This window comes from Balaenoptera borealis (assembly GCF_965194805.1).
Source record: "Balaenoptera borealis genome assembly, chromosome: 13".
NCBI classification, from domain to species: Eukaryota; Metazoa; Chordata; class Mammalia; order Artiodactyla; family Balaenopteridae; genus Balaenoptera; species Balaenoptera borealis.
The window spans coordinates 12505325-12765148 of NC_138870.1; the positions used below are offsets into that span (position 1 = coordinate 12505325).

General features: G+C 39.1%; 8 protein-coding genes and 1 pseudogene across 21 annotated transcripts; 2 read left to right on the plus strand and 7 right to left on the minus strand.

Moving 5' to 3' along the window:
• Window positions 1–10114: 10114 nt before the first annotated feature.
• Window positions 10115–127874, minus strand: GUCY2C (guanylate cyclase 2C). 9 transcript variants are annotated; one of them, XM_082352586.1, is made up of 31 exons: window positions 127812–127874; window positions 96234–96340; window positions 95626–95805; window positions 87352–87456; window positions 86634–86798; window positions 82566–82678; window positions 81155–81219; window positions 78141–78356; window positions 75670–75791; window positions 74128–74224; window positions 72000–72117; window positions 69826–69961; window positions 61689–61774; window positions 58886–58997; window positions 52494–52575; window positions 49510–49615; window positions 46209–46271; window positions 45522–45593; window positions 44958–45062; window positions 40997–41083; window positions 39728–39860; window positions 37574–37711; window positions 36680–36768; window positions 33852–33943; window positions 31334–31492; window positions 27122–27314; window positions 23809–23983; window positions 20272–20370; window positions 18465–18559; window positions 16477–16553; window positions 10115–15363 (listed from the first exon to the last, which is right to left on the minus strand). In XM_082352586.1, exons 5-31 carry the CDS (start codon window positions 86728–86730, stop codon window positions 15189–15191), a joined length of 3102 nt encoding a protein of 1033 aa, XP_082208712.1. In that variant the 5' UTR covers window positions 86731–86798; window positions 87352–87456; window positions 95626–95805; window positions 96234–96340; window positions 127812–127874; the 3' UTR covers window positions 10115–15188. The 9 variants fall into 9 exon arrangements, 8 of the variants coding, with proteins under 8 accessions (XP_082208712.1, XP_082208711.1, XP_082208710.1 ...); XM_082352585.1 differs by having other exon boundaries at window positions 127782–127840; XM_082352584.1 differs by lacking the exon at window positions 127812–127874 and adding an exon at window positions 127411–127624.
• Window positions 110960–130809, minus strand: H4C16 (H4 histone 16). Its single transcript, XM_082352615.1, is given in 3 exon segments — window positions 110960–115681; window positions 127648–128628; window positions 128630–130809. Coding segments are annotated over 2 exon segments (312 nt in total). The 5' UTR covers window positions 128696–130809; the 3' UTR covers window positions 110960–115681; window positions 127648–128382.
• Window positions 130810–130940: 131 nt separating this feature from the next.
• H2AJ (H2A.J histone) lies at window positions 130941–131608 on the plus strand. The gene is given in 2 exon segments (XM_082352613.1): window positions 130941–131426; window positions 131429–131608. Coding segments are annotated over 2 exon segments (441 nt in total). The 5' UTR covers window positions 130941–131059; the 3' UTR covers window positions 131503–131608.
• Window positions 131609–151010: 19402 nt separating this feature from the next.
• Window positions 151011–165928, minus strand: WBP11 (WW domain binding protein 11). Of its 2 annotated transcripts, XM_082352593.1 has the most exons (12): window positions 165773–165928; window positions 163908–164034; window positions 163355–163386; window positions 162392–162485; window positions 159349–159545; window positions 158300–158433; window positions 157885–158084; window positions 157101–157292; window positions 155012–155116; window positions 154310–154597; window positions 153205–153387; window positions 151011–152031 (listed from the first exon to the last, which is right to left on the minus strand). In XM_082352593.1, exons 2-12 carry the CDS (start codon window positions 163969–163971, stop codon window positions 151598–151600), a joined length of 1923 nt encoding a protein of 640 aa, XP_082208719.1. In that variant the 5' UTR covers window positions 163972–164034; window positions 165773–165928; the 3' UTR covers window positions 151011–151597. The 2 variants fall into 2 exon arrangements, with proteins under 2 accessions (XP_082208719.1, XP_082208720.1); XM_082352594.1 differs by lacking the exons at window positions 159349–159545; window positions 163908–164034; window positions 165773–165928.
• A 1786-nt stretch (window positions 165929–167714) lies between these two features.
• On the plus strand, window positions 167715–180806 carry LOC309610140 (uncharacterized protein C12orf60). Its single transcript, XM_082352603.1, is given in 5 exon segments — window positions 167715–167843; window positions 169566–170790; window positions 173857–173902; window positions 179847–180053; window positions 180057–180806. Coding segments are annotated over 2 exon segments (729 nt in total). The 5' UTR covers window positions 167715–167843; window positions 169566–170790; window positions 173857–173902; window positions 179847–179870; the 3' UTR covers window positions 180603–180806.
• SMCO3 (single-pass membrane protein with coiled-coil domains 3) lies at window positions 167837–179839 on the minus strand. Its single transcript, XM_082352604.1, has 2 exons — window positions 175853–179839; window positions 167837–169009 (listed from the first exon to the last, which is right to left on the minus strand). Exon 2 carries the CDS (start codon window positions 168991–168993, stop codon window positions 168316–168318), a length of 678 nt encoding a protein of 225 aa, XP_082208730.1. The 5' UTR covers window positions 168994–169009; window positions 175853–179839; the 3' UTR covers window positions 167837–168315.
• A 1429-nt stretch (window positions 180807–182235) lies between the features above and the next one.
• Window positions 182236–195932, minus strand: ART4 (ADP-ribosyltransferase 4 (inactive) (Dombrock blood group)). 4 transcript variants are annotated; one of them, XM_082352599.1, is made up of 4 exons: window positions 194428–195932; window positions 191266–191974; window positions 190662–190713; window positions 183829–184059 (listed from the first exon to the last, which is right to left on the minus strand). In XM_082352599.1, the coding sequence occupies exons 1-4, from the start codon at window positions 194527–194529 to the stop codon at window positions 183975–183977; spliced, it is 948 nt and encodes a 315-aa protein (XP_082208725.1). In that variant the 5' UTR covers window positions 194530–195932; the 3' UTR covers window positions 183829–183974. The 4 variants fall into 4 exon arrangements, with proteins under 4 accessions (XP_082208723.1, XP_082208725.1, XP_082208722.1 ...); XM_082352596.1 differs by having other exon boundaries at window positions 194359–195932; XM_082352598.1 differs by lacking the exon at window positions 183829–184059 and adding an exon at window positions 184771–190494 and having other exon boundaries at window positions 194359–195932.
• Window positions 195933–226819: 30887 nt separating this feature from the next.
• Window positions 226820–230054, minus strand: MGP (matrix Gla protein). Its single transcript, XM_082352614.1, has 4 exons — window positions 229907–230054; window positions 228423–228455; window positions 227607–227682; window positions 226820–227196 (listed from the first exon to the last, which is right to left on the minus strand). The coding sequence occupies exons 1-4, from the start codon at window positions 229965–229967 to the stop codon at window positions 227055–227057; spliced, it is 312 nt and encodes a 103-aa protein (XP_082208740.1). The 5' UTR covers window positions 229968–230054; the 3' UTR covers window positions 226820–227054.
• Window positions 230055–234617: 4563 nt separating this feature from the next.
• Window positions 234618–243758, minus strand: LOC309610277 (mitochondrial intermembrane space import and assembly protein 40 pseudogene; annotated as a pseudogene). The gene is made up of 2 exons (XR_014249711.1): window positions 239767–243758; window positions 234618–239691 (listed from the first exon to the last, which is right to left on the minus strand). The product of XR_014249711.1 is annotated as a mitochondrial intermembrane space import and assembly protein 40 pseudogene (transcript).
• Window positions 243759–259824: the final 16066 nt, after the last annotated feature.

Sequence of the window (259824 nt, forward strand, 5' to 3'; positions counted from 1 at the left end):
CTTAAAAGATAAAGAAAAATCTTTTACAATCTGTTATTATCAAAAGCAGACCAAAAGTCCAAGAAAACTTTGTAAAAAAGAGAGAGAAAACCAAATTATAATTTTGAACCAGCTTAATTTTGATATGAAAGCTCATTTACTTAATTAAATTTATTTTAATTCATAGACTGTCCTGACTACACCTAAAATTCTTTTTTGAATATTCCTTTTCCACAAACTTCCAAATTTTCTTTTTGCATACATACATTTTGGATTCATTTTTGTCCTATTTTTTCCCTTATTCCCAGCCAGGACAAAATTACTTTCTTTTCCTTTAACAAAATGCATTTCCATTCCTTATACCTATTTTATTAAAAACACATATCTTTTCTTGTATATGGAAATGTTTTCCTTATTATTTTTAGTAGCTTCAATCACATATATTAGAATTATTTTTAATCCTTAGAAGCCCTTAATTTTTAGTGAAAGCTAAGAAGTAAGCAATTGTAAATTGTTCTTTATATTAGCATTCTGTGGCCTGGCAAATTTATACTTTTTGTAATTTCTGGAGATATGCTTTTTTATAGTAAATTTCTCAGCTTGGCACAAAACATGTTTACTAATAGATCCAAATATGTCTAATTCCTCTATAAAAAAGGAAACAAAAAGTGAATAAACTTATGTCAGTAATTTATATTTCAGTCTTTTATTTAGAAATGATCTAAATATTCAATGAATTTCCCTCATTTAATTTAACTTAGCAAAGTTCTAAGGTTTTAGGTTATCAGAAAGATTTGGAAAAATGGCTTAGAAGGTTTACCTAGAAACTCTTATCTATTTAATTTACTTGTTCTCAACATTTAGGTTAAGCTACCCAGAAGAACTTCATGGGACATTAGACAGAGTCATCCATCATCCAAAGTTATTTTTCTGGCAGACAAATTTTGTAACAGAGATAATAGGACCTTATTTGATTAGTAAACCCAGGTAGAATAAAAGTTTTACATTTAACATTGATAACCCTAAAGACATGCTTGCTTTAATTAAACCAGCAAACTTAAACTAGCGTTAATACTGAATATTTTCCCAGATCATGTGAACCTGAAAAACATTTGGGTTAGTCTCTATTATATTTATAAGAATTTTTATGAATACTAAATTTATATAAGCACTTAAGCCAATTAAATAGAGCTCTTTTACAAACTATTAATTTTAGTAATACCATCCAGAGGTAGTAAATGCCACACATCTACAACACATAAACACAGCCAAACACAAAGAGACCTAATAGTTTTCATTTTACTAGTTATTGAAGAAGTTGGATCTAAGTTGTTGGTTTTTTTTTTTTTTCCTTGATCCTAAGTTTCAAATGATCTTCCCCTATTTCATTTTTCTTATGATAAGAATTACATCCCGAAGTTTGTGCTTCAACATTTACATCTCAGAGACAGAGGGAAACAATGTAAGTTACAAGCCTTTTAAGATAAACAGGGGAGGTTTGGGGATTGATAAAAAGGAACAAACAGTGAACTTTTGAATTGCCTCTAGAGCTGTCTTCCTAGTTTTGTAAAGATGTGACAGTTGCTCTCAATTCCATAAGAAATTGGGTTGAGGCTTAAATGATATTATGGATTGATCTACTCATCCAACTGCATTATCTTTAATTTCTTTAGGGGAGAAGGCTTTAAAAAAATTCCTATCAGGATCTGAATATCAGCTTCCAATCTCTGAGCAACTTTTGACCACAGAGCTACTTAAAAATTCTTTTAACTGTCTTGTCAGTTTTCAGCCAGGACAAACAGTACATATTTCTAGCAAAATTAAACAACTTCATGGACCCAAAGGCATCCTCAAAGAGGGTGAAAAAGATACTGCCTTCTCAAGATCTGGAGTCACTCCCAAAGACAGCCAAAAGAAAGAACCAACAGCCTGCATGTCCCAGGGAGGCAGAAAGTCAGGCCAAGCTCTCACTTTGAAAGGTAACTGTTTAATAGTCTTTCCAGCATAGAAAGGCAATTCAGACAGAGGATTGCTAGAATAAGTACTCGAGTAAAGAAGGATAGAGCGGAGCAATAGGAATTACATCAGTCCTATAGTCTTTTGTTTTAGGTACCTTTTATGTCCTTACTTTTTTCATTTTAGCCTTTTGCAATGAATCTTTTAATGGGCTATTTTGGAATTTTGAAACATTTTGGAGGCTTCTTCATACCAATTAAAATATGTATCCCTTGTGTTTAAATGCACTTCTTAAATGATATTATCCAACTGGAACATTCCTCATAGTGGCCACTGTGATTTCCCTGAGGGCTGGCAGCAGTTTGGTAGGACCCTTACCAAATGGTGTTCTGCCCAGCCATATCTAGCCACAGATGGGGTGCAACCCACATTTCTGTCTGGCCATATTTTGGGGCCCCCAACCTGATGGTTATCAAGGCAAGTTCTCAGGACACAACATTCTGGATTGTCTTTAGCAAGATTTTGACCATTTTTGGTAGATATTTATAGCTTCTTGGACCATAGTTCTTAAGCAGGTATGTAGGAAGGTAGCATGCTTAACTCTTTGGGTTTTAAGGATTCCCTTTTTTTTTTTTTTTAAGAGAAAGTTTTGGGTCTTTCAGAGCCAAAATAATACATAAAAGGGATGTGCTGCTGGGTTGGGGATTGTGTGGCGTTTTGCAGGGTACCGCACAGCACAGAAATTTTCTTGAGGTTGGCAGGTGACCTAGTGTTGACCTAACCCATTCTGTGACCCACTTGTCCTAACACCAGAGTCTTTGGGTTAGGTGGTGAATATTCTAACAGCTTCTATTAAATGCTCTTCCCATGCTCACCAATTTTGTGATTTTTTGTTTGTTTGTTTGTTTCTGAGATTCCCATTAGCTATAGCCTTTACTTGAAATTTTATTCACTCAAGGCCTCACACTGAACCCAGTCCCATTTAAATCAGATCTAGTCTGAATCCAGATTAGTCCGGTTTTTAAGTCAGACCCAGCCCAACTCTGGCCAATAATTACCTTCAGTTCCCGATGTGGAACTGGGGATCTGGGGACAAAACCAAGGGCTGGGGTTTCCAACCAAATAAGTAACTATGGAAAAAGCCAATTAGATTAGGAGCTCCGCGCGAAGAGGGCAGAGCTGAGAACCAAGAAGGGACTTACCCATGGGCCTTGGAAACGGTGAGAAAGACAGTGAACTCGAACAGGTCACAGGGTACCACTCCTGTGTTTCTCCTTGTCTTTGAAGCTGTCGAAAGTCTCCCTCAGTCCCGCTGCTGCCATCAAACTATTAAATAACAAAAATACAATTAAGTAAATTTAAGGATCAAAGTGGCTTTATTAAATAATTAATGATTCAGGCAGTATCCCATCTAGCAAATAGAAGGGCATTCTGCTAAGCTGTACAAAAGGAAAGATTCTTAAAGGCAGAAAGGGGGAAAATTATTAGCGAAGAATGCATTACTTCAGGCAAGGTCACCTCCTAAAGGGAATGGAAGAGGATTACCTCACTTAGGGCTGACTAGATAATTCCAGGTCGACTAGTTGAAGTTTCCTGAGGGGTTGGGAATATAAGGTTAGGTATTAAGTCTTACTTTGGTGACATGGGCTCAGCACAAATGACTCCATTTGGGGCCTGTTGTTTCTTTTTAACAATAATAAACTGGTAAACATAAAGTGTTTTCTCAAGTTCTGTGAGTAGTCCTAGCAAATTATGGACCCTGAGGAGGGGGTCATGGGAACCTCTGGATTATAGCTTCAGGGTGGCCCTCTGGGACTTGTGACAGGCACCTGCCGTGGAGACAGTCTTGTGAGACCGAGCCCTTAACCTGTGGAGTCGGTGCTGAGTTGGTAGCTACTGTCAGAATAGAATTGAATTGTTGGTCACCCAGTTGGTGTCAGAGAACTGGCTGTTGGTGTTGAGAAGAAAACACTCACATATTAACTTTTGGGTTTTTTTTTCTTAATGACTCTTTTTTAACAGAAGAACTGCATCAGTTTTTCCAAGGTATAGATAAATTCTAGGTCAGTTTTGCTGGCCTCTCCTAATTACAGGAGCAGGCATTCCTTCTTCACGTTAGCTGAGCTGTGGGTCTGGACTCCTCTCTCAGGAGTTTGTCCCTAGAGGGATATACTACTGTGTGCACATCCTTGGAAAGCCTGGGAGGCAGCTGTGACAGTCTAGGTTATTGATTCTGTGTTTTGGTTTTTGAATACTGAGGAGGATGGGTCCTAGTGAAAACCTTACGTGTGAATTTTTTCAGGCCCGGCCATAGGCAGTTCCATAGGCCCTTGCCCGCCCTACACCAGGCCTGGTGCACAGGTCATGCACTGCTATCTCTGGAGGGAGGTGAAGTCAAGGACTCAGGCCCTCACGCCAGTCGTACTGTTTGTACATTTGCATTCCTGGCCCCGTGCCTTCATTCCTAGGTCTCTTTATCTGAAGCCTTGGCTAGAGAATCCCTCCAGGTGTTTCTGTGGCGACCTCCTTATCAGGAGGAGGAAGAGGAAAACTTGAAGACACTTTACCCCATTTTGATCCAGGACCCAGTACTTTTCCACTCCTAGCCCTGCTCCCTTGCCCTCTCTTGACCCCAGAGTCAGGAAGACAGCCAGAGCCTTTGGTTGGAGGCTCCCTCAACAGTGAGGTGATGCCATCCGTGCTGGTCCCCCTGACCCTTAACAGGTGTGCTGTTCCGTGGGGGGAAATGCAACAGGGGGAGGTGGTGTTTCCTCTGGTTTCAGACTCTTGCTTATACCATCTCAGTAAATGATTAGAGGCCTCGCTCTCTTTGTTGGCTTGCTGCTTTAATCAGCTACACAGATGATGAGCAGCTCAGATCTTTCTCCCAGCCTAGCGAGCTCCTGACAAATCTCAGGCCCAATTGACCTTCAGCCAAAGGATAGTTAAGAAATCAAATCAATTTAAATCACAGTTGCATTTCAATAAGCACATGTGAAGTGCCTACTGTACTCCAGGCACTGTGCTAGGCTCTGTGGCTATAGAGGAATGAACCATAGCCCCTGCCTTTGAGGAGTTCATGGTCTGAAGGGGCCTAGAAGGTCAGCAGTTCACTTCACAGTGTGGTAAGTGCTGTGACAGAGGTAAGCACAGGGCGCTTTGGGGGGCACAGAGGATGGGCACTGAGCATGGAGGGGATGGGGGCGGTCATACAAGTCCTGCAAGAGGAGATGATACCTGAGAGGAATCTCAAAGCACAAGTGAAGAATGTGGGAGAGATTTCTAGGCAGTGGAATCAGCATAAGCAAAGTCATGATCAATATCAGCAGTGAAATCATCAACCTGTATTATTGATTACCTCCTATATGTAATGCTATGGAATAGGTTTTTTTCTTTGAGTTTTTTTTTGCTTTGTTTTAGTTTTGGTTTTTTGTTTTTTTTTTTTTTTTAAGGACTACATGGCTTCCTTCTCACTGGTTGAGACAGGTTGGTGGTGGCATACGGCATGTCCATATGAAAATGGAGCAGATCATCTTGGAAAACTTGGAGCAATGAGAGAGGTGGCCGTGTTTGGGGAGACGGTATTTTCAGCATGCATATGGCAGAAGCATCTGGTCCTTTGGGGCAAATGTAGTGGGTTTCTGGATTACAGTTCTTAACAGTGCTGGGGAGCAGGGTCCTGTGGTGTTTCGCTGAAACAGTTCTCTGTTGTGACGATCCAGGTTTCATTTTTGCAGGCTCCTGGTTTTGTGGCCTCTAAGTCCGCTTCTCCTGCTCTTCCAGAGACTGGGGGAGCTACTGATGAACTCCTTACTTTTAAACTAGCTGGAGTAGACGCTTTTCCCTATAGCTGAGAAACAGGGCCTTCTCACTGGGGAAGAAGTTTACAAGCAACAAGGCAGAATCAAGGCAGGACACTGTTCCTCTGGAGAAAAAGGCCTCATGGAGGGGGCTGGGTGGTGGGATGTAGGACTTCTTGCTCCCACGGTAATGCTGAGTCCGGTGCCCAACTTGCTGGTCAGGATTCACAAAAGTTCTCTTCCAAGTGGAGCCTGTAAGTGTCCAAGAGCAGCCTTTGTTCGGATGTCTTCTTATCAGTCAACACAGGGAGCCAAGGGTGAGGAGACAGAACGGGCCAGGCACTATCTGCTCTATGCCCAGTTCCTTAGAAACCTCTTGGCACTACACTGTATCCACACACCGTCCACCCTTCTTGCTTTATTTAAACAAATGCATCAATACACAGAATCATTAAAGTTTAAAGTACTATACAGATCACCTCCTCCAATTCTCTTTGAGTCAGATTGAAATTGAGGTCCAGAGAGGTTCAGAATAATAACTAATATGAATATAGTTCTCCTCTCTTTACAAAGCTTTTACCTATAAAAACTCCTTTGGTCTTTGCAGCAGCCCTGAGGGTTAAGCAACTGGCCCAGAAGCTCTTGGTTTAGCTTGCGGCAAAGCTGAGACTGAAATCTACATTTCTGAATGTATGGTCCTCTCTACTAGGGGCTCTGCAGACCGGTCCTGGTTTGCAGTGGCAGATGGACATTGCCATAACATCTAAGCGTGTGCTTCTGTGTTTTATAAAAGTATCATTCTCTGGTCAATTTGAAATGAAAAAAGATCCTTGATCACAGAATCACAGAGTGAGAAATACTGCTCTATAGAATGTTTGTTTCTAAGCTGAATGAGTGACTGAGTAATCTAGGATCTCTTTAGAAGCTGCAGAAGGTTCTTGTGCAATTCCCACTCTTACCAAACATGTGCCCTAATCACAAACCACAAGATCTGATTATTTATTTCAAAAGAAACATGGAACTGGAAGTGATAACTCATGTCTTTTGTAACAAATGTGTTCTGAGTCATGAGTCTGCCCAAATATTAGGACATAAACCAGGAGTGTGTCACTGGTTTCTCTGCTGTGAGCTCTATTTACACTGCGGTCAGGTTAATACATTAAACAATTTGATGGAATAATCTACACAATATTAAACTGCAATTATTTAAAGGTGCTAGATAAGATGTGTTTTAACTGGGATTGCATTGTATGATATATGTGTATATGTAAGCACATACACAAAGTTTTATATTCTATAAAAATACAGAAAAGAAGATAATGGCATTTTTAGCAAACATGAAAACAATGTGCTATTGCTGCAAATACAAAGTCTCCATGAGAATTCTAGGCTGGAAAGTCTTCTATTTCTATAATGGTTAACTTATCACCACTTAATAAAACAAGGTCATTTTCAGAACATATTATCCAACATCTGGTCTACCATTTGCTGGCTGAATAAAAATTCATGTGACTCAAGCACAAAAGGAGCAATTTCCCACATCATTTCGGTTGTTGTTTTTTTCTCATTTACAAAAACAAAGGCTATGTGATCATTTAAAAGATGCTCTCAGAAAGACACGTGTACTTCATTTGTGCAATAGGTAGGTTTCTGAAAAAAAATTGCATGAATTATTTTTTCCTTGTTTTATTAAACCTCATTTTCTATGCATGGGGAACATCTAAATTTTAAACAAATTTTATTCTGAGTCTTTCAAACACATAGTAGTCCCAATTTTTATGGAATACTATCTGTTATTTATTTTTGTATTTTTTTAAATTTATTTTTATAGTCGATGTATAACATTATATAAGTTACAGGTATACAATATAGTGATTCACCATTTTTAAAGGTTCTACTCCATTTATAGCTATTATAAAATATTTGCTATATTCCCTGTGTTGTACAATATATCCTTGTAGCTTATTTTATACCTAATAATTTGTACCTCTTAATTCCCTACCCCTATATTGCCCCTCCCCCTGTTATTTATTTTTTAAAATAATCTAAGCAATTAATGCACATAGTTTAAAGAATACGAATATAATCAGTGTTTATAATGAGAAGCAAATCACCTGACCTACACTTCTCTTCCTCTAGTACAATGTCTCTGACGTTGTCCCTTTTTACTATTTCTGTTTTTAGGTCTTCTGAAGGTGCCAGCATCAATCAAGCCAATATGCCTATACTATTGTTTTTCGTTTTATCAATCTGACATTATCTGACCTCCTGCTAGGATAAACGAAGAGTTGGCTCACCTACAATACTCTCTACCTTGTTCTCCACCTCCTTCCATTATCAATGGTATCAGCGCCTCTAGTGCTATAAACTTCCCTCTTAGAACTGCTTTCGCTGCACCCCATAGGTTTTGGGTCATTGTGTTTTTGTTGTCATTTGTTTCTAGGTATTTTTTGATTTCCTCTTTGATTTCTTCAGTGATCTCTTGGTTCTTTTGTAGCGTATTGTTTAGCCTCCATGTGTTTGTATTTTATACAGTTTTTTTTCTTGTAATTGATTTCTAATCTAATAGCATTGTGGTCGGAAAAGATGCTTGGTGCGATTTCAATCTTCTTAAATTTACCGAGGCTTGATTTGTGACCCAAGATGTGATCTATCCTGGAGAATGTTCTGTGTGTACTTCAGAAGAAAGTGTATTCTGATGCTTTTGGATGGAATATCCTATAAATATCAATTAAGTCTATCTGGTCTAATGTGTCATTTAAGGCTTGTGTTTCCTTATTAATTTTCTGTCTGGATGATCTATCCATTGGTGTAAGTGGAGTGTGAAAGTCTCCCACTATTACTGTGTTACTGTCGATTTCCCTTTTTATGGCTGTTAGCATCTGCCTTATGTATTGAGGTGCTCCTATGTTGGGTGCATAAATATTTACAATTGTTATATCTTCTTCTTGGATTGATCCCTTGATAATTATGTAGTGTCCTTCCTTGTCTCTTGTGACAGTCTTTATTTTAAAGTCTATTTTTTCTGATATGAGTATTGCTACTCCAGCTTTCTTTTGATTTCCATTTGCATGGAATATCTTTTTCCATCCCCATCAGTACCTCTACTGATCATCTCTGTAACTTCAAACATTTTTCATTTCCTAGTCCTTCAACCTAGGATAGAATCTCCTAAGCTAATTCTTATAGGGTCTCACTATTTCCTCCAACTTTATTCCTAGAACTGGTCAAGTGTTTTGTAGAATGTCCCTCAATTTGATTTTGTCTGATGTTTTCACACGATGAGATTGAGGTTATGCATATTAAGGAAAAATATCACATAGGTGAAGAGACCCTCTCAAGACACTGTATGAGGGGGTACAGGATGTTAATATGTCTTGTTACTGGTGAAGTTAGGTTTAATTATCTGGTTAAGGTGGTGTCGGAGGCTTTTCCACCTTAAATGACTACTTTCCCTTTGTAATAATAAACATTTGAGGGGAGATACTTTGAAACTATACAAACATCCTGTTTGTCCTTAAACTGTCACCCACTAATTTTAGCATTAATTGATGGATATTGTCTGTAAAAATTATTACTCTGGTGTTCTCATAGCCATTTTCTTTTTCCTGCATTTTTCTACACTTCTTAATTGGATTATCCTATAAGGAAGTGTTATCTCATCTCCATCATTTATTTGTATATTTAATCACATTTATTTTGGTATGGAATCATGGATATCTACTTTATCCTTTAAGTTTCATTATTTATTTTATTGCTAAATTTCTTCCAGCTTTAACCATTTGGGAGTTCTTTCAGGTTGGCTTCTGTGTCATTTTGACATGCCCCAAACTTTTTTTTGTTTGTTTTTGAGCACTTCATTACCTTCTGTCAACACAAGGTGCTCCAGGTTTATTTTGTATTTTTCCTGCCCTAGTCTTTTTTTTTTTAAGGGTATTTTTTTTTTCTTGGCTGTGCCACATGGCTTGTGGCATCTCAGTTTGCCAACTAGGGATTGAATCTAGGCCACGGCTGTGAAAGCCTGGAATCCTAGCCCCTAAGCCACTATAGCCTCTACTATATATTTGCCTTTACCAGTGGAATTTTTCCTTTCCTATGATTTCTTATTTTTTGTTGTAGCCTTTTCTTTTTTCACTTAAAGAAGACCCTTTAACACTTCTTTTAAGGTTGGGTTAGTACTGATGAACTCTTTTAGTTTTTGCTTTTCTGAGAAGCTCTTTATCTCTCCAATTCTGAATGATAACCTTGAAGGTATAGTATCTTAAGTTGTAGGTTTTCCCCTTTTAAAACTTTAAGTATGTCATGCCACTCCCTTCTGGCCTGCAAAGTTTCTGCAGAAAAATCAACGGTTAGCCTTATGGGGGTTACCTTATATGTGACTCTTTGTTTTTCTCTTGCTGCCTTTGAAATTCTCTTTAGCTTTTGTCATTTTAATTATGAGATGTCTTATACGGGTCTCTTTGTTTTTTTGTTTTTGTTTTTAATAGTTCATATAATTGTGAGTTTTTTGTAACTGGTGAATATGCTTCTAACACTTTTAAATATTTTTAAAAATTAATTAATTTATTTATTTTTGGCTGTGTTGGGTCTTTGTTTCTGTGCAAGGGCTTTCTCTAGTTGCGGCGAGCAGGGGCCACTCTTCATTGCGGTGCGCGGGCCTCTCACGATCGCGGCCTCTCTTGTTGCGGAGCACAGGCTCCAGACACTCAGGCTCAGTAGTTGTGGCTCACAGGCCTAGTTGCTCCGCGGCATGTGGGATCTTCCCAGACCAGGGCTCGAACCCGTGTCCCCTGCATTGGCAGGCAGATTCTCAACCACTGCGCCACCAGGGAAGCCCTACGGGTCTCTTTGGATTCATCTTGCTTGATGACTCTCTGTGCTTCCTGTACCTGGAAATCTATTTCCTTCCTCAGGTTCAGAGAGTTTTCAGCCACAATTTCATTAAATACACCTTCTACCCCTTGCTCTCTCTCCTCTCCTTCTGGGACCACTATAATGCTAATGTTAGTATGATTGATGTTGTCCCAGAAGTCCCTTAAGCTATCCTTATGTATCCTCATTTTTTAAATTTGTTTTTCTTATTGTATTCTGATTGGGTGATTTCCATTATTCTATCTTCCAGGTCACTTATGTGTTCTTCTGTATCAACTAATCTGCCGTTAATTCCTTCTAGTATATTTTTCATTTTAGTTATTGTATTCTTCAGTGATGACTGGTTCTTTTTTATATTTTCTAGTTCCTTGTCAAAATTTCCACTGTGTTCATCTATTCTTTTCCTGAGTTCAGTTAGCATTCTTATTACTAATGCTTTGAACTCTTTATCTGGTAAATTATTTATCTCTGCTTCATTTGGGTTTTTTTCTTTCTTGTTCTTTCATTTTAAACAAATTCCTTTGTCTTCTCAATTTAACTTTCTCTGTCCCCATGAAATTAGTGACACAGTTACTTATTGTGGTCTTAAAGTGGTGTCCTTGAATGGGGCATCCTGTACAGTCTCTGGTACCCAGTGGCTTTGGTGGGAGAGTTGGATCTGAAATGAGCATGTCTTCCCACAGGTGTGCTGGCAGCCCCACCTTGGTAGGAGGTAGGGCTGGAGCTGGAGCAGCTAGAGCCAGAGCCAGGTGCAAGCTGGAGCTTCTCCTATGCTCAATGGCTGTTATCACCCTGTCGGGAGCAGAGTTGGGACCCAAGGGGCTGAAGCAGGAGCCCTGAGGGAGTTGGGTTTCTCCCAGATTGGTGGTAGTCTGTACCTTGGTTTGCATCATAGCCAGGGCCTGAGGGTTTGGGGCTGCACTTTTGTGCTGGCTTCACTTTTTCCCTGGTATGCGTGACTTGGTTAGAGGCTGGGTCAGGGCCAGTGGGGGCTGTTGCCACACTACTCAGCTGGTTTCGCTCCCGCTGGTTTCGGTGGTCTCCACCCTGGAGCTAGTTCCCCTCCTCCCAAGTGTGGGCAGGAATGTGCGTGCTGGCAATGGCTGCCTCAGCCTTGGTAAGAGGCAGAGCCAGGCCAGGGTTTGAGCTGGCTCCATTCCCCCTAAGTCTGTGTACTCTCGTTGGCAATGGTAGCCTCCCCCCTAGTGTTGATTAACGCTAAGATTTTCTCTTGCCCCTTTGTCTGCTCCTTCTGAGCTTGGAGCTCCCCCAGAACCCTTCCTACCTTTTCCATCAGTCCTCTTCTACAATTGCTTTGGGCTACTATTCTCTCTTTTAGTCTGATCCCATCTGTTTTCTGTCTTTCAGAATTGCCTCATAATTTCTGGTTCACCGAGGATATTCTTTCCTGTTTCCCAATTCTTTATAGAAGTAATTTTCTGTCATTCTGGGGGTTTGAGGTGGGAGTGGGTGATTAAAACTAATGCCAAGTGTGGCATTATAATCTAGTCTCATTACTGATCACTGGAGCTGGAATCTCAGTGTATTATTCTCCACATCTAAATTCTCCTTTGGGAGACTGGCTACATAAATTATCTTGGGCAAATATTACACCTGACTCTAATTATCTTCTGGGTCTAACTACCAAATTCCAGGAAATATGGAAAATATAAGAACAAATTAAACATAACCATGAATATTCAGTCAATCAGCTAAATTCATTGAGGAACTATGTAGGAAAAATGACTCAATTTCTTCCACAAATAAATGTCATAGAAAAAAAGTGTGTATGGGTGAAACGGTATAGGTTAAAAGAGACTAGAGTGATGTTTCAGGCATGTGTAAACATATGGACCTTTATGGATCCCAACGTGAAAAAACTAATGTAAAATATTTTTTTGAAACAGCTAGGGAGATTTTTAATAAAATGAACCTGTTGTTAGTTGATATTAAGGACTTGTCATTAATTTCATTTGCTATGATAATGGTATTTTAGTTATGATTTTTAAAAAATCCTTATCTGCTAGAGCAGGGGTAAGCAAACAATAGCTGCAAATAAAAATAAACTTTTATTGGAACACATCCTGCCCGTGGCCTTGCATATTGTCTATGGCGGCTTTCGTGCTACAACAGCAGAGGTGAGTAGTTGCAACAGAGAGAGGGTTGCCTGCCAAGTGTGAACTATTTACTGTCTGGCCCTTTACATAAACTGTTTGTCAACTGGTTAAGTGGGGGAGAGGGATAAGTTAGGAGTTTGGGATTAACAGATACACACTACTATATATAAAAATAGATAAACAACAAGGACCTATAGCACAGGGAACTATATTTAATATCTTGTAATAACCTATAATGGAAAAGATCTGGAAAAGAATATATGTATATGTGTGTATATATATATATATATATATATATATATATATGTATATATAAAACTGAATCACTTTGCTGTATACCTGAAACACATCATTTTCTATCAACTATACTTCAATAAAAAAAAATTAAAAAAAAGATGTATTGAGGTATTTATAGGTGAAAGGATATTTGGAAGTTCTTTTAAAACAATCTGGTAAAACAAACAAAGTTGGTAGAAGATAGATGAAACAAGATTGGGAAAATATTGGTAATTCTTGAAACTGATGATGACTCGATGGGGATTCATAAGCTATTCTCTCTACTTTTGTGTACATTTGAAAAATTCTGTAATCAATTCTTGAAAAAAATCATCTTAAGTATGCTTATTGCACATGAAAGTCCTGTGTTTGAAATGCTTTAGTTCTGACTAATTAAGCAAGTAGAGAGAGGGGGGAAAAATTGAAGGTAGAGGTTATATGTTGAAAATCTACTATATGAACCACTGTGCTAGGTTCTTGACAAATTTCATTAAAAAAAAATCATTCTAACAACTCCTTGAGGTGGATATTATGATTAACGATTTATTAATGAAACAGAGGCTTGGAGACATTAATTTACAGCTAGAAAAGAGCAGAGAAGGAATTTGACCGGTACCATTCTTAGTCACTGCCATCACTGGTGTTACACATCCACACTGTTAAGCGGACAAGCCGAGGCCACACATCTGTTTAAAGGTCAAGAAGTATTTAACCACGTAGAGTCTATAATAGAATACAAACACTGGAGCCTTCAACTGAGAAGTTTTTCATCAATGCCCTGTGAGCATTAAAAACAATTTTCTGGTCGACCTTAGAGCTGCTAAGTTTGCCTGGTGTCAAGGATGCTGCTTGGTCCCCACGCCCACTTACCTCTTTCCATTTCTCTCTCTCCTATAAGATTCAAGGTTTGGCAGAGACCGTATGTCTCTACCGCCTACATTAAGCCCGGTCCCTGGAATAAAAGGAGAAGGTCAAATACGTTTCCTGAATGAATGAATGACCAAGAACTTCCATGCCACGACCTCATCCCTGTGTATAAAGTCTCCTTGTACTGGACACAGAGACACAGATGATAGATTGTAAACCTCCAGATTCCAAGGAAAGACTCTTGCTGTATATTACGTGTTCAACCTATACATCAGGAGATAATTTATTACTTTTTGATTGTCTGCTTTTCCAGGTGATGGAGAAGACATAACCGGTTTCTTAATCTCTGGAGTGGCTTTTGTGGCAGAGGCCTGGGGAGGCATGATGTGGTTAGAGCAGTTGTTTTAGTGGTTTAGTGCCAGGGTGTTACATGCTTGTTCTTGCCCTTGCTGATACTAGTCTACTCAACCTGACCTTTGTCCTTTCCCCAGAGATTTCAAGCAGAGAGTCATGCTGGAGTGCCATTAGAAGGGGCAAGAGATTGCTGCTGGATGTGAAAGGGGGATATTTGCAGAGTTGGAAGTAATGTGTCTTTACAGGTAAACAGGATTTGAATTTAGCCCAGATCTTAAACAGCTCCTATGGTAGAGGGCTAGACACAAAACTCCCACATGCACACAGGTAATGATAAACGTCAAGGTTCGTATCCCTGAGCAATGATGCTAGCTTTGCCCTCCTTCAGTGCAGGGGAATTAAGTCAGTTTTTCAGTGAGGGCAAGGCAATGGATGGCGCATTCCAGGAAAATGGGTGGAATAGATGGAAACACATCCACAGACCCAGGAAACATTTAACTTTTATTCCTACCTCATATACTGCACATTTTCTGCAAAAATTATGAGTTAAATATAATTTAATGGAGACAAAGTACTTAAAATATAATCGCGACAATTAAAAAAAGAATCCTATCACGAATACAGAAGGAAACAAAACAAAACAAAACAAAAATAGGCGAAATAAGAACAAAATCTCCTCAACTTTGAAATGGTACATTCATTCCTCTTCTTTCCCAGGTCGAAGCTCCCTGGGGTAACTGTTGAGATTGGGCCCCAGAGTAAAAGGTAATTATTGCACTGAGGGCACACATCTGATTCACAGAAGCAAGTCTATGTTCCAGACAGGGCAGCGAGGCTGAGGAGGTTGCATCTAAGTCTTCTTCCGTTCCACTGAGGTCTCAGGGAAATGCAAGCTTCAGGACACTTGAGGTTGTTGCCCAAGTGCAGCTGGGCTTGGTTTGCCCGAGCCCTTAGACTTCACTGAGGTTTAAAAATGGGTGCTCTCCTTGTCTGTCGTGTTCAGCTGCAAGTATTCCAGGGTGCCCTTCTTGTAGCTGGCTATCCGGGTTGGTTTTCTGTTCCTTATCCCTGAGGCCTGTCTTTTCTGTAAAGAGCTGGCGATCATGTCTACAAACTCGGCTTGCAATCGCTGTTGGTTTTCCCTGGAGAGAGAGTGCGGAGGGAAAACGGATCTTCTCAGCAATTCATACAGACTACCCCTCAGCTCCACAACTGCCAGTTCCATTCACTGAATACTTGTTGAACACCTATTCTGGGCTGAACACAGGAAGTCCAGAGAACACAAAATGATCCTTGCCTTCCCTTGATGAGCTTAAAGATCTGTCATCCCTGCTCTGTGTAGTTGTAGGAAAAGCAGAATATATTTCGAGCAGGAAATTATCGATATATTTCAATTTCAAAGTGAAACAACATGCTGCGGAATTCGGAGGCATGGTTAGGTTTACACATACCTCTGCAGGGAGGGGAAAGGAAGCCAGGAGGGTGCTAAGCCCCTGCCACCACGAAACTCTGAAAACGCGTGGTCCCACACCTTCCTAGGAGTGTGGCTTGTCTGGGGAGCGCCCACAACGGGCGGAGGGTTTCAAGAGTTCAGAATGGACCTGGGGGGCTCTTAATAAGGGGCCAGGTCCCCCGTGACCCAGGGACGATCTGGGTTGTCTTGGCATCTCTACGGTCTTCCCCATGTGTCTGGGTCCTGCACCTAGGAGTCTGCAAAACGGGGTTTCTCTACCACAGCAAAAGCCATTCCAGTGGCCACAGTGACTGATCGCAGTGGCCAAGGTGCAAGTGGAAGACCATCTGAGTCATCTTTAGGGGAACTGAAACCGGTTACTTGGACCTGAAACCTCTCTTCCTCATCTCACGGGGAACACACGCTCCATGTGAAGACCCAGACCCGCAGTCCTGGAGCTGGGGGCGCTCCCGTTTCATCGGGTGACTCGGCGGAGCACCGCAGGCACGGGAGGCAGTGCAGTACAGTGGGCTCCGCTGCTCCACTTTTGTTACGACCAGAGGGGCAGGGAGGGAGCCCTGAACGGTCCTCTGGTCTCCTGAGCAGGCCTGAAACCCTCCAGCGCTCAGAGAGGGGAGGTTTCCAAGCTTTTTCACGTGTGTAGTCTCTCGCCTTGTATTCACTGCATCACTGCCACTGGCAAAGCACTCGACTACAGTTAAACCGGCTGCACGTAGCACAACTTACAAAGCCAAGACCTCCCCTCCCCCACCCCTCCCCATCACAGCCGCAGGCAGCTTACGCGGTCGGAGGGGTTGGCAGGTTGTACTCCTGGTCCTTCCCCCCGGTCAGCCAGTAGGTGGTCTCAGTTCCTCTTCCCTAGAGAGAAAAGAAAGGTGTGTACCATGGAGACCAAGACAGTCGGCTCTAGCCCATCGTTCTGACCCACCGTTCTGACAAGTATCTGCTTCCAAAAGACATTTCACCTCTGAGTTTCTCATCAGTGCCTATATTTCAGGACAGCACCTGTTCCTGATATGATCTGCATTATCTGTAGACCGATCTTTATTTCTAAGTGCCTGTTAAAAAATATGACTCTCATCCACCAGACGTGTTTTTCTCAAAGTAGAATTTTCTTTTTTCCCAAAAGATATTTCAAAATATCATCACAGCAACAGCACAAGAGCTCTAAATGAAGAAGGAAGAACATGCATCCGCAATCCTGCTACGCCAACGAATCCAACTGATTTCTGTTGCCTACGTTTTATTCCAGCCCTTTTTGCCCCAAAACTTTGCCACGAAACTTGTGCCACAGTTTCCCCACCTTAAGTGTGTAAATTATAAACGCATGTGCATCATAATAAACATTCACTAAGTACCACTGGCTGGGTCCATCTGGAGGCTATAAAATAAAGGGAAACACAGGCAATTCTGTTTTTGCTAGAGCTTGTATTTGAAAAGGAGACTGGATGTTTATATTTTAAAAAATCACTCATTCATGGGGCTTCCCTGGTGGCGCAGTGGTTGAGAGTCTGCCTGCCAATGCAGGGGACACATGTTCGAGCCCTGGTCTGGGAAGATCCCACATGCCGCGGAGCAACTAGGCCCGTGAGCCACAACTACTGAGCCTGCACGTCTGGAGCCTGTGCTCCGCAACAAGAGAGGCAGCGATAGTGAGAGGCCCGCGCACCGCGATGAAGAGTGGCCCCCGCTTGCCGCAACTAGAGAAAGCCCTCGCACAGAAACGAAGACCCAACACAGCCAAAAATAAATAAATAAATAATTAATTAATTAAAAAAAAAAATCACTCATTCAAAACAATCGTGTTTTGGGGCTGTGTTTGGACTGTAATAATCCTTAGACCACTTCTGTTTCGGGGGGAACACCCTGCAGAAAATGTATTTACGGAGAATTAAAAAAGCGAGTGTGATGTTCGGACACAACTACCTAAAAGGAGGCTTTCCCAGCTGCCGTCACAGAGTAGAGGCCAGCGGCCCTATGACTAGTAGAGGCAGATGGTCTTGGCCGATCATTGGCTTCAGACCAACTGTGAGTGCGGTTGCCTTCAACTAGCAGCCAGGGGGCCACCTGGAGACGCGCGGTGGCTCTCGAGGGCTGCTGTTCTAAATGTGTGCGCGGCAGCACGGCGCATCTGAAACGGGGATTCTTACGTCTCCCTGTGCGTCACAGTCACGTAGAGTACGTGTTTCAAGTACAGATTTCTGATCTACACCCAAGGAGAGTCTGACTCAGCAGGCCTGTGGGGGGAGTCAGGCATCTGCATTGTAACAAGTGCCCGGATGATGCTGAGTCAGAATGTGAAGCCACACCTTGAGGTTCACTGGTCCAGGACCTCAGAAAAGTACAGCAAGAAAGGTGGCCTTAGAGAGTAGCAGCATCTTGCAGTAAAAGCGAGGACATACGTGGGGAGAGTAGGGGCTTTGACCAAAGTAGTCCTGCAATAGACTTTAGCTCTTGGGAGTGGAGGGGGAACTGGGGACAAACTTGGATACAGGTGAAAGAAATGGTGGCAGCATTTTATAACGTAGTGGCCATAGTTCAAAACATCAGAAGGGGTCTTTGGAGTAAAGGAAAGTTCTGAGTTTATAGTCTTCGGTGGTAGATTCTCCTACAGGGGAGAGTGGGTGATCATTGCGGGGAGAACAGGAAAGCATGCTTCATCCCCATGCTCATCAATATACTGAACACTGGATGTCCAGCCTCAAAGGAGGCAGCCCCCAGGTGCTGGTGAGAGCTTTTTTCTGGGTGCTGTCTCTGTGGATGCCTCACCTTTAAGTACGTTTCTCCTCTCACTTCATACCGGAACTGGCACTCCGTTCTCTTCAGGATGGATATTGTGGAGCCGCTCACGTGAATTCTCAAGGCTGGAAATGCAAAATAGATAAATGAAAATCTCATCCGTTTTGAAAGCTATTATATGGCTCCATTTGTTTCCCCTTGAGCCAGAATATTTACTACAGGTGCTCTTGGCAGCTTAGATATTGTAGTAAGAAAAATACACTTAAAAATATCATCAGTGAGATAAGAACTACTATCACACATGGGAAGAGAGAGGGTCCTGAGTGAGGGGGCTCCTTAGGTTGTGCCCCATAAATTCTCATCCCAGCTCAGAGTGGGGGCCCCTGGGCCTGGCTTTGGATTTAGCCTGTGGTGCTGAGCTTAAAAGGTGGAATTTGCTCTGGTGTCTCCATATATACATTCCAATAAGTAGCTAAAGTGTTGGTGGCAAGGTGAAGATTCTGGAGAGTTACAGAGTCTTGATTTTCTCGTATTTTACTCTTCCGGGCCCCAACCTTATTTCCTTTACACCGTGATTTTCTAGTTCAAACCAGTATCAGGTTGTCAGCAGACTGCCAAAATACCATACTACCACCAGTGTTTTGTAAGCCCGCACACACATTACCAATGCTTTCTTTCTCTCTTGTATATATTTCTAATATTATCATAGTCATAGGTATTTATTGAGCATTTACTAGATGTAACACACACTGCCTCCACCTTGCCAGAAAAACGCAATATAAGTTTTGCATATAACAAATACTTATCATTTTCTTTACTAAAACCAATTCCAAGGAAAACCAAATAAAAGAGGAATAGGAAAGTGAACCAGGGTATATACTCTGTATCTAACCCACTGAATTTCTATTCAGTTTAACAGAAATCCCGCGCGAGGCAATGAAGACTCGACGCAGCCAAAAATAAATTAAAAAAAAAAAAAAAAAGTAAACCTTAAAAAAAAAAATTTAGCCCTGGAATGCATACCATGTCTTTCGTTTTTCCTTATTAAAGGCTCAATCCAGCACTTTGTATAGGCTATGTACATCAGGCAAAGTTCAGTGTTCATAGGAACTTGACATTAGCTGCCTCAATTTATAGCTGTGGTAGTTTGTCCACAGGGGTGTCAAATTTGAAGTCTGTAGGAAACAGATCTGGGGCCCGAGGACAGATTAGTCTGTAGACTGTCTGACTGTAACATCAGCAACACCAGTAATATCTCCAATTTCTTTTTGGGTCCTTTTCTCAGCTGATGCCTGTGAGGCCATGTAAATGGCGGCTGCTGCCACAGATACCGGGCTCCTTCCAGGAACCAAGTCCAACGCCACAGCTTTACGGGCTACATGTGTAGATGCCATCTGTACTTTAAATGTCCTAGGAACTCCTTCCTGTCTACAGGCAATATAGAGACAAGCAGAAGCTATGGCATCATTAGCCCTTCCCTTCAGGCTCTTCTGTTCATACCGTTGCCAGAATAGATTTCTGTTAAACGGCATTTCTGTTTAACTTACATGGATCTATGCTAAATTTCATGGCTATTCCAGGTAGAGCATGCCTGAATGCATTGCAAATGAACCCAAATTAATGATAACAGTCTAAAACTGAGTCAAAAAGGAAGAATAAAATAGTTATCAGTAAACGGCAATTTGTAGCAAGGACCGGATTGACCCAGGCTCACGGCCAGTCAGTGTGAAGAGTCATTCTTCATCTCCCTGGCACTTATTCTGCATTTTATCCTACAATTCCCCTCTGCTGGAAGACAGAATCTCTGTCCTCTAAGAAAAGCAGTCTCCCTTCTTACGGAGGCCAGTGGATTCCATCCGCGAGGCTGTGTTGACTGTATCTCCGAACAGGCAATAACGGGGCATCTTGATGCCCACAACTCCGGCAGCACAGGGACCTGAGAGAGACAGAAAGCAAGAGGTGGAGGCAACAGAAGTCACAGAGTGGGGGGGTGTGGGGCAGGCCTCTTCTCGGGGTCACGATGCGCGATACCTCATGTCATGGAGAAGCGGTTCAAGGTGGGAAATGCGACCTGTGACTTTTGCTTTAAATCAATGTACTCACTGGGGGAAGCACCATTATCCAAATCACGCTTTCAGAAAGTAATTTGCTCTAGCACAGAGAAGGGCATTGGCAAGAAACAAGGCATCCAGAGATCCAGGCTGCAGAGGTGTAAAGTGCTCCTTGAGATTATATATATATATATATATATATATATATATATATAAGATTTATTTATTATTTATTTTTATTTATTTATTTTATTTATTTTCGGCCACACTGGGTCTTAGTTGTGGCACACGGGATCTTTTGTTGCTCCAGAGCGCCTGGGCTCTGTAGTTTGCGGCACGCGGGCTCTCTAGTTGAGGCGCGTGAGCTCAGCAGGCTTAGCTGCCCCGCGGCATGTGGGATCTTAGTTCCCTGACCAGGGATCGAACCCGTGTCCCCTGCATTGTTAAGGCAGATTCTTTACCACTGGATCACCAGGGAAGTCCCCCTCTTTAATGTATTAAATAGAAGGCTCTCAGGAAGGATGAAGACTGTTTGGCATTGGTGGCCTGATGATGGAAGACCCAGAAGACAAGGACTTGGCATCTTCTTCCCTGAGCATTTCATGCACCATGTGAATACAGAATGGGGAGCCTGTCACACAAGGATACTCCAAAAAGAAGAACAAAAGCCAAGGCAAGGCGATGCACAGCGGCATATCAGGTAGGAAAGAAGGGTTTGCTCATGCAAGCATTTGTGTGGAATGACGGAATGCAAGGAGTTAAAATTTTAGAAGTTAAAGATTAACTCAGAAAAAAAAAAAAAAAAAGATTAACTCAGAAACTGCAAAATCGGGTTTTGGATAGAGGTAACTATTGATTTTATGGTTGGCTGATTGGGTTTTGACCTCTATGAGTTTCTTGATAGATTCGTCCTACAAATACTCTGTGTTTATGAACACTGAAAAAATTGAACATTGAGTTGTTCATTGTTTATGAACACTGAAAAAATAAAAACACTGAAAAAAAAAAAAACAACTTTTTTTTTGCATTGAACCTAACCGCCCCTGTTAGGGTCAATGCAAAAAACAAAACAAACCACAAAGAAATAAAAAACAAACAAAAACAGCAGCAGCTACTTGATTAGAAGCTCTCCGAGCTTCCCATAATCTAAAATATGACACAAATGAACTTATCTACGAAACAGATACAGACTGACAGACATAGAGAACAATCTGTGCTTGCCAAGGGGGAGGGGGGATGAGGGGAGGGACAGACTGGGAGTTTGGGATTAGCATATGCAAACTAGTGTATGTATGTATAAATGAATCACTTTGCTGTACACCAGAAACTAACACATTGTAAATAACTATACTTCAATAAAATAAATTAAAAAAAAAAGATCTCTGGGCTTCCCAAGGCTGTGTCTTGACTAGTCACTTCAAAATTGGAATGATAAAACTGGGAAGGGCCTGGAGGTGGAAAATCCCTGCAGATATTATGTTTTGTCTTCAACTATCAATATTTAACTGCAACCTTTTAATTTCTTAGGGATAAACCCATCCTGGTATATGTGTCTACTATTTACTCTCATTCCAGCCCAATGTGACAGTGCCTGGGCCCTGGCAGTCACTCAGGCATTGAGTAGGTCACAGAGGAAAAGAGAGGGGACCAGGACCCAGAGCTCCATTCTCCCTCCCTGGTTCCATCAGTTCTGCTGCTGTCCCTTCCTCCAGGCCCGACAATTTGTGATGGGTCAGGGAGATGCCGAACAGTTCACTTATGTGTATGTGGAAACATCTACGACAATTTGGTTGTGACATGACTGGGGAAGGCCACAGCTATGTTCCTGGCTGTCAAAGATATGGCAGCAGTTTTTAACTTCTATTTACTGTCACTCTGAGACTCTTACTGATTCATTACTCAACCAAATATTTACTGTCTGACTCTGTGCTAGGCACGGTGGATACAGGATGACTTTTGCAAATGCCGTTGTCTGGCCCTCACCACAAAGCCTGGAGTGACCTCTTGGGTTTTCTCTACCTTGGGTCTTCTGTGAGGCTTGGAGGCAGAAAAAGGGGCAATGACAAGAAATTATAGGGAGATGTGATTTACTTTAACACAAGGAAAGACTGTCTAACAATTATAACTATTTGATAAAGGAGTGAGCTGACTTTGGAAATACTGAGTTTTCAGGGAGTCCTGGGATTATTCACTCTAAACGTGGTTATATTATTACTTATCTTGGAAACTGTAAGTTATGCCTTGTAAAGGATTAATCTAGATGACTTCTGAGTTCCTCTACCACTATATTTTTCTGTAATACCGTAAGTCCCTACATACGAACGAGTTCTGTTCCGAGAGTGTGTTAAGTCAATTTGTTCGTAAGTCCAACAAAGTTAGCCTAGGTACCCAGCTAACACAATTGGCTATACAGTACTGTACTGTAATAGGTTTATAATACTTTTCACACAAATAATACATAAAAAACAAACACAAAAAATAAAGAAAACATTTTTAATCTTACAGTACAGTACCTTGAAAAGTACAGTAGAACCAGCTACATCACCACTGCTTTTACGCTCGCTTCTGGACATCCTGGGCTCGAAATAAAGATACTGTACTCTAAACAGTACTATACAGCAAAGTACACAAAAGCACAACCACTTGTAGAGGATGCACGCATGTGACAACATACGCCAGATATGTGAACTAACTTACATGACTGGACACGCGAACGCATGTTTGCATCTTTAAAAGTTCGCAACTTGAAGGTTCGTATGTAGGGGACTTACTGTATTCATAACTCATCTTCTCAAATCTCTACATTCAAGGTTGGATAAGTTTCATGGTCTTTGAAGTGATCCATGTACTTTCTGCACCACTGAGGGGTTGGGGGAACATAAACGCCCTTTTATTGTAGGGATCTGACCAGATGTGTTTTCCCCTTGTAGATAACATAATCCATTTAAGATACTGTAATATTTTAGTGGAAAAAAAATACACAGAAGTTGGGGTGGGGGAGAGGGAGGGAATGGGGAAGAGATAAATGACATAGTAAATAGGGTGGCTTAAATAGGAAGTCTGGAGTTTGGTATTTTAGTTTGTGGTTGGTGTTTATCATTCCATGAGTGCTGTCATGGCTGTTGTTTCCTAGAACTCTCTAGAGACTAATTATAGGTCTAATTATGTCAGGATGTGTAATGGGACTTCGTTTTTGGCAGGAGGATTCAAGAGTAAACCTCATGGGAAAATTGATCACGTCTGAAGATCCTTTAACCTTTCTGATTTAGTTGGTGCACAGAGGTACATACGGTTCCCCATTGCTACAATGCTCAACTGCATACCAGAGTGAATTCCAATGCGAATCCATATTGGGAGGCCGGGAAGATGCTCTAGCTCAAAGGTCCCCATGAAGCTGAGGATGTCCAAAGCCATCTTGGCAATGTCAATTGCATGCCGGTTGCCATTTCTCTTAGGCAAACCACTAGCCACCATGTACGCATCACCAATGGTTTCCACCTGTGGAAGTAGTTTCTCATCAGTGAATCTGCCCCTTCTAATGGCACAAGAAATTAAACAGAAGCAGTTAGTCACATAACAAATACAAAAATTCTCGAGAACTCAGTATGAGCATGGCCCTGTATGCTTTTTCTGGGACTAGTTCAAGACCAGTTCTATGCTAATTTCTTCAGGGTTTTTATAGCCTAGTGAAATAGTTGATAAAACAACTATAAAGGATTTTAACCATATGAAAGTATTTTATAATAATATGAATCATCCAGATGTGATGACAATTCTATCAATGTTGAAATAATCTGAATGGTTTTATATAATTTTAGGAACACCTCTAAATACCAGAAAAGTCATCTTTGGCTCTTATCATTTTTTATAAACTATTTGACAAAAAATAATTATAAAACTCAAAATGGATTAAAGACCTAAATGTAAGGTCAGACACTATAAAACTCCTAGGGGAAAACATAGGCAGAACACTCTATGACATAAATCACAGCAAGATCCTTTCTGACCCACCTCCTAGAGAAATGGAAATAAAAACAAAAATAAACAAATGGGACCTAATGAAACTTAAAAGCTTTTTTTGCACAGCAAAGGAAACCATAAACAAGACAAAAAGACAACCCTCAGAATGGGAGAAAATATTTGCTAACGAAGCAATTGACAAAGGATTAATCTCCAAAATATACAAGCAGCTCATACAGCTCAATATCAAAAAAACAAACAGCCCAATCCAAAAATGGGCAGAAGACCTAAATAGACATTTCTCCAGAGAAGATATACAGATTGCCAACAAACACATGAAAGGATGCTCAACATCACTAATCATTAGAGAAACGCAAATCAAAACTACAATGCGGTATCACCTCACACAGGTCAGAATGGCCATCATCAAAAAATCTACAAACAATAAATGCTGGAGAGGGTGTGGAGAAAAGGGAACCCTCCTGCACTGCTGGTGAGAATGTAAATTGATACAGCCACTATGGAGAACAGTATGGAGTTTCCTTAAAAAACTAAAAATAGAACTACCATACGACCCAGCAATCCCACTACTGGGCATATACCCTGAGAAAACCATAATTCAAAGAGTCATGTACCACAATGTTCACTGCAGCTCTATTTACAATAGCCAGGACATGGAAGCAACCTAAGTGCCCATTGACAGATGAATGGATAAAGAAGATGTGGCACATATATATGATGGAATATTACTCAGCCATAAAAAGAAACGAAATTGAGTTATTTGTAGTGAGGTGGATGGACCTAGAGTCTGTCATATAGAGTGAAGTAAGTTAAAAAGAGAAAAACAAATACCGTATGCTAACACATATATATGGAATCTAAAAAAAAAAAAAAAAAAAAAAAAAAAGGTTCTGATGAACCTAGGGGCAGGACAGGAATAAAGACACAGACGTAGAGAATGGACTTGAGGACACCAGGAGGGGGAAGGGTAAGCTGGGACGAAGTGAGAGAGTGGCATTGACATATATACACTACCAAATGTAAAATAGATAGCTAGTGGAAAGCAGCCACATAGCACAGGGAGATCAGCTCGGTGCTTTGTGACCACCTAGAGGGGTGGGATAGGGAGGGTGGGAGGGAGACACAAGAGGGAGGGGATATGGGGATATATGTATATGTATAGCTGATTCACTTTGTTATACAGCAGAAACTAACACAACATTGTAAAGCAACTATACTCCAACAAAGATGTTAAAAAATAATAATAATAATAATTATAGGTTCCTCTAAGACATAATACACTTTCTTGTACTATGATGATTCCAATCACTTTTCTTGTAATAGGTAGTAGACCTATTTATTCTTTGATAAATGTTCTCCCTTTTAATATTATTTTCATAATCATATACATAGTTCACATGTGTTGGTTAGTTAACTTCATTTTGCTGAGTATCTCTAAAATGCATAATCATTTTCTATTCAACGGGAACCCTTGTTAGTATGGCTTTCTGATCTACATAGGGTGAGGACTGGGCTAAGATAAATCCTAAAAGGAAGTCCTCCCTGTGGGTAAAACCATCATAACAGACTGTTACATGAATGACCCCTAAACTTAAGGATACAGAGTTTTAGTCATATTGTTTATCTCAATAATCTTCAAAATAATCCATTGAGTTAGGTATTATTACCATGCCATTTTACAGATAGGTAGATTGAGACTTGCTGAAGTTAAATACTATATTTTATGAGGTCATGCAATGAGGTGGGGCAACCTGGGATTTGAATAAAGAGTTCTAATTCTGAAGTTACTTGTTCCACATGCTCTGCTGCTGTTCCAACATGAAAATGTGGGAATGAAATTCTCCTTTACTCTTCTGATTCAGACATTATCAGCCCGGAACTGGCCAGCACCCTGGTCGGGCAACAGATCCAGCTCTGTTCTTTACTCTTCTTCGAATGATGCTTGCTACTTCAGCAACAACAACAAAAGATTCCAATTCTCCTGAGAATAACTCTGGTGCCTTCTCTCCTTCATTCATAATCAGCCTAAACACTGCCCATTTTGTGAAGATGACTGAAGAGTAAACGATTTTCCCTAAATTTAACACCCCAAATTCGTTCTTGCAGGACTGTATGTTGTGTCTTTCATATTGGTCCTTAAAGTCACAAGGTCATTTCGACTTACGACCCTTCTTATTCTTCCACTTCCCTTCACTTTTAGCTCAGATTCAACCACTAATTCATTAAATCTTAAATTACAAAGGACAAGACCTGAGTATAGTTGGCCTCTGTATCCACAGGTTCCGCACTGTGGATTCAACGAACCATGAATCAAAAATATTTAAACAAAATTCCAGAAAGTTTCAAAAAGTAAAACTTGAATTTGCCACACTCCAGCAACTATTTATATAGCATCTACATTGTATTAGGTATTATAAGTAATCTAGGGATGATTTAAAGTACATGGGGATGTACGTAGGTCATATGCAAATATGCCATTTTACACAAGGGACTTGAGCATCTGGGGATTTGGGGATCCGCAGGGGTCCTGGAACCAATCCTGGGGCAGAGGGGGTAGTGGGTAGCGACGGAGGACTGTAATAACAGAAACAACCGATTCTGGCTCTGCTGACCTGGGGCTGAACCATCATTCAGCCTATTAGGTGAAGTGGTTACCTTGTACACGTCGTGGTGATCGAGAATGCGGTCAAAATTCTTATAGATGTCGTTGAGCATGTCCACCACTTCCATGGGGGTGCTATACTTGCAGATGGTGGTGAACCCCACAATGTCACTGAAGTAGATTGTAACTTCCTCGTATAGTTCAGGCTCCACGATGCCTTTCTCCTTCAGAGACTTGACCACCAGTCTAGATGAGGAAGCGAAAAACAAGGCCTTCAACTTCAGCAAACTTCTTCTTCTCCTACAGAAATCTTTGCGACAGTACTAATTGTCCACCAGGAATTCTAAAATTGGGGATTTCCAGTGAATTGTGTGGCTAGGAAGCAAAGATAGTTTGCATATACCAAATGTATGAATATACTACACATACACGTAGCACACGTATTTGACCTCAGATGAATAGGAGGTTCAGTATTAATTTAATACTTGATTATAACACTAATACACACGTACACATAACTCTAATACCTACACAATCCTAATACTTGCTCACTTTTTACCTCTCTATTGACAGTCAGCTTCTTCTAGATAGAGTTCTACATCCAGAAGCCGAGGAGAGTGTGTCATTGATGTAAGAGCTTGACTCACGATAGCTATCAGATCTGACTTTCTCATCAGTAAATACTTTTACTTCCCTGGCATATTTAACATGGCCTTGTTTAATATCACTATGGAGGAATAATGTATTTAAAATGAATTTTGATACATTCTGAACCCGGATTTATTTGAAACATTTTGGACCAGAATTGGGTCCTTTAAAAAGCAACATCAATTACCATGTAAACAAGTTAAAATTCTGCTAAAACTGCACAAGTCAAATAGAAGCAGCTTAGAATATCTCTGCTGAACAGATATAAAGAGCAGTATATTAGACTCAGAATTAAGAGAAGAACCACAAGAAGAGATGCCACACTTCCTTTATGTGCCAAGTTGCCTTTTCACTGAGTAAATGGGGTGGAGGGGTGCTGACATGAGTCTGTGTGTTCCCTGTCTGCCTTTGGGATCACTTGGTAAAGGACCAGAGTATGGACCGCCTGCAAGCTGGGAGGTACGACAGAGGTCATAAAAGCCCTTACTTTTCCAGATGAGAACACTGAGGCTTAAAAAGAAAGTGTGGGGAGTTCCCTGGTGGTCCAGTGGTTAGGACTCCACGCTTTCACTGTCCAGGGCCTGGGTTCAATCCCTGGTTGGGGAACTGAGATCCCACAAGTTGCGTGGTGCAGCCAAAAAAACCCAACCAAATAAAAAAGTATGACTTTCACAAGGTCCCAGAACCACTGAGGGCAGAGCCAGTGCTGGAACTCAGTAACTCCCACCCTTCAGCTTTTTAATTGTATCACATTCCTCCACAACCCAGGCCTCGGATCCTCGGGGTGATGGGGAAGATTTGGAGGTGTGCTGGCTGTAGTAAAGGAAGAAGGTCTGGCACTTTCCTGCAAAACAGACAGCCAGTCAACCACAAGCATTCCCAAAACTCATTTAGAGAACCTTCAGAGCATCACGGGAGGTCCTTTCAATTGGTACGATGATGAAATTTGGGAACTTGAAAACCACCCCTTCCGTGCGGCTGGTTAGATTCGCAGGGGCACGTCTGGGGTGGTGGTTCTTTACGTGCCCAGTAGAAGGGTGCAGATTATTTGGAGGCTACATAGACTAATGATAAGACTGGATATTTCGCCATCTTTGCCCTTCATTTTACTGCTTATAGCTGAAAAGTCATATGAGCTTAGAAAATAGTATGTTACCTGAGAGAGAAACTAATGTTGGTGGATAAATGAAGGAAGGGCTATGACTTAACCTGGTGAACTTTGATAACAGGTTTTTGCTGACACAGTATACAGAGTAGGTGTCTTGGAAGTGCTTCCCATAGGTAGGTATTTTTTTCCATTGGTAGAAAAACTTCTATTCTAACCTGTTTCAAAACCCCAAGGAGTACTGTGAAATAAGTGTCTAAGTAGTATCTGGCTCCTACCTGCAGTTTATTTACAATTTTGCTGTAAATATTTATTTTGGATTCTTCTAGGTATCATGCATGTATATTTTAGTTTTCTTTTGCAGATATAAAGAACTTGTATATAAATGATCAAAATGACTTGCCCTGTAGTCACTGTGTATTGCAGCCCTTGCTCTACAATCTTTGGTGATCCAATAGGAACATCTCCCATCTAGTGGTCAACGTGGCACACTGAACCAAGGGTAGGAAAAAATCCATGGTGCTGAGCCAGCTATTTCAAATCGTGTGAGTGTCACTATGGGTTAAAACCATCAGTGATAAAAAAGCTGAGAAGGCAGCTAAATCATCAGGATGTTGTTTTTGTCACAACTCAGCATGAAAGGCCAGGCAAGGACTGATGCATTATATAAAGAACATTCACAGAGCGCTAACAGAAACTGCTATCTCTAAAGTGAATAATAAGGGCTCCAGCTTATGCCCAGGGTACCAATGCCAGGCTGAGGGCACGTGGGTTCTGCATTAGGCTTTCTTCAGGGCCAGATGGCTGAACAGGGCATGTGTGTAACTCCTACCTCCTCATTCAGGCTTATAGAAGAGAAACTATTTCTTTATTTAGAAAACAACTCATATGAGCTCAAAATCACTCCTTTATTAATGTAGAGCTGATATGCTCAATGAGCATGGGTTCAAAATAAAATAATAATTAATGCAAGTAATATATAAAAGTTGTAACTACTATGCATAGTAATAACAACCATGGACGTTCCAGACACTGTGCTAAGTACCTTATATTGTGCACATTATTTTAGAGGATTCTTTGAGCCAGCCTATGATGGGAAACTGAGGCTTGCAGTGTTTAGGTAACTTGTCCAAGGCTGCAGATCACAAGTAGGTGGTGGAACCATGATTTGAAGTCAGGCCTAGCTGACCTCAGTTTCCATGATCTCACCCAACGCGAGACTGCCTCGCTTATCCTTAATCTAAGAGGACAGTTTATCATTCATTAATGAGCAGAGAACATTACCTCTCACTTGTGACAGTTGTGGGTCCCTTGGTCCAACCTATTTCCCAGCTGTTCACATCTTAATTTCTTGCTTATCTTAACATTTCTTAGGTATTACCTGAGGACCAACACTTATAAAACGTTAAACTGGGATTTCAACCTTAATTTCTTTCTCTTCTGTCATGGTTGTAATATTGTTTCACAAAATAGAGATCAGCCCGTAGATGCCTGTGTGATGAGACACCCGGGGAGAGTGGGACCATACCTTCTCCACTAAAGATGCTCCCACTTCTTGTAATTTGGCCTCTACTTTGAGGCAGACAGAAGAAAGCAAAGAAACTAACACTTAGTGCCTGAAAATGCCTTAAAGCTCACAGATTCTGTAGGAAAACTTTAATTTCCATTTTTGGACTGGGGACAGACAGTGACTGGCCTAAGGTCCCAGACTTAGCAGAAGTGGCCAAGAGGTGTTGGAACCCAGGTCACTTTAACTCTACCGTCCATGCTCCTTCCATGGCACCACACAGCCACTGGAAAACAACCTCTTTCTTCTAGCTATTTAGACAGTGCAAACCAGGACAAGGCTTAGCAAGGTACATGAATTTTTTAAAAAATATATTTTCTCATATTTTATTGTGCAATATAAACGTGACTAAAATGCACTAAGTAACAACATGTTATATTTAAATCAGCACTAAATTAAAATGTTTGGTAGGAAATAGCGTAGTTTATTTTAATACACTCCAACTCAGTATGAAGGTGAGCAGTTTATTTCTGAATGTTTAGAGATTTTTAACTATAGCTTATTATTGAAACAAACAAATTTTTTGGTCTCTTTCTTCACCTTTGATTTTTAAAAATTCTTCTTCTTTAGTTCACAGTGTCATAGAAATGTAAAATAAGACTGATAGAAACCACTCTAAAACATATGACTTTATATACATAAAAAATTCAATAATGTTGTCACAACCCCTAATACAGTATGATTCTTATTTATTTACTAGCATCCAGAATAAATACATGTTCTGTACATATTAAATTGTTGAAGTATATCTAGAGCAGTGCTTGTAAAAGCGGGGATACATGCATTTTTAAACCCGACAATCTGTTGAAGAATATGCAAAAGGGACCAATCCTATATAAATACAGAGAAAACCAATGCTAGACAAATATGCTTTGGCTTTCAGCCTTAAGGGCTGAGCGTGTCTGTGGAGTCTGGGAAATCACGTCCGCGGGAGGACTTCCTTACCTTGGGAGCAACATAAAATTAAGTCTGTCAGCCCTGTCCCTCTCTGCCTTGTACAGCTGTGTCCTTTCTTCCACCAGATGTTCCAGGTTTCGGGAATACAGCTGTAGACGTCGGATCAAGGTATCCATATAAGTTTCATTTTTTTGGTCATGGAAAAGGCTGTAGGTAGTGATAGATGAAGAGGTCTCCATATTATTAAGAAAACATGAACATCCATTAAAACAATAGGCAAATATCATAAACAGGTAATTAAACAAAGAAAGAATAAAAATGACCAACAAATGTAGCAAAAATTTTTAACCTGAGGAAGGATCAAAGAAATAGAAATAACATTTAAAAAAAGAAAAACAAATGTTAGCACAATGGTAATCAATGTAGGTAAGATGGAAGAAAAATATACATTACAGCCTTTCTGGAGGGAAATCTGGTAAAATGTGTCATAAGCTTTAAGAATGCTTATGCCGATTGGCCCATCAACCCTACTTCTAAGAATTATCTGAAGGAAACAATCATGCACGTGCTGAAAGTTAACTACAAAGAAAGCCACAGTATTCTTCACAAGCAAACATTTAAAAATAACCTACATGTGTAACAAAAAGTGATTAAAATATGCAACGATGGAATATGAATGTATCATTAAACACAAATTAGAATTGTGATACACACAAAGATGCTACCTCTATATTATTAAGTGAAAAAAGCCAGTTTATAAAACAGCAAAAATTATCATCCCATTTTTAGTTTTTGAAAACTGGTGGTCATCTATTGAAAACCAGGTGATGTTTTTACTTTCTTGTTTGCTTATTTAAATTTTCTAAAATTTTAATAAGGAGCAACTTGCAATAAAGGGAAATATAAGAAAAGGACCAAGAAAAGTAAAGCTGAGCCTTACATAGTATCTCCTCAGACAGAGTCACGGTCCTAGAGCAAGAGCCCTAACTCTGGAGTATTTTGTTAGATCAAGACAACTTAGATGAGATGGCAGCTTTTCGTGACCCTGTGACACGCCTAGGTGCAGAGCCCAGTCGGGAAACACACTGAGTCCCGCACAGCTGTTGTGAGGATTGGCGACAACGTTCATGACACAACCGAAGGGATGAATAGATCATACCGTTTCATTATCACAACACCAATTACAAGTTGCCGTTTCTGTACTCAAAAAGATGGACTACATCGTAATCCCCTTGGTGTGGGGCGGGATGTCTGTTAAAAATTCAGTACTTTTCTGAGTCCTATCACAGACCTATATGACTGGAAACTGCTAGGTTTGGGATTAAGAGAAATATTTAACAAGGTCCCTAGGAGATTCTTATCGGAAACCATTATGGAGTCTAGTTGGGTAGAAAGAGTGAGGGAGCAGGTGTAAGGGATGGATTATCTTATTTCATGATGAATTGATTCAATTAAAACAGTTTTCCTCAACCTTGGCTGTGTATTTTAATCACTTGAGGAGCTTATTTAAACTCCTGATGCCAGCCTGCACCCAGATCAATTACACCAGACTCTCTAGGGTAGGACTCTGGCATCAGTAGTTTAAAAATCTCCCCAGGTGATTTCAGTGTGCTGCCAAGTTGAGAACCACCATATTAAAGGCTAAATATCAGGGGCCTAGTTTTATCTTCACGAGCTTACATTTCATCTGTCACACATACAATCTCATCTGCTCTTAGTAACACGTCTGGGAAGAAATGAAAATAATAAATCATTTATTATTTCCTGCTCCTTTTCCACATATGACGGTTTAGATCAAACAGTCAATGGCCACACTTTCATTGTCTTCACTCTACCCCATCTCGGTCCTGGGCTTTATTTAGCTTTATCTGTGTCTTTGACTTGACGAGAACTACAGAAAGAGCTGGAAGGAACTGCAGAAATCATCTTGTTCATTCTAATTTTACTAGCAACAAAACTGATACCCAGTTCGGGTGTTTTGCCCAATGTCCCACAACTAGCTATTATTAGATCCTAGCCTAGAAACTGGATCTCCTCTTACCTCAGAGCTATTTTTCTCACCCTGCATTGTATCTAACTGAAAACATGGGAAATCTAAAATTCAGTCTTACTGGATAACTGTATGTTACTTTTTATGATCCTGAATTTAGAATCCGATTCATGGCTCAAGTGCTTAAGGCCAAAGTTGCTGATCTTAAGATTTTAAAACTGTAAGAAACTTTTTGATCTTCAGAATTATCCAGGGTTTTGTGAAGATTTGTACTAGACTTCTAAATCCTGATTACCTGCAGAAGGGTCAGGGAACTATATTTTTAACAGATCAGTCAGAATTTATTTTCTAATCAGGCAAGTTTTGCCCTTGAGGATAGTACTTAACGTTTCAAGTGATTATTCCCCCAAGAAAATGGTCTGTTCGTCTCCATACCATTTTAATTTTTTTGAGACAGGTATTGTAGTCTGTGATTTTTCATTAGAAAAGACATTCTCATACTTAGCTGCCACTGAATGTCAGCTCTTATTAAAAAAACCTGAAATTAGAGGAGAAAAGTAAAAATTTCAGCCATACCCAAATATCTTGGCCAGTGTATTCTCAATTTTCTTGAAGTCTGGCCTCTTTTCTGGATCTTCCTCCCAGCAGGTTTTGACAAGTAGATAGACCTGGAAGAAAGAAGAGGTGGAAGTGAAGTAAGTCGGAAGGAGAAAGACAAATACCATATGATATCACTTATAGGTAGAATCTAAAATACGGCACAGATGAACCTATCTGCAAAACAGAAACAGACTGACAGACATAGAGATCAGACTTGGGGTTGCCAAGGGGCGGGCAGGGAGGGAGAGGGATGGACTGGGAGTGTGGGGTTAGCAGATGCAAACAATTACATTTAGAATGGATAAACTACAAGGTCCTACCGTACAGCGCAGGGAACTTTATTCAGTATCCTGTGATAAACCATAATGGAAAAGAATATTAAAAAAAGAATATATATGTGTATAAGTGAGTCACTTTGCTGTACAGCAGAGATCGGTACAACATTGTTAATCAACTATACTTCAATAAAAACAAACAAACAAACAAACAAATAAATAAATAGAAGAAGAGGTGCATTAGCTTAGAGGGTGGTATCCTATCCTATTCTGTTCTGGGTTGGGAGTAACTGAAGTAGAGACTATTTTTAAAACATCTCAACTCTGACAACGAGGATGAAACGGCCCAGCTCCCTGTGGTGTATCTCAATCACTGCCGCCTGCACTACCTTGCCTCACCCTTCCCTTTGATCCTAAACTAAGGAAACCGGCGATGCTGATTTGGACCAGGTGGGGTTGATGGGAGAGACAAAGTGCTTTACGGACGGACGTTTGCAGGCTTTGTGCGGCGGGATGGCAATAAACAGCTGGGCTCTGTGAGTACGAGGCAAGTGACTCTAAATGAGTGAGGCTCTATGACGTTAGTTTTCAACCATGCCTGACCGTGGAATCGTCTGGGGAGCGTTCACAAAGCTTCTTATGATTTCGGGAGATTCTGAATTAACTGGTTTGTGAAGGCGCCTTGTTAGGGTTCTCAGATATAGCAAATAGAAATACAGGACACCCAGTTAAACTTGAATTTCAGATAAACAACGAATAGTTTCTTTAGCCTAAGTATGTCCCAGATGTTGCACGGCCAAAGGACACTCATCTGTACATTTTTAAGTTCCCCAGGCGATGCAACGCGCAGCTGCGGTGAAGACAAGCGAGGAAGGGGAGGTGCGGAGGGAGAAGGAGACGCGAGGAAGCCTGCGGAACCGTCTCTCGTTCGATACCACTTGTTTGCAGCTTTTGTGGGATCAAAAAGCATGGTGAAAACCATTTGTTTTAAATAATAAAGTTTGTTCTTCACTCTGACCCCAAACAGGATCACAAATGGTACTAGATACAGTCCCTGCCTGCGTTCTTTTGCCTTAACGAGAGTCCCTGGGGAGGGACAGGACCGCGGTATGGAACCGTGGTTGCCAGTATTCACCACTAGGTGATGTCCTGCCTGGGAAAACGATCTGCTGGCTGATGCCTCAGCAAAGAAGGGACAGAAGCACTGACAAATGGGCTGATACGGCACCGCCCGTGAAACAGCAGATGTTCTTCAGGCATTGCCAAGTCTTGGAGTTTCGGGCCTGTATTCTGTTGGAACCAGCTACTAGATAATGCAATCGAATTCCTCATACCCAATTCCAGAACCATCCAGCCACACGAGTGAACTGATGAGGAGGATGCTTTGGTGAAAGAGGTTGTAAACAACATGTGGATATACTCAGGCTGGAAAAGAGGGCTTGAGAAGAGAGATGCTGATGTGTGGGGAGGGATCCCAGGATCCAGAAAAGCAGGAGGAAAGGAAGGCATGAGGAGAAGCAAGGATAGAAGCAGATGTAGCTCAGAACCCTGGGGAACAACCTGCCTTTAATGCGGAAAAAGAGAGAGAGAAGTAAAAATGGCCCATTCATGCCCAGCAGAGTCTGGCCATAACCGCAGCTGGCAGGTTGCCTGCAAATTAAAGCAAAATATTTTTATCTTTATCCTGCAAGGAACTAAAGTTTAAAAAAAAATTTTAAAGACCATAAATATTTTTTAAACATTTACTTACCATCTTCTGGATTATAAAAGCGCAGATAAAATTCTAAAGAAAAAAATTAGAATTTTTTTTCCCACAGGCCTTGAAGGCCTTTGTGAGGGATTACAAAAAAATTAAGCAGATACAGAGAAAATCTCCATTTTCTTCAGAGGAAGGATAGAAAGAGTGAAAGTACATTTCCCTACTGTTTCTAGATGTTGGCATATTTTTTTTTTAATCAGGAGGTAGTATTTATAAGCTTAATATGGTTATCACATGGAATCTTGCTCTTTTAGCTCCTAAAAATCGAGAATGTAATGTGTACTTGAATTCCTTCCTGAGTTGGGAGTATGGTAGGCCGATAGCGGCTCCCAAGGGTGTGTCCCAACCCCTGGAACCAGTTACCTTATTTGGAAAAAGGGTCTTTGCAGATGTGATTAAGTTAAGGGTCTTGTGATGGGGAGATAATCTGGATTATCTTGATGGGCCTGATTGTAATCACATGTATCCTTATATAGGCGGGAAGTAGAGGGAGGTTAGACAGACAGAAGAGGAGAATGTGGCCTGGAAGCAGAGATTAGAGCATTGTGGCCACAAGCCAAGGAATGTCAGTAGCCACCAGAAGCTCCTGGAAGGAGCAAGGAATGGATTCTCCCCTAGAACCTCTGGAAGAAGCATGACCTTCTGACAACTCATTTCACACTTCTGGCCTCCAGAACTGTAAGTGTATACATTTCTGTTGTGTTAATCCACCAAGTTTGTGGTCCTCCTGCCGCGGCCCAGAAAAACTCCATGCAGGGAGATATACTCACTTCCAGCTCTTTTTCCTCTGCTGTTTCCAGGAACAGATCAGGGCGGAAGGGTTTCGCTCCGTCGGAATTCTCCACTCTGAAAATCTTCTCTGGTGGGGTAGGAAGAATTCAAATTACAAGAAAGAATGCAGCGTGAAGGAATTTTAGCAGCAGCCGCCAGACTCTGAATTGGTTCACCGACCCTGGGTGGGTACCTAGTGGGAGCGTGGCAGAGCCTAGGCCAGCACTTGACAGACAGATGTGAATGAATGGATGATCCACCAGGCGAAGGGGTCTCATGCCCCCTTATACCCAGGAGGTTACCTTAAGTTAAGGCTACTAACCGTTTAAAACTTAACTCAGAGACCACTGTCTTAGGGAGGCTTCCTCTGACCAAGACGTTAGCCTGTCCTTCCTATATCCCTTAGCCACCTCCATCCCCCAGACAGGTAAGAGCTGGCACATAATAGGTGCTCAGTAAAGCGAGGATTGGATGAACAGAAGGAGACATTTCCCCCCTGAGAGGACATGTGACAAAACTATAGATCTGCTCTTAGTAAGAACTAAAATATGTGTTATCCCGCTAGAGTGATCTAGTTCAGGTGTGAAACAGATACACGTCTCTTATTGGAATCAGAAGGAAAGCAAGAAATTGTAAGGCGAGATTCTCTAACTCACAAAAATGCTGACGGTAGTGGCAGCTGGCAGTGGTGTATTGTCCTATGCTTTTCAGAGCCCTCTAACGTTCATACTGTCACTGAATCCCTCCAACTACCCCGTGGAGTGTGGAGGGTGGATGTGACATTGCTTTTGCAGATGAGGGACTGAGATGTGGTCACAGAAACCTCGGGGTCTCAGTCAGCCTAGAATTCCTGCTGGGTCCCAGAGAAGGCCCCCGAAGGGTCAGACTCTCACCCTTCTGGTCCCGACAGCTGAACGTGTAGAAGGTTTCTCTCCGCAGGATGATCTCCTGGGCGATGATCCCATAGCTGTACACGTCTCCTTTCTGCGAGATGTTGGCTTGGCGAAGGTGCTCCGGGGCAGTCCACAGGTCTGTGCATTCAGCATTGAGATCGCGAGGTTGAGGGGGGTGAGCGGCCCAGAGGTCCCCAACTTGCTTTTATTTTTAAGTCCCTCTACCACGCTGATGCTGGTAATGGGGCAGAACACACACTTGCCTCCCAAGCTGACTAGGTAATGCCAGGATTTGGGTGAGGAAATATGGCAATGCCTTCCCTAAAACTGCTTGGATCATAGGCCTGAAAACCCTCAAGGTCTACCTAGACTAGCACCTGGGGTACAGGAAGCGCTCAGTAAATATTTGTGGGGTGAATGCAGTAGAATGTAAGAGGCTGACGATTTAATAGCTTACGGAACGTATGGCATAAACCTATGAAAGCCTCTATAAATATTTTAAAACTATATATTTATATATTTTATGTAATATAGAACATTATAAATACATATATTTATAATTTATAATGTTTCCTAAAAGAAAATAAAGACAGAACATTTGAACAAAGAGACCACCACTGATATTTTCTGGGTGTGACATACTGGCAGCCATGAAGTCAGCTATTATCCACGGATGTGTTTTCTTTGGAGGTCGCGGTATTATTTAGAAATAGAATGCATACACTTTACTCACATTTTACTAGTGTGCTTGCTATTCCTAGTGCTTTCCATCAAGTCTATTTCACACGAGCGAAGCACTCCTGTGTCCTGTGTTTGGCTCCTATAGACACTTGGGTTTTGGACCCCTATCACATATCTTATGTATAATAATGAGGGCATACAATGAATTATCCTCCAACATCCCTTGGAAGTTTTCCAGGATCACCTAGCTCCTTGCAGACTTTCTGAGATTTCTACCTTCAGCATTTTCAATTAAATAAACCTACAGATTCGCGTGTTTTCAGTACGGTGAGATGCTTATGATGATGATGTTCACTGCCTTTTTGAATTTATATCTTGTGAATTCATGTGGCTTGTGATTCATGAACAACCGATCCTAATGGTTAAACTTGTGGGAAGGGAAATAAATCTACTTATGCTAAAATTTCCGATAACCGACCCCACAGATAGGTAGGTATAACTGGGTGATGTTCAGAAGGATAGGATTTGGCCTGCAGTTCATCTGATGCTGTGTCATGGTGAGTCATTTCATGAAGGTGAGTCATTTCCTGAAGGAGGTTTGCTCACTCCATGATGAGCACTGCTTGGCACACAGTAGGTCCTCAACAAGCACTTACTAGATTGAGTCCAATGTCCTAGCATCCTTGACATGACTGAAGAAGTGGGGGGCAGAACTGTAATTTTTCATCTATTAAGGGAAAACTAGAGGATTGCAAAGTAGGATTAGAGGCAGAATTTAGTTTTTGGATCCAGGTAGTATTTTGAGGCGTATATGAGCCCTAGCCTTCTGAGGCTGTTTAACCCTGAATTCTAGTAAAGAACAGGTGAATGTTCAACATGAAAAGCCCTTTATACTTTACAAATCACTTTTTTTGTGTGTTACTTTTTTGATCCTCATCACAATCCTGAAAGGGGTAAGTATGAATGTATTTTACTGATAAGACTTTTTTCTTATCCTCATCATTTCTTATCAATATCACAGATAAAAGAATGAAGTCTAGAATTGGGAAGTGGGTCTTCAGCCTTGTACTCTATCTTCTTGGGCAAATCTCTTAACCTCTCTGAGCTTCAATTCTGTCTTCTACAAATGAAGGGGGTTGGATCAGATGATTTCTAAGATCTCTTACTGCTCTAACTTCTGTATTTTTTCACGCAGTCCTGCTTCCACAAGCCAATAACTTCTTCATGATTTCTCCCTGATATCAAGGGACACACAAATGAAGGAAATCCAGAGGAGATTTGTTCAACTCGACAAGCATGCACTGAACACTGAGAAGGGGGTAGTGCTGGAGAATGACCCAGCTGATGTCTCTTACAACTCCAAGTGTTTATTTTCTGACCAGTATCACCATTTCCTGAGCACCTTACATGGACTTGTGAGAAAAAAAAATTTTTTTTAGTGGGAAACTAGCAAAAATTTCATTCATGACAGACCTTTTCTTGGAGGTAAAATGGAATTGCAGCCAAAATCAGTGATCTTCACCACCATTCTACTATCCACCACGCAATTGGTGGATTTCAGACGACCGTGGACCTCTGTCTTGCTGGAGTGCAGATATGACATCCCCTGTAGTTTTTCAGATAACAGGAAAACAAAGAGATATGACACTTTTCAGCAGCTCCATTATTTTAAGGAAAGAAATGACGTTTTGAAATTATTTTGGCATGCAAATAGAATCACCATCAAACTTTAAATTTAATTCCATTAAGTTTAACTTTCAAAATGTTGTTAAAGCCCCAATATTTGCCTAAGCACTGCATCTAGTTTTGAAGTCTATTTAGGTGACACAGTAAAAGGCAATTGTCTAAAGACTCTGTTTAGTAGTTGTATATAATATGAAGCAAAGATTGATCCTATTTTTTTAAAGCGTTCCTGCTTACCACTTATTCTGTCTGTGACCTTGGGTATGTCTCTAGTCCTCTGCTACCTCAATTAAAAAATATGAATAAGGCCTTGCCTTCCTGAAGGGAGGGGTGAGGCTAGATTGTTTCCTAAAGTCTAAACGGTTTCATTCTATTTTGAAATAGAATGTTTCATCCTGTTTTGAAAGAGGAAGCCCTTTTTGGGCTGATGTGCCTCCCCCTGCTGGCCAAAGGTGGTATTGCAGAAACTGGTGTTCGGCCTTGATCCCAGGGATGGAATGTACCAAATAAGGTATTGTGTCACATTTTTTCCAACTGATTCTGATCCTATGTGACTTTCAAGTGATTTAAGACTGTATCACATAGCTTACTCTCGGGACTCACTTTTCTTCATTCTTGAATGGGGCCCTAGTTACTGGTATCCACTTCCTTTTCATAGCACATCTGGGAAATATACATGTCCAGATTTATTATTGCCTCATGCAAGACGAATGCCTGCCCTTAATATTCTCTCTTATGAAGATGAGGATTCAGTCATCTTCTCTGAGACCTTATGTGATTTTTTTACTTCCAGCAAATCCGTGAAAATGTGTGCCCCAAGCCCAGTGTAGAAAGAATTTAATAATAAAAATAATAATGGCCAACGTATATTGAATATCTACTTGTCAGGTCTTATTCGGAGCACATGCATTGCTTCATAAAATCCTCACAACAACCCTATGACATAGGTACTATTTTTATTATCATTTTACAGATGAAGAGACCAATGCAATAGCTTGCTAGATCTGTTTTCCCAGATTTAACTTTCATAAATGTCTTTTGTGTCTGTGGGTCTCTTACCTTAGCAATGTCATACAAGACAGAGATCTTAAACTCCCAATCCATGAATGTACCATCAGGATAGGAAATTGTGTCATTTAAAACTTCCTGAGCAGGAGAAAAAGAAGAAGATGAATTGGCTGAAGGAGGCTTTTGTGGAAAGACTCTTAGAGACAAATAATGACTTTCTGATCATGAGGCCTTGGGCTCAGGAACAAGTTGGAACTCCATTGTCCTAGTTTTCCTGAACACGTGTTTCTTTTCTCTCTGATTTAAGAAACATTAGGTGGTTCTTATCCCAAGGAGATGAGCAGGAGATGACCATAGATCCAATATTCCGGTTCTTCCACCAGGAGTAAAGGCATGAGTAGGCACCTGCCAGGAGAGTGGGCTGGTGGGCTAAGCCACAGGCTCTGTCTCGTCAAAATTACCCTAGTGTTTTTCAACAAGGAATTGCTATTAGGAAATTCTTTCATTAGGCTATGTTTTCACTTACATGATCAATTGTATCCATTGGCTTAATACCTCTAAGTGTTTCTTCCGTTTACTAAGTCCTCTGTCATTAAGACAGAGCACTTGGACTTTCGCGGTAACTGTAGGACCTAGAATTTTGAACTCACAGTATTAATGTGATGATGGGTTCTATCAAGATACAGGGTTTTAACTAAGCTGAAAACTATTCTTCACAGTAAAACTCTAAACAGCACCCTGAGAACCTAACAATAGTTTCTTGTTTGGGGAAAAAGCCCAGTTTTAATTCAGGTACTGTACCAATAGTTTCCAACAGAGGGTCCAAAGCCATCAGTCATTTCAGATAAGGGGCTGTGGGTAGCAGGCCAAGTTAAGGGAGAGGAGTTCTGAGCAGACAGACCCTAAGTAACTCTTTCCTTGAGCACTGACATTTTTTACGTTTTTATTTGTTTACTATCTCTTCTCCTTATGAAAATGTCAACTCTGTGATAATTTTCATTTACTGGTGTATCTGCAACATCTTAGTAAGTGTCTGGCACAGAATAGATGTTCGATAAATGTTTATTGCATTAATGAATCAACTGTTCCTAAACAAGGTTAGCCAAGGTTAGCCTTTTATATGCTGTATATTTTTTTAAACTAATTCATTAATTTATTTTTGGGCTGCGTTGGGTCTTCCTTGCCACGCGCGGGCTCTCTCTAGTTGCGGCTAACGGGGGCCACTCTTCATCGTGGTGCGCGGGCTTCTCATTGCGGTGGCTTCTCTTGTTGTGGTGCGCGGGCTCTGGGCGCGCGGGCTTCGGTAGCTGTGGCGGGCGGGCTCAGTAGTTGTGGCTCACGGGCTTAGTTGCTCCGCGGCGTGTGGGATCTTCCCGGACCAGGGCTCGAACCCGTGTCCCCTGCATTGGCAGGCGGATTCTTAACCACTGTGCCACCAGGGAAGTCCCGGTTGCTGTATATTTATAAGATTGGAAGCATATTGTTTTTACTCTGTCTAGGGAGAGACTTTCTCATTTGTTTCCCCCCAAACGTAGTTTCTGATGGGATTTGCCATGGGTTGAGGGCTAAAAGGATTACATCAGGGAGGGGAATGCAGTTTGCAAAGGCACAGCCTTTGCTTTGAGGTTCATGATACAAAGGAGTGGATAAGTTTCCTGTAGAAGCTTCTGTGTGGTCTGCTCCCAGTCAGCAATGCCAGACGGGGGTGGCGGGGGCCCAGGACCACTCAGGTAATTGAAGTTTCCCACCATAGGGCAGAGAGCCAAACACACTACGCATATGATATCTAAATGTTGGCTGGGCATTTTAGGGATTAAAAGACCATGTGAAACCCTTTGACCAGGCTCTGTTAATTGGTAATTTCTGTTGCATTGAGATCAAATGAATCAGATATGGTCTAGCCTTTGTATGGAAAACACTGAATTTTGAAAGACCTGAAATTGTTATTATTAGGAATGTGTTTATTTTATTATATCAGCAGCAATTTAAACGATCACTATCAGCATCAATTAAAATGATCATATGGTCTTTCTCCAAAGACCTTTTGATATGATGCATTAGAGTAATATTTTTTCCATTCGTAGAATTAACCGTATCTAGTTGTATTACACTTTTCATATACAACTGGCTTAGTTACCAGTATTTTATTTATAATTTTTCCATTTACATTCATAAATGCAATTAGTCTTTAATCACATTTAAGTATCAACTTTATGCTAGCCTTGCTGAATGTTAAATGAACTTAGAAGACGTTCATGTTTTCGTTTAACTTTAGAACAGTATTTACATAGATGATGAAAATTATTCACTGAAGTTTAGAAAAATTAAGCTGAATCTGGTTTTCTTTGTAATGGGAGTGTTAATTTCTATTGTTACTGACCTCCTTAAGTTTGTACTTCTTGAGTCAAGTTTTCATGATTATATTGTTTCTGAAGTTTTTCCTTTTTTTCTTAGATTTTTTTTAACTTAATAGTCATGACATTCTTTCATAATTGAAAGCATCTTTTTCGTAGCTTTATTTTTTTAAATTTTCACTTTTGTGTATTTTTATGTTTGTTTTAGAGATTTAATTAGAAGTATGAGAAGCTTGTATGTTTTGTAGTTTTTTTAAAAAATAAACAACTCATGAATGCACTTTAAAAATTTACCAGTTTTATAGTAATTGAATTGTGAAGGTTTCCTTTCCTTAGGCCATAGTTATTCTTCTAAATTTTGCATTGAATACTTAGATTTTTTTTTTAAGAGAGAATAGCATTTAGGGATATAATTTTTTTCTTTGAAGATAGATTTGAGTTTATACCACACATACATTTTTAAAGCTACATTCTTTTTTTTTTTTTTTCTTTTTTGGCCACGCTGCGTGCGGCATGCCTGCCATGGATCCAACTCGTGCCACCTGCAGTGGACTTGCGGACTCCTAACCACTGGATTGTCAGGGAACTCCCTCTTGTGTTTGTCTTTTTTTTTTTTTTAATTGAAGCTTATTGAACAAAAATATTTAAGTTATTAGTTCAGCATTTTTTATTATCTTAAAATTTTATTGAATTATGAATGTTTGGACCTCTTTGAAGCTGCTGCTGCCCCCAGTATTAGTACTCTGGCTTTGTTGGGGAAAACATTGAGGTTTTTAAGAGATAAGAGGTCGGAAAGGAGCCCATAGGTAGGGCGACCACAATTCCTGGTTTGCTTGGGGCCAGTTGCAGTTTATGTCTGCTGTTACAACATAATTATTTTGGTACCCCCTTTCATTCTCAAAGGATCCTGAGAATGAAATTATATGGTCACCCTACCCAAAGGTATTTAAAAGGCTGAAAGCTCTTGTCACATATGCCTAGAAAGTGCTCAAGGTGCGGAGCAAATATTTCGATGCTCTTTGAAGCAACTGTCCTGGTTTCCTTCCTGCTCCTCCCCTTTTCCTCAACACCTGACTTTGTCTTTTGTATGAATGCTTCTGTGTATGCCTGCCCTTCTGAACTAGCCAATGATTTGATATTCTTAGCTCGATACTTGGTTCTTCCCAAGAACTTGCCTCAGTCCTGTCTTTCTTTTTCTGCTTTGGACTTGTTCAACAAGAATTCCTGACCCCATCTGGCAACTCCTGGGTCATCCTCAATCCTTCCCAAGGGAGACAATGGTAGGATTTAGACAGCAGAACTAGGACTTAGGAACAAGCCTCCTTGCTATCGTAATGACCATCCAGTTTTCTTTTAATACAAAAGCAAGTATGCAAGTAAAATAAAATGAATCAAGAGGCAATCACATTCCACATCTGTTCTTTGTTTTTTCAAGTCTACACTCCTGAATATTTTTTAGCTAGTTTTCTTATAAAGATATAATATGGATGATTGACAAAATCTGAGTGATCTAGTTTGACAAGCATATGGGCCCATACACTTTTCCTGATAACGCTCTGATATTATTTCACTGAGTGAGCCTTTAAAATTGCTACTAAATATTTGTTTTTGCATATGGTTGGCTAGTTAGGGAATTGGAAACGATCCTGGTTCCTTACCCGGAGGGATCCTCTCTCGCAGTACTCAATCACCCCAAAGATCATGGAATCAAGCTTCACCGTGCCGTAGAACTTGGTTAGGTTGTAATAGTCAATCTGAAGCAACTGAGATATAACATGTTTATTTACAAAGCAAGTCAGCCAGAAAGGAGCGCCTGAGTAAAAACTAATATGTTAATAAAACATGCCGTGTCTCAGATCTCTGGGAAGATGTATTGTTCTTGATACAATGAAGTGTCAGTTCATTTCCTACTGCACTTGGCATTACATCTTACCCCATAGCCTTTCTTTTGTCAGCAAGGGGACTTGAATACAAACCTTTGACTACTCTCAAATCACATCAGGACCACTTTCTAGGACATGCCAGCATGTTTTACACCATCAAACATCACTCTTCAACATATTTTGGTAGAATTTTCAGCGAGTATGGTCACCCATTTCTTGGTCTGAGGGCTTCTCTGTCAGCATCCCCAGTAACATCTTGCTCCAGCAGGGACCTCAATGCTTGGGGAAAATGGAGTGAAGCTATTTCTCACTTAAAGGTTTTAAGTAAGGGACGCATACCTTGTTCAAGTCTATCTTCTGCTTCTCGGTGAAATTGCCATCGTTGTGCTTGAGATCCTTTAGAATCACTCGCTGCAAAGATCCATTGAATTAAGGAGATAATGTAGCATGACCACTCATATGCATGTTATAATAATTTGCTCACGTGTCTATCTTTCCACAATACCGTAAGCTCTAGAGAGCGGTAACACTTTAATTGCTGTTTATATCCTTGGTGCCTAGTGCCTGGGATATGGTAGGCTCAGATGGGAATGTTTCTTAAAAATGCCTAAATGAAAAGGCAGGAAGGAAGGGAGGGAGGGAGGGAGGGAGGGAGGGAAGGAGGGAGGGAAAGAAGATACAAAACCCCCCTATGGGATTGTCGTATTCGCACTGCAATGAGCCGAAATATATACAGGGTTGCCTGGACTGCTCTGAATCTCTTTAATTTTTCCTTTTCCTTCCTTCACTCTCCCCCTCTTAAAAATTCTATTTTTCCTTCAATATACTCATGACTTGTGAGTGTTGTAACCCTTGAAGCAGAGCCCTGCCCATCCCTGTGAAAGGCTCCAAGAACAGCCCCTGGGGATCAGCCCGGGCACCCCGGCCATCGCACTGCTGACATCAGAGCTGGGGTGACGATGAGTCAGAAGGCCCAGCACATACCCCTGACTGAGAGTTCAGAAGAGCAGAGGAGACTAGAGTCACCTTTTTGTCGTATTTGCACTGTCGTAGTCTCTGGATTGTATCTCGTCTCTTGTCATCATCGATCTGGCACAAGAAAAGGCCAGTTATTCCAGAAGCTCCATACCTTGTCTCCCCCGCCCCCCCACCTGCCAGTCAAGGCTGAGAGGCCCTGCGGGCGGCCTGTGTCTGTTGTAGTTTGCTCACAGCACTCTGGGCAGGCTCAGAAAAACTGTCAGAATTGACTCGTGTTCCCCATCATTCTCACCTTCCCCCTCCAACGGTATCTTTCTTCCAAGTATCCGCCAGCTTAACCCTGGGTTTTCCTCCCTTCCTCCTGTGGCTTATTTCAGCCAGCGATTTCCTTTGCTTCCTTCTCTCTCAGCTCCCCCATCTACTGGGAACCATCGCCTGTAGCTCCAGACAGGTGCTCTTAGGGGAGCACGCTGTGTGTCTGAGTTGCGAACTCGTGCCTAAATGCCCAAGTAGCAACGCAAGTGGCGACACTGTGCTGGGGCTTCAGGAGCAGCCGCATCAGCTCTGGGTTCAGCCTGGAGTTGCCAGATCATCTGATTTGTCAAAAGAAGCTCGTAATATGGATTTTCTATGCCATTCCCAGATGTTTGTACTTGGTAATTAATTTTTTAAAAAGTTAAATATGGAACGAAACACAACACACACACGCACGCACCTGCAGGCTAGTATGGCTCTTGGTCTGCCAGTCTAAAGGCAGAAAAAAGATTGGGAACTATTGCATCTTTCCACTTGATTCTCATAAAAACCTGTGTATTGTATTTGTTAAAACTTACCTCATAGGGACATTTTGAAAATGTGAGTGAAGTAAGTTATATCCAATTCCAAGCATGATACCCAGCACAATGCAGATTAATAAATGTCACTTGTCTCCCCTTCTCCTGTGTCTCATTTTATACATGAGGTACAAAAGGGTTACAGGATACCACACGTGGCCTAAGAACATACGGAACCCAAGCATGACTTCTTGTCTAGTATTCTTTTCACCCTCTCAGGCCTCGATACGTCATTTAAACCATTTGAACCTCAGTCCCTTCCTTATCTGGGCAATCCTAACTCACAGGGATACCTGAGAATCAACTGAGACAAACTTTGTGACATTTTCTTGCAAGCAAAGGTGTTCTATCCTCAGATGAGTCCTCTGCATCTTTACCACTTTTTTCTGTCTGTTGCTCTCCCCTGGGGCTTTGCTGACTTCTCTTCCTCTGGCTGCCTTGGTTTTCTGACCCTCTCTCTTCTAGCCCGGGAAGCTTTCTTCATCGTCTCGCCCCTTAGTCTTGCTTCCTTATCCAGAGCTCGAACCACCGCCTGTCTGGTTGTATGGTATTTTCCCCTCTTGCTGACTTTGCCTGACCTCCGTGGGCCTTCTCCCGGCCCTGCCGGACTCAGAGCAATGGAAGACCTCTCCTTACAGCCAATTCCCAGTCGCCTGGTCCCCAGCCGGGCTGTAACTCAGAGTAACAAGGATTCCCCAGGCTCTGAATCACTTCTAACCTTCCTCCTTCTCGGTTACCGTCCCCAAGACCTATTCCTTAGCCTTTTCCTTAACTGATGAATTAACTCATAAAAATTCTGTCATGCCTGACAAGGGGTAGATGGGGTATACTCCTAGGAATATTTATATTTTAAGAAAACGCGCAGAGACACAATGTTTTAGGCTTAACCCAAAAGAACGAAGTGCAATATTGGGGTTTTGAGGCGGTGGGGTGGCTTGTGAGGAGTGGAGCCGTGGCTGGACGTGGGCAGAGGTGAACCACGTGGGAGCCCATCCTCGTGTCACACCAGAGGCAGGGGAGCACTCACTCCTTCTACAGGTCTCCTCTCCCCTTCCCAGGGTACTGCCGGTAAGTCATTCAGGTCAATAAATTCTCTCTTTGAACATCCAATAATCTGACGATTGTTTACATTTTACTGTGAATGACCACAAGATCGATTTCATCCTGACACTTGCCTGAGACAGATTGGTCATTTTTAATTTTTAAAATATTTATTTATTTGGTTAGTTAGTTGGTTAACTTTTTGGCCACACTGCACAGCATGCGGGATCTTAGTTCCCTGACCAAGGTTCGAACCCGTGCCCCTTGCAGTGGAAGCTGGGAGTCCTAACCACTGGACCGCCGGGCAAGTCCCTGGTCTTTGCCAACAGCACCTTTATTTCTGTGGTTCAGAATGTAACAGGAGCATCATTTTTGAGCGTGGAGCATTTCTGGAGGATGGGAAGACCCAGTCCTTGCACAGCCGTGAGGGGACCGGAGGCACCAGAGTGCAGTGTGCAGGACTTGGGGTGGAATGCCAGGAGCTGGTGGAGAGGCTCCAAGCACAAACCTGACCCATGAAGCAACTGCTGATTCTAGGCAGGTAGGCACCCCAGGTCACACGATCCTGTTGGCTTGGCCCTGCTCTGAGGGACCCTGCTCACTCCTTCACGTGGAGGTTCTGGGACTCCATCTCCTCTTAGTATGCTTTGGTATAAAACCTCTGATAAGGCTATGGTGTATGGTGAATGTTAGGATCGTGGTCTTCACAGTTACACAGACTGGGTTCAAATTGTGGCCACGCTCCTGAAATTCTAGCCCTGTTGCCTCAAAGTGCTCGGGAACAATGAAACAGGTCAATGCTTCTGGCACATAAGAAGTGCTCAGGAAATGTTAGCTGTTACCATTTGTAGCAATCTGACTTACTAGCTGTGCGTGACCCTGCCCTGCTTCTCAACCCTTTGCCCTTCAATTTCCTCATCAGCAAAATTAGGATGATAAAATTCATCTCATGAGGCCCTTGTGGGGAGTAGATAAGACCACTTAGGTCCCACATCACCCTCAGTGGATGGGAGGAGTTATCATGGGCTGCTGCTGAGATTTCCTGGCTGAGGGAGAATGTGGGCAAATATCAGCAGAGACCTCTTTTGTCAGCAATGAGCAAGTAAGTCACACGTCCTTAGTATAAGCAGAGTAGCTCCCCAAGGTTTAGAGGAACTCAAATGCTCTACCCATTTCCGTATCCCTTCCATAACAAATTCTCACTCTGTGCATTTCTCTTCTGGGTCAAATGCAAAGAATGAGTAACACACCATATCTCAGCCTCCACCGAAGTGTTCATTGGTTCAAATAGCTGACATTTAGTGCAGTGAAGAGCCAAGGGAAAGATAGGAAGCTGAGAGTTAGAAAACATCTAAGTCTTGGATTCTGAAACAAATGATCCTGGCCTGGAACATTTCATACCATGTACCAAAGTCTTGTCAAATCCCTGGCAAGTTGCACCAGCCCTTGCATTCACCAGGTAAGGGACACCTTACCTTTAGGCTAACATGGTTGGTCTCATTGGACTCCAGGGGTAAGATATTTTCAGGAGGAATGTGGGACCACTTTTTCTGACGAAGTGCATATTCTCTCTTATATTTTCTGTGAAAGGAATAGAACCAGCCAATAGGTTTGTATTAGTATTCATGCCATTCGGTTTCTGAACACTAGGAGAAATCTAGAGCTATGATGCCCTCAGGTGGATACGCGGTGAGTACAGCTGGCCCAATGGTGTGACTCCATGTTCTCCAAACTGGTGAGTGCTGGCCTTTTGTGGACCTGTAAGGATTTCTGATGGTCTTCTGTACTCTTTCTTTTTTTTCTTTTTCATTTCACTTTCTCAGATCCTTCACTAAGGCAACCCTTTATTATAATAAAAAATCTGAACTGATGTCACAGAAAGAGTGAGGTGAGAACAGAGGATACATCAGATTCCTAAATAAGCCAGTTCCTCTTCGGCATTTGTGCCTTTTAAAAAATGCATTAAGAAAATAGAAAAGCACAGAGAAAAATGTAACAACATGTAACCCAACATTCAAAATGTCAAGAATTTGTGATTGTTTCCCCCAGATAGTATAGACAAAGCAGCATTCTTGGGTTATAGGAATGCACACTCACAACTTTACAGACATCGCCAAATTGTTTCCCAAAGCGGTTGCACCAATTTGCCCTCCCACTGTGAAAATTCCCGTTTCCTCCGTATTCTTAACATTTGGTATTGTTTAACTTTTTTTAACCCTTAGGATGTACGTGAAATAGTGCTTGTTGCTTTGCATTTCATTTTCTTGATTATTAGAGAGATTAAATATCTTTTCAAATATTTTCTAGCTATTTTATAGAGTTGCTTATTCACAATTTTGCCCATTTTTTTCTATTGCATTGTCTTTGCCTTATTTATTTACATGAGTTCCTTATAAATTCTGCAAAACAAATCTTTTGTCCTTTGATGCGTTGCAAATGCCTTCTTCTGGTTTATTGCTTTATTGAGCTTTGTTGTATAAAAAGTTTTGATTTTATTATGGCCATGGTTATATTATTTTCTTCTTTGACTTTTCTTTTTTATCTTGACTGAGAAGTATTTTCCTACTTGAGACATAAAGTGATTTTCTATTAATTTCTTCTGAGTTTGCTTTCTCACATTTAGGTCTGTAATCCATTTACAATCCATATGGAATGAACTTTATCTTTGTGTATTATTTCAGGTAGGGCTTTAATTTCATTTTTTTCATGTTGAGAGCCTACTGTTCCAACATCATTTCCCAGCTGACTCACAACGTTCCCATCATATGCCAAGCTCTCACGCTTGCTCGTGCCAGATTCTAGAATCTGTATTCTTTTCCATTGGCCTATTTTTCCCTGAGTTTGTCTTTGCTTGTGCTCATTTGACAAACTCCTACTCACCTTCTCAAGGTCATTGATGATGACTTTCTGAATGTCCCCTAAGCAGAAATGATTATTCTCTTCCTATGCTTCCATCTAACTCTGACTATTCCTCTATTAGATACATATAAAATAGTATATTATTGGCCAAAGATTTTGGTCCTAAGACCTGGTGGCAAGTGGCGTGACTATTAGGGCCTTGAAGGCTCCCGGACTCTCATCTCTGCACTGCAGAAGACTCTTGGGACTCCACAGAGCCATATGCCATTCATATTGAATTAGAGGATGCTATAAATCATTCACGACTTTTCTTGCATAGCTGTTGGAATGGAAAACTATAGAATAACATCTGTCTTCCATATCTCCTCATGGACACAGTATTGCTCTGGCCATTAGGAAGCCCTATCTCTGCCTTCCCTGCTTAGAGAAAATGGAAAATGCCTGTTTCCACCTGTTACTGTTTCTTACTTTGTGATTCATCCTATCTTAAGCTGACGCCCATTTGGACTTGGTGTCTGAGGGACAATAGCCACATCTGTGGCCCTGCTATTGGCTGCCTTTACTCTCCTCAAATTTTGGTTTCCTCTTACCTTCAACTAAATGGTCACCATACACTGTAAATCATCTCTTATATTTCTTGGTAATACAGAGTCACAGGAGTCAAGTTCTGCCTTCAGACTGAAGAGAACAATCTACCCGCTTTCCTGGAGAAACCTTTAACTGACATGCAACAGACTGGACTCTCATGATGAGAAGGTACAGCGACACACAGACCAAAGCGTGTGATACATAGAGGAAAACTGTTGTCTGGTTTAGTTAGGAAATGGGAGTGATCCTGATACTCTAATGGGATAGAAAGTTTTGTGTGTTTAACACACACAGATTAGGAGGTAGTGTGAGACTCACTCATTCATTTATATATTCAACAAATATTTCTGAGTATACAGACTATGTCTCTGGCACTGCACTAGGCTCTTCATATGTCCAAGCTGAGTAGAACAATCATGGAACTGATGGACAGAAGGCCTGAGTTCTACCTTTGGCCCAACACACTACCTGGTGATGTGATTCCAGACAAACCGTTTGGCTTTCTGGGTCTCTCTTTCCTCAGGCTAAAGCAGGAGGTTTGGAATGGATGATTTCTAAAGCCTCTTCCAGCCTGAAAGTATGTAATATAGAGACTCTGACATTTCCCACAATATACTAATAAAACAGCAGAAATAGCTATTTCTACCTGTAGAATGCCTGGTATATGGTCACTATACGGACCTTATTTCAACCCCTCACAACAGTTCAGATGAGGATACTGAAGCTGAGTAACATGTTTAAGTTGCTGGTAATATGGTGAACACCACACAACTGGTAAAGCCTAGAACTGGGATGTGAGTTCAAACGTCTCTGACTGCAAGCTCTAATCCATCCACTGAGTAATATTCTGCCCTTGACAGAGTCTTTGATGCTGAATGCCTTCGTGATCTTAGCTCTGTCCAGAGACCTTCTTGTGAATGTATACTATCATCGACAGACATCAGACGTCTCCCTCTTGCCCTCTTCCCTCTCTGAAGGAGGAGCACAGCAGGTTAGAGGGGCTGGTAGGTACCTGAGCACCAGGAGGGCGATAAACAGGAGCAGGACCACAGTCCCCGTGAGGGTGAAGACAGCGATCATCAGGATTGGAGGGTCTGCGGCAGAAAAGACAGCGAAAATCGCACTAGTGAGGCTCTTTGAAAAGAGAATACACACACTACACAAGATTCTAGTTGGGTAATATAATCTGAGGAAGGGGAAAAGGAGAGACCTTTTAAGATGTCTGTCTTTTAGAGAGAGACAAATATCATATGATATCACTTACATGTGGAATCTAAAAAAATGGTACAAAGGAACTCATTTACAAAACAGAATCACAGACTTAGAGAACAAACTTACGGTTAGCAAAGGAGAAAGGTGGGAGGAAGGGATAAATTAGAAGTTTAAGATTAACATATACACACTACTATATATAAAATAGATAATCAACAAGGGCCTACTGTAGAGCACAGGGAACTCTACTCAATATTCTCTTAATAACCTCTATGGGAAAAGAATCTGAAAAAAGAATGGATATATGTATATGCATAACTGAATCACTTTGCTGTACACCTGAAACTAATACAACATTGTAAATCAACTATATTCCAATATAAAATAAAAATTAAATTAAAAAAAGATATCTGTCTTTTATTAATCTCTTCATTGGTAATACAGATCCTGCATCCTTGGTCTATGAGGAAAACTGTCTGGAATGTGCCCCAAAGTGGCTTAATTTCATCTACCCCTATAGTTTAGACATCTCGTTTCTTATGGGAATCATCAAATGTTACAAGAACATAAAATAGTTTCTGGCACACAAATAATTTTGGTGGGAAGACTATCTGATGTCTTTGAAACCAATATACCTAAGGAGGATTCACAGAGGAAGAAACAGACAACTGGTTTTCAATACGGAGAAACAAATCGGAGGAAAAGTAGGACGGTGTGGAATGAACAGTAAATGACAGTGTCGCCCACTGGTCCTTTCCAAGCTCAACCAGGTCACTGAGGGAAGTCAATGAAGAACGTAAGGAATTTGATTTATTAGCACGTAGGTGAAGCTGTGTAGAAGGAGGAATTTGAGAGACTCGCTGAAGGGTCAGTGGACTTCAGGAAAATGTGGATCCAACCCAACGAAGCACTGAAGCAGACTCTGAGTGTGCAGAGGACTAAGCCCAGATTAAGGACAACAACAATAATAAAACTGCACAAGAGGGCTTCCCTGGCGGCGGAGTGGTTAAGAATCCACCTGCCAACGCAGGGGACATGGGTTCGAGCCCTGGTCCGGGAAGATCCCACATGCCGCGGAGCAACTAAGCCCGTGCGCCACAACTACTGAGCCTGCGCTCTAGAGCCCGAGCTCTGCAACAAGAGAAGCCACTGCAATGAGAAGCCCTCGCACTGCAGAGAAGAGTAGCCCTGGCTTGCTCGCCACAACTAGAGAGAGCCGTGCACAGCAATGAAGACCCAATGCAGCCAAAAATAAATTAAAATAAAAAAAACAAAACTGTACAAGAAGGTCGTTGTTCAAACATGCCTCAACAGATCCCTATCAGAATAGGAAGTTAGAGGGTTCAAGAAGAACAAATGGAATGGATTCCAAGCAACAGAGAGTGTGTAAGAAGCTGGAAGGTAATAGCAATATGGTGAAGGAGACAGGTTTTTTTTTTCTTTATAGCATAAATAAGAGAGACCCAATCAGAAACTCTAGGGAAGAATGTTCAAGGAAGGCGCAATCTAAAAATAAAACAAAGTAAAATAGTTTGAGAATTTGGAATTTAAAAAATCCATTTGTGTGTGTGTGTGTGTGTGTCACAAAGGAGAGACATTGGAATTATACAGAAACAAATGTTATTCTGACATGCTATCTAGTTTTATAAAAATAATAATGAAAATATTTAGTAATTTTCAACTGATAGGTAAATGATAGAGGGCTTCATATGGCTACCAAAAAAATATTATCAGCCCCGACAAATTACAGCAAAATACAGGAGAATTTGGGAGGTAGGATGGAGGTAGAAGAAAGGAAAGAGACACTAACGTCTTCATCTTACAAAGCTGGGAAGCAAGAACTTTTATATATACTTGATAGAACTCGAAGCTTATGCAAAGTTAATTAAAATTACAAGGCACCAATAAATGTATTGACAAAAAGATATAACTATATTGAGAAGAGCTTAGAGAAAAGTAGGGCTAGTGAAAATGAACTATATCTTCATTTATCAATACAAGAAATAAATAGATAACATCTAAAGCTTATAATGCAAGAAATATATGCATATTATTTAAAAATATGAAAAAAAAACTAAGCAGAAGGGACTGCAAGACCAGGGATACACAGAGGTGGGACCAGGTACACTCACTTTCCATTAGGAATATTTCTACTCTTGGCTTTTAAAATCATGTGCATGAAGTTTTATACAATAAAAATATAATTAATGAAGGTGTCCCTGGAATGATGAGTGGCCGGCTCTTATTCAAGTAGCATCTCAACACCTCACACTGTATTCTCTCTCATGGCACCATAACAAGGACCCTTGAGGGCATGGCTGGGGTTCTGTCTGCTCGTCCTGATACCTTTAGCACGCAGCACCAGACCTGGTACCTGGTCACGTATCAGTAAAAAATTACTGAATAAATAAATAACTGAATAAAAACTTGGCCCTGCTCATCTCACTCTCTGAGAAGAGGCAAAGAAAAATGCCCAAATGTTAATATATGTAAATAAATTCACATAAAAAAAATCTCTTGTGCTATTAGACTTAGCTTACATGTCACATGTATTTCTGAACCATTTTTGTTTTATCACATTATGTCCTTCTAATGAACTAACCATTTTTTTTTTCTGAGGTAGAGGGTTTAGTAAGGTTCATACTGCAGCACCTTTCTATAAGGGATGAATTGGAAGGAGTTATGCTTTGCTAACTTATAACTTTGCCTCTGCTTGTTATTTTGTTTTCTGCTAAGGGGAGAATTTAACCGTGAAAATGTGAGCTCTGGATTTCTATTCTCATTAGGGCAGAAATAAATTATTCCCTTGGAGTTGGAGCTGCATTGTGGGCATATTTGACTTTGGTGAACTCCGTTTATTACTACAATCACCACTTCCATCCCCATCACCACCACTCTCATACCCCCAACCCCCCCCAAAACAACAGTGAGTACGAGGAATACAATTTCAACAGTGCAGACGATTCTACTCACCAGTCATTTACTAAAATTACCCAGCCTCCAGACTACAGCATGAGTTGGAGGAAATATCTGCTGAGTCCTTAGCCCCTCTCAATTCTTCCCTAGTGTAAACATCACATTACATGAAATATAATTATGATATTTAAATATACTACATAGAATTTAAATATAGTAAATTTTAATCCAATATACTTGTAAATCACCGCTATCACATTAGTTCTAAGGTTAAGCTTCTGCTGCCCTCTGGTGGCTACTGTGGTTATCACAGCCTATTTAACTAGATAGATGGTGAATGCAGATTGAGTTTTATAACCCCAAGGTCATAGAACATGATCGTTGGAAAGAACTTTGAGATCAGTTAACAAATCTCCTGACTTAACAGAGGAAGATACTCATACTTAGAGAAGTAAATGGACTGAAATTAACACTGTCTAGATTGGTACTGAATAGAAGCATATTCATAGTTATCTCATACTGTCTTTCATTCCTTACTTCTTTCCTTCCTCCCTTCATTTCCTCCCTTCTTTCCTTCCTTCATTTCTTCCTTCTTTCCTTCCTTTCAAGGCACTGTGTTTGAGTAAAGAATGGACCCTACACTTACACGGTGTATGGTGTAAACAAATAAATGAGATATAAGTAATATGCTAGAAGTCTGGTGTAATAAGGGCAAGATCAATAACCTCCTGAGATGCTAAGAGAAAGCTTAGGAAAGGTGAAATCCAAGTTACACAATGAGGATGAGTGGTTACTAGTTCTATGGGGGGGTGGTGATAGATTTTAGTCAGAGGGAGTAGCATCAATAAAGACACAGGGGCATGAAGCTGCAAGACCCTTTCTTTAAGGAAGTAGGAGGAAGTTGAGAGAGTGGGGAAGAAATTTCAGGTAAGATGAGATAGAAGGCTGGAGACGTAGGAAGATCAGGGACATTTTGTGCTATAATAAGTCATTTGGACGCTGAAGGCAAAGTGGAGCTGCCATTCGAAGGGTTAGCAGCAGTTGGGTAATGCGACTGGATTCGCGCTGTCCCTCTGGTGGCAGTGGTGGCTGGGTCTGAGGTGGGCAGGAGGTGGGGCTGAGCAGGAAGACAGATGGATGTCACTGGCACCCAGGAGACAGCTGAGGAAGGCCTGGGTGAGGAACAGGAACCAAATCTGCCTTGTCCACTGCTGTGTCCCAGGTGCTTAGAACATTGTCTGGCATTAAGTAAATATTTGTCAGATGAATGAAAAGACAGTGATGGTAGAATCTCCAGATGAAACGTTCTGTTACTTAGTTGGCAGTTGTGTACACAGATGAAAGACCAGGCATGACTATCTTATTTGTATACTATTTGAAAGACTGAGTTACTTAATTTGTAAAGTTTGAAACTAAATGTAACAGTTAAAGAATGAAAAGCTCTGGCTAACTGAATATTCTAGTTAACTGAGGATGAAGTAAAGTTGCCCAGGATGAGGCAACGTCCCTGTCGTATGTAATGTAAATATTTAATGTGATCTCGTTTAGGTAAATAATGAGAACTCTCTCAAAAATCATGTTTTGAGAAGTTCATTATTTTAAACAGTACAGACCTTCTGTTTAATAACCAAAATATCTAAAAACTTTTAAAGAAATATATTAAAAATACAAACCCAACTCTGTCACTGAGGGCTATAATTAAGGAAAAAGAAAAATAATTTTAACTCAAAAAATTACAAAAGAAAGAAGCATAGAGTTACAGAAGCCTGTGAGAAAAGAGATATATTTCAGAAGTCAAGTTTGGCTTGAATCTAGGACGCTTGAAGATGGTTCTAGAGATAATTAAAAAGAAAAAAAAAGAAAGCTTGCTAAAGAAAACAAATCAACTTTAAAAAGCAATGATGAGGGTAAATCATTTGGAAGAATGGGATCCCTACTTCCTACCTCTCTCTTTGCTTCAGTCAACTACCTCGTGTCTATTGACTAAAAACACAGGATTCATTTTTAACCACATTTGACTCATGGAACACAAGAACTAGAAACATAGTTACAGCTATAATGTAAACAAGCCCATTTCATCAGAACTGTTCTCTTCAGTCAGATCAACCTTTCAGCCAGAGTTTCTGGCTGTAGAGCAGGGCTAGAAGTATTTCTAGTTTATAATTTTTAATATTGTTAAAAAATGGTAAATTAATAGAGTCATTATGGAAAATTCAGAAAACTAAGAAATATATAAAAAAGCAAAAAGAAAATCTGGGATACTATTACCCGGAGGCTACGACTATTGACATTTTAGCATATTTTTCTGCAGTCTTATTTCTATACATTGTTTTGCAAAGTTAGACTTTCATTAAATAAAAAAGCTGTATTACTTTACTCATAACTTTTCCAATGTCATTTAAAATTCTTTGTAAATAATTATTTTTAATTGGTTGCATGTTGCCCCATTTATGAATATATTGTAGTTTTCTAAGTCATTTTATTAATAATGTTTCCACCTTTTTTTTTTCTTTTGCATCTTTGGGCATAAATATTTGTTCAAATTTAAACTTTTTTCCTAAAAATTGATTAGTAATATGGAATTACTTACTATTCATTATGGAAAGCCTTGGCCAAGCCAGCCATGGGCAGAGTGCCCTGAGACCTTGCTGCCCATGAGACACTCAGCTGGCCCTGTCCAGTGACAGTCAGTGTTATACAGCTGCATGGCAAGTTGCATGGGTGAAGCCCTAGCCGTGTTAGGGCTTTCATGACATGATAGGACCTCATCTCAGGTAGGAGGGTAACCATCATTATGACCCAAGTATGTGTGTCCTCTGAGGAAACGGGGGAGACTTTAGAGGCCATGCTCACTTATCACCCTCAGCCTAATGACATCGAGTATTCCTTGCTGAAATATATATTCCATGAGTTTCCTTCAGTAAAATGTAAATGGAGTGAGGCTATGTGTCTCTGTGTTCATTTTGCCAATTGCCAAACCTAGTTTTCTATAGGAAAATTTACATCAAGGGGTAGGTAGGACACCCTATTGAAGACACCTTATATTAAAGACAGTTATAGCTAAATTAGAATGGGATATCTTCAGTGTTTTATCAGAACTGTAATATTATTCATTGGACAGAGACGTGAAGTCCATGTTTACAAACCTGGCAAATCTAATACAGACAATAAGCAAAACAAAACAGAAAACACAGGCTAATTTCATAAACCACAGAATTTACTCTCCTTACCAAAAAAACAATTTCAGGAAAAGAAACTTCACGAAGGATATCTTACCCCCTTCTGTAATATCATTAGGAAGTTTGTGGTTCTTCCAGATGAATGTGGGGCTCTTATCCACCGGGTTAGTCTGGTTTTTCCGGGTGTCATAGGTCAAAAGAACCTTGTACTGTGTCGGGGCATGAAAAGAAGAAGGATGAACAGAAAAAGACATTTTAGAATGACTTCTGATGAGACTGACCGTGCCGCCCAGTGACATCTGAATTTCATAGCAACGTTTCTCAGTGAAACAAGGTAAATGTTACCAGCCGGGAGCTAGTTAGCGTCCACGTGGTTCTCACCATGAACGTGGATTTAAGCTCCATGTGGGCCGATTAGTTTTTTGTTTCTTTATGACCATATGCTACACCTGCCCAGCAGAGATTCTTTGGGTCTTTCTAGTTCAAGTCTTTCATTTTACTAATGTTAAAATAGAGGCACAAAAAATTAAATGGTGAGCTCCAAGTCACATGACAAGGGAGGCAGCAGTGTTTTCCACAATATTAAGTTGTTATTAAAAACGATGTCTTGAGAAAATGCACCATAGCTAACATCCATTATCCATATTTATACACGTCAAGGGGCTCCTAGAGAATTCTACATTTCTTAAGTTCTGTCAGTTACATAATTTTTGAATCTCTTCTAGCCCTATGCTCTAATGTGCTTTCTTAGACACGACACTCATTAGGTTTCCAAGATAAAAGGTTTCTTTTTCAAGTAATCTGTCAATGGAAATATTAATATATCCTTAAATTACTGCTGCATATATTGAGTCAGTTTTGTAAGAGACATCTGGAAAATGTTCATCCTTCTAAATTCACCACTGCTCCCTCAAAACATTCTGGACAAAATTTTACATTTTCAAAACTATACTCTTAACTTGAAAACAGAATATAAACTTGCATATATTGAGGATAGAAAATATCCTATATATTAGGGGCTGGTAGATTATATCTCTACTGAGACCTACTCTGGTTATGGAATAACTTATCTATAGCCCTATGTTTTGACAATTAATCCCTGTTTTCCCCATAGATACATATCATACAGCACAACTGATGGCATTAGATTATTGAAAAGTTCAACTAGGCTTGCCTGTGGAGACAGTAAGTGCACAGAACCACATTTTTCATTTTGAAGAGCAATCATAAGGCTGACATAGAATCTCACCGCAGGTGGAGCACCCTCTCCAAGGGAGGCAAAGGCATCATCCCAGGTGCAAATAACTTAGAGGGGCACGTAGTTATCTCAGTAGTTACTACTAGAAACTGAAGTATTGAGCAGATTTCATTTTAAGGTATTCCCATGGTATGATGCCAAATACAGCATTATAGTAAAGGTTCAGTATAACTAAAACAATGTAACTAAAAACGATGCATTACTTTTCTGAAATACTGCTACCCCCGCCCCGAACTTCTAGTTTAACTTTCTCAATCTGAGCATCTTTTCTCTAGCTTTCCACATTTCTCATTATAGATGTCTTTTACAAAGCTGGGTCAATACATACACTCAATATATGAGTTAGGGACGTCACAATGCTCATTTGGAAAATTACATGAAAAAATGAAAAACTTTTTCTAGTAGATTCCTGGTTATGTCAGGACCTAACTTCTTCTTTTTTTTTTTTTTTTTAAAGATTTATTTATTGATTGATTGATTGTTATGTTGGGTCTTCATTTCTGTGCTAGGGCTTTCTCTAGTTGCGGCAAGCGGGGGCCACTCTTCATCGCGGTGCGCAGGCCTCTCACTCTCGTGGCCTCTCTTGTTGCAGAGCACAGGCTCCAGACGCACAGGCTCAGTAGTTGTGGCTCACGGGCCTAGTTGCTCCGTGGCATGTGGGATCTTCCCAGACCAGGGCTCGAACCCATGTCCCCTGCATTAGCAGGCAGATTCGCAACCGCTGAGCCACCAGGGAAGCCCCAGGACCTAACTTCTTAAAGAAGAAAAGGTTTCTACCTACCATTTGGTTGGTTAGAACAGTGGATTCTAGTTCATGATGGGCACAATTCTGGGTGACATAAAGGCAGGTATTTTTGTTTTTAAATTAAACGCTTAGCAGCCATCAACTATGTGCCAGATAAGAAGCTAAGCACAGGAGACATGGAGAAATGAGATCCATTCCCTTTCTTCAAAGAACCTACTATGTAGGTGTGTGAATATATCTATCTATCTATCTATAGATAAATAGATAGATATGTACTATGTATATATAGTGTGTGAATATAAAGCACATATGTAGGTATGTAAATATATATCTATCTATATACAGATAGACAGATATGTACTATGTATATATAGTGTGTGAACATAAAGCATAACATTAGAAGGCTGTTTGTATGTGCCAGAGGGATTACACAATTAATGATTTTCATGAGACTTCAGAAGGAGAGAGAATAGGTAATGCTTCATTCAGATTTTTAGTTGTGGAAATGAATAAACGATCCTTAGGAAAAAACCGTCACCTTCTCATTGGTATCTCATCAACAGTCTGGTCTTTATACCAGTGTTTTCTGGGTGGGTATTTTTTATACAGTAAATAAGAGTGGATACTCTGAATAAGAAGTTCTATGGGAGAAAATGTTTAAGGAATATGGCCCCAAGGGGGGCATAATCGTAAATCTGAAATAAACTAACCTCTAGATTTTAAACATAACTTCTCTAATTCCTTTGCTAGTATTGGGTTGGCCAAAAAATTCGTTCGATTTTTCTGTAGGCTCTTAAGTTACAGAAAACCTTTTGGCCAACCCAATACTTGCCTTCCAGGATAACCCTCCTCACCTAGTCACTTATCCCTAAGTTCGTGATAAGAAGTCAGACATACTTTGTTGGTGTCCACAGAGGTGTACAGAAGGAACATAGTATTGTCAATATCTCCACAGTCATCCAAAGTCACAGGACCCACACGCCCTAGGGCAAAATCAGAAAGAGTTAGAGGCCATTGTTGACTTCTTGACTGAAAGACCAGTTACATCCTGACAGAGGGTATAAAATAGATTCAAATTGCTCTATTTTACTGAAAAATTATTGACCTTAATGATGTAATCTGAGGGCATCTGGATTGGTTCTTGGCCCTGAGATCTCTGAAGGATATTTTTATAAGAGATGGTATTTAGTTAGAAGGAAAATTCTTTTTCATTGCATTTAGAATGATGACACTAAATGTAATCAGTCAGTAGATTTCTCCTGATTATTAGTGACAAGTTTTTGTTGAGAGTATTTACTAAACTAGTGGCACAGTGTTTGTCACTCCATAATCTAACTTAGATTGTAAAAAGGTCAAAATCCCTTCACTACCATGTATTAGCTAAACACATTGAAAAAGTTAAGTTCTTTAAGTCTCAGTTTTCTCAACTATGAAATTATAGCCATATAGGATGAGCCTATGAAACGGCTGTTTAGGTAAAAGAAAAAAATTGATCAAATATCAGTAATTTCACATGGTTCAATATAATAGTTAATATTTATTTTGTGTTTACTAGACCAGGCTCTGTGTTAAGTGCTTCATATGCATTTATCATATTATTCTTCCCCAAATACCATGACATAGAAGCTGTTATTATCTCCATTTTATTGATGAGAAATCTGAGGTCAGAAATATTACTAACTTGTTCCAGGTTATAGGTACAGGTAGCAGGTGACTAACTGCTGCTTATGATCACAGAGGTGCAGGCAAAAAGGTGGCAGCCACTGCCATTGCACCTCCCCCATTGTTGAAGCCCTTCCCCCTCTGCTGATTATGACTTTCAAGGGATGTAAAGGGTTGGTGCTCCCCTCAATCCCCCTTCGTTTTTCTCTTTTTCCCCTTTGAGAGCCAGACGTTGAAGACTAGAATATTCAAGCAACTGCATATATGGGGGAAATTAGAAAGCTACTACACATGCCCAGGGGAAGGCAGAGGCTCAGAAAAGACCTAAGAAGACCTTAAGTTTACACCTCAGGCTGATCCTCAGCAGATAGCCTACAACAATAAAAACAGAAACAAAAAGCAAAACCAAAAAAGAGCAAACCCTGGGGAATGAGAAAATTCCCCATTCCCCATGTGATTTCCAGGATTACCGATTATTAGATTCAAATGTCCAGTTTTCAACAAAAAAATCACAAAGCATACAAAGAAACAGGAAAGTATGGTTCATTCAAAATAAGAGAAAAAAAAAAAACCCAATGGAAATTATCCCTGAAAAAGACCTGATGGTGGATTTACTAGACAAAGGCTTTAAAACAACTGTCTTAAAGATGCTCAAAGAACTAAAGGAAGGCATGGATAAAGTCAAGAAAATGATGTACAAACAAAATGTAAATAGTAATAAAAAGGTAGAAAACCTAAAAAAGAAACCAGAAAGAAATTCTGGAACTGAAAAGTACAGTAACTGAAATAAAAAATTCACTAGAGGGATCAAAGGCAGATTTGAGCAGGCAGAAGAAAGAATTAGTGAACTTGAATATAGGACAATGGAAATTATCAAATCTGAGGAACAGAAATAAAAAGGATTGAAGAGAAGTGAACAGAGCGTAAGGGACCTGTGGGACACCACCAACCAGACCAATACATGCATTGTGGAAGCCCCATAAGGAGAAGACAGAAAAATGGGTAAAGAGACTATTTAAAAAAATAATGGTTGAAAACTTCCCAAATTTGATGAAACACGTGAATATAAACATCCAAGAAGCTCAATAAATGCCAAGTAGGATGAATTCAAAGAAATCCATGCCAAGGCACATTATAATCAAATTGTCAAAAGCCAAAGATATAGAATTTTGAAAGCAGCAAGAGAGAAGTGATTCATCACATATAAGAGATGTTTAATAAGATTTATAAGCAGATTTCTCATTATAAACTTTGAAGGCCAGAAGGCAGTGGGCTGATATATTCAAAATGCTAAAAGAAAAAGCTGTCAATCAAGAATCCTTTATTCAACAAAGCTGTCCTTCAAAGTGAAAGGAAAGTAAGACATTCTAAGATAAAAGTTGAGAGGGTTTGTTACCTACCACTAGACCTGTCCTGCAAGAAATGTTCAAGGGAGTCTGGCAGGTTAAAATGAAAGAACAACAGACAGTAACTTGAAGCCATATGAGGAAATAAAGATCTCAGTAAAGGTAAATACACAAGCAATGACAAAATCTAGTATTATTGTAAGAACTATGTGTTACTCCACTTTTTGTTTTCTACATGACTTAAGAGATGAACAGGGCTTCCCTGGTGGCGTAGTGGTTAAGAATCCGCCTGCCACTGCAGGGGACATGGGTTCGAGCCCTGGTCCAGGAAGATACCACATGCCGCGGAAAAACAAAGCCCGTGTACTACAACTACCGAACCTGCACTCTAGAGCCCGTGAGCCATGACTACTGAGCCCACATGCCTAGAGTCTGTGCTCCGCAACAAGAGAAGCCACCACAATGAGAAGCCCATGCACTGCAACCAAGAGTAGCCCCTGCTCGCCACAACTAGAGAAAGCCCACGCGCAGCAACAAAGACCCAGCACAGCCAAAAAAAAAAAGAGAGAGAGAGAGAGAGAGAGGATACATTAAAAAAAATTAGTCTAACAGTTAGTATTATTGTAACTTTTGTTTGTAACTCCACCTTTTGATTTTGAAGCAATTTAGGAGACTAATGCTTAAAAAAACATTAGTTTCCTACTTGGACACAAAGTATAAAGATGTAATTTTGCAACACCAATGTCTGAAAGGGATGGGAATGGAGCTATTAAAGGAGGAGAGTTTTTGTATTCATTGAAGTTAAACTGGTATAAAGTCAAACTAGAGGGTTATAATTTTAGCATGTAATCCCCATGGTAACCACAAAGAAAATAGCTAAAGAATATACACAAAAAATGAAAAAGGAATTTAAACATTTCACTATAAAAAATAAACAATACAAAAGAAGACAGTAATGCAGGAAATGGGGATAAAAAAGCTACACAGCATATAAAGAACAAATAACAAAGCGACAGAATAAATCTCTCCTTATCAGTAATTACTTTAAATGTAAATGGATTAAATAGTCCAATCAAAGATAGAAATTCAAAAATTGGATTAAAAAGGTGATCCAACAGTATGATGTCTATAAGAGATTCACTTTTGATCCAAAGACAGAAATGGGTTGAAAGTGAAAGGAAGGAAAAGGATATTTCATGCAAATAGTAACCAAAAGAGAGCAGAGGTGCCTACACTAATATCAAATAAACAGACTTTAAATCAAAAAAGTTTACAAGAGACAAAGAAAGAAATTCATTATATATTAATAAAACATTCAATAAAGCAAAAATATATAACAAGTATAAACATTTATGTAACCAACAACAGACCAACAAAAAATATGAAGCAAAAATTGGCACAAGAGAAACAGTTCTACAATAATCATTGGAGATTTTAATACTTCACTTTCACTAATGGATAGAATAACAAGACAGAAGATAAGTAAGGAAATAGAGGAGTTGAACAAAATGATAAACCAACTAGATATAATAGACAAATACAGAACATTCTACCCAACAACAGAATGCACATTTTTCTCAAGTGCCTGTAGGACATTTTCCAGAATAGACCATATGTTAAGCAACATATTAAGTCTCAGTTAAAATTTAAAAGATAGGTATCATACAAAGTATCTTCTCTGACCACAATGAGATGAAGTTAGAAATCAATAACAGAAGGAAAACTGAAAAATTCGCCAATTTGTGAAAATTAAACAGCACACACTTAAATAACCAATGGCTCAAAGAAGAAATTACAAGGGAAAAGTTTTAAGACCTAGAGATAGAGGAATATAAAAATACAACACACCAAAACTATGGGACACACACAATCAAAGCAGTGCTAAGGGGAAATTTATAGCCATAAATGCTTACATTAAAAAACAACAAAGGTCTCAAATCAACACCCTAACTTTACAACTTAAGGAACCAGTTAAAGAAGAACAAATTAAACCCAAAGCTAGCAGAGGAAGGAAGCTGTAAAGATTAGAGCAGAGATAAATGAAATACAGAATAGAAAATCAATCGAGGAAATCAATGAAACCAAAAGCTGGTTCTTCAAAAAGTTCAACAAAATTGACAAACCTTTAGCCAGATAGAGTAAGGAAAAAAGGAGAAGACTTGAATTACTAAAATCATAAATGAAAGTGGAGACATTACAACCAATTCTAAGGAAATAAAAAGGAATATAAGGCAGTACCATGAGCAACTGTATGCCAAAAAATTGGATAACCGAGATGAAATGAACAAATTTCTAGAAACACAAAACCTACCAAAACAAAACCATGAAGAAACAGAAAATCTGAATAGACCGATAACTAGTAAGGAGACTGAATCAGTAGTCAAAAATCTCCAGACCCTCTACCCCCTAAGAAAGGGCCCTGAACCTAATGACTTTACCAGTGAATTCTACCAAACATTAAAAAAATAATTAACACCAATCCTTCTCAAACTTTTCCAAAAACCTGGAGAGAAACACTGCCTAACTTATTCTATGAGGCTAGAATTACTCTGATACCAAAGCCAGACAATGACACAAAAAGAAAAGAAAACTACACACCAATATCCCTTATGAACATTGATCTAAAAATCCTCAACAAAATATTTGTAAACAGAATTCAGTAGCATATTCAAAGGAGAATACAACATGACCAAATAAGATTAATTCCTGAAATGCAAGGATGGGTCAACATATAAAAATTAATCAATATAATACACTACAAGAGAATGAAGAAAAAAACCACATGATCATATGAATTGATGCAGAAAAAGCATTTTACAAAATTCAATACTTTCATGATAAAACACGCAACAAACTAGGAACAGAAGGAAACTACCTCAACATAATAAAAGCCATATATGAAAAACCCACAGCAAACATCATACTCAATGGTGAAAGACTAAAAACTTTTCCTCTAAGATCAGGAACAAGGTAAGGATGCCCAATTTCACCACTTCTATTCAACATAGTACTAGAAGACCTAGCCAGAGCATTTAAGCAAGACAAAAAAGGCATCCAAATTGGAAAGGAAGAAGTAAAATTAACTCTGTTCACAGAAAATATGATTCTGTATGTAGAAAACTCACAAGATTCCAAACACAAATAACCTGTTCAAACTAATAAAAGAGTTCAGCAAAGTAGCAAGATACAAAGTCAACACAAAAAAAATCAGTTTCATTTCTATACGCTAACAATGAACCATCAGAAAATGAAATTAAGAATACAGTTTCATTTAAAATAGCATCAAAAAGAATAAAATACCTAGGAATTAACTTAACCAAGGAAGTGAAAGACCTGTACAATAAAAGCAACAAAACATTTCTGAAAGAAACTTGAGAAAACATCAATAAATGAAAACACATCCCATATTCAAGGATTGAAAGACTTAATATTGTTAAGAAATCAATATTACCCAAAGCAACTGACACATTTAATGCAACCCCTATCAAAATCCCAATGATATTTTTTGCAGAAATAGGAAAACTCATCATAAAATTCATATGGAATCTCAACGGACCCTGAATAGCCAAAACAAATCCTGAAAAAGAAGAACACAGCTGGAGGACTCACACTTCTTGATTTCAAAACTTACTACAAAGCTACAGTAATCAAAAGATACTGGCATAAAGTCATACAAATAGACCAATGGAATAGAATAGAGTGTCCAGAAATAAAACACTGCATATATGGTAAAATGATTTTCGAAAAGGGTGCCAAGACAATTCAATGGGGGAAAACATAGTCTTTTCAACAAATGGTGCTGGGAAATTTGATATCCATATGCAAAAGAATGAAGTTAAGACCCTTTGATAATGCCATATACAAAAGTCAACTCAAAATGCAGCCACAACTTAAATATAAGATGTAAAACTGTAAAACCCTTAGAAGAAAACACAGGGCAAAAGCGTCACAACACTGAATTTGGCAATGATTTCTTGGATGTGATACTAAAAGGCATAGGCCACAAATGAAAAAGTAGACAAATTGGACTTCATGAAAAGTTTAAAAATTTTGCGCATAAAACGGCAGCACAGTGAAAAGACATCTCACACAATGGGATATAACATTTGCAAATCATATATCTAATAAGGGATTAATATCCAGAATACATAGAGAACTCCTAAAACTCAACAATAACAACAGAAAACAACACAATTCAAAAATGGACAAAGAAAAGAAAAAAAAAAAATGGACAAAGGACCTGAATAGACATTTTCCAAAGAAGATATACGAATGACCAATAAGCACCTGAAAAGGTGCTCGACATTACTATTCATTAAAGAAATGCAAGTCAAAATGACAATGAGATACCACTTCATACCCATTAGGATGGCTAATATATATATTTCTCTCTCCTCATCAACATATATATATATATATATATATATATGAAAATAAAAGTGTTGATGAGGATGTGGAATATTGGAACCCTTGTGCACTACTATTGGTAGGAATGTAAGATGGTATAGCCATTGTGTAAAACAATATGATGGTTTCTCAAAAAATTAAAAATGAGATTTCCATATGATCCAGCAATTCCATTTCTGGGTATGTACTCAAATAAATTGAAGGCAGAGTCTTGAAGACACCTTTATACACTGATGTTCATGGAAGCATTCTTCACCTTAGCGAAAACATGGAAGCAACTCAAGTGTCTATCGACAGATGAACGCATAAGCAAAACGTTGTATATAATATGATGGAATATTATTCAGCCTTAAAAAGGAAGGAAACATATCCTACAATATGGATGAAACTTGAGGACACCATGCTAAGTGAAATAAGGCAAGCACAAAAAGAAAAATATTGTATGATTCCACTTATATGAGGTACATATAAATCATAATCATAAGATTACGTGGTCAAAATTGTAGTAAAAATCATAAAGACAAAAAGTAGAATGGCGGTTTCCAGGGGCTAGAGGGAGGGGAGAATGGGGAGTTCTTGTTTAGTAAGAATAGAATCTCAGTTTTGCAAAATCAAAGAGTTCTGGAGATGGAGGATGGTGATGGCTGCACAACGATATGCATGTACTTAATGACACAGAACTGTACACTTCAAAGTGGTTAAGATGGTAAATTTTATGTTATGTGTATTTTACCACAATAAAAAAAAATTGAGAAAAAATGCACATAAAGTCACTGGCAGAACTTGGGATACAGGGAGTGATTAATGACTCTCCCTCCCTCCCTGTATTTTCAGGGGAGCAGAAGTGATCTCTTCCTGTCATTGTCATACCCCACAGATGCTGGTACAGCCCTCAGTTTTTACTGCTGGGTGTCTGCTGCCCTCTGAAGCCAAGAAAAGAAGGCTCACTCTGCAACAGGATAAAGGTTTTCCAGAGTAAAGGTTTCAGGCAAGTTAGAGAAGTGAACCATCATTTGTCTTTTACGTAATACACATTAAATCTAAAAGGAAATTTCTTCCTAGTATCTGGACGAGATCTGGGAAATGAAAGACAGAAGTTTCCATAGGGGTTTGGGTAGCAAAGGAATGTTGATCCATGTGGCTCAGAGGCACTGTATTGGGAGCTTTTGGATGGCACTGCTATGAGAGGTTTTTTAGTTAGAGAAGTAACACAGGGTCCTTGATCCCTGAAGGACAGAAAGGGAGATATGGAAGGACGAAAATCAAACGGCAGCTATTTCTCTTCTTGCTGGTCTCTAAGCAGAGTCAGGACATCACTGCCCAAAATGCCCTGTGATGAGCTTGGTCATAAGTACAGGGCCTGAGCTACCTGCTCTTCCTTTGATATCCAAAGATTCTGAAGTTCTGAACCATAAACTGGGGTCTAGTTATAGATTATAGCATCCCCAAGGTTTATGCAATTATGTTTGCCTCCAATTAAGTTAAAGGTATTTAGCTGTTGATTCATTTATTGCCACACCCTCTCTTTGCTTCCCAAAGTCTGCCCACAGGGCCCATATTTCATCAGATTCCTCTAGAAACTGTTAGGTAAGTGTTGTTTGCTCCTAGGAAACCGGTACCTTCAAAAGTGACGTTCCTGAAAGCATGAGCAAATTTAGGGGTGGTAACTTCTTCTCCATTTGCAAGAAATATCTTCAACATGTGTCCAAAGAGCAAGACTCCATCAAAGTAGGCAGCAGCGAAATCATTTTTCGCCTGAATGAGAAAGGAAAATCTCAAAATGAGTTCCCAAAAAAAAAAAAAAAAAAAAGATTCTGGTCTTGAACCTGGAGAAAAACATTCTTGGGGTCAGCAGGGTAACTGGAAAGGTAAAGGAACATTAGGGGAATTGTAGGGGTGGTATTAAAGGAAGTTTTGGAAAAACTTTTCTTGGACCAGGGCTCTTTATCATCCCCACGTGACAATTCTGTCTTCTCTTGGGATCAATAAACTGCAAACCCTGCCTTTAGGGAAGTATCTAAAAGCGGCTGTGCTTCCTCCTTCCCACGATGAGAAAATATTTCACTTCGACCAGGAAGGACAACATACAGCATTTTCGATTCCTGTAAGGTTTTATATAGAAATAATGCTTTCATTTAAGAGGAAAAGAGAACAGCAACAAAAACAACCCCACTGCCTTTGAGTATCCTGATGGGGTGGGAAGAGTTTTCATTGGATGATACCATTGAATTTGCTTTGGAGATAGTCCTGATTGGGTGTTAGTTCAAGCCACAAAGGTCTGCCCTGGGGAACATAAGAAGGGGGTCAGAATTCCTCTGCCTTTGCAACAGTTGTGTGGTTGTCTTCACAGAGATGGGCTATGGATTAAAAGTTCTGTGCCCCCCTGAGACCACGTGAGTTCTGTCGGCTCAGACACTTTGGAACTCCCACCTGTGAAGAATCAGACTTTTGCCAGAGCCTAGAAGCTGTGCAAATGATATGTGAATACTACACCCAGAAGTATATTTGCTAGAAAATATAAAAAGGAAAAACTAAAACACTGCTCATTGGTTTCAGTGTCTTTTGCTGAAATCATCCTTTCATGACATGAAAAGAATGAGTTAAGACCCAGCCCCCAAAGGGGTTGCAGCCCCTAATTTTGGCAGGGTTGCAAAACACAGGGCTTAGAACTGCTAGTCTAGGCAAAGCTGTGATTCTCTCAAAGGTCCCCAACTTTCCTCACTGCTCTTTGGGCCTTGTCATCCCCAAGTTGTTCAGGGTCCTCAGGACAGACTGCGCCCCCACTTCCCTCTCTAACCTGCTCTCAGCTGTGTCTGAGGGCAGAAAACATCCGATGAATTCAGTCACGTTATGGTGCAGTGACTGATAAAACCCGAAGTGGTATTAGAGGCAGGGGTCTTGCATTTAATGATTTTTTTAAAATATATTTTTAAAATTTCTTTATTTTATTTTTTTCCGCTGTGTCTGGTCTTCTTTGCAGCGCGTGGGCTTCTCTCTAGTTGTGGCGTTCGGGTTTTCTCTCTCTAGTTGTGGCGTGTGGGCTCCAGAGTGCATGGGCTCTGCGGTTTTTGCGGCACGCGGGCACATGGACTCTCTAGTTGAGAGTTGAGGCATGTGAGCTCAGTAGTTGCGGCGCGCGGGCTTAGTTGCCCCGCGGCATGTGGGATCTTAGTTCCCTGACCAGGGATCAAACCCGCGTCCCCAGCGTTGGAAGGCGGATTCTTTACCACTAGACCACCAGGGAAGTGCTGAGACATTAATGATTTAATGTCCAATTGGAGGTTCTTTTTCTGGGACAAATGCTAAACCAGATGGGATGCTGGGATAAGAGGAATAAACCAGGCCTTGCCTGGACAAAGTTGAACAATGGCCAACCTAATTAAAAAAAAAGGGACAATGTCTTAACCTAGGAATATGTATCTCTAGAGGTAGAACTGTGATATCAGGGCCAGCAGAAAGTTGCTTTAGGATGTAGGGAACTTCATTTATCTTTCATTGCTTAATTTCCACCTCCCCTACGTTAGCAGGGCTTCTTCTGATCTTCCCACACTGTCATTTCTGTTCTGATGTCACAGCAGTGTGCACTGTGGTGTTGATCTAGAGCCTAGCACAGTGACCTATAGTAACAGTTTTAGCAGCAGGAATCCTGCTATTGGCCTTAGTTAACATCTGTTGAGTGAATTGGAACAAGTGAAAAAAATGAATTGCTCATTTTAGAATTTGGGTCCCAAATGGAAGAATGATATTTTACCCTTGCCAACAAAATAATAATATATACGTATATGAAGCTTACCAGTGATAAATTCTTGGAGAAAGAGCTATTTGAGACAGAATTTTCAGGAGGCAGTGTCAGAACAAGAACATTTTTCATATAGTCAGGGGCTGTGACATTGTCCATGAAGTAGTGGTCACTGGAATAAAAAGTACAAGTTCCTCATGAAAATTAGATTCCTCCAAAAATAGAAATGGAGCTTCTACAATTCATAGAGCAGCCTTGAAATAGTTTAAAACATCTTTTTCCTGCAAAACGTTCTACTTTTCCCAGATAAGTTTCTTCTACACCTGCTACCTTGAATAGAAGAAATTAGGCAGCTGTGGTTAACATACACAAATGGAAAGGAAGATCAGAATACAGATACTTATTTGAGGAAGATTTTTTGGGGGCTCTGGGCACATAAGCTTGTTTTCAAGGCTTAATGACCCTTGGTTTATACCTGGAAACTTTCTTTTCCTTAAGTGCTTATAACACTTTAGAGATTTATGGATAGGATAGAGAGAAAGTTTATGAATTAAATTTACTTTCCAGATGGTGAAACATAAGCATGAAAAGACTAAGCATTTTCTCTAACATTGTAAGCTTCTTAACATTAGATTATCGGTCCTTGTATCCTTGACTCCTAGACAGTATTTGGCACATTGTGGACCCTCAATACCGTCTGGGATGGCACTGCCAATCATATGGGTCCCAAGCTTCCTAATCATTTTAATGTTTTAATATGCAAATAATCTAACAAGCTTGAACCGCTGTAACTAGGATGACCATCATTTAATAGGCAAACAGTAGGTGAACACATCTATGTACAGAGGACTGTGTTGAATAGTTTGCTCATATTGTCACATCTAATCCTAAAAGCACCCTTATAAAGTAGACATTTTTATTCTCACTTTACAAATGAGAATCTCAAGATATACTAAGGAATACCCAAGAGTCAAATGAACCAGAAGCGTCAGAGTTAGAATTTGAACCCAAGTTATGTCTAGTTTCAAATGAATCTATCTCATGATCATTCCGAAACAGACCCAGAGGTCCTTAGGGAATAGTGACAAAAGAATGCCAATACTTTGGCAATTGATTGAGGATTTGCTAAAAATAAAATTACACCAACCTGGTTACATTGAGGCCTCCTTCCAGAGGGCAAAGCAGCTATTGAAAGCAGCTATCAATGTGGTTGTAGGAATAAAATGTTGATCATTTTGCCCTCTTTTTTGTATTCTGCAGCTAAAAGGCTCAGTTGACTAAATTATCTTTGTGAACAAGATAGGCCTGCAGTTCCTATGCCTCATTTTTCTCAGTACCGGGACAAGTGCATTTAGTGTGGGTGAAATGACTAGGCAAATATGATATAGTGCAGGAATAGTTTCTGGTCTGAATACGGACAGGGAATGATTAATGATCCAATCAGATAAGTGAAGTCATATGATCTAGCTGATGGGGCAAGGGACACAGGTGTACCAGCAACACCTTTTTTAAGCCTAATCTGACTCAGATATTACCTTTGCACAGTTTGTTTGTGGGGTTTCCAACCATGTTAGAAAATGACTAGTAAAAAGAGGGGATGTGATAAGAGGTAGTTTCTGTTCTCCAGAATTTTCTCCCCTTAGCTCCAGATAAGTGCAGAGGAAAAGATAACCACCCAGTGACTATACCACAGAGGGCAAAGAATAACTGTGTAAATCAAATTCACTTAACGGGAACTTTTCTCTTACCGAAGGAGGCTGAAGGAAAAATAATCTAGGACCAAAGGCCATTAGCAATTGAAGGCATAGATAGGGCCCACGTTCTCAGAAGTATGATTGGGATATTAGTTGATTTATTACTGCCTGGAAAAAAAACACCTTAAAATCAGGCTGAAGACCAGGATCTTTGTTGAATGAGCATGTGGGTTTCATGGGGATTTCATAAAACTTTTGTATTTAGACATGATAGTTATGTCAAAGGTATACATCTCTGCTAAGGCTATAATTAATTAAATAAGAATGACGGTGTGATAAAGAAGAAATGAAACACTGGTTAAAGTATTATCTTCATAGAGAATCCCATTTTAGGCTGTGCAAAACGTGAGAAAAGAGAATATCTTCCAGAAATCCTTAGAGTATTTCCTTTCTGAAAGGAGGAGAGTTCTTCCAAATATTATACCTACTTGAAAAAATCCACTAGAATAATGACAGTGTCTTCAGCCACTGCTCGGTCACCCTTGAGGACGTTGATGGTGTTTGGTGTACCACACATAACAATCACTGCAGGAGAGAGAGCAAGACAGGGAGAAAAATATACAATAGTCTACTCCCAAGCAGGAAGGGAACCAGGGGCCTGAATTTGAACCCAGTAAGTCCATGCTACATTCGTGTTTTAAGATTAACACCAGTTCCTTCAATTTACTCCCCCCTCCTTTTATTTTTCATTTACAGTCATAGAATCAGAGGAGAGCTGCATGGGATCTTAAAAAGAATCATCTAGTCCTTCCCCTTAATTTTATTGATTTAAGGAGACTGTAGCTAAAATGCCAATGAGATTAAAAACTGGTGGATGAATAATTCTGATAGTCAAGTATTTGAGTCTGGCTTAGTGCTTATTCCATTACACGAGGCTGGAGTAGTTATATAGACGCTATTTTCAGTGGTAAGTGAAGGGCACTGCCACTTGTAAAGTAGTTGGAAAAGATATAAATTAATGTGAGAATTTATGAAGTCTTCCTAAGCACCTTTCCTTGGGTTTTGGTTGCAGCTTCTTAGCTCAGAGCTCAGTGATTTCAGTGGTCGAGTTCCAGTCTGATTCTCTAAGCTCTCCTATCCACTGCAGCCAGATTTCCCAAATGCACGGCTTGATGAGAAGGATGAATAAGCTGGGAGACACTTCATTAGATCTGTTCACACACTGTGTTGTCCAGTTGAAGTGTAAACACTTTAGGGACATGAATCGTCTTATATTTCTTGTTCCCCATATCTTGGTTAATGTTTTGCAAATGTAGGCTCTTAATATGGCAAATGCTTAATTGTAACAGCAAATGATATTTCAAGCGATACCAGGAAATCCTGACAAGCAAGAACATTTCCTCGTAGAAAATTCCACAGTTGATTCCTTTGCTCCTGATATATTCTTATTTGCAAAAAGAATTCTGTGGAAAGTGAAATAAATCACCAAATAACTTAGTATCCCATTGGCCTTTCACACTTGGCCTATAACTGAGAGATCATTAGGCAGGTAAAATACCGACAGAGTAAAGCAAAGTGAGACAATCCTTGCCTACCTGGTAATTTTGCTTAAGGCTACATATCAATAAATAAGTCCTCTTGGTCACCAGGGGACCAGGGTTCAGAATATTTGAGAATTCGTCACAAATCCAACAATATATTAGATTGTGGTGAACATAAAAAGCAGTTTACTGATGGTGGATCGTGATATCATTTTTGGCTTATAAAAGCTGGATTTTAGCATCATCATTACTTTCATAATGTTAATATATTTGCTCAACATTACTTTGCTAATTTCTCTCAGAGGATAAGGTTTTAATCATCAAAAGGAACAGTATAACGTAGTTGCATGCAGCTACAGATCTCTGCAAATATACAAAATATATAGTAACGACGATAGCTCTGTGGTGGTAGATTTGTCAAAATGACTCATAGGGAGGTGGCAGTTGTGGGGACGTAGCTAGCCAAAAATTATCTTCATGTCTTCTTACCATTGCTTTTCCTGTTCTGGTTCATTACGATACGCTGAAACTCGTTATCTCCTCTCAGCGTCTCCTTGAAGGAAAGTTTCTGAGAAAAATAGGAAACTCCAGCCTCCAGAGCATTGAGGTACCTAGAACAGAAAAAAAGAGAAACTCTAAGAAATCAGCCTAGTTTCTTCATGGCTTTCCATGTTGTTTGCTCACTGTTTACAGATCTGTCCAGGGACTTGTTCACCTAAAATTCATTTCTACCACTAACACAATAGACAATACACAGTGTGATACCAATGGTTAGGACTACAAACATCTAATTTAGGGAAAGTTTTAGGGAATCTTCGTGTATATATACAGATAGTAGACATTTGGCAAATCCCTTATAAGGGCTTCTTGTTATTTGCTGAAGGAAGACTATTCTGCTTGTCCCATTATCACAGATAAATGGAAACTTTTGAATCTATAGTACAAAAATTCAGAGTTGATACGAATAATTTCTCCTACTGTGTGAAACGGACTTTTGTGTGCTCTAAGTTCGCCCCAAAATTTCTAGGATGCTGCCTTAGGGTTGATTCTTGTTGTTCCCTGGATGTGCGTTCTCAGTGGTACCCTATTTTAGTCCTCTGAATGCTTTGGTGGAGAGCTACTGCAGACTCCTTCAAGAGATTCTTTCTGCCACCTTTGCTGGAGTTGTGTGAGCCTTGTGATTTTATTTTAGCAATGGTATCCAATATCCTGTTCTCCCCACCACCCTTTTTCCTCTGAAAAGCTGTGAGAGAAATGATTTCTAACTCGTGTAGGACAGGCAGAATGTGTATTCTCTGCTATCATATGTTGCACGGTAATATGACAGCATTTACTTCTGGTTTCCCTTCTCCTTATCTGTAAAATGGAGATCATAGTACTCGTTCTCTTTTCTTTAGAGGGTTTATTTTCATCAAAATATATTTATTGGGACTTCCCTGGCGGTCCAGTGGTAAAGAATCCGCCTTACAATGCAGGGCACGTGGGTTCGATCTCTGGTCAGGGAACTAAGATCCCACATGCTGGGGCAACTAAGCCCGCGTGCCACAACTATTGCGCTCACACGCCTCAACTAGAGCCCGTGTGCCGCAACTAAGATCCGACGCAGCCAAAAAATAAAAAAATAAATAAATAATAAATCTAAAATATATATATAAATATTTATTGCTAGGTCACGTATGCCATTTGGGAAGAATTAGAAAAAAATTTAGTCAATGTATTTACGATTACATAGACACTTTATGTCAATCACATTGAGACAACAAAATAAATCAGATCACTGTTAACTAAAAAACTCTGAGAAAATGCAACTTTTTGAAAATATGTTTAAAAAACATTTATTCAGAGTTCTCAAGACATATAACACACTCCATATGATTCCTTTTTATTAATATGAAACATTAGCTGCACACCCTATAGAATAAACGTTCATTATTCAATTGAATCTGTAGATCTCATATCCTAAGACTGTCAGCCTCAACATCAGACTCTCCTTCTTACACCACTACATTCTAGTAGTTAATAACAATTTGGGTAGAGGTCAGGAAGAAAATTGTGGCCACCTTGAATAACTCCATGCACTCCTTTTAGGAAATAAATATTAGGTAACTTTTAAAACATGTTCTTGAAAAGACATTTTTCATTTGCTGTACGGCAAAACTAACACAACATTGTAAATCAACTATACTCCAATAAAAATTCTTTTAAAAAGAGAGACGTAGATGTAGAGAACAGACATGTGGACGCAGTGGGGGAAGAGGAGGGTGGGACGAATTGGGAGATTAGGTTTGACATAAATACATTACCATGTGTAAAAGAGATAGCTAGTGGGAACCTGCTGGATAGCTCAGGGAGCTCAGCTCGGTGCTCTGTGATGACCTAGGTGGGAGGGAGCGGGGGAGGGAGGTCCAAAAGGGAGGGGATATAGACATGCATATAGCTGATTCACTTAATTGTACAGCAGAAACTAACACAACATTGTAAAGCAATTTTACTCCAATAAAAAAAAAAAAAAGGCTTCAAACCAAAAAAAAAAAAGAAAGTGCTTAGTGCAATGTTTGGCAAAAAGTAAGGACTCAAAGAAAGTTGCTGTTAAAAAAAAAAAAAAGACATTTTTACCGGCTGCTACTGATTTAGATCATGGAATCAGTGAAGTGTTGTACACTTCCAAGTGAAATTTCAATTTGACCTAAAGTTAATGGGTATCTACTTCAGAGAGCTATGCTTAATATATCTAGTTCAAATATGAGTAACAAACAGCCTTATCTAAATATATCTACAGCTTAAGGATGAAATCAATTAAATGTAAGCTATGTACCATTTGTGTGTAAGAAAGTGGGCTGGTTTCCACTCCCAATGCTACTATTCATGGAAGGCATGTCTGATAATAACTAGTGGCCTGCTGAGGGTTTATGGCTTCTCTCCCTGCTAAGTGCCAGAAGGATATTAATGGTCCTGCTTACCAGAAACAGTCCTCAGACTCGGTACTATTCTTGAAAACGTAGGCAGTGTTCCAGGAAAAAGTTTTGAATGGAAAATAATCGACCTTCCAAAAGTCAACCAAGAAGTACATCAACTTCCTAGCTGGAGTCATCAGCCTGGTTAAAGTTTCTTTGTAGTCACACGACAATCCAAAACTTCCAGCTGAAATCATGGGATACTTCAAATCTGTGTCAAGGCTATGCCAAGAGGTGAGAAAGAAACCAATATCAGGATTAACCTAAGTAGTACAAATAAGATCCCTCTTTAAGCTGTTTCAGCGTGTGGGTATAAATAACAAAAATGAAACAGGGTCACTCAAGCAGGTGTTCGACGTATATAGGTCTGTCCCTCACAGGTGAATCTAAAACAATATTTACTGAACGTATGCTACGTTCTAAGCATACTCTGGGTGTTTTCTTGTATATGTGGCTTGGTTACTTCGATTTATTCTAAAATGAGTTGTCATTTGGGTTGTCCTAACATCTAGGCTAGGACATATGGACTTCGGGGAGTAGGGCAGAGAAAAAATAGAAAATGGGCCACCATAGCTACTACAAATGTTGTAAAGCCCAGAAGATGCCCTCTGCAGCTTCCCTCTGTGCATTGCCTTATTTCCAGCTCTTCTACGGACGGCCTTTGAGACAGACATCACCTGAGGACCTTACTGTTTTCCTTCCGCTGCCTGGCACACGGGTCTGCTTGTGGTCCCTTAAACATAGCAAGCTTTATTTTCTACCAGGGTCTTTACAGATGCCAGAAATGCTGTTCCCCTCTGTCTTTGCCTGGTTGATACTTACTCATCCATCAGGTCCTTAATTAAACATCTCTTTATCCATCAGGAGAGCTTTCCTTGATAACTAAGACCAGGAATCATGGGTGAGAACCTGTTTAATATCTGTCTCCTCCACCAGACTGCAAGCGCCACAAAGGTGGAATCACGCCCAGCTTGTTCACCGCAGCATTTCCGGTCTGCCTGCTTTATGTGTAGATGCTTAAGATGTATTTGATAAAGGGAGGAAAATGACCTCCCCTTCCATCTTCGGTGCTCCACTGAAAGGTTTCACTTGGGTGTCCTGCTTGCATTTCAAACTCCTCATGGTCACGGTGAAATTTGTCTCTTATTTTTGTTTCTCAAAACTGTTCCTTATCCTGATTTTCCCATTTCTTTTAGCGTTTTGATATCTCAAAGCCTTTTCAACTACTTTTCGTCCCACACTCCAATATCCAATCAGTTATCAAATGCTATTGATTCTACTTTTAAATATCTTTAAGGCGATGCTCCTATTCCAAGTCGACTGCTTTCTCGCTAGTTCAGGATCTCCTCCTCCCCTGTTGACTTTCCTGTCCTCAGTCTCTCCTGCTGGGCTCCAGCCTTTCCTATACACTGTTGCCAATTATTCTTCCCAAAGTTGAGCTGCTTCCGATGGCACTTCCCTGCTGTTTTAGTGGTTTCTGATGCAAATCTAATTAAAAACGCTTCCCTCACTTAGAACTCATGACCACCCAAATATGGCCCTATCTAATTTTTCGAGTTTTATCTCTACTATTCTCCTATACATCTCTTGCACCCCAGTTAATACAGACTTTCACAAATTTTCTACACTTCCCTGATGCTTTGCTTTTACATATACTTCTCCCTCTGCTGGCTGGGATGCTTATCACCTCATCTCTACCCGCTACAATTTAACCCATTCTTCAACACTCAACTCATATACCATCTCCTTCATGAAGTCTTTCTCCTCTTGAAGCTTAATTCTCCCAACCAGAGGGACCATTTCCACTGTGCATCCATAGCACCTTGCTTGTACTTCTCTAAGGGAACCTGTCCCACTCTGCCTTGTATTGGTCACCAGTGTCCTTGTCCTCTATTTTACTTAATTGTCTCCACTCTGACACAACAAAAATGCGTCTTTGCACACGGAAGTTCCTCATAAGTGGTGAATCAATGTTCTACTTCTCCTTTCCTTCTGGGCACACTCTCCAGCGAGATCAGTAAATGGTCAGGTAAGATGACAGTTGGGAATGGGCACAAGGAAGAGTAAGATTCTGTATTCGTCTGCACTTCGGTACAGAAGACGAGGTCAAACGTGCTTCTGTGGGGTGTCTATGGTCTGTGTGGGTGTGAACGTCTGAGTCTGTTTATACAGCTGAGTGGGAGGTGTGAGAAGCAGACTTTGCAACAGAAAGTTCAGAAGTCTAATGTCTACCCTTCAAAACCTATTGCAAGGGTTCCTTCAGCATAGTTTTCTCTGTGCAGACAAACGGTCATCCTTGATTCACGGGGAGATGGAACAGGTGAAAGAAAGGCATGTGAGAGGGATTTGGATTGGGGGAGGGGTGATCTGGCAAAACAAAGTGTTTTGCAGTGAGGAGAATTACACTGAGTGAAATGATCGAAAGGGATGAGGGTGATTTTCCCAAAGCCAGGAAGTATTTCCGCTCTAAATACAGTGGAAGCTTTTTCTTTTTTTCTAAGCTGATAAGGGCACTGTGCAAAGTACTTTAGTATGTTATATATATAATCCTCAAATAGTGCTCTGAAATAAGAACCCTGCTACCTTCCCTATTCTTACGGCCCTAAGGATGGAACGGAGCCCTGTTAATGCCCTAGGGTGCTGCACTTTCCTTTGTGTTTGGGTACATTCTGCCCATACTTCTGGGAAGATTTCCTTTATTCAACTCTCAAAATATCTAAGTTCACCATCTTCCATTTCCTGCCTGGAGTCTAACTTTTCACCTCTACCTTTTTGCTTTTCAAGCTCAGATGTTAGTAACTGAACCGGAATATCTACTGTCATCCACCCCACACTGAGCAAAGGCAGAGTCACCCGGATGAGGGAATGACAGTTATAGAAAGACTGTAAAATACGAGGGCCCTGGCACCCTCAGTTGTATTGCCTTGACTAGACCACTGTTTGATAAATCATTTAAATCTTGATATGATGTCCTGACTTCAATTCACAGGGGCATGAAAACAACAAAGCAAACTACTTACTACATCTGGAAGGTGGAATAGGTACACGTGGGCCCCATGAGGACACATCCCATCTGTTTTTTCCTCTGTAGGAGAAAAAAATAACAACCAATTCCTAAAACTATGAATCAATGCACAGGAAAGAACCAGCAAGGGGAAGGCTCCCAGAAGGCTAGAAAGCGGGCCTCTCGAGATGTTAGAATGTAGAGCAGAAAGGAGCCGCGTGCGTGCCTTGGGCTGGGCGAGGGCCAGCCGAGGAATGAAGGGGTCCGAGAGGGGAGAGGCTACGGATGGAGGGGAGGGCATCCCACTGAAGGGGAGCTGACTGAACGTGAACCTGGACTCTATCAAGGGGAGGACGTCCACTGGTGGGAGAGGGACTGGCAGACTGTCACGTCAGCAGTGATCTGTAGGCCAAGGGGTGAAGAGGCTAGATTGGGAGGTGCTGTGGAGGGACAGGGCAAGTTTCGGGTTTAGGGATAGCTACAAAGCGGGGCTGGAGGGAACAAAACGCAGTGCGGTCGGGTGGGAGACTGTAGATCTTAATTCCACTCTTTCTCAAGGGGAAACTGATTAGGAGCATTCCATCGTTGGTGCTGGAGGACGAGGTAGGACCTCCCACCTCTGGAGACGGAGAGGGAGGAGGCACACCTGTTTATTAAACTCCCCTTGCTTGCCCCTCGCCCTCCCGTGATCAAGAATGACCACCTCCTGACAGGAGTGCGGCCAATCTGGTCGATGTGGTGTTATTGATCAGAGCTTTAGAGCCATGGATCTGTGCCGGTGCTCAGCTGCCTGGACGGCCTTCCCTTAGGTCTCTGTAGCAAAGGGACACCTCACACCCTGCCTGCCTCTAGAGAGCTTGGACTACTCTTCAGTTCCAGAAAGCTCTGGTTGGGGATGGAGTTGGGAGGAGGAACTAGGCAGGAATCTCTCTCTTCCCATTTCTACGGATTGACATTACAGCTACTACTTTAAAGTTGGGTTTCAGATTCAGCCCTTAAGCAATAAACCTGCGACCGTGTATATGGTGATGACTTGTAACAGGTGTCCGGTGTAAGGCTTTAGAGTATATTTTTTAATGGGGCACCTCAGGTTTTTCTTGAGGGACACGAAGGCAAACCAGTTAATACCAACATTTAAATTTTTTAAAAGTTCTAAAAACAGCTGAAAACAAAATAATTCCCCTCCATACCACTGAACGTGTACAGACAGAACATAGCTAAGGTTCTCCCCGCTTTCCTGCATTCCTGGAGGGTGCCTGTCACTTGGGAAATAGACGGGGATACAGTCGGAGCACCCGGTCCCCAAATCACTCAGCTGCATAGCTGGAGACGAGGTGAGAGATCCTGGCGGGCCAGCGCCCAAGCTCACGCTGTGGCCCTCCTGCAGCAGGAGGGTGTGAACTGACTCTGCAAAGGCAGGTACTCACTGAAATCGTCCTGAGTAGGTCGAGGCCTTCACAGGTGCTACTCCGGCAGTCACTGGACTTATAAATCATACCTTCCGACTGGATAAAGGTGGCATTCACGGTCACATTTAGGCCTATTATCCAGAAATGAGGGGAAAGAGAAGACTAGTGTTATTTCTCAGGAAGTTTACACCAGCCATGAGATTTTATTTTTCTACCTTTATAGAAAAAGGAGATCTAGAGAGGTAAGTTAACTTGCTTAGGGTTACCAGCTGGCAGGTAGTGGAGCTGGGTTTTGAACATAGGGCAGTCTGATTCTAGAACCAATACGCTATAGAGCAGTGGTTCCCAAAGTGTGTGCCATAGACCCTTGAGGCACCTTGAGACTCTTTCAGGAGGTCCATGAGGTCAAAACTATTCTATTATTTTAAGACATTCACTAGCATATAGTGAAGTTTTCCAGAGGCTACATAATATGTAGTATGGCAACATTTTAATTGCAGAAGCAGGTATGAGAATCCAACCATTTTCTATTAAGCCTAATATTAAAGATTTGCTAAAATGTGAATTTCTGCCACTTTTCCCATCTACTTCTAGTTTTTGGCTTGAGAAGTATGTTTTCTCTAATATGAAATTTTATTTATGTTAACAAATTCTTACAATTGTTATTTTAACTGCATCAATAAGAAAATATTTTGAACATTTTTCAGTTTTAATTTCCCATATAATAAACATTGATAAATGTAACATAAACAAAATTCTTTAGAACCCATGATTATTTTTAAGAGTGTAAAAAGGCCTTGAGATGGGAAGTTTGAGAACCACTTCTGTAGAACGTACTGCAGTAAGCTGCTGCCTCTCATCATTATGGTGATGTGAAGTGTTTTTGCTTACTTTTATCTCCCCAAATCCCAAGTGATTTCTCAAGAAAATATTGAACACTTTCTAGACAATGGGATGGGATGACTTCAAGTCAGGCTTCACTTTTGAGATAATGGGATGACTTCAAATCAGATTTGGGGAGATACAAGCAGTTCCCACCAAGTGCTGCTTTCATGCCTGTCTTGCTTTCACTCCCCACAGAACACCATGAGATCTCAGTCCTGGGAAGGTGAGTGGAACATTTTGGAATATAGGGTGATCTCAGAATGCTCTCTCTCAAATCTAGGGCTTTGTGGATGGGACTGGACCAAAGTGAATCTGGATATAGATGCTGGAGTCTAGGAAATGGACCCCCTTAGCACATGAGAGCATGTGGAGGGTAGGGACCAGGTACATTTAGCCATGGCACATACATCCTTGGGAAGCTGATTTCCTAAGGTTGAAGGAATCTTCTTTTCATGTTTTCCACCAAGTCCTATGTATTCTTCAAAACCCACAAAGCTTTCCTAAGTACTAGGGAAAAATATTGCTCTCTTCCATTTGGACATCACCCACATTTGAACTCTTTCTTTTCTTCAAATTAGCCCTTAAGTATATTGTCTTAAGCTTTTTCCCAAATAACAATGCTTAGTATGTTTAGACCATAAATCTATCATTCCCTCACAAGCTGCACTTCTTGAGTTTACTATGCCTGAACATCTGTCTGACAAAACGCATCATCAAATGTAGAAATCTGGGCATCAATGTTTATTCTTTCACACACCTCTCCTTCCAATTCTCCTCTTATTGAGTCCATTTAAAAACCTCACCATTATTGACTCCATTTTACAAATGAGATGAGCGAACTTAGAATCAGTAACTCACTCAACGTCACTTAGTACACGATGGAGCAGAAATGCTGATTCAGGTGATATGAGTTCAGAGATCAGCATCTTACCAATGCACCACACTGTTTATTTTATATGCCTGGTAACGTGTTCCGACACCACAGCAACAAACACAATATCAACGTCCTTCACAAGCACAACAGTAAGAGCAGCAACAATAAAACAACTGCCATTTATTGAGTTCTTACTATGTATTAGTCAGTGAATTAGGTACTTTATGTGAATCTCCTCATTTAATTCACACCACACACACAGAAGGAAACTACTATTTATTGTGATTTTACAGGTGAGGGAACTGAGGCTCAGAAAATGTAAGTAACTTGCGTGAGGTCACTGGTGATAAATGGTTGGATAAGAGGCTGGAATATGAACCACGGTCTGTCCAATTCCAAATCTCTGCTTCTAACCACAGTGTTCCACTACCTTATTTTCATGAGCAATGGGTGGGTAAAGATCTTACAGTGGCGACATGATACACTCTGTGGAATCTGACAGATAGGGGTTTGACTCTCATTTCAAACAGACAACTTGTATGACTGCAGCAAAGTTATTAAACCTCTGCTGTGAAACAGTGTCAGCAGTGTTGGTCGTACAGAGCTGTGGCGAGTAAAGAGATTATATATCTTACTTAGCACTTGACAGGTACTCAAAAAACAAGAACACCAAGTTCAGGGAGACCAAGGGAAATAGCTCACATGAGATTGGCAGGGACTCCAATTCAGGTCCTCAGACTTCGAATCAAATGTTCTTTCCACTATACCACACTGCCCAAGTAAATAACGGGATTTTATTAAATGACCTCCTAGTTCCATTATAGCACTAGATCAGATCCATCCATTTATATCTGAATCCAGTCTCAGAAAGGACTGAAGAAATGTATATTGCACAGAAGACAGTTATTACACATATATGATATATGATCTATGATACCTATTGCTATTATTACCACAAATTTTAAATAGAGAAAATTAAGACATCCTCTCCTTAGAGCCATAAACCACCATTAAGATGTATGAAATACTCATTGACTCAGTAATTATACTTATGGCAATCTCATCTCAAAGCATGGGAAAAAACTGTGTACATAAAAATGTTTATTGTAGTAGTTTTTAAATACTCGTGAGAAATTAAAAACAATGGAATGTCCTACCATAGGGAATTATTAGATGATTTGGGAGGATATCTACTCTAAGGGGTATTGGTCATTCGTTCACATGATGCTATGAAGATTATGCAGCTCTAGGAAAGTCACTTGTAGAATAATGTGAAATGAAATAGGAAGGACGGAAAATTGTTTCTGTGCCACAGTGACCCCAACTATCTTCTTAAAAACAGGAAACTCAGAGGCATATGAAAAGATAATGGAAATATCCAGGTGGCTGGAAATTATCAGGGGTGACTTTTTTCCCCTTTATTCTACATGTTTTATCTACTGCTATAGCTTATTTTAATAATTAAGAGATACATGCAAACTAGCATATATAGGATGGATAAACAATAAGGTCCTATTGTAGAGCACAGGGAACTATATTCAACATCCTGTGATAAACCATAATGGAAAAGAATATATATATATATATATATATATATATATATATATATATATATATATATATACACACACACATATATATATACACACACACAACTGAATGACTTTGCTGTACACCAGAAATTAACACAACATTGTAAATCAACTACACTTGAATAAAACATTTTAAAAAGTAAAATAAAATAAAATAATTTTCTTATTTCCCCCCCAAAAAGAGATACAATAAAAGAACTTCAACACTGAATTTGATTGCAAATTTATCATATTGACTGTATCTTATAATAACAGCCACCAGAGATGTAAAGAGTGAATAGACGGATTAAAAATCCCAGTGAAAGATTTAGCACCTGGATCTTTACTTAATTTTACTTAATTCATCTTCTTGACTGGTAACCCTGTGAAATCTCAGATACAGACCAAATCTTGCCTCTGAGAAGCTACAGAAGGAAACATAATGCCTTCCTGACGCTGAGTAGTTTTATCTACTTAAATCCAGTTAAGTTAAATCCAGTTTTAGCTGGGACATTTCACTGCTGTGAACACTTGGGTCAGGGCCATCCCAAAAGCAGAGTAGATCATGAGTGAACTCATTGAGGTAGGGCTCAAATCCTTCTCTCTGAGGATCTATTGCCTTGAAATAGAAAAGGCCTGTGGGCCAGGCCCTTAGAGAAGGTTGGGTGATCAGGCAAAGAACACAGGTCTTGGCTTAGCAACCCTTTGACCCCAGAGGTGGTAACAGGGAGGAGAATTCTGTTACCATCTTCTTACCAGCTTCAAGCAGACGCTGTCTCACTATTTCCATTGCCACATTCACCACGTTTCTCAAGTTAACCCAGGACTCTGGGAAGGCCGAGTTGTTCATCATCAGGACACTGATCTCGTAGCTGCCATTGTGGCAGTTTTGACTCACATGGGAGGTCCAGAACAAAAGCCCTGGTCGGAGGAGCAGTGACCACAAGGTCAAGGCCAACAGTGGCGTCTTCATGACCTCCCTCACCTCAGCACCATACTCCTTGCTTTACTCCGGGCTTTCAGGGAAGCAGGAACTCCAGCTGAACAGCCTGTCACTGGGTCCCTTGGTCTACTCTTCCCCACACTCCTTTCTGGTCACCCCACTGGTCACGTGGACCATAGAATACAGCCTCCCTGTCGGCAATTAGCAGCTACATTACAGTAGGAGATAAACCAAAGTTCACTTTGTGTGTTTGCTCACAGAAAGGTCAGAGTTATAAACAGGGAGATTACCTGTGCCTCACCCAATAAAAAAAACATCACTGGTGACACAACACTGAGAAGAGGGAAAAGAGGAAGAGGGCAGTATTGTATATACCAAAAATGCTTTGTAAAATGGAAAATAAAGGTCAAAGTGTTTAAGGCAAGCACAAATATGATAGATTATTAGCTTTTAGGTTATAGTTAAACATTGAAACTGAATCCTTCACATTGAAACTGAATCCTTAACTAGGAAGATCTGTGTTTCACTCACCCAGTCAGCAATTATTATTGAGACTTGACGGGGCATTGGAAGGGCACTGGGCATACAGCCATGAATGACATGGATACATTAACGTCTTCATGGAACACATGTCTTCTGGTGGGAAAGACAAACATTAAATAAATAATTATGAATAACTAAACTCAACAATGAAAAACAGTACAGAGTGCTGTGGGAGCACATGGCAGATTAACCTAACCTATTCTGGAAAGTCAAGGACACGTCCCTGAGAAAGTATCCTTTGAGCTGAGCCCTGGAGGATGAACAGGAGTTAGCTGAATGGAAAGTGAGGGAGAGCATGTGAGGCTGGGACAGAGCTTGTGCAAAGGCCCAGAAGTGGGAGGGGGCATGGATATTTGAGGAACTGAAAGAGATACAGTATGGCTGAAGTGAAGAAAGCTAGTCCAGTGCAGTAAAGGATGCCAGAGGAGTAGGCAACTGTAGGCCAGGGGGTTTCCTGTGAGCCATGAGGAATTTGGAACTTTACACTAAGAGTCAAGAAAGGGACATGATCAGATAAATTTTGTAAAGAGCACTTAGGCTGCCACGGAAGAAATGACCTAGAGAGAGGCAGGAGTGGGGTCATGGAGCAAATTAAGAGGCTGCTTCTGTGGTTTAAGTGAGAAGTGAAGGGGGCCAGATGAGGGCAGTGGCCATGGAAGTGGATTCAAGAGACATCTAAAAGGTAAAATGATAAGAAGATATTTCATTGGACTTGGGGAATTAGAGAGAGGGAGGAGTCGAGAGTGACCCCTTATACACTCAGCTGGGTGAATGGGAAAGCTGTTGACTAAGCTCTAGGATTTTGAAAGCAGCAAGAGAAAAGTGACTCATCACATGAAATGGAACTCCTATAAGACTATCAGTGGATTTCTCAGCCCAAATCTTGTAGGCCATGAAACAGTGCAATGATATATTCAAAGTACCTGAGAGAAAAAACCCTGCCAACCAAGAATATTATACCTGGCAAAATTATCCTCTAAAAATGGAGGAGAGATAGAGTCTTTCCCAGATAAGCAAAAACTAAGATAGCTCATCACCACTAGACCTGCCTTACAGAAATGCTTAAGGAGTTCTTCAAATTGAAATGAAAACATACTAAACAGCAATGCAAAAGCATATGAAAGCATAAATCTCATGGCAAAGGTAAATATATTAAAAAATGCAGAGTAAAGTAATACTGTAATGGTGGTACCTAAGTTATGTTTAAGCTTAATATAAAAGTTAAATGATAAAAATTTGTTACTGGGCACACAATGTAGAAAGTGTGGGGACAGGAGAGTAAACGTACAAAGTTCTTGTACGCAATTGAAGTTAAGGTGTTATCAACCTAAAATAGATGGCTACAACTACAAGATATTTTATGCATGCCTTGAGCTAACCACAAAGCAAAAGCTATAGTAGATACAAAAAAGATAAAGAGAAAAAACTTGAAAGCAAATCATTACAAGAAAACCATCAAATAGCAAAAGAAGACAGCATGAGAAAGTAGCCCTACAAATTTTCCCCAGAAGTAACTTTATTTACAGTTTAAAACTGACCAAATACAATATGTGAAATGATAAATTCAATCAATCATGGTGGTCAGCCGCCAAAAATTTTTTTAAAAATTTTACTGGAGTATAGTTGATTTACGGTGTTGTGCTACAAATTTTTTTTTTTTTTTAATTTTATAGCTACTTTTTAAATTTTTATTTATTTATTTATTTTTGGCTGTGCTGGGTCTTCGGTTCGTGCGAGGGCTTTCTCTAGTTGCGGCAAGTGGGGGCCACTCTTCATCGCGGTGCGGGGACCGCTCTTCATCGCGGTGCGTGGGCCTTTCACTATCGCGGCCCCTCCCGTTGCGGGGCACAGGCTCCAGATGCGCAGGCTCAGTAGTTGTGGCTCACGGGCCCAGCTGCTCCGTGGCATGTGGGATCTTCCCAGACCAGGGCTCGAACCCGTGTGCCCTGCATTAGCAGGCAGATTCTCAACCACTGCGCCACCAGGGAAGCCCTACAAATTTTTTTTAATAAAAGCTGGGCTGTTGCCACTCTTCAGGTTAACTTGAGTGGCCCTCTAGTGACCTACCATGTCCCAGCTGATCACACCTCTACAATGGGAGTTGTATCCCCCAGTGCAGGGCCTACAAGGAGAATGGACTTCCTCAGATCATGACGTGAAAGAGATCTTGTGAGTGATCGCAGAAAGGCTGCCTCTAGACCTCCTGGGACAGGACAGGAATTGCCTGGTGTAACACTCCCTTGACTTAGCCTTGCCGGTTCTACTGTTCATCCCAGGTAAAAGGAGAAATGCATTCTGGGTACTCAATGAACCAAACATTAATAGAAGGGATTAGTAAAATTGAATGGGACAGTATTTGTGATTCTCCTCATTTTATAGTAGACCAAAAACTGAAAAATAGGCTGGTTCTAGAAATCCACTCAGTGATTGAAAACAACCAGAAATTATGCTTCTTTTACCAGAAGCAGAGGAGAGAAAAAGAGTGATAACCAGAAGTGGGGATAGGGTTATGAGAGGATTTTTAAGGGTGAAAGTTAGTTATTTAAATGTTGATAAGGAGCTGGTGGAGAGGGAGAGGTGGCAAAAGTCAGAGAGGAGGCGTAAATGATGATGGCTCCAAGAAGATGAGAGGCAATGGGATTCCAAACATGGCAGAAAGAACAACTCTTCCTTATAAAAGGAAGAACGTGTTGTAGGATGATTGTGTATGTTCCTGAACAGAACTTGGATCCACCCACCTACATACGCAGCAAAGCCAATCTACTGGGTTGTGGTGAAGGAAAGCACAGTGTTTATTACAGGGCACCCAACAAGGAGAATGAGCAGCTAATACTCAAAGACCCAAACTCCCCGATGGTTTTCAGAGAAATGTATTTAAAGACAGTGTTAGGGGTGAGGGTCACAGGGTGTGTGATCAGCTCATGGATACTTTTTGGATTGGTAGACGGTAAGGTGACAGGGTGGTGTTTCAGTAATCTTGATCATCAATTTTCCAGCTCCAACCAGTCTATGGTCTATGTGTTCAGGGTCAGCAGTTTCCACCTGGTCGGGGGTCTGGTTTCCGTAAGAAATAACTTAAGAATGTGTGTCAGACACTGTTATCTGTTTTTCTCAAGGAGAACTAGGACTTTATGACCTAATCCTTCAATTTTACTTATTGCTTAAGTTGTTATCACCTTCCTTGCTTGACTGCTTTTTCTTAGTTCCCGCTTTTGCCCCTCCTTAAATGATTAATTGCTTGAGTCTGTTTTCTGAAACAGGCCAGGGAAAATAAGGTTGATTTTTTCTAAAGGTGGGAGTGGGGGAACATGGAAGGGTCTGCAATCACGAAGGCCCTGCAGGGCTCTGCTTGGTTTCATATATACACGTATATTTCTAGACTTCTGTGCTGGAAGATGAGATTGTTTATGTATGAGTGTTTAAATTTATTTTCTGAAGGAGGTGAGTCATTGGCTGAGAATGAAAGGAGAGCTGGGCTAGTCAGAGGCTTGAGAAGGGAGGGACTTGAAAAGTTACTGTGATGAGTGAGAGAAGGACTGATAAGAGATGCGTCCTAAGGTTGTTTGTCAGTGGTGAGATTAGGAGATGAGTGACTGAAAACTGGCCCTACTCAGCCTAGCTTTATGATTTTCTCTAGCAATGTTTAGCTGCCCAAGAGCAAGTACAGGAAAGTGAATGGTTGGGCTTATTCAGGTATGGTTTTTCAAGGTAGGTGCAATGAAAGAACAAATGGATAAAAAAAAAAAATTAAACAAAGTCAAAAGAGTGGAGAGATGGACTATAAAATCTAAATTGAATAAGAATGAAGTGCATGCAGGAGGGGAGTGAAGGAAAGGCATAAAGAAGAAGCTTGAGGGAATTCCCTGGTCGTCCAGTAGTTAGGACTCCATGCTTTCACTGCCCAGGCTGTGAGTTTAATCCCTGGTGGGAGAACTAAGACCCTGCATGTTGTGCGGCACAGCCAAAAAAAAAAAAGAAAAGAAGAGGCTTGAAGGGATGACGGTACAGTAGGCAGGCAGAAGTACAGGTGGAAAGGGGACAGCTGAAACAAACAGCTGGAAGGGTGTGTTTGCATTAGAGGGTGGATTTTCTGAATTACTGATTTGAGCAGTTCAAGGTGGCTGAGGGGGGGAAGGAAAATGTTTTTGAACAGAGGAGTTTCAGGAACTCAGAGTCCAGTTTGTTGGACAGGTCACCTCCTGGGTATGAAAATCAACCAGACTGATAGCAGGCCCTTGTTGGGGAGGAATAAACCAGGGAGAACATCCAGGACTTCAGTAACTGACAGTGGTTGATAAAATGGGATAGAGAGTATCCTGGCTAGATGGTACATGCCTCAAGGGAACAGAGGTGTTTTTTTTAAAATTTTTAAATTATGAAGTAGATCATGAATGTAAAGGCATATCTACAATGAATATATACAAATTAAAAGAATAATAAAATGAACACTCAGGTACATACATTACAGCCTAAGATATAAAATGTTACTAGAGCCTTTGTACCTCTGTGTGCCCCATCCCTAACACATCACCCCTCCTTCTCCCAACCTAGCCATGAGGTGTACGGAACAGTCCATGAAGAGATACAGGATACTGGGGCATGTGTTGAGCATGGCGTAGCAATATGGGGATGAAAAAAGGCTAGAGAAGATATGACACCAAGTACCCATGTTTGGGGGGATGAGTGATGTGGAATAAGGTGGGTTCAAATCTAGTGTCTCCCGGAGGGAGGACAGTAGATGCTCAGACTTCATAGGATTCAGCTTTGATTCAGAAGGAAGGCACTGGGGTTATTTTATGGGGGGGTACGTGGTGATGAGTGACTGAGAGTGGTCAGGAGTGGGTGCCCCTGGATACTTTTAGTGGACGTTAGGAAGAATGGAACAGCAGGCGGCAGAGAGGCACACGGCCATCACAACGGTGATTAACCTTTGCTACAGGTAACGATTTTATATGTTGCACATTTGGTGGCCACTGTGGACTCAAACTTGGTGCTCTGTTAATATGTTGCTATTCCCACTTCCTGTGGTAGGAGAAAGAGTAGACTGTTTTTGTTTTTGTTTTTTGATTTGGTCGGCAAATTGCAAATATGAAAAAAAGCCACGTCAAGGGATGGACAAAGTTGTAACTGTCAGGCGCTTTTAATTCAGATGTGAAGACAGAAGGCAGATGCAGTTCTGGGAACCCTTTGGTTACAGCATGGAACCACGAAGATTTTCAAAAGGGAAGGAACAAGATGACAGTCCTTCCTGGATCCTTTAAGGCAAACATTATGTATCTTCTTTATGTTGTAAAACTACCAGCACATAGATCATGATTAAAGAGAGGCAGGTTCTGCTGGGAAAGTTTCAAGGGTCAAAAACAAATAATGGAACACTGAGTTGGCAGATTTATGAGATATACTCTTCAGTAGAACACAAAAGCCCTAAAGATATGAGAAAAAAAGGGAAATTACGCCACATGGGAAGGCGTGGCTGGGCAGGTCACCTGCATGTGCCACTCTTTCGTTTCTGGCAAGACTTCGGGTCTCTTTTGTATGCTTCTCATTAAGATCCCCTGCTCACCTTCAGGCCTATCAGAATACTTGGCATCTCTACAGTCTGTAGCAGTCCTAGGGTTCCTCTCTCCCTATCTCAGTGCAGATGCAAAAGTGAGTTTTTCAAAAGGGATTTTACGAACTAATGTAACTGATAGAACTAAAACATGAAAGTAGTTTTTTAAATAAGCACAAAAGTAGAGATTCTGATCTGGATTTATTGAGGAAAAATGGCTACAGTAAAGTACTTCTCTTTTTCCAGTGTTAGTGAGAAATACTTGACATACATCACTGTATAAGTTTAAGGCATACAGCATGATGGTTTGCTTTACATATATTGTGACATGATTACCACAATAGGTTCAACTAATATCCATCTTGCCATATAAATACAATAAAAAGAAAAAAAAGGAGGAAAGAATAAAGGAAAAAAAATTCTCCTTCTGATAAGAACTCGTAGAATTTATTCTCTTAACAACTTTCCTATATATCATATAGCAGTGTTAGCGGTAGCCATCATGTTGTACATTAGAGTATTTCTGAACGGATGATTTAATAGACTCACCAGATTAGCTGAAATACACCCTGAATGCCTGCAGCCAGTGGACGTGTATACTTCTGCTCCTTCTGGGTAAGTCATTTGCTTACCAAGGGTCCCTTGTGTTTGCGCCCAAATTTGCCAAACATACTTATTAAATTATGTCCTTAATTAAATGTTACGTAATCTGATAAAATACATACAAAAACTGTTGGAAATTTTAAACAAAGCAAATTACTAAGAAAACTGCTGTGGGGAGACTACTATAATACACCAGGGAATAACAAAGAAACCTAAAAAAATTCTCTCCTTAGAGAACTTGTCAATTACCTTAAAACATCAAACACCAAAAGTAGTACAAGTTGCACTCGGGGTGTGGTTTACTTAAGAAAGCTGATACAGGGGGGAGGGACAAATTGGGAATTTGGGATTAACAGATACACACTACTATATATAAAATAGATAAACAACAAGGACCTACTGTATAGCACAGGGAACTATATTCAATATCTTGTAATAACCTATGGAAAAGAATGTGAAAAAGACACAACTGAATCACTTTGTGTCACAACTGAATCAATTTGCTGTATACCTGAAACACTGTAAATCAACTATACTTCAATAAAAAAAGAAAGAAAGCTGATACAGAGCTCCAACCTGGCTACTCATGCTCAAAGAATATTACTTGGCCTGACATCAACCAATGGGTGAATAAACAAACATGAATATGTTTTGAGATAAAATAAAACTTTTAAGGTATAAATATATAATTTTTAATGATTCCTAGTTTAACTGTTTTTTTCCTGTGAAGGAAATACTTACTGGTCCTATTCACAAAGGATAACATAACGCCAGATGGGTTCAGGTAACTAAAAGGCTATACGGTTTTGCTGAGCACTCAAATGGATTTGGTTACGCAAACCTTCTGAGTCAGGCATAGAGAAATATAAATTGCTTTACATAATAAAATGAGGAAAATGTGAAGCTCCCAGGGCCAATCCAGGAACAAGGGAATGAGGAGGAGAGATGGAAAGAGATAAAGGGAAAGAGATGGGAGCTACATAGAAATAAATGGCCTGTGGGAAAGGCCTAGTGGGATGCAGGCTGAAGACATTTAAGAACAAGGATGTATAAAATAAATAAGAGGTTGCTCGTCTTTTCCTTGAGGAAAAGATGCCTTACTTCATCCATACAACAGATATTTATTGAGAACCCTCTAACCGTTCTCAGCATTGGGGTTACACAAATGAACACATTTCTGCCTTCATGATAATTGTATTCTAGTGGGAATTTAAAACTGATAAAACTGGGTAACAGTTCCCAAACCTTCAGTCAAGTCTGTGCCAGATACAACTTGCCTAACTTTGGGGAATTATGGAAAGGTGCTCATATCTGTGTCTAGATTCATGGGGTAAGAACAGGAGTAGGATGGCTAGGTGATTCTCAGAAGCAGGAGTCTAAAGTCAGAGATGATCATGGTAGTTTAAGACTTCAGGGTTTGACGAAATATTGGGAAGTGTTTTTGAACTTTCTACAAGGATGCGATGAGAGTCAAAGTCATGTTATCTAGATCACAAGGTCGGGTGACCTGACTGATACCCAAGTCACTATTGTACACTAGGGCTGCATATCTAAATCTAGCACCAGTGCCTGGGCACTTCAGGCTGACAGGCTTCTTTCTTTTCCTTGTTATGCCTGTTTCCTCTTGTCTTCCCCTCCCCCATTCTCAGCTCGGTGCTCTGTGATGACCTAGAGGAGTGGGATGGGGGTGGGGTGGGAGGGAGGCTCAAGAGGGAAGGGATATATGTATACATATAGCCGATTCACTTTGTTGTACAGCAGAAACTAACACAACATTGTAAAGCAATTATACTCCAATAAAACAAACAAAAAAACAACAAAAGAAACTCTATTTAAACCCTGAGCAATGTCTTCCTCTCCCTCCTTCCCCAGCCCATTTTGTACAGTCTTTTCATATGCTCAGGAAAGGCTGGAGTAGGTGATTGTTATATACTTGCAGGGGCAGCTGGAATTCTGTTCAATTTCCTAGTGACTCTTGGATTGCCTCCTCTGTCCAGGTGGCTAGTTTTACCTACTTAGGGAAATATGTGCTGGAGACAGTAGTAATGCATCTCAGCTGCAATAAAGTTCTCCATGCTCTGGAAACAGCTTTGTTTGTTTTCTCTTACCTCCAACACACGGAAGGAAACAGGCCGTAGGCTGCCAAAGAGTGGTTGGTTGGGTTGATACGTCAATCCTGAAAAAGGAACTCTGTATTCTCCTGTAGAGAAGCTGGACATTACTCTTCCCCACCACGCCAAGGCAGCTGAAGGATTACTTCCTCCTAGTTATACGGGTTAAAATAATAGCTTGGGAAAGAAGGAAAAAAAGTGATCAGTCCCCTGAAGTGTAAACTCCTTACGAACAGAGTAATTACCAGTTTTGTTTATTGATGCTTCTTTGCAAAGTTGGAAAGGTAAGGCAAGCATTTAAAGAACAGAATTGTATATGTTGAGGTAAAGAAGAGCATCTTTGAGTTTCAGGAGGCAGTTCAATATTCTTAAGCAAAAAACCAAGACCCACAAAACTTGAAGCTGGATTTGAATCATGTTTCAGCTGTTTGTTAAGCATATGAACTCGAGCAGATTACCTACATTTGCTGATCTTTAGTTTTCTTATTTGTAAGACAAATTTAATTTCTATTCTAGCCAGTAAACCTGAGCTGTGACCCTTGTTGGAGTTTGGATGTGGGTAGGTGTGCCAGATGATTGATGGGATTTGCCCAAACAACACTCACCTGGGGTTGAAGAGTCACACCATAGGTGATTCATTCCCAGGGAAACAGCCAAACAATAGCTGCCATATTATTCAAGCCTGTCTCCAATCCAGTCCATACATGCAGACCTTAGTTCAAAAGAGAAAAAGACCTGGAATAAAAAACTGGAAGAACAACCTGATAAAGAACTCAGTAGAATATTAAGTCATAGATAATTGCCTAGGGCCACTCTAACAGGTTCTAACACATAAAGAAGAGGGATGTCGTACTTCACTTGATCAAAAATTGGCAGCCTGCTCTGACACTTTGAGAGTCCTCCATGGTGGTTGTCGGGATTGCTGGAGCTGTGGTAGCACCCAGTGGGGGACTTCAATGTGTGAGCAAATTGCACTCACCAGGTGGCAGAACCCACTGGAGACCCTCATGCTCAGTGGGCCCACAGCAGTTCCCGGGACAAACAGACTTATTGGACAATATTCAAGACATGCCTAGCAACTTCTAGATATATTCACAGGAGCACCAGCAAGTGAAAATTAAGTTACTATTGTTGCGTGAACTTCGCAGATTCTAGCACAAGGAAGTTTGGTTTAATTAAAGCAGAAAATGGTATTATAAAGTTCCTGGCACCTAGTTAGTTATTGTTATTCCTTGATGCCCTCCTCTAAACGGCAGAATCAATTGCTCCTTCCTTTGTGCTACTTTTTTGTGTAGTAGGTATATCTTCTCTAACTTTAATTGAACGTTTATTTAATTGAAATTAATTGAATTGAAAAAGTAAAGTATATGACAACTTCACTTTATTAGAAAAGAATAGTAATGGAAAGAAATTTCAGTTGTATTCAAGAAATAATTATGTGGCTAGATGTGATTAAAAAATTGTCCCTAAGACAAGTATTTGGAATCCACCACAGGAACAAAAATTTAAACTACATTTATTTAGATATACTTCTTTATATTTAACAGTGAATCAGCAGGATATATTTGAAAGAAAGAAGTTCTGAAATGTAGAGTGGTAGATATTCCTTTTCACCTTATGTATGAGATTAGGAAAAACGAATTTGTCGAATGCTTAAAACTTGGCAAAATTATTTGAAGGAGGAACAAATGCCTGATGAAATAGGATTAGATGGAAAGGGATAAGAAGATCAAGGGGAGAAAAGTCTTATTAATGCTTCAAGATTGCAGAAACTGGTCGCCCAAAGACACATCATATCAAATGTATTAGATGAGACCACATTTAATACATTTGATATGTATCATTTTTCTGTAAAAAATTTTTTCTGTAAAAAATTGAAAGGAGTTTTATAGTTTTGCTATCAGTTTTGATTTTGTAGTTATCTTTTTTGTATTTGGAGCCAACACTTCTTTCTTTTAGGTCTCAAACACCTTTATAGGCTTTTAGAACGCTCAGAGGTCTAGACAGTGATAGACTGTCCCTGATAGGTAAGGACGTAAAATAGACTGTGAGAAAGAAACCAAGCCCATTTACAGCTGACACCCACAGCATCCCTGTGAAATAAAAGGAGAGAGTATTTAACTTCAGGTGTTTATCAGACAAATGGAGGCCAAGAGTCAACAAAACAAAGTACAAAGCTGTAAATTTGTCGGGAAAGAATATACAATTATATTGAGGATGTGAATGTAGAGGCTAGTGAGAATTCTTGACATAAATTTAGAAAGTTGCAAGGGTAGTTTGAAACACACACGTGAAATCAGCAGGAATGATAACAATGATACTGGAAGTTTGGATTTTGCTACCGAACCAAACTTGGGTCTGCTTGCCTGCACATAAAGTCAACCTACTGGGTTGTGATGAAGGAAAGTGCACTGTGTATTGTAAGGCACCAGACAAGGAGTCTGGGGCAGCTAATGGTCTAAAAATGCAAACTCCCCAGTGGGTTTCAGGGAGGCATTTTTAAAGACCAGGTGAGGGAGGGGAGTCGCAGGGTTGTGATCAGCTCATGCAATTCTCTGACTGGTTGACAGCGTGAGGTGACAGGGCAGGGTCACAAGGGTTAACATTATCAGTCCTCAGGCTCCAATAAGTCTGGGTGCTCATGGTCATCAAGTAGTTAACTTCTTCCATTTGGTGGGGATTTTAGCATCTGTAAAACAACTCAGGAAATGTGCATCAGATACTGTTACCTAGGTACTTCAGAGAGGAGCTAAAGAAGAGAACCTGAGGGGAGGGGTCTGTCTCAGGAAGGCCCTTCGCATGCTCCCCTGAACCCAACACCACAAAGGGGTGGGCAGACACCTAAGCCAACCCTCCAGCCCGACCCCCTGGACACACCTCTACCCTCACCCCATATAAGGAACCAGCTCGCCCCATCCTCTCAGGGAAGCGAGCTAGCAAGGGACTGTTACTTGTTCTCGCTCCCCCCTGCTGCAGCAGGAGCCCCAATAAAGCCTTGCCTGAACTTCCTGTCTGGCCTGTGATCAATTTCTATTGATTAAGGAAGGCCAAGAACCCTGGTTGGTAACATTTGGGTCCAAGGCCGCTTGGGTGGTAAGTAGCAGAGCCAGAATTTGGATTGGTTTTGCCACATTCCACAAGCCTAGCCTTCTCCACTCTGAGCTTATTAATTGAGACTGGGGGCTGGGAGCTGGTGAGGAGGGCAGGTGGTGAAACATCTGGAGGGCAACGGATTAGACGAACTTAAATAACAAAGAAGTAGTTTATGGAAGCAGAGTGAGGAAATTTGGAGGGAAATAAAATTTGACACATAAAGGTGTAAAAGAGTATAAAGGGATAATAGACATAGGAAAGCAAAACAGGTGAAGGGAAAATGGCAAAACCTTGAAAGTGTTTAATTTATAAGGATATGATTTTGTGCCACACAAGGCATTTTGTTTAGTTAGCTTTTATGAAAAAAGTTATAAAAATGAACTGTCCCAGTACTTGCTGTTGGGGGCAGGGGAGAGAAATAATTTTCCCTCTACTCTTCTGAGTTCTTAGCTGAGACCCTTGTAATAAAGGACAGATTAACATGAGAAAAACAAACAGAAGGTTATTAATATGTATACGTGAGGGAGATAAGAGGTACAAATTTCCAGTTGCAAAATACATGATTCACGGACATGGTATGTACTGTGTGGGGAATATAGCCAATAACTATGTAATATCTTTGTATGGTGACAGATCATAGCTAGATTTATCATGGGGATCACTTTGAAATGTACAGAAATATTGAATCACTATGTTGTGTAACAGGAAATAACATAGTGTTGGAGGTCAATTATATTTCAAAAACAAACAAACTCATAGGAAAAGAGATCAGATTTGTGGTTACTGGAGGGTGGGGGGTGTGTGAGAGGGTTAGATGAGAGCAGTCAAAAGGTACAAATCTCCAGTTATAAGATAAATAAGTCCCAGGGATGTAATGTACACACCATACACATAACTAACACTGCTGTATGTTATACATGAAAGTTGTTAAGAGAACAAATCCTAAGAGTTCTCATCACAAGGAGAAATATTTTTTTCCATTTCTTTAACATTGTATCTATATGAGATGACAGATGTTGTATCTATATGAGATGACAGATGTTCACTAAACCTATTGTGATAATAATTTCATGGTCTATGTAAGTTGTCATTAAGCTGTACAACTTAAACTTATACAGTGCTGTATGTCAATTATATTTCAAAAAAACTGGAAGAAAAAATACAATAAAACCTGTTGGAAGAGTTAAAAACAAGTAAATAAATAAATAATAAAGTATATGTTCAAATCTTCCCTCTCCCAAATACAAAACAAAACATGTATAGTTTATGTATACGGGGTAGATTCCCAGGGAAAAATGAGTAACTTATAAAATGGCTTAGAATTCAGGCTTAAATACCATCTTAATAGGGAAAGGGGAAGAGGGAGGTAGACCTCTTGGAGAGAGTAAATGATATTTAGGAAAGATGAACGGACCTTTAGACGAATAGATGGGAAGTATGTTAGTTTGTGACACAGTCTGTCTGGCTGCGGTGTCCACTTTTATTCTCCTCTCCTGTGACAAGAGTCAACTTTTCCTAGTTGATGAAACTCACAGGGAGGGGATTTATGACAATTGAACTCCTTTTGAGGATCTGTCTTTAGGCAGATAAAAGGAGTTCAGACAAAGCCTCTCCTTGTATTTGCTGTTTTTCAAGTGACTACAGCTCAAAATAATCAATATACCAAAGGGGCATGTTTTTTTGGGTTGCATAGCCTGTTATCTTTCAATGTCTACACTTTCATCCTAAGAAATCTCATCCATAGCTTTATATAATCTCTAGAAGGTGACTGAACTTAAGTTTACATCTTGAACCCTGAACTCTTCCTGAACTAACTCCAGATTCAAATATCTGTCTTGATATTTCTACAGGGATGTGGAATAGAAGCCTCAAACATGGCATGTCTAGAACAGAACTCTAGATTGCATCACCCTGTATCATGTTCCTCTTCCAGTCTTCACCATCCCAGGAAATGGAATCCTCATCTACCCTATTCAATCAAAATCCTAATAGTCATCCTTGATTTCTATCTTTCCTTCATCTTCCACATCCAATAGGGTATGCAAATTCTATCAGCTCTGCTGCCACAATATTTCCCAAAAAGGTTCACTCCTTCCCTCTCCATTATTACCACCCTAGTCCAAACCATCATCTCTTGTCTGAGATACTGTCAGAGCCTCCTAACTTGTCTCCCTACTTCGGCTTCTGTCCTCTTAAAATCCATCTCCTACACAACAGCCAGCAGATTTTTTTTAAAAACTACTAAATCAGATTATGTATTACTGCTTCCTAAAACTCTCAGTGGCTTGCTGTTATATTTATTATAATAATAATGACCACGTATAGTATTTACCAAGAGCCAAACATAAACTAAGTGATTTATATAAATTAACTTAATCATCACAAAAATCTATGATATCAGTTTCATTATTATTCTTGTTTTTCAGATGGGGAAACTTAGGCAAGACTGATTAAGTAATTTGTCTGAGGTCATACACATGCTGAGTGTTGGTTCTGGGATTCAAACCTAAGCAATCTAGCTCTAGAGTCTGTGTTCTTAAGCAGTACATTGTACTGTCTCTCAACAGAACCTGAATTCATAAATTTATATCTCCAGTTCTTAAACTTTTGGATCTCAGGACCCCTTCTTAAAAATTACTGAGGACCCTAAGAGCTTTTGTTTATGGGGTTTTAACTACTGATACTTATTATATTGAAAATAAAAGAGGGCTTCCCCGGTGGTGCAGTGGTTAAGAATCCGCCTGCCAATGCAGGGGACATGGGTTCGAGCCTTGGTCTGGGAAGATCCCACATGCCGCGGAGCAACTAAGCCTGTGCACCACAACTACTGAGCCTGTGCTCTAGAGCCGCGAGCCACAACAGCTGAGCCTGCATGCCACAACTACTGAAGCCCATGCGCCTAGAGCCCATGCTCTGCAACAAGAGAAGCCACCGCAATGAGAAGTCCGTGCACTGCAACGAAGAGTAGCCCCCGCCCGCTGCAACTAGAGAAAGCCTGTGCATAGCAACGAAGACCCAAGCCAGACAAAAATAAATAAATAAAATAAATTTACTTTAAAAATTATTTATTTTAAATAATAATGTTAAACCCATGACATGTTAACATAAATACATTTTTTTGTTGGTGTAGCCACTATGGAAAACGGTATGGGAGTTCCTTAAAAAAACTAAAACTAGAGCTACCATATGATCCAGCAATCCCACTCCTGAGCACATGTCCGGAAAAGATGAAGACTCTAAGTCGAAAAGATACATGCACTCCAATGTTCATAGCAGCACTGTCTGCGATATCCAAGACAGGGAAACAACTCAAGTGCCCATCGACAGATGATTGGTTTAAGAAGATGGAATATTACTCAGCCATAAAAAAGAATGAAATATTGCCATTTGCAGCAACATGGATGGAACTAGAGGATATCATACTAAGTGAAGTTAGTCAGACAGAGAAAAACAAATATTATATGATATAACTTATATGTGGAATCTTAAAAATAACACAAATGAATCTATATACAAAACAGAAACAGACACACAGACATAGAAAACAAACTTACAGTTACCAAAGGGGAAAGGGGAAGGGATAAATTAGGAATATAGGATTACAAACTACTATATATGCAATAGATAAGCAAGAATTTACTGTATAGCATAGGGAACTATATTCAATATCTTGTAATAACCTATAATGAAAAGAATTTGAAAAACAATATATATAATTGAATTACTTTGCTGTACACCTGAAATAACACAATACTGTAAATCAATTATACTTCAATAAATATATATTTTTATGAAAAACATCTGTATTTTCTTAAAATAAAAGCTGATGTGTAGAGTGATTTTGTTTTGCATTTTTGCAGATCTCCTTGATGTCTCTTTAATAAAAGACAGCTGGATTCTTATATTTACTTCTGCATTCAATCTGTTTTAATTTGTTGTTTTGGTTGAAGTATATGAAGAAAATCTGGCCTCACATAGATATGCAGCTGAAAAAGGTGTGGGGGGGGTATTTTCATAACCTTTTCAGATATCCTTTGATTTTATACCCAAACTTGACAAGTGATAGTTTCTGAAAGGTTAGTTGAAATTTGAGATCTGGAACCATATCAAGGAAATTTCATACCCTGATATATTAAAATCTATATATCTATCATGCACTATTGATTGAATCTTTCACACATGCATGATTTTTAACATCATGAATCAGTTAATTTGGAAAATACTGTTTCATTGAGTTCTGCAGATATTTCAAATTTTAACACATTGCATGATACAATATCAAAATATCGCATTTGTCCTGTCACTATTGGTCTCATTACAAAAGTCAAGTATCAAGAAGATGTCAAGCTCATGGTAGCAGATACAAGTTTTCCAAAATTTTAATTTTTACTTGTATGCATGACTTTTTATCATCGGTAACAAATACTGTCAGTTGTGTTCCTTGAAGTGACAGTCTCACTTGGCTTACTTTTTGAGAAAATGTCTGCAAACATTCAAATCTGAATAACCATCATTTGTCTTTCAAGTAAAAATGGTTTCCGTAAAAAGGTGACTAGGTCAGCTTGTAACTCAATCATGCAAATGATATGTGATGGATGAAGAATATAATGAATACTAGTATAGTCTGGGTATCACTACCTTGATGTGCTGAGGTTATAGTAGTTTTACCCACCATTGCTTCTGAACTATTAACACTAATGTCAACAAAGAGAAAAAGGCAAATAAAATGTTAGTATTCTTTTGAAAATAGTTTGACTCTGTGACCCTTTAAAGTGTCTTGGGGACCTTTACCCAAGGAGTCCACGGACCATACTTTGAGAACCACTGTTTTACATGGTAATTGTCTTGCCAAGTTTCATGTCTCCTCACCTATCCTGCTCTGCCTTGCTAAGTTCCACTCACTTAAGGACATCTGCATCAACTGTTCCCTCTGCTGGGAACTCTCTGCCACTGGTATCTTTATTGTTATCAGATTTCAGCTCAAATGGCACCTCCTAAAGACACTTCTTGTGATTAACCAGTTTAAAAGACACCTCGCTCCCCTAGTCATTCTCTATTATGTTACTCTGCTTTATTTTCTTTATAAAAGTTATCATCATTTGATATTACCTTGTTTATTAATTAATTTGCCTCCCCCATTAGAACATAAGGTGTAGGAATTCAAGGAATTGAGATGTCTTATTCATTTCTGTATCTCCATCTCCTAGAATTGTGCAGTCAAAATTTAATAAATATTTAAAAAGACCTTGAGGGGGCTTCCCAGGTGGCACAGTGGTTGAGAATCCGCCTGCCAAGGCAGGGGACACGGCTTCGATCCCTGATCCGGGAAGATCCTACATGCCACGGAGCAACTAAGCCCGTGCACCACAACTACTGAGCCTGCGCTCCACAACAAGAGAAGCCACCGCAATGAGAAGCCCGCGCACGGCAACGAAGACCCGACGCAGCCAAAATAAATTAAAAAAATAATAATAATTAAAAAAAAAAGACATTGAGGAATTAAAAGAAAAAGTAGACATTGCAGTAATTTGAAAAGCACAAAGCATTATAAGGTGGTTTACAATAGTTTTCAATATTAATCTCCCAATGACTATTAACTCCTGACATTTTTCGTAGTTTATAATCAACTTTAATATTCTCTCCACACCAATATAGAACTTGTATTCTTTTATTTTCCCCTTCCCATTATTACACTTGGATGGAATGCAAAATATTTTAGGATATAGATGAAGTTAGAAAGGCACTTAAAATATTCTTCTTCTAAAAAAAGTAATTTCTTCCACAGCATTTTTAGAGCATAGTGTGTGTAAAGGTTAATATCTATGAACATGGTCAATTTGGGGTATTAGACATCTTTAGTATACTGAGTCTTCTTATTCAGGAACATGCTCGGTCCCTTTACTTACATCTTTATTGATGCATCTAAATGAAGTTTTACTATTTTCAACATAAGTATACTGTACACTATTAGAATTATTCATAACTACTATATATTTATATATGTTTGCTGTTATTGCAAGTAAATTGTAAGTTGTGTTTTTAAAATCTCTTATGTTTATGGATAGAAATTTAAATTTTTTTGTATTCATCTTGTATTGGCAACCTTGCTAAGTTCTTTTATTACATACTAATAGTTTGTAGATGAAAGTTTTTTATATATGAAAGCACATCATTTACTAAATGATTTTTTTCTCTTTTTATTGTATTGTCCCTAATAGATCTCGGAAGATTGTGCATCTTAGTTTGCCTAGGTGGGTTGGTAACAGTTTTTATACACTTATTTTCTCTCCTTTCTTACTTACTGTTTTCACCTAGCAGTACATATCTTGTTGTATTTCCTATTTTAAAGATAATGATTTTTAACGTTTCACCATTACGTATGAAATTCACTGTAGGAATTTAGTTTTAATTTTATTTTTGATTCTTTTATCATGTTAATGACATTTCCTTCTATTTCTAGGTTCCCAAGTTTCTAATCATAAACGATGTTTTAGTTGTATTGTCTTCTTTATCTATTGAGATGATCAAATGTTTTTTCTACTTTTATTTTTTCATGAGGAAATTATATCATTAATTTCCCCATGAAAAATATTATATTTATCATATTGAACTCTTCCTGGAATAGTTGAATCCTGAAATAAACCCAATTTGGTCATGATATATACTTATTTCTTATTTATACATTGCTAGATTTGGTTTGCTATTATTTCATTTGGATTTTTGCATCTATGTTTTGAGTGGTATTGGTCTGTAATTTATCTTCATGAGAAAGTACTGCCTTTGCCAGGTTTTGGTGTCAATCTCATAACATGAATTGAGGAGTATTGTTTCTTTTTTTTATTCTTTGGAAGAGTTTGTACTGAATATAAGGTTGAAATAATCTGTTCTTGAATATTTAGGGAGGGTGAGATTTTTAAAAACAACACAAAAAAGTGAAAATCACAACGGGAAAGCTAGTTTTTTTCTCCTACACTAGAATTAAGAACTTCTATTCATCAAGTGCACTATAAAAAAGAGTGAAAATAATTGTAGCATGAATAACTGTCGAAGGGTTAACATGTGCAGATTACCTTAAGACACCTACAAATCAGTAAGAAACAATCAAATATAAAAATGATCTACACAATTTAATTCTAATCGTTGTCCCCTCTATTCTGTTCTACCAACCTTACGTAGGTAACAATTTTTAATTTTGCTTTAATCATTCCAGCTTTTTAAAAGCATAGATGAATATATATTCTTTTTTAACCTTTTTTCTTGTCTACTGGCATCATTTAATGACAAAAATCTTAGAACCATGCTCAGACCTGTATATAGAGATCTTCATTCTTATTTTTTAAATAACTGCATAATATTTCATCATGTAGATTTTTTATTGTTTATTTAGGCAGTCTCATTTTATTGAACATGAATTTTCCCCAATCCTTGGCTACAAATATTGCTAAAATGGGTAATTTGTAATAATGTATACATTATTTTATAGCTGGATAATTGTATCTGAGAAATAGATTCCCAAAAGGGAGATATTTGGGTCAAGGAGTAAATGTAAGCTATAGTTTTTGTGTATATTGCTAGATTTACCCACTTTGGCCTTTCATGTGAGGCACTCCCACCACTAATATGTGAGACTACCTGGTTCTTCACAGCCCCTCATACAGAATGTGTTGTTAAACTTTTAGACTTTGGGTTACTTAATAGGTGAGAAATGATATTTCAGATTTCTAATTACATTGCTCTTATTAGGAGTTAAATTAAGAATTGTTTTATAAGTTTAAAGACATTTTTCAACAGCTATACAATTTTAGGGTGACAGTACTTTGAAGATATATTCTGCAGTCTTCTGGCTTCCATTGTTCCTGTTAAGAAGTCATCTGTCTAATCATGAATCCTTTGTCTTTTCTTTCTAGAGGTTTTTAAAGTCTTCTTGTCTTCTGGCTTCTACAGTTCTACCAAAAAGTTTCTAGGTTGATATTTATTTTTATTTTTCTATTTGGGATTTATTGATATTCCTGATTATGAGGATTGGTTTCTTTGATCACTTCTGGATAGTGCCAACTACTAGCTCTTCAACTACTGCCTCATTCTCATTCTTTCTCTTCTTGCCTTTTGAAAGTTCTATTAGACAGAGATGTACCTTCTCACTTTACCTTCTATGTTTCTTTATACCTCTCTCATAGTGTTTTATTTTTCCCTATCTGTTCTGCATTCTGGATCATTTCTTCAGATTTATCTCCCAGCTCTCCAACTTTTTTTTCAGCTATGCCAAAGAAGATGCTTAACCTGCCCATTAAGAATTTAAATTTAGGAGCTGTATCTTTAATTTCTAAATAAATTTTACCTGTTTTCTAATCTACTAAATACCTTTTGGAAGTTTATCTTTTTAATAATGGTTTCAAATCTCTTTTTTTTAACATAATAAATTCACTTATTGCATGCTCTGTAACTGTTAAATCCAATATCTGCAAACTCTGTGGCCTGATTCTGCCATTGTTTCTTCTGACACTTGTTTATGTAGTTGTTTGTGTGTGGTAGTGTTTTCTAGTGGCATCTCATTTTGGGGGGAAATTTATCTCTGTAACTTTTTTGAGGTTTATGTGTTAAATGTGTTAACCCAGGGACTATTTTGCACTTGCTTTTATCAGTTGTCTAAGGGGTATTACTAATCAGAATCATTTTTAAAATGTTCTTACTTTATTTTTTAAAATTAGACTTTTTATTTTGAGGTAATTGAAGACTTACATACAATTCTAAGAAATAACAGAGAGATCCCATGGATCCTTTACCCAGTTTCCCTAATGGTAACATCTTGCAAAACTATGGTACAATATCACAACCAGGATATTGACACTGACAGAGTGAAGAATCTCTCAAGTTGTTCTTTCATAGCCATACCCATTTCCCTCCTGCCATCCCCATGAGAACCTCTAGCAACCACTGACTGATATGTTCTCAATTTCTATATACTTCTTTCAAAAATGTTATATAAATGGAAATACACAGTATATAACCTTTGGGGATTGGCTTTTTTTCACTCAGTATAATTCTATGGAAATTCCTCAGGTTGTTGTGTACCTTAGTAGTTTACTCTTTTTTATTGCTGAGTAGTATTCCATGGTATAGATGTACTATAGTTTGTTTAGCTGTTCATTCATTTAAAGACATTTGGGTTGTTCCAGTTTTGGACTGTTACAAATAAAGCTTCTGTGGACAATCATGTACAGGTTTTTCTGTGGATATAAATGTTCATTTCTCTGGGATACATGCTAGTGAGTACAATTGCTGGGCAGCATGGTAGCTGCATATTTAGTTTTGTAAGAAACTGCCAAGCTGTTTTCTAGAGTGCTGTACCACTAAATTCCCACTAGCAATCTATTAGTGATCAGTTTCTCTGCATTCTCATGAGCAGAGAATGTTAGTGTGGTCACTATTTTTAATTTTAGCCATTCTAACTGGTGTATAGTGATAGCTCATTGTGGTTTTAATTTTCATCTCCCTAATAGGTATTGATGTTGAACATCTTTTCATGTGCATATTTGTCATTTGCATATCTCCTTTGGTGATATGTATGTTTATGTCTTTTGCCCATGATTGTCTATTCTTTTACAGTTGAATTTTGCGAGTTCTTTATATATTTTTACATATTACTCTTCTGTCCAATATGTGGTTTGCAAACATTTTCCCCAGTCTGTAGTTTATTTTTTCATCCTCTTTTCAAAGGGTCTTTCACAGAAAAAGAGTTTTTAGTTTTAAGTCCAGTTTATGGAACTCTTTTATGGATAATGCTTTTGTGCCAAGTCTAAGATTTCTTTGCTTAGCCTTAGATCCCAAAGGTTTTCCCCTACTTTTAAAAAATAGTTTTATAGTTTTAAATTTACATTTAAGTCTATAATCTATTTTGAGTTAATTATTTTAAGTGAGACTGAGATGGAGGGTCGTTATTCATTCATTCAATCATTCATTCATTCCTTTATTTGCCTATGGATGTCCAATTGTTTCAGTATCATTTGTTGAAAGGCTATTTTTCCTCCATTGCATTGCTTTTGCAGAAAGAGAAAAACAAATACTGTATGCTAACAAATATATATGGAATCTTAAAAAAAAAAAAAAAACGGTTCTGAAGAACCTAGGGGCAGGACAGGAATAAAGATGCAGATGTAGAGAATGGACTTGAGGACATGGGGAGGGGCAAGGGTAAGCTGAGACAAAGCGAGAGAGTGGCATGGACATATATACACTACCAAATGTAAAATAGGTAGCTAGTGGGAAGCAGCTGCATAGCACAGGGAGATCAGCTCGGTGCTCTGTGACCACCTAGAGGGGTGGGATAGGGAGGGTGGGAGGGAGACGCAAGAGGGAGGGGATATGGAGATATATGTGTACGTATAGCTGATTCACTTTGTTATACAGCAGCAACTAATACAACCATGTAAAGCAATTATACCTCAATAAAGATGTTAAAAAGAATCATATTTGTGAAGATTTAGTTTTGGATTCTCTGTTCACTTGTAGAGATGTATAGATTTATCTTTCTGCCTTTAACAAAGTCTTTATGACTGTACCTATATAATAAGTCTTGAAATCAGGTAGACTGATTCTTCCTACTTTTCTTCTTTTTCAAAATTGTTTTAGCTGTTCTAGTTCCTGTGTCTTTCCACATAAATTTTAAGATAATATTGTTTATGCCTTCAAAAAATCTTGCCACTATTTTGATACAAATTGCACTAATCCTGTATACCAACTTTGGAAGAACTGACGTTTTTACTATGTTGCATATTCCAGTCCATGAACGTGTATCTCCATTTATTTGGATTGTATTTGATTTCTTTCTCCAGAGTTTTCTAGTTTTCAGCATACAAGTAATATATGTGCTTTGTTAGATTTCAAAGTATTTCATTTTTTGAGTGATTAGAAATGGTGTTATATTTAAAATTTTGGTGTCCATGTATTCATTACTAGTACATAGAAATACAATTAATATTGATTTTGAATAGTGTAGCTTTGACCTTGCTTTGTTTTCAGTCTTGGGGAAGAGAAGGGGAGAATTCAGTATTTCATCATCAAGTGTAATGTTAACTATAGTTTTGTTGTAGATGATTTTTGTCAAATTGAGGAAGTTTCCTTTTATTCCTTATTTTCTGAGAATTTTTATCATAATGGATCTTGAATATTGTCAAATGATTTTTTTTGCATCTATTAATAATATTATGCAATTTTCTGTTGATATGATAGATTACATTAATTTTCAAATATTGAACCATCCTTGTTTCCTTGGAATATACCTAATTAATTACGTAGAATTCTTCTTCTATATTGTTGAATTATATTTGCTAATATTTTGATAAGGAACTTTGCCTCTATATTCATGAGGGATATTGATCTGCAATTTTCTTCCTTCCTTTCTTCCTTTTCTTCCTTCCTTCCTTCCTTTCTTTCTTCCCTCCTTTCCCTCCTTCTCTCCCTCCCTCCTTTCTCCATTTCTTTTTTTCTTTCTCAGGATAGTATTAGGCTTATAAAATAAGTCAAGAAGTATTTCCTTCTCTTCTATTATCTAGAAGAGATTGTTTAGAATTGGTATTAATTCTTTTAATGTTTTGTATAATTCTTGAGTGAAACCATCTGGGCCTGGATATATTTCTTTTGGGGGACTTTTTTAAATTGTAAATTCAATTTCCTTAATAGTTATAGGTCTGGGCTTCCCTGATGGCACAGTGGTTAAGAATCTGCCTGCCAATGCAGGGGACACAGGTTTCAGCCCTGGTCTGGGAAGATCCCACATGCTGCAGAGCAACTAAGCCCATGCACCACAACTACTGAGGCTGCACTCTAGAGCCCGTGAGCCACAACTACTGAGCCCACACACCACAACTACTGAAGCCTGTGCACCTAGAGCCCGTGCACTGCAATGAGAGAAGCCACCACAATGAGAAGCCCATGCACTGCAATGAAGCGTAGCCCCTGCTTGCCACAGCTAGAGAAAGCCTGCACGCAGCAACAAAGACCCAACGCAGTCAAAAATAAATAAATTAAATAAATAAATTTATAAAAATAGTTATAGGTCTATTAGCATTACCTATTTCATTTTGGATAATTTGTGGTAGTTTGTACTTTTTGAGGAATTGACCCATTTCATTTAAATTGTCAAGTTCATGTGTATAGAGTTTGTTCCCTTACCATGATTCTAGTGTGTGCAGTCTGTAGTGCTAACCCTACTTTATTCTTGATATTGGTAATTTGTATCTTTTCTCTTTTTTTTTTTAATCAGTCTTGCTAGAAGTTTATCAATTTTATTGATCTTTAAAAAAATCCACGGGGAATTCCCTGGCACACCAGTGGTTAAGACTCAGGCTTTCAATGTGTGGACCCAGGTTTGATCCCTGGTTGGGGAACTAAGATCCCACAAGCCACATGGTGTGGCCAAAGTTAAAAAATAAAAAAAATTAAAATTAAATAAAAAAATTTTTTAAACCCATGGTTACATTGACTTTCTATAGTGTCTTTCTGTTTCCAATTTCATTGATTTCTGCTCTTATCCTTAATATTTCCTTACATTTGTCTCCTTTGGATTTTCTTCGCTCTTTTTCTAGGTGAGAGCTTAGATTATTGATTTGAGGCTCTTCCCCTTTTCTAATATGTTTATTTAATTTTATAAGTTTCCCTTTTAGCAATGCTTTAGCTATATCCAATAAACTTTGATATATTTTCATTTTCTTTCAATTCAACACTCTTTTTATTTCCTTTCAGGTTTCCTTTTTGAAAGAGAACCATGAAGTATGTTGTTTAATTTTCAAACATTTGGAGATTTTCCTGTTTTCCTTCTGCTGTTGATTTTTAGTTTGATTCCATGATGGCAAGAGAACATGCTCTATATGATTTAAATTTTAAAAAATGTTTGTTTGGGCTTCCCTGGTGGCACAGTGGTTGAGAATCTGCCTGCCAATGCAAGGGACATGGGTTCGAGCCCTGGTCTGGGAAGATCCCACATGCCACGGAGCAGCTGGGCCCATGAGCCACAATTACTGAGCCTGCGCGTCTGGAGCCTGTGCTCCGCAACAACAGAGGCCGCAATAGTGAGAGGCCCGCACACCGTGATGAAGAGTGGCCCCTGCTCACCCCAACTAGAGAAAGCCCTCGCACAGAAACAAAGACCCAACACAGCCAAAAATAAATAAATAAATAAAATTTTTTTAAAAAAATGTTTGTTTTATGGCCCAGGATGTGGTCTATCTTAGTACATGTTCCTTGGGCACTTGAAAATAATGTGTATTTTGCTATTTGGGGGAGGACTGTTTTATAAATGTTGATAAGATTCTGTTGCTTGATGGTGTTGTTGACTTCCTCTATATCCTTGCTGGTTTTCTGTCTAGTTGTTCTATCAATTATTGAAAGAGGGGTGCTGAAGTTTCCAGTTATAATTGTAGATTTGTCTATTTTTCCTTTCCCTTCTATTTGTTTTTGCTACACATATTTTGCAGTTCTGCTATTTGATACATAAACATTGAGGATTGATATGTCTTCTTGGTGGATTGACCCTTTTATTATTACATTATAGCCCTCTGGCTCTGGTGGGTTTTGTTTTGTTTCTCTGAATTCCACTTTATCTGATTTTAATATAGACACATATGCTTTCTTTAGATTAATGTTTGTGTGATATAAATTTTTACATCCTTTTACTTTCAATTTGCCTATATCTTTATATTTGAAATGAGTTTCTTATAGACATATAGCTGGGTCATGTTTTCAAGTCCACTCTGCCAAGATTACTTTCAATTTGTTTCCTTGGACCATTTACATTTAATGTAATTATTGATATGTTAGGGAATAAGTCCACCATTTTTTATGTTTGTTTTCTACTTGTTCTCTGTTTTTGTGTTTCATTTTTATTGTCTTCCTGTGGGTTATTTGAACATTTTGTAGAATTCTATTTTGGTTTATTTGTAATGTTTTTGAGTGTATCTCTCTATATCATTTTTTAAATGGTTGCTCTAGGTGTTATATACACATAACTTATCACAGTCTACTGGTGTCATCGTTTGACCAGTTCAAATGAAGTACAGAATCCTGACCCTCCTTTATATCTCTTTACCCTCCCCATTCATAATATAATCTTATTAAATATTTACTCTACATATATTTAGAATCACACCAGATACATGTTAAATTTTTGTCTCAATCATCAAACATAATTTAAGAAGCCCAAGAGAAGGGAGTCTACTGTAATTATTCATATTTTTGCTTATCATATTCTTTCTTCCTTTGTGATTCCTTCTTTCTGTTTCCTTTAAGTTTAGAGAACTTCTTTGAGCCATTATTTTAGAATGGGTCTGCTGGTGACAAATTCTGTTAGTTTTCCTTAATGAGAATGTCTTGATTTACCCTTCATTCTTAAAGTGCATTTTTGCTATATACAGAATTCTCGGTTGTCAGTTCTTTTCTTTCAGCATGTTAAAATTGTTGTGGCACTTCCTTCTGGCTTTCACAATTTCTGATGAGAAATGTGCTATCATTGGAATAGTTTTCCTCTTATATATAAGGTGTCACTTCTCTCTCACTGCCTTCAAGAATTTTTGTCCTTAGTGTTTGGAACTTTGACTTTAATGTGCCTTGGTAGGATTTGGGGGGTTTTATACTCCTTGGAGTTTACTCACGTTGTTGAATCTAAGTTTATGTCTTTTGCCACATTTGGGACTTCAGACATTATTTCTTGGAATACTTTTGCAGCCCTCCTTTCTCTTCTCCTTTGACATTCTAATAACAAAAATGTTGGATCTTTTCTTATATTCCCACAAGTTCCTAAGGCTGTTTCTTGTTCTGTTTTCTTCCTATTATTCAGATTGGGTAATTTCTATTGTTCCATCTTCAATTTCACTAATTCTTTCCTCTTTCGTCTACATTTTGATTTTGTGCCTATCCACTGAGTTTTGATTTAAATTAATTTATTTTTTAGTTCTAAATTTTACATTTGATTCTTTTAACAGACTTTATTTTTTTACAGCAATTTTAGATTCACAGCAAAATTGAGCAGAAAATACAGAGAGTTCCCATATATTCATGGCCACCACACAGCATGCAGAGTCTTGTCCACTATCAACCTCACAGCATCATCACCACAGAGTGGTACATTTGTTACAATTGGTGAGCCTAATTTACACATTGTTATTACCCAAAGTCTATAGCTTACAGTTCACCCTTGATGCTGTACATTCTATGGGTTTGGATATAATGACAAGTATCAACCAACATAGTATCATACAGAATAGTTTCACTGCTCCAACAAATCATCTGTATAATTCTTTTTCACATCTTCTATTTCTTTGAAGAAATTTTATTTTTTCATTTGTTTCAAGTGTGTTCGTAACTTCTCATTAAAGTATTTTTATGATGGTTGCTTTAAAATATTTGACAGATGATTCTAACATCTCTATAATTTCAATGTTGGCATCTATTGATTATCTTTTCATTCAGTTTGAGGCCTTTCTGGTTCTTGGTATAACATGATTTTCTATTGAAATTTGGACATTTGGATATTCTACTATGAGACTCTGAATTTTATTTTAACCTTCTGTTTTATCTGTCTTCTTTGGACATCACTCTGGCAGGGAAAGGGAGAGACATAGACTCATTACTGCCAGGTAGAGATAGGAGTCTAGGTTATTCACTCATGCCCTCTTACAGCCCAGCAAGGGTGGAAATCTGAGCTCCTTTTCTGGTAGAGGTGGGGTGGGACTACAGTTTTTCTCTGGTATTTGGCTGGAGAGAGTTGTTATTGTCTAAAAGTTTTCTGTCTTGTTAGGCTTCCCTTTCCTCCAGCTAGAGAGAGCAGGCTTTTGTTGGGCTTGTTTTGTCTGCATTTGTTAGTGTTTCCAGTTTTCTAGCTTCCGCAGTTCCAAGACTGGGATCTACATGCCAAAAAGAAAACCCAGAAAACTCACCACTTTGTTGTTCATTGGATTCTGAGTTCCCGTGTCAATCTGTCTTTTTCTCTCCACCTTTTAGAGTCTTCTTTTATTTGCTTTATATATAGTGTCCAGGGTTTTGGTGTACTTAGCAGGAAGAACATGGCAAACTACATCTACCCTACTATTTTGGAAGTGGAAATCTACTATTGAATTTTGTCTTTAATTTTCTTCCTTTACACCATGACTAGATTGGCTCCCAGATCCTATAACTGAGCAATAAACAGTTAAAGACCTGAGACGGCAGGAGTTGTCCAAGTTTGTGAGGGAAAGAGAAAGGTGGTTAGCCTTAAATGGCATTATTGGCCCAGTGCAAAGCTGTTCTGTAAGTATGAGGGTCACAGAAAAGAAAGAGGATAATAAGGAAAGTGCACGATGAATATTTATCTGTATATCTTCTTTACAATGTGGGAGGAGTGTTTGAATTGTGAGTAATGCAATTAAGTCTCTTCTTTTGTCAAGAAACTGTATTAGTCTAATTTATATATGAAACAGAGAACTATTTTGTACACAAATTGAATTTTGTATTACTAGTGCAACAATAGTGCAACAATCAGAAGATAAAAGGAAAGAGAAGACAACTTCATACTTAGGTATCTAAGATTCTGTAAGCTTTTCCAGAATCAAATTAAGGTAAGTAATTAAAGCTTTGATTTCATAGCAAAGTATTTTGCAGAAAGTTATTTAAATAATTTACATCCATTATTTTTTAACTATCAAAACAACTCAGTCAAGGTAAGAATAAGCCCAGCTTAGTTTATGTCAAAATTGATGGATTAATAACTAATAAAGTTTACTAAAGTGAGATATCCATTAGAGATTAGCTCATGAAAATATTTAATACAGAATAAACTGCCACACGGGTAAAAAAAAGTATGTTATTTTTCACTGTAACATGTCACACTTCCTTTCACTTTCCTTTGGCAGCAGAAGAAAGCTGAAGAGGAGGTGGTATCGCTAAGTAATATAGAAGATATGAGAAAGATTGCTGGAAATACTCCCACCTGCTGGAAGAAGGAGGAAAATGCCAGACTTTTAAAAGCTGCCACTGAAATTTGATCTCTGCTGCTAAAGACATCTATAATGATTATAAGGCCCATCCCTCTTTTTTCCTGGCAGAACCACAATTTGTACAGCTATCTGCTAATTCTCATGCTAACATGAGCTTCTGGGAGGCTCGGCTCCTCCCCTGCTCCAGGAGGTGACTCCTAATTAACTGATTCAGTCGCAATGGTCCCATTGCCTTTGCAATGATGAGCTTAGGCATGGCCATGTGACTTTATTCTGGCAAGTGAAACATGTGGGAAGGTTTTTTAGGGATCTCTGAAGAGGTTTCTTTGCTCTTAAAAAGGAGTTATGAGTTAAGAGATGGTCTTCATCTAACTCAAGACTCCAAATGCTGTCTATATGCTGATGACACCTATATACATATATTTCTAACCTTGACTTCTCCCCTAACCTCAAGAATTTTATATATAACTGCTGACTTGACATTTCCACCTGGATGTTTAATACATATTTTAAATTTCTCATGTCTAAAACAAAACTGCACTACTGTTTTCCTCAGCTCCTCTCTCCAATCTTGCTCCTCCCCAAGTCATCCTCATCTCAGTAATTATAACTCTACTCCTCTACCACTCTACTTTCTCAGGCCCTCCTTTTTTTGTTGTTAATAATAATACCACTTTTAAAAAATTTATTAGTTAATTAACTTTTGGCTGCACTGGGTCTTCATTGCTGTGCGTGGGCTTTCTCTAGTTGCAGTGAGCAGGGACTACTCTTTTGTTGCGGTGCGTGGGCTTCTCATTGCAGTGGCTTCTCTTGTTGCGGAGCACGGGCTCTAGGTGCATGGGCTTTGGTAGTTGTGGCACGCAGGCTCAGTAGTTGTGGCTCGCAGGCTCTAGAGCACAGGCTCAGTAGTTGTGGCACACGGGCTTAGTTGCTCTGTGGCATGTGGGATCTTCCCAGACCAGGGCTCGAACCCATGTTCCCTGCATTGGCGGGTGGATTCTTAACAACTGTGCCACCAGGGAAGTCCTCTCAGACCCTCCTTGATTCTTCTTTTTCTTTTATACCCTACATCCAATTCCTCTCTAATTTCCAATATGTTGGCTCTACCTTCAAAATACATTTAGAATCAAATTACTGCCATTGGTCCAAACTATCATCATCTTTTGTATTCTTGCCCCCTACAGTTTATATTCCTCACCACCAACAAACTAGCTCTTTTAAATTATAAGTCAGATCATATTACTCCTCAGCTTAAGATCCTCCAGTGGATCCCCATCTCATTCAGAATAAAGGGCAATGCCCTTCCAGTATCTTAAGCCAACAGACCCTCTGACTGCATCTCCTCCCAGTCTTTCTTTAGCCAACTCTGCTTGACCTTCACTGGCCATCTGGGTATTCCTTGAACATACAAGGCATGCATTATGGTCTGAATATTTGTGACCTCCAAAATTCATATGTTGATGCTCTACCCCTAAATATCATGATTTTTGAAGATGAGGCCTATGGGAGTAAAGTGAGGTTAGATGAGGTCATGACGATGGGGCCCTCATGATGGGATTAGTGCCCTTATAAGAAGAGACACCGGAGAATTTGCTCTCTGTCTCTCCCCATGCATGCACAAGGTCCTTCTAGAATTCAAAACTTGGATATATACTTGGCATTTAATGTGGCATGATTTTCAAATTAATCTCCAACTAAAACCATGGCTTCATTTGTTTCTTCCTGGCAACAATCTCTTTGGTTGGTGACAGAAGCAAATTTCACTGAAAAACCCCAATTCACCACACATCGGGAATTAGTGTTTCAGTGGGTCTGAATATATGTAACTTTATCAAAGACAATGTCTTTCTGAAGAGATCTAGACAGATTGAAGGTGCTGTACTGGGTTGTATCTTTCCTATGAGATAGTATTGGAGATAATACTGAAGTATTAATATGCACTGGTAGAGGTAATTAATGACCAAGCAGAAATTAAAATTCCTTATAAACAGTTCACAGATAACAATAAAAGGGAAATTTTATATGCTTCTGGGTAATTACTACATTACTCTCACTAAAATTATAAATTGCTGTTTCTCAAAATGGATCTTAAAAAAAAGTTAACAAAGTAATATGAGTATATGGTATCAAATCAAATAGAAAAAAAAGTTATGATGTCCTTACAGATATCTCAGCCCCACTTCACATAGAAATTTTAAGTTCAGTCCCCTTTTTTGTAAGGTGAGAATATTATTGCTTCTATCATTTCCTCTATGGTTCCTTCATATCTTTCACTCCAACAGTGTAAAAGTTATATTGTCCAGATTGCTAACAGTTACATTCTACTCTGCAAAGACCAAGAGAAAAAAGCCTGCCATATGACTAGCATAAGAATCTAGGTTCTGGTATCCATTTTGCATGAAGTCAAATAAAAATTCTAACTCTATGCCTCTGGAACTAGAAAAAGAAGAACAAACTGAGCCCAAAATTAGCAGAAGGAAGGAAATAATAAAGATTAGAGCAAAAATAAATGAAACTGAGAACAGAAAAACAACAGAAAAGATGAACCAAACTGAGAGCTGGTTCTTTGAAAAGATAAAGAAAATTGACAAACCCTTAGCTAGACTAACCAAGGAAAAAAGAGAGAGAATCCAAATCAACACAATTATAAATGAAAAAGGAGACATTACAAATGATACCACAGAAATGCAAAGGATCATAAGAGACTACTGTGAATAACTATATGCCAACAAAATGGACAACGTAGAAGAAGTGAAAAAGTTCTTAGAAACATACAACCTACCAAGACAGAATCAGGAAGAAACAGAAAATCTGAATAAACCAATTTCTAGTAAGGATATTGACTCCGTAATCAAAAATCCCCCAATGAGAATGAAAGAAAAGAATTATATGATTATTTCAATTGAGGCAGAAAAAGCATTTGACAAAATACAGCAACTGTTTATGATAAAAACAATCAACAAATTAGGTGCAGAAGGAACATATCTCAACAAAATAAAGGCCATACATGAGAAGCCTAGAGCAAACATCATACTCAGTGGTGAAAGGTTAAAGTCCTAGCTAGAGCAATCAGGCAAGAAAATAAAATAAAAGTTATCAGAATTGGGAAAGAAGTAAAATTATTTCTACTTGCAGATGAAGACGCAACCAAAAAACTGTTAGAATTAATAAATGAATTCAGTAAAGCTGCAGAATATAAAATGAACATAGAAAAATCAGTAGCATTTCTATACATAAACAACAAATTTTCTGAAAAAGAAATAAAGAAATTAATCCTATTTACAATAGAATCAGAAACAATATAATACTTAGGAATAAATTTAACCAAGGAGGTGAAAGAATTCTATTCTGAAATCTGTAAGACACTGATGAAAGACATCAAAGAGGACACAAATAAATAGAAAGGTATCCCACATTCATGGACTGGAAATATTAATATTGTTAAAATGTCAATACTACCAAAAGCCATCTATAGATTTGGTGCAATCTCTATCAAGATTCCAATGCCATTTTTTACAGAAACAGAAAAAAACCTCCTAAAATTTATATGGAACCACGAAAGATCCCAAATAGCCAAAGGAATCCTGAGAAAGAAGAACAAAGCAGGAGGCTTTTCTTGATTTCAAGCTATCCTATAATACTATAGTAATTAAAACAGTATGGTACTGGCATAAAAACAGACAAATAGACCAATGGAAAAGAACTGAGTGCCAGATATAAACCCAAGCATAAATGGTTAACTAATATTTAACTAGGGATTCAAGAATACTCAGTGGAGAAATGACAATCTCTTTAATAAGTGTTGCTGGGAAAATTGGATATTCATGTAAAAAGATGAAAATTGATCCCTATCTTATACCACTCCCCCAAATTAACATGAAATGGATTAAAGACTTAAATGTAAGATCTGAATCCATGAAACTCCTAGAAGGAAACGTAGGAAAAAAGCTCCTTAACATGGGTCTTGGTCATGGTTTTTTTGTAAACCACACCTAATGGGCAAAAAATAAACAAGTGGAACTGCATCAAACTAAAAAGCTTCTGCACAGCAAAAGTAACTCTCAACAAAGTGAAGAAAACCTACAGAATGGGAAAAATATTTGTAAACCATATATCTCAGAAAGGGTTAAAATCCAAAATACATAAAAAGCTCATAAAGCTGAAAAGCAAAAAAGCAACTAATTCAAATAAAAAATGTCAAAAACCTGAATAGACATTTTCCCAAAGATACACAAATGGCCAACTGGTACATGAAAAGATGTTCAACATCACTAGTCACTAAGAAAATGCAAATTAAAACCACAATGAGATATCACCTCAAGCGTGTTAGAATGGCCATCATAAAAAAGACAAGAGATAACAAATGTTAGTGTGGACGTGAAGAAAAGGGAACCCTAGTACATTGTTGGTGTGATTGTAAATTGGAGCAGCCACTATGAAAAACAATATGGAGTGTCCTCAAAAAATTAAAAATAGAACTACCATACAATTCAGCAATTCCACTTCTTAGAATATATCCAAAGGAAATGAAAACACTAACTTGAAAAGATATCTGCACCAATGTTCATAGCAGCACTATTGCAATAACCAATATACGGAAATAACCTAAGTGTCCATTGATGGATGAAGGATAAAGAATGGAATATTATTCAGCCATAAAGAACAGTGAAATCCTACCACATGTGACAACACGGATGAACCTTGAAGGTGTTATGCTAAGTGAAATAAGTCAGACAGAAAAAACAAATACTGAATGGTCTCACTTATATGTGGAATCTAAAAAACAAAAAAAACAAACAAACACACCAAACTTATAGAAAACAGAAAAAGAGATCAGGGATCAGATCTGTGGCTATAGAAGAGGGGTGGTGGGAGGCGGAATTGGAGGAAGGTGGTCAAAAGGTACAAACTTCTAGTTATAAGATAAATAAGTACTAGGAATGTCATGTACAACATGATGACTATAGTTAACACTGCTGGATGATATACAGTTATTCCTTGAACAACATGGGTTTAAAATGCACAGGTCCACTTACACATAATTTTTTTTCAATAAATATGTATTACAGTACTATGATCTGTGGTTGGTTACATCCACTAATTTGGAACTGAATGAGGAGGGCAACTGTAAAGTTATAGGAGGATTTTCAACTGCACGGGGGTTGGTGCTCCCAACCTCTGAGTTGTTCAAGGTCAACTGCATAGGAGAGTTGTTAACAGACTAAATCCTAAGAGTTCTCATCGTGAGGAGGATTTCTTTTCTTTTTATTGTATCTATATGAGATGATGGTTCTTAACTAAACTTATTGTGGTGATCATTTCACAATATAGGCAAATCAAACCATTCGTGATGTATGTTAATTATTTCTCAATAAAACTGAGAAAAAGAAATAAATTGACATAATCCAGAACAACACCAAAAAAGCTCAAGAAAGATATGGATAAAACCATGTTTGATCATACCACAATAAAATATTTAATCATAATTTTTTCTTATTTTAAAAATAATATGTTTACCTCAGAAAATTTTAAAATATGTTTATATTATACATGTTTTGTGGCCTCTGCTTTAAGATGGGACAATTCAGAGTTATAATTCCCTCTCCAGAAACTCTTGTGGATCAGACCAAGGCTAGACTTTACCTGCCCTTGGAAACAACTTCCTTTCCCTACCTGGCTTCCACTGTGCCCTCACATTTTCTTGAAAAGCACTCCCTCAGTAAATCATCTGCACCCAAGCCCTGTCTTAGGCTCTGCTTCAGGGAAAGCAGTTCCCTAATGTGAAGAATAAGTTGAGTCAGTAGATTGAAAAGGAGTTACCACAGTAATGGAATACAAGAACAAAATAGCTTCAAACATATCCTGGTAAAGTGACTGAACTCCAAGGATAAAAATAAAATCTCACAAATAATAAATGAATAAAGGCCAGTGAACGAGCATGGGACTTCTTAGCTGCACATTGGAAGCTGATGGACCATGCAACACTATCCAGACTTCTGAGAAAAAAAAAGAGCTACAACTTAAGGGTCTATGTATCATTAAGATAACATTTACCAGTCAGGGTGAAGGAAAGATATTCCTAGAGCTGCAAAATTTCATAGACTCTATTACCCACATACCTCACCTAAGGAAAATTCTTCAAAAGGGACTACTCAATTGAAAAATAAATCAGGGGACTTCCCTGGCGGTCCAGTGGTTAGGACTCCATGCTTCCACTGCAGGAGGCATGGGTTCAATCCCTGATTGGGGAAGATCCTGCATGCTGCATGGCTCAGCCAAAAGTAAAAAAAAAAAAGAAAAAGAAATCAGAACAGAGACTTCAAAATCAGGGAAGATGAAGAAGAGAACAAATAGTAGTGAGCTATGATTCCTGCAATGTGTGTGTAACTAAGTCTGAGTAGATAACGATACAGTGATTGGGAATTTGTAATATAAATGCTAAATAATGATTCTTGGGGAAAAAAAAGGCACTCTGCAGGAGAAATCATAACAGTCTCGAATTAAAGTGCTAAATCATCTCAACAAATCTTTGGAGCTGACAGGGGATATAAAGAAGAAAATAAAACTACTAAAAAGGTGTTAACCTGAGAGTAAAGGTAGAAGGCGGGGAAGTACATATATTCTGAAATCTCCACTTTCTGAGGCAGGGGGAACAGTGAAGGGGCTGGATGTGCAAAAGCCGGTATTTTATAAAAAGGGTAAAGAAATATGGTTTAACTCTGCATGTCAAAAGAGAATGTAAAAAAAAAAAAAAAGAGAATGTAACCAGTAATAAAAAATACAGTATTACTTCTAAATTAACAAAGAAGAAAAGGGAATATACATTCTGCCAGTTTGGTATTACTTTGGGGCGATTAGTAATAGAAACCTGAAATAACAGGGTCTTACCAATGATACAAGTTTATTTTCTCCCTCATGCCCCTGAAAGTAGACCACTCAAGGCTGACAACAGTGGCTTCACGAGGTCATCACTGTCCAGGCTCCTTTAATTTTTTTGTTCCAATATCCTGAATATTCAACTTCCTTTTTCAATGCCATCTCCTAAGTGCTACCCGGCCATGATTACTCCCACACTCCAAGTAGAAAAAGAGGAGGAAAAGGGAACTACAAAGGATCTCTCATCTGAGTTACCCTCCTTTTTAGTCAGGTTTCCCAGAAACTCCACCCACAGCTTCCACCAGCCATACGGCCCTCCTCTCACCACAGGGGCCTTGGAAATACAGTTTTTCTCCTGAGTGCATTATCACTCCCCAAAAAATTTAGGTTCTGGTATTAAGAACAAACGGGAGAATGGATAATGGATCAGTCACCAGTGATGTCTGCCACAGTGTCGTGATAAAACCAGTAGAAATAGCAAAAAGGAACAGCAATAGAAAAACATAAAGATGGAATGAAAGAATCATGTTTACAGTTGTTTAAATGTGAAGGGACTGAATTCTATTAAAAGCTAACTGTCAGATTAAGTTAAAAATATAAAACCACTATAAGTTGCAGAGAAACAAAATTATAGGAAAATTATTTCCTAAAAAGGCTGAACTCAGGCAGCACCTTCCTCCAGTTTCTTTATCTTATTCTTCAGTGAATAAACAAGAGTTTAGGGCTTCCCTGGTGGCACAGTGGTTAAGAATCCGCCTGCCAATGCAGGGGACACGGGTTCGAGCCCTGGTCTGGGAAGATCCCACATGCTGCAGAGCAACTAAGCCCACGAGCCACAACTACTGAGCCCACGTGCCACAACTACAGAAGCCTGGGAGCCTAGAGCCCGTGCTCCGCAACAAGAGACGCCACCGCAATGAGAAGCCCGCGCACCACAAGGAAGAGTAGCCCCCACTTGCCGCAACTAGAGAAAGCCCGCACGCAGCAACGAAGACCCAATGCAGCCAAAAATAAATAAAATAAATAACAAAACAAAAAAACAAAAACCCAAGAGTTTAGCAGCAATGATTATGACAACGAAGATGAGTAAAAATGATGCAGAATTGCAGGTATTTAATTGAAAATATAGAAGTATATCTTTTTTATATATCTAGAATGCCTAACTCAAAGGTTTAGCAAATTGCAAGATTAATATAAAATTTCTAAGATAGCTTGCTTTTAATCAAATTTCATATATCCCATAAGAAAGTACTAGACACCAAGTACTTATTGTTATGCACGATTATAATCTTCAAGATAGTAAAGCAGTTGTTCAGATTTTGGGACATTATTATTTGAGTGAGCTCAAGGAAAAGAGTTTTGTGAAAGATAACCTTAGAACACAAACTATGTAGGTATTTATGTATGTAAGTACAAAAATATTTAGGTAGAATTTTGGATTTGATAATAAGCAAACTTATTTCTTATTAACAGAATATAATCATTATCATAATGTTTAATGCCAGTTATTAAAGAATTACATAAAGGTAAACATCAACTACAATTTTTGTTTATTAGTTTTTAATATTCCACATATGATATTTAAGGTAGCCCTTCTCTCCACCTGTCAGGCCACTTTGCTGACCAATAAAAATGGCCAAAGAATCTGAAAAGATAACCAAAACATAACCTCCAGGGCAGGTCAAGGCAAATGGTTTACTAATAAATTTAAGGGACAGATAATTGTCATGGTATAAAATCTTTTCAGAAAATGAAAATATATGGAACAACTCATTTTAGTAAGATATGTTAACATATTATCAAATAGATAATTTTCCCAAAACATTAATAAGTGCCTATGAGTATTCCAAATTCTAGGTCAGAGGTTCTAGGGGTACACATATGAATCAGATTCTTGCTTTCAAGGAGTTCACAGACTAGTCAGGGGAAACACATAAATTCAAATGCTGTAGTTAGTGAAATCCACTTACAGCAGTTTGGCAATCTACAGAATATGAATGAACCTTCTAGCACAAACGCTGCATTATTATGGCCAGAAGAAAATAAGGAAAATCAAAGAACAAAAAATAAAAAATAAAAGGACAGTGAAATAACAACTGAAGGTGAGAGGTAAGCAAGCATCCACTCTAGGGTTGCAATGGAGAATAAATCTGTAAGGAGGCGAAGTAGAATATGAGCCTCTTCAACAAGCTGGGACACCCACAGGGTGCTAAAATGGTCACAGGTTGATAGCAGCATCCAGCCCAAAGGAGAAGAAAATGTTAATTTTCTGTGGAAGGCAGCAATGCTCAGTTAGCTCCTCAGGACTCCCACAGGTGATCTTCAACCATATATTAGTTTAGAATATATATCTGCCAAATAAATAAAGACACAAGTCTTCATGTGTTGTAGACCACCATGAATTGACTGTGTTTATTAGTTCATTCTGACTGCCAAATTATATCACACCGTAATTTATTCATCCAGTCTCTTGTCCATGTGCAGCTGGTTTGTTTTTGCTACTGTGAAGAGCTCTACCAAGAACTTGAGTGAACATGCACCATGTACGTAAGTGCTATCATTTCCCTCGGGTAAATATCCAGGAGTGGAATTGCTGGTTCAGCATAAATGTGAATCTATTTTCAAGTTCACAAGACAACGACAAAGTTTTGTTTCAAAAATAGTTGAATCACTTTATACTCCTACTAGTGTTACAAGAAATTCTGTGCAACACTTACTATTGTCATTTAAAAATTTTTTACCAATCTAGTGAATGAAAAATTGCATTGCACTGTGGTCTTGATTTGCAATTCCCTGATGACTCATCAAACTGAACATCTCTTTCTATGCTTATTGGCCATGTTTTTCCACTGTCTTTCGCTCATTTTTCTGTTGGCTTGTTTGGACTTGGTTTCAATTTATATCCAACTGTTTACCTGGTCCATCACATTATTCTCAGGCAACAGGACAAATTAAATATCCAACATTAGAAGGTTTCCCAAATACATCATGCCTAGAAATTACTCTGGCATTTGTTCACGCTGTTTGTTCCCCAAGCTTGCTGTGGCCTTCTCCTTCCCCAAAGGGCCTTCAGCTCAGAACAAATGTTACCAGATCTTTGAAGACACCCCTAGGCCTGATAAAATTTGTTCTGTACACCAAGAGCATTTCATTCATGCCACTCCATTATAGCAAGCCACATGTGTACCACATAGATGTCTTCCCCCTCCCTCGCTCTTTACTTGGAAAATAGAAGCTTCTTGATGGCTTATTTATCTCTGAATCTTCAAAAGTTAACAGTTCTTGGGACAAAAGAGGCATTAAATGTTCAAATTCAGAAGAGATGACTTTGCTACAGGATCTAATTTCAACAGCATTTCATTCACATTGTAAGAAAACCCTTATAGAACAGCTTTAAGTTCTTTAACAAACGTGTAGGAAGGCATTTTATTAGTCAACTTCAGAAAATCTCAGTCAGTTCTAATTTCAGATACCTTGCATTCTCAAATCATGTGACCCAGTTTTGGTTTGGAAAATGAATACTTCAGGACTGGATACTACCATGGGACTCATACTCACAGACAAAAACAAAAAATTTCTCGTGTTCAAATAATTTGGTCATATTTTATAAAGTACATAAAACATGAACAAAAACAAAAAAGCTGTGCTACAAGGGAAAATAAAGTTCTACTAGACAGGTTCAAAAAAATTGAGGCCACCATCAAAAATATAAACAAAAAGTTAATTCCAAATAACTTAAATACTTAAAGAATAAATATTTTAAATTATCATATGAATACTTATTTTCGTGCTCCACTGCAGTCCCACCTTCATCCTCAATAATCTGATTCACACTAAATTGGGGATTTAATAGGTCCATTACCTATCTACTCAAATTCACTCATTCGCTCACTCAACAAATACAACGGCACAGAAGTGCGCCAGACCCTGCTGCTTCTTTTTAAGTAACTCAGGGGTTTTTTCACTTGAATTGAAGAAAGTTGAACTTATGGGACTGTCTCACTGCCCTAGAAATTTAATTAATACCAGCACCATGGATACACTTGAGTATGGAGTAGAAGAAAGCACTTAGAAGTGAAATGTCAGCAAATAGGGACGGGAGCCTCCCTGGCAGAGTCAGTAGCACATAAAGGTTAAGGTCAAAGGGTGCAGGATCCAACAGGGCTGGGTTCAAATCCTGGCTCAGTTCTGCCCCCCACCGCGTATCAGTTTCCTCATCTGTAAAATGGTAATTAATAATGAATAATTCGTAAATTTGCTGGGGAATCAAATGCAATCATGGAATACAACTTGTCCCGAAGTGTCTGATATTCAATAAATGATATGATGCCAGCCTCTGCTGAGGGAACACAAGAAATGCTTCCCTGGCTAGAGTACATATGAGATATATTGATATATCGCTTAAAATGAGATACACATACATCGCTGTCAAGGCTGGGAAATTACCCCAAAGCCAATCCAGGCAACCACCTCTAGGAAGCTAAGTGATTTCACGATGTCTAGACAAGCCGGAGCTGGAGGAAATCAGTTAAGGTGCATGGGATCACACCGCATTTGGGGGCCTTAAGCCCCTTCCCCATTTCCCTCATATAAACAGGTTAGTTAGGAGTGACAGAGCCAGGAGTCGAGCGAGGCCTTTGAATGACTTCAGTTCCCGCCTCGCCCCGCTGGCCGCCCCTGCCTGCGGCATGCAGGTGGGGCCCCGTCTCCAGCTCCGCCGGCGACCCAGGAAAGCGCCCGCAAACGGACCGCTCCTTGCTCTCCCGGGAGGGCTCACTGGGTAGGACTCCTCGACTACACAGCTCTCTCGCCACACCCTTTTCACGGAACCCCTTAGAACCCAACTCACCTCCTCTCTCCTCTCCTCAGCCCCGCCCGCGATTCGGAAAACGACTTTTACTAGGAAGTGAGGGTTTATCTCCCGGCTGCTACTGGGCCACACGACCCTCTCTCCCGAGCAACAGCAGCGCATGGATGCTGGGCAGGACGCTGCCCTGCGCCCCGCCCACGCTGCCGGCAAATCCTGGATTCGCACCGCTAGGGGTTCGAGCACCGCCGCCGGGTACTCCGGCGTCGGGACGCTCACCTGTTCGGCGCGTCTATCTTTGTGCAGCTGACCCACGGGTAGCGCAGGGGCCGAGGGCTCAGGCCTAGCCTTGGACTTCGCCCACACGCGACCACCCTGCCTTCAGCGCCTGAGCTAGGTTACCCCTTACTCACAAAGTCAGTGAAAACATAAAATATTCACACCCGGCAGACTCCGGCGCGCCACACTAGGCCTGCACCTCGAGCTTTCCTATTGGACGCCGCGACATCGCGGTCTCAGAGACGGGGCGGGTCGCACCAGCGAGAACCGCCCCCTCTGACGCCTCCTATCCAATCGGAGGAGGATAGCCGGCTCACTCTATTTGCATACAAGCCATTCTATATATGCTCAGGGCCCGAAGCCTCCTCTGCTAAGAAGCGTCTGCCACTTCCAAGACGTGGGTTTCGTAAGGTAGCGAGCCTTCTTTCCCCAAAAGGAATCCAAAGTCGGCAGTCCGGCTCTGAGACAGAGAGCAAGGTCACTACTGCTCTGCACCGCATTTCCCAGGCTACGTTCTAAGCGCGGACGCTGGGTTCCCCGCCCGAGCTCTGCTGCTCTCACCTCCCCAAGCCTAACCCCAATTCACCCGCTGGAGCAGCTGCAACCTAAACGCTTCATTTGAAGCACCTATCTTCACATTCACACGGCAGTTTAAGCACTACCAACTCTTTTCTTGACGTTTTGAGGGCCCTAAAAAGGGCCTTTTGGGATCTGGAGATAAGCCGCAGGCACACCTCAGCCGCCGAAGCCGTAGAGGGTGCGGCCCTGGCGTTTCAGCGCATACACCACATCCATGGCCGTAACCGTCTTGCGCTTGGCGTGCTCCGTGTAAGTCACCGCATCACGGATCACGTTCTCCAGGAACACTTTGAGCACCCCCCGGGTCTCCTCATAGATGAGGCCAGAGATGCGCTTCACACCACCACGGCGAGCCAGACGGCGAATGGCGGGCTTCGTAATACCCTGAATGTTGTCCCGTATAGACCTTCCGGTGGCGCTTAGCGCCTCCCTTACCCAGCCCTTTACCACCTTTACCTCGGCCGGACATCTTTCACCACAGCCCAACTAAAGCTCAAAAGCAAGTTGCTGGTAGTTCTGTGAGCTGTGAATCTGGGCTTATAGTTCCTTCTAGCGGACCTGTTTGAAAACTTCAAGGAAGTGGGCGGAGCTATAGGCTCCAGGAGATTTCTTTCTTTTTTTTTTTTTTAATTCCCTCCCTGTAAAATTTCTTGTTTGCTTATTTGGGAAAGTTTTTCTTATTTTTGCCATGAAATTGAGGAAAGACTCGATAAAATTTATTTTGCCTTTTCTCAACGCTTAAAAAACGGTAGGCCAGATCCAATGCGCGCTGGGTTTCCCTTCTCTCTTTCCTCCACCATGTTCGCCCCTCTCTGTCTCTCTCTCTCCCTCGCGCGCGCGGGATTTCTAATTTTATACTTTTCAAACGGAATGCTTACTCTTATAATACCATTCTCAGACTAATGTGAAAATCAATAGGAACCAGAAATGCTTTACTACATGTTAAATTTAAAAGCAGTTGCTTTACACCTGTGGATCTTTTAAAGTCACTAGTTGGGGTAGAGAAAATCTTTTAATGGTTCTTTTTTTCTCTTTCGGGGGCCCCGTGGAGAACTAAAATCCTTTCAAAAAGTCTAACCTTACCCATTCCCCCCCAATCCCCCCAGACTCTTCCCTTGAAGATTCTTCTGCACAGTTGGCAGACTTTACTGCCTCCGCCGCCTCCAGCCGAAGCGCGTTTTTTGCTTTTCAATCAAATAACTATTTCTCTGATTATTTAGTTAAAATACTGTAATATTCTTATTTCATTAAAACCCGAGGTTCTCACTTAAAAATTCAAAGTTCTTGTAAAATAATGGATGCCATGATCGTGGCTTTAAATAGTAATTTATACTGCAAATCTCCAATTAGGAGGCTCTCCATTCTTTTCTTAAGAGAATCCCTGAGCAAAAACGAAACTTTTGAGTAGTGTCGCCCCTCTAGGAGATAGAACTGTCTGTCTTCCCAAAAGGGTTTACTGCGATAAAAGGCAGCAGTATTTAGAGGATGATTCATAACTCTTTCCCAGGTACTTAACACCTTGAGGACGAATATTTTAGTAAATTGTGCTCCCTGTCCCTAGTCCTGATGAATAAGCCTTTCCAGCAGGAAAGCTTTATGGTAAATATCTATATATACCTAAATGCTTATTATTTACCTATCCTTACCCATCTTCATAGCACAAAAAAGTTACTGTTATTGTTGTTAAAGAAGAATTAAAAGAGCCCTCAGAACACTGTCTGGATGGCTGGAAAAAAAAAAAAATCCTAAATAGTCAAATTGTACCACATGATTTTAATCCTTGACTCAAAGAAGAAAAGTCTTGAAGAGTCAGGATTCTTGTAATGGTAAAATAGGTTGGCTTTTAAATATTTACTAAGAAATCAAGGTTAGAACATTTTCAAGTTAGAGATCTCTCTTGTTTACAAGAATAAAAAGTGTCCATAATAATAATAATAATAATAATCTGTCAAAAATTGGGGGCATACCCTGCGACCTCAAGTGCTAGAGGCATTTCTTGCTTCAGGCCTTGTACTTTAGACGGAGTAGCTCTCCTTCTGGATTTTTCTGTTTCTTACCATGGTTTCTTAATTTTTTTAAACTTTTTTTAAAATTAATTAACTTATTTTTGGCTGCATTGGGTCTTCGTTGCTGCGTGCAGGCTTTTATCTAGTTGTGGTGGGCAGGGGCTACTCTTTGTTGCCGTGAGCGGGCTTCTCATTTCAGTGGCTTCTTTTATTGCTGAGCATAGGCTCTAAGAGCACGGGCTTCAGTAGTTGTGGCATGCGGGCTCAGTAGTTGTGGCTTGCAGGCTCTAGAGCACAGGCTCCGTAGTTGTGGCACACGGGTTTAGTTGCTCTGTGGCATGTGGGATCTTCCCTGACCATAGATAGAACCTGTGTCTCCTGCATTGGCAGGCAGATTCTCAACCACTACACCACTAGCGCCACTAGGAAAGCCCGGTTACTTAATTCTTAAGACGTTATTTTCCTGGGAGTGAGCGAGGACGTAGAAACCGCAGGATCCAGTAAGTTCAACAGAACCCCTAAAGGCGGAGCAGTCGGGCCCAGGGTACTCATATGGGAGGTTATGTAAATGAGGGTTAGCAGTTTTTCTTTTGATTGGAGCAAGGTGGAGAAGGCGGTCCTTCTGCCAGCGCTCTAATTGGGAGAAGAGCCTGCCTGCCATTGGTCACCGGAGCCGAGGTTGTTGCCTCGCCCAATGGGAAGGCGCTGCCTAGTGTCAGCAAAGTGTTGGTGGAGGTAGTTCAGATGTGGTACGTCGCCCTCCCATTCTAGGAACTGGACTGCTGGGGTTTGTTTCAAGTAGCTGGAGGTTTAGGCGAGAGACAAACATGTCTGGTCGCGGAAAGCAGGGCGCCAAAGTGCGGGCAAAGGCCAAGTCCCGGTCCTCTCGCGCGGGCCTGCAGTTCCCCGTGGGCCGAGTGCACCGACTGCTGCGCAAAGGTAACTACGCAGAGCGAGTGGGAGCCGGGGCGCCGGTGTACCTGGCAGCGGTGTTGGAGTACCTGACGGCGGAGATCCTGGAGTTGGCTGGCAACGCCGCGCGGGACAACAAGAAGACCAGGATAATCCCTCGCCACCTGCAACTCGCCATCCGCAATGACGAGGAGCTAAACAAGCTGCTGGGGAAAGTGACCATCGCCCAGGGCGGCGTCCTACCCAACATCCAGGCCGTGCTGCTGCCCAAGAAGACGGAGAGTCAGAAGGCGAAGAGCAAGTGACCCTGACGCCGCCACAGGAGAGCTGGCTTCCCCAGCAAAGGCTCTTGCCATAGCCACCCCGCAGTGTTTTTGAATACGGTTGATGTTATGGAGGGCCGGCGCGATCTAGTGGGGAGATGGGCGGCGAGGGTCGGGGGCCAATAAAGTCGGTGAAAGTTGTCTGGTCGAGAGAACTGTGTAATCGCGGGGGCCTGACGGGTGACCCAGGGGGCAACCGGGAGGCCTTTGGAGGAGGTACTGGTGGGTCGGCTTGAGCCACTTTCTGGGCTGCTTTGGTCCGCAGGTCACCCTCAAGGCGGATAAGGGAGACCAGAAGGGACCCACTGGCCTGGAGGTGGGCAGAGTTGGGAACTCTCCCTCCTCGCCTGAAGGCGGAGGAGAGACAGAGTAGGTGAGAATGCGGCTGGGGGAATTATTTTTACGTTCCCTTCCCAGGGCCTTTGCTCCCCTGCCCTGTTTGGGCAGTTCAGGAACCTGTTCTAGGAGGGAGACGGTGGCTTCGAGCTGGTCTTGGGCAGGAAGTTGTCTCTCCGGCCATACTTTTCAAAAGGTAAAATAACTTGCCGTCTTGGAAGTGTGGCTCAGACGACACAGTGTCAACAGATTTTTCTTGGCCTGACAGCTGTTGTGTTTTCGGTATCAGATATTTTTATGTACACGCTTATGTTCACATTTCTTTAAAATGAAGGAAACATCCAGGAATATATGTAGTACGGAAGCATGAGTCACGAGGTTGGAAGTTTGTTCCACTGACACTCATGTTGCAGAACAGTGCAGCACCTTTAGTCATGAGTTACATATGTTTATGAGCTTTAAAAATGATTTTCTCAAGTTTCTAGCTTCATAATGGTCTTATCTCCACCATATTAGATTCCTGTGGAAATGTAATTGGTTTGATTTTGCTTTATAACAACAAATCACCCTCTTGTCCCTTATGTTCTACCACTGGCCTGAAGTAATGACCTCATTCCAACAATGCCTACTGGGGTTGTGTTGCTTAATGGCACAGTAATGCTTTAATAAATATGTGAGATGTGAGAAAAGGCAAGGACAAATGATATAAATGCGGGGAGAAACACGTTTCAGATCAGGAATTTGAAAGTTACGCACTAGCAATCCTATTCTGTCCTTAATTGACCCTTCTCTACAAGCTTGGTCCTGGCCCTCATAGTCCACAAAAAAAGATCCCCGTTTAGATTTCACGTCTTCGGATTCATCTTTCCTGTGAGTCAGAGTTGAAGTCTTCTTGGAAAAAAAAAAAAAAAGAGTATGTCTTCATCCTTGGTAGTTTTGTAGTTGGGCCGTTTTCTCACATGGACTATCTTTATTTCTTCCCCAGTACTTATTGAGTGTCTCTATATGCCATGCACAGTACTAGGTGATGGGTGATGGGGGTGTAGCTGTAGATGAGACCAACTAGATTTTGACTCTTAAAGCTCACTTATTTGTTCAGTGTCCTGAAGACAGGACACTGAACAAATAAGTTACTATCAGAGAAAGAATTCCCCTTCAGCTTCCACTAGTACTTGTGTCCCTCTGTTGCTTGTGGAATGAATGTTGGGATTACTTCTCCCATGTGATCAAGATTGAAGGCCACACATACCCCTGTTAGGAGGCCTAAAGTAATGACCTCATTCCAACAATGCCTATTGGGGTTGTGTTGATTAATGGCACAGTAATGCTTTAATAAATATGTGAAATGTGAGAAAATACCAAGGGTGTGTACCCAGGGCAGTTTCCAAGGTGTCCAGCTGTTTACTCCACTTACCACCTTCTATTCAGAAGTCTTCCTCATATGTAAAATAATAGTCATAATACCTATTTTAATGACTGAGATTGTTCCTTTATTGCATGCCAGATATTAGATGCTCAGTAAATTGAAAGAAGTACCATTTTCTACAGGGATATAGACTTACCTTTATAGGTTAGGGAATAGGTAACTGTAGTTAATATGATTTTGTTGTTTTTAATGCCCAATTATTAGGAATAGTTCTCATTGTTACCACTTTGTGGAGTGACGGGCGGTGGAGGAAAAAAAAGTGTATATCAGGTGCTGGTTTTGACATTTACGTCTTAATTTCCTAAAAAATTTGAGGCACGTGAAAGATTATTACCAAATGGTAAAGAAATTAGGATAAGACATTTATAAGAAAAACTTTTCTTTTCCCTCTAAAGATTCACAGGAGTCTAACCCTGTTACCTGAAGATAAAAACAGGCCAGATACAAGGTACAGTGATGACCTCATCCTCATGCTACCTTGACCACCACTGTCCCAGAGATTCTTAGGCTCCCCTCCAATACTTCCCCTGCTGCAAGCTTCAGTCAGTCCCTCACCATTTCTGTTTTTGAGGGGTTTTTAAACCTGAATAGTTTATTGGCAGTTAAAAATGCATACCCATTGCCAAATCAGTTCAGCCTGTGGATCTTTGATGCACAAACAGTTCTTGTCAATGTATGATTGTTAACTTAAAAGGCCAATATTTTTTCAAGCACGAGACCCGATGGAAGAAGATTTAGGACAAAAACTGGTGGAACCTGAATTCTAGTCCTAAGTAGATTTCTAATCCATAGTTGTGCGTGTATACACACATGTGCTTTCCTGTGGAGATAAGCCATTCAGTGTGGCAAGCTGTGACTTGGCCAGGATTTGTTCATACTTTGTTTTTTCCTGCAGAGCCAGTCTTGCCTTTGTGTCCCTGAGAACTGGTCTGTTTAGTTTTGTCTTCCTGGAATCAACAGGTTTAGTCTGGCCCCATAATTGGTGATAAGTATGTGCAAACTCTTCACAAATCTCCTTCCGATGGTTGAAAGGTCATATACTATGGTGTTTAAGAACTTTTACTCTCTGGAATGAGACCTGGGGTCAAATCCACTCACCTCCTTAGTAGTTGGGTGATTTTGGAAATGTTACTCAGTCTCTTTAAATCTCAGTTTCATCTATTAATTGGGCATAATAATAGTTACATCAGTGGATCTGGGGGAAGAGTTAATGAGATAATGTAAATGAAGGCACTGAGTTTCCCATATAGAAATGTGCTCAATGAATAGTAACCATTAGTATATGAAACTGGATTTAGAGCAAGTAGCAGTAGTCACGGGACCTATTGAAATTAGTAAACATCTGGCATTCTAGCAATTCTGTGACTTCTCATCTAGCGCACCATAAAACAAGCTTAATGGCTGCTTTACTAGCTATAAGACGTCTACAACCCAATCTATAACAGAAAAGAGAGTTGTAAATAGCGAAATGAACCTTGTGAACCTGAATTTGTATTTTTTCCTCCTTGAAGGACAACCTAGTTTGGAATTAGTAGCTTGTTAAATGCACCCACTCAGATTAAAAATGGAACCTGTTCATTCAACAATTTATTGAGCATATGTTACATGTTACACCTATGATTGATAACTGGCTGTCAAGAAAAATGATTATCATATAATTAGAAAGATGATTATAATCTAGCAGGCTACACGTTAAGAAAGGGAGATGCTCAGGGTATTATAGTAACAGAGAAGAGGCACCTGTGTTTCTCGGCCTGGGGGGGAGAGTGGCACCTGAGATGGGTCTAGTGCAAGAGTGAGCCTGACACGACAGAGTGTTCTAGGCAGAGGGACAGCACGCACAAAAGCATGGGGGTCAAAAGACAATGTACCTGCGGCCAGATGTGAGTGAATCCAGGGGAAAAGGTCTGGCCTGGAGATAAGAATCTGGGAGTCATGATTAACAATGGTCTCCATGGGTAAAATCATCCAGAGGGAATATAAATCTAGAGAATATACGGAAAGGTCTATAAGTGAATCTCTTGACAGGGCGTGTGGGATCTGTGAGGTCTAATCTCCTGTCGAGGAAGAGCAGCCTTTCAGAAGATGACAGGACACAGACTGAAGGAGAGCGTCAAGGGATGGAGATTTTTCACAATTTGGATCGCTGTGCTCCCAGACACTTCCTAATTTGTCTTTATTTCGACATGTAAGTAGAATATGTTCTTTAAAAGTTATTACGTTGTCCTACCCAGGGAACGCTGGCAAGCTGGCTTACTTTACCAGTGGCACTGGAATGGAGATGCATTTTCCCCTTTGCATTTTCACATTGCATATACAGAAATTAGAGGGATATATATATATATATATCTCGTGACAGCAAAAACATTTTTTAAAATTTTATTTTTTATTTTTTTAAATTTAAAAAATTTTTTGGCTGCACCGAGCGGCATGTGGGATCTTAGTTCTCTGACCAGGGACTGAACCTGTGCCCCCTGCATTGGAAGTGTGGAGTCCTAACTCCTGGACTGCCAGGGAAGTCCAAAAACATTTTTTTAAAAAAGCCGAGAAGAATATTGGCAAAGAACCATTTGAGAATACATCTTTTGTTATCATCGCATTTATTTGAATACAGCTTTTTACATATTTTAATTTTAATCAATGTTTTAATTTTAAGTTTCAATTTTAAAGAAGTTATAGAAATGGTGGCAACTTTTTTTTTTTGACTTATAGTTGATTTACAATGTTGTGTTAGAGCAACTTATTAATTCATAAAGCCAATGTAGGTATTTTAGAATGACTAAAGCAGGAGAAATTTGACCCTGACAAACTTAGTTAATGTTTAAGTGTTTAGTTTCCCAAGAGAGGGAAATGGAGAGTAAGAGGAACAAAACAAAACAAAATGAAAAAAGAAAGGAAGCTGGCTGGCTTCAGGCAGATACGAAATTATCACTGTAAAGCTTTATTTTGTTTTCTCTACAGGGAGAGGAAAGAAAGTTTAGGTGTTGAAAAACACATTTTAACATATATATATACACAAAAAATGGTTAACAGTGGGTTTGGATAGTAACTGGGGTCTTTGATAATTTTATCAAGCCATGCAATTAAAAAGCCAGCACTGCCTAACTCCAAATTATGGAAACAAAGGAGGGATAAGTCCTACATTAAACAAAATTATCTTTCTTTTAGGCAAACCAGACAAGCAAAGTGCTCATAAGGGTTTACTTGCTTTCTGTTTTAAAGTACTTGTCAAATGAACTATCTTGTTCATGTCAAAAGCCCAGGGGTCCCAGATGTTCATACTATTACTGAGTTGAGAGTCCTGGTCCAAGTAATGAGCACTTTAGTTGAATCCATAGTTTTGTCTTTGCGCTTCAGCCAAAGACCACCAGGAACATACCTGTAGTTTAACAAGTTGGGTTTATTGTTCTTTGTAGCAGGGAGCACACATACTGGGGAGATGTGAGGTGTCTAATATATTAGAAAGGATTTGTTATAGGGCTCGGGTTTGTGTATAGGATATAGGTCTGGGGCTTTGCCCAGGATTCCATACTGTGTAGGGAACAGAGGTAAGTCTTTGATTTGGTAGCTTAATACAGCTAATCAGGTACAAGGAAGGAAGTGAGGCTAAAGCTGTAATAGGTGAAGATGCTAATGCATATGGGCCAACACAGGGGGCTGTTTGGTCATTTTTGTGGTTTGGATAATGCTTATGTTTTTGTGTTCATATATGATACAGAGATCTCTTGGTTTTGTTTTGATTTTTCACGGTGGAATGGTCTTGTGTGTTGGTGTCATGTGAAATGGTTTATGTTCCACGTAATACCATGGTACAGCTATGTCAGGCCAACTCCTAGTAACGCCAGGGTTTCAAGCTGTCATGGGCTGTTTTCCCCTCTCTCAATAGCTAAAGAAAAAAGCGTGACCCTGAGAAGAGGACTTGCTGAGCAGCGGAGGTAGACAAAGACATCCAAGGCGAATGTTGGCAGTGTCCAAGCACCACGCAAAAGAGGGAACCACTGTCTGTGGGTATTTCAGTCCCACATTCAGGTACTTTAAACATCCAAATCCTCTGACACCATCCCCTTGCTTTCATGTTCATCAAGGAACTTTTTCTCTTGAATTTATCTTTTTGCGTGTCTTCACATAGGGTAAAAATGTCCTGGTATTTTTCACATGATAGTTCATGTATCAATATTTCTAAAAATAAATTGTTTTAAATTTAAATTATATTTATATATACTTTATATATATAATTATACATAATTTTAATATATTTAAATGTATATGTTAAGTAAATACCGTGACCTCACTTTTCTCCCCTCTTCCAATCTCCTGCTTCCCATTGTCCGGCCCAAACAGAAACCAGTTATTCTGATTTGAACTTACGCCAGGAAAAAAAGCACTCAAACCAATAAAAATCTAGGCATTTATTTATAAGCTTGCTAAGTCTTGGTTTTCTCGTGCAAAAAGGTGGGATAATAATATCTTTTCCTTATCATAAAGCATTTAGTGTCTAGTGTATGGTAAAAGCTCAATAAATTACTGCTATTGTTGTGATTATTACCTTATATTTTCTACTTCAATTTTCTCTCTCCCTTTTGTGTTCCCCTGTCTGTCAGTGTTTATGGTATATATCCCCTGCCTGCCTTCTAAACTTCACACTTCACCAGCCTACTTAAGATCGCCATAGGTTATCTCACTGGGGTCTCAACCTCAGCTGTTCCAAACTGGACCAATTCCCTTCATTCCACACCCGCCTCCCCCAGCCCACTACCTAGGTTTGAATTTCTGCTCCCCTAGTTGTGTAACTCTGGGCAACTTATCTAATCATTCTTCACCTCAACAGACACATCTGTAAAATGTGTACTAGCTACCCCACAGGGTTGTAGTAAGGATTAAATAAATTAATACATGTAAAGCACTTCTGAAAATGCCTGGCACACAGTAACGTTCCATAAACGTTAGCTGCCGGAGTCATCTTTTTCCTGCTCTTAATCACCATCACCCTCAATAAGCCAGCTTCACAGCCTTTATTCGCTGACTAACGAATTAGTTGCCGGGCAACCACAGCCCTAAGCTGGAGACCCCACGTTCTTGTTCCTCTTTCTGCCTCATCCCCTACATCAGATTGGTTATCCGGTCTTGTGCTTTCTCTCTCTGGAACAGACCTCTCGACTCCTCCCCTCGGCCCTCCCGCGGTGGTCTGGCACTCTTCATCTTTCCCCTACAGTGGGGAAAGATGCATCTTCCCACCTGGGGTCTGTCACCTCGCAGCCAATCTGTCCCCTCCATCACAGCCATAGGTCTCATTCAGAAAAGCAAATGTCATTCTAACAAGCATGTATTTACCATGCGCCGAACACTATTCTGGGAGTTTTATAATATGAACACATTTGTTATCTGTATTCGGTGACTTCTCTCTCTTTTATATATTATTTATTCAACACATCTTCTATTGAATATTTTTTCAGGTGCTAAGTCAGCCAGGATCCTGTCAGGAAACAGAAGGCATGCCCAAAGGTGATTTTAGGACAGTTTAATGAAGGGACTTCTTATAGTGATGCAGGGAAGGCACACGGAAGGGCTGGCGACCGCTGGGCTCCACCACTCTCGGCTGATGGACTGAAGGGGTGTGGTCACCAGACCTGGTAGGAGAAGGTAGTGTGGAGGGGCCCGCATGACACGGAGAGTCAGGAAAAGCTAACCCAAGGCAACCATACGGGGAGGGGCCGGGGGAGTAATTCCCATGACCTCACTTTCCTCCCTTCCTCCTCCTACACGGTGCTTATTACCCAGCCTAAATGGATGCCAAAAGGTAAGAAAACCCATTAAGGCAGTTTCTACAGTTCATCCTCCTTAGGGGCATAGAACAGGGTGGAATCGTGTAAACGGGGGATCCGGAGGGGCGGACCCTTAGTTATACAAATATAACATGAGCAGGCAGCCACTGCTATGGGGAGGAACGTCACCGGACCTTTCCTAGCACGACAAAGGTTATCCCACTGACAAACACCCTTGATACACAGTGTTCTAGCAAGAGCAAACAGGACAGATGGAATCCCTGTGTTCCTGAAGGTGAATGACCTGAAGCTTCCATAAAAGTAGACCTTAAAGGAAGTCTATAAAATTCATAGATTCCAGCCTATTCTTCTGCGGCGCTTTCATATATATGCCACTTGCCAGCCATACAAAAGTACTTCCTGTCTCTTCCAGCGGCAGCGGGGTAGGAGTGCAGGGAACTCACACCCACTTTTTGCCTCGGGAAAGAACTAGTTCATGCTTACATCTCACTGCAAAGAAGGCTGGAAAACGTAAAAGAGCACATGGAATCTTTTAGTGAGTACCACTGTCTCTGTCAGAGTTTCTGAGTATTTTTTGCTTACTTCCTAGTTCTTAGCTTTGTTCTATTTAACAAACCCCTAACATAGTCGGCCAGTCAATTGCAGTTCTCTTGAGACTTTTTTAAGAACAAAATGACACGCAGAAATTTTATCATCAGCTAATACACATGAGCTAACGGCCTAACCACCCGCCAGAAGGAGCTTGAGAAACATTCCATAGATTTCTGTTAAAGGAATTTGTGCCAGTAATTTTACAACTAGGTTGTGGAAGTGGAAGTAAAAAGACTGAATTTTCCTTATGCTCTCGTGTGCCGATTATAAATGTATTGCCTCTGGTCTCCAAATTCCAACTTTATACGGGCTCTGTGGTAGTAGTTGGAGTTCCTCTGGGCCTGCCTTCCTTACAGAAGCGTGATGCTAGGCTCTGTGGGGAGAGGGCACTGAGGGCCTTTGCAGGAGGGAAGGATGACTCTTGCCGGCTCAGGCTGCTGCCCTGTTGTGGTGGGTCAGCAGTGAGGGGGCGAGGACACCGGGTGGCTTCTACTCCAGCCACGTGCCCAGAATGCACATTCCCTGCATGACCTCAGGCCCTGACTCGCCCTGGGGACCACCTTCCCACGGCACTCCCTAGGGGGAAACCACACACGCTGGGCCTCCAGCCTTCAGTGGTGCCCTGACTCCCTCACAGGCCCACCTGTCCAGAGTTTCTCTCTCCTGGGTCCCTCCCCACGTGGCTGTGGAGTGTGACCGGCCACCTGCCTGTACGGCAGGTTTCACACTTCAGAGGCAGGGTTGAGTAGTTGTGGCAGAGACTCTGTAGTTCCCAAAGCCCCAAATATCTATGGAAAGTTTGCTGATCCCTGTTCTGGTCTATCAGTGGAAACAAACACACAAAAATAAAAAGTAATAAACACAAAGCATCTTTTAAAACAACTTCTGTTGCTCTATTTGGTTTTTCTCCATAAAAGTGGTACTTTCATCTTATTCTTTACTTCTTTATGTTAACCCTCAAGTTTTTAAAATGAACATGTATTTTTATGGATAAACTCAGTACAAATATGGATTTAGAAATACCTCCTCCTGTGCTTTGGGTTACTCTGTAATAAGAATGGTCTTAGGGCTTCCCTGGTGGCGCAGTGGTTGAGAATCTGCCTGCCAATGCAGGGGACACGGGTTCGAGCCCTGGTCTGGGAAGATCCCACATGCCGCGGAGCAACTAGGCCCGTGAGCCACAACTACTGAGCCTGCGTGTCTGGAGCCTGTGCTCCGCAACAAGAGAGGCCGCGATAGTGAGAGGCCCACGCACAGCGATGAAGAGTGGCCCCCACTTGCCGCAACTAGAGAAAGCCCTTGCACAGAAACGAAGACCCAACACAGCCATAAATAAATAAAAAAAAAAAAAAAAAAAAGAATGGTCTTAGGAGCAAACGTTGGATTTGTACTCTGCCTGTATTTTAATTCCCTCCTCACACAAGAAAGCCAACAGCCATTATTTGAAGGTATGGGTTCGTTTTACAATAAGTCCCTAAATATGGCAACCTTTATCAACTCATTGAAGAAAGCCAGGCCTTCATGAAAATAATATGGCCTTTTCATTTGTGGGTGGTACATTTCATGAAACCAGGCAAGATTTCAGAGCTATACTAATGTTCTTTTTTCCCCTCTCCCTGCCTGAACTTCGGCTGTCACCTTCCTTCTTTCTTTACCTCACTCCCCAGTTTATTGGGGTCAAGGTTGCTGGGTGCAATGATAATGAATAATGTAGTTAATTTTGTTCTTCTTTGGACTCTAATTTTTCTTGAGATTCAATGGATATAAACACTACTGCGTTCTAATTTTCCTCACAAAATATTGTTACAAAAAGTCCTGAAAACATTTTTTGCACTTCATAGCATTTTTAAAGTGTTAATTTTCCTGCATATCAGTTATTTATCTCCTGCACATGTGGTATAATTCTTACTAAATATGGATTCATTATGGTAAATGACAATAGAAAACATCTTATTTTTAGACTTCAGTCGGCTAAAAAGGGGAAATACTCTGAATAGGATAACAGATCAAGGAAAAACATGTATTTGGGGAGCCATGGTTTTTTTCTTTGAAAACTTTTTTTCTCTAAGGAAAATGTTTTCTCTATTTGGTTGCAGCATCATTAAGGTAATCAGTTGATACTTAGGATTTTTAAATGTTCAGAGAAAACATTTTCATTTTTAAAAAATAACTATAAAAAGGTAACATATAAATATTATAAAGGTCTGATGGGTATGTCTTCGCCAGCACATGGCACATGCAGACCTCAGAATTTTTTTTTCCGGACTGTTTATTAGCGCAGGTTTAAAAAAAGAAATTCTTTTAAAAAATTAGCATTGGTAAATACTGTATTCAAAGTATGAGACAGAAGTAACATAGACATTGATGTTTATCTCCTGAAATTTCCATAAGAGCCATGATAGTAGAGACCTCATCTGATTTTCTTACTACTGCTTTCCTAGCACCTAGCTCGCAGCAGGCGCTCAATCACAATCTGTGGAATAAATAGTTTGTACTCCCTCACGCCTCCCCAAACCCTCAGGTACCTCATACCATCAATTACCCTCTCATTCTCCAACCTCTCTCTCTGCTGGCTATTGACCCTCAGCAAAACAAACAGGCCAATTAAGGAAAACCCCTCCGCTCACCCAGTCCTGGCCACTTGCCCTGTCCTCCCTACTCTTCCTTCACATCCAACTACAAGGCCTTCGGAGAGACAAAAGAACTGGAGTAGGTAGTTATTTTGGTCTCACAGAAGTCCCAGCTCCCACCTTTACCAAAAGTCCTTATTTCCAGGAATGTAAAGAGCTTCCCCACAGTTCATGTATACCTTCCTGAACCCAGGACCTGGATGTGTAAAGTTATCTACAGCTTTGCTCAGGAACAGCTTTGAGCTCCAGAAGTCCTGTCATAAGGCCTGTCCTCCAAACTGATTCTGGCTGAGGAACATTCCCAGGTATTAGACCTGCTCCAGTTTGCGTTCAGGACAAAACAGAAACGTGCAGTTCTACATGGGGTGGTGACTGTGGCATCTTCTGTGATCCGAAGAATGACTTGAATGCAGTAAAAAGTAGTTTAATACTAAAAAATGTCTCCCAGCTAAATATAAATAGGGAGATATTTTAATAAAGAGCACAAACTAGAATATGCAAAATGAGAATTGCAACTAGACCTTAGATGTCACCTCGGGCTTTATGCTGATTCCATGCCATGTGGTGATCCTTAATTCACACTTTATAGTACCTTAAAGGAATTTCAAAATGATGTTAAAGAGCAATTAATGTGTAATAAAGTGATACTTGGATAAAGAAATGGTAATATTTATCCATATACCTGACTGAAGATTTATATCAGGCTTACATTTCATAGCAGTGATCTAACCAGAACAAACATTTTTATAAAACCATGATGTAAATGACAAATGCCTACCCAGAATCTCCCTAGAATCAGAACCACTGATTCTCCTTTCTTGCAGATGCAGCTAACACATGAAATGTGCCAGATTTTACCAGCTAAAAGAATTTTCAGAAGATAAAACTAGCAATATTAGGAAATGACTTGTATGATAAACTATTATATACACAGCTTCCTTAATGAGAAACAGAAATCTCACCAAGAAGAAACACAAATTTCAAGCAAGAACACTGTTGCACACCAAATACCAAGGAGTAATTGTTTATGCTTAGATTAAAATATTGATTTGATGATGTAATTGTGTTCCACCTTTGCATCTAAACAAAGATTCGATTCACCTGCTGACCCACATTGATTATACTAAAAAATAATAATAATAATTCCAAAGTGGTCTATAGACCGCTTTGGCAGGATTTGCTTTAATCTGAAAGAATAAATAACTTCCAAAAGTCACATACACAAAAGATCTCAGAATAAAAATTTAAAATCCATCAAAGAAATCAGTTGTAAAAAAATAAAAGGCTTATTGTATTACTGTACTACCTTTTTAGGATATCACCAATTTTCAATGGTATGGGATTCACACGAAAGGCATTTAAGATACAATGGAGAGGGCAGAGTCAAGATGGTGGACCAGGAGGATGCAGAATTCGTGTCTCCGCGCAACTAGGGCACCTACCAGGCACCGATGGGGAACCATGGACACCTAAGGGGACAGCAGGAACCCCCAGTGACTGGGTAGGACGTGGGGCGTGGGGAGAGTGAAGGGGGAGGAGAAGTGGAGGTGGGACGGGACTGGCCCCCTCAGGGGTGGCTGGCGGAGGGGAAGGGATCCCACGCCCAAAGGGAGATATTGGGGGACCATTGGGAGGGCAGAGGAGCAAAAGGGAGCATGGCCAGATTTCCCCTGCCCACTTGGGCCCCCAGGAACCTGCTGAGATCCTGGGCCTGATCCTCTGCCCACCGAGGCCCCCTCCAGCCACGCGGGTCCTGAGGGAGTTGGAGGGAGGGAAGGGGGAGCAAAAGTAAAGCCCAGACCTCCGGGACCAGCACCCCTGAAGGGCGGCTGGGGGAGGGGAGGAGTTCCTACACCCAGTGGGACCCACCCATGGTTAGAGGTCCAGTGGGGACAGGGGAGACCCTGGGGGAGGCGGAGGGGTAGGGGCACAGAGGAACAGAAGGGAACGTGGGCAGTGCTTTCCCTGTCCACTTAGGCACCAGGGAGGCTGTTGGGCTCCTGGGCCTAATCCTCTGCCCTCGGAGCCTCCCTCCTGGGGTGCAGAACCCAAGCCCCGCCCCTATGCCCCCACCCAGGGCCCCACCTCTACACTCGGAGACCCCCTGTGAGACCCCTGCCAGCATGCTGGGCCTAAACTCCACCCACACAACCCCACCCAGGGCCTTCCCTGCAAGCTCTGGAACTCCACACGCCAGAGGCCCCCCCCTTTGGACATGCTGCCTCTCCCCTTCCACGCAGGTCCTAAGCAGAGGCCCTGCCCCACGCTCAAATGTCACCCCACCCCGACCCGCCTAGGTCCTGCCCCACCCTAAACCTCACCCCTGCCTAAGTTCCATTCCCACCTAAGCTCTGCCCCCATAGCCAAGGCTTTTTTTTTTTCCCACTTTTAGATTGGGATTCTGTTTTAACTTGTTGATTCATTGTTGTTGGTTCTTTTATATTTTTATATAAATTGTTTCCCCCCCCTTTTCTTTTTTCTGTTGTGGTTTTATTTTACCTTATTGCAGTTGTTTCAATTATGTTTTTATATTTCCTAATATATTTTTTATCATTCTAATTTTATTTTGTTTTTTATTCTTTGATATTGTACTGCTCCTTTTTTTCTTTTTTCTTTCTGCCACGCCATGCAGCTTGTGGGATCTTGGTTCCCAGCCTGGAGGTTGGTCCTGAGCTCCTGTGGTGGGAGCTCTAAGTCCAAACCACTGGACTAACAGAGAACCTCAGACCCCAGGGAATATTAATTGGAGTGAGGCCTCCTGAAGGTCCTAATCTCAGCACCAAGACCTGGCTCTATCCAACAGCCTGCAAACTCCAGTGCTGGATGCCTCAAGCCAAACAACCAGTAAGACAGGAATACAGCCCCACCCATCAAAAAAAAAAAAAAAAAAAAAGAACAACAAGAAAATATGTTACAGACGAAGGAGCAAGGTAAAGACCTACAAGACCAAATAAATGAAGATGAAATAGGCAACCTTCCTGAAAAAGAATTCAGAGTAATGATAGTAAAGATGATCCAAAAATCTCGGAAACAGAATGGAGAAAATACAAGGAACATTTAACAAGGTTCTAGAAGAAATAAAGAGCAAACAAACAGTGATGAACAACACAATAACTGAAATTAAAAATACTCTAGAAGGAATCAATAGCAGAATAACTGAGGCAGAAGAACGGATAAGTGAGCTGGAAGATAAAATGGTGGAAATAACTGCCAGGGAGCAGAATAAAAAGAATGAAAAGAATTGAGGACAGTCTCAAAGACCTCTGGGACAACCTTAAATGCAACAACATTTGCATTATAGGGGTCCCAGAAGGAGAAGAGAGAAAGGACCAGAGAAAATATTTGAAGAGATTATAGTCGAAAACTTCCCTAACATGGGAAAGGAAATAGTCAATCAAGTCCAGGAAGTGCAGAGAGTCCCATACAGGAAAAATCCAAAGAGAAACATGCCGAGACACATATTAATCAAACTATCAAAAAATAAATACAAAGAAAGAATATTAAAAGCAGCGAGGGAAAAGCAACAACTAACATACAAGGGAATCCCTATAAGGTTAACAGCTGATCTCTCAGCAGAAACTCTGCAAGCCAGAAGGGAGTGGCATGATATACTTAAAGTGATGAAAGGGAAGAACCTACAACCAAGATTACTCTACCCGGCAAGGATCTCATTTAGATTTGATGGAGAAATCAAAAGCTTTACAGACAAGCAAAAGCTAAGAGAATTCAGCACCACCAAACCAGCTCTACAACAAATGTTAAAGGAACTTCTCTAAGTGGGAAACACAAGAGAAGAAAAGGACCTACAAAAACAAACCCAAAACAATTAAGAAAATGGTCATAGGAACATACATATCGATAATTACCTTAAATATAAATAGATTAAATGCTCTAACCAAGACACAGATTGGCTGAATGGATACAAAACCAAGACCCATATATATGCTGTCTACAAGAGACCTACTTCAGACCTAGGGACACAAACAGACTGAAAGCAAGGGGTTAGAAAAAGATATTCCACGCAAATAGAAATCAAAAGAAACCTGGAGTAGCAATTCTCATATCAGACAAAATAGACTTTAAAATAAAGACTATTACAAGAGACAAAGAAGGACACTACATAATGATCAAGGGATCAATCCAAGAAGAAGATATAACAATTGTAAATATTTAAGCACCCAACATAGCAGCACCTCAATACATAAGGCAAATGCTAAGAGCCATAAAAGGGGAAATCGACAGTAACACAATAATAGTAGGGGACTTTAACACCCCACTTTCACCAATGGACAGATCAACCAAAATGAAAATAAATAAGGAAACACAAGCTTTAAATGACACATTAAACAAGATAGACTTAATTGATATTTATAGGACATTCTATCCAAAAACAACAGAATACACTTTCTTCTCAAGTGCTAATGGAACATTCTCCAGGATAGACTGTATCTTGGGTCACAAATCAAGCCTTGGTAAATTTAAGAAAATTGAAATTGTATCAAGTATCTTTTCTGACCACAACCCTATGAGACTAGATATCAATTACAGGAAAAAAACTAAAAAATACAAACACACAGAGGCTAAACAATACACTACTAAATAACCAAGAGATCACTGAAGAAATCAAAGAGGAAATAGAAAAATACCTAGAAACAAATGACAATGAAAACACGATGATGCAAAACCTATGGGATGCAGCAAAAGTGGTTCTAAGAGGGAACTTTATAGCAATACAATCCTATCTCAAGAAACAAGAAAAATCTCAAATAAACAACCTAACCTTACACCTAAAGCAATTAGAGAAAGAAGAACAAAAAACCCCCAAAATTAGCAGAAGGAAAGAAATCATAAAGATCAGATCAGAAATAAATGAAAAAGAAATGAAGGAAACAACAGCAAAGATCAATAAAACTATAAGTCCGTTCTTTGAGAAGTAAACAAAATTGATAAACCATTAGCCAGACACATCAAGAAAAAAAGGGAGAAGACTCAAATCAATAGAATTAGAAATGAAAAAGGAGAAGTAACAACTGACACTGCAGAAATACAAAGAATCATGAGAGATTACAACAAGCAACTATATGCCAATAAAATAGACAACCTGGAAGAAATGGACAAATCCTTAGAAAAGTACAACCTTCTGAGACCAAACCAGGAAGAAATAGAAAATATAAACAGACCAATCACAAGCACTGAAATTGAAACTGTGATTACAAATCTTCCAACAAACAAAAGCCCAGGACCAGATGGCTTCACACGTAAATTCTATCAAACATTTAGAGAAGAGCTAACACCTATCCTTATCAAACTCTTCCAAAATATAGTAGAGGGAAGAACACTCCCAAACTCATTCTATGAAGCCACCATCACCCTGATACCAAAACCAGACAAAGATGTCACAAAAGAAGAAAACTACAGGCCAATATCACTGGTGAACATAGATGCAAAAATCCTCAACAAAATACTAGCAAACAGAATCCAGTAGCACATTAAACGGATCATACACCATGATCAAGTGGGGTTTATCCCAGGAATGCAAGGATTCTTCAGTATATGCAAATCAATCAATGTGATACACCATATTAACAAATTGAAAGATAAAAACCATATGATCATCTCAATAGATGCAGAAAAAGCTTTTGACAAAATTCAACACCCATTTATGATGAAAACTCTCCAGAAAGTAGGCATAGAGGAACCTACCTCAACATAATAAAGGCCATATATGACAAACCCACAGCCAACATCATTCTCAATGGTGATAAACTGAAACCATTTCCTCTAAAATCAGGAACAAGACAAGGTTGCCCACTCTCACCACTGTTATTCAACATAGTTTTGGAAGTTTTAGCCACAGCAATCAGAGAAGGAAAAGAAATAAAAGGAATCCAAATCGGAAAAGAAGTAAAACTGTCACTGTTTGCAGATGACATGATACTATACATAGAGAATCCTAAAGATGCTACCAGAAAACTACTAGAGCTAATCAATGAATTTGGTAGAGTAGCAGGATACAAAATTAATGTACAGAAATCTCTTGCATTCCTATACACTAATGATGAAAAATCTGAAAGAGAAATTAAGCAAACACTCCCATTTATCACTGCAACAAAAAGAATAAAATACCTAGGAATAAACCTAAGGAGACAAAAAACCTGTATGCAGAAAAGTATAAGACACTGATGAAAGAAATTAAAGATGATACAAACAGATGGAGAGATATACTAGGTTCTTGGATTGGAAGAATCAACATTGTGAAAATGACTATACTACCCAAGCAATCTATAGATTCAGTGAAATTCCTATCAAACTACCAATGGCATTTTTCACAGAACTAGAACAAAAAATTTCACCATTTGTATGGAAACACAAAAGACCCTGAATAGCCAAAGCAATCTTGAGAAAGAAAAACGGAGCTGGAGGAATCAGGCTCCTGGACTTCAGACTATACTACAAAGCTACAGTAATCCAAACAGTATGGTACTGGCACAAAAACAGAAATATAGATCAATGGAACAGGATAGAAAGCCCAGAGATAAACCCATGCACATATGGTCACCTTATCTTTGATCAAAGAGGCAAGAGTATACAATGGAGAAAAGAGATCCTCTTCAGTAAGTGGTGCTGGGAAAACTGGACAGCTACATGTAAAAGAATGGAATTAGAACACTTCCTAACACCGCACACAAAAATAAATTCAAAATGGATTAAAGACCTAAATGTAAGGCCAGACACTATAAAACTCTTAGTGGAAAACATAGGCAGAACACACTTTGACATAAATCGCAGCAAGATCTTTTTTGACCCACCTCCTAGAGAAATGGAAATAAAAACAAAAATAAGCATATGGGACCTAAAACTTAAAAGCTTTTACACAACAAAGGAAACCATAAACACGATGAAAAGACAACCCTCAGAATGGGAGAAAATATTTGCAGATGAAGCAACTGACAAAGGATTAATCTCCAAAATATACAAGCAGCTCATGCGGCTCAATATCAAAAAAACAAACAACCCAATCCAAAAATGGGCAGAAGACCTACATAGACATTTCTCCAAAGAAGACGTACAGATTGCCAACAAACACATGAAAGGATGCTCAACATCACTAATCATTAGAGAAATGCAAATCAAAACCACAATGAGGTACCACCTCACACTGGTCAGAATGCCCATCACCAAAAAATCTACACTTAATGCTGGAGAGGGTGTGGAGAAAAGGGAAACCTCTTGCATTGTTGGTGGGAATGTAAATTGATACAGCCACTATGGAGAACATATGGAGATTCCTTAAAAAACTAAAAATAGAACTACCATATGACCCAGCAATCCCACTACTGGGCATATTCCGTGAGAAAACCATAATTCAAAGAGTCATGTACCACAATGTTCATTGCAGCACTATTTACAATAGCCAGGACATGGAAGCAACCTGTGTCCATCAACAGATGAATGGATAAAGATGTGGCACATATATACAGTAGAATATTATTCAGCCATAAAAAGAAACGAAATTGAGTCACTTGTAGGGAGGTGGATGGACCTAGTCTGTCATACAGAGTGAAGTAAGTCAGAAAGAGAAAAACAAATACCGTATGCTAACACATATATATGGAATCTAAAAAAAAACACAAAAGGTTCTCATGAACCTAGGGGCAAAACAGGAAAAAAGATGCAGACGTAAAGAATGGAGTTGAGGACATGGGGCGTGGGAAGGGTAAGCTGGGACGAAGTGAGAGAGTAGCATTGACATATACACACTACCAAATGTAAAACAGATCGCTAGTGGGAAGCAGCTGCATAGCACAGGGAGATCAGCTCGGTGCTTTGTGACCACCTAGAGGGGTGGGATAGGGAGGGTGGGAGGGAGATGCAAGGGGGAGGGGATATGGGGATATATGTATGCGTATGGCTGATTCACTTTGTTATACAGCGGAAACTAGCACAACATTGTGAAGCAATTATACTCCAATAATGATGTCAAAAAAAAATAAACAGAAGAATTGACACTATATATTAGAAGCTAAAATCAATAAAAGCAAAAAACTGGGGTGGATACTAACTGGACAAAAAAAAAAAAAGAAAAAATGATACAATGCGAAAGTAAGACCAGGTATGTCTAGCCTAAATGCAATGCATAGATTGTCTCACTGTGTGTATACATATGGTGTGTGTCTTTGTGTATGAAATACACACTATGGTGCCTGGATAAATCACACAAGCCCTTTAGTTCCAATACCTTCCTCTGTAAAATGGGGAAAATACCTCCCCAGGATTACTGGATAGGTATTAGTTATTACAACACTTTGTAAAGAAAGTATCAATGCAAATTAAAAGTGTTAAGCATTCTCATTCATTTTCTATGCTTCTAATAATAAAGGCTCATATAAATGACAAATTCAAAAAAGAAAAAGTAGCAGCCTTTTCTGGCTATCTGATAGTTTAGAAATGATTTAAAAGAACCTTTTGCCATTCACTAGTATTAGTTCACAGAGCTCTGGAGAAGAAAGTAATCTTTGAGAAGAAGACTCATCTTTTTAACAATATATAAACCCTCTCAATTTCTCCAAAGCCAATATATAATAAACCTAAAGGAAAATAATGATCTCTTCTTCATCCTTTAAAATTTAAAACTTAACGTGTTAACCACATTTTCAATAAAATTCTCATTCCATACCAGAAATGGTAGTTCCTTAAACCCAAGTTTTAAATACTTGCTTCTTTTCTGCCCATAAAACAGATATTATGTTTATACATTATCAGTGACACAGAGGATATCTTGGTGTAGAACATTTATTTATTTATTCCATGAAACACTTAAAGTTTAGGTCAGTGGGAAATAATTTTAATCAAAGAATTGTACATTTTCTTCCCACATATCTTGCTTTGTATTAGGAAATGACATTGTGATCCATTTCACTACAATATTACAAAATATTTACAAGAAAATATTAAAAATAACTCAAACATGAAAGGCAAGATGGGGTGAAATAAACTGGTGTTTTAGAAATCTCTACTCCAGTGCCCACAGCACACAAGAAGAGAATCAAAAGAGATAAGTAACAAAGATCCCCTTGATGACAAGTTTCCGAGGAATTGGAGTAGGGGAAGAAGTGGGATGAAAATGGTGGTATGAAAGGGGATGGATGTTAGCAGCACTGCTTCAATAACCAATCTATTTTGAATGAAATACCCTCTTTTATATGCAGTAAATTCTGAACAAGGCTAAACTTTAGGATATTCCTTGAACTGAAATTAAAAATACCCTGACAGTGAAAGTGGCTCTTTCACCTAAGTTGAATAAGAGCCTCTCTCTCCATGAACCACTGACGTGAAGAGAAGCCTGTTCTAGCATCAAAAGCTGTCACAGCAGCCCTTCCATCTCTTTCATGAACGCTTCATAAACATCATCCTTAGTTTGTACTGAGACGGGAACAGATGGACCGGATTTGGGGGCTGCTTTGGCGAGAGGCACAGCAGAATCATCCTCTGACTTTCTCTGGGGAGTAGCAGTAGCCCCTTTATTCTCCCGACGTACCCTCAGTGCGGTGGGCACAAATCGAGTAATCTCCGCCTTGGGATTAGTGATCTGTGGCTTGGCACTGATGGTAGCTGTGGCTTTCTTCTCAATGGTGGCTGCGCTTGTATCATCCGCCTTGGGTCGCTGAATCAAGTTGGGTGGAGCACTTAAAACCCCTGGGTTCGGCAAAGGAGCTGGTGGGAAAAGCCCAGGTGGGGCAGGTCCAAGTGGAGGCACCAAAGGTGGGCGCATCATGCCAGGACGAGGTGGAGGGATACCTAAATGAAGGAGAAAACGGGCAGATGAATACCCCAAGAATAAAATTTAACTACTATTAAGGGTGTTAAAATCATAGGTTGACAATTTTTTTAAATGGACAATTTATAGAAAATAAATCATGTTGTTTGCTATTTGAAACTCAGGAATATATTCTGATAGTAAAGAATATCTTTTTTAAAACAGTATTCACCTTCTGTTTGTATCCCTGTACTTATGTTTTTTCTTCTCTCAATAAGGTACTCCTTTAAACTATAAAGTAAAATTAACAATATCAACTGGTTTCAAATATGATCTCAAATTGTCAAATCTGAAATTTGACAGCCCAAGATTCTATTCTACCTGTAGACCGCAGATGCTATCAGAACGAAGGTTGGGGATTTGATTCCCATCCGTTATTTACTGATTTGCACAACACTCCTCCCCCTCAAAAGGTAACTCAATGGATAGGAAATATAATTTTAACCCTGGGATGAGAAAATCTAATCACAAAATGTCACCATTACTGGAAAAGAATTCACGTCTTATTGTTGGCTCAGACATACCATAATTATTTACCAGGAAGTGCAGATTTAATTTCTCCAAATGCCTCTTTTAAGATTGTGAGTATACAAGTACCAAATTTCATCAAACCTAAGATGCTATTGCTTATACAGACTCATAATTATTCCAAATACCACTGAGAGAGAAAAAAAAAGTCCAAGTCCAAGATGAGGAGCTTAAAAGGAGACCTTCACATTAAACTGAGACAGTCAGTGTAGTACACCATACATACCTGTCACATCTAAGAAGATCACAAGGAAATTTGCATATCTAACCTTGATACTGGGTAAAGAGAACGGAAAAAAAAAATCTCCCTTGTGATTGTAAACTAAGTTGACACTCATGCAGATGTATGGCATGACTTCACAATTCTAAGTGTAGTCCTAAAAATAAAAGTCTTAAATGAAGAATTGAATCCAAAGTGTTCTCTGGCTGGAAAAAGTCCCTCATGTGATAGGTAGAATCAAAGGCAAATACCATCTGGAAGAACTCAACTTCAATCTAAGCCAAAAGCAAATAAAAAACACCATTTTAAGATACCCCTTGATTTCAGGATATTGGAACGTGAAAATGTCTTAGAGCAAATGAGATATACAGTAGACAAGTTTTTGTCATAGAAATCAATGCCTCACCTGGAGGTGCAGGGGGAGGTAGCCTGGGTGGGGGTCCCCGAGGAGGAGGGCCAGGAGGCAGACCTGGAGGTGGACCGGGGGGAGGGCCAGGGGGTCGACCTGGTGGTGGTCCTGGAGGTAAAAGTCGGGGTAAAGGCCCTCGGAGTCCTGGCATTCCGGGTGGTCTCAGGAATGGAGGAGCTCCTAAAAAGAGAAAAGTGATTAGTTAATGTCAAACAAATATATTCGAAGTAGTAACCGTGGTATAAGGTGACTGAGATTTAGTTTAACTTATCACTTTAACCTGAAATCAGGTAACTTCAACATTTATTATGGACTATTTCTCTTTATTTCCCAGCACCGACAAAATGCATTCTCAATCACAGCTCTGCTGGGCTGGAAATATATGAGGATGAGACTTCTTAAATGGTTCCAATATAAGCTGAAAATGGAATACAGAGCAGGGTGCTTTAAGGATCCCCTGAAACTCATTAAGATATACAGACAAAGACCACTGAGAATGTCATAAGAAAGGTAATTTTGCTTTGCACCAATCAGAAGAGGATGAACTCAACTGAAGATTTAATTGGCTGACTACAGGATGAAGGACTAAAATCATAATTAGCCAACAAGTTTTACATGTTGTTTCAAATTGTAAATAAACTTTTTTATACTTTTAAGCCAACGACGTGATTAACACTGATGACTCTGTCTCTAATGATTACACTGACATCCAAAAACTCCCAACCAAAGAAGGATACGCAACAGTATTTACTGTGCTCTGGTCTTGCTTGCTACCAACTCACAACTGGGTCAACTTGTCATATTAAAAAGTAATACTAAAGAAACCCCCAGTTACATACTCCAGGTTTCTGCCAACTAAAATCAGAACTAACCCTGAAAAAGGAAGAGCTTTGGAGAAAAAGATGGCTGTCAGAAGTACTATGACTTGCAAACAATGTTGTAGGAATGAGCAAGTTGTGCTTATCCTTTGAGAATCTTGATTTCTTAGGAAATTACACTAGGAGGAAACAAGAAATCATCCACACTAATGATGCATATTTTTTGAAATAACTTCATTTTAACCACATTTAGACTTATTTATTTCCAACGTGTAAGTGCTTACCTGGAGGTGGTCCAGGAGGAAGGCCTGTAGGTGGTCCAGGTGGCCGTAAAGGTGGAGCAGGTGGTGGTCCAAGAGGAGGTGGTCCTGGCATGGGAGGTGCTTGTATCTGAGAGGGAGGAACAGACTGCGGAGGCCCCTGCTGCTGGGAAGAAGCAGATGTGCCATCAGAAAGAGATTCCTCCTTATGCTGTTTCTGTGACTGCTTTTCTGCTTCAGAATCATCAGAATCTTCATCATCGTCTTCTGAAAATTCCTCTACTTCTCGTCCCTCCTCAGGGATTTCCTGACCTGAAAGAAATTTGAAACCAGGCACATGGAGTTGATTCATTTCTTACAGCCTGTAAAACAGCGATGCCTGAAACACATGCTCAATAAATGCTTTCTTAAAATTAACAATCAAGTCTTCTTCAGTAAAATACTTAGATAACACAAGAATAAAATCGTATTCTACTTATCCATGCTAGTGTAGCAGAGTGGAATGAGCCCAAGTTTTAGAACAAGACAGACCTGGACTTAAATGCCAGTCCAACTACTTACTAGTCATGTAACTTTGGGCAGCTGATCTTAATGTCTCCAAACCTTGACTTTTGAAAAACAAGGATTTATTACTTGATTGCTGACATATTAAATAGGAAAATATATGTAAAGCAACTGGCAGGAGGAAATACCAAAAGGTGATTCACTGTTCTTTCCCTGCCTTACCTGCCATTCGAAGCATCATGGCTTGAAGAGGAGTCAGCTCCTTCATGTTCTTCTTCTTCTTCTTCCTTGATTTCCCAGGCATATCTGCAAATCGTACACTCAGACCTAAAGGGTCAGAGAAGGGAGAGTGGAGTGGATTGGGATCAACAAAATTCAGTATATGCTTACTATAAGACAAACGCTATAAAGTACTAGATATAATTGCTTCCCACTACTTGGCAGAGAGACATAGCCATATTAAAGATAGTAAATCAAATGCCAACTGGTGGTAAATATATGCTACAGTGATTTCAAAGTTACAAATTTAAAAAATTTAAAGCATACTATTAACATCTTTATGCCAATAAAATCAACACCCAGATTAAAATAATAGATATTTTTCTAGAAAAATATAAATTACTTACAATTGGTCAAAGAAGTGATAAGACCAGAACATAAAAACTTAAAATGGTAGTCAAAGATCAAGCCCCTCAAAGGCACCTGGCCCAAATAATCTTACAAGAAAATTCAGCCAAACGTTAAGTTACAGAAATTTACTGTAAAAGGGCACAGGAAAAGATGGAATGCTACCCACAACTTGAAGCTAGCATAACCCTAATACCAAAACTAACCTGCTGGCCAACATAAAATACAAGCAAATTGAATTCAATAGTGTTTTAAAAGAAAAATACATCATAAACATGCAGCATTGGTCCCAGAAATGCAAAATGGTTTAACATTAGAAAAGCCATGAATGTAATTCATTACAATAAACAACTGAAAGAAAAATAATAACATCCCAACAGATACTTAAGAAGTATTTATAATAAAAACTCTTAGCAAACTTAGACTAGAAGGAAACTTCTTAACCTGACAAGGGCTCTCCACTAGACACCTAAACATGTTAAATGGTGCAGTATTAGGAGCATTCTTATTCTTAGATGGTAAACATTTACAGCAGGATAGAAGTTCCACGTGGGCAGGGCTTCAGTATTATTTACTCTGCATACTTACTGTCTAGAAAAATGCCTTGCATATAGTAGAAACTCAATTATTAGCTGAATGTCAAATTATAGTTAGGATAACCATTTCCAGCACATGTGCACTGATGAATATATATAAGAAAAACTAGTAAAAAAAAAAAACAAAAAAAACTAACTAGTTGGCTGAAAAAAAGGAAAATGAGGCAAATGATCGCAGTCTAGAGAAAAAAAGAACTGCTGTGGCTCTAGCAACTTTCTATTGATATTTTAAAGTACTAGGTCCTACCTAAAGTGTCCTCTATCATTTTTCATTACCAGCTCTCTCTATCCACCCCTTTACTCTAGCTTTCTGGTTTGCAATCATGATTCTTAAGAAATATCAGGAGAAAAATTTATCATCATTATCAATACTAATATCAGTAGTATTACTAATATATACTGTGTTGCAGCCTGCAAAAACAATTACCAAAGAAGCTCCAAGACTACTGAAATGTGACAAACTATACATTTTGTAAATTTTCTTGATGAATGCCATAGCTACTTTCTAAAAGTATATGTAACTCAGTCTGAATTTATCATAATCAAACAAACACATAACACACATTATTATAAGTATGACATGTTTCCATTAAATCATGACTCCACTCACAGGTGTACCTTTATGTTAACTATGGTTCTCATTCACGTAAGATACCACGAGCACAGAAAATTTAAAGGGCTTTGAATGCAGATATTTAAACAGACTCATTAAAAACAACCACGTGGTTTTCTTGATATAATTATGTGGTTATTCTCCTCTCTTTCCTATACATATCCATGACAGGACATCTTTATGCTGTTGAATAGGTAAGAATAGCTATCTTTTCCCCAAAAGTGGACTTTACCACCTAGGCTTTTTTTTTTTAATTACATATACTGTTTAGATTTTTTTTTCCCCTCATAATTATCCCTCTAGTACTTACTATGTGTCAACAACTTTGAGATTTTAGAAATATAAAGATGAATAAAGCATTGATCCCTCCTTTCAAGGACCTCACAATTACCTTCACAGATCCATTATTAAATCAGGACCTTCAGCTTGTGTGCTTCTCATTGATCAATACCATGGAATTTTCACCTGCACATACCTGACTTCTTTTCTTCATTGTTTTCTCTCTCATTATCATCACGGTGCACAAATTCATCCCCTTCACTTTCTCCATCTGATCTGTCAGTGTCGCTGTCATCAGTACTGTCGTCATGCTTATCTTGATCCATGTCTTCAGGATAGCCGTCATCTTCACTGGTGCTGGAAATATCATCATCATGACCCCGTTGAGCTGAAAAGGGAGGAGGAAACCGGGAACAAGTTATATATGTGGATCCTCCACTAAATGGTACCCCAAAATACAGAAAATCAGGCTATTTAACTCAAAATAATTTGCTTTAAAAATTTCTATGTATGATCTCACCTATTCATATAGTCTGACAATATTTTCACTTGACAATCGTTTTAAATTCTTTTTGATAATGTAAGATTTTTCTTTAAAAGGTTCAAATTTGAAAACAAATTCTACTTAGAAGGTTATATACAGACATGCACATACACAATCATTGTGAGTGTATACAATGATGCTCTAGTCTGATAATGATAAAGCTAAAAGGGAAACGGGTATCCAAGTTACCCAAGTCTTAAGGAACTGATGGTAAGAGAGTGACATCTTCAAGAAGCCTAATTTAAAACACAACAAACACTTCCATCCTTCCTGTGCACGCTGCTTTTACTTGGGTAGCTGCTATGATTTATGCATCTGTTGGTGCGTACATGCCGTCATTTATTCCCCAAGCTCTGAGGGTGCTGAACAAGATGGTTAAACAGCCAACATGGAAAATGACAGTGGAAACGTTCTAAGAGCAAAAGGAACTCCTCACCAAGTTCGGGACTATATAACATGTCTTCATCTCGCCTACGAGGGGGAAGATCCAGGGCAAAGCCCACTTTACGGCCATACATTTGCAAGACTTGAGGAGGAGGTGGACCAGGGGGAGGACCAGGAGGTTTCCTGCCAGGGGGCAGACGTGGAACACCATGTCCAAGAAGAGGAAGTATAGAAACTGCCCGAGTTGGAGGTCTGTAAAGAAAATTAACAGTAATCACATTAACAGTCATGAGGTATCTACTTCCTCTTCTAAACAATTTTCAAAGGATTTCTCATTTCATATCCAATCAAATGAGGAACTGCTTACATCCCCACTGTCCTTTATTTCCCACTGCATTAATTTTGGCACAGGACAGTCAAGAGACGCTTTTACTATACGCTATTTGACTCTGTTACCACTTCCTTACCCATAGGCTGAGGTCTTCTTAAGGATGGAGGGTGGCTGGGCGCCAGGAAGTGGAATGTCCTGGATCAAGATGTTGGAAGGAGCATGCGGCATATCTGGCAAAGGAATACTCTCCACTTCCACATGCTGAGCATTCTGAAACAGAGAGAATCTTTCAATAGATAAGAGTAATCCCCAAACTCAACACTAAAAATTCAACATCAGCTGTTTCATAACCTGGATTTGCTTTCCACCTAACATAAATATCATGGAAAACAAGAATACAAAGCTGCAAGTCAACATTTCTAAAGACTGTCAATCAACTGAAACTTCGGAATAATATATATTCAGTGGTAGAGCGTGGGCTCTAAAATTAGTCTGCCGTTGCTGAATTTCTGTCACATATGAGCTGTATGACTTAAGCAAGTTACCTTAGCTTCCTTATCTGTAAAATGGGACCCATACTACCTACTTTACCAAAATTATACCATTTTTTTTTTTTTTACATTTTTATCTTGAGGCAAAATTTACAATGAAATGTACAAATCCAATGAGTTTTGACAAATGCATATACCTCATACTCCCTCCCAATCAATCCCTAACACTGTCCCAAGGCAACCACTGATACAAAATCTTTCCTCCATAAATTAGTTTTGCCTGGTGTTCATACAAATGGAATCATAACCATGAAGAAAGGATCGCATGTTTTTGAGATTTATCCATTAAAAAAATTTGTTTAAATCTCATGTTGTTTTGAGTATCAGTTGATCATTCCTTTTTACCATTGAGTAGTATTCAATTTTATGAATATATAACAGTTTATCCATTATCTTCTTAATGGACATCTGGGCTGTTTCCACTCTTCAGCTATTACTGTATTGGCAGGTAGATCAATTTCTCTTGTATAAATACACAGATTTATATTTGCTGGCTAATGGGGTAGGTGTATGTTTAGTTGACAAGAAACTGCCAAGAGGAGGAGGTTCAACATGATCAGGTCTCCCATGAACAACTTTAAGAGCAGATCTAAACATAAAATTTTAGTTTAGCTCTGAAAAGAAACTTGATTACCTTGACAGCATCAAAATATTGGCTAAGTTGAGCCCTCTTCTGTTCATATTCTACTTCTAGCTTTCTCAATTCTTTGTAAATATCTGGATTCTCTTTCTCATAGAGTCGTAAAATACGTTCAAAGGTTTCACGTAGCTTTTTACGCTTGTCTTTCAGCACTTTCTCATTTAACTGTGGCTGTTGCACTGGGTTAAACTCTGAGAGAAAAGAGCAGATTATGAAATTAAATACAAAAAAGTCATTGTGTCTAGGTATCAATAGGCTATATCATTTAATAAAAATCTCCTTATATGTTAAAACTTTTCAAATGGATGTAGACATCAGATATATTCTTGTCAAAGGAAATGCACTATTTATTAAAATTCCACCACTTTAAGAAGGCCATTAATTTTTCTTTTCTAAGAAATGTCAGCTAAATGACTTTATCATCATTGTAATAAAAATCAGTTTTCACTTCTCTATGCTAACAACCTGATATAGTGAAGCTTCAGTCAGACACACCTGGGTTTACATACTACACTGGCTCTGTCATTTAATTCTGAGATCTCTGGCATTTTACTTGAATTCTCTGATCTTCAGGTTCTTCATCTGGAAAATGGAGACATCAACTACTTCACAATCAAGCTCTGATGATCAAATGAGACCACAAGTAAAATATCCAGTGGTGTCTGGCTTACCACTCAACTATTACTTTTATATGGGTTAGTGTTCCTTGTCTAGCTACCATATAAGCCTTTCTCTCCCATGTGTTCAACATGGGGCTTAATTTCAGGTCCCCAAAAGGGACTAAGAGAGATTAGCACAGGACTCTCAGGCCTGCCTAGTCAACCATACCTGCCTCCCTCCATCCCCACTGCCAGTAACTGACTCAGAGATTAATCGGCATACGATCCAAACTGGGACCAGATCCTCCTCTGAGATTTTAAATATGGGAGAGAGAAGCTATCACAAGCAGGACTGAAGTAAAACTAGAGCAGTCTATGGCCTCATCTCTCAACCACCACTAATTCCACACACATACTCCACCTTCTATACCAAGAAATTCACTAGCAGTATGCTGACAGAGTGGTCAGACAGATGGACAGTCTTGCTAATGATATCTGGGTTTTTGAGACAAGCTTCCCTCCAGGATTTCCCAATTATGGGAGTCAAGGTATACTTTTTTCTGCTTAGTTTGTACTGAATTTTATAAATTGTAATTAGAGCTCTGATGAATAGTGTTCCTTCCTCCTTTTTCTTAAAAGAATCACAAGCTTAATTATCGTCTTTCTTAAATCCTATTAACTATTAACCTTGATGACTTATTCAAAACCGGAAGTATGGCCTCAAACCACACTATTCCTAGTGTGATTAATGAAAGTGCTAAATGCTTGACTTTAAATCCCAGCTCTGCCACTTCCTAACAGTGTAACCTTGAGAAAGGTACATAATATCTCTGTGCCTGAGTTTCCTCATCTGTAAAATAGGGACAATACACCTACCCAAAACAGTTGTCATGAAGATTAAATGAAAACGTGGGGAAAAAGCCTGGTATGTAGCAAGGTAAGACCTCAATAAACCTCAGTTATTACTATACAATTTGGGGTCATTCAATAGGTAATATCCTGACATCCTAGGGCTAGGAATTGTCCCTACCAATATTTAGAACAGGCAACAAGTGGAATCAGTTATAGCTCAACTGGGAAAGATGTGAGATGATAGAGCCTGACCCAGAACTCTTGCCCAGGCTGGCTGCAGAGCCTCTGCCACATTATTTCAGAAAGCTTGTAATACCATAACCCCATATAACTGGATTTTTTTTGAACCCCATTTAATGCATCATTGAGAAGTTCCACTGTATCTCTTTTACTCACTATCTCTGTTTTTTAGGCAAACCACCAAACTTGTTTGGAAACCTTGTTTGTAAACAAAACTTGTAAAGATCACTTTAACATGCAATTTAAAAAAAAAAAAAAAGGCAGGGGGCAGAAGACAGAATTAGCAAAAATTTGACAACTGAAAAGCATGGAGTTAACTAGACTATTTCATTTTTGGATGTTTGAAAGCTACTAAAAAAAAAGGAAAATGAAAAACTCCATGTTCTAAAGTTAAGAGAATGGGCTGAATATGGAATCCATTTTGTGACTCGTCCTCTGTATTAATTATAACTACCTAAAGCCACTTTGCACCATTCTGACACCTACTTTTACTTAATTGTATAATGTTCTGTTAAAAATACTTTCTAGGATTTTTTTCCTCACATACCTGCAAGTATAAATTATATAAATAAGGAAGTAAAGGTTAATTAAATATGTTATAGGATCTTTGGAACTTGGTAAAACTGCATTCTATTTTGAAGAGGTTTTGGTTAAACTAAAGAAAGTTTTTTGTGAGTTAGGATTAAACTTCCAATGGCAGCATCACAGATGATTCTCAAGCAACTCATATACAAGAAAAGACAACATGCAGTTATTTCATGTGATTCCAGTTATGACAAATCACTGATATTGAAGATGCACATGATGAGACTGGATAAAATCATTCTGTAAAGTGTGAAAAAGGAAGAAATCCTAATACGATAGTTTTTAAAATTTGATTTTAAGTATTTGATTTCTTCTATATCCTTACTAAGTGGTCAATTATCTTTGCATCTTCTCATTGGAAAAGATGGGAAATTGACTTATATTCACGGTGGCCCAATATTTAGATTTACATGGTAGTTGCCAATATTAAAATACAAAACAAAAATACCCCAAGGTGATTTCAAAATCCAGACTTAGTATTCTCTTAAAAAAATGAGCAGGCCAAACTGGGCTTTTGTTAACTTATAAAAAACAATTAGCTAAAGCTAAATATTGGCTTCCCTCTTATGCTAGATGAGCTTTCCAGTTTGTAATAGCCCCTCACCCCATTGTTCTTCTAACACTAAAACTAAATCTAAGCATCACATGCCATAAGCTTTTCTATATTTCTTGTGTCTGTGCTGTTTCACTCATTACCTGCCTGCCTCTATGTATCAGACTATTATCCCTCTTGTAAAATCCAGCCTTTTATAAATTCTTACCCATTTCATCCAATTTTTCCATGTCCCGGATAATTTGTTTGGGATCCTTCATCTTTAAAACTGCAGCTCGTACCATCATGCGCTGTTTTTTGTTCTTAGAAAAATGAAAAAAGAGCAGAATTTAAAGAAGCTGAACACTCCTGAGTTTTCGTTTCAATTTGTTTCAACAATCCATTTAAACTGAAGCTGAACTTCTCCTTGGTTTCTGATCACTTGTTTCAACCACCAGAAACAGAGTTATGTAATTAATTCCTTACTCCCCAAAATGTTTCAACTTCAGACAAAAAGATAAATGTTATTTATTAGAAGTGTTTTCTTAGGCAAGTATTTCTTTTTAACCTTGTGAGACTTTTACCAGTTGCTTAAGTATTTTAAGGGTTTTTTTTCTTAAAACAAAGTTTGTAGCTAAATTCTAAAATTTTACATTAGAGAAAAATTTTGCAGAAATTTAATGTCAGCAATGAAACAAGAATAAACAGTTGAAAACTATTAAAAAACTAGGTTCTCTCAATGTGTTAAGGTATGATACTAAAAAGTAAACCCTTTCTTATTCTGGGGAAGCTTTCTGCCACAAACTCAACAACTACATAATCAAGAAAATGGATGTACAAAGCTATTTATCATCACATTTACTTCCATTCACTAACTCAGTGGCTTCTAACAAAGCAGTATGTTATAATAAGTAGCAAAAGAGAATTATCTTTTGAAGTATTTATTTCAGTCACTGGGAAGGGTAATCAAATAAACCATGTTACAGTAACCATCATGAGCTCATCCACAAAATTATTTCAGTTCAGGTTCTAAGTATAGTATTTTGGCTTAGTAAATCTTACGGTTTGTTATGAGAAGCATATAATATCTTTTCTGGCAAATAATTGGAAATGTTTTCTAAATCCACTCATCTCAAATAACAAGATGTGTCAAACTACATTTATATCTAATAGGATGCTTCTGAAATCGTACCTTCTTTAATTCTCTCTTCCGAGCTTCTTTTCCTTAAGAGAGGGAGAGAGAAAGAATATAAAACTTTAAAATCCTGAACGTCAGCATTTTCTCCAATTTAATACAGATTACTGTCGGAGGTTGCCCCGTGCACTGTAGGATATTTAACAGCATTCCTGCCTCCACCCACTAGATGCCAATAGCACCCTTCCAATTATGTCAACCAAAAATGTCTCAAGACATTTTAAAGTTCCTTAAAAAATAACTATGAATCTGAAAAGATGCCATAAAATACTAAATAAGAATTTGCAAAACAATTTGTTCAAAATTCCAAATACAAAGAGAATTGCCAATTCTACTTTGCAAATCAATGAAATTAGAAACACGGGTACTAATTTTTTTTTCATGCTTAAAAGTTTTAATCATGTGCCCACTAGAACACTAGATAACTTGATACAACTGACACCTCCTAACACTGCTGATCTTATAATTAAGAAATAATAAAATAGACTCCCTAAAGCTTACAATTTTTACCACCCCTCTTCTTCATCATTCCACATTAATGGACACTTACTGGCTTGGTCTGTGGGGTTCATAAATTTTCCACTCTTGGTGGATGATGTAGATCTCCGTCCCATGTTGACAATTTGTGTGGTTTACTTGCTTGTTTAAAAAACAAAACAAAAACAAAACCTAAAAACCTGCAAAGACAAAAAAATAGCTTATTTTTCCTAGATTTACAGAATTTCTTCCTTTTTATATTTATAAAATTTTCTTCCTACCAATCTCTGAAAAGAAACTTTGATTATTAAGACCTTGTTCTTTCCCTAATTTTGACTTTAGTGTGCAGGAAAGACAGCCTCAACTTCTCTAACCACAAAAAATTAGATTCCTATTATTATTTATAACGGTAATGGGTCTGAAGACCACTATGAATATCATTAAGTCGTCAATTAACTTTCTTCTATGGATCACAGCATTTACTCGTCAACTGAAAAAAATCAATCAAAAAATGCTTCGACAATATGACATAAACCATGTAGATGAGAAGCCATTAGTTCTTTTCCTATATCCTCCCTTTATTTACATGTAGGGTGAAAAAGGAATAAAAAGGCAACAGGGTAATGATCTGGGCTCAACGACAAATAGCTCACCCTTGCCTCTCTCCACGGTTTCTTGGCATGTATTCCCATCATCTCTAAGACAGTAAAAACTCATTAATTTAAGCCTATTTAATTCAGATGTAGTTCTAATTCAAATGCAATTCCTGACTCTCAAGCAGAAGCTTAAACCATAACTAAAAACACAAATATTCAAAATAAAGTACTGATATCATATGAGAGATCTTCTAAAAGCATCAACATTAAGATATTTTATTAATAATGCCTGCTTGACTCTGATTTGTATTTTTTAAGGTAACCGAAAGGGATAACTGTGTTTGAGGGAAACTATTTTATAAATCAACATTTTAATTAACCGAAGACACTATTATATCCCTTCTTCCTGTTATTCCAAATGAATGAGGTTTAGCTTTTTGATACTTGCTCTTTCCAGTAATAAAGGGTGATAAATTTCCTTCCTTTTGAAAGCAGACACTTTTCAAGGGTGGGAAAGGTAAGATCATGAGGTAGATTTTTTAGCAGACCACAGAATTACACCTTTCCTTCATGAAGATTTTGTCAGGGAAGTTTATTGGTTAATGCCTCTTTCAGCAACTGTTCAACTGCCTTGCTTTCTGCTAAAAGCTTCCAAGCTGTTCCAGTGGCAACTGATTTGCCCTGTCAAGGGTTTCCTTCTCAGAAAAACCGGGAGTGGGGGAGAAGGAAGCGGAATCAAGCAAAATTAGCACAAATAGAAGCTCTTACATCTTTGATAGCCTGGATCTTTTCTGCCTCCCTCTTTCAATTACCCTCAGGCCCGTGTTTTTAACCCTCCTCTCCCACACCTGAAACCTAGAATAGATACGAAGTACAGAAAATTTTTACAGAAGACACTGGAGCCTTAGTCTGCACAGACTACTTTTCTGTCTCAAAGCAGAGGCGACAGGGAAATCGGGTCACGGGGCTGTTCAGGGGAACTCTCAACAGTCAAAGAGGCTACAAAGGGACGGAGCCCAGGTCCACCATCGGAGCCAACAGCATTAGCAACTGCCAAAACCACAGCGACGGCTGACCCTGACTCGAGGTACAGGACATCAAGCCTAAGGCAACCAACCGGGCAACGTCAGAAGGTGGCGCTGACCGACCCGGGCGAAGTCAGCCGCTTGACCGCTGGACGCCGCGCCGCCCCAGGGGATCCCCTAGTCCGCGATCGCGGAGACCCCAAATGCTGAGAGCAAGAGCAGGGCGGAAGGGCCTGGTGCCCCCGAGGCAACCGCGCGGGCCCCGGGAAGAGACGGGAAAGATGAAAAAACGGAGTGGAACGGTCCCGCACACTCACACTTCTGCTGGGCTCCTGGGACTGTGAGAAGCGGGGAGGGGACGATTTTCGGCCTCTTTGACTTCGTAGGGGCCTTCACCTCTGCCTCTCAGTCAGCCCCCCAGACACCGCCATCTTGAAACCTCGCGCCCCTCCGCCATCCTTACGTCACTTCCTGTCCCTACGGGCCGAAGATCTCGGCGTTTCTTCGCCCTGGAACCATAGAGAGTAACCAAGAACTCCAGGACCAGAGTCTCTTCCGCTACAATACCGTACCGAATTGGTTGGTTATAGGCTAAAAGCCCGCCTTCACTACGCAGTACAAGAGCTTCATGTTGATTGACACTTATCTAGCCCAATAAGAATATGAAAATGAAGCGGGTCGGATATATGACTGGCTGATGGGACCACTGTCCTACCTCGCCGCAGGCATTCTGACCTAACTTCCGGGAGCTCTATTTATTGAGACGCCCGAGGCCTGCGGATATCTGATAGGGAAATGTTTAGCGCTGTGTCCGTTACCTTGAATTGTGTTTTGTAGGGTTTTTTTCCCCTTCATGACGTAAGCGCGTGCGATCTTTCGGGAGTTTCCATTTGAAAACGAATCCCCGAATGATGCACTTCGTTAGCGTGCCGTGCGCCTGGAAGTTAAGTAGTTGTTTTTACACAAAGAATATTTGTAGACCTAAGCAACTCAGTGCCCGTATTAGAGCCCCAGAGTGCTAATCTACAGGATTCGTGTTTTTGAAGAGGAAATATGGGGATATTTGTACAATCAGTTTTAAATTTACGAGTGTGGAGGTTGGTTTATATTGGCTCTTTTACTTTCTGGTCTTTTCACCCACCAAAAATCCTTTATGATGTCACCATACAAAGGAGATTATTCCCTTAGCTCTAATCTTCGTCCTTTCCTTATCTTTCATCTGCTCTTTAAGACTCCTCCCATATCTTTTCCCCTTAAAGGTGAGTTTAAACATTAAAAAAATATCAGTACTATCACTTATAGGAAAATGTTAGATATAGGCCAATTCTTACTATCAGTTATAAATATTCCAATATCTTGAGGGAGATACGTATTAATTTTTAGAAAATATTTAAATGTGGGCTTAACCTATAAGATTGATCCCTTACCTAAACTAACCTTTGTTTGAGAAAATTCTTGATTTGGTTTTAGACTGAATTCTGAGTCCACAAGAGCAGTAACAAGATATAAGTTTATGAATCAGGTAATAAATACAAAATAAAATTTAATTTTGAAGATGAACTAAATTGTGACATTTTGCAACTAATTTATAAAAGCAATGACAGAAGGTAAAGAAAAGACTACATTTGAAAAACTATAGTATTTCATGTAGCTTTTTAATTTTTAAGATATGTTGAGCTTTTAAAATTTAAAGACATTTCTTGTACTTGGATGCAAGAATCAACTGTAATGAACATTCTTGCATGAATGACTTTTAAAATAATTTTGTAAGTAGAACATAGGAGTCTCAATGGGGAGTAATTGGTTGGTGAAGGATTTAGAAAAACAAACACTTGGCATCTTCAGAAATTCAACTGAACCATTAGGCGTCCGTAGCCTTGGGATTTTCCTGAAATTAGATAATTAATGAAATGGATCACCTAAAGTTTTATATAGCAAGGGAAGCTTCCTCCTTTCTGCTAGTATTGAAAGTAAAATTTCACTTTTTTTTAAAACGCATAAAGTAATAAATTACAACTTTCCTTTAAATGACAATTCTTAAAAGAGTAAGTAGCAGTTTCTTCTCCTGCATACTAAATTCACTTATATACCTGGGATTTGCTTGTTTGCTTGTTTTTAAAATGTTCCAAAATGTTCAGACATTCACTTGAGGGATATTTAATCATCACACCACAGTTGGTCAGGGTTGATTGCAACTATAGAAACAACTTTTATCTTTTATAGTTTTAACTTTTCTCTCTTACAGGTCCATCCAGATTACAGTGTGTAATTAGTAGAAGTTTACAGAACGATTACCTCCTTTCATCGTTGATGTAAATTGTTACAAACCTTATTTCAGTCTCTTCCAACTTACAGAAAATTGGATTTAAACTGATGGTCAAAATTACGGTAGTATTTCTATTCCATTGGAAGGCTCAGTGTTTGCATGTGGGCAGAAGTTACTAAGTATGTCTCTTAGAACTAAATGATGTCTGAGCTAGTGGTAGAAGTGAAAGTCTGTGCATTCAATGCAGATTTGAAGGATTTTGACTGGGAATTAGAAAAGAAAAAGGTAACCCCTACACCTGCTGCTCTACAATAACATTCACCCTAATGTTGATCTGTAGAGCACAGTGAGAAGACATACCAGGATGTAATCTTTTACTCACAGGGTCTAGCACCAACTGATCCAGGCATTCATCGTTGATAGAAGACTCTCTAGAGTCATCTAGTTTTAGCATCTTTTGAGTCCTCTTTCTGAGTTGTTTATGGTATTTATGTCTATTTGGAAGCTTATGGAAAATGAGCCTAATCGAAGTAGCAAAACACTATTATTGAGAAAGAAGCAGAAAAATATTCCAGAGGCAGATAAAGTAACTGTTTATTTCATTTGGTGTTTCACTGTGTTGGTGACCTCAATAATGGCATGATGATATTTTTCTGAGGCTGACTTGAATTCCACCAGATGCTTCTCATAACTTTTGATGGCTTCTTGAAGCTGTGTTTTCTCCACTGCTCCCAGGATGGCACGGAAGATCATATCTATGCCAAGGCCAAGAACAGCAACTCCTATGCTACCGAGGAGAGAAGCACCAATTTGAGCTAACACAGTGACCAACTTGTTAATTATGCCAGTTGTGATGTTTGAGCCCACGAGTTTAACAGCCACTGCGCTGGCAGCAGAAGTAGCTTCTCCCAGGATGACTGAAATAACCTTTTGTACTATTGCAATTTTCTCGGTTTCTTTTTCCTTAATATCCTGAAGTTTTCTATAAAGGGTGGGCTCTAGTTTATCTTTTAGTGCTTCATCAACCTTTTGCAATTCTTTTTGGATCTTCATCATGGCTTGGATGATGATATCACAGTTTTCTTTGATGGTCGCATCTCTTTTCATTTCAATGGAGGCCAGCCTGCACCCTAAGTGCGTATTTAAAACCCCAGTCAGCTTGTTGGTGGCATGGAAGCTGTCAGATAAGCAGTCTAGGAGCTCCTGGTGAAGACGATTTACTTCTTGCCGCCTTTTTGGGTTCTCTGGGTAGAGGAAGTCACTTTGAGCCATATTTCAAATATGATCTCTGAAAAATACAATAATAAATCTTTACTAGAAATCTTGAAAAATATCTGCTGGATGTATAGATTTGACCAGGAAATCTTTTACTTTATGAATAGCAATGTAGTATGCTATCTAAGGAATTTCTCAGAAAACTCAACAAGTTCTTCAAAACAATTTTTTGAAACTTGGAGTCAGTGTATGAAAATATGGGTAACATAATACAACTTGTTGATGCATTAATTATGGCATTAGATCTTGTGGAGGGGGGGAGATCCTAGATAGGAAAGATTTGTGTTTATCTAGCATCTGATTATTAATAAATGATTATTTCCAAGTAATATTTAATAACATATTTGAAATGGTTAGCTCTTGATTACCAGTGCTCCTTAATTTCCTCAACCTCTAGTCACCACATTGAATAGACCAACCAGATTGATTTTTCTAATATTTGGAATTAAATTAGTAGAGTTAGAAGAATATTAAGATCTCTGAGTTTACAGGGCAATAATTGCTAATTTTGTTTGTATACTCTGTTATCTTAATTTACAATATTCAAAACACTCTTTATGTCTTTACAGGTCAATTATTTGCTCTCCAAACCTAAGAGGCATCCAAAGGCAACACATATAACATTAGAATGTTTACCAAAAAATCCTCGTGATAACAGTTTATTTTCAAGATTCCTTAGATTACAATCTCACTTGGAGAGACAGTGGGCATCATGGAAGGGACAGGGCAGTTCTGACTATCTCTCTGGTTCTCCATTGGGAAAGTTTATAAATTAAATTATTTAGAATTGTCTATATTACACTTGACCATTATTCAGATACGCTAGAGTTAGCCTCAGAAAGAAGATAATGTCATTTCACAAATGTATTAGGGAATAAGTAACAAGGGTACATCACAGAATGAATAGAATAAGCCTGCTTGTGTCTGTACTTTGGGCTCAGAGAAAGAAGGAATAAGAAGGAATAAGCAACACCCTTCTGAGTGAATTTGGGTGAAAGTTTGAAGCTAGTGAGAACGATGTCCCTGAGTATGCACAGCTGGAGTAGCCTGACGATGCGCCTGACACGTGGATATTTCATTTGAATTCTTGGGAGAAAAGAAGGAGAAAATGGAGTCCTTTATACCTGTGTGGGATCTGGCACATCCTCTCTTTGTGTAAACAACATCCTAATTAATCTGGGCCCTATCTTTCTAGGACCATTGTTCGTAGCCTAGATATTGGGAACTCAGAAGCATGGGGGGAAGGAATGAAGATGTTTTCTCTCAAGAAGGTAAACATGAACATAACCTATCCTCCAAGTTATAAAGATACAGTTTGGAAATGGAAAGGGGAAAATTTTTGAAAATGGATTAGGAACATAATAATTTTTGCTCTTAATTTTAGGAAAATGCACTGGTACCCCTGGTGGAATAAATTGTATCATGGTCAGAAATTCATTTTTATCTTTGATTTAGATACAGTACACACACACACACACACACACACACACACACACAAACACACACACACGACAGATACAAATGTGCACAAATTAGAATATATCTCAATTCCGTTTAAAGAAATTGTTTGTTAAAGGGCTATTAAATATTCCTCAAACTCACCATTGGGTTGCAAACTGCAATTTGATAACCACAAATTGGGACTCTGATTTTTGCTTTTTTCTCCTAGAAATTTTACGTTAAACTGTTTTCTTTTTTGGTTTCTAGTTTTCAGATCTTATCATGCAGTGAAAACTCCAGTTTCTGACTTTGAATTTAGAAGATCACCAACTACATCCCCGTTCAGATATTTAGGTGAGAGGAGTCTTTCTTACCCTGAAAAAGTGGGAAATTTCTCTAAAAGCTGTCATATGCCATTATCTGAAGGCATAGCTTTTACAAAAGATGTGTGGTTCTATTTACCTCAGGATAAACACATGGAGAGATGAAGCTTTCTCCTTGATGGGAGGTTGAATGCTTCCAAGTGGTCAGTTCCTTCCCAATTAATTCATTGTTTTAACACAACTTGACAAATTAATCATAAAATACATCTGAAAGACTAAATAGGTGAGACTACTTACTTTTTTCAGGAAAAGTAATGTTGGGACTTTTTTCCTCCTCAAACATTAAAACAATATAAAAACACAATATTAACAAGTATTGTATAGGTGCAAGAGTAGGTGGAATCATGGAACAAAATAGTCCCCAAAGAAGATCCTTCTATATATTTGACTTAACATATAATAAATGTAGAATCTCAAATCAATAGAAATTAGTATTCCATAAATGATCCTGGCATAATGGGCTAGCTTGTGGGGTATTAAACAGTAATTTAAAAATATCAGTGTAACATATGTAAAAAAGATCAAATGATAAAATAGCTAGAAGAAAACATAATTTTCAAATGTATATGGAGGGCTTTATAAGCTTAAAACCAATGGGAAAAAGTCACAAAAATTTGACTAACAAAGATGACCACGTAAGAAGGACTGAAAGCAAACTGGTTAAAATGCAGGAAATATTAAAAAGTATTGGTTTCTAACTAGTCTTGTTATCAATACAGAAAACAGTCATAATCTAATAGGTAAACATGCAGACAACTCTGAACAGACAGTAAAAGAAGAAATAGTAGTAATTAATTGATGAAAAGTTTCAGTCTTACCAGAAATCAGATACAGTACTTTTTCAACTACAAAAGTAGTATTTCCTTTCCTTTACATACTCAAGCCCTTGCACATGCTCTTTTACACCCTTCTTCCTAGGTTGCAGATATCCATAATTTTGTGCCAGTAACAAGTCTGAGTAAGAGATATCATGATGTGCTCAGAATTATTTTTCACATCTAATGAAAAAAGACTAATCTTTCTGAGTCAGGCTTACCTTCTTTATTTCTTCCTTGGGGAAGGGGACTGAGGGTTCCTTATGCAAAGAGATCTTCGGCAGCCCTGCCACCATACCTGCCCCAGTACTGAATACAGTTTAAAATTACTTCCATCCCAACAGTGAGATAAATGCTAGAGAATTAGGTGGGGGAGAGGTGGGGTTTGAAGGTGAAACCAATTAATTATGTTTGGGACAAGTGAAATTTGAAGAGCCCGATGAAGGAAGTAATTTAATAATTCAGTAGCAATTTACCTAATGGAGAGTAGTACTTTACTGTTATAAGGTAGTATGCTAGGCTCTGTAGAGTATAAAGAAATGAAAGAGACATGGTCCCTGCTTTCGTGAAATTTCTAATCTAGTTAGGAAGTTAAGACAGATTTAAAACTACAACGTCAAGTTGAAGGCACTACGTCGTACAAAATTATAGATAGAGGTGGTGCTTGCCTTGTGCAAATTCAAATTTTAAAGAACTCACACTTTGAAGTAAGACAGAGAAAGACAAATATCGTATGATATCACTTATATGTGGAATCTAAAAAAATGGTACAAATGAACTTATTTACAAAACAGAAGTAGAGCCACAGATGTAGAAAACAATCTTATGGTTACCAGGGGAAAGCGGGGGAAGGGGGGAGGGATAAACTGGGAGATTGGGATGGACATATATACACTACTATATATAAAGTAGATAACTAATAAGCATCTACTGTATGGTACAGGGAACTCTGCTCAGTACTCTGTAATAACCTGTATGGATAAAGGATCTAAAAAAGACTGGATATATGTATACATATAACCGATTCACTTTGCTGTACAGCAGAAACTAACACAACATTGTGAATCAACTAGACTCCAATAAAAATTAAGAAAATGAAAAGCAAAACAAAAGAACTCATACTTTAATAATATTTACACTGGGGCCATGTGGAGACAGTCCGTCATCTAGGGAGGGTTAACAATTTGTAACCTTTCCAACTGACACTCTTAACTATGTGCTTGATACTTAGAGGAGAGGTTATACACCACATGAAAAATCTTAGTTGGCAATGTGCAGCATTTCAACTATTGCCCATGACAATTTAGTTCTGATGCTTGAATTGCTTACTTGTCTCAACAAAACAAAACAGTCTGCAATTAGTTGGAGTCACCCTTCTTAAAGATCACAGTTGTTACTTAGGCATGCCTCAAGTGATGTCTCACCAGTGATATATAGTACTTGTACCTGAGAGGAGTTCTGGGCCATATACTGTCCTCTATCTTATTGCATTTTCAGGGCTGATCTTTTAAATATTGACTTTAATGTTCAATCTTTTAAAATCATGTTAAAGTCATTTTAAAAAATGACTTTTAAGATGGGCATCAGCAGGTAGCTAAGTGGTGTACTTAATCCAGCTCTGATCACCTGCATCTTTTGTATGGCAGATGTGAACTCTTACACTATTTGTTATAACCTGATAGTGATGGGCAGTTCCCATCCACTTCTGTAGAGTGGAGTTTGTGCTGCTATTTGAGCATTTTATTGTAGTGGTTCATGAAATAAGTTCTAAAGAGCCCTGGGGCAGCCTGATGGGGAATTGCCAGCCAGCAGGTGGAGCGCTCGGTCTCTGGCACGCCAGTTTCACCCCACCCTTTGCTGAAGCAGCTATGCTTTCTTTGCTGCTCTATTTGGGCTGTGGGTGGGAAAAGTTTGTGTGATGAGAGAGTTCTTTTGCTAAAACAAAGTTCGGAAATCACACGTATTTTGGCTTGTTATTTTATTTAAAAAAGGAAGTAAACAAATCTGGAAGCACTGATACTTGATCTGCTCATCTTAGGAACTTGGAAACAAAGACTAGCTTCAGATGGATTCTTATTGGACCTAACTCATCAATTTTGTTGAAATAAGAAGTAAACACTCATGATTAAAGAGCATATAAGAAATAGGAGAAATACACTGACGATTGTATCTAAAAGTTAAAGTTTATTTAGTGATGCTATACAGTTCTTTTCGTTTTTCAGGAAAGGAACCACCTTGCAAAATAAAAATGTATTGATGATCACATATGTAAGTAAAATTTTCTCAGGATACTTTTGTGAATAACAGTACTGCATTGACTGTCAAGTGCTATAGGAATTTAAAGAGAAAATTTAATATGGAGGTCATTAGAGGAAGATTCATGGAGAAAGTGACAGGTGATTGTGCATTGATAGACGGTAGAATTATAACATGATGAAATTAAAAGATTTGATAAAACAAAGTATTTTAAAATAAAAGTTTATAGCAATAATATATAAACACTTTAATATGTAGGAGGAAAAACACCTATAAACCTACCATCTTGTTTTTCTTTTATTATTCCTTTCCAAAGTTTATTTAAATGCATAAGTATTTTTACCAAGTTGTAATAATAAGAAATAAAATTTCATCTTATATTAATTTACTTAAACACTTTCCCCTATTTCTAGTTTTATAATTATTTTATTGGTTATATAAAATATACATATTTATATTTATATTTTATAAAGTATTTCATATATCTTTACCATAATTTAATAAATTCTTAATTGTTTCACTGTCTTAATATAAGTATTTTAATACACATAGTTCTTTTTTCCCTCTTCAATTATCTGGATTATTTCCTCAGGATAAATTTCCAGAGGAAATTCAGATTATATAAATATACAATTTATTTAATCAATAGGAATAAAAATTTATATTACTTTTGATATGTATTGCAAATGCATTCCAAAAACTTTTACACTGACATCAAAAATAAATTTTTACAGCAGGACACTGGGTGTGTTTCAAAGTCAAAGACAATTCTGTTAAATATTATTGGTTTGAGGAGCATAAGGTCAAATTTTGAAGAGTTCTTGCTTTTGTGGAAATACATCCTGAAAAATTTAATGATGAAATGATACTGAGGTTTGCTTCCAAATAATCTAGAAGGCAGATTGGAGTAGCTTCATAGAGGTAATAAGATCAAACTTGTTTTGATAATTTTTGAAGCTGGGTTATGGGGGTGTGGGAGTTTATTATATTATTGTCTTTACTTCTGTGTATGTTTGAACTTTTCCCATAATAACAATTAAAAACAGAAAGAAAGAAAGAAAAAAGAAAAACCATGACCCTGTCCAAGCTTCTGATGTTTGGTCATTAGTGCTCTCTAAGGTTTTACCTTTCTCCAATGTGTCTCTTGTCCTCACTACCCATATTGGGTCCAGCTATCCTGCAAGGTTCACTTATCTGGGAGTGTGGGTATAGGGTATGGGTAAAGTCAGAAGCTTTTCAGGAGAAAATAACAGCTACTAACTAGTTCTGAGCTTCCTTCTTTAATTTAAATCAAAACCATGGCCTTTCATTAAAAAAAAACAAGGTTGATCATGGTGTGATGACACTCTGATATAAGTCTTTAAAAGAATATTTCCTACCAGAAAGCAGAATATCGAGGTCATTCACCAGCATTTATCAAATGTTCACTTGAGAAACCTCTGCCATATGTCTTGAGTAGACAATGTTCCTTGCCCTCAAGAAGATAACAGTCTATTTGGAGACACACAGCAAAGGCCCAGTGATATTTAAATGTACTATAACTTATGAAGGAGCATAGCACTATACATTAACTAGAACTGGATCACACATTCATATTTTCACAGACACTGAATGCTTAAATTAATGTTAACGACATAAAAGAAAATGTTACATTCCATGTAAACAACACACATTCACACAGGGGTCACTTCATCCTTATTCTTTTCTAAAATTGATGTCTTTACGAGTTTATCATCCCCTCTGACTTAATTATATAAGCTGTTAATTTTCTTCTTTCTTGGTGTCTTCAGAGACATAAATGATCACCAGGAACATGTCATGGGATCCGCTTAAAGAAAGTTGTTTTGTTGCTTTATTATAGTTATGACTAGGATTCAAGTCTGACCTGTTACTGCAAACACACTTTAATATGGAGAAACAGAGTATTATATCAATACTGATAGAAATACCCATATTGCTTACCTTGCCGTGTTTCTGAGTTCAGTGGTCCCAGCAGTTGTTGGGGAGTATTGTTGCAGTGCTTTTTCATCTGGTTTCAACTGGATGTTTCTAATGGAATGTGATGACTTACAGGCTTTGCTAGTCTCTGCTGGGTCCCTCTGCCTGTCTGGTTCATCGACTGTTTCTGCATGGTTTAGTTCTCAGAATTCTTTTATTTTCTATATTAATATAAACTTGGTATATATTAAGTAATATTAATTATAAGTAATAATTATAATATTTATTATAATAATTATAAGTAATTAGTAGTGCAATGGTAAAACATTAAAATTTTTGTTCTTTAATGGACTTTTTTGTTGTTGAAAAGTGCTATCCAACTGAGCTAATTCAATTCAGTAGACAAGATGCCTCTTTGATTGAAGCTCTCAGATTTTGGGTTCCCATCATGTCAACTTTTCCAGATATTAAACTTCCTTTAGCTTCTGTTGCATTTTGTACCTGTTGCTGATTGGTCTAAGTTCTCAAGAGATATAGGTACAGATATTTTCAGCCAAATGTGTTTTTTGTGTGTGTGCTCTTCTTTCCTGGCTGGAAGTTCTGCTCTTTATCACTATCTCTCTTGTTATCTTGGTTAATTGTCTTGACAATATAAAAACCTTAAAGATCAACTTGACTCCTTTCCCTTAATGCTTAGATCAGAGTCTCCCATGCTTCTTTCTCTAGATTCTGTCCTAATCCCCACTGATTCCTCTACAGCAAAGACACATCAGAAGCAAGAAAATCACTCAGCCTCAGTATAACTTACTGGAAAGACCATGGGCTTTAGAATTGTACAGTCCCTATTTTGTGTACCCAGAGTACCACTTACGAGCCATGTAACCCTGGGAAAGTAATTTAATCTCTCTACTTTTTTTTATAGATGTCATGTGAGTACTAGTTTGTAATTTATGGATTGGCATAAAAGGACTATGAGATAATAAATGTAAAACACTTGGCACAGTGCCTGTTTTATGGCAAAAACTTACTAAATGATAGCTATTCTTATGTTAACAACAAAAATTCCTGTTGTTATTGAGTGGGTAGAGGATTCGGAACCAAGATGCCAGCTAGGAGACTTGTACTGTAAAATCTAAAGGTGCTGCCCTATAGTTCTAAAGAAGGACCAAGTGGGGTATTATTTTACTTTTGTCCCTCTGGGTCATTTTGCATTTGACATAGCCTAGGGCCCCACCATGTAGGAACATGGGAAAAACGGGAAAAATGTATTTGTGGCCAGTGTAGCCGAAGTATGTATGGATGGATAAGTAGGATTTCAATAGATGTGTAAGGAGGTGGGGTATGAAGGAGATGATGCAGGTGAAGGGAAAACTGTGAACAAAAAGCTGTGGAGCATTTTCAGGGAACAAAATTAATCCACTATGCTGGTGGTACAGAGTATATGTGGGAGCAGTGAAGGGAAGGCAAGTAGTGGAAAACTGAGAGCAGTTTGTTGATGGCCTTAGATGCCATGCTAGGAAATTTTATTTTATTCTCTAGGCAATACTGAACCATTGAAGGTTTTTGGTTATGGGATAATATTAGGAGGTTTGGATTTCAGGAAAGTCAGTTTATACAAGCTGGATTAGTGGGTATGGACAATAAAGCATGGGTTACCAACTCCAATGCCTAAAGTAACTGGACAAGATATGTAAGTAATTGAAACACTTAGTGTAAGACAATAGAGTATAGAGGGTGAATGTCTAGTCTAAAGGGGACAACCTCAGCTCTAGGAAATTTCTCCAACTCAGAAAAAGGACTTAATGCTACCAGTTAATTTCATTTTTTCAATAATCAGTAGAAATCCAGATTTCTATGTTTCAATTTTTAAATTTGTAACTGATAAACATTTTGAAAATACACTGTGGTAGGTCAAACAAAGCATATCTGCTGGTTAGATTTTGCCTGTGGATTGCCAGTTTGTGACCCCTTGACAAAAATATTGAGATCAAATGTGAGACCATTAAAGTTGTCTAGATGAGAGTTAACTGGAGTGGTAGTTATGGGAATGGAAGGGAGGGGATGGATTGAAATAAGTTCAAAGGGAGTTGACAAATTTTAGGGACTGATTTAATATGGGGAAGAGAAAAGGAAAAGGGATTTGAGCCTCAATGATGAGGAGAAAGTGTTTTCTGAGGAGATGAGAGCAGTTTTGGATAATTGTATGGCATATATTGGTGCAGTCACTATGTGGAGATGACCAGTAGGTAGGTGGAAATGTAGATCTGGAGATCGGGAGAATTGCTGAGCCTACGCCATGAGGTTTAGGAGTCATCTGCATACAGATGGCATTTGTAGTTATGAGATCTTGAAGGGAGAAAGTGTACAGTATAATGGGGGCCAAAAACACAGCCTTGCGGCACTTAGGAGCCTGGAGAGGCATTGGTGGTATAAGGAAGAGAAACCTATAAAATAAATAAATGCTTAGAGAGGATATAGAAGGACCAGAGTTATACAGCATCATGGAGCCCTCAAGAGGAAAAAATCTTGAAGTAGGAAGAGGTATTCAGCAATTTTAATAATGCAGAGAACTCAAGATGGTTAAGGCCTGGAAATAGGCCAAGAGATTTGATAGTTAGAAGTTATTGGTGCCCTACAGGAAAATAGTGAGGGATAGAATAAATTACAAAGAATCTCTCTCTTGAGAAATTTGAGAATTAAAGGAAGGAGTGAGATGGAATCATTACTTGAAGAGAAATCAGAGTCAAACTTTTTTTTTAAACTGAATAGGGCAGTTTTTTTTGTTTTTGTTTTTGTTTTTTTGCTGCACCATGTGGCTTGCAGGATCTCAATTCCCTGACCAGGGACCGAACACAGGCCACAGCAGTGAAAGCCTGGAATCCTAACCAAATGAGTAGGGAACTGAGTATGTACGTAGTTAAAGGAGAAGGAAAAATAAAGAGGGAGCGATGGAGGATGCAAGATGTATTAGTCAGCTTGGGCTGCCATAACAAAATACCATAGACTGGGGGCTTGGACAACAGAAGTTTTATTTTCTCACAGCTCTGGAGCCTGGGAAATATAAGATCAAAGTACCAGCCCATTCAGTTTTTGGTGAGGGCTCTCTTCCTGATTTGCAGGCAGTCACCTTCTTGCTGCATCCTCACAAGGTGGAGAGAGTGAGGAAGGGAGCTCTCTGGTGTCTCCTCTTACAAGGACACTAATCCTATCGTACCAGGGCCCTGCCCTTATTACTTCATTAACCTTAATTACCTCCTAAAGGACCTGTCTCCAATTACAGTCATACTGGAAATCAGGGTGTCAACACATGAATTTTGGGAGGACTTCAGTTCACAGCACAAGAGAAAAGGGGAGATGATTGATAGAGCAGAATTCTAGAGGAAATACCAAAAGAGGATTGTGAACATTGGTTAGAAACATTAACATTTTTCTCTACTGCAGAAGAAGATGAGTTGTAATGAAAGTACAGAAAGGACAGGACAGACATTGGGAGTTTGCATTAGATGGCCTTGATCTTCTTTGGAATATTGCATTCTCTACCTCCTCAGTCTGCTGTTATCCACCTTTCAGAGTTACTTGATAGTTTATATATTCTGTCCGTGATTTTTAGTTGTCATCAGTAGGAAAGATTGGATGGAGTGTGCTTGCTCTATCTTAATTGAAACCAGAGCACCTCTATGTAATTTTTAATGTTTTATCCAATCTTTTTCACTAGATTGGATGGGTATTGAGGGTAATACCTGTGAATACTGTCACTCCATATGTCAGCATATCCAATTCAGGATCTAGCATGCAATATTTGATATGTAGTTTAAATTTAACGAAACCCCCCAATTCTACTCTGTTTTAATTATTTTTATTATTTTTTATTAAAGCACAAGATCATTTCTGTTTTAAAGCTTGTATAGCTTTCCAACCTTTGATAAGAGTTTTTCTCATGTTCAGATTATACTTTCAGTCTCTTTATGGTTGACAAATATACTTTTAGTTTTCATTTGGATTACTACTTGTTTTACAGTGCTGAAACATTTCTGCTGAAGAAATGTCTTCAGGGTCAGAAAAGGATAAAGAGAGGCTCGTTCAAGCTGCCAAAACCTTCTTCTTTCACATGCAAGATCTTGCTTCCTTCACAAATGCACTCACTGAATTGTTTAACAGCAGTATGAACACTCAGATCTTCTTGACGGCTGTGAAAGAAGATGGTAATGTTAAGGATGTCTTTGAATAGATGCTCAAAACTTTTAAGGAGATGCAATCTGCAGTGGTGGCACAGCAGGACAAAATGCAAAGTGAACCTTTATGTTCCAAGATTGCAACAGCTATGTGCTCTATGCTTGAGAAGAGTAGCAGTGTAAAGGAGTTGCAACAGTCAGCCAAAGAAATGTTCAAAAATGTCCATACACCGGTCATTGCCTCTGTGTTGAATAATGGTAACATCCTTGAGAGTTTGGAATCTTCTCTTTCACTCTTGATGAAATATCCCATCATGAATCTTCAGTTAAGTGACTTCTATAGAAAAGACACCAAAGAGCAATCAGATGATACCACATCTGAGAAAAGCCCAAGTCCTGGTCCATCCAAAGCCACTACAATAGACACCTTGAAAAAGTTACAGGATGCACTAAACACTGAGAATGCCAAGGATACCATCGAGTCAGCTGCAGAGCAGATGGAGCAAATTGTCAAAACTATGGGAGCAATCTTAGAGATCCTCCAAAAAGCCACAAAAACTATGGAAACCAAGTGTTCTGTGTTTAAGAAAGCCAAGAACTAGTAGGAGTGCAACAGTAGTGCTCATTTCTGTCAGAAAACCAATTCAAATCCTGCGAGTTTTTATAGGACTTTCTAAGACCTTGGATGCCAGACATGTGGTCTGTTGGGACATGAGTTTGAAGAGTAGTCACCTGGCAAAGCATTTACCTCAAGTTTTGCTTTATTCAAAAAAAATAAATAGTCAAAGAAACCCTGCTTGAAATGGCAGTTACTGAAAAGAATATATTGTTCAAAAAAATCAAGTATGGTATTATATTTCAGGATGTTTCTAAACATTGTATTTCATCTTAAAGCATAATTGAAATAACCCTCAACTAATTCCCACTCTTAGTAATTCTATTTCTAGTTCCTACAGTGCGAATTCCAGGTAAATGTGTACACTATCACTAAATAATCTGGTTCAGGCCTAGGAAACAAGACTTTTGCATTTTTGTTGCTCATATACCAATTTCTGTACACTTCAGTGGCTTGCCTATCATAAACCATCACTAAATACTTTTGATATGATTTATCCAGAAGTAAATAAGAATAATGAATGAGGAGTAATAGCATTTTCTTGCCTATGTGAATAGAACCAGAGCAGATGAGTTATTCTTTGTCTCCTACCGAAGTCTTATGATTAGGAGATAATAGAGGTTGAAAAATGGAAATGCTCTAACATTTTACACAAAAAAAGACCTAGTGCTTGTTACTTGACTGTAATAGAAGTAGGATTTCTGAGATGTGCTTGTATTGGGGAAAAAAGTTAGACAAATCAATTTGCCTACCAAAAAGTCTTGAGCTCTCATGAATTGCAAATGAGTGTATGCTCTCAAGATTGCCATATTTCAAAAACAAACAACCCAATCAAAAAATGGGCGGAAGACCTAAATAGACATTTCTCCAAGGAAGACATACAGATGGCCAAGAGGCACATGAAAAGTTGCTCAACATCACTAATTATTAGAGAAGTGCAAATCAGAACTACAATGAGGTATCACGTCACACTGGTCAGAATGGCCATCATAAAAAACCTACAAACAATAAATGCTGGAGAGGGTGTGGAGAAAAAGGAACCCTCTTACACTGTTAATGGGAATGTAAATTGATACAGCCACTGTGCAGAACAGTATGGAGGTTCCTTAAAAAACTAAAATTAAAACTACCATCTGACCCAGCAATCCCACTACTGGGCATATACCCTGAGAAAACCATAACTCAAAAAGACACATGTACCCCAATGTTCATTGCAGCACTATTTACAATAGCCAGGATGTGGAAACAACCTAAGTGTCCATCAACAGATGACTGGATAAAGAAGATGTGGTACATATATACAATGGAATATTACTCAGCCATCAAAAGGAACGAAATTGGGTCATTTGTAGAGATGTGATGGACCTAGAGTCTGTCATACAGAGTGCAGTAAGTCAGAGAGAAACAAGTATCGTATCATTAACGCATATATGTGGAATCTAGAAAATGGTACAAATGAACCTATTTGCAGGGCAGGAATAGAGACACAGACGTAGAGAACAGATGGGTGGACACAGGAGGGAAGGGAAGGGTGGGATGAATTGGGAGATTAGGATTGACATATATACACTACCATGTGTAAAATAGATAGCTAGTGGGAAGCTGCTGTATAGCACAGGGAGCTCAGCTCGGTGCTCTGTGATGACCTAGATGGGTGGGATGGGGTGGGGAGGGAGGTCCAAGAGGGAAGGGATATATGTATACATATAGCTGATTCACTTCATTGTACAGCAGAAACTAACACAACATTGTAAAGTGATTATACTCCAGTTAAAAAAAAAAGATTGCCATATTTCACATGATACCTAATAGGAACTTTGTTACGAACAAGAAAGGCAATTAATAGCTGTAGTTTGTTTTTTTTCTTTTTAAGAAGTATGGAATTTACTACTTTAAAAGCAGTTAACTCTAGTTCTCTATTGGAATTTTCCTTTCTGAGAATACCTAAGATTTTTCCTCATTTAAACATTTTCTTGTTTAAAATTTTAAATCCTATTTTCTCTTTAAAAAAATGCTTGCTTCTTATCTAAATCTCAGAGGAGCTAAGTAGCCTGGCCTTTCAGAATTCAAAGGTATGGAACTAGCTCTCACCTTCACCCCATTTAGCCCAATTAGCAGGGTCTTTAGAGACCTAGCAATCCCCCATCACCCCACTTATCTTGTCTACTACCTGAAAGAAGAGTCGGAGAATATTCCCAGCTGTGAAATTCGATGATTTATACTTCTTTTTAACTGTTTGCACATAATGGGGACTTAATATATCTTTGATATTTCCTTGGTAATTAGATTTTTTTCCTCCTTTATCTCCACATACATACACTTGTTTTCCTAACAAATGTGCTTAAATTTGTGATGAAGGCTTAAAATCTAATTTGCCATAAAGTCCTCTGTGACTTAACATATGAGTTTAAATTTTAACTTTTGTAATACTTTAGAAGAAACCTGTGTGCAACTCCCCATTACTGGCAGTCAATGAGATTCCACTAACATCTTTCATTAACTTTCCCTTTTGTTTCTTGGGTTTCCATGTTTCCTCCCATCTGAGACTACATTGGTTTGGTCTTGAATGATGATAAAAATCTCTAAGAAAAATTTAAAAATAATAAAATTGCTTGACATCAGGGAAAAAAAATCTCTAAAGAAATTTCACACCTTAAGTATGCCTCTGGGGCTCAACACTTTCTCATTTGATGAATTTGTCCTTTGCTTTCTAACTCAAGAGTCTCTGATTTGTTCCTAATATTTAGGATCATTAAATAAAAAATAAGGGAAAATCATTGTATTCATCATAACACTCCTTCAATTGTTTAAGACAGAAAATTTAATTCAAATTATTGAAGCAAAGATATAATTTATTGATTTATGTAATGAAAAAGCCCATGGTATCCAGTTTCAGGCACAGTTGGATTTAGGGGCACATAGACTCTCACCAAGATTCACTTTCTTTTCATTTCGCAGCTCTTCTTTCATTGTGTTAGCTCCATTCTTGGGAAGATAGGGTCTCTCTTCTCAGTGGCAAGATAGCTGCTAGCGATTCTAGGCTCATATTCTGCTTTCACTAATCTCCACTCAAAAAAAAAAAAAAAAATGGCCCCCAACCCACTCCCAGCCCCAATTCCAATAAAGTACCCTGATTATGTCTCACAGGCTCAGATTGAGTCATTTTCTACCCCACATGAATCTCTGTATCCATGAAGAAGAAATATACCTACAGGTCTACCCATAGGCAGTGGACTGAGCCAGCTCTGAATCAGTTGATAGCTGGGCAGAATGATTCTTTACGGGTATTCAGGGTGCCCTGACTGGAATAAAGCAAAAGGGTACAGGGAAGGCAAAAACCACAACCTTCCTTTATGCTCTACTTTTGGAAGAGATGATGACACAGGTCAAAAATGAGAGAGAAGCAATAACTATGGGAGTCGGGATGCACTTTTTGCTGGAAGCTGTGAAAACAAAAAAAACATAAAAAGAGTTAGAGATGTTTTAGGTAGCAGAGATTTTTTTTTTAAAACCACCTCATTTCTCCTTTGGTTTACTTTTTAAACTTAGAAAATTCCTAACAAAAATATTTGAAGCTAGCAATTTTTTAAAAATTAATTTATTTTTTATACGGCAGGCTCTTATTAGTTATCTATTTTATACATATTAGTGTATACATGTCAGTCCCAGTCTCTCAGTTCATCCCACCCGCCCTGCCACTTTCCCCCCTTGGTGTCCATACGTTTGTTCTCTACATCTGTGTCTGTATTTCTGCCTTGCAAACCAGTTCATCTGTACCATTTTTCTAGATTCCACATATATGCTTTAATATATGATACTTGTTTTTCTCTTTCTGACTTACTTCACTCTGTATGACAGTCTCTAGGTCCATCCACGTGTCTACAAATGACCCAATTTCGTTCCTTTTTATGGCTGAGTAATATTCCATTGTATATATATACCACATCTTCTTTATCCATTCGTCTGTTGATGGGCATTTAGGTTGCTTTCATGACCTGGCTATTGTAAATAGTGTGAAGCTAGCCACTTTAAAAAAAATATTCTCTCTTAGAGTTCTCTGACAGCTTGCTTATTTTGCAGATGATAAAACAGGTACCAAGAGGTTAAGAGGTGTACCTCAGGTACCCAGCAAGTTGGGGGTAGAGATCTCCGGATTTCCCATCTTTATCATCATCAGCAGCAGAATTATTACCATTACCATCATCCCCATCTTAATTATCACCATCTTTATCACCATTATGAAAGTGAACGTTGATTAAAGGCTTACTCTGTGCTGGGATCATTTTAAGCACTTGCTATAAATTAACTCATTTAATCCACACAAAAACTATGAGGCATTTATCCTCATTATCCTCATTTTTTAGTTGATAAAACTGTGACACAGAGATGTGAAGAAACTTGTCAAACATCACGCATCTAGTAAGTAGTGTAGGCAGCCATCAGACTTAGGTAGTCTGGCTCAACTCTGTATTTTTAACCACTGTATGATCTCTCCATATATTGCATGTCCATTCATCAAATTTTTTTTTATTACAAGGTGAGCAAAAACAATTCACACAGTCCTGTTTGGTGTGTGTGTGTGTGTGTGTGTGTGTGTGTGTGTGTGTGTATACTGCCTACACGTACACACTCTTCATGGGAAAGGTTAGCAGCCACTAAGATGTGGCTGATGGAAGAAACACTGAAATATAAAAAATTATTGTCAGGTGTAACTACTAATTGGGAGTACAATGGGATAAGGATATAGAATGAGATGGAAGATGTAAACCTTTAAAAAATGCTCTAGGGCTTCCCTGGTGGTGCAGTGGTTAGGAGTCGGCCTGCCAATGCAGGGGACACGGGTTCAAGCCCTGGTCCAGGAGGATCCCACGTGCCGCGGAGCAGCTAAGCCCGTGGGCCACGGCTGCTTAGCCTGCGCTCTAGAGCCCACGAGTCACAACTACTGAGCCCACGTGCCTAGAGCCTGTGCTCCGCCACAAGAGAAGCCACTGCAATGAGAAGCCCGTGCACGCGGTGAGGAGTAGCCCCCGCTCGCCACAACTAGAGAGGGCCCCATGTGCAGCAACGAAGACCCAATGCAGCCAAAAATAAAATAAATAAAATAAATAAATAAAAATTTAAAAATGCTCTAAAGAGTGGAATCTCCTTTTCAACCAGCCTTTGCTGATTATTTAGCATAGAAAAGACATTTGAGGTAGAAAATCATTCAACTTTGTGATTGCCTCAATTGTTTGATGACCATATTGTTTGATAGGATGATCAGATGATGGGGAAATACTTTTCCATTACTTCCACGTAATATATAAGATCCCTTGAGTTTCCTGGAATTTCTATTTGGAAAATTACCAACAGTAATTTTCAAAACCCCACTTTTCTTAGATAAGAAAAATTAATAATGCATACTTATTTCTAAGCTTTTGTCAAAGTTTGTGTTAAAATTGTATCATCTGAATTCTCACAGGGACCTAGGAACGATCAATACCACTTTAGCAGGTCACTCCTTAGAATGATTCTTAAGCATTTTCTGTTTTGTTTTCTCTTCATTGAGGCTAGAGATCACACAGACCTCTAACCCCACCCTTTCTCACTTTTTCATGGGATAAGATTCTACTGAAGAGTTGTCAGCAACTGATTGACAAGGAAACAATGTAACAGAAAGATTATGATTTGAGGGTGTAATTGGCTTTGGTATTGAAGCTCTACCCCTAGATGCTTGACTGTGATCATTTTTGTTACTTTCATTGGGCCTCAGTTTTCTCATCTGTAAAATGAGAGCACCTCCAGGTTTTTGGAAATACTAGGATCACCACCACTACTCTTCACTTTGCTTCACTGTGATTATGCTAATGTTCAAGTAAGAGACAAATATAGAGACATTACTATGTGGTAATCATACTCACCCTTCAAAACCACCTCTTAAGCTCCCTTCATAATAACTAGGATATTAAAAATAGCTTATTTCAATTTTATTTTCTCAGGTTAAAGTAACTTTTCTTTCCTAACTCTCTTGATACTTTTTCTCTACCTCTCATACGGTCATTATCATTTCTACCTCACATTATTATTATTATTTTCACACAGGCAGACAATATATTTAGGAGAATAAATGAAAAAAATCTGTGAATTAAATGAATTACAATCTACAAAATTTCTCATTTCAGAACAACTCACATTAACTTTACTTTTGTATTTGTCTTTACTTTTCTTCTAGACTATTCAATGCTTTTTATTCCCTCTGTCCCTAGGACAGTACTTTTCAAATTGGAGGTTGTGATCCCATTAATGGTTTGTGACATCAATTCAGTAGGTCATGGCCATCAATCTTTAATAATGTAATAAAATAGGTTAAGATAAAAAACACTAGTTAAATGAATGTGAAAAGATCAACTATTATCTTGTTATATATACATTTGTGTGAACGTATTTGTATATTTATATGAATGTGAAGTGTGTTTATAATGTCAATAGTCAGAGTCACAGAAGATTGAAACCAATTGTAGGTTCTCAATAACATTTTTGAATGGCAAAATAAATCTCCTGAAAGTGACCTACAGAGAAAATTGTCCTGGACTTTTTGTCAGAAAAAATGGGAAAGGGTCTCACTTTTGTTATTTATAGCCTGCTTGAATAATCTTACAAAAACCATTTAACCTTTCTAATCCTCAGTGCTCACATCATTATAGGGGGGTCAATAGCCCAAAGTACAGGTGGTTGTAAGAATTAAACAGATAATGTGTGTGAAAGCCTTTTGTAAACTAAATTTCTATACAAATACCATTTTATTGGTGTATTATAACCTGAATTTGGTCACCTCTGCCTTAGGTATATAGTCTGGTGAGAAATGCATAATTATTATGCCTTTTATCTCATGAAGTCTGAATCTGTGAGTTAGATTGTTCAGAAATACATATTCAATCTCTTGAAAAAAGCAAAAAAAAAAAAAGGTAAAAGTGACTGCAGTATATCTAGTTAATCTTATTTGGTGGTAAATGTTATCTATAACCTCTTTCTGTCAAAATTTAGAGTGATGAGTGTTATTCTTTTAGAATGTTGTCTATGGGACTTCCCTGGTGGTCCAGTGGTTAAGACTCCGTGCTTCCACTGAAGGGGTCCCGGGTCCGATTCCTGGTGGGGGAACTAAGATCCCGCAAGCCGCATGGCATGGCCAAAAAAAATGTATTTCTTCTGTCTCTTCCTTTCTTTCTATTCTAACTGTCAATATTACTGAAGTAGACATTTGTGCTATTAAACTATTATCCCGGCTCCATGTGCAAAGTACTTTCCCAGAATTTTTCAATTGTGTTTGAGAGGGTGGGTAACAAGTGCTATCGCAACATTCCCTCCAGGCAAGTATTGCCCCCATATTATAAATGAAGAAACAGGCTCAGATTTGTCATTTGCACAAGGCCACAGAGCTACTAACATATGCCCAGCTCTCACTGGTTCCACCATCTCTGCTCTACGCATCATGCCCTGTGGTCTCCAGATTCATCCAATTACTCATTCTTTCATCCATTCGTCTGAGACAGACATGCTACTTCAAGGTAAGTGTGATGCCACAAATAGGGAAAATTACTTTGGGATAACTGAAGCCCAGAGTAAAAGAAAATAGGAAACAGTAGGTTAATAAAATAAAGACTTATAATGGTAATAGTAATAGTAGCTAAAGAGTTTTGATTACTTACTTACATGTGTCACATACAGTTCTAAGAGCTTTTGCATGCGTTCATTCGTTTTCTCTTCACCAGAATCTTACAAGGTAAGTTTTATTTTTAAAAATTGTTCCCATTTTATATATAAAGAAACTGAGGCACAGAGAGACTCAGCCATTTGCCTGTATTCTCACTGCTAGTAACTGGCAAGATTAGCATGTAAAACCACACTGACTACAAACAATTGACTACATTTTTTTCTAGAAGCATGCTTAAGAATTTTAATTATGTGAAACATTTTCGCAAATAAACCCCTCTTCTTTGTGAGTCCAATGATACAGAACAGAGCATGTATTTGAGTGTCTACAGATTTTTGGCACAGATTATTTTGCTGAAAGAAGCAACATTTAAGGACAAATAACTAACATAACATATTTTGAGTCTTCCAATGGGCCTGAAAACATGTTTCTATGGTAACAAGTATAGGTCATGGGAGGGGTGAGAGAAGAATTAGAAGCAAAAGCTATTAGTTTAGAATGTCTTAAACAATTTTTCTTTTGCCAACTCACTCCCGTCAATGTGTTATGCTACCAATTTGACCTCTTGACTCTTTGAAGGCCACAGATTCCTAGGAACTCTTTGAACTTGAGAACTTCAGTTACAGCTTAATGGAAGCAATTTTGAAATACATTGAAGGACTGGGGAAGCTCTGCTCTTTGATCTACCGTCTCTTCATTGGGAGAACTGCAGTGTCCCTGGTTGACCCATTTTAAATGCCTTCATGTTGCTTTTCACATATTGCGTCTGTCAGATTAAAAGGGAACCGGAGGAGGAAACATAAGTCACTGGCTCACAGGGACTTTTGGGGACATAGAATAGTTTGTGGCTTCTGCTGGTGAAAAGATCGAAAGGAGAAGAAACAGTTTCCTGAGAGGATTCCAGTTTCATGAGAAATTAGATCCTGTGAATTCCCCAGGCTGAGGTGAACGGTTAGTCCAGGTGATTGGTCAGAAGGCAAGTGGGCAACAGCACCCATCTAGAAAAACAGGGCTGGGGAGACCACTGACCTTACTCCCTCCCAGTGAAGGACTCTCAGATAAGAAAAACATGCCGCCTCCCTTCTCCCATTGTTCATGTTTGCATCAATCTAATACTGCTCCAGGATGTTGCAATAAGCAGAGTGTTACTTATCAGTTAATGGAAATGACTGTTTCTGGCCTTACAGATAGGCCAGAGTGAGCAGGACCTTGACCTCAGTGTGGATGCCAGTTTGAGGACATTTGCAACACTGCAGCCCTGACGTGTTGAGAAATGCTGACAGGCTGAATTATTAACAGCAGCAGTGATGATGGGGTAGAGGAAGATTTGGGAATATTTCAAAGGTAGACCCTGTAGCTGGGCTGCAGTTGACTTTGAGTGTAAACGAATGCACATGTGGATAAGGACAGTCTTCCTCTTTCGGAATCAAACAGGGTACAGCATTTGCTACCGAATTTGCACAGCATTTGCTCTGTCAAACGACTGTGGCTGGCAACATACAAGGATAAAATGGAATCAGTCACATGTTTTTCTAAAAAGAGACTCACATATTTTTATTGTGATAACCCTCATTTCTCCTGCTTTGGTTCATTTTTCACAATATCACCAAGGATCTTGCTACAATACTGATCTGATTGATACTCCATTCCTTACAGACTTCTAATGGTTTCTCACTACTTACAGCATGAAGTTTGAAAGTCCTTGGCATGGAATACAAGAGTTTTTTTTTTAAACAATCTGGCCCCATCAGAACTCTCCAGCCCCTATGAGTCTCCTACTTCCTTTCTACTCTTGGCCTCTTCCTCTGTCCTACACACCCTACATTCCAGCCATCCAGAATTTCAAAATTTCCCTGAAGATACCAGGCTGTTTGAAATCTCTGTGATTCAATATATGCTTTTTTCTGCTTGAAATGACTTTTTCTCTCTTTTTTCACTGAAAACCCCCATTCCTACTTCAAGTCCCAAGTGGTCTCCTATCGTGAAGCCTTCTCACTTTCCCCAGAGAGAACGAGCAGCTTCCTTCACCGAGCAACCATAACCATTGCTTAAACATCTGGTGTATACTTAGTGCTCTTGTGTGTAGACATTTGTTCATATTTCCACTTCTCATTAGACTAAAAATCCTCCTAGGATAGTAATTTTGCTTTATTCATTTTGTATCGCCTGGGTCCTCCTATCCCAGTTCCTGGAACAGAGAAGATGATTAATAGATAGGAGTGGATGAAAAAATCACACCTCCTGCTTTATTTTTAGCACTTCTTGTTCATGAAATGACCATGACAAAAAATGAGCTTGAGGGAGAAGGTAAAATGCTATATTTTATGCACTACCTTTTCCAGTAGAGATACTTACTCTCTCTGTCTAGAATGCCCCGTATATCCGTGCCATTGCAAAGCACATTTTCCTACAGGTAGGTGAGGAGAAAGAAGAGAGGAGAAACCAAGAAACAAGGTGAGTTTTCTCTAATCTGCCAATTCCACCATTACTGAAGGCCAATACCCATGTTTTTGGCCTTTTCCCCCCAAGCTCACTCAGAAAAACAACTTTTATAAAAGAATAGTGATGTAGAAAATAAATTTATGGTTACCAGGAGGGAAAATGGGGGGAGGGATAAATTGGGAGATTGGGATTGATGTATACACCCTACTATATATAAAATAGCTAACTAATAAGGACCTACTGTATAGCACAGGGAACTCTACTCAATACTCTATAATGACCTATATGGGAAAAGAATCTAAAAAAGAGTGGATATATGTATATGTATAACTGATTCACTTTGCTGTACACCTGAAACTAACACAACATTGTAAATCAACTATACTCCAATAAAAATTTAAAAAAGAAAAAGAAAAAATTAAAATTAATAAATAAATATTTCTTTGAAAAGATTAAAAAATAAATGGTGGCCTGCAATCCTGGTAAAAGTGGATTCAATTTGGATCAATAACAATACCTTTTAGCAGCTGACAGTTATACGTGCTCTGGGTCCCAGCTGACCGCAATTGCAACCAATTTCCTCTTGGGTGGTAGCTCGTATTTACAACTTCAAACAGCTCATAGGGAGGGACCAGGACCTCCTTCTTGAGAGAGAAGTCTTGTACAGGTGCCCCCAGGCAGGTCAATATGGTAAATAGAGTTTGGTCCCCAAACTTCTGTGCCTCTTCTCTCAGGAGAGAGGTGGAGAGGAATTGGCCAAAGCGAATGGTGGCACCCATGGGGGCTTCCAAGTAAACGCCCTTCACCTCATGGTGCACCTCATAACACGGAGAGTCATTCCTTGTGACAACCTCTTTCCTCAGCAGCTGGATTGCCGTGGTCAGGTAGTAGTGTAGATACTTGAAATGGAATGAATGTTTATATTGCTGGGGAGACCCAGCAGCACTGGCCATGGCTCTGGAGAAGTCTGAACGAACACTGTCGTTCGATGAATAAACCAAGATGGCCACAGCATGTGTAATAGTCATGTTCTCAGGGAGAGCTTTTCCTTGTCTCAACCAGGTTAAGTGTGCACGTTGCCAGACCCTGTGGTAATTCCTACCAGATTCTAGTTCTTTTGTAAAATAATCCCCTTGAATCAGGTCCTCCATGACTTGTTGGCTGCAGCCTTGGTACTGATCATCAAAGGAACTTGGTGCCAAGTCAAAGTCAATTTTAACTGCGACCTATAAGGAAAGAAAAATCTTGATTTTAATTTTTCAAATCCGATGGTGAATCTTGTTGACCTGAAGTGAATAGAGTGCCAGGTATTTCTGCAGCAAAGATAGGTCTATTCAGGATCAGCAGAGAGTTGCAATTCAGGCTCTGTGACTGCGGTGCGCCATGTACAAGTCCCTACAGGGCAAGGGAAGAAGAATGCTTTCATAGAGAAGAAAAGGAAGATGGGAGGGTATAGTAAACAAAGAGTTCATGGCTTTACATTCGCCCAGTCCTTGCCAGGAAAGAAGAGGTGTTTTTCTTCTTCCTGTTGGACTCTGCTACATGAGAGCTCCCCTTTCTGGTCTCCCGACTCTATTTAATTGAAGTTTCTGTTTTTTAAATTTTTATGGTGTGGTAGCAGATTTGCTACACTGTATAAGACCAAGCTGTCTGCTCAATATCAGTATTTGCTGAAGTAAGTTTCACTCATAACCATTACACTGATCCAGTCCTTCCTGTATCTGTGACCCATGCTAGATGTTGAATTTGGTTTGACAAATATTACTGAAAGCACAAAAAATCCTCATCTCCCCACGGAGGAAGTGACTCTTTTTGTATCAGTGAAAACAGTCTTTTTGCATATTGAGTATTTTGAAGAAAAAAATTAATAATCAAAGTTTAATTATACTATGTTTCCTCTCCTAACCCCTTCACATTCTCACACGGGTGTTATAAGGAATATCTCTTTTATGAATACCTAAAACCTATATTAAGTCTTTGGCTTTGATTTAAGAAAAGACTTACGTGATGAGTAATGTTGGGTTCTCCAAGGGGCCCCCCAGTAAATGACAACCCTCTCCTCTGCTCAGGACTTGAAATATGAAGGCTAAAATATAATTTTTACTAGTGAATGAGAACACGTTGGAGCACCCATCTTTAGGTCTGATGGCTGGTGGGCTTGTTAAGGGTAAACCCCAGAATGAGCTGACTTGCCCACTTAGCTGCAGGCAGTATTGGATTGCAGCCTGTCTAGGTGAGATTCTTGTCATGGGAGGAACACAGAACTCATGCCTTTTGCCATTGGGTTAATTCTCAGGAGGAAGAAGAGCAAACACAGCATATCCAGTTATTCTTCCTGACGTTACCAGTCAAGTAACGTCTGTCCACCTCCAGGGGAGCGATGTGAGGAAAGGGTTGGACAGAGGTCATTGGGGTTCCTGGTAAAGTCCTTCTTAGAAACCAGGAGTGGGAAAAAGACATTTTCTCATGGGTAGCCAATGGAATATTACTTATACCCAGTGCGTATTAAATTAAAGTTAGAGATTTGAAGACAAGTTCATTACGTATCATCCGTCCATAATTAGAGCCATATTTTTCAGTTATGTAAATTTCAAGGTGTTTCCTTCTTGGCAAAGAAATGATGCTTTCCTAATGAACAGTACTTACTAAGGAACATATTAAGAGATAAAATTCCATCCAGTGAATGTCAACAGTGTTGTAGTTGGAACCCCAAAGCATACCATTTGGTATTTTTACTATGTTATTTATGGTGAGAAGTCATCTAGTTGTGTGTAAACTGGAACAAAATTTTAAGACTGCTTAAATGATTTTAACTGATAATTCTTTATAGCAGATTTGCAAATAGTTCTACAGAATCTATTTAAGCCAAAACAAAATAAAAAATATCTTCTATCAAACCTTGTAAACTCCAAAACTTTAATCTATTACTAGATATCAAATGGGTATTCTGTTTTCTTTCTTTCTTTTTTTTTTTAAAGTTGAGAGTTATGTTTTATTCGGTGGGAATTTTTAGGACTTTAAGCCCGGGAGATGGCATCTCAAGTAACACCAAGAGAACTGCTCTGAGGAGGTGAGGGGGGAGCTAGGATATATAGGAGTTTTGTAACAAAGGGCAGGTACTCAGAACATGAAAAGATTACTGTTAATTAAAGAAAACCAGACATTAAAATTAAGGAATTTAGTGCTGTTCTATTTATGGGAAGATGCAAGAGTCTGGGCTCACTGAAACTGTTTTAACATTAGGTTATTTTTCATTATATAGAACTTTATAATGCCTCTTTTGAGTTGATCCATATGATACAGGATAAAGCCAAATAGACTTGGTTGATTTTGCTTTGTCCTACAGAAGCAATGTTTTACTTAAATTTTATGGAGAATCAAGAAAAAAATGCTATGCCTCTAGCTTCTGTGATGCCAAATCTGTAAACTGTAAAGAACTCCACTATTTTTAATAATCGTTTTCAACCCTCTTTGCCAGCATTACTTGTTAGTTAAAATGTCTAAGTGAAATTATATCTCAAGGGACTAAAGGTCATCTAAAGTTTGCACCAGGAGAATGCTCCATTGCAGCCCTGATCATAAAGAGATCACCTCCTCCGTGGTAACTCACCGTGGGTCTCTGCAGACTTGAGCACAGCAGCAGGAGAGGAAGTTGCCCTCTTAGGAGCCAGATTCTCACCTCGGGGGCTGCAGTATTTGGGAGAAGAATCCTTCTGCATCTGTTGGTCAAAGGGCAGCATTTGTTGGTGTTAAAAGCACTTCTTCGCCCTTGCAGCTTCATCCTGAAATCAGTTCTCAGGGTGCTCCTTTGGGGTTTTCTTGGGGTGAGTCTCAGCAAGAACCTTCCTCGCCTATGTCTATGTTGAGACTTCTGTTGACCACCACCAACCAGCAGTTTCCAAGGGAAGAAATCAACTCCAACTGACTTGCAAAGCTGAAATCTCTGTTGAATAGCCAGACTTGTGCACCAAATAAGGGATTCTGTAGTGAACTCAAATTAGTCTCCAACTTAAAAAAAATCCTGATCTAATCTCCATGCTGGGAAATTCCAAAGTCTTGTTAAGAGTCAGGATCACCAGCTTAGCCTTAACTTTCTTAAGAAGGCAGGAAGGAGCTTCCTTGGTGGCACAGTGATTAAGAATCCACCTGCCAATGCAGGGGACACGGGTTCGAGACCTGGTCAGGGAAGATCCCACATGCCGCGGAGCAACAAAGCCCCTGCACCACAACTACTGAAGCCCTACGCCTAGAGCCCGTGCACACCGCAACAATGAGTAGCCCCCGCTCTCTGCAACTGGAGAAAACTCACATGCAGCAACAAAGACCCAACGCAGCCAAAAATGAATAAATAAATAAATAAAAGAAAAAAAAGGCGGCAGGAAAAGGAATGAACCGTATGGTGTTTGGGGCCAAGTGGTCTTATCCTGAGCTGCAGCCTTTGAGTGATATGATTGGCTTGTGCAGGTCCCTGGGAAGATGCCACCTCAAGGTGGGCCTATGTTGGGCTCATCTGGTACTGCTGATAGGCCCTGCCCAGAAGGGACTGCCACGAAGCAAAACAGTAGGGTTACTGCCAAAAAGAAAGCTCTCTTTGCTGCTTTTCCACTGCACGTTTGAAATCGTCCATTCTAGAAATTATACCTGTTCAGATCACAGATCTTCTATGTTTTCTCTTCTAAAGGCATCAGATTCTCAATCCACACTGTTTCAGTCTGTAGCGAATCCAAATGACCACTGTCAGAAGACAGCCTCTGAGCAGCCGACAGCACTCAAAAGTAGGTGACATCGATCAAGAACAGGTTCCAGCGTGCTGTGTTCATTCAGCATAAATGTCCTATGAAACACTATCTCTTAGACACTTCCCTTTCTAGTCTGAACATCCTTCCTCTGTTCCCAGTGCTTGGGGTAATTGTTTTTCTTGCAAATCTTTCCCACTTACACTTTCCGATTCATTATTTAACTGTGAAGGGAAATGAAATCTTGTTCTTGGAAATTCTGGTATTTTTTTCAGCAACAGTAAATATTTTTAAACTAAATTTTCTGATAATCACAGCAGTTATGTCTCATAACAAAAGTTCAGAATATCTAGAAAAATATAAAGGAGGAAACAAAATTACCAATAACCCATCATCTGGAAAAAGGTACTATTTAGATTTAGATTTTGGTTTTACACACACACACACACACACATTCTAGGACTGAAATAATGCGTGCAATTTTGCATGCTGTTTTTTCCCTTATTTTTTTCTTCTACATCTTATGTTTCCCTTTTTAAAAAATTGAAGTATAATTGATTTCCCTTAATGTTTTTTTTTTTTTGGCTGTGTTGGGTCTTTGTTACTTTGTGAGGGCTTTCTCTAGTTGCAGCAAGTGGGGGCCACTCTTCCTCGCGGTGCGCGGGCCTCTCACTATCGCGGCCTCTCTTGTTGCGGAGCACAGGCTCCAGACGCGCAGGCTCAGTAGTTGTGGCTCACGGGCCCAGTTGCTCCGCGGCATGTGGGATCCTCCCAGACCAGGGCTCGAACCTGTGTCCCCTGCATTGGCAGGCGGATTCTCAACCACTGCGCCACCAGGGAAGCCCCTCCCTTAATGTTTTAATGTAAGCATGCCCACATGTAACTTAATACTTACTGAAAACAAGTTTTTTTATGGCTGTACAATATTCTACCATCAGTGCTACCATGCAGTGAAATATGGGGTGGATCCATGGACTATACTGTCACAAAAACAGATTGGTGAATAGGACACGGACTCTTGAGAAAGACATGTCAGTTCAGTTCCTGGCTCTCCTACTTGATGTTTGACCTCATGTAAGGTACTTAGCTTCTCTGTTCCTCAGTTTCCTCATACGGTTTTTTGTTTTGTTTTGTTTTTTTGGTCTCACCGTGCAGCATGCAGGATCTTAGTCCCCGGACCAGGGATGGAACCTGGGCCCCCTGCAGTGGAAGCCCGGAGTCTTAACCACTGAACCACCAGGGAAGTCCCTCCTCAATTTGTTAAGGGGAGATAATAATAGTACTTACCTCTCTGAATGCTTTGATACATTTATAACCCTTTAACAGCACCTGGCACTGAGAAATTTTTTAATAAATAAAAACATTATTATTTGTACCAAAACATTCTTATTTGTACCAAAGTTTGTTGAATAAATGTATTACATTTAGCCTGTTTTCAACTTTGTACTATTACAAACAATGACTTATGAACATGTTTTGGACATAAATCTTTGTGTGCTTTTCTTCTTGCAATTTTAAGACACAATTTAGAGATGTGATCACTTATCAATGAAATGTATATAGTTTTGGACTTCACTGAAAACATGAGTAGTGTATGAAAATATCCCTTTAAGATTTTAATAGTTCTTAAGATTCCTTGTTATCAACTGTTAATTTGGGATACTGAGGTTTCATGAAGAGAACTAAAATTAGAGTCCAAAAACTTGGATTATGGGTCTAGTTCTACAGGTTGGTAGCTGAGTTAAGTTAAAAAAAACACCCTGCAAGCTGTGCTGAGCTTCAGTTTCCTTAACCTTGTAGAGTTGTCAAAAATAAATAATGTGATAATAATTACCTTTTCTGGAGAGTGTACTGTGCTTCAAGACGTTTTGGTATGTTATCTCAACCCACAATACAACTATAAGGAAGAGATATTTTAACCTCCACTTTATGGGTGTATTTGCTGAAACTCTGTGAGGGCAAATAACTTGTCAGTGATCGCAGGCGCTTTCCACTTACCTCCCTGGCCCACTGTCTCCAAAAATTCTAAAGGACTGTAAGTGTCATTTTTTTTTTTTTGGCCGTGCCGCGTGGCTTGCCGGATCTTAGTTCCCCAACCAGGGACTGAACGCGGGCCCTCGGCAGTGACAGCGCCCAATCCTAACCACTGGACGGCCAGGGAACTTCCTTGTTAACTGTCATTTTATTATTATTGTCTGTGAAGGTTTTGTTGATTTTCCTAATGTGACTGCCGCTTCCAAAATAAGACCACTAGAGGGCAGCAGGAACCTTTGTAATCTTTTTGTACAGCTGGAATTTAAAGGTGGGGAGGAGGAGGGAGGAGGGAGGGAGGAAGAGCGAGACAGAGAGACAGAAACAGAGAAAAGAGACTGAGACAGAAGAAGGGAAAGAGGGAGGGAAGCAAGAGAACACCAACAGTAATATCTGGGTAGGGAAAGGCCACAGGTCTGGTGTGTGAGTGTGTGTATATTTTTGATTAAAATAAAGTTTTCTGACAATGTTTAGAGTCATTGAAAAAAATCATCTTTTGCCTTGAGGGCTATTTTATTAAAGTTCCCATGAGAAAATTTAATATTAGTTAATTTAGAGCTTGATGTTCACCCAGTTACCATTTTCTTAATGATGCCCAGTTCTTCAAAATGCAATCTGCTGTCTTGATGGGTAAAAGGGATATGGGTCTTGAAGTTGTACAGAACTGTGTTGGTATTTTGCTTCCATGATTTCCCAGCTTTTGTGAATCTGAATAAGTAATGTCAGTTCTCCGTCTCAACTTCTTTATATATAAAAGCCAAGATGACAACGCCACTCTTGCAGGGTCGTGTTGGCAATGAAATTGAGATACTATGTAAAATATCATGGAATGGAGCCATGAACTATACTGTCTCAGAAGCAGATTGACTGATGAATAGAACATGAGTTCTTGAGAAAGATACTTCCGCTCAATCCCGTGTTCTATCACTTCCTTAACATTTGACCCAGGCAAGTATTTTACCTTTCTGCTCTGCAGTTTCCTCAGTTTCCTGATGCCACTGACACTTAGCAGGTGCTCAAAGCATGTTGGCTACTCAGATATTTGAAGACCAACAACTCATAGGGTGTTTAACAAAGTGAAAGTTAATTTCTATTAAATTTTTTATAAACAGCTGTTTAAGAAAATGTTTTGCTGATTTTCTAGAATACATTCTGAACATTCTAGACTAGTTTTTTAAAGCTACTTTCGGAGCATGGGTTGAAGTAGTCACTAGAGAGCCTTTGAAGGGAGGTGGGTGGGGCATGTATCTTTTGCCACTGGCCTCAAGGTTTGGAAATGGCTCTTGGCATTCCTTGTTTGGATCTTACTGAACGCCTTTGGACCTGAGTTAATTTAATGGAGGCACTGCCAGAAGTCCTTGTTATCCAAAGGAAAGTAGTTTGATAATGGTCTCAAAATTAGGTAGTCAGGATGGTTTTAACATTTTAACTTATCTGTTCCTTTACCCTCAAACTCTTACCGAAGTGAGCAAAACTCCTTCAATCATTTCATATTTTTTATAATTTTTTAGTTAGATAAAATTTTAAACTTAGAGAAACATTGCAAGTTTCTGTACAAGGAACATATGTATATTCAAGGAACTCCCATGCCCTATTGTAACTGAGCAGGACCCTATGGGGCCTTCCTGGTACAGACCCCTGCCCCATATTTTCTGCTGTAGCTCCTCTTTAAAGAACGCAGATAAGAGTATCTCATGCATATTTCCTGAGTTTTTCAGATGCTAAAAACCACCACCAAATGGAAGAAATTAACTACTTGATGATCTTGAGAATGTAGCCCCCAGACCTACTGGCACCTAAGGATTGATAAGGTTAACTGCCCTGTTACTCACCATCAACCAATCAGAGAACAGTACATGAGCTGATCACATACTCTGGAACACCCCTCCTTCACCCGGCCTTTAAAAAGGCTTTGCTGAAACTCTTCAAGGAGTTTGGGGTTTTTTAGGACATGAGCCATTCTCCTTGCAAGGCCCTGCAATAAACCTTTCTCTGCTCCAAACTCTAATGTTTCGGTTTGTCTGGCCTCACTGTGGGTCAGGCACACGAACTGCATTCACACTATCCACATTCATCGATTGCTGACATTATATTTTGCCCCACTTGCTCTATCACTCTCTCTTTTTTTCTAAACCACTTGATAATAATTTGCAGACATCATGCCCTTTGTTAATCAATAAACTGAGGCATATTAAAAAATTTTAGGAGTTTGAGCAAAAATCAACTCACTCAAATTGGGCAGTTGCCAAACAGAAGTGGTTAGGACTGCTCCACTGAGAGGAGCTGGGGAGAGACATATAGAGAAAAGATGAAAGCAAAGCAAGGAAATTGTTTGATTGGCTGTAGCTTAGCATCTGTCATATTTGGAAAAGCCTCATTGGCTGTTTGTGATGAGTAGTCCTTGGGTTTTGATTTCTCCACCTTGAGGCCAGTACAGACTTAGGTTTTGGCTTGTTTGCATAGGCTGCCAAGGTATTAGCACCACCTCAGTCTCATGGCCTCCTTGTTTAATTAATTTAACACCTGTAGGGGCAGAAATTTTTCCCTTCCTCCCTTATAGGGTCTTCGGCTGGTCATCTGAAAATTAAACTGATGTAAGACAAAGTAACAGGAGAAAAACAAATTTAATTTTGTATGTGTGGGATTCCCATAAAAAATATGAAATCCAAAGGCAGTCAGGTAATTGAGGCTTGTATGCCATTCTGGCTAAGGAATGGGATATGGCCCTGGGGCTTCAAAGGGGATGAGGGCAAATCACAGGAAGATGAGAAGAGCAGATATTTGGTAATTAGATGTTTGCCCTGCCAAAGAGATAAAAAGTTATCTCTGGTGATAGCTCTCTTTCTGTCAGGGCCCTATTTAAATTCTTTCAGGCAGTGAAGAGAGGTAAAATGTTTCCTCCAGTCTGCCTGGTCTTGGTTGCCTTCAGTTCAAAATAACCCACATGCCAAAGTGACACATTTTGGGGAGAACTATTTTGCTCCCCTTTGCACACTTTACCCTTAAATACCTCAGAATTTATTTCCTAATGACAAGGACATTCACTTACACAACCACAGTACAGTTACCAATATCAAGAAATTTAACATTTGTACAATACTATTCTGTAATCCATAGTCCATATACAAATTTCATCAACTGTTCCTATAATGGTCTTTATAGCTGTTTTCCACGATCACAATTTGCACTTAGTTGTCAAGTCTTTTTGGTCTCTATAAACTGGAATATTTACTCAGTATTTATTTTGCTTTTTGACCTTGACATTTTTGAAATGGTTATTTTGCATTTTGTTATTTTGTAGAATGTCTCTCAATTGAGGTTTGCCTGTTATTTCCTGATGATTAGATTCAGGTTATGCGGTTTTGGCAGGGAAATCACAGAAGTGGTGTACTGTTCTCAGGAGACACTAGCATCCATAGTTTCAATGTATTTTATAACAATTGTTCAATTGCTTCATTATGAAGCAAGTTATCTAACCTTTCTCATTTACACTTTTTTTTTTTTTTAAAGCATAGGACCTTAGTGTTGGGAAAGAACTTTGTAATCGTCTTTCACCCAGTGTGAATCTCCTTCTCAACATTCTTGACAGAGTAACTTCTGCCATGTACGTTCCTGTGATACTGTGATTTATAATAAATATATATTTGGTCTGGTCCATGGTTACTGGCACACAACTCCTAAAACCTTTGGAATTTCCTAAGTGATAAGAGCTACGAAGCATCTTTTGTTTCCAGTTCCTGTAATAGCTCCAGAGCCATAAAAGTGAAATGGGTGTCTTTTTTTAATTGAGATATAGTTGATGTACCATGTTATATGTTTCGGGTGTACAACATAGAGATTCATAATTTTTAAAGGTTATATTCTACTTATAGTTATAAAATACTGTGTTGTACAACGTATTCTTTTTTTTTTTTTTTTTTTTTTTTAATTTTATTTATTTATTTTTGGCTGCATTGGGTCTTCGTTGCTGCGCGCGGGCCCTCTCCAGCTGCGGCGAGCGGGGGCTACCCCTCATTGCGGTGCGCGGGCTTCTCATTGCAGTGGCCTCTCTCATTGTGGAGCACGGGCTCTAGGCGCGCGGGCTTCAGTAGTTGCGGCACGAGGGCTCAGTAGTTGTGGCTCACGGGCGCTAGAGCACAGGCTCAGTAGTGTGGCACACGAGCTTAGTTGCTCTGCGGCATGTGGGATCTTCCCGGACCAGGGATCGAACCCGCGTCCCCTGCACTGGCAGGCGGATTCTCAACCACTGCGCCACCGGGGAAGCCCTACAACGTATTCTTGTAGTGTATTTATTTTGTACAAAATTTTGAAGACCTAGTTGGGATTGAAGGTACTGAAAGTTAGTTCTGTTTCTAGGGAGGGTCCATGATCCCAGATAACTCTTGAGAGCAGTTCCTGGATGGACAGAGTAGCAACAGAGAGGACCTGCAACCAACACCAGGACCCTGGGCCCTGGGTCCCTCCAAGGGGTCCATAGGAGGCAGCATGTGTGGCAGTAGGGAAAAGAGCAGTGCTGGGCTTTTCAGAGGTGGCGTGAGGGAGTTCATCTGTGGGAAACTGAGGATGGCAGAATCAGGAGAAGGAGCAAGGAACAAGCAGGCACTGGGACAGGAGAAGCTAAGCACTTTCATTCAAGGGAGGTTTCAGACATTTCTGTTTGGGGCTGTTAACTGAAAAAAAAAATGCACAACCTAAGAGTTGAGAATTATGTTTTACTTGGCGGACTTACAGAGGACTTAAGCCCAGGAGACAGTCTCCCCAGATTGCTCTGAGGGACCACTCCAAAGAGTGAAGGGAAGAGTCAGGATATATAGGAGCCTTTGCCAAAAAAAAAACACCAGGGAGTTGGATCATCAAAAGATTACTGCTAATGAAAGAAAACCAGATATCTCAAGTTAATGAATTTAGTGCTTTTCTATGTGTGGGAAGGTGCAAGAGTCTGGGTTTACTGAAATTGTTCCTTTGATATGCACCTTAACTATCTAGGGCCAGAATCCTGTTTTCTCCATCCTGAATCCCCTCAGGGTGCACCGTCTGGGGTGGCTGCAGAGGCTGACGGCGGCAACATGCTTCGTTTACTGATATGGCAGGACATTCTTTGTCTACAGGGGTTTACAAAGTGTGTGTGTGTGTGTGTGTGTGTGTGTGTGTGTGTGTGTGTGTGTGTACATGTATGTGTGTGATAACATGATATTTTGGGCAAGTATTTTCCATGATATAAAGTTTTCTCTTGAGCTGTGTTCCTTCATTTTCTGCACATTCCCCACTTTAGCACGCGTTTTGATTGAAGTACTGCTTGTTTCTCATGTACATCAAATTTGCTAAGTAGACTGAGGTTTCTGACCTACAATAGCAACTCTCTGCATTCCATGGATTAGTAGTTGTAAATTTAGTTCCACACTCACGTTAGCTCCCAGACTCCTTAGAAATTAAGATACTTCTCTTTTGGTATAACAGTTTTATATTCAATAATTTTTTCTTTACACCTGTTCATTAAGGTGCAATGAATCAGAGGGCTTTTACCAAGTTTACATCTGTTTCCTGTGTGGTCGGCCCTTTCCTTTTATTTCCTATATGACATGTCTCTACTACTCAAGGCAGAAGGGTGTAATTCAGGGAGGATGAACTTTTCTCCTGATGGTCACAGTGAGCAAATGCTTCCTATGGCTCAGAAGTCTGCCTCCTGAAGTTTTCTTTTAACCTATAACCCCACCAAATATAAAGGCTCTTATCCAGTCTCCTATTACTCTGGGATCACAAACCACTCCCTAGAAATATAATTAACTTCCAGTACTCAGTCCTGACTGCATCTGGAAAAATTTGAGGCTTTTGTCCTCGACTAAAAATCGATGGCCTTTCTCCTCCACCCAGGTATCCCTTCTCAGAGAAGTGAAACCTGGGTTTGCTGTCCATTGCTGGTCCTTGAGAGGCGGGAAGAGTAAGCTATTTTGTCATGGATGATGATGAGAATAAAAAATCATCCATGCTACAGCCATTTTCCTCCTAGGTTCTATGAATATTTAAAGTCAAATCTATTTCACCAATTTAAAGATGAATTTTCTTTGAAAAACTCCAATCTTCTACTTGAGAAGTTAATATCATAATCATAATATTAATCTTATTCTATAAAATTCATAACTCTGTCCTTATGCTAACAGAAATTTGCTCTTCCCCTGCTCTAAGACATGTGACAAATCTTCTTACATTAACAATGAAGGGTACAAACATACACCACATTTCTCAATCATTAGTTTTTTGTTTGACTAGAGGGGAAAATGTTTGTCTACCTTACCCCAAATGTAATAACATATCAAATAACACATATTATTATATCAGTTTCATCTAATCCCAATCCATTCACTATTGTTTTAAATAACTTCTCATCTCTGGGGGCCAAATCCCACACACACCCCCTCCACTGCCTCTGTTCTTTTCTAGTATTTGAAGATGCTGTCTGTTCTTTCAGGTTTCCCTTTCCAGACTTAACATTCTGACTCAACTGTTCCTCAGACTATCATCCTGGCCATCTTCCTCTTTCTAAATTCCAGTAAGTCAATGACTCCTGTAAATATGGCAATAGGACACCACGCATGTATCTAATCAATGGGGCTAAAGGCTTCTTTTGTTCTGAATGCTTTCTTTCACTGATGCAACCTAAGGTGAAGCAGCTTTTTTGTGTCACTATGTTATTTTTTTCACTTGCTGAATTTGTACCTATTAGAAATCATAGAGTCATTCGGACATGAACTTCTATTATTATTATTATTATTATTTTTTTAAGTATTTGTTTTTATTTATTTATTTATGGCTGTGTTGGGTCTTCGTTTCTGTGCAAGGGCTTTCTCTAGTTGTGGCAAGTGGGGGCCACTCTTCATCGCGGTGCGCGGGCCTCTCACTATCACGGCCTCTCTTGTTGCGGAGCACAGACTCCAGACACGCAGGCTCAGTAGTTGTGGCCCACGGGCCCAGCCGCTCTGCGGCATGTGGGATCTTCCCAGACCAGGGCTCGAACCCGTGTCCCCTGCATTGGCAGGCAGATTCTCAACCACTGCGCCACCAGGGAAGCCCTGAACTTCTATTATTAAGTCAGATATCACTGATCCTATGCAACTGTAAATTTGAAGTAGATTTAGCAAGCTCACTTTATTTATTTATTTATTTATTTAATGATGCTAGCTGATAAAAAACATTTATGGAGCAGACAGTCTTCCACAAGCCACTATTCATTATGAGTGCAAGCTCATTTTTAGGACCTTACATTTATGCATCCTTAGCCCCTTTATTTTAACTTGTCTATGCCTTCACAAATCCTGATTCTAATACAAAGTATTACAGCAATAACTCTTGGTTTAGTTTCATGCAAAAACTGGAATGCCATTCTTTTCATACCTTCATTAAAACATTAATTAAAATATTAAAAATAGCACAGGGTTAAGTAGAGATTCCTGGGCATAACAATAGGAATTTCCTTTTAGGTTAAAAATGATACATTTTAAGGTTCTTTTTAGTGATGCATCAACCAGTTGTTCAACCAGGTTTGAACACACCTAATTCTGCCCATGTCTTAACCAGGGATCGCAACTTGTCAGTTGAATTCAAAAGATGCTTTTGACTTAAATAATTCAGGCAGGTCATGTATTCTTCATTTAGCCATAATTCGTACCTTTCAGTCTTAGACTAGCTTAATAATATATGTTACCTATTTACATAGACTCTTCAGACATTTGTAGCCCTATCTGAATCATTCCACTTAGGGTAAAGAAACCTTAAAAGAATGTCATCACCATGCTAAAAATGAGAAAAAAACCCCAGACATCTACAAAATCATAAAATTTCTGGAATCCATGAAACAGCCAGGGTCACAGGACAGAAGAGGCACCATTCTCAAGCTCTTTTCTAAGCCTCCACTGGGTGTTCATGAAAAAGGTTGGGGGCAGGACAAGAGAACAGAGAAATTGCCCCCCTTGGTGATGAAAACAGGTACAAAACTTCTCTTAGTTGAAGCAAAGCCATCTGCCTCTAGTGGACAGGCAAGGAAACCTGTCTGTCTCAGGAGCCTGTGGTGATACAAAGAGAGGTCTACAAGCATTGGGAAGGGCTGGAAACTCTCTCCATGCAAGAACCCCCTCATAGATACCAGGCAGAGCTAGTCTGCCTTGGTTGGGGGATGAGGGGGGGATGAGTGCTGAGATAGTCCCATCCCAGAGGTCAGGTGCAAGAGTCCTCCTGAGTGTGAGGCTGTACCAGAACTGAGAACCCCTTCCCCTACCTCACCAGGAGCCGAGCAGCAAGTAACAAACCACAGCTGATCACTGCATGGGGAGGAGCAAGATTGCGGAGAGAGACAAGCCCTAGGTCCCGGGAGTGCAGGCTCACGGGGCCTGCTCAAAACTGAGAGCAGAACAGAAACGCTGAGGAAACCCCTCAGGCACCTCAGACCCCAGAGGAAGCACAGGCTAACAGCAGCTCACCCCTGGAGGATGCGAGGTCTATGGTACACTGAAGGCAACTAGAGCAAAACAAAGCTCAAATGCAGCTCAACTACTGACTACGGCGACATATTCCCAACATTAAAGCCTGACGGATGTGTGTCTATTCAGGACACAAATACAACTGACCTCTGTCTTCATTGTTTCTTCTACACCTAGCGTCTAGCATTCAACCCAAAATTATGACACACACACATAAAACCAAGAAAAACAATCCATTGTCAAGAGACAAAGCAATCCCCAGAAACAAACTTAGAGATGATCCAGATGGTGGAGCTATTAGGTGAGGACAAGAATGTAACTATGATGAAGAGGTTAAAGACACGCTAAACGTTTGTCAAATGCTTTCTTGAAATCTAAATATAATACATCTCAACCCTCTTAATTCAGCTGCCATCTTAGAAGTCTCTCTCTATATTTGGGTCCGTTTTTCTCTGAACCTCTTGAAACCTACTTCGTTAGAACCTGGTCTATGAAGTTTATTAAAGCAGATTTCTTCATGCTAATCATCTTGTTTGTTTGGCTTAATTCTCTAATTTCCCTCACCACTTGGTTTAGGTACTCATCAAATATTCTCTATTTAACTTTAAAAAATGTATTGGTTTGATTTGATTGTCATCACTTCTGCCTTTTCTTCTCTTTGTCTCCCAAATCACTTGACATACTGGATGTCTCATGGTTTCCATATTTTTTATCTTATGCCACAGGTTTGCTTAATTCTCTCTTGGGTCCTCCTGAAACTTTTCTAGCCTTTTAAGCTTTGCTATAATTGTCCTCCCATTCCTGTTATTTTTTCTTATGTATTTTGTAGCTATTACTATGGATCACATCACTATAACAATTACAGTTCATTCATTTTAATATATTTAATTTGTTCTAGAATGTGACATCATTTTATTGTCAAATTATTTTATAGGTTCCATGAAGCTGAGTAGAGAGAGGAACTTTTGTTTTAGATGAGCCTTTGAAATTTCCAAGTGAGCCCAAGTGATCCCCAAGTTTCCCATATATTTAACAGCTAAATGTGTTAGGAGTTAAGTATACCTTTACTTACATGTATATGCTTTGGAGGAAATGGACAGTGTTTTAAGGGTTTGCTGTCTTTGTCTTCTTTTCTGAATAATAGATTTCTACTCAGTATGTTGTTATTGTTGTTCTTTTTTTTATTTTTTAGTTTTTTTAGAATTTAAATTTACTTTGAAATATTTTAACGTGAACTTTTATTTATTTATTTATTTATTTATTTATTTATTTATTTATGGCTGTGTTGGGTCTGTTTCTGTGAGAGGGCTTTCTCGAGTTGTGGCAAGCGGGGGCCACTCTTCATCGCGGTGTGCGGGCCTCTCACTATCGCAGCCTCTCTTGTTGTGGAGCACGGGCTCCAGACGTGCAGGGTCAGTAGTTGTGGCTCACGGGCCTAGTCGCTCTGCGGCATGTGGGATCTTTCCAGACCAGGGCTCAAACCCGTGTCCCCTGCATTGGTAGGCAGATTCTCAACCACTGCGCCACCAGGGAAGCCCTATCGTTGTTCTTAAAGACTTTTTTTTCCTAAAAAAAAAAAAAAGTTGTGTGCTTTGTGTTTTTAATGGCTTGGATGACTCTGTGCTGACTCTTCTCTGTCTTGAACAGCGATAAAAAATTTTGTTTTCTCCTCCTCTTTAGTGCTATTTTTAGCCTGGTCCACCCACTAGTTTCTACTAATAAGTAAAGGCCTGTGGGTCTATCATCCTTAGAAAATCATATTACCACCCTAATTTAATATGCAGTTCAGATCAAACAAATACTCAAGTAGCATTTTCAGAGTGTAAGCTTCATGAGGGCAGAAACCATATCTTTTGTTCACCGATCTATCACTTTGGCTTGTAATAGTGCCTGTCACCTGAATAGGCCCTCAATGAATTACTTTTGTTGAATACATTTTTTTTTTGTATGTGTGAATGAAGCAAACTATGCTTGCCAAATACCATGCTAAGCATTTTCTAATATATTCTTACTTAATCCTCCCCATGATTTTGTGAGTAGGTATTTTAGTCCCTTTTTTACAGACGAACATGTTGAGACTCAGATAGGTAATGTAACTTGCCCAACGTTGCTTAGCTAGAGCAAAGCAAACAAGATTCAAAACAGGTCTTCTGACTCTCAGTCAATGAGTATTTACACTAAACGCACTAAATAAGAAAGCTGAACATGGCCCTCTAAAACAAAACCACCACCTACATTTACTGAATACTTTCTATAAACCAGATATTGTGCCAAGTTCTGTATATGTTTAATCTTACTTAATTCCCTCAGTTGCCCTTTTTGGTAATAGTATTATCATTATTTCAAGTTTACTAAGGATCTGAGGTTTGAAGTAATCAAAGGAACTTTTAGCCTTCTTCCTAGTTTCTGTTATGTCTTATTTCCAGATCCTTTGTTGGGGTGAGGGCAGTGGAGAGGTGTTTTGTCCTTACTCTCCTGACTTGAGTTTATGACCCTTTGCATTCTGAATCTTATTTTCCTGAAGTGGTGATACAAGCCTGTTTTTTTCCCTAACTAGCAGATTTTTCTGTTTGATTCTTGTCCATATGAAATATGGTACCTAGAGTCTCCTTTCTGACTCAGCTTACTTCTCTGAACATCACAGGGTTTGTCAAGTTCACAAACCCTGATGGGCAGAGTTTGGGATTCTCTGACCTAGTCTTGATGAATTCTGGACACAGTTTTAACACCTCTTGGCCAGTCCTGTAGTCTTGATGTTTAAGTTCATCATCTCATTCAAGTCCCATCTGATCAAAGGACACAGTGTTTAAGAGACAGGCACATGTGGGCTTCAACACTGATTCTACTTTTTCTGATCTGATGACACTGAGCAAATAACTTATCCTCTCTGAGTCTTAGCTTACACTTTTGGAAAATGGAGTTAATACTATCCACCTGAAATGGTCACTATTAGGACAGAATGAACAAAGTTTGTAAAGTGTTTGGGACAGTGTCTATTATATAGGGAGTGCTCAGTGAATGGCAATTATTACTACAGCTTGTATTACTACAATTTTTATTGTTTAGAGGGAGGTTGTCTAGATACAAATTGATATCTTTATTGTTCTTAACACTATAGACTAATCATCAGATCAAGCCAGTCAAAATCATCTATCTGCACAATAATTTTCTGACAAATGGACCTCACTTTTCATATACCCATGTTTTCAGCTGTATTTAATCAGTTGACTGCTTAGCAAAGACCTTGGGGAGATGGGTGGAGGCAAAAGAAATTTAAGTATCAGAAGAGGGGTCTTCAGTGTTCTTTTAAATGTTAAATAATATAAATCCTTTAAGTTGCAACTGCTCAACATTTTATTATTGTTCTCTTTTCTTTTCTTAAGTAACCATGAATGTTTCAGGAACTATTATTTTTTTTCTTATAGAAGAAATATGTACATTTTGCAAATAGATGCTTTGTAGTTTCAATAAATAGTATAAATATTTAGTATATTTAATTGTAAAACTGCTAATTGATAGACACTATATCACTGTTCCCATGTAGGGAGCAATAAGAATATTTCAACTGAGATATAACAGGTTTTCTGTACCTGGCATACAGCTTCATTGCCTAATTAATAGCTTTTTCCCCTTAATTTTAAAAATATGCCTTTAAATGTTGTTTCAGGAGGGAAGATCTATGGGTAGAACCCTAATTACTGTCAAGGAAAACATAATTTTCCGGCCAACTTAATATAACCACACAGTTTGACATTCATGTAAGTTGTGTACAAAAGCAGAACTGTACTGTAATATTGAGAAGGAAAGTTTTGGTCAAGCTGGTGTCTCTGGATTTTGACTGTAGTTACATAAACATTGACATTATGTGACTAATGGCTGGGAAAACAGCTACTCACACCAAAAGTTCAGGGTTGGCGTTGTTCACTTACTGGCCTAGTGAGACAGCTTACTATAATTCTCTCAGTGATTTGCATTGTGAGGTTTCAGAGCCAGCTGGGGAAGAAGATTTGGGCAACTAAGCCATGATCTTCTCTACCAGCTCACGTGTGCCTGATAGTTCCTAAATTAATAGAGCTAGGATTTCAGACTATAGGGATACGTCTCAAAAAGCAATTATCTATGTAGAGAATGATACATTGACTTTCATGTGTCAAGGTACACAAGACTGACCACAGATTATTTCCTGATGGGAGATTTTTGATTGGGATGAGGTTAAAGGGGCTGACACAGGGTCACCCTTTACCTAGAAGTAAGGGGTGTGTGTGTAAGGAAGTGCAAACAAAAGGGAATTGAGAGACACTGACGAAAACCAAACTATTTTAGGATTTTACCTTGAGTTGGTCCTTTGTGTGCTGAAGAGTCTTTCATTCTCAGATTTAGGTTAGAAATATTGAAATTATTAGAAAACACAGAGATACGTGAATTAGTACATTTTCATATTTTTGTGTATAGTATAGAGAAAACTCCCATTTTAAAGACTGGGGTTAGAAATTTTTTAAAAAAGGGAACTGATTTATGATCTGCTAAAAAGTGGTTGATGAGTATATATTTTTACAAGTTCTATATAGAGAAGCATGCAATAGTGTCTATAAAAATATCTAACCTGGGTCAAGAATTCTTTTTATGCTTGTTTTTCCCACTCATATACTAAATTTGCACTCAGCAGTTTAAAAATTTTCATTATCCAATTTGATTCTAATAATAGGACATAAAGTAGGTAGAACAGACATTATTAGCGTTTTTTTCCAGGTGTGGGTCAAATAGGCTAGGTGACCTTGTTAAGTTACACATAACTAGTATATGTGAGGACTAGGCATAAGACCCACATCTACTGTTTACTGTTTTTAAGCCCAGGTTCATTTCTACTACAAGGCATGGACCATAGCAAAATAAAATGTGCTATACATGTTTTTATTAGTTTAATTACGTTTAAGATTATGAGACACGAGATGCTTAGAGAATAATAGAAATTCTTTCCTTCCTTGTCAAACTCTTAACTGTCACCTGCATTTCACCACATTTAATTCACAAACCAGGGTGAGGTTATAACGAGACCTAAAGAATTAAATCAGTCAACTGAAAAATAAAATACAAGCTCCAAATATGCCTACCTCACAGACATGTTATCTGTGCATATTAACGAAGAGTCAAGATACAAATCAAGATACAATGCCAAATAGTTACTTAATTTTATTTCTCTGATTAGTCACCAATCTAATAGCTCAATTATAATCATTTCCTTATTTGACTAACTTCACATGCTCAATATCTGTCCTAGAGTACTTTACTTCCTTTGGCCTGTTTTTTTGTATCTTCTACTGTATAATCCTCTCCCTTTTCTGCACGAAATGAAGGCTAACAGCTGGTTTTATGGAGATAAGTATTGACTTCATATATCTTTCCTTTTTGAGAACAGGTAAAAATCATAAAATATTAAGGTTTGAAGGTTCATCTGGTCTAAGTGACAATCCACTTCAGGAGTCTCCTTATCTTTGTCCCTGTCAAGTGATGTTATTCCCATGTTTAAATATATCCCATGATGAGAAGCTTACTCCACAGCTGTTTTCAAATTTGAACTTTTCCCTTAGATTTTGCATTCTTTGAAAAAAATTTTTCTCCCTGTCTTCTTTTACCCTTTGTTCATAGTCCTACCCTTAGGATAACGTATAAGTCTTTTCTGTTCCCACATGCTGTATCTTCACCTTTGTACTAGATGTAATACATACCTTCTCTGCTCCAAACCAAACAACAGTCACTTCTTCAAACGTTGGTCATATAGCTTAAAGTCTCTTTTTTGTTTGTTTGTTTATTCTCTTCTAGACATAGTGCTCTTGATTTCCAGAGCTCATCTCTGGGCCATAAAATGAGCCAGGATAAAGACAGCCATTTGGATTTAAGGGACATATATATCTGAGTTTTCAAAAGGGGAGTGGTGGGTCCCTTGAGATCATGGTGGGAGGAAAGGTCAAACATAGGAGGGGATCTACTCTTCTAATTTAGGCATTCTTTGATTCTAGTGACTGGGATGGAAGAGGACGTGAAGAGGTATACTGAAAATAAATCCCAATTAAGCTTAGAGAGGTACAGAGAGGTACGAAAGTTCTTGGAAACCTAGAGGCTTATAAATATGCTTACTGGAAAAACTGTAGTACATGTAGGGCTAATTCTAGAGCTTGAGTATCTAAATACCTAGTTTGTCCATCAAGATCTTATTTAGCCTCTGCAAGAAATATCTGTTTGTCTTTAATATGAAGGTGATAAATCATGTCATTGCTCAAAATTCTAAGGTATGTGTATACCAGGCGTGCACAAACCTGAATTGTGACTTTGAAGCGTTCAAATGGCAGCATTTAGAGCCCCAGTTCAGCTTGTGGAAAACCATGGAAATATTTTGGTTTGGCTTGAAACCTTCTTTACATCTTCCAGGTCACTGAGTGCAAAGGAAAAAAAAACCCAACACTGAACATATTTTTGAAACACAGGTTCATTTTCTCCTCTTGCAAAGCTGAAATTGAATTATTTGATTTTGTCCAAGGGACCTAGTTTGTTCTATGACAGGAGACTGACGATCCTGGAAAATGCTTTTTAGACTGATTTCAAACATGTGACTGTGATTATCAAGGAAGTCTTATCAGAAACTGCTGCCTTTAAGGACACTATTTGGGACTAATTATTTTGTGACTCAACATAGTCCTCTCCAAATTCTATTTTTAAAATGCAGACATCTCTTTGGAAAGACAAAGGTAAACTTGTTTTGGCCAGTAGTGGGAGGGAGTAGACAGAAAAAGAAAAACTGGAAAGGAAAAGTATGGATGCTTGAGACAATATTTTCCTTCTTTGTCACAGTTCTATCTCAGACTGACCTGGTCTCAGGTCATCCAATGCAAAGCACATGTTAGTAAATACCTAATATGGACTTAAAACTCTGGGGTGGGAGGAGTGAGTAAGGCCTAGCCTGGGAAATCCTCTAAATTGCCCTTCATCCAGGAGACTTCATCTGACTCATTGTAAACTTTTAACGAAATTTCTTTGTCTTCTGTCCTCTTGGCCCAGTTAGCTGGGTTTATACTGGGTTATATATTAGCTAATCATTATGTAGCACCTGATGACTCAGTTAGGCATTTTGAATGATAAGGGAATAAAGCAGACTGGACCAAGTGAGCACATGTAATTAACTTACTGGCTCCCTAAATCTGCATTGGGGTCTCCAATATTGCAGGCTAAACTAATGGGGATACATGTGCCAGAGTGGGTGATACAATTAACTTTGAAGTGAATTTTAATGCCCAGCACTCTTTCGTTGTGTTGCCTTCCCAGACCTTCCCTCACCCTGCCCCCTTTGGCTCTTTCCTCCTGACCAATCTGTTGCTAATTCCCATTGGTGAACACATTTTATTCAAAGGCATAGATGAAGACATACTCATTAAATATTCAGGCATGTCAAATCTCGAAGAAAGAGCTAACAAAATAAATGACAAAATTATCTCTGCTATTGAATCCAACAAGATGACATTTTAAAAAGGATAAAATATACTTTGCATTTGGATTATAAAACGTGCTCTCAAGGGCAGGATGAGGGAAGATGTGACTTGCTAGCAGTTCATGTCAAAAAACACCTGAAGGTTTTAACAGGTCATGAGAAGCAACCATGAGAGAAACAAAGGCAGGATTAAACTCCCTGTAGATGTAACAAGTTTTGGGTCATGAGCAGTCACAATTAGTGGCACTCTGAGACCATCAAACAAGTATTGTGCTTCACATTGAGTCCTTTAGGACAGATACTGCTAATCTAGAATATATTCAGGAAAAGATTCATTGATGGGGGGTGACATAAACAAGATGGTGAAGTAGGAGGCCATGGACCCTCCTTCTCCCCACAAACACACCAATTCAGCAACAATTCACAGACAATTTCTCTCTGTGAGAAATTCAGAAATTCAGAATTTCTAAATTCTTCTACTTGGAAGGCTCCTACCCCCTGGGCAAACACAAAACCAGACTCACTGAAGCCAATAGAGAGGCTTGGGACACCCTCCCACTGGGGTCCCTGCCCCCAGCACAGCCATATAATCTGGAAGAGACATTTCAGCTCCAAGCTCCTCCCAGGAGAGGGAAGGCATTGTCCTGTACATTCAGCATCCCAGCTTTACTGAGGGGGACAACCTAGAAGAACGGCTTCTTCTGCCTTGCTACTCTTGGAACCCTGACAGGTCTGGAACAATCTAGCTACATAGGGGAGAATGAAGATGGCAGCTTGAGCTAGTGAATGCAATAGATCATTCTGCCTGCTCAACAGGGAGTGAATAGGATGAAAAATCCGAGCTCTCAGCTATACCGTGAGAAGGGAAAAAGTTGATGCATGTGTCCAGTATTCCAACTTTTCCAGGGCTTCCCAAAGAACTAACTTGTACCAGTCTTGTCAGTCTTGGAGGCCTGATGGGTTTGGCACAGTCTAGTTGTCTGGGAGAGAATGGAGATGGGGTTTGGGCAGGTAGATGCCATAGCTCTTCTCCCTGGCTTAGCACAGAATGAGCAGGTGAAAAAAAATCCGAGCTCTCAGCTTCCCCCAGGGGAAGACAAGAGTTGATACATGCACCCAGCACCCCAACTTCTCTGGGGCTACTCAGGGAACTGGCATATATCTGCTCTCTCACCAAAGGCACATGTTGTCTCTATATGGGTACTCCCACATGAAAAGACCCCTTCAAGTCCTCAACAGGTAACTGTTTCACCTAAATTTATAGAGGCAAAGACAGTTAAGCACAATGGAAAGGCAGAGGAATTGCTCTTAATTGAAAGATCAAGAGAAAACACCTGAAAAAATAAATAACGAAACAGAAATGAACAGTTTACCAGATAAAGAATTCAAAGCATTGGTAATAGGAGTGTTAACTAAATTAGGGAAAAGAAGTGATGAACTCAATGAACATTTTAACAAGGAACTAGAAAATATAAAAAAGACCCAATCAGAAACAAAGAATTCAATAAATGAAATAAAAAACACACTAGAAAAAATGAATAGCAGACTAAGTGGTACAGAAGAATGCATACGTGATCTGGAAGATAGAAAAATGGAAATCAGCCAATCAGAACAGCAAAAAGAAAAACAAGTTAAAAAAATGAAAACATTTTAAGAGGTCTCTGAGGTAACATTAAGCACATCAACATTCACAATATAGGGGTCTCAGAAGGAGAAGAGAGAGAGAAGGGGATCAAAAATGTATTTGAGGAAGTTATGGCTGAAAACTTCCCAAACCTGAGGAAGGAAACAGGTATCCAAATATAGGAAGAACAGAGGGGCCCAAACATGATGAACCGAAACAGACCCACAACAAGACATATCATAATTAAAATGGCAAAAGTTAAATATAAAGAGAGAATTATAAAGGCAAAAAGAGGAAAACAAAGGGTCATATACAAGGGAATCTTCATAAGGCTATCAGCTGATTTCTCTGCAGAAATTTTGCAGGCCAGAAGAGAGTGGCATGATATATTCAAAGTGCTGAAAGGGAAAAAAAACTGCAACCTAGGATAATCTACACAGTAAAGGAACCCTTGTACACTGTTGATGGGAATGTAAATTGGTGGAGCCACTATGGAAAATAGTACTGAGATTCCTTAAAAAACTAAAAATAGAAATACCATATGATCCAGCAATTCCACTCCTGGGTATATATCCAAAGAAAACAAAAATACTAATTCAAAAAGATACATGCACCCCAATGTTCATAGAAGCATTATTTACAATAGCCAAGACATGGAAGCAAACCAAGTGTCCATCAACAGATGAATGGAAAGAATATATATATATATATATATATATATATATATATATATATATATATATATTAATGGAATATTACTCAGTCAAAAAAAGAATAAAATTCTACCATTTGCAAAAATGTGGATGGATGTAGAGAAATATTATGCTAAGTGAAATAAGTCAGACAGAGAATGACAAATAGTGTATGATATCACTTATATGTGGAACCTAAAAAAATAAATGTATATAGCAAAACAGAAAGAGACTCACAGATATAGAAAACAAGCTAGTGGTTACCAATGGGAAGAGGGAAAGGGGGCCAAGAAAGGGTATGGGATTAAGAGATCCGAACTACTATGCATAAAATAGGTAAACAACAAAGATATATTGTACAGCAGTTAGAATTATAGCCATTATTTTGTAATAATTTTTAATGGAGTATAATTTATAAAAATATTGAATCACTACGCTGTGCACCTGAAACTAACATAATATTGTAAATCAACTATACTTCAAAAAATCACATAATCATCTCAATAGATGTAGAAAAAGCATTTTGCAAAATTCAGCACCTTTTCATGATAAAAACTTTGAACAAACTAGGAATAGAAGGAATATACCTCAACATAATAAAGACCATATATGACAATCCCAAAACTAATATTATATTCAATGGTGAAAACCTGAAATATTTTCCTCTGAGATCAGAAACAAGGCAAGAATGCCCACTCTCACTGCTTCTATTCAACATAATACTGGAAGTCCTAACCAGAGCAATTATGTTGAACAAAGAAATAAAAGGCATACAAATCAGGAAGGAAGAAATAAAATTCTTCTAGTTTGTAGAGAACACGGTCTTATATTAGGAAACTTTAAAGACTCCTTAAAAAAACCTGTTACTGCTAATCAACAATTTCAGGAAGTTTGCAGGATATGAAGTCAACATATAAAAATCAGTTTCTACACACTATCAACAAACTATCTGAAAAGGAAAATAGGAAAGCATTTCTACTTACAATAGCGCCAAAAAGAATAAAATATTTAGGAATAAACCTGAAGTAAAAGACTCATACACTGAAAACTATAAAACACTGATGAGAGAAATTAAGAAGACACAAATGGAAAGTCATCTCATGTTCATGATGAAAGATTCATATTACTAAAAAGTCCATAGTACCCAAAGCAATCTACAGATCAATGCAATCCTTATCAAAATCTCAATGGGAATGCACAATGGGAAAAGGATTGTCTCTTCAAAAAATGATGTTTGGGAAACTAGATATCCACACACAAAAGAATGGAATTGGACCCTTATATTACACTATACACAAAAATCAACTCAAAATGGGTTAAAGACTTAAATTTATGACTTAAAATTATAAAACTCCTGAAGAAAACATAGAGAAAAGTCTTTATGACATTGCTCTTGGTAATGATTTCATGGATATGACACTAAAACAGAGGTACCCAAAACAAATATAGGCAATTGTGACTACATCAAACTAAAAAGTTTCTGTACAATAAAGGAAAAATCAATGAGTGAAAAGGCTACCTAGGGAATGGGAGAAAGTGCTCACAAATCATATTTCTGATAAGAGGTCAGTCTCCAAAATATATAAGGAATACCTAGAACTCAGTAGCAAATGAATAAATAAATAAATACCTGATTTTAAAAAATGGGCAAAGGTCTTGAATAGATATTTCTCCAAATAAGATATATAAATGGCCAACAGATAAAGGAAAAGATACTGACACTAATCATCAGGGAAATACAGATCAAAAGCACACAGAGATATCACCTCATAACTGTCAGGATGGTAATTATCAGAAAGACAAGAAATAAGTGTTGGTGAAGTTGTGCAGAAATTGAAATTCTTGCACACTGTTGGTCGAATGAAAAATAGTGCAGCCGTTATAAAAAACAGTATGGCAGCTCCTCAAAAAATTAAATATAGAACTATCATATGATCTAGTAATCCCACCTCTAGGTCCAAAAGAATGAAATCAGGATATTAAAGAGATAATTGTACTCTCATGTTCATTGCAGTGCTACTCACAATAGCCAAGATGTGGAAACAAGCAAAATGTCCACTGACAGATGAATGGATAAAGAAAATGTGGTACACAATGGAAAAGTATTCAACCTTAAAAAAGAAGGAATTCTACAATGTGCAGCAACATGAATGAATCTTTCAACATTATGCCTGGTGAAATAAGCCAGTCACAGAAAGAAAAATACTGCATTATTCCACTTATATGCAGTATCTCAGATGGTCAAATTTGTAGAATTGAAGAGTAGATGGTGATTGTCAGGAGTTGGGTGGCGGGATGAAGAGTTACACATCAAGGGGCATAAAGTTTCAGTTAAGCAAGATAAATAAGCTCTAAAGATCTGCTGTACAACATTGTACCTTAGTCAACAATAATAATGTATTGAACACTTAAAATAGTTGAGATGGTGGATCTGATATTAAATTGCTTACCACAATAATAAGGTAATATAAAAGAAATTGTATAGCTTTGCTGTCTTAGAATTATGGCAAATGGAACGTGTAGCATTGGATCATTGGTAACATTTTGCTTGGTAAGTGAAATAGAGAGAAGAATTAAGGCCAAAATGTTTAAATCGATTCAATATAAGAAAAGTTTCTATTCTAACATTTAGTTATCCAAAAATGAACTAGTGCATCATGTGACCTAGAGAGTTTTGTAACACTAGAGTTTTAAGTGCAGACTGCATGATCATCTGTTAATGTATGGCCATATTGTATGGCATAGAGCAGGTACATGATAACTGTTTGTTAAATGTTAAATTCATACTAGCCATGCTACAGAAGGAAAGAGTGAGAGGTTGGGCTTGACTAAATTCTAAAATAGGTTGTGCAAGATGTTGATCAATGCCTTCTGAAAAGAATATTCTGTTGTCAAATTATCTTGTGAACCCCTGTGTTAAATAGACTCAGATTCCTTTATTGATGGACCACGCATCATATATGAGGGCTTCATATATTAAATCATATCTCTCTCTTTCACTCTCCAGATATATATATATATATATATATATATATATATATATATATATATATATATATATATCCCCAAAATGAGATATATAAAGTCTATAGAACTTATTTGAGCATAAAACAACTTTTGGCAGGATGCTGACGGGAACATTGTTCTTTAGAACACACGTTTGGGAAACTGGTCTAAATTTGCTTCGTTTTTCTTCCAACTCTTAATTCCATTTTAGATTTTCAAAGAGATGGGTGCTATTTGTCCATATGCTTCAACTAAACTTTGTAGTTCTAGCCACCTTTTCCTGGATACTGTGGCTATTTTACAGAAGTGTACTTATCAGTTTAGTGAAAAAATTTATCTCCTCTTTCTCAGCTCTGAAATGTCTTCTTTGGTATGCTCTCATGTTTGAGGACTAATTCACTCATATGAGTAAGTCACGGCACTTGAGATTTTCTTTGAGTGCTTTTGTAATACAAAATTATTACCCTTTAGAAGCCTTTCCAAGACTCCTTATAAGAAGGAAAATTCTCTCTTGGGATGTTTAAACACATGCATCCAAATATATGCAGATTATTTTCCTACTTTATTACAGGTTTGTTGTCAAAAGTGTGGTTATTATCACTAGGTGAAATAGGTAGAGACAAATTTTGTATATTGCTTTCTCCAAAGTAAAGGAATCAGAGTGTTTCTAGGTAAACACCATAAAAATCTCCTGTATGAACTGAGAAAAAGGCACATTTCTTTAACAGTATTTTCAAAGCTTAACCTCATGTTTTAACAACCCCAGATGACTTATGTTTCTGGCTTTCTTGTTTTTTGGTTAGCTTTCCATGTTTGAATTCACAGAAATGAGAGATGGAAAAACCCCCCACAGGTCACCCAGTTCATTTCTCTAAAGAAATTAACAGATAAATCTCATAATGCAGTCACATAAAGGAGTCTGGTGGGCAGGAGGGAGCTACATTTTAAATTCAGAAAAATTGGGGCCAATTTCAATCCTAGGATGAATTTAAAGCCCGCCAAGAGGTTTCCATATCCTCCCTCTACTTTATATGTGTGTGTGTGTGTGTGTGTGTGTGTGTGTGTGTGTTTGTGTGTACATATTCATAGACTGAGCAATTGAGCCATGACACATTCTGACTGTTTAACAGTGAGGTAGCAGGAGAAGGGAAGATAAGAAAGAAGCAGTCACAAGACTGAAAAATGTCAGTGTCAGGGGAAAGGGGCTAAGGCCTTTATGCCCTTGCCTTGAACAGTTTTGGGATGTGGGCTGTTTCTAGAAAGGGGCAAGCTGCTCTTTTCAGCTCAGGGCAATTTTAGGAGAGAGACTCAGCTACCTGCAAGCCATCAGCTGCCAGCATCTGAGGGAGTGAGTGCCTCAGCCCTGAAGAAGGGATCTCGGGAAAGTACTGCAGCGTCAGTTAAAGTCCACACTTGCACTGTTACATCCACTTGCTTCATGCAATATGTTCTAGGAACAGCTTCTCCAGGATTTTGGTTGGTCCCTTTTCCAGGAAAAATTTACAATAGATAGATTCTAGTCACACTTTCCTGGATACTACGGCTGTTTTACAGAAATGTCTTTCCCAGTTTTAGTGTAACAACTATCTCCTCTTTCCCAGCTTTGTAATTTCTCCTCTGGTATATTCACATGTTTGAAGTATAATTCGCTCCTGGAGCAAGTTAGTATACTTGTGAAGGTTACAGCCCCTGCTCCTGCAGCTGGTCACAAGGCCACTACTAATACTCGTTGTATTCCTCTTTAACTGCCCATTCTAGATCCCCTCACTCTTAGTTAGCACATCTGGTGGTCTAGGTGTGTAAGTTAGTAAGTGAAATAGACCCTCATTCCTGAGAGTGTGAGCTGATCACCATGCCCTGCTCAGACCATGGCTGATATACTTGTCCATTTACTGTTCCGAATGGGCAGAGAAATATCAAGCTATATTACAATGGCTTACCTGGATAGCAAATGTGTTTTTCCCTTCTTAGATTCAGAAGCCCTATCTTCTCCTGATGAATATGCTCAACCATCCCCTTTAGGAAAGATGACTCCTTTACTTGCTAACTGGTCTTTTATCATGAAAAACCTGAAGTGACCAGCGAGCAGCTAGAACTTAAAAATGGGACTCTTCCAATGTCCCTGGTGAAATTATTCTCTCTGTATGAACCAGGATTTCCAGGCCCACAGATATTAGAATTTTAAGGATAGAAAATATAAATTCCTCATGTGAGTTACAAAATATGATACATAGAGCCACTCCTGCTTTCATACCTTAGTTCTCAGACCCATGTATTCTTCCTATTGGAAACATACCACTATATAATGCTTGGTAGTTTAGAGTGTATAACACATCCTGCATAAAGGTGCCCCATTCTTTTAGGGAAAGCAGAGTAGATTAATATGTTCTGGTCTGAATTAACTTCAGTTGCCAGGGATTCTTACTGGGGGAGGGGTCATGGAAGCAGATTTATCTGGTGATAGAGAGGTAACAATGTCTGGGTTCCAGAGAAGGACCATCTAGGATGAAATAGAACCCTAATTCACAAATAAAAAACCAGAAGCAATCTAGGCAAAGTTTCAGGGTTCCAAATCAAAATGAGTTTAGGATAGAATTTACTTTCATTAGAGTTCTGCATTATGACAAGGAACTAGGCCAGAAGCAGTAGGATTGAGAAACTGAAGGAAAGTCTACTGATGATGGATAATCAAGGTACTCAAGAACTTGGGTGTAGAACATCAGATTACTTGCAGATTTCTATTATTAAAAAGGTAGATGTATAGATGAAAATAGTGCTTTAACATACTACAACTACTGCTATATAAGCGTATAACTGTAACTGCATTCTAACGTGGATATTTTATTATTACATAAAAGTATTGGTGTAAGAATTCCAAACCCAGTTGAGCATGAAAGCTAAGATCATGATTTTCCTTAAATCAGAATGAACTTCCCTGGCCTAATCTTCTGAAACTGCATGCTCTGTCAGCATAGGTAGAAGAGAGGAAGAATGGAGTGAGTACAAACTGGCCAGTGCTATCAGTAGCTTTTGGTTATAAGTCCTGCTGGCTGCCTTCAAGAGGTACTGTCTTGTTATTTCTTAATATCCAGAGTATAGTGCATTATAATAATAGTAATAGTACAATAGAAAATAACAGTAGAAATAGCTAACACTTATTAAGCACTTACCATATGCTAGACAGTGTTTTGTGCACTTTAAATATAATCCTTTATTTAATATTTACAACTCTAAGGTGGGAACTAGAATTATCTTTTTTACAGATAAGGAAACTGAGGCCCAGCAAGGTTAATTAACTTAACCAAGAATTTCACAGTTCAAAGTGGTAGAGCTGGGAGGCCTACTTCCAAAGTCCTTATTCTCAAATGCTATGCCAAAATCCTAAATTGCTTTTATGGGAAGGGAGCAGAGCATCCTGGTTGTGTTTAAACACTCTTTGGTTCCCAGGATGTACTACTCCATGAAAGGCCTTACCAAGATCATTAATGGGGAAAAAAAATAAGACCTGTGACCTATCACTTCATGTGTCTTAGCTCTAGACAAATCAGAATATTTCAAAAAAGAAATAGAACTGAGAAGGTAGATAAAATTCTGACTGAGGTGGAAACTACATTAAAAATAGCTTCATCAGATGGGGAAGTGGGAGATTGTTACACATATATGGATCATTTATAAATAACCCTTTAAAAAATTGGCTTAAGGAATTAGATTTTATGAGGTCAGGACAAGTGAATTTCTCAAGAGAATAGAATTACCTGCCCTTGCAATAGTCATTTAGTCTCTAAGCTCTCAAATTACTCAGTGTAAAAGAAGGGAGTTGAATTAGGTTATTGCTGAACTCCTTGCCAGCTCAAAAACTATGAATCTAGTGTTGTATAATAAATAAAACAAGAGGTCTGGAGCTGAAGGACACTGGTCTCCCAATTTACTATCTGAATATCTGTCACAGGTCTGGTTCCTGGGAAACAAACTTTAAGACTTGGAAGTCTGTATACAGATGGTTTATTGGGGAGTACTCTTGAGTATAACAGGAGAGGGGAGAGGGAAGTAGGAGCAGGCAGAGTGAGCATCTGAGCTGTTATGCAATTGCAATAAATGCTTCAGCCAAGTCTATGGGGGACTCTGAGGCTGGGATGACCGTTTGGAGTAGTTGTGCCTGATAATGGACTTTAGGCCAATAATAAGTCTCAGGGATGGGGCTTACCTTCTTTCTGGAAACAAATAAAGAAGGAGACAAAATATACAAAGCAATGGTTTTCAAGGCCTTGGACATCAAGCAATGAAAGAGAGTGATCCCTAGGAGATGGGAAACAAACAAAATGAGTCCTGTGATTGCCACAGATTATTATCTTAAGAGAATTTCCAGGCCATGGTTCAGGGAGGTGGGACCAAGATGCAATCTAGTGGACATTATGAGGTGAAATGGAGTTGTAAGTCCTGGGAGAATATGGTGGTTCTAGTTCACATGACAAAATACTGGAGAGGAGAGAGTATCTCTGGATATCTGTGGAGAGAACCTCTCATGTAGGCAGCAGAAAACTGATTGGCACATACATGTGGGGAAATGACCATCCAAGCGGAACAGAGGGAACAGTGGTTGGCACTAACTCAGGGCTGGGATTATTGCCTATTCCTACCACCCAATCATGGGATATTGGGTGCAGTATTCAGAAGGTCTTGCCTCAGTGTGGGGGAAATAATTGTCCCTAGACTAAATGCTGCATTGGTCTCATTTTAAAAACAAAACTTAAAATGATCAAGCTTTTCCCAAGTGATTTAACTGCATCCTAGAACAAAGTTCAAGAATACTTACAGAAATACAGGGATATCTAGCACACAAAAAGGTACAGTTTGCAATTTCTGGCGTCAAATAAAAGATTAACAGGAGTTCAAAGAGGTAGGAAATTATGATCCATAATAAGTAGAATAATTAATCAAAATCAACCTGGAAGTGACTCAGTTATTGAAATTAACAGATAAGGACATTAAAATAGTTATCATAACAGTATCCAAGATGTTAAAAATGTTGAGACATGGAGAATACGAAAACACCCATATCAAACTTCTGGAGATGAAAACTGTAATGACTGAGATGAAAAATACACAGAATGGGATTAACAGTAAATTAGATATTGCTGAAAATAAAGTTAGTAAACTTGTAAATACGTTAAAAGAAACTGTCAAAAATGAAACACACAGGACTTCCCTGTGGCACAGTGGTTAAGAATCCACCTACCAATGCAGGCGACATGGGTTTGATCCCTGGCCTGGGAAGATCCCACATGCCGCAGAGCAACTAAGCCCGTGTGCCACAACTACTGAGCCTGCGCCCTAGGGCCCGCAAGCCACAACTACTGAGCCTGCGTGCCACAACTACTGAAGCCCACGTGCCTAGAGCCTATGCTCTGCAACAGGATCAGCCACCACAATGAGAAGCCCGTGCACCGCAACAAAGAGTAGCCCCCACTCACCGCAACTAGAGAAAGTCCACGCGCAGCGACAAAGACCCAATGCAGCCAAAAATAAATAAATAAATATTTTTTTAAAAAAAATATGAAACACACAGAGAAAAAACAACTTATAAAAATGAAAATAACATCAGGAAGCTATGGAACAACTTCAAGTGACCTAATTTGCATGTCATTGCAGTCTTCAAAGGAGAAGAGGAGCGAGGGAGGGAAAATATTTGAAGAAATAATGACTGAAAACTTTCTAAACTTAATTCATTTCAAGAAGCTCAATAAACGCCAGGAACAAGAAAAATAAGGAAAACCACACCAAGATGCATCATAACCAATTTAGTCAAAACCAATGATAAAGAGAAAAACCTTAGAAGCAGCCAGAGATAAAAGACACAGTGCATACAGACATATAAAGATAGGAATGGCAACAGATTTTATAACAGAAACATTGTAAGCTAGAGGACAGTGGAACAATATCTTAAAGGAATTAGAAGAAAAAACTGGCAGCATAGGTTTCAATATACAGTGAAAATATCTTTCAAATATGAAGGCAACTTTTTAAAACGTAAAGAATCCAGCAGACCCGCACTATGAGAAATGTTAAAGGAAGTCCTTCAGACAGGAAGAAAATGACACCAGATGGAAATACGGATGCACAAAAGAATGAGGTCCCTGGAAACGGAAATTACATGGGTAAACGTATGAGATATTTTTGTATTACCTAAACCTTTTAGAAAATAATTGACTGTTTAAAACAAAAGTAATAAAAAAGTATTGTAGGATCTATAACATAGGTAAAAGTAAAATAATAATCACACTGTTTAGACTCTTTACATATGAGATTATTGAGATAGGTTTAAGTCTATCATCTTGCCATTTGTTTTAAATTTGTCCCTTTTGTTGTTTTGCTCCCCTTTTCCTCTATTTTTTTTTTTCTCTTCCTTTTGGATTACTTGACCTTGATGCAAAAGAGATGGGAAACAAATAAGGTAAGCAATTGTCCCAACCTCTTAGAGAGTTTTCAGGCCATGGGACAGAAAATGAAACCCAGAGAGAATGTTATGGCCTTCCTAACTGCTGCCAGTATATCTGGTGACCATGTGAATAATGCCTCAGTTTGAGTGGCATGCCACTGCATTTACTACAGTGTCTTCAGAAAGTTACACCTCTGAGTTTCAGTTTTACCATCTAATACGTATTACTCATCTTCTGCATTTTTCTAAAATCTAATGAGTTACTGCATGCAATAGAGCTTAGAAAATTGTAGAACACCCATCATTATATTAATACGATGATGGGTTAAATTATATGACACACATTACTGTGATGAATCTAACAGTTTCAGAATTGGCTGATCACTCCCAGGCATGACTAGTCCGTCTGGTTTTTTAGTTTTCATTGAATACCCTTTGTGAACAGACATAGCACCAAGGCTATAGAGAGAAAAGAAATTGCAGTTACAGTGCCTGCGCTCAAAGAATTTACCATAACGTTAGACAAACAAATACACAGAAAAAGAAATTTAATCAAAACATGAATTGAATAATATCATTGTACTTGAATCCTTACATAAATTCTTTTTTTAATTTTTTTTTTTGTTGAAGTATAGTTGATTTACAATGTTGTGCCAGTCTCTGCTGTATAGCAAAGTGACTTTAAATACATTCTTGAAGCGCTGGATACTGGTTTGAGTAGTGTGATGGGAGCTGGGTGGACTTAACCATCACTGATTTCATAAAGTACTTGAATCTTAAGCTGGGTTTTGAAGGCATAGAAAGATGCTACACTAAAGAGATGAAGGCAGGGGGCCTACCAGAAGGAACGGATGTAGGGGTGGACATGCACCAGTCCTCATGACAGAGGCGAACAAGGTCTGAATTGGGATTGAGAAATCCTGGGCTCTGTCCCTAACTACCAAACAGGAGACTCTGGAGCCTCCTCATTGGCAAACCAGGCTTAAGGGAGCTCTAGCATTTTGTATGGCTCCAAAATTCCATGATCGAATCTTGTAAAAATGTCTGGTCATTTTGAAAGCACACATATTTTCTTGGCTCAAGTAAGAGCATCTTACTGTAGCATCTTAGGATATGATAACATTCAGGTGAAGGTGATGAGCCAAGGTACAGAGTCTGGAATCCACATGGAAGGAATTTAGGAGTCATGTAAAGTTTGGGAGCAGGGGACTTTCCTGGCGGTCCAGTGGTTAAGACTCTGCACTTCCAATGCAAGGGGCGCGGGTTCAATCCCTGGTGGAGGAGCTAAGATCCCACATGCTGCACGGTGGCCAAGGAAAAAAGTTTGGGAGCAGGAAAATCATATGACTGATCATCTATGATGTTTGAAAATCCTGGAAAACATATAATAGGAAGCAGTGATTCACTGATCCCAAGGTAGAGAGAGTCTAGACAAGTTATGGGTGAGTGAGTGCCTTCTAAGATTTGTTCTTCCTATGCACTTATGCTTCTAATCAACATTAGAACACGATTATCAGAATCTACTGTTCTGGGCTAGGTGGGCCTTGATTGAACTATTTCAGCATTTTCCCAGAAGAAATCAGACTCACAAAATGTAAGTATCCAACCAGAAGTTTATTATGGAATAATCACACATCTTAACTTCCCTTTGACCTTCACTCCACTGCACTTTCATTGCTTTTCAACTGGGGGCAGGAAAGAGGAGTGCAGCCAGACAAGAACATTTAAGGAACAATTAAGCAATTCGTATGTGTCTATATAGTTCAGTGATGCTACTGCAAGGGAATACAAAACCAGGCACCAGGCTCTGGAAAGAAACTTTTTCCAATCTCATTTGGCCCCTGGGCGCTGCCGGAAATAATGATTGTAAGCAGCATTGTATCCATAAAGCATGGCATAGCGTTCGCAAAGTTTGAAGTCATCACAAGCTTCCCTGTTGATCTCATATGCAGGTTTGCTGTGTTCGCGGATTCTAGAAAGTGAAAAAAAAGAGGCCCGAATTGAGAGGCATAAAGAAAGTGGAGAAATGAGAAAAAGGAAAAGAAAAAAAAAAAAGAATAAGAAAATATCGTAGAGAGATCTCATTCATCACCCAATATGAAGAGATACTTGTAGAACAGGGAGGAAAGGTGGAACAGGGATTTTCTTTTTTAATGAAAATAGAAATTTTCTTTCTGTCCTCCTTTTCCTCCTCCCTCCCTCTCCTTTCTGGGCCTTTCACAAAATAGTCTTCTAGAAATTCAGTTGTTTTCTGTACATTGTTTTTAAATTCTTTGATTTGGGAATATAATTAGAAATAATATATATGATGGAGAAAAACCCATTTCTCACTCCATTCAGATCTGGGAAAGATGACCTCCCCCATCAAGTTGTGTCACCTACCTCTCCTGGGCTTTCACCCTCCATCTCTGTTGCGGGGATATAAAGATATTAGCATTTCTCCTGTTAATGAAGGGATCTTAAAACAGAAAATAAGTGCAGTTTTAGGGAAACAATCGTTGAAAATATTTCCATGAATATTCTCTGACACAAACATATTTGAAAGCTCATTCATTCTTGCATTTCTTGTAACTAGAGATCTGCGAAAATTAAATGGGTAGATAAAGCAGATTTCATAAACTGCCTGATCAAATACCCGATTTTGGTATTCCTACTCAGTGTGTTTTTTATTCCTGTGAGGAGAAATTCTCTCTGTCCTGAGGCCTTGTTAAGCATAATTTTAGATTTCCAGTAAATGAACAGTTTAAACATCATAAAAATAATGAACAAATTAAAGATGAGAGTGATATGCTATTTATTCCTATACTCAGTCTTTATAAGTTGATATTTGATAACATCCAACTGCTGATGCCTGTGGTCTCCCAGCGGACTCGGCCTCCAATTCTGTACTTTGTCATTTGTCATTACTCCTTGTTTTCCATCTGTGTGGTTGATGTGGTACCGACTTAAAATCCCCAAATGAGATTTTATGGCTTCTAAGTATGTTGAAAGTATACTTGCCATCTTACACTATTTCAAACTTAAAAAATTGCTCATCTGGTGATTTTTTTATAGTTGAATTTTTAAATTTACTTTAGTTTTCCAAAAGAGACCCTCTTTTCCCTCCCTGTTAAATATATTACCTTTTTGTCTATTTAAGAATTGGGAGAGATTCTTCAATACATGAGATTTCAATAAGGAAGTCAAATATTCACTTACTGATTTCATAGGATTCCATGCTTTCATAAGATTCTGGAATTTAAAAAAAAGACCCATTTTATTGTTACCTTTCACGCACCGCAACAGTCTAAATATAGGGAAGGAAGGGGAGGGAAGAGCCAAAAAGATGGGAGAAATATATTTAGCAGTGTGGTTATTACAAATTTGAGGCATTTAGGATTTATAAGTTGTTTCTCTAGCTCTGTCCTTGTTGGGATTACTCTACTCTTTAGTTTTTCCGGTGTTGAAGGAGCTGGTGGCCGTGGTATTGCCTAAAATTTCCCAAGGGCTATGAAGTCTTTAGTCTCGAGAAATAAGACAATTTAAGCGCTGCACACAAGGCTCCAGAGAGCCTTCCTTGATTAATTTGGGGCCTGTCTGAGAGCAGGGCCAAGGAAGGGACAAAGGGCCTAGAAAGCAGGAAAGTCTCTCCAGGCAGGCTGGGCAGATGGCTCAGCTTGGCTTTCCCAAGACAAGTTTCTAGGAGGTTCTGAAAGCCTCTTAAGAACCTGTGTGAAATTGACAGCCACAGAAACCACTGGCTTCAGCTGACATCTCACACTGGGAACAATGCCAGTTCAGAGAAAGAACCTTAGACGATGCCAAAGCAACAGTTCTCTTCTTTCTACCACCCTCCTGGGCACAGCAGGTAAATCTGGCAATAAGAAGCTCATGTTTGTAAGCAAGTGAATATGCTTGAAAAGTCAAAAAGAAGGTGAAGAAACCAAATCTTCTGACACAGAAAACTGGTGAATAATTTCAAGAGTAAGAAGCAAAATACAGATGGTTATTAATATAATTTAGCTCAAGAATACCTGGAATATCCAGATAATTGAAGCATAAGACTGAATGATCTAAAAATAATTTTGCTTCAGATTTCCTTTCATTAGCTTTGAACAGACACAGATATATTTAACAACACATAGAAACCAAGCAAGATTTGTCTTTTAACAATAGAAACTAAGAACTCGATTTTTCTCTGAGGTTCTTTAAGTGTAAAACTTTATTTTTCAATTCATTCACTGAAGAAATATCGGAAGTTCGGGAGACTGTCTTGCTCTTAGAGAGAGGTATACATAAAACTTCATGTGAAAACTGAATCTCTTAAAGGGGAGTGATTCAACCAATACCCTTAACCAACTGTTATCAAAGTCTAAACAAACATCCTTAAAAAATGAGAGCTTAGGGGCTGGGAAGTTGATATCTTCTTTCTGAAACAGCAGAATTTCCAAGTATAGAGTGACTTACCATAGAAAGAACTTGCCTGCTAAGTTACTTACAATAGTCTGGATATTGAGGATATAAAAAAGACTTGATGGAACAGATCAGTGTTCAAAGGGCTTGGGAAATGTTAAATTCATGGTCCTCTAAGATTATAATAGAGAAAGGGGGAAGAAGAGGAGGAGGGAGAGGAAAAATCCATGTAAACTGAAGTCAGAGGCAGAAAAGAAAAAAACAAAGAAACGGCAGGAGAAAGTTCTCACCATAACACAGAGCTGCCACAGCCAAGGCAGCCAGGATGGAGAGAAGGAGAAGGCTCTTCATGGTGTCTCCGGGTCACTCTCACTGTCTTGTGCAGCAGTGGTGGAGAGAGAGGCTCCTACAGGCTGCTGGTGAAAGGCTGTGGAGTTTTTATAAGAATCAGAGCAGCTGAAAGGGGAGGAGCCAGCGGGAGGGGGCCGGAGAAGGTGGGGACTTGTTGGCACTCAACTAGCACTGGGACTTTTCCCAAATATTCATTCCTTACGGATATTATCTACTCCGGGTGAACAGTTTTCCCTCACTTCTGGACCCGACTGTGCTACAGCAGCTGCTGCCCTGGTACACAAGTTGTGGCCACCCTATGTCTGGGTCAGAGCTGGCACAGGTCCACGGAGAAGGGAGTTGCCACAAACACATGTTTGCCTTTCTAATTCCTTCTCTGGTCTGCCCTCTTGGCTCTGACTTTGGGTCTTTCAGGTCTGGTCCATAAACAGAGCCATAGTGTTCTGTTTGCTCCCCTGATGGATGGATGAGAGGTTCTGGGGGAGAAAGGACTTTACTTCCTATACTGGCACTAATTTAGAATTATTTTTCCAGTAGGGCTGAACTATTAATCCTAACCAATTGGGTGTTCACCTGATGATATAGCCTGATGCATTTTTCCAGGTGCTCAGGTCAGAGATGGCCAGGGACCCCCTGAGTTCTGTTTCCTCAGTTGGCTCCGTAGCAACTTGCCCATCCAGTTTTGTGAGTTGAGCTCACACCTGTGCCCTGATGCTCTCTCAGGCTGGATATCACTCATCTAAAGTGCAGCAAGGATATGAAGGTACCCATCTTGCATTTTCTGAAGGCACTGTCTTGATAATGAACTAATTCAATATGCTTTTAGTGAGTGGCCGATGAGATGCAAGGTACCCTGCTAGGTGATGCGGGTGACCTAGAGACAACCAAGACAGTCCCTAAGGAGGTAAGTAAGAACTACTTACTATTCGCTTTGCTCTTTAGCTGTCCTGTATCCTCCAACACAGATTTTCACAAACACACACCTCCACTGTACCATCAGAACCAGTGGCACTGTTTCTTTTCTTTTAGGAGGAAGATTGCAGTTTGGTGTCTCTGGTTGTCTTGTAGACAGAGGTCTTTTATTTTTTAGCCTCTTGGACAATCAGAAAACTTTTTCTATCAGATGTGTCTCTGTCGCCTGGGTACCAAAGAGTCTTCCTGGCAGACAAATAGACTTGCATCACAGAGCAGCAGATTGTAGAAGAGGTAAAGTTGCAGGACCTCTAACTTGGGCTGGATCAGCAAAAGGGCTGGGATGAGGGTGGGTGGATGTACTTTTCAATAAAGAAAGATTTATTGCTAAGAGCGGTGATGAACAACTAGGTGGGGCCTCATGCCTCATTCTTTTTGTCTTATTGGGATGGACTTACCCTCCCAAACCCCAACCTGTGAAGAGCTTTAATAAATAATAAAGGATTTCCTGTTAAAGGAAAAACTCAGTTGTAGTCTGAAGGATTACTGAGTTCTAAGGGACCAATAAAATTCAGGTTTTCCCCCCAGATTTTTTCATATTGAGATATACTCTTTGGGATAAAATCTTAAAAAAGACCTCAGAAAGAAGACAATGTATGATCACCTTTGATAAATTCAACTATCACAATTTATACTCACAAGACTGGGGGTTGTTTTCCTCTTTAAATCACAAATTTGCTCTCAGTGTTAGCTTCTGTGCCCTTTTTCCAAGATAAATCATCCAGATCATTATATTTGCAAAAGCCAGTTTACTACATGGCATGGTTTTGGGGGAACAAGCTAGCCATGGCTTGTTCATATAGCATTTTATATGTACTCAACTTAATCACTAACCCCCAATCATTATGATTTGAAACAAGTTTAATTCCAATGTTTCACCCTAAAAAGAGTAGGCTACTCACCTCTCACCCCCATCCCATCTCCAGAATTAAAGAGGATTCTCTCTTCTCCAGCTACAAACACATGCTTCGTAATGTACACTAGCTCTGTCTTTCTCCAGTCGGTTCTAGCAGTCCCCTCTACTCCCAAATGCAGATGGCGTCTGTGCTCTGTCAGCCTTCTGACCTCACAATTGTTTAGTTTTACATTCGCTAAGTCCAAACTTGAAAATTTTACATTTGTCTTTCCAATTTAAGCTTCACCTTTTTCACAAGTTATCTTAAATATTGCTTCCACTGGTTTTCCTAAACGTTTACGCATCTCTCTTTATCATCTTGCTTTTTGTAAGGCTAACACTTTCTTTCGGAAACTATCTCTCACGAGTCTCTTATCTCTCCTTTCCAATGTTTCCATCTATGCCTGGGTTCTCCTATGCTCAATCCCATTTATATATGATTTGAAAAATGATTAACATCTGCGAGAATTCAGGACTCTTCCTTTTCTCTCCTCCCGTATCACTCTGAGTCTCAAAGACAATTTTGTATATGTCAACTCCAGCCACGTATTCTTTTTTTTTTTTTAACATCTTTATTGGAGTGTAATTGCTTTACAATTGTGTGTTAGTTTCTGCTGTATAACAAAGTGAATCAGCTATACATATATCCCCATATCTTCTCCCTCTTGCGTCTCCCTCCCACCCTCCCTATCCCACCCCTCTATTTGGACACAAAGCACCGAGCTGATCTCCCTGCTATGCGGCTGCTTCCCACTAGCTATCTATTTTATATTTGGTAGAGTATATATGTCAATGCCACTCTCTCACTTTGTCCCAGCTTACCTTTCCCCCTCCCCGTATCCTCAAGTCCATTCTCTATGTCTGCGTCTTTATTCCTGTCGTGCCCCTAGGTTCTTCATAACCTTTTTTTTTTTTTTTTAGATTCCATATATATCTGTTATCATATGGTATTTGTTTTTCTCTTTCTGATTAGTTGACTCTGTATGACAGTCTCTAGGTCCATCCACCTCACTACAAATAACTCAGTTTCGGTTCTTCTTATGGCTGAGTAATATTCCACTGTATCTATGTTCCACATCTTCTTTATCCATTCATCTGTCAATGGACACTTAGGTTGCTTCCATGTCCTGGCTATTGTACATAGTGCTGCAATGAACATCATGGTACATGACTCTTTTTGAATTATGGTTTTCTCGGGGTATATGCCCAGTAGTAGGATTGCTGGGTTGTATGGCAGTTCTATTTTTAGATTTTTAAGGAACCTCCATACTGTTCTCCATAGTGGCTGTATCAATTTACATTCCCACCAACAAGAGGGTTCCCTTTTCTTGACACCCTCTCCAGCATTTATTGTTTGTAGAGATTTTGATGATGGCCAGTCTGACTGGTGTGAGGTGATACCTCATTGTAGTTTTGATTTGAATTTCTCTAATGATTAGTGATGTTGAGCATCACTAATCATGTGATGTTGGCAATGTGTTTGTTGGCAATCTGTATATCTTCTTTGGAGAAATGTCTCTTTAGGTCTTCTGCCCATTTTTGGATTGGGTTGTTTGTTTTTTTGATATTGAGCTGCAAGAGTTGCTTGTATATTTTGGAGATTAATCCTCTGTCAGTTGCTTCATTTGCAAATATTTTCTCCCATTCTGAGGGTTGTCTTTTCGTCTTGTTCATGGTTTCCTTTGCTGTGCAAAAGCTTTTAAGTTTCATTAGGTCCCATTTGCTTATTTTTGTTTTTATTTCCATTTCTCTAGGAGGTGGGTCAAAAAGGATCTGCTGTGATTTATGTCATAGACTATTCTGCTTATGTTTTGCTCTAAGTGTCTGGCCTTACATTTAGGTCTTTAATCCATTTTGAGTTTATTTTTGTGTATGGTGTTAGGGAGTGTTCTAATTTCATTCTTTTACATGTAGCTGTCCAGTTTTCCCAGTACCACTTATTGAAAAGGCTGTCTTTTCTCCATTGTATATTCTTGCCTCCTTTATCAAAGATAAGGTGACCACATGTGCATGGGTTTATCTCTGGGCTTTCTATCTTGTGCCATTGATCTATATTTCTGTTTTTTGTGCCAGTACCATACTGTCTTGATTACTGTAGCTCTGTAGTATAGTCCGAAGTCAGGGAGCCTGATTCCTCCAGCTCCATTTTTCTTTCTCAAGATTGCTTTGGCTATTCGGGGTCTTTTGTGTTTCCATACAAATTGTGAATTTTTTTTGTTCTAGTTCCGTGAAAAATGCCATTGGTAATTTGATAGGGATTGCACTGAGTCTGTAGATTGCTTTGGGTAGTACAGTCATTTTCACAATGTTGATTCTTCCAGTCCAAGAACATGGTATACCTCTCCATCTGTTTGTATGGTCTTTAATTTCTTTCACCAGTGTCTTACAGTTTTCTGCATACAGGTCTTTTGTCTCCTTAGGTAGGTTTATTCCTAGGTATTTTATTCTTTTTGTTGCAATGGTAAATGGGAGTGCTACCTTAATTTCTTTCAGATTTTTCGTCATTAGTGTATAGGAATGCAAGAGATTTCTGTGCATTAATTTTGTATCCTGCTACTTTACCAAATTCATTGATTAGCTCTAGTAGTTTTCTGGTAGCATCTTTAGGATTCTCTATGTATAGTATCATGTCACCTGCAAACAGTGACAGTTTTACTTCTTTTCCGATTTGGATTCCTTTTATTTTTCTTCTCTGATTGTTGTGGCTAAAACTTCCAAAACTATGTTGAATAATAGTGGTGAGAGTGGGCAACCTTGTCTTGTTCCTGATCTTAGTGGAAATGGTTTCAGTTTTTCACCATTGAGAATGATGTTGGCTGCTGGTTTGTCATACATGGCCTTTATTATGTTGAGAAAAGTTCCCTCTATGCCCACTTTCTGGAGGGTTTTTATCATAAATGGGTGTTGAATTTTGTTGTAAGTTTTTCTGCATCTATTGAGATGACCATATGGTTTTTATCCTTCAATTTTTTAATATGGTTTATCACATTGATTGATTTGTGTATATTGAAGAATCCTTGCATTCCTGGGATAAACCCCACTTGATCATGGTGTATGATCTGTTTAATGTGCTGTTGGATTCTGTTTGCTAGTATTATGTGGAGGATTTTTGCATCTATGTTCATCAGTGATATTGTCCTATGTTTTTCTTTTTTTTGTGACATCTTTGTCTGGTTTTGGTATCAGGGTGATGGTGGCCTCGTAGAATGAGTTTGGGCGTGTTCCTCCCCTGCTATATTTTGGAAGAGTTTGATAAGGATAGGTGTTAGCTCTTCTCTAAATGTTTGATAGAATTTGCCTGTGAATCCACCTGGTCCTGGGCTTTTGTTTGTTGAGAGATTTTTAATCACAGTTTCAATTTCAGTGCTTGTGATTGGTCTGTTTATATTTTCTATTTCTTCCTGGTTCAGTCTCGGAAGGTTGTGCTTTTCTAAGAATTTATCCATTTCTTCCAGGTTGTCCATTTTATTGGCATATAGTTGCTTGTAGTAATCTCTTATGATCCTTTGTATTTCTGCAGTGTCAGTTGTTACTTCTTCTTTTTCATTTCTAATTCTATTGATTTGAGTCTTCTCCCTTTTTTTCTTGATGAGTCTGGCTAATGGTTTATCAATCTTGTTTATCTTCTCAAAGAAGCAGCTTTTAGTTTTATTGATCTTTGCTATTGTTTCCTTCATTTCTTTTTCATTTATTTCTGATCTGATCTTTATGATTTCTTTCCTTCTGCTAACTCTGTTTTTTTTTTTTTTTGTTCTTCTTTCTCTAATTGCTTTAGATGTATGGTTAGGTTGTTTATTTGAGATGTTTCTTGTTTTTTGAGGTAGGATTGTATTGCTATAAACTTCCCTCTTAGAACTGCTTTTGCTGCATCCCATAGGTTTTGGGTCATCGTGTTTTCATTGTGATTTGTTTCTAGGTATTTTTTGATTTCCTCTTTGATTTCTTCAGTAATCTATTGGTTATTTAGTAGTGTATTGTTTAGCCTCCATATGTTTGTATTTTTTACAGATTTTTTCTTGTCATTGATATCTAGTCTCATAGCATTGTGGTTGGAAAAGATATTTGATATGATTTCAATTTTCTTAAATTTACCAAGGCTTGATTTGTGACCCAAGATATGATCTATCCTGGAGAATACTCCACGAGCACTTGAGAAGAAACTGTAATCTGCTGTTTTTGGATAGAATGTCCTATAAATATCAGTAAAAGTCTATCCTGTTTAATGTATCATTTAAAGCTTGTGTTTCCTTATTTATTTTCATTTTGGATGATCTGTCCATTGGTGAAAGTGGGGTGTTAAAGTCCCCTATTATGTCTGTGTTACTGTCGATTTCCCCTTTTACGGCTCTTAGCATTTGCCTTATGTATTGAGGTGCCTCATGTTGGATACATAAATATTTACAATTGTTATATCTTCTTCTTCGATTGATCCCTTGATCATTATGTAGTGTCCTTCTTTGTCTCTTGCAATAGTCTTTATTTTAAAGTCTGTTTTGTCTGATATGAGAATTGCTAATCCAGCTTTCTTTTGATTTCCATTTGCATGGAATATCTTCTTCTATCCCCTCACTTTCAGTCTGTATGTGTCCCTAGGTCTGAAGTGGGTCTCTTGTAGACAGCATATATACGGGTCTTGTTTTTGTATCCATTCAGCCAGTCTATGTCTTCTGGTTGGAGCATTTAATCTATTTACATTTAATGTAATTATTGATATGTATGTTCCTATTACTATTTTCTTAATTGTTTTGAGTTTGCTATTGTAGGTCTTTTCCTTCTCCTGTGTTTCCTGCCTAGAGAAGTTCCTTTAACATTTGTTGTAAAGCTGGTTTGGTGGTGCTGAATTCTCTTAGTTTTTGCTTGTCTGTAAAGGTTTTAATTTCTCTGTTGAATCTGAATGAGATCCTTGCTGGGTAGAGTACCCTTGGTTGTAGGTTTTCCCCTTTCATCACTTTAAATATATCCTGCCACACCCTTCTGGCTTGCAGAGTTTCTGTTGAGAAATCAGCTGGTAAGCTTATGGGGATTTCCATGTATATTATTTGTTGCTTTTCCCTTGCTGCTTTTAATATTTTTTCTTTGTATTTAATTTTTGATAGTTTGATTAATATGTGTCTTGGCATGTTTCTCCTTGGATTTATCCTGTATTGGACTCTCTGTGTTTCCTGGAGTTGATTGACTATTTCCTTTCCCATATTAGGGAAGTTTTCAAGTGTAATCTCCTCAAGTATTTTCTCAGTCCCTTTCTTTTTCTCTTCTTCTTCTGGGACCCCTATAATTCAAATGTTAGTGTGTTTAATGTTGTCCCAGAGGTCTCTGAGACTGTCCTCAATTCTTTTCATTCTTTTTTCTTTATTCTGCTCTGTGGTAGTTATATCCACTATTTTATCTTCCAGCTCACTTATCCATTCTTCTGCTTCAGTTATTCTGCTTTTGATTCCTTCTAGAGAATTTTTAATTTCATTTATTGTGTTTTTCATCATTGTTTGTTTGCTCTTTAGTTCTTCTAGGTCCTTGTTAAACATTTCTTGTATTTTCTCCGTTCTATTTCCAAGATTTTGGATCATCTTTACTACCATTTCTCTGAATACTTTTTCAGGTAGACTGCCTATTTCCTCTTCATTTGTTTGGTCTGGTGGGTTTTTACTTTCCTCCTTCATCTGCTGTGTATTTCTCGGTCTTCTCATTTTGCTTAACTTACTGCATTTGTGGTCTCCTTTTCGCAGGCTGCAGGTTTGTACTTCCTGTTGTTTTTGGTGTCTGCCCCCAGTGGGTAAGGTTGGTTCAGTGGGTTGTGTAGTCTTCCTGGTGGAGGACACTGGTGCTTGTGTTCTGGTGGATGAGGCTGGATCTTGTCTTTCTGGTGGGCAGGACCGCATCTGGTGCTGTGTTTTGGGGTGTCTGTGAACTTATTATGATTTTAGGCAGCCTCTCTGCTAATGGCTGGGGTTGTGTTCCTGTCTTGCTAGTTGCTTGGCATGGGGTGTCCAGCACTGGAACTTGCTGGTCATTGAGCGGAGCTGGGTCTTAGCATTGAGATGGAGATCTCTGGGAGAGCTTTTGCTGTTTGATATTACAAGGGTCCGGGAGGTCGCTGGTGGACCAATGTCCTCAACTTGGCTCTCCCACCTACGAGGCTCAGGCCTGACAGCCGGCCAGAGCACCAAGACCCTGTCAGCCACACGGCATGTTCTGTCAAACTGTATATGATCTGGACTTCCCTCAGGCTCTCTCCAGCCATGTATTCTTATGAAGAGGAGTTGAACTAACCCAATGTGTCCTTTTTTTTTTGGCTGCAATGGGTCTTCATTGCTGCACGCGGGCTTTCTTTAGTTGCATTGTGGAGGGACTACTCTTCCTTGTGGTTTGTGGGCTTCTCATTGCGGTGTCTTCTCTTGTTGCGGGGCATGGGCTCTAGGCACATGGGCTTCAGTAGTTGTGGCATGCAGGCTCAGTAGTTGTGGCACGTTGGCTGTAGAGCTCAGGCTCAGTAGTTGTGGTGTGTGGGCTTAGTTGCTCTGTGACATGTTGGATCTTCCTGGACCAGGGCTCATGGTCCCATGTCCCCTGCATTGGCAGGTGGATTCCTAACCCCTGCGCCACCAGGGAATCCCCTGATGGGGCCTTTGTATCAAAAAAGGCCAAGATCTACTCATCAGAGAGAAGAGAGAGAGAAAAAATGGTGGTAGATAAAAAGTGGAGGGAGAGAAATGGGAAGAGCTTTGTAGACTTGGTTTGTTGGATGGGGGAGTTTTAGGTAGAGATTTGAGCTGTGGACAGAAAAGCTTTCAGGCAGCTGTGGGATGTGAGACGTTGAGAGTAAGACATGGGAAAAGACAAGTCAGAATGGCTTTAGTTATGAATTGTATTGTTTTAGATAGTAAAAGATTGTTTAAGAATAGCCAAAAAATTTTGAAATCGTTTTTAATTAATGTTGCCTGCTAGTTTGTATTTTTAAAATTTGTATATCTTGTAAAGACTAGACCACATGAAGCTTTAACTTACATTTGGATTTTAGGTAATTATGAAAACCAGTTATACAGATATTTCCCCCTTACTACTCAAGAAAAGTATTCTTTTTTAAAAATTAATTAATTAATTAATTTATTTTTGGCTGTGTTGGCTCTTCATTGTTGCGTGTGGGCTTTCTCTAGTTGTGGCGAGAGGACGCTGCTCTTCATTGCAGTTCATGGGCTTCTCATTGGGTGGCTTCTTTTGTTATGGAGCACGGGCTCTAGGCGCTCGGGCTTCAGCATTTGTGGCATGCAGGTTCAGTAGTTGTGGCTCTCGGGCTGTAGAGCACAGGCTCAGTAGTTGTGGCTCACAGTCTTAGTTGCTCCGCGGCACGTGGGATCTGCCTGGACCAGGGCTCGAACCCATGTCCCCTGCATTGGCAGGCGGATTCTTAACCACTGTGCCACCAGGGAAGTCCAAGAAAAGTATTCTTTCGTGAAGAGAGTATTTGAAGACACTCCCAGAAGTGACAACAAAGATATGAGAGAGACAGTGATATGATTACCAGGTTTTTTTTTAGTTTGTACAGGAATTTCCTCATGCGAGATGGGCAGTATGGCATAATGCAGGCAACAGAAGCTATAGAGAAATACAAGATCTCCTATTCCACCTGTCTCAGGAGGAAAAGACAAGCATGGCCACATCTTCAGAGCCAGAAGTAGCTTCATGATTTTAGTCATCCATCATCCATCCATCCATCCATCCATGAATCTGTCTTACAAATTTATTGAGCATTTACTATGTGCCAACACTAAGCTGGAAATATAGTGGAGAAAAATGCAGATATGGATCCTACTCTCATGAATAAAGTGTGTTCTTAGATCACAAATTTAATCAGTGGCCCTTCTTCTATAGACATTTGTTTAGGCAGCCAGCTGGCCCTAGAGAAGACCAAGTGATGTGTTTTCTCATCGGACTGACTTTTTTTTTTTTCAGGTAAAAATCATGTTTTCCTTTTAATTGACACCGTTTCCTCTCTCGGGTGCTACTTTGGTAATGATTAGGTCCCCACCTCTCAAGAACATTGCATCTGAACAGGCTGAGACAGAGCCAGTGTGAACACAGACCCCAAACCTGGGCTTTCGGAATAACAAGAACAGAAAAAACCAGCCTTTCTCTTCACTTACAAAGGAGTCACTCAGAGGGTCCAAAGCTCTGTTTTCCAAATGTAGAAAACTTGGAGCTCCATGCAAACTGGAAACCAAAATATATCAGAAATGAAGCATAGTGCTTCCTCAAATACTCAAGGTCTGATCATCCTGCCTCTTCTACAAGGAATGGCCCGACTCCAGTATTTTTAAAGGAAGATGTTTTGTTTCTATTTCACTTTCCAACTGGGTATCAGATCTACTAAAAGGGATACAATGAATCAGAATAAGTCAGCTCACTCACAAGAGACACTCCCAGATAATGATTATTGGTTGCTGAGATTATTCAGCACATTATTTCAAAGCGGCAAAATTCAGGACAATCTGAGAAGAGAATTCAAAAGCGGCAGCTACATTCGCTAATAGCTTCATGTGAGACACGTTCATACAACCCATTTTTCAGTGTATATGTCAAGGGGCCAAGACCCCTGATCAGCACAATAAGTTATTGTGTACATTACAGTGCACAGAACAACAGAGGGAGAGACACTTTCTTGGAGAGGTTCACACGCTCTGAAGGAGGCCGGAACCCAGCGCCCGGGCCCTCATTAGCTGGACCCCTCCTTTTCTCTGGTTACGTGGCCTCAGAGGCAGCCGTTTCCTCTAATCGATCCGCTGGCTTCTCCTCTTCCTCCTGGGGATAGAGGTCCGGGTACTTCTGCATGCGCTCCTGCATGGCGCGGAGCTGGTCTACACAGTCCGACCCCTTGGCATCCTCTGTGCTGCAGTGGAAGCAGGAAAAGGCCGCCCTGAACTGTTCCCCGCGCGGGCCGCAGGCCATCCCCCCGAGGCACGGGCTGTTCCAGCTGATGTTGTCTCTGTTGGGCAGGATCAGTCCGTGCTCCTCGGACGGATCATTGGGGTCGTCGGCCACCAGCTCCGCGTTCCCTGGAGTTTCACGGTCTTTGGTTACAAATATGCTTCGATCCCTCCCTTCCTGCCGGCTGTAGGCCATGGTGCAGCCCCGCGCTCCGACCTCGCGGCGATTGTGGCAGCGGCCTCGCGCCCTGACCTCTCCGCTGCGGGGCGGGTGGCTTTGGAGCGACATTGTTATGGGCACTCAGGAGTACTTTTGTTTGCAGAACATTGCAAAAAACACTGATGAGAAGCTCAGACTTCAGGGAGAGAATGGAGGAGGGGGAAGGTTGGCAGAGCTGCCAGGAATTACTGTGGGGACAAGCTTCTCAGAACGGTACGTCCTGGAACATACACCGAAAGAGTTATCCTTCTTCTATAGTATTTCTGTGACTAAAATAATGGTACAGTAATAATGAAGCTAATATGTATCCCCACCAATTCCATCCACATCTTCTGCTCTCTGCCCTTTATTATCCTTTCTCAAGTCTTTTTCAGACTTCTAGGCATGCTGTCTTTTTGAGAAATTTTCTTGGCTCCCATTAGAGTTTTTTCTTTCAGCTCCATGAGATTCAGCTTTATTTACAAAATGTTGGTTTTATGAGTTCATATCATTCTTTTACTGGCAGCTCTAAAACCCTTTCTCTTGCCAGTAAAGGGAAAAAGGCAAAGAAGAGTTAGGAAGCAGCATTTCTGAAGATAAAAAACAGAAATCACTTTCTAGGACATCAAAAGGCAATGAATTGGGCTTCCCTGGTGGCGCAGTGGTTGAGAATCTGCCTGCCGATGCACGGGACATGGGTTCGAGCCCTGGTCTGGGAAGATCCCACATGCCGCGGAGCAACTGGGCCCGTGAGCCGCAACTACTGAGCCTGCACGTCTGGAGCCTGTGCTCTGCAACAGGAGAGGCCGCGATCGTGAGAGGCCCGCGCACCGCGATGAAGAGTGGCCCCCACTCGCCGCAACTAGAGAAAGCCCTCGCACAGAAACGAAGACCCAACATAGTCATAAATAAATAAATAAATAATAATTAAAAATGAATGTCTGCTTATAAAAAAAAAAAAGGCAATGAATTGAGAAACATCTAGCCCATTTCATGAGACAGTGCCAACCTCTTAGTTCTGTTCTTTTAAGGGAAGCCCCGTGCATGGATTCTACATCTCAGATTTATTAATCCACATAGCTTCCCATGCATCAAATCCCTGTCTTTTTCTTAATTTGTCTTAGCTGAACTAAATGAAAATCAATCTTTGTTGAACTCAAGTTTGGGAGAGCATCTAGGGAAGCCTGGGCACAAACTTCTGGGGAAAGGCGAAGAAGTCTGGAGGTTAGCTCAACTCCTAGTTCAGAACAGCTGTAATTTTTCTATTCTTCCTGTAGAGATTATTTCCTCTACCCTTTTATTTTCTATTAAACCTTCATTTTTTAAAATATGATAGCAGATATCAAATAAAATTATACAACTATCCAAGTAATATTGATATATCATACATCGTCTTTTCTACATACTAAGTACTGTGATAATCACTTTTTATTCACTGTGTTCTTTACTTCCCATAATAATCCTACAAACTGAGTATAATTATTCACATATTATATATGAGAAACTTAAGGCTCAAAGAGGTTACATATTTAATCCAAGGTCACACAGCAGTTAAGTGGCAAAGACGGGATTCAAACACAGGGCTGTGTGATTTAGAAGAATATGATTTTAACCACTGATACAATCACACAGTATTCCCTAATGTTCTGATACTTACTTAAATAATTGTGTGATTGTGTCTACAGGGATCCTTGAGTTCCCAGTTTCAGAACTAAAGATAAAATTATACAAAGATATACATACTTAACATAATAATTTATTCAATGTCCTTTAAAATATGACAATACAAATTAAGGATTTGCATATTGCCACTTAATCCCAGATAGCTAAATGACTTATAAAATCAGAGAAAGGGATGCATTAGGTATTGGAACCTAAAAGTCCCTCATTTCTTTATCCAGCACTCTGCATACTAAATTGTCTGTCCAAACAAGCTCCAACTCAAATATGTTGCTTCCTAAAACCTTTCATCTCACTTCAGGAAATCACCAAGTCTCATCCCAGTCTATGAACACTCATGTTTGCTGACTGTCATCTGGTTTGGTATAAGAATACAGGCTCCACGGTGTCTACAAAGCCAACTTCTACAGTTACTTAGACCCCAAGCAAAACTGGAAATCTGGGTTCAATTTACAAGATGCTCCTTCAACTCAAAGCAAAATAGAGAATAGGTTCTGCGTCTCCTATCTTGGAGAGAGATGAAGTTGGGAAAGGCTGGCCTTTTTCTCATCAGACTCTGGATGCTTCCTCTGAGAGAGGTGTGAAGTTAAAGTCTGGGAAATTTCTCCCATGGTACCACGGCCTCACCTGGAAGGCAAGGGGCCCTTTTAGATCTATTCTACTGCCTTCCCACACTCTGCCACATCCTTGCATTCACCTTTCACTATTCCAACTCACCAACATAAAAATATTCCTTCCTACATTCAGGAGATTTACAACTGCAAGAAATGGAGCCACGTAACTTGTAGGAACTGAAGGAGATATTGGTGACTGGCAGAAACAGGAGGCTTGAAGGTAGGACTGATAAAATAGAATTTGAGAAGGATGAAGTGGTGTCTCTGAGTAAGACGGAAGCAGAGCAGGAGTATGTTAAGCATTTGTAAAGATGTGAAGGGAAAGGACAGGATGATAGCTTTGTTCACCAAATCACAGTACGCAAGAACTTGAGAGCACAGCTTTAAGTTATAGAGAGTAGTTTTAGGGAAGATAGAACAATAGCTTTAAACAACAGCAAATGATTCAAGAAAAATTGAAGTAAACACAATAATGATATCATTAGTTAGTAACAGAAGTTAAAAATAGTTACCACTTTTAAAGTTGACATGAGAAATGAAAACATGTTTCTCTTTGACCTCCCTCAGTCAGAGGTAGATATCTGGATGGACCTCTGTCTGATCCAAAGGTATTCCATTTAAGTGGAAATTTAAATTATTCTTAAAGTGATTTTAACTTTAGGCAATAGATTGAGCAGAAGAAAGTCTGCTCAATAGCTGAATAACTATTGAATAACTCAAATCTACCAAACTCCTTCTGTACTCCAGCCTGTATCTTTTTCACCTGTTCTTTTATTGTTTTCTCAAACAAAACAAACAAACAAAAAATTGGAAAGAGTGACAATCCCCTGTCTTTATTCCATCTTGGTTTTCCCTCCATACTTTTGATAGTTCCTCAGACAATCATCATATAAGCTAGACTGGATTCTGAAGAAAGGTCCCATGGAAGGTAAGTAACTCTTCCAGCTGAGGGATGTGACTTTTGGAAACGACCTAAATGTCTATCAGAAGATGACTGGATAAAGAGAATGTGGTATATATATGCAATGGAATGTTATCGTGTGACATTCAACCAGTTACTTAATTTCCTGAGCCTCACGTTTCTCAGTGACACAGTTAGGGATTATAAAACTTGACTCACAGGACTGTTGGATGGATTAAATAGGACAACACATGTAGAGCACCTCCATTAATCACTGGCATGTAATGTCATGGAGTACACACACACAAACACACACACAAACACACACACACACACAATGTTATTTCCAAAAAGATAAGTTTAACTCCATTGGTTTAGTGTTATTTTGGTTTCCCCCCAATAGTCAAGGAATAGATTGTTAAGAATGACCAAAGCAGAGGAGAGTAGACAAAAAGTGGGAGTGATTGAATCAGCAAGGTCTCGTCCAATGGGAACTAAATTGGAAGCTGAAAGAGCTCAATTTAGTTCTGACACTGCCACGCAATGCCTATGTGACTTTTGAAAAAATCGTTTAATTCTCTTTCTAAACATGTGTTGAAATAGACTGCTATAATTGTGTGCTTCTAGATTATTTCATCCTTGGAATAGATAAACAAGATAGAGAAATAATTATATAATCCAGGGTTTGAAGGAACACTGTGTTCTTAATGCTATTTTGAAAGTGGTTCTTCCAGGGCTGACTGGTGTTTGGGTGTCCACCCCTGGGCTTGAAAACCACTAGCAAGATGCCTTGCAAAAATTTCACTCAAATCACCACCTCCCAGTTGGCCCTCTCTGCTGTCATTTCCCAGTGCTGTCAAATAACTTCATTCATTCAAGTTGGACATTGATATGCTTTGAAATCCTTGGGACAAAAAAAAGCAATCTCTTCAGCCGGGGTTTGGTCAGTGGAGAAAAATCTCACGGCAGAGATCTGAAACTCTACAATTCCTCTCCTTTGTTTCGTCATCTAGTCACTGCAAACCCTGGAAATAGGATGAAGTTCAGAAAAAGTTGCAAGAGGACAGAAAGGAAAAATTTCCAGGTTAGTAGTAGGGAGAGTATAGTGCAGAACACGTCCGCTGATCAAGGTAAGAAGTGAACAGGCTGTGAAATAAGAGATCGTTTCCACATCTGACTCCTCCCTGATAGAATTGTGATGGAAAATACTGCAGTGAAAGGTGGGTTGGGATGACCTGTGGAAATGCGATTTAGCCTGCCCACTGCTGTTCACTTAAACAGTCCTGTAACCAGTGCTTGTCTGAATCTTGGTGGCAACATCCCTGACTCTGATTCTTCCAATTTATCATTCTCCCTGTTTCCTGTCTTTCTTGTAATCCTACATTATTTCTTTCCTGCCACTATGAAATTTTAAAAGCGATTTTTATTTTGTTGAGGGGATGAAGGGATTTTTCATTGGAGTGCTTTCTCTGGCTTTTGGTAGGAGATAAATGAGTGCAAGTAAGAATGGGATCAAAAGGAAGGGAAGAGAAACTAAAGGGAACAAGATGTAATTTTTGGTTTTGTTTTGTTTTGAGAGAGCAACAGAAGGGCAGGCGAAATGGATATGGGGTGGGGTCCGGGATGAGTAAGGAGGAGAGTCTGGCGTGAACACTTGTTTGTCTTGCTCTCCCACCAGACTGCGAGGTTTCTGAGGTTAGCTGCTGGATCTTTTCATTTTTTTAAATTTATTTTTTATACAGCAGGTTCTTATTAGTTATCTATTTTATACATATTAGTGTATATATGTCAATCCCAGTCTCCCAATTCATCCCATCCCCCCCAACTTTCCCCCCTTGGTGTCCATACATTTGTTCTCTACATCTGTGTCTCTACTTCTGCCTTGCAAACCAGTTCATATATACCATTTTTCTAGATTTCACATATATGCGTTAATATATGATATTTGTTTTTCTCTTTCTGACTGACTTCACTCTGTATGACAGTCTCTAGGTCCATCCACGTCTCTACAAATGACCCAATTTCATTCCTTTTCATGGCTGAGTAATATTCCATTGTATATATGTACCGCATCTTCTTTATCCATTCGTCTGTCAAGGGGCATTTAGGTTGCTTCCATGACCTTAGCCACTGGATCTTATTCATCTTTCTAACATACAACAGCTGCCCAGTGCTTGAATTGAGTCAGTATCCTATCCCTCTTATATCCCCAATTCTCTGGTGACATAGTAGATAGTGGAAAAGAGCATGCGTTTTGGAGTCAGCAGGACTGAATTTGAATTCTGCTCTGTCACTTAGTGATCTCTGCCATTTTTCTGATTCTCATTTTCTTTATCTGAAAAAAATGGGGGTGCTGATGGAAAGTAGTTTATAAAGTTGTAGTGAGGATTAAATAAGATAATGCATGTGAGCATCTAGCAGGCACAGCGTTGGCATATGGTAAATGTTCCATGAAAGTAGTTCTTCTTATTATTCTTGCTAATTAGCGATGTGACCCTGGATAAGTCATTTCCTCACTGTAGCATGTGAAGGATGACAATTGTTACATAAAGTGTTGTAAAGATTTAATGAGATAATCCTTGTAAACTACCCAGTAAGTGTCTGTAATATAGTAGCTGTTCATTAAATGTTAGTTCCCTTCCTTATATTCCCAGCTGTCTGTCCCATTCTTTTCTTTCACTTTTCCTCTGAATGTAACCAGTCCTCTAGCCAAACCGAACAACTTGTTCTAAGATGTCCTTCAGTGTTTGTCATCACACCTTTGCTCATTTAATTGCATAATCTCTTTTTCTGCATTCCTGTCTCTGTCTATTGCAACCTTGGACATCTTTTAAGGCTTATCTCAAATACCACCTGCTTCACTATGTATTACATAAGTAAGCTTCCCAACTAGGTTATCTCTCCTTCCTGAAACACTCCCTTAGCATTCTGTTTTATTTCTTTAGTAGTGCACACCTTCTTCCTCTCTGAGTTACAGGCATTTCTGTTCTCCGTATGTGCCACACACCCTTTCCCCAACTATTGATGGTACAATCACAGGTCTCTTCCCCTTCCCACCCCAGGCACATTTATCCACCAGGGTCCAACTGACTATCTAGGAAACTGTCATCTCTGGAAAGACTGGATTCTTTCTTCTGAAAGAAGGAAAAGGCTCTTTTGCTGAATTCACATATTGAGTTAAATGCCTCTGGTGTGTCCTCATAGTAACCCTAGGACACCCTTTCATAAATCACACACGGTTTCACTGCAAAATACTGAAATTGTCTGTTTACATGACAGGGTCCTACAATGAATTTTAAGCTCCTCAAAGGGAAGTCAGGGCTTGTATTCTATTCATCTTTGTAGCCCTAGTCCCATATACATTGTCTTACCTGCAAACCTTGTGCAGTGCTTGAAAACTGTGAGAGCTCAGTGAAGTTACCCTTAACAATCCACTCCCGCAGTCTGTCATAACACACACTAAATATATCTCTGCTGTTTTGTTGAAGTATAAATTTAATTCCTTGCAAAGATAGGAAATTGCTATAATCTGAAACACAAAAAAATTATAAGTATGCTCAAAGAAGGGAAAAATACTATTTCACTCATATTTTTTCTACCTTTGGCTTATATGGTAATCCAACTATTAAATTAGCTGGTTATCCACTTTGTGAAATAGCAATGTTCCCGAAAAATTTTCAGATGATAACACTGTAAAATCAAATTATAGTGTGAGTACAGGAAGAACTGTCCTTTCTCTTCAAAGAAAATGACTTGAATAGCAAGAATTCCTCTGGAAGAGTAAAACAAGAAATGTTCCCTTACTGTGTGTGGGATGTAAAATTTCCCCTTGCAGGTTTTTCTTTCCATGTAGATTTTTACACTTGGATCTGCTGGAGTGAACCTGTATATACAAGTTGAGGTCATAGAAAGAAACTGACTCCATGTACAGCACCAAACGTTTGCAGATTACAGATATAAGAATTTCAGTGGGGCTTCCCTGGTGGCGCAGTGGTTGAGAATCCGTCTGCCAGGGGGACGGATTTAAGCCTGGTCTGGGAAGATGCCGCATGCTGCAGAGCAACTAAGCCTGTGCGCCACAACTACTGAGCCTGTGCCCTAGAGCCCGTGAGCCACAACTACTGAGCCTGTGCCCTAGAGCCCGTGAGCCACAACTACTGAGCCTGTGCCCTAGAGCCCATGAGCCACAACTACTGAGCCCGTGGACCACAACTACTGAAGCTCACATGCTTAGAGCCTGTGCTCTGCAACAAGAGAAGCCACCGCAATGAGAAGCCTGCACACCACAACGAAGAGTAGCCCCTGCTCGCCGCAACTAGAGAAAGCCCATGTGCAGCAATGAAGACTCAACGCAGCCAAAAATAAATAAATAAATAAATAAATAAATTTATCAATCAATCAATCAATTTATAAAAAAAAAGAATTTCAATGGACAGAAATCAAGAATATAGGAAGATGGCCAAAAGGCCATCATTAATTAAATAATTAAATTAACTACTTTTTTCATTAAGTTAAAAAATGAATAATATTTATTAAACAGTTTCATTTCTTTCTTGTCTTCACTTTTTTTCTGGTTCACCAAAACAAGCCTCTCATCTATGCCAACTATCTTAAAACAAAGCACAACTTTTGTTAGAAAAGGAAAAATGTGAATGCCTTATCTAGAAGTAATATACAAAAAGTTCATTCACAAAAAAGAGAGACTAAGGCTATCTCCTCTCTCTCTACGTGCAATTTTTTTTACGCTCACTGACCATTTGCTGAATAGCTGAAAGGAAGAAAATTTTGTGCCATTTTCGCTTTTCCCAGAAGTTGTGCTGTATTTCTTGGAATGAATTTCAGTACTTTCTTTCCATCTTCAGATGACATATGAACTTTCTCACAATGTCAGCAGCCAGAGCTGGAGGATTTGTGGGGATACACATTTTGAATACAAAGATTCTTGGGAACGAGAAAGAACTCAAATACAGATATTGGCTGTTCTCTATACCGTGGACTCTTGAGAAGAGCAGGGCTTAAATACTTAATATTTTGGTGCCAGGAGTAAATCAAATGGACAATGGTGCAAAAGTAAAAATGTTCCTGGAACAATTGGAGGTCAGTTGGCAACTTTAACTTGGACTTCTCAGCCTTACATTTGGTCTTCATATTGTGCTTTGTACCTAAACTCACCCCTTCGAGGGCCAGGCACAGTTCCTCTGGCTGAGATTTTTCCTGTGTATGCTCAAGGAGAAGTAAAAAAACGGACTCACTGCTCCTCGTGCCAGTGTGTCTTTCTGTTGCACTAAAGGAAAGCAACCACATGGACTGCCATGAAGAGATTTGGCAAACCTGGCTTGTAGGGTTGATTTCCATAGGATGTAAGATTAGAATTAATTATTCAAATGAGGGCAGTTAAAGAACCCTCAGGCGTTTTGAATGTTCTGGAAAAAAAAAAAAAAAAAAGCTCAAGAAAGGAAAAGATACTGGAACATTTCAGTGAATATCTAAATAAATTTATACAGGCCCTGGCATGTAACTTATTATTTAAACTATCTAATCTAGGACTTAAATGATACTTTAAAGAAAAAATTCCCACCAGTGACATGCACAAAAACTGATTTAAAAAAATAGAATATATGCATACAAAAGAAGCAATTCTGGGGCTTCCCTGATGGCGCAGTGGTTGAGAATCTGCCTGCTAATGCAGGGGACACGGGTTCGAGCCCTGGTCTGGGAAGATCCCACATGCCGCGGAGCAACTAGGCCCGTGAGCCACAACTACTGAGCCTGCGCGTCTGGAGCCTGTGCTCCGCAACAAGAGAGGCCGCGATAGTGAGAGGCCCGCGCACCGCGATGAAGAGTGGCCCCCGCTTGCCACAACTAGAGAAAGTCCTCGCACAGAAACGAAGACCCAACACAGCCAAAACTAACTAACTAACTAACTAAATAGACAGTTGTTTAAAAAAAAAAAAAAAAAAAAGAAGCAATTCTTAGTACTCTTCAAGGAGGATCAGGATAAAGAGTATGCAAACAACTGAGCAAGTCTATAATAAAAATCCATAATAAATGCATGTAAATACAAAATATAGTCTAAAATATTATCTTGTTAAAGAGAATATAGTTTATAAAGTTCTTATGGGGACGCTTGGAACTGTCAACTGACTTGTCCAAAAAGATATCATGGCTTGGATGCCTTGGGTTTTACCTGACTTCAAACAGTTCTCTGTGTGCATGTTTATATGTGAGTGTACATATAATTTGTATTGGATTGTATATCATTTATATTTTATTATAAGTATCTAAAGAGTGAAGATTATGTATTCTAACATACATAATATCTGTATTCTAATATAACACATGATGCATTGCTTGGCAAATAGTAAGCACTTAATAATTATTTGATAGATAGAATTTATAAAAACAAGTTAACATATTACTGACAAGGCAGTTTCTAAGCACAATAATTATAATTCATTCATTTGCTAATTTTTCTACAAGACTTTTTTTTTCACACACACACACTGTATTTTATTTTTACAAGAGATAAATACACTGACACCAAGCATTGTAAATGGATGACCACAACAAAAGCAACAATGATTGCAATTACCAAACACGAAACACACTCATACTATGTCATAATATTGACATTCAGTCCAATAATCCTCCCCTGTAACAGGTCCTTTACTTTGCAGTGAAAATTGATTTCTACAAGACTTTTAAACTACTACTTACTTTATTCCAGATACTGTTTTTTTTTTTTTTGATTTTCTCTTGTTGACTTTTTTTTAAAAAATTTTTATTGGAGTATAGTTGATTTACAATATTGTGTTAGTTTCAGGTGTACAGCAAAGTGAATCAGTTGTACATATACATATATCCACTCTTTTTTTGTTTGTTTAGATTCTTTTCCCATATAGGCCATTACAGAGTATTGAGTAGAGTTTCCTGTGTTATACAGCAGGTTCTTATTAGTTACCTATTTTATACAGAGTAGTGTGTATATGTCAGTCCCAATCTCCCAGTTTATCCCTCCCCCACTTATCCCCTCATAACCATAAGCTTGTTTTCTACATCCGTGACTCTGCTTCTGTTTTGTAAATAAGTTCATTTGTGCCCTTTTTTTAGATTCCACATATAAGTGATATCATATGATATTTGCCTTTCTGTGCAGATGCTGTATTAATTGGAATTCATATCTGTCCTCAAGAAAATTATAGTCTATAGAGAGGATGATATATAAACAAATAATTATAAATACTGTGAGAAAGTCTTAGTTATGTAAAAAGCATTGTGCTGTAGAAAATAGTCTTAATAAGGTGGTAATTCTAGTTAATGTAAATGGGTCAAACTCATCAATTAACATACAGACTATTAAAATAGATTTTTAAAAAGAAGTCTAATAATGTGTTCTCTCAGAGACACATTTAAGACAAAAGATATAGAAAAGCTTAAAAAAAAAGAATGGAAAAATTATTTCAAGCAAATATAAGCCAAAGGAAAGTAGGAGTATCAATCTTAATGTCTGACAAAATAGAAGCCAAGGAAAAATGCCATAAGGGACAATGGAGTATGTTTTATCCTAGTAAAAACACCAATAGAACAGAAAAATATAACCATCTTGAACATGAGGGCACTTAATATTTCAGCACATGTGCACCCAACTTTGCAGTCTGAGAATAGATCAAGTGATATATTTCAAAGGGTCAGGGATAAACGTTGTCCTTTATGGCACATTAAAATTATTTTTTTCGTTTTAATGTGATAGTAACTTTTATTTACTTTTCAAACCATCTATTTATCAAGGTGCTATTGTGTGTAGGTACTACTGGTCTAGGCACTGAGAATACAGCACTGGGCAAAGCAGGCAAAACCCCTGCTCCCGTGGAGATTAATTCTAGCAGAGGAGATAAACAATAACATAGTACACATAAGTAAATAATTTTGTATGGGGTAGTGGTCAATGCTACGAGTAAATGGAAAGATTTTAGGCATGGCTTAGTGGGTCAGCACCTCTCCTACATTCTCTGTAGTTCACTTACTCATATTTGGATGTTGCTTTGGATTAACCCACCCCCATCTGCCCCTGAAACATGTTCATCAATGTGCTGTGCTTTGTTAATGAGCAAGATGGAGAGATCTCTACCTTTGTAGAAGGCAGTTTTGTGGAATGAGATAATCATGAAAGTTCATGATTATAAACTTTGATAAATATTATGAAGGAAAAGTACAGTGAGTTGAGAAAGTACATGACAGAGGATCCAGACTTAGTTTAGAGGGTTAGGAAAAAATTTCTTGAAGAAGAATATTTGATCTGCAATTTGAGGTATAAATAAGAGTTAAATGTATAAAGGGGGTAGTAAGAACAGGAAGAGAAAGAGTCTTACAGGCTCAAGGAACAATAGCTATATAAGTTGTAAGGTGGAATTAGGCTTTGTGTTTTCAAAGGCACAATGTCTTAAGTGTTCTCATTATACACACACACACACACACACACCACACAAAAGGCAGCTATGTGAGGTGATAATTGAGTTATTAACTTGACTATAGTAATCACTTCACACATTATATACCTTAAAAAATCATACTGTATAACCTAAATATATACAATTTTTATTTGTCAATCATACCTCAATAAAACTGAAAAAAAAAATAGACATAAGACCAGGTTGGGGAATTAGGCAGGACCATGTGAAAATGCCAAAGATCTAACTTCTTTGAACCTTAAAGGTAATTGAAAACCATTGAAAAAGTTTAAGAAGAAGAGTGATATAATTATATTGTGTTTTAAAAAAATGAGTTTGGCTGCAGTGAAGAGAACAGATTGGAAAGAGGTAAGAGTTAACACAGGGAGATCAATTTGGGGGGCCATTGTAGTAGTCCACGTGCTAGAGTGATGGGAGCTTAAACCAAGACGATGTTGAAAAGGAAGAAAGGAAGAGGGATATGAAAGTTGTTTAGAAGGTGATGTTGAAACAATGAATGCAGAGGTAAAGGTGTGGTGTCAAAGATGGCTCCTTTGCTTCTGCTTTGCACAATCGGTGTTAATTTAGAGCAGTTCATAGTTTGTGGGAGAAATCAAAATGGATATAGTGAGTTGAGGTGCTTTCGTGATATCTAGGTAGAAATATAGAGAAAGTGGTTGGTGTCCAGTGTCTGATTTGAACTGGAAATATACATCTGAAGGTCATCAGCCCATGCAAATAAAATGGTTACATTTATTTTTCAAAATAAATGAAAATACACCTTTTCCTAAACAGGTTCCCACCTGTCTTCCTCCACAGAAGGAACGGCTTGGTACTCAGGGATGGATGAAGGGGATGAGTCCTTAGGGGTAAGCGACTGTCATTTCCTTTTGCTTACTATTTTTCAACTCCTTTACCAGGAACAATAATAAGCCAAATAATGATAGTAATAATAATAAAACCAAACAATATATTGCACAATCTCAACAAAATTGAGTTATATATAGCGAATTTAAACCAAATAAGCCCACTGGGATGATTTGCTCAGAGTAGGTGATCAATACACATTTGTTGTTTGACCAAGTCACACGGAAAGTATTGTTAAATCACTTTTATAATGATGGCTTATAATTGAGTTAGTTGTAAGAACCATGACTATGGCCATAAATACTTCTACACTCTCCTTTAAGAAGACAAGAGAAAGCCCTTCCCAATCTGGAGGGGATGACTTTGGCTACCATAGTTCAGTGACAACATAACCTCAGACCCAAAGTTTCAGTCTGTCACTTAGCCTTTGGTAGGCCATGGGACTTCACAGCTAATATAATTTGGCTAACACAAAGCGTTTTATAAGACAGGCAATGTGGAAAGAACTCGGTAATTTTGTCAAAGTTTTTAAACACTCACCTTCCCAAATACTGCCTCAGTCAAATTAATTTACAAAGGTCTTGTATTTTTCATGTCTTTTTCCATCCCCTCTCTAGGGACCAAGGACTTGGCAAGAACCTTAGCTCTAATAGCCCCATGGGATCAGGCTGAACAGTCATCTGGAAGGACCAGAAAAAGACACCAAGTTCAAATTATTATCAAGGAAAGGAAGTCAAGGGGTAAAACCAGAGGGACAATATATTATACCTTGGGTCCTAGGGTAGAGTTTGGGGATGTGTAGACAGGAAATGTGGCCAGAAGTTAAGAGATCAGTAATAGGTCTCCTAACCTAGTGCAAGGAGACAAGAATATGGAAAAAGGTCCAGAATGTATTTGTGAATAAGCAAGGGTGTAGGAGTTTCTTTTATTGGGGCTGCGAGGATGGGGGCATTTAAAAGCTCAGGATCATCTCAGACACCTGGGTCCTTTTGCATCACACCCCTCCTTTCTTTTGGAATGCTTCCCTCTCCCTTTGCCTACCTAAAACCTTTCTATTTTCCATGGACCAGCTCAGGTCCTATATCTTGTGTAACCATTGATACAGTATTTAAGTGGCCTGAGAACTAGTGGGCAAAAATCTATTTCCTAATAAAAATGCCAAGTCATAGTAGTATGTTTGTTTTAGGAGGTAGATGTTGCTGTCTTTTATGTGTCTTAAAGAATTTTGCCCACTTTTCCCCAGAACTTTCAGTGAGTTTTTCTCTTCTTTTGCTACTGAAAAATTTCTATTTTCAGGAAATAATTACTGAAGATGTTTTAGTACATTAAATTTAATGCATCATATACTTATTGCAGGTTAGGAATCATGTTTTACTTACATTGCTTCATACATTTTTTAATAAAAATAATATCTATTATTTATGAAGTCCCAAATATATTCCAGATATTTCACCTTTTTTATTTCTAATTTTCATAAAACCCTTCCAGATATGCATGTTATCTCCATTTTGGGTTTAGAAAGGCTAATTTGCTCAAAGGTTGAACCAGTAAATGTTGAGGTTGAGATCAGAGCTCAGGTTTGAGTTCTCTCCTCTACTCCAGGCTGTCTTGGAATATTTGTCGACTTGACTAATCTGAATTCTTGATTACATAATTTATGTCCCTCATCTCCTAGAGCTTCTGTGACCATCTCCAGAGCCAGCCTACACAGGAGCCAAAGAAAGAGAGAGAGAGAGAGACCCACATTTTGTGCCTCCTCATTTCAAATGAGAAAAGCTTCAGTTTCTTTCTTTCTTTTTTTTTTTTGGTTTTCTTCTTCCTTCTTTTATGCCTTCACTATTCTTTGTCCTTTTACTTGTTCATAAACACTCATTTATTTTTAAAAGTAAGTTTTCAATCCTACTTCCCACCTCCCTGATGTATTTTTCTATTAGTAAATGCCTGGTCTAATCTGAAAAATTTCCAAAAGCTCTTTAGGTAACTAGCTAAATTCCAAAAAGTTAATTTGTTCAGCTGGGGCTGCTAATTTGTGTGGCCTTCCTATGGGGGGTGGGGGAATATACATACAGTTTCTTAGAGGAGAAAACCAATAGATTCCAGCAAATTTATTCTTGGAAGCAACCAAGCTAATCTGTATGCACCAGACAGCTCTGAGTCTTATGAGGATCATGGTCATGTGCTCGTACTTTATCAGATCAGCATAGACATGGTGGTGGAAAGAAACTGTTGAAAACAGGTTTGGGGATGTATCCCAGAGATCAAATCTATGTACTGAGTTCTCAGTGTGTGCTATATGCTTTGTAAAGATGTATATATATAATATATCATATATAAGAAATATATAAACATATATAATATATATATAAAAAATATATAATAAATTATGGCAGTAGGATGTGATCAATGCTGTGTTATTCAGGGCCTGTACCGTGTGTTAGGGGAGCCCAGAGAGACCCATTTGACTGGGGCCCTTGATGACTTGATGAGGGGCCGCCAACAGGGAAGGTGCGGTGGGCATTCTAGGTAAAATGAACAGCTAGTACCTAGCACAAACCAGGGAAAGAAAGGAAAAACAAAGTTTGTAAAGTGCGTGACATCTGCTTACTTTGGAATATTTCTCAAGTATGATAATCAGTGCTTGCTCTGTGTCAAGTCCTTAACTTGTGCTATTTCATTTGATCTTCAGCTAGGAAGTTAGTTCTGTTATTATTCCGATTTTACATTGCAGAAACTGGGGCACAGAGAAATCAGTAACCTTGAGAAAGTTCACGCGTTTATTACACAGTTAATAAGTAGTAGAATCAGGCTGTCTGACTCCAGAGTCTGTGTGCTTAACCCCACGTTATACTCCCTTCTACCAGGCCCTTCCAAGTGTTTGTTGAACTAGAATTAATATTAGTGTGGTTCCCTCTGTGGGTCACTTGTGTGCTTCACTAATCAGAAACCCCTATATTTTAATAGCACTTCACAAAATCTCCTGAGGAGAAAAAAAAAGGAGCAGACCCAAAAGGAAATGAAAACCCTTAAAGGTGGAAGAGAGAAAGCTGAAAACAGACTCAATCCTGGATTTAGTTATAGGTCTGAATACCGTGGTGGGACAGGAAGTGATAACGGTTACATCCTTAGTTAACACTAGAAGGGCAGTGAGTGCCAAAAAACTTGGAAGGCAAGATTCAGACAAAATGTGTCTCATTCACTGGGATTAATGTGCCAACTTTTATAAAAGGAAGATAAAGGATCCTACTAGGGTTCAGGTAGTTCGTTTTTTTTGTCATGTGCAGCTTGTGTGACTGTCAGCTGCCTTTAGGAACTTCGTATATTCTTGGCTTTATTATTCACAGAGGCGCTCTCCATGGATCTGAGGCAATAAGCACATGTTGGAGCCTTGGATTCCAAGGGCTTTGAGTGAGCAGATTTGTGAGAAAAGAGTGAAAAGGAAACAAGGAGGAGGATGTTTATTTTTCATAAAGAAACCCTGCCCTCACTTCCTGCACTCAGACCACTCTAGACTTTTTTCCATTTTGCGCAATGTTTGCAACACGGAATAAATTTATTAAAACCAAACAAACTAGGCATTGAGTTTTGGCATTGAGAGTCTGACAGAAATAGAATCAGCTGCTTTTGAGTCGAGTCTAATGATTGATTTACAAACCAGTGGTAGATTAAGGCTGTGCTGGAATGAACTGAACCAAAGTTATTTTCATTCTGAGGGGACGATAGGGAGGCAATATGTCTGGCCTGGTGCCCAGGACAGGAGCTAGTCTGTCGGTTCTGCCCTCCTTTTCCTTCAATTTTCAAAACGGAAAATGTTAGTTCAAGGAACCCTTACAATCACTTTTCCCACCACCTTATTTTGCGTGGCGGAAACTGGGACTCAGAGAAGTAAGGTGTCTTCCCCTTCTGAGCACGGGATCAAACAACACATCACTCAGTTACGAGACAGTACCTACAAAGGGGGATTTTCCGCTTTGGCTCTTCTGGGTTGAAAACCCAATGTGGGAACAATTCAATTTGCACACAGGTGAGCACACATTCTGAGTCAACTCTTTATTAATTGATAGACTCTGCGTTTAAGGATTCTCCTGTTTTCTCCCCTCAACTTCTCAGCCATTCAAGGTTGCCTTTTATGGTGCATCTGGACAAGGGTGTGTGCGTGTTTGCGCAGGGCTAGTTCACTGGAGTTTCTGAGTCCAGGCCAAAGTCAATGTGTATTTTTATATCTCAGAATGCTTTCCATTCTTCATCTCATTTTATCCAGACTGTATACTTGTGAGGAGATAGAAAGTTACGATGAACTCCATTTTACATGCAGGGAAAATGAGACCAAGAGATGTTCTCAAGATGATATGCTGAATTTAATGGGCAAGTCCAGATTCAAACCCAAATGTCCCCTCTTTCACTTCAGTTTTCTTAACAGCAGGCCTCTCTCCCACCATTCCCTCCCATTAATATGAATTAGAAAAGTTGTCTGATAAAGGAAGACCAGAAGGTACGTATGCTCCTATGCTCATTTTCACAAAAGATGCTTCTGGATAATTTGTCCAATATGTTGGGCTAATTTTGAAGAGCATTTGGATTCCTAAGAGTCACTTCCTTTTTGGACTTTGTTATTGTAAAGTTTAACTTTCCATGTCTAGACTAAAGAGACAGATCCTTTCACATGCTTCTTTGTGGACAATCCATGCCCAACCCTTCTAGTGGAAAATCATTTTACTGTGACAGATGATAAAAGGCTAGATGTCTTAAAAACAAAACCCATGACAGTCTTTTAAGAGCTGAGCAGAGGAGTAGCTCTGGTGGAAGGCACAGCTGCTTGGAGAGGTGACTTTTTCCTTAATGAGATTCCTGTTCCCTTGGAGTTTCTTCCCTTCCATACAACAGGGACCACTTCGCTCAGATATTAAAGGCTCGATCTCTCCATAGGAAGAAAAAAAATAAAACCTTTTACCTTGTTGGATTTTTGAGTATCTGTTTATTTAAGGATAAACAGAAACATGGTGAAGAACTTGTGGAGGTGCATGAGAAATTAATATTGGCTTCACAAATGAAACAGCCTTTGCTGTGGTTTGGGCTCTATTCCATTTTTGGTGACTAAGAGCTGTAACTATTATATGGTCTGTTCTAAATGCATCCCTTTTAAGATCTTGCTTGATGGTTATCACAGCTTTCCTCATTCATTCCTTACTTATCTAGCAACCAAGTCCTTTTAAGTTTATTCTTAAAATTTTATCTCTTGGAACTTGAGAAAGTTGTGTTTAAAACCGGATGTCTTGAAAACTATGTGAAAATTGTGTTTGTGACTTTTCAGAAATGGCTTGTGCTAAGATACTAAAATGTAACTAGAATCACACAATTAGAAAATGGTGACTTTCTCCCTGAGGAAACGCTGATGAACTTGAATATTTTGTAATTTAGCAAATTGGAAAATGAGACGGTGGAAGGAGAAATAGAGGGTCATAAGTTGATGACAATTCTAAAACTGTCACCCTTGGTAAATTGCCATTTTAACACTTGGTCTAGCTTCCATAATTATATCCAGCCTTAACCTCACTGACTGCCATCCTTTTCCAAATACTAGCTGGTCCCAACACAGCAATAGCTCTCTGACCCTTTAGCCCTTGCCTTGCAAATCAACATCCCATCATTGGCGAATACCATTCTTGCATTTCACAATCATGTAAATACCACAAACCACCTGCCTGCCCACAAACACCTAATATTTCCACTTATTGACTGACTTAGCCTCCTCCCCTCTCCAGCCCTGGTATATTACTAGTGGTGTGAAGGGAAAAGGGCGGGTGGAGTGGGCAGAATGAGTCAATACAAGTAATTATTTCCCATTTTCATTCTGTGGCATGTTTGCCTAAGTGCAGTGGAGTGCCCTTTGGGACCAGTAAGATTCTCATGATCATGGTGATAAAAGTGGAGAGTGCAGGACAGGGCCAGAACTTTCAATATATTGTTCAGTATGTATCTGCTTCCTTCTGGATACTTCATTCCCTGACTATGCCCCTTTGTGCTATCCCCTCATACTAACTCAACCTGCCTCAACATCTCCCCCATGTCATCACCCGGAGCAACATCCTAGGAAGAGGTAAAGATGGAGGGAGAAGTAGAGACAGAGACCATGAATTGGTAGGAAAGTCATAAAGGATGGACCTCAGGGTTGGTAATTATTAGCAAGAAAGTGAACATACCAGAGGGAATGAGGAGTAGGAAGTGGAGACAGGAAGGTAAGGCACCATTGACTCTGAACATAAGGGAAAAGACATTTAATAAGTGATATGATAGTGTTTATGAAATTTAGTTGGTATAAATAAGCATTATGGTCAGAATTGAGAATTAAATCTAATGTTAGCTTTTG

Bases quoted from the DNA above. Each gene is read 5' to 3' on its own strand.
- GUCY2C (XM_082352582.1), bottom strand. From the start codon at position 86,850: ATGAAGACGCCACTGTTGGCCTTGACCTTGTGGTCACTGCTCCTCCGA. The intron at 75,792-78,140 runs GTAAGCAGGACC...TTTCTGTTCTAG, and splicing joins GAGTCTGAGGACTGTTTCTG to GTACCTCAATGCTCTGGAGG. The intron at 41,084-44,957 runs GTAAGGAACCAG...TCTCCTGCTCAG, and splicing joins GCGAGAGAGGATCCCTCCGG to GAAGTTTTAAATGACACAAT.
- WBP11 (XM_082352593.1), bottom strand. From the start codon at position 163,971: ATGGGACGGAGATCTACATCATCCACCAAGAGTGGAAAATTTATGAAC. The intron at 155,117-157,100 runs GTATGTGCAGGT...CTGACCCTTTAG, and splicing joins CAATGAAGAAAAGAAGTCAG to GTCTGAGTGTACGATTTGCA. The intron at 153,388-154,309 runs GTAAGCACTTAC...TTCTCTTTTTAG, and splicing joins TCCTCCTGGACCACCTCCAG to GAGCTCCTCCATTCCTGAGA.
- SMCO3 (XM_082352604.1), bottom strand. From the start codon at position 168,993: ATGGCTCAAAGTGACTTCCTCTACCCAGAGAACCCAAAAAGGCGGCAA.
- ART4 (XM_082352596.1), bottom strand. From the start codon at position 194,529: ATGAAGCTGCAAGGGCGAAGAAGTGCTTTTAACACCAACAAATGCTGC. The intron at 191,975-194,358 runs GTGAGTTACCAC...CTTTCCTTATAG, and splicing joins CAAGTCTGCAGAGACCCACG to GTCGCAGTTAAAATTGACTT. The intron at 184,060-190,661 runs GTAAGTATCTCT...TTGTTTTCACAG, and splicing joins GGGCATTCTAGACAGAGAGA to CTTCCAGCAAAAAGTGCATC.
- MGP (XM_082352614.1), bottom strand. From the start codon at position 229,967: ATGAAGAGCCTTCTCCTTCTCTCCATCCTGGCTGCCTTGGCTGTGGCA. The intron at 227,683-228,422 runs GTAAGTGAATAT...TTCTGTTTTAAG, and splicing joins CATGGAATCCTATGAAATCA to ATCCCTTCATTAACAGGAGA. The intron at 227,197-227,606 runs GTAGGTGACACA...TTCACTTTCTAG, and splicing joins AGGGTGAAAGCCCAGGAGAG to AATCCGCGAACACAGCAAAC.